Source organism: Sorex araneus, chromosome 1, assembly GCF_027595985.1.
Source record: "Sorex araneus isolate mSorAra2 chromosome 1, mSorAra2.pri, whole genome shotgun sequence".
Taxonomy (NCBI): domain Eukaryota; kingdom Metazoa; phylum Chordata; class Mammalia; order Eulipotyphla; family Soricidae; genus Sorex; species Sorex araneus.
Window position 1 is genome coordinate 42,712,278 of NC_073302.1, and position 288,358 is coordinate 43,000,635.

Here is a 288,358-nt window from a genome sequence, read left to right on the forward strand (position 1 = left end):
GTCATTATCTTATCAAACAATATTGATAACAGACATGGACATCTGAGAACTCAGGTGACTTTAAATAATCTACAAATTATCAACAAGTGTACATTCTCTTTTGTCTAGAGAACAAAAGAGGAATTGGGAAAACCACTGAGTTCATATTAAGTTCACAAATATGTTGGTAGAGAAGCTTTTATAAGCCCTTACTATTCCAACATCACTACTTTAAATAAACTGATAATTATGTATTCTAAACTATGAATTACATGTTAGATGTATTTGTAAAACAATAGCACTGATTATATTAATAAAATTATCCCGAAGCATTAGAAATTAGAAATTAAAGATCCTTAACACCAATTGCACTAGAAATAAATAATATCTAGTGAATAAATAATAAAAGACTTCACAAATGTCTGTAAAATTGCCACACAAAATTGTACATTTTTTAGCAGATTGTAAATACTGAGAACTGTCTTAAGAAGGAAATAAAGATGTTAAAGGGATTTAAAGCCTGCCTTCTTTTAAAATCAGATAGAACATTAATTATAGACTTTCAATTACACAGAATATGCACTGTTTACATTTGTTTAATAATGGAGTGTGGGTTCTGGTACAAAGGTTAAAGTGCTTTCCTCACATGAGTTTGACCCTGATTTGATCCCCAGCACTGCATATGGTCTGTAAGAACCACTTAGAGTGACCCTAAATAGAGATCCACGAGTGAGCCCTAAATACCCTCAGTTGTAGCCCCTACACAAAAAGTGAAGCATGGAAATTTCAGTATCATAACACCTTTGCCATACATGAATTCTATGTCATATTTTTTTAAAAAATAGTCGTGGCTTTTATCCATCTTGTTTTACATTTTTTTAAATCTATTTATTTATTTTTAGAGAAAAGTGTTTTGGGAGCATTCCTTAACCAGTTTGATGACAGTGTTTATTTATCTTTGTGCTTTTGTTCCTAACCTTTTGCTAAGGATGTTTTCTTCTAAAAATAATATTTTCCACTTTCCAATGATGATTATTGTATAGATCATTTTTCCAAAACTCTAGACCACCTATTTCCATGGTCACTTTTCCCCCGCCTCTGATGGAAGCCTTAAGGCCACTAGGACTCGGGAGTTTAAAGTATTACTAGGTAATTTATGGAGGCAATAGAGAGTTTAACTATATATTAAAAGCAGATTCTTGGGGGGGAAATAAAAGCAGATTCTTGGGCTACAAATGTGAATTCACTAACAATTGTATGAATGTCATCAAAATACAGATGAACTTCTTCCCTATCAAAAATTTTCCTTTTTGAATGGTAGAACTTATTGATAGTATTTACCACAGAGAAGTTGTGATGATTAAAATTAACTTCTTTACTTCTTCCTCTTCCTTATCACTCTTCTTAATCTTTCTTTCTCCTATTTCTTCATTTCTTCCTACTCTTTCACCTTTATCTCTTTTTCTTTTTGAAATTGTCCTACTAAATATTTCTAGGAAAATAGGCAATGCGATTTTTAGAAGAAAGAAACAATTAGTCAGAGAATAATGTGTAATTCTGCATACATTCTGAAAAAAAGTGAACTCACAGAAATCACTCAAATAATATAAAACTTTGAAAAATTTTGATACTAATTTATCACCATCAAGAATGTTTTGGTTTAGACATCAGGACAGATAAGCCAAATATTCTGGGCTTGCATTCCTTCAAGTAGGCATTCAATATTATATGTATTATAAGAAATAAATTGGCTGAGATAAACAGGTTGACAACTGCACATTGAGTATAAAACAATTTCCTAAGAAATTATGAGAAATATTTTTATTCATGATACATGAATGTAAATTTAGTAAATTGAAACTGCATCAAAAGGTAAGTGTATTCAGTTTGTTTATTGAATAAATATATTTTACACATTTCTTGATAATGCAATTCCCTCAAGAATGAAATGATAGTTTAAAAATCCATTTCTAAGACTGAGACACATAGTACATCACTAAAGTCAAAAGAAATAAAGAAGAAATGGAAAAAGGTAAGTGTATTTTATTCATATTTTGTTCAGTACATTCCTGGGACATAGTAAAAATGTATGAATATTTTGCATTAATATATAAATCATAGGTATGATTTTATTCAGCATCATATCTCAATGTATTTATATTTAATTAGGAGATATTGCTTTATTATGGTAGTCATGTATTTAAACTTCCACAGCAGATAAAATTCATCATATTATAGCAGAGATACTTTTTTTTTTTTTTTGCTTTTTGGGTCAACCTCGGCTATGCACAGGAGTTACTCCTGGCTCTGCATTTAGGAATTACTTCTGGTGGTGCTTGTGGGACCATGTGGGATGCTGGGTATTGAACCCCAGGTCGACTGTGTGCAGGCAAATGCCCTAGCTGTACGCTAGCTCCAGCCCCGAGATACCATTTTTACCATATTAAGCTGAAGTATTTATATTCTTAGTAACTTAAACTCATTCTCCATTGCCTTGGTGTTTTCTCTCAGTCAATTCTTTAAAAAAAAAAAAGCGGACATGAGGTTTGGGATTTTGAAAATAACACTTTTAAAGTGCATCTCTCTCAGATACTTTAATCTGCCAAAGATGAATTTTTGAAAGTGTAAAGAACAAATTTTTAGAGTATGAAGATTGAAAGGTCATAGACATTTTCAATAGCACCATAAAGTAAAGAGTTTGACATCTTTCTGACCCCAGGAAAGATATTAAATGCTCCTTAACATTGAAAAGAGAGACCTAAAGAGAGAAGCAAGAAAGAGAGAACAAAGCAGAAGCTATCGTGCTCCCTGACAACAGTGGTAAATACATCTGCTGCACTGCTCCATCTAACACACACACAGATATATATCATATATATGATATATATCTATTGATATAGCACTATATCAACTATATCTATTGACATAGCACTCATTACTATTCTGTAATTTTTTGTTTTGTTTGGCATTATTTTCAGCATTCCTTTTTTTCTCCTTATTTAATATCATTTCTTTATATATCTTTACTTTAGTACAAAGCTGAATCTTTGAATAGATCTATTTCTATTCCATCTCAAAATATTACTCATCCTTGGAGTTGATGGGATTTTTCTGGACTAGCTAATTGAGGGAGGCCCCATGGTAACAGAAATCCATCTAATGGTCTACTTATTGTGTGCATCTTTTTTTTAGCTCTTTTGTCTCTGCAGCAAATTGAAAAGGACAAACTGGTCTTCTCTCAAAAGTTGTGTCATCTCTGCACTAAAGCACAGATAATATTTTTCATAAAAATTATTTGTCCCTGAGCTTTCTACTTCAGCTCCATGTTGTCGTTGCCTGTATCTAGATTTGCTAAATGGAGTTTATGGATGTTCTGTAATTGGGGTCCATTATTACAAAAAATAATTTTTTTCCAAGTAGGAGTTTTGGGGGCAGTTGGAGAGGGCACAGCAGCTGAACTCAGGGCTTATTCTTTATTCTGTATTCACATCTTAGTCCTGCCTTCAGAGGATTAAGGAATCATTAACCAAAGGAATCATTCCTAGGGGGCTGGGGGAACTGTGTGTAATTCTGGCAATTGAACTGGATTGACTGAAAGCAAGAAAAATGTCTTACCTATTGCATTTTCTCTCTAGTTCTAGGATATTCTTTAAATTGTGAATCCTTAACTTTCTTAAATCTATCATCTATAGCTTTATTTGTATTTACTAAAATGTTTAATCCTTCCTCAGTTATTAGATATGGTCTTGTTTTTTCTGCTCTTTGGGTCATGCACAGGGGTTACTCCTGGCTTTGAACTCAGGAATCACTCTTGGAGGTGCTCAGACATAAGTAAATGCCTTTTCATGAACACATTTTTTTATCTGAAGATGAATATGGAGATGATGACTAAGAAGACCATTTGCATTCACTTTTGTGACATATTTCTGCCCATCAGTCTATAGATAGATTTGAGTCTCTATTATATTATTAGTAAACATTTGTTAAAATGTCTTTGATATTTTAATGAAAGACTATAGAAATATTCAAACTGATGAGAAACACTAACTTATCTGAGGAGACATGTTTAATTAATCTTTCTGAATCATTAATTGATTAATTCTAGGAAACTCACATTCCAGGTGTGTTGCCACCCAAGTTTTATCTTCCACCACATAGGGTCCTGGAGCACTGTGAGCACTGTCAGGAGTTTGGTATGTGGGCAGGTGGACGTGGCTATCGAAGAGATCCGAATAGAAGTCGTGAATAATCCTCTCCGTTGCCCTTCTGGAAGATGTGATAGATCCATCCAGACGTCGGAGGGCAGTCATTTTGGTCTTGTAGTTGGTGAAGGACAGGCAAGCATTGCGAATAATTTTCCCGGCTTCTGCCTCATTGGCCAACAATGCTGCTCTTCTCTCTTTGAGGTCTTCCTTTATCGCTTCTCTGCACAGCTTTGCAAGCTCGGACATTAGCTTGTGGTTGCCTAAGGCTCATGCCAAACCACGTTGGCAAATGAGCTGGAGAGTTTCCGAAGACAGGCGTCTGTTTGTGGCTTTCTCACTCTCTTCCTTGTGCAGTCATGGAGGTGCCGATTAGGTAATTTTTTTTAATACCAAAGAGGAAATATCCTTAAACACAATAATAAACAGACTGTATCATTTTGGTTATGTTTAACAGAAACGAAAATAGTCTTAAAACAGTGTTGCATAAAACTAAAACGAATCAAAACCTAATTCTTACAATATGAAAAAGTTTTAAAAAATGATGTGCAAGTGATTGAACCCAGTGGACCTGAGTTCAATCCTGTCAGCCATCCATATGGGCCCCTATGCTTCTCCAGGAGTATTTCTTGAGCTCAGAGTCAAGAGATTCGTCAGTTGTGGTCCAAAAACCACAAGATGTGCAATGATGTGTAATGACCAAAAGGTATAAAGCCTAACTTAATAAATAACTGAAAAGATGTGAATTTTAATGAGTTAAATTTCACATACAAATATGAATATGTTTTAAAATCTAATTATGCCTGTCATGATGAGAGAAACTTTCACTGCTATTTGGTATAGTTGCTTATCAAGTTACTTTAAATACCTAATATTGGCACAACATAAAATTTGCTTCAGAAACTGGACAGACAGTTGAGAGGGTAGGGAATCTGTCTTACATGCGGTAAAACCCCAGTTCAATCCCCTGTGTTGGAATTTCAGGAGTATTTCTTGAGTGCAGATCAGCAGTAACCCCTGAGCTTTGCTAGCTGGAGTCCAAAACCAAAACAAAACAAATAATTTATTTTAATGTTATTTCAACAGAAAACACAAAAGAACCAAAATAGCTAAAAGCTTTAGAATGGTTATACACAACATTATGGTACTCATAATATGATATAACACCAGTATTAATAATATACTAGCACAAAAAGACTTAAAATACTGATATTACATAGAGATAATTGTAAATATATGACTGTGGAAAATTACAGAAAAATAAATATAACTATGGAAAGTCACAGAAAAATCTAGGCAAGTAAAGGCTACAAGACTATGTAGGTGACGATAGCAACTATTTCAGTGTCTACAAGCAATAAAATAAAAATTCTATCTTAATACTCAATGAGATTGAATGGTTATTAGTTTTTCTCTTTTACACATTTTGGTGTTTTATTTTATTCTTTAAAAATATATAAAAAATAAAATAGATATACGTATTAAGAGCTTGTCTCTTGTCTCTTGGATTTAGGGCTGTTTCATTTATAATAAATAAAAGTTTCACTTTGGTACATCTACACAATGGAATACTATACAGCTGTTAGAAAAGATGAAGTCATGAAATTTGCATATGGGTGAATCAACATGAAAAGTATCATGTTAAGTGAAATGAGTCAGAAAGAAAGGGTAGACATAGAAAGATTGCACTCATTTATGGAATATAAAGTAACAGAATGAGAGACTAACACCCAAGAACAGTAGATATAAATACCGGGCCTCGCATGCTGGGGGAAAAGGCAGCTCAGACAGAGAAAGGACCTCCAAGTAAAGGATGCTAGGAGGGCTCGTTCGGGATGGGAGATGCATGCTACAAGTAGACTATAGACCGAACATGATGGCCATTTAATACTTCTACTGCAAACCACAACACCCAAAAGGAGAGAGAGAGAGAGAGAGAGAGAGAGAGAGAGAGAGAGAGAGAGAGAGAGAGAGAGAGAGAGCAAAAGGGAATGCCCTGCCACAGAGTTGGGGTAGGGTGGGGGGAGGATGGGGTGGGGGTTGTGAGAGGGATGATGCTGGGACCATTGGTGATGGAATATGGGCACTGTGGAGGGATGGGCACTCGACCATTATATGATGGAAATGCAAGCACGAAAAGTTTGTGAGTCTGTAACTGTACCTCACGGTGATTCACTAATAAAAAATTTTTTTAAAAGAAATAAAAGTTTCAATTAAGTAAAATAGATGCCCTTAGTTACCACAGCTTTAGTTGCATCACTGTCACTCTCATCCCGTTGCTCATCGATTTGTTTGAGCGGGCACCAGTAACGTCTCTCATTGAGAGACTTATTGTTTCTGTTTTTGGCATATCCAATATGCACGGGTAGCTTGCCAGGCTCTGCCGTGCAAGATCGATACTCTTGGTAGCTTGCCGGGCTCTCCGAGAGCGGCGGAGGAATCGAACTCGGGTCGGCTGCATGAAAGGCGAACTCCCAACTGATATGCTATCGCTCCAGCAACTAATCAGTTTAATCAATTTAACTGATTAGTTAACTAATCAATTTAAACTGATTAAACTGATTAGTTGCATAATGCAATGAAAAGACAGAAAGTTAAACATAGAGTAACAGAGTGCTGCAGGCAGAGGTGCTATGGATTTTGAGTCAAAATTTGCCTTGTTACCTCAGGCTTTTCACTACAGTAAGAAGCAAGTTGCTCCTTTGCCCTGAGGTAAGAAGGTCAAGTTAAAAAATTTTATTTTGACAAGTGCTTGATTTTAACCTATATTGCGGGTTTTGCAATTGGTTTTAAACCAATTATTTTGTTAAATTCTCCCAGAATTCTTCAAGATCAAGTTCATTCCTATTTTAACTCTTTTAATGAAAGTTTTTCTTTTTGATTCCAACTAATGTGTTTTCTCCCATTATAATAATTTTACCCACTCTTTCTTTTGTAATAGTAAGTTATTTTTAAAAATTTAAGAAATGTAATAACAAATTATAAATCAATCCAAGGTTTTTGCAAATGTATCTAGACAAATAAAAACCTACTTATGGAATACCGATGCTCTTCACGCCATCTGCTACTTTCTTACATGGTTGTTATAAGAGAGTTAAATGATTTTTATTCAAAGGCATTTAATTGAAAAGATAGCCATACTCATTCAATTCCTTTGGCCCCATCATCCGTGACCAGACTTTTCAGTTTGTGTGAAATTTATCAAACAAAAAGTGTCATGGTCGTTCTATCCTCAACACACATATGGCTAAAGCTTTGTGAAAATACAGAAGCATGGCATTGAATGGGAGAGGAAAACGTATGGCTGATTTTTTTTTCCCCTAGTGACAATTGATGTTTCTAGGAGAAATATATTCTTGAGAAATACGCGGTATTTTGACTACATGGTGAAAACTCATCATTTTGATGAAATCATTTGGCACTATATCATAAAAAGAGACAAAGAATGAAAGCACCTAACCAGCAGCTCTGTTTGCTTTAGAAAAGCAAATCAAATTCTGATGCTGCCAACCCCCGAGTAAGTTCTCTTGTTCTGAAGGTGTATTGACTTCATTTCTGTTCTACACTGCCTGCCTGTTCCTTGCCTCAGTAAAGAGAATATTTTCTCATTTACATTTTTTCCCATACCGCTTTAAGGGACAGGATGCAAACATCACAACAATCGCAGGGAGAAAGACTATTTGAATAACTTTGAAACTTTTCCTAAAACATTTTGAAACACCTCTTTCCACAGTCTCTGCTGTAGCATTTTTCTGCTTAGGTCACATGCACTTACTCTCAGCGGAATGGGAGCTTCAAAAGGAAAACTTAAATAGCTCCCAGCCAGGGAGCTGTGAGCATCTGCTTGAGAAGCTAAAAGAATGATAGATTCTGGGCTTTGTTTCTGACCTCGCTTTCACAGCAGCTCTATATTTACATAGCTGAAGTGAGCAGAGAGAGGCAGTGCAGTCAGAGAGCATTTCTTTTATCCAGTGTGTCAACCATGGAAAGAAAGAAAAGACAACTTTCATCTAATAGCTGGTGTCAGGACCTAGAACAGAGGGTGCAATCTCACTTTGCTTCCCTTTTGCTTCCTGTGACTTGTGAAACCTTGGGTGATTTAATACTAGTTTTTTGCACTTATCAAAGAGCTTTAAAAATGCCCCTTAATCATTGGTTATGATGTGATTTAAGGAATTTAGAAAGAGCTGTTGGGCACAAGTCATAGGGACTAATTACACAACTGTGAAACTGATGTTTTTATTCAAAATGAAAGATAGACTTTTTTCTTTCTTTCTTTTTTATTAATGGGGATTATCTGATTAACTCTAAGCAGAAATATTCCAGTTCAGAACAGTGCTTTTTTTTCCTCCAGGATGATGGTCATATATTTTTGTTACCTTATAACCTTACACTAATAGATTTCTACACTTGTATTTCCTTATAACCTTATACTAATAGATTTCTACACTTGTATTTCCATTCTTTTATTATCTCGCATACCATTAATTATCATTAAAAGTATGCTGGAAGAGCCATAAATAATCTTTTGCAATGTACTTAATCTGGAAAAATTCAGTTTTCAACTTTTACTCAATGTTCTGTTTCTACTGTAAAAGCATATTAGATGTCACTAAATCAGGCCATTATTTTGTTCCTCATAGTCTAGTATAAGAAGGCTTTACACTAAGATTGGAGTCTTCTTGGAGTTCATATTTCTTTGCACTGCTATATTCTATTGAAAGAGTAAATATGAACACAATCTAAATCATGTTTCCTAGTTTCGAAGTCTCATGATTACTCTGGGTGTATAGGTTTGTATAAATCAAAGTTTGACTATAACATATTTTTGCTATATACTTAGTGTTCAAATATGCTTTGAAAACAAAAAGCTTTGTGCTTTTATTCTAAGCATTTTTATATGAAAGTGGAATGATCATGTATAACATTGGTTTCCAAAGTTTAATAATATTAATAGGAGGTTAACTTTTGAAGATGTGTTATACATGTATCCCATTACTCATAGTATCTTGTATTTATAACATTTTAGGGTGAGGAATGTCATGTCACATATATCTTATTTAAAATTTTGATTTTGGGATGCACACTCATCTGTGCTCAGTTTTTTTTCCTGACTTATGCTCAGGGATCACTTCTGGGGCATACTAGGAACCATATGCTGGGTCTAGAGCCATGGGAAGTTGTATTTAAGGAAAATGCTTTAGCTTCTTTGTTGTCTCTCCTGACCAAAATTATCTCTTTTAAAAGCTATGCTAGTGGGACCAGAGAGATAGTACAGCAGGTAGGCCCTGCCTCACACAGGATCAACTCAGGTTCTATCCCTGGTACCCTACATGCTCCCCTGAGCCTGCCAGGAGTGATCTGTGATTACAAGGCCAAGAGTAAGCTCAGAACACAACCAAATGGTGCTCATCTCCCCTTCCCCTGTCCAAAAAAAAATTAAAAATAAAGGTTACAGTAGATAATTCATATTTCTAAATCAAGTCCTTATTCTGGTGACTGTGCATACTTCAATTACTCTGAGAAGGACTAAAAAGCTTGGCAGGAATTCACCCTTCAATTAGCTGACAGTGGTGAAATCCCAGCACTTAAGACCCAAGCACAAGTTGCCTATTTGGTTCAAAAAGTTAATCTCTCACATGAGACCCCCAAACACGGGTCCCCCATTTAATTTTTAGTCCCAGTCAAGACTGCTATGGTGAAACACAAAATTCATGACATTTCTTAAAAACTCTCCCTCAAAAACAATAATAGGCACCTAATACTATATGAAAGAGAGAGAAAGGAGGGAGAGAGAGAGAGAAAGAGAGAGATTCCCTCTAGAGCAAATATAATATTTAATATTTATTTTCTTTGACCTAAACATCCCAAAAAAGTTAAATTATTTTACCAGCTACAGAGTCAGGCCTGAGGGTCTCCTGATTCATATCATTTTTCATAATGAATGCACCAATTTACACTCTGACAGTGTCTGAGAATCCCTCTATGCACATCTTCACAAGCATTTATTGTTTTTTGTCTCTAATAGATATGAAGTAATATCTCATTGTGGTTTTGATTTGTGTTTTTCTAATTATATCTGGCCATAAACAATCTTTCTTGTTTCTACTGACATCTGAATAAGTCTGATGCAACATTAGGTACTAATAGGTAGAGTCATTTTATATGATGGTAAAAAGAAATTGGAATTTTGATAAGCTCTGAAGTTGTAGATGTGGAAATATAAAGTCTAAAATTTATAGATGTTGTATAAATTTATAATATTATCTAAAAAAAGAAAGAAACTAATTTGAATGTTCCAAGAAATGCAGGTGAACAAAATACTCAATGTGGCAGAATATTTTCCATCTGTGATATAAGCATAGCTTGCAAAAGTAATGCCTGACATACAACTAAACATTAAATGCTCCCAATTTTAGGCTAATGAATACAGATTTGAAGTGTCTGTTTATTTTTTTGTAATAGGATGGTTTTTTATACAATATTCTGTGATGAGGACTACTGAATATTTTTTGATTTTTATTTTTTATTGAATCACCTTGTGATACAATTACAAAGCTTTCATTTTCAAGATTCAGCCATACAATGGTCAAACACCCATTCCTTCACCAGTGAACACTTTCCACCATCAATGTCCCCAGCCTATCCTCCTCCCCCCCATCTCAGTCCTCATTCTGCCTCTATGGCAGGCAAGTTCCCCAGTAATCTCTCTTTACTTTTGAGCATTATGCTTCATTCAAATTTTCCCACAACCATTCAAGCCTGCCTGGCAGGAGCAGATGCTAGATCATTTATTGTCCATTGCTCATTTTGAATATTATGGTTCTGTGGCCACATGCTCCTGGAATCCTAGAATTGTAATCCTAGGTAGTAAGTGATTGGGTTCCTGAGACATTTCTATAGGCATTAATCCATTTTGGGATTCAATTAGGCATCTCTAGACCAGGGCTCTTGGTGTGCTAAGATGGTGCCTGGAGGCACATTGTGGGTGTGACAGCCATGCAGGAGCCGGGGAGGGACAGCAGGTGCCTCTGCCTCCATGGGGCATGAGATTTAATCCTGGAATCTGCATACCTGGGCCTTGCTTGTGGAAGCCCTTGGTCTCTGGGATTCCATTTGGAGTAGGCGGGGAGAGTGCACCTGCTCCATCTAGGGTGCCCCAGTGAAATTAGCTCCTATGGGGCCCAGAGAGATGTCTGGCTCTGTGCTGTCTTCCAGGACTCGCTGCTGTGTCTCTGGCTTTTGGTCTCTTTAGATATTTATTTGTGGATCTCTGAAGCAAGGCCAATAATAGAGTTTACAGGGTGGCACTGGAGTTGGTTCATAGGGGTAACTGCCAATGCTTCCATGTGTATTGGAAAGTGGGGGAAGGTAGCCCACCCCAACTCTGTGTAAGCCTGGAGATTTCAGTCACAAAACCAAATAGCCAAATTTTCAGCAGATTATATCTTGGTGAAGTCTGTCCTGAGATGGTGGAGTCAGGCTAGGGGGATCGCAGCGCTTTTGGATTGTGGAAGCAAGCGACTGCCGGGGGCTCTGCTTGGGCAGGCATGGACCAACCTGCCCCCCTCCAATTTACCCTAGTCTGTTCAGCCATGTGTGAGTCCGAGATTAACTGTGCTTTTGATCTCTTTCGAGATTTATCTATGGGTCTCTAAAATAAAGCCAATAAATGAGCTTGTATAGCTGAGCCGGAAGTGATTTGTGAGCATGGCTCTCATATACCTAACTTTAGATGGTTTAATTTTTTGGTAAACTTGGTTCCAAGTTGTTGGGGTCCAACCAAAGGCACAGCGGCAATTTTGGGGTATCAGGAAGCCTGAAGGCATTATCAGGCTGCTAATGCGCTCACCCCGCAGGTTGACCTGTTGACAGCACCATGCCCCGAGGACTACTGAATTTTACAGAGTAGGTTTATTTTACATTTAGTATTTGATAAATTTAATTAAAATTTCACATTGATGGAAGACAGGATTTACCCAATACAGTATTGCTAACTAGTTACTGTGATACGCATTAATTAGAAAGGCAACCATTCATATTTTTGTACAATTATGTTAAATACTTAAAAATAAGAGAAATACAAAAATAAGAGTGCCTAAATTTGGAGACATTCCTAGAATGATTACGTTTACTTTCCTTCTATTATAAATGGTTCTCTCCTTTAAAAAAAGTCCTAATAAAATAATTCATCTCCTCTGTAAATAATAACATTTGGAGAAACTTAATAATTGAAAGAAAAATTGATAAAATCTATCGTATTTTTGCACCTGAGGTAGGATCCAAAACCACAGGCTGTAATTTAGAAGTCAGTATTCCATAATTTAAACATCTGGAGCAAGATATTTAATTAATTAATTAATTTTTGGTTTAGGGCCATACATGGCAATGCTCAAGGGTTAATCCTCACTCTGCACTCCTGGTGAACTTGAGGGACAATATGGGATGCCGGAGATCAATCCCAGGTTGGCCATGTGTGCACAGAAAGCACTATTCTTGCTGTACTTTCTCTCCAGCCCCAAGGGATTTAAATTTTAGTATTTAAAAAATCATCCTCAAATACCGAATCACTGTTTCACTTGATATTCAATGATTGCTAAGTAATAGCAATTACTAACAAATAACTTATTAAAAGACTACTTCAAGTATTTTCTTCATGTTATAGCTAAGAACATCATGCTTGACACATTAAGTGATCTACACAATGTCGCATGAAATGTTTCCAAAATTACAAATATTTTACTTAAAAATGGTTTTTTTTTGTTTCACTTTGAGAGGTTCCAAGACCTTGAAATCTTTGAATAAAGCTTACTAATCTTGTGCCAATATTCTTTAGTACCAGTCTGCTTTCTCATTTACTTGACCAGCTCTGATACAAATTGACCTGATGACTTTAAACAGTTTAGATTTCACATAACTTATTTTTCTTATTGCCTCGTATGTCTTCATCTAACTTTTGCTGTATTCCTCCTGACTGCTTTCCCCAAGAAAACCTGCATTGATTTGCAATCTCAATTTCAGACGCATCCTTCTTATGCATTTGTGTTTTCTCTTGTCACATGAATTTGTACTGCATGATGCTCTACTTTTTTATATATAATTATTTGAGTAGGATTATATCCCCTGAATCTCTCTATGAAGGAGACATGAAATCACACAATTTTACACTGAGTCTATGTTCAGAACTTAGGCAAACATTGAAATTACAGTAAAATGGTATGTGGGTGTTGCTTAGGATGAAGCAAATAGAAGGAGAAGTTTACCTGTAAATCAATGGAGAATTTCAAAAGACTTAGCGGAGGAAAGATAAACATTCTTTATAATGTTGGGGAAGCGATGCAAATTTCCTAAGAAAAAAATTTACTGTTTCATTTTTTTGTAAACAAAGATATTAAATACATAGCTGAGATGGAATTTATCAAATTATTACACCTATCAGGTACTGCCTGCGTTCTGTTCAGTTAAAATAATACGTTGTGTCTGACTGTTGCTTTATAATATATAACAGTTTTACTAAAATCATTATGTTTTATACTCATACTATCCCTGAGAAGAAAACAAAAATAAAATTCTAAGCAGGGCACTTTCAAAAATATTCTTAACATGCCTTTAGCATAATTACCTTTTCTATAGAAATCTCACTCCCTTTTCATGAATTTTATTTTATTTTATTTTTGGTGAATAAATAAATCTACATTCACGTTGGGTATATAGATATTACTATTTGCTTCAACAAAAATATGATTATATTTTATTTCATGAATAAAAATGGAAGAAAGAAGTTCAAGCATTTTCAGCTTGTTAAGGAGAATGAATTTTTATTATCTCGGTTTAAGTTTCCATCATACTGATTAATACAAAATAAGCCAAAATTTTATTTATATGGCTCTACCATGAGCTTTGTATTACGTTTAATAACATTTCTGTTTGAACTTATCTTAGGAATTGTAGCAAAAAACATTGCACTTTTATGAAAGATGATCGATTGTTTTAGGCTCGCTATTGGAGAAATGTGGGATAAGCAAAGGGGTAGTAGAGCCCAGTCTGCAGTTGCTACTAGGGGAATAGCAGTCAGCTTCCTATTTCTGTGCTGCAGCTAATATCTGAGTAGTTGAGATCTCACTGCCCTGGAGCAGGTAATATTACAGTCCATTTATTTGTCAGGGTAAGATTTTATTAGCAGCCAGTTTTGGTCTTGCATGAGAATGAATCTTCTCCAAGCCTGAGAGGAAAAAAAAGACGAATGGACTTCAAAATCAACACAGCATTTGAAAGCTTTAACCGAGGATCACTGAGGTCAGGAGGTTAGAGTTAATGGTCCATGCTGTTATGCTCAGATGAAGTTGGTAACAAATACGACATATGTCTGTATGTTTTTGTCTAGATCTCTTGGTGTTGCGCATTGGTTCTTTATTTATTTTAGCAGAGTCGCATGCTTCCCCCAACTGTTTTTGATGGCAAATCTCAGTTGTTGCACAACATAAAAGGAAAATTGTAACCTTAGACATTTTAGAAGTGAAACAAAAGATGGTTTAGGCATTTGTTCTAGAATATCGGAAGTTGCTCTGTAGTCTGGGAATGGCACAAGGTTGGTGATACTCAAAGGCGCACGTGACTTGCAGAAAAAAAGCATCCTCTGGAGGAAACTGAGGCATGACTTTCCAAGGTCCAATAGTTCATGTGCAATTTTTCTCTTACAGTTCCTGGGCACTGTTTCCTGGTGGAAGTGACAGGGCAGTGCTGTTATCTATCCATAATAGGAAGAAAAGCTCTACAGTTAGGAGATTGTTTAACAGATGGAGCAGTTTCTGTTAGACCCTAAGTTCTGCTACAATGTTTTAAAAAAGAAATGTGACTGAGCACTGACTTTTGAACTCACAGCTAACTCTACCTCTCAAGGATATTCGAAACTTATCCAGGAGATTAAAAAAAAAGTGTATAGAGTTTTTGTAAAAACTAATCAAATAACTCAATGTCAGAATTCATCACATACGCTTATATTTTATAGTATCTATTTAATATGTGCAGTAAAATTGCTGAGATTTTTTTGAAATTATTCTAGGTTAGCAACAGCAGTGCTTGTTTTCAAATACCCTGTAAATAAGATTATTTGCAGTAGAAAAGATTAGCCTCTTTAGTTCTCAAAGACTGTTTAAAGATATTTGAAGAATTTCCTGTTACAATTTTTTTGACAATTTGGGGCCAAGAATCTGATAGTGTGGAAGTCAATGCCATTCAGATCTAACCTAACACACCTGCAATATTCAGTTGTATATTTATTTCAGAGATGGAGCATCTTTCCCAAAAGAAAACATCTGGTAAAAATTTCCTTAATTGACTCTATTTTATTCTTTCTTATTCAGTGCTCAATTCACTTTAGTTTTGTTTCAAACAAAGCAAAGGTCATCAATGTTAACATTTTTGGTTTATTTTCTTTGATTCCTGGAAAGCATTTAATAATTTAATCTTTTTAGAATAAGGTTTTCACTTAATCCCAATAATGCCTTACCTTTTTAGATCCTACTGCCTAGTAAAGCAATGGCAATACTTCACTTTTTCTCTCAAAAACCCATTTCAACTATTCAAGTCATAAAAATTATATTTTCTATAAGTTTTGGCCTCAGATACTCTTTTAAATATATAATCTCTCCAAAATTATGTAACTTTGACTAATAATCTTCTGTACCTTTAGCCTTTATGTACTCAAAGTCATGGACTTCCTATCATTCTTGAAAACTTCAGAGTCAGTTTTAACTATAAACATGCAGAAAAGCATCACCATCATTCTATAATAAAGTATTCCTTGATGTCTCTTATTTAGTTGTTTAATCCAAAATCTAAGTGTCAATTTGGATTATCAATTATAACATCTAAGGCATCTCCACATTCTCTAAATTATTCCACAGGTGCAATTTGATTCTGTGGTCTTTCTACATTTTATTTATTATTTATTAATCCAGGATTCTGGTCACCCCCTGATCCCCTTTCTGCTTATATAACCTTTGAAAACTTTCTCCACATCAATCCCTCCCCCCCCGTTCAATCATTTCTATATAAGGCAGTCACAACGACCATTTATCTTTTCAAAAGGCAAATTTTATAATGTCACCCCAGTCTCTTTCACTCTCAAAAATTTCAAATTGCTTTGAAATGACCTTCAAATAAAGGTCAAAATCCTTAGCACACTCTAGAAAGTAAAGGATAATCTCACTTAGCAGAAAAACCATCTTGCATTATTTTAAGACTCCCTTTTCACTCTTAACTCTGATTTTGTGGGGGGATGACTTCTTTATTTAGAATAGATTTATTGATATATTGATATTTTATAACCAAATATCACATAAATTTAAAATTTACAATTTTGTGAGTTTGAACATCTGCAAATTCATAGCATCATTATCAGTCTGGACAAGAGACATATTCAACACCTCCCAGAATATTTTATCATAATTTTTTCTGCATATGAGTGAGGTAAGACCATGTAAAATAAGACATTTTGAATTGCACAATATGCCTTGTTAACAAGTAATGCTATGTTCTAGAATGTATCTCCACACCCTGCTCATTTTTATCTGGGGGTGCTGAGGGAGTGGGAATGCATGTGGTGCTCAGAGGTTACTCTTGGCTCTGCATTCAGAGATTACTACTTGCATGTGGAGTAAACTCATGTGAATCAGGTGCAAAGCAGGCACTCTACCCACTATTTCTTCAGCCCCTAACTTGCTTATTTTGTTTCTCGAAAATTTTATGCCTGAAATATTAGACAACTACTTCCCATTTGACTGCTTTCTGCTTCTATTAGTTTATGCTATACACTTAATACAAGTGGAAACGTGCAAGGTGTTATTGCTTTGTGACTGACTTTATTCACGTAATAAAATATTCTCAAAATTCATCATATCATTGCTTATGATAGCATCATAGCATTGCTCATATTTAAGACTCTGTTTTTGAAAAATTTTTTACCCTTTAATTATTGTGGTTTTTTTTCTTCATCTTGACTAATGTACTTCAATAAACATGAGAGAAAATATATCTTTTTTTACTATATTACACAGATTTTGAATAAATATTAGAAGTGGGTTTGCTGGATGAGATAGTGGTATAATTTTTAGTTCCTTAAAGAAATTCCATAATGTTTTGCACAGCAGCTATACTATTTTTACCTTCTCATTAATATTGTACAAGGGTTCTTATTTCTCCATATATTTACAAATTCTAGTGATATATACATGCATACATATGCGTGTGTGTGTATGTCTTTCATGCAGGCAGATAGAAGTAAAGTATTGTTTGTATGTAGCACTGTAGAGCTATGGCATTTCGTCCTGTTGCTCATCAATTTGCTCAAGTGGGCACCAGAATGTCTCCATTGTGAGACTTGTTGTTACAGTTTTTGGCATATCGAATACACCATGGATAGCTTACCAGGCTCTGCCATATGGGTGGGATACTCTCAGTAGGTTGCCGGGCTCTTAGAGAGGGCCGGAGTAATCAAACCCGGTTCGGCCGAATGCAAGGCAAATGCCCTACTGCTGTGCTATCGATCCAGTATTATTTGTATATAGATTGCAAAATTTTCTAAATTTTAGTGGTGTGTAACATCCTTTTACTTAGTAAATAATTTTGCTTTAACAAATAACTACTGAGATATTTTAATCTAATCATTTTGTTGTTGTTGTTTCCTTGTTTTAGGACCAGACACGATAGTGCTCAGGTGTGAGTTCAAAAAACGTTGGCATGAGGAACTCATGTGTTTGGTGGCAGAGAATCACCTCCGCAGGCCAGCTGACTGACAGAGAAAAAAAAAGGATGGAGGAGTGGGGAAACAGAGGCACGAGGGCCAAAGGCTGGTTGGCAATCAGTGACCATTTATTTCTTTCCTCCCCCTTCTTCTCTTACAGAGTAGTTATATAGAAACTGTGAAGGGCAGGACTACACATAGATGGGGTAGAACATGAGTTGACTATGTTCAAGAGACATACCTTACTCACTGTATTATCTCTCGAGCACTTCTAATAAGTTTTTTAACATTTAAACTTTTTATTCGGGGCACAGTTATTTGCAATGCGTTTAATAATACAGTTTCAAGTATACAACATTCCAACTGCATCATTTCTTGACCAAAGTGTCTTCCTCCTTCCACCATTGTCTGTGTCCCCATCATTTCACCATGTCCCAAGCCAGGGTAAGTTCAATTCTATAGACAATTTCTCATATTATCTCATAATTCATTTACCATCTCTAGATTCTGGAATGTCAATAAATAATGTAATTATATATTATACATATAAAATTAGAGTTTATACCATGTTGAAGAATAATATAAAGCTTTCCTTAGCTTTATGTCATTAATTGCTTCTAACATATTAGAATTTTTTTGACTAATTAATTAATGCTCATATAAATACAGGCATAATAAATGCAGTTTTAGGAAATACATAAAGTGCTAGTACTAGTGAAAATATTTGTTTTGTGCAAAACTATTTTATCAAGCCAAAATTTCAAAATAATAAATTAATAAATATATTAAGTCAGACATATGTGACAAAGTTACAATTAGAACTTTTAAAAACAATAGTTTGTTTGTTAATATGGTTTGAATCCTCAATTATTTTCCATATATATAGGATAGGTTTGGAATTATGAACATATTCTTAAATTGGTTCTGTTATTAACTCCATAAAACATTACAGGAAACCTACATAAAACTCATCTATCTAGTCTTCTTATCTGCAATGGGGTAAAAATACATGTCTGACTGAATTGTTTTAAGGCTTATACTTATATGTTTAATGATTTTAAGCATTAAGCACAGACCTGGTCCAGTAAGTCATAGATTTGATAGATAATCATCACTTAATACCATAGAATTTTTATATTACTAGTACAATGAGCAAAAAAATCACTTTAGTAACACTGTCCCATGCTATGCTGCTTAATGAACATTTTTCTAAATCAATGACTAGTCAATAATGATAAGAACTGTATCACTGTATCACTATCATCCCGTTGTTCATTGATTTGCTCGAGCAGGCACCAGTAATGTCTCCATTGTGAGACTTATTACTGTTTTCGACATATTGAATATGCTACGAGTAGCTTGCCAGGCTCTACCATGCGGGCGAGATACTCTTGGTAGCTTGCCAGGCTTTCCAAGGGGGGAGGAGGAACCGAACCCGGGTCGGCTGCATGCAAGGCAAATGCTTTACCTGCTGTGCTATCACTCCAGCCCATGATAAGAACATGTCTGTAAATTTGGATACAAAATATATAGTATAAATAGTGCAAACAAAAAGCACTATACCATATTGATAAGAAACCAATAATCTTTGTAAAGCAATAAAACAAGAAGATATTATCCACTGTGATTCAAAGCATTTTGGTATCCCATATTGTTTGCAGAGTTTGGGAGAGATATGCTACTCCAATATATTTCAAATTAATCTTTAAAAATTGTGATCTTCACCTTTCACAATTATTTTCTAATTCACTGGCTGAAGATATTAGATATCTCTATGTGACAAAAATATTTGTTCAAATCCTTGTCCAAGATTCTCTGAACTATAGGACTATACTAATTGATAGTGTCAACTATAAAATTGTGGTCAGAAATGCTAAAACAAATTTTCAGATTCTGTGTATATGCTTTGATTTTTCCCTTCCCACATGATTTTTTCTTTGATTTTCCTCTCATTCACTTTTTCCTCTGTTACTTTTGATAATGACGACTAGTGATGCTTTGGTGATATTGGAAAAATACACATAAGTAATTTAATTAAAACACAAAATGGTTTAATAATAAGAAAATTGTTGACAATATGAGAATTCAAGATTCCTTTCCTAAGAAAAGAATCCTGAGATTCTACTTAGAAGTTCTAGCCAATTTTTCACACTATCTCCTTTTCAGTTGAAGGACTAAACTCAGTGTGAGAGCCTTGATCTCTATGACTCAGAGCACATATTAACCTTTGAGGAATGGGGAGAGAAAGCATTTGGTTCTTCTGTGCTATTGATGGCAAAGTATCCTCAGCCTCATAGCTAAGTTAGCCTCATAGCTAAATTAAGACATGTATATGTATACATATATACATATATTTATATATCTTTTGGGGTTATTCACAGGGGTTACTCCTGTCTTATGTACTCAAAAATTACTCCTGGTGGTGCTCAGGGGACCATATGGGATGCTAGAAATCAAACCTGGGTCGGCCGCATGCAAGGCAAACGCCCTACCCGCTGTGCTATTGCTCCAACCTCAAGTTAAGATATTTTTTACAATGCAGTATAATTAGCCAGTAGAAAGTCAGCTGGCCAATTAAAACAATCTGTCCTCTGGTTTGCTCCAGAATAATGCCCATTGCACAATACTATGGAAGTTAGATATGATTATATGTGCAATAAGCTTTATTAACTGCCACTTACATGGCAGAGGTCTATAAACACAATTTATTTCCCTTACAGTTGAAGAAAATCTGAAAGCGTCTATTTGTTTTTGCAATGTTCACCCCAAAGTTCATAACTGTGTCACAAACTGAAAAAATATTGGGCTATGCTACCCCACAGCAAAGTGAAGAATGCCAGACTTAATGCAGCAGCAAGTCATATCACAGGCAATTTAAGATTCCAGGTTTTGAAATCCATCTCTTGAAATAAACCCTAGAATACACATAGAGCATTTATTTCAAGAGATCAAAAGCCAGTCCTTTACACCCAACTCATTCATTCTCACTACATACCCATAAGAAATGAGAAAGTTAAATACAATTTATTCCTGAATTTTGATATAAGGATCTAATAAGTGCTCTATTTAAAAGTATGACTGAGAGCAGAACTTAAGCATCTAGTCCCCAAAGCTGTGTAATGTTCCTAGGCAATGAATTCTCTAATTTATTAGTAAAAGAGAAAATGAAATGAAGGCTAGTTCTTGTCTTTATCAGTTGGAGACCGAGAACTATGCTTTTTGTTTGTTTGTTTGTTTGGAGAACCACTGCCAATGTTGCTCAAGGTTTACTCTTGGTTTTGTGCTCATAGTTCACTCCTGGCAGGACTCCAGGGGCTATGTGTGGTGTTGGGGATTGACCTCATGTAAGGCAAGGGCTTACTTGCTGTGTTATCTCTCCAACGCTTAGGAGATTCTCTTTGCATGCACGAGGCCCTGAGTTAGAGCCTCTGAACCACATAGATCCTTTATCACAATCAAGTATAGCCCTGATGGCCCCTAGCACTGCTCAGTCAAAGCAACATCACATGCTGAGGCTAAGTTTTAAACTAGGAGGTCCTGAGTATGGGTGGAGTGTTCCCGGGATCCCCTGATCACCAACCAAGAAGTTTGAGCCTCAAAATATTTAAATGGGATAAAACTTGAGAGTGTAACATAGATTTTGGGGGATTTACTTTAGTGACTGAGAGAAAAGAAACACTTCTTATGAAGGAAAAATCAAGTTTAGGAAAAAATGATATGTATTCTTTGGCAGGCTGGAGCTATAGCACAGCAGGTAGGGCATTTGCCTTGCACGCCGTCGACCTGGGTTTGATTCCTCCACCCCTCTCTGAGAGCCTGGCAAGCTACCGAGAGTATCCCACCAGCATGGCAGAACCTGACAAGCTACCGTGGCATATTCGATATGCCAAAAACAGTAACAACAAGTTTCACAATGGAGACTGTTGCCTGCTCGAGCAAATTGATGACCAATGGGACGATAGTGCTACAGTTCAGTGTTACTCTTTGACAGTAAAAAAATGTACTTCTTGAGAACCATCCATATTGTTTTTCAAAAGGGCTGAACCAGTCAGCATTCCCACCAATAGTGAAGAAGTGTCCCTTTCTCACCAGCAGTGAGGGAGAGTCCCTTTCTCCCCACATCCGAGCCAACACCAGTTGCTTTTGTTCTTTTGGATGTGGGCCAGTTTGTGTGGTGTGCCATTTGACCCAACAATACCACTCCTGGGAATATATCCCTGAAAGGCAAAAAGGTACAGTAGAAATGACATCTGCATTTGTATGTTCATTGCAGCACTGTTTACAATAGCCAAAATCTGGAAAAAAACAGAGTGCCCAAAAACAAATGACTGGTTAAAGAAACTGGCACATCTACACAATGGAATACTATGCAGCTGTTAGAAAAGATGAAGTCATGAAATTTGCATGTAAGTGGATCAACATGGAAAGTATCATGTTAAGTGAAATGAGACAGTAAGAGAGGGACAGACATAGAAAGATCACATTCTGTGGAATATAAAGTAACAGAATGGGAGACTAACACCCAAGAGTAGTAGAGATAAGGACCAGGTCTGACCCACTATTTGGAAACTGGCCTCACATACTGGGGGAAAAAGCAGCTGCGATAGAGAAGGGAACACCTAGTAGAGGATGTTGGGAGGACCCATTCGGGTTGAAAGATGCGTGCTGAAAGTAGACTATAGACCGGACATGATGGCTACTCATTGCCTCTATTGCAAACTACAACACCCAAAAGGAGAGAACAAAAGGGAATGCCCTGCTGCAGAGGCAGGGTGGGGTGGTGGGAGATGGAGTGGGGCTTATGGGTGAGATCACAATCACGATCACGATATCTTGTTGATCGTTGAATTGCTTCATCAGTCTCAGTAACCTCTCCATTCGTCCTATCCCTGAGATTTTAGAAGCCTCTCTCTACTCAGCCTTCCCAACGATGCTGCATTGGAGGCTCTTTCAGGGACAGAGGAATGAGATCCTTGTTACTGGCTTTGGCATATGGATACACCATGGGAAGCTTGCAAGGTTCTCCCACGTGGGCAGGAAACTCTCAGTAGCTTGCTAGTTTCTCCCAGAAGGAGAAGTAGCTTATAAGATATCGCTTCTGGGAGCTTGCTTTTAAGTCTCTGGATGTTGGACATTGATGGGATTACACACACAGGGTTCCTCTGCCGGTACCTTCATGGGTGAGGCTTGTCCAAATGGGAGGAGAGGGGCCTTGAGCATGGCTGTGACTAGGTTCCGGTGGTTTTCGGCTGCCAGGAGCTCTGTTCAGGGCGTGGAGGGAAGCTGGAGCCCATCTCCTCCGAGGGGCCCTGGGGAAGACAGCCAGGCGTGCGGACAAGAGATTCTCTTGGGTGGGATACTGGGAACATTGGTGAAGGAGAATGGGCACTGGTGGAGGGATGAGTAAACGATCACTGTGTGACTGAAATGTAAACAGGAAAGTTCATAAGTTTGTAACTGTACCTCATGGTGATTCACTAATTGAAAAAAAGTACTTTTTTCTTTTTTTTTTTTTTGCTTTTCGGGTCACACCCAGCAATGCACAGGGGTTATTCCTGGCTTTACACTCAGGAATTACTTCTTGCCATGCTGAGAGACCATATGGGATGCTGGGAATCAAACCCGAGTCGACAGTGTGCAAGGCAAATGTCCTACCCGCTGTGCTATCACTCCAATCTCAAAAGTACTTCTTATAGTGAAAGTAATCAAGTTTATGAAAAGTACAGATGCTTTTTGATAGAACATGTATGCATGTCTTATATACTTTATTTATGATAAATATATAATTTGTTTATGAGTTGAAATGAGATTCAAAATGGTAGACCATAAAATTTCCATTACAAATAAGTGGAAATTTAGGAGAGAAATTAAAATGAGAGAAAGGAGAGGCAAGACCCAGACATAGTTAGCAATTAGAAAGAGCTGAGACTAGTGAGAAATATGATGTTGGCAAGTTCTAGGTTCCACAGAATTGTGATTGGAGAAGTTTTAAGAAAAGGTATATAATATACAATTTATGGAATTATTGATATAAACTGTTTCTCTGTCTCAGAACATGCCTATGTGAGTGAGCATATATGAAACGGTCAATCAATTTGGAGAAGCTTAAACAAAGAAAATCATGGATACAAGATGTTAATTGGATAGAAATGAAAAGAATTGAATCATCAAGTTGAAAGCCATAGAAATCATAAAAATATGCCTGTGCAAATAACTAGATATCTTGTGTGCAATATGGAATATACTGCTTTATTTGTCACCTTAACAAACTATTATCAATTGAAGTAGGCTCTTTGCATTCAAGATTTTAAATTATATGTGAAACATTTTAGTTTAGTTCTAATTTCATTTTTATAGTTTTAGCTAGAGAGTAAGAAGCAGGCATGCCAGAATTGGTCTGCTCTTGTTGACACATTTTGGTACATTGCATGATGTAAGTTAAAATGTAAAGATCATGCAAATTACAATGGCAACTTATCTTTGATGAACTGTAAGTCCCCAAAATAGGGGTCAGGGCCACAAAGATAGCTCAAAAGGCTGAGCACACTTGGCATACGAGAGGCCCAGATTCAACCTCCAGCACTGCATATTCCCCCTGAGAACTGCTGGGAGGGACCCCTAAGTACAGAGTCAGAGGAAACTCTGAGAACCACCAAAAGTGACCCTCAAACCAATATATATATTGGTATATGTATACATATATATATATTCAGTTGAAAGAGATTATGGTAATGTTGGTCATTTCAGTGAGTTAGTTTGAAAGTTACTTTTCTTTTAATAATTTGACCAAGAAAATAACTCTTTAGAACTTACAAAGCATCATTTTTCTGACTGCTTTTCATCAAAGCCCGGTTACTCCCAAGATATTGTGCTGACCTATTAAAATGATAATAGAACCACATGATGAATACAGAGCTTTGAGTAATTACCCTTAGGAACTCTTTGCAAACAAATAAATAATACACTTCAAATAGAATCATGAGTTTTGCTTTCTGTGGTGTAGGAGCTCTAGCATTTGACAATTTATATTTCTTACAGTCAAGCAGAGGTCAGAACTCTTCAGAGATTATTCAGTGAAATAAGAAAGAAAATCTTTTCCTTCTACATTCTTACTTTTCATAGTCATATTTATTAATAAGTCTTCACCTTTGTCAAGGAGAATAGCTATGGTAAGTATTGCAGTTGCGTCTTCACATCTAGTAGTAGCTGTCCATGGAAAGCAAAGAAAGAATATAATTTCTATAATCAAGAAATATTAAATGGGCAAAATTTTAACAAAAGAATGTTTGGAATCCCTCCTTTTCTTGAGTATGACTTATACAATCCTAATTTAGAAAACTACATTATTCAGATAATGTTAGTAATTCATTTACACTAAGGAAAGTAGGGTGTCCTTATTTAAGAAGTAATATTAGATGTGGAGGTAATGATGAAAACATACACATATAGCTATTCATATAAAATATTATATGCCATCGCTTTTTAATTTCAGTTTATGATACAGTTTATAAACTCATACTGTCATAGGTAGTTTTGTAATGATATTTGCTCAACTATTGATTCAGTAACCTCTTTTTAACAAATACAGTGTAAGATATGAATAAGAAAGACAGGGATCCAGAGATTGTAAAAAAAGAAGGGCATTTGCCTTCTATTTGGCCAGTATGGGTTTCATCCTGGGATCTCACAGGGTCCCCTGTACCCTGCCACTTGTGATGCCTGATTGTAGAGCCAGGGGTAAGCCCCAAGCACATCCAGGTGTGTACCCCCCCTAAGGAAAAAAATGAAAGAAAGAAAGAAACTCAAAGTTGCCAGTCAAAACCTTTGTGTAAGATCATTCTAATGTGTATCTAAAACAACCATATTTGAAGTTTTATAAATGCTCTGGAAAATGAATTTCTTATATGTCTTAGTCCCTTACTAATTTCCAAACTTATTAGGCGTGGAGATTTTCCATAACGTGTCTTTACATAAAAAAGAAGCAATTTGCTTTGCCTCCTACTTTGAGGTTCTATAGCTTGCATGACAGTCAGAAAGGTCCACATGAAAAAACAATTTAAAAAAGTCAGAGTATGAGTACGTTGAACAACCAAACATAATAGGATATGGCGATGATTGATTATGTGCCACGTCCTCCCTGAGACCCACAAGCTCTTCAGAGGTGTCATTTCCTTTCATTGTCCAACAAACCAAGAAGATGTGTTATATGGAGAAGCTAACTTTCATAAGATTATAGAGCTAGTAAGTTTTTAAGGCTATATTTGCTATATACATGGCAAATCTCAGAGCAGAAATTAACCAATGAACACTACAAGACTGAATCTTTATACAATGTTATATCATATTTAGTTTGCAGGTAGATAAGAACTGACTTTAGGATTGTATTAATCTAGTACTGCTTTGCAGTATCAGCTGTTCACCAAGAAAATTAGTAATGTGTCTCAATGCATAGAGGGCAAGTAAAGAATTAAGAAAGAGGAATATTATACTATATCGGTAGACAGTAGTCTTAATCGGCAAGGTAACTTACATAAGGAGGCTCGTTTAAATGGCTAAATAGATATGTTTAAAAGATAAATAGACTAGTCTCAGGTTGGGGCTGGTACCCGCTCCGGCTCACGCTCTGCCAAGATTCGAACCTTGGCCATGCATTTGCACGGCCACTTTGCTGCTGAATGACCAAGATCCAGAGCCAGCTAGATTACTTCTGAACCCAGCAAGTGCTCACAGCCATGTCCCCAACTGTGAACTAAGCTTTTGCTTTATGCTGCCCCAGAAAGGGAAATGATGAAATTTCCCACTTAAATCTCCATGTACTTAATTACTAAAACACAGAAATCCTAAACTGCGAGGCTGCTACTGCGGCCGCGCGACCTTTTACCTCTTCATTCTCATTAGTGGAGAACTAATTATCAAATGTTTCCTTGTCAATAGGGCCGTTTTTTGGGGGATAAACTCCAAGAAGAATAGTGAGTTCTGTGTTGAAACTCCAACAAAAATAATGAGTTTTGGGTTGAAATATGGAATGTAATCAAGGTAAAGAGAAAATGAAATGAACTTTATCAGTTATGCAGGTGGGGGTGGGTGGTGGGGGGTGGGAGGTGTACTGGTTTTTTCTTTCCTTTTTTTTTGGTGGTGGAATATGGGCACTGGTGAAGGAACGGGTGTTTGAGCGTTGTATAACTGAGACATAAGCCTGAGAACTTTGTAACTTTCCACATGGTGATTCAATAAAATAAATTTTAAAAAAATAAATAAAAGATAAATAGATATGATCTTGGCATGAGTTGAAAGAAACACAAGGATTTTTATAGACTTCAGTGAAATTCAGTTACATGTAGAAGAGATAGTCTCAATAATAGTTTAATATCGCAAAGTTGCATATATAGAGTGGCTACTTTTGCAGGTAAAGTAATTGGGATGTGCATTCCAAAGACAAAGGGAATGAGAGAGCCTGAGAGAGTGTACGGTGGGTAAGGCACATACCTTGCATGCAAACAACCCAGGTTCAATCCCCAAGTGTTCCATTATGTCCCCTGAAAATCGCCAGGAGTGATTTCTGAGTGGAGGGCCAGAAGTTACCCTGAGTACTGATATTGGTGGCCCAATATAAAAAAATAAAATTAGAAAAACCTAAAATGAGGAGTATGTGAATGAGAAACTTCTGATTGTCTACATATAGCTAGCATGTTTACAAATTGTTTTATCTTGTCCTCTCCATGACATCTTATGTTTGGGTTCTTGTATGTGATAATTCAGATAGGGGCACTTTATAAATATTTGCTTCATTTAAGGGTTTTATTTGCTTTGTTATGGGGTTTCTGTTTTATTTTGTTTATGGTAGTCTATTTTAAAGAGGTGCTATTGAACCTTCGATATAAGTCTGAAGAGTACAACTTCTTACTTTGATTAATGCATATAAAGCCTACACAAGTAACTGTTCACCTCCCCTTTCATTGTTTCCCGATTTGTTACTTGGTGTTGCTTTGGGATTGTTAGATCATAAAACCTACTGTTAATTAACAAAAGAAAATAAAATATTAACATAGGAGAATACTGTACTTGAAGAGAAAAGTGAAAAAAAGTGAAAGACAAAAAGGTCTTGGCGAATGTGAAAAATGCAAACTATTGTTCTTATTCTTGCTCTTCTCAAGGCAGAAAACTGATGCTGGACTATCATGGTTGTGTGAGGAAGAAAAAAAAGATAATACTGTCAGCTTCACAAAACATTCCCAAAGTTGAGGAATTCTTTTGTAGAACTGTTATATGAGATGCTATATCCTTGATACCAAATACGGATATATCACTGAAAAAAATTACAGATTAATATCCATGACACATATAGATGCGAATTTTCTCAAGAATATTTTAGCAAACCAAATTCAACCATATACTTAGTGAACCAGGCTTCATGACTGAGTGGGATTTATCCTAGTTATTCAAGAATGATTCAATATATGCAAGGTGACTAATATGATACAGCACAATACAAAAGTAAAGATAAAAAGTACATGGTAACATTAGCAGATCCTGAGGAATTGCTTAAGAAATAAGATGACAGCAACCTAAAATAATTTTTCACCTTCACAGAAATTATGGAAAAAAAACCCTATGAATGGGAGAAAATATTCACATATCACACAGTTGGCAAAAAGTTAAATATGCAAATGGAGAAAACACTCAAAAATATCAACAAGTAATCAAAAAGGAGAATAGTAGATGTACAAGCACCTCCTCAAAGAAGACATACAGATAGCCAAGAGGCATATAAAGTTTCTATTGTCACTATATTAGTCAGAAAAATGGAAATCAGAATAACAATGTGATATTAGTCCCACTAGAATGTCCAGAAACAGTTGGTGCTGACAGGAATGTTCTGAAAAGGGATCTTTATTCACTGTTGGTGGGACTGTTAAGTTTCCAAGGGATACAGTATGGCAGTTCTCAAAAACCTAAAAAAGAACTCCCATATGACCCATTGGTTCTACAGCTTTATCTTTCTCTCAGCGACACAAGAACATTAATTCACAGATATCTGCACAGTTGTGTTTATTACAGCATTATTCACAATAGTCAATCTCTGTTAACAAATCAAGTGTCCACCAATTAATGAATGGATAAGAAAAAATGGTATATATGCACAGTAAAATAATACATATAAGAAAAGATGAAACTTTGCACTTCACTACAATTTAGAGGGAACTCATGGGTAGGGGTCTGATGGAGAAAAGGACATAGCTAGAGTGCTGGGTGGATTTTGCATTTCTGGTGCTTGGTGCAGTAGTGCAGTAACATAGTATGCCTAAAACAAAAATATTAAGAATATTATAAATCATAATGCCTCAATAAATAAAAAAAGGATTAGACTAGGCAAGGAATTGTGGAATGTTATGTTCATGAGCTTTTCTTTCATTCATTGCATTGGAGAAAGTAACACTTTCTCAAGTGTGCTTTTGTCCACTTATAAATTATTTATTACTAAAATTTATACTAGGAATTTCTATTTCAGTGGAATGGATCAGAATTAAAGGTTTATGATAAATTCTTTTCATCTCAACATTTTTGAGAATAGATTTCTGTATTTCTCTTATTTGTGCTTTCTATGTTTATCTATCACTAACATTTCTCCTTAACTTCTTTCCTCTTTTTTTTTTTTTTTTGCTTTTTGGGTCACACCCAGCGATGCTCAGGGGTTACTCCTGGCTTTGCACTCAGGAATTACTCCTGGCAGTGCTTGGGGGACCATATGGGATGCCGGGGATCGAACCCGGGTCGGCCGCGTGCAAGGCAAACGCCCTACCCGCTGTACTATCGCTCCGGCCCCAACTTCTTTCCTCTTTATCTTTCTTCTACGATCTTCTGAATTATAATTTTCAGTCTAATCCAGCCTAAATTTCGCCAAAATAAACAGTACCTCAGTTAATATGGGGAAAAATGTACATAGATTTAAAAGATATGTTTAATCTATTCTCGATTCTTTGTGCTAAATTGATTTTTGTAAAAGATCAGAGTTAACTTCATTTTAGTAGAACAATTTCTGTCCAATTAAAAGATGCTCTTTAACATGTGTTTAAGTTATGTACAAATAAATGCATGCAATAATTCATTCCTGTACTTATAGCAGATAAAACTAATAGGAGTATGTAAAACATGAGAAATAGTTGGGCGGCAGTTCAGCCCAAAGAGCGCATAATTCTTCTCTTAGTGTTAAAGCTTTCATGGCATTAAACTCTTATTTATTGATCTTGCTGTCAAGGTCAGTAAAGCAGTCATTTTTACATCTCAAAGTTTTAAAAAAAGAAGAAATTTCCTTTTTGATAGATTGTGCAAATTCGATGCTAAATATTCCACTTTCATTTTCTCCTCATTCTTTTCTTAAATGCCTAACAGTAATATTATCATAAATGAGATAAATGAGGGATGCATCTTCTCAGCTTTTAAAATTGATAGTGTCTTGTATTTAATTCATTTATCAAAAATATTACCTCTGTAAAATGAGAAAATATAGCAAACAACAGCCAAATTAAAGAGAAACTGTTTAATTCTATATGTTAACATGAATTTGCTGTTTTATTTAAAAAGGAATTACCAGTAGAAAATATAGAAATAATTATTGTAATAATCTAGTCACAGCTTTCACTGTTTTGAGTTTTATTCTTTTTTTCCCCCATTTAAATATCTTTTTTTTCTTCACTATGATCTTTATTTTCTACTTCTGGATTTATAAAAAAACATATGTAGCAATAGCCATGTTTACCAATTCCCTGCCTGTTTGAAACAAATGACTTGTTTTTAAAAATGCAGCATTTTTCAGGCTGGAGAGAGTACAGTAGCTCAGGTTCTTGCCTTGCACCTGCCAGTCTGAGTTAGAATCTTGGCACCCTATAAGGTCCCTGGAACTATGCCAGAAGTGATTTCTGAAAGCAGAGCCAGGAATAAATTCTCAGTGCTTCAGGTGTGGCCCCTCAACAAAACAGAACAATGCAAAAGTAGCATTCATGATATAATATCTAAAATATACTCCTTAAATATGAAACAATGATTTTTAAAGATAATATCCTTACCATAATTTATATGTGATTTATAAATGTAGCTCTCATTTAGGACATGCAAAATTATATTAATTTATTAGAGAACACTGTAAAACAACACAGCGGTTTCATTTTACTGAGTACATTCATGTATATTTTTTCCCCAATTATTGTTTGTTTCTGTTTTAAGGGTCACACCTCATGATACTCAGGGTTTACTCCTTGTTCTTTGCTCAGGGAATAGTCATAGAGAGATATAATAGACCATATGTGGTGCCAGTGATTGAATTGGGGTCAGATGTGTGCAAGGAAAGAATTCTCACCCCTGTGCTATGTCTCTCTCATCCACTAAATTTATGTGTATTGAAAGTACTTAAAATTAATATTTCCTCTAAAAATTTTTAAATGGCATAAAATTTACTACAAATGTCGATTTTTCTTTTTTTTCTTTTATTCTTTTTTGTTTTTTTTTACTGTGGAACAGTGTTAGGTCTTCTATGGTCTTATTGGGTCTTATCTGTTGCTTCATTGAAATACTCACTGATTGAAATGACTAGCAATTCAGTCTTAGTTATTAAAATAACATAGCATAGCAACTTACTTTTGTCCCAGTAAACATATGCTAATTAAAAGATTTTGACAACAAAAGCCTATATTTAAAATATATGTTCTGATTATGCTGCATGTATATTCATATTTTCCTTAAAATATTATATAAATTGACCACTAAAAGAAAAATAGAAAGCCTAGGAATCATTTAATAACACTGCAAAATAATTTTTGTGGGAGAAAGCATCCTTGTTATTCTTTCTTCTTTAAGTTCCTCATTTATATTTGGATGATATACCAAATTAAATCTTAAAAAGTACACTTTTTAAGATTTAAATTGTGTCCTGCTAATCGTATTTCTCATGAACTGACTAGTTGGTTTTATTTTACCATTAACAGATATCTTTATTCAGTATTTTAGAAATTACTAGGAATAAAATTATAATTGTCAAATAACAATGTTTTATTTGAAACTAAATTAATAAAAACAATACTTTTAAACATACCTACTTTTAATCTAATGTAACGTCCTTGAAGTCAGAACTTTGTTTTTGACTTAATCTCAAAATTTCTGGCATAATTATGGATAAAAAAAATTATCAACTAATTTAACCTTTAAAACCAAAAAATACATTATTCACAGCTTCAAACTCATCACAAAGGGATTTTAAAACTGTTCACTACTTATTTGAAGTCATTCTTCAGGTCTCAAAATATTAAATAGAAATATGACAAATATATAGAAAATACATTTATGACTTTGAAAAATGACAATGATAATTAGGTTTAACCTAAAAGGGTTGCTACCAATTTAGATCCATTATTTTTATCTAATATAACTAAATTTTATCATAGTATACCAAAATGTCTCATGTAGCATATAAATAAATCTTCATTATTTTATTTTAGATGTCATAACATTATAAAATAGAAATATTATGAGCTCATTTTGTTGTTAGAATTAAAGAAAATTTATAATCACATATATGTCAGAAATGAAAAATTTGATATTTCATTTTGGACACAAGGAAAGAACAATGAATAATAACGCTAACGGTAAAATTTTATACTTAGAATTTATTTTAAGTTAACATGTCACTTTTTCTCTATTATGACTTGAAACTCCACCTTACTAAAGTGGAGTTAGGGACAAGCGAAATAGTACAGAGACTTAGGTGTGTGTCAATACAGTTCAATGCCTGGCATCACCTTGCCATCTGAGCATCATCAAGTATTGACCTTCCAAGCACTGATAGGTTGACGTTGGTGGTCTCTGACAGTATAGCATCCAAACAGCATGGCATCTTCATTCCTTGAGCACTAAACTACACAGTTGGTTACCTAGGTGTCAACAGGTATTGACAGAGTAGCCACTGGGCCCCATGAGCAGTTTGTAGGACTCCAAGTGCTTTGCAATTGAATAAATATTACTTCATAATATTTTTACAATGGCTATTTTCTTTGTTCTGATGTTATAGTGTTATTTATCACAACTGATGAAACTTTGATGAAAAGTTCTCAGGATTCTTTGTTGAATTAAAATGTAATAAAATGATATAAAATTAAATTAATTTAAAATTAAAAGTAATATCCACTCCCTATTGTAAACGTACATGCATTTACGCATACGGTACAGGGAGGGGAGAGAAAAGTGAGTTCAGTATCTCATTCTAAAAATTCTACTCTTATGGCCTGTGCAGCTGGGGGAAAAATATCTTCCTAATGTTCACTCACAATGGGAAGATTTCAGTCTAGTAAGGGTATTACTGATTTCACATCTTACAAAATACAGTACCACATTTTAAAATATGAATCTTACCCAGAATAGTAGAGCAATTGTTCTTTCTATAATATTAAATGTTCTCAAATATCACACACATAGAGACTTGGTTAAAGATGTTTTTCATTTAGCTAAATATATCCAATTTAAATAAAATTGGCTTAAACGATCATACATATCTTGTGTAAAAATGGCTGCCCAGTCTCATGTATCCACTAATATCTTACATTCTCATTTCAAGGTCACCCTTATCAATTTCTTAGCCTTATTTGTAATTATGATTTTATTCCTATAATATCCATTTGTTTTTGCTATGCTTTATGTTTGGCCAAATATAAAACATATCCCCATTTTGAGGATATATTTAAAATTAAACAAATCATAGATGATGTTCTTTATGTGTCCAACTGAACTTTGGATATTTGACAAGACAAAGGCAGTTTTCTAAAGAAGAGCCTAGCTTTCTGCCGCCGCACGAGCTCGACCCCAGAGGCAACCGAACTACTTCTTTGGACACGAGCAGCACCCCAAAAATGCCTCCAAACTGTGTGATCAGAGTTACTGGCCCATGCACTGCCAGAGGGGCACGGTTCTTCTCTCCAGGCTCCTCCATCATGTGAGCACCACAAAAGGGAAGTAAAAGATTGCAGTGATGCAATTACCAAAAGAATTTTCCCTGGACTTCATACAGAAATCTAAAATCGCGCGGCTGCAGCCGTGCGACCTTATATCTCTTGATTGTCAGCAATGTGAAAAGGTTCCTTTTTAGCAGGTCTTACTGTAGGGGGAAACTCCAAACAATAGTACTGAGTTTTTTGTTGAAATATTGAAGGTAATCAAAGTAGCAGCTATTTCTTTAGACTGTGAACTAAGCCAAAGCCCCACGCCGGCCGAGGTGAGGAAATATCCTTCTTTCTCAGTTCTTTTCCCTTTTCTGGGAGAAACGTGGTGTGGTGTCCACCATATTATGAAGTCTATTAAGCAGGCACGAACTAAGAGGCGCAGGGATGGGAGGGGAAAAAAAAAAAACCAACTATATACTTGGAACAGTGGGACACTTGGGAAGTCTCGGGCCGATACCAGCGCATGCTCCTCCGAGACTCGACCCGGGTGACCACACTTTTGTGTGGCCGCAATGCTGCTGATCAACCAGAATCCAGAGCCTAACTAGACTACTTCCGGTTCCAAAAACTACTTGCAACCATGTCTCTAGACTGAACTAAGCCATAGCCCCACGCCGGCCGAGGACTGGAAATATCCTTTTTTCTCGTCGGGCGGCGTGGTGTCAGCCATAATATGAGGACTATTCATTAAGCAGGCACGAACTTGGTGACACGGGAAGGAGGGGGGGGAAATTCTATGTACTTGAAACAACGGGACTTCATATCTCTCCAGTCTCAGCAATGGAAAACTAATTATCAAATGCTGCATTGGCAGTAGGGCTGTCTTTCTTGGGGGAAAACTCAACAATACTGAATGTTGTGTTGAAATATGGAATGTAATAAAGTAAAGTGAAAATAAAGTGAAATTTATCAACTAAGCAGGCAGGGATGGGGGCAGGGGAAGGGGGGTGGGAGGTATACTGGGGTCTTTGTTGGTGGAATATGGGCATGGGAGAAGGGATGGGTGTTTGAGTGTTGTATAAATGAGACATAAACCTGAGATCTTTGTAACTTTCCGCATGGTGATTCAATAAAAAATAAAAAAATAAAAAATAAAAAATAAAAGAAATGCAAAAAAATATAAAGAAGAGCCTATACAACCTTTTGATCAGTATTTTCTACAATACCATTAGAATATTCCCAAGAAAAAGGAAGTAGCTAAGTAAGGCAACCAATTTAATAAAGATCAAAATTGAGGGATATATTTAGCTGAAATAGCTGTAGCATTAATAAAGTATGCAATATTTCAAGTAGTAGAACGAAGAAAATTTTGGTAAAAAACTGAAAAAATATGAAACTGTGGCTATAATACTTAATCTAGTGTACTGATAAATAGAAACACTGATACTGATAAACTTCAACACCTTCTTAGCACCTAGTAGTGTAAAGACATGGCTTATTTTATTTATTTCAATGTTTGCAACTATAATCTTAGATATCACTTCATCTCTATTAACAAAATAATGAATATTAACATACAACAAAATTTTTGTTCCACAGGAGTGGAATGAAATACCAATAGATTGTGAGTTTTCACAGATTGGGAAGTCAGATTTTTTATACACTTATCATTGATGAGATGGATTTTAAAAATATTTTTATTCATATTTTTCCATTCGCATCGGAGCACTACAATTTGCAATGCTGCTAAGATAGAGTTTCATGCACATACTATCCCAAAACTGTACCCACCTCCAGAGTGTCCACTCTCTTCCTTTAATGTCCAAGGACCTTCTCCATTACCCAGCTAAACTCATTTTGTATACCAATTTCAATTTCTGTTGCCTTCAGCCATTGTTGGCTTATTTTTTAAGGTAATATAGTTTGCAGTACTGCATATGTTTATGTATTTTTGGTGTACAACATTATCACCAAATACCTGTTGTTGAAGTGCTAACATCTCTCAGTCACAATTGACCGGACAAAATTCTTTCAGTTCATATTCTCGTTTGGTAACTTCAGGTCTTCAGTAACAATTTGAGGCTTTATTCTCAGTGGATTTTATATGTTCAGTTGTCTTGCTTCTTTATTTATTATATTTAGTAGTATCGCTCTCTTCATTTTTTTATTCTGTTGTAACAAAATCCAAGATTCTTCTGTGCATTGACTTGAAAATTTTGACTTTTACTGGTGCTCAAGAAAAATTCAGGAATTTACCTGGTTAATTTTCATTTCTCAAATACAACATTCTGTAATTTCTGCATATCCAATGTCTGAAAAAAATCATAGTTATACATATACATATGTACATGCTATACATATATACATAGTTATACATATGTATATATACATATATATATTATTTCCCAGGTTTTCTAGTCATATAAAGTACTGAGATAATCTCACTTCTGCTGTCCACTTCTTGGCTAGAAGTAGATGGAAATATAAATTTTGTAAGCATACTTTTACTATACTACAAAAAAAAAGAGGTAAATGTGGGATATAGATTTGTCAAATTTCCAAACCTCAAAAGATCATGTTCTAAGTGCAAATGGACTGAGATAAATGAAAGAGTAGATATCAAATTTAAGAAGTTAAATAAGCAGTGTTTCATGACTGAGAAAGCAAGAGATAAAATCACAAGGTTATTGTTGTCATTCATAAGGTTCTTGTTGGTTCTTGTGTGATTCATTAAAATAGGGAGTAGATACTTCAGTGAATCTAAGTTACAGTAAATGAGACTAGATGTTCTATTAGTAAAGTATTCAAGAATAATACAAAATAGTTGTGAGGAGTTTTGTGCTGTCATTTTCTTGGTGGCAAAATGGATTATTTTGCAGAACAATGAAAATAATTTTAAAATAATATAATAATATAAAATTAAAGGCTTAATGAGAGAACCCAGATGCTTTTTAAAAATAACACTGGCAATAAAATCTTAATTTCTAACTAAAGTAAATCTCAATTATATGTATACAATGTTGAAATAAAATATTTAGCCAAATGAGAGAAGAGTGGGATCACATTTTCTAAATAAATATTGATTTGTTAAAACCTGCACCTTTGCTTCTTACTATTATTATTATGACAAAAATTCACCAGATACATACTTTTTTCTGGTGTTCAATGTTAACTTTGTTAGTATAAAACACATGTATTTCTCCATATATTAAGATGGTCAAAAAATAGACTGGAAGTAAGTTTACTTCCAGCCGACCTAGGTTTGATTCCTCCGCCTGTCTCAGAGAGCCTAGCAAGCTACTGAGAGTATCCCGCCTGCACTGCAGAGCCTGGCAAGCTACCCGTGGAGTATTTGATATGCCAAAAATGGGATGACAGTAGCAGTGTGTAAGGTATAACTATTGATGCTGACTCAGCATGGCTGTTAAAGGATTAGTATATATGAAGCTTACAGATGTTAAGTACTTAGTTACAGGACAAATCTATTCAGCATCTGTGCTAACCCCAGAATTTCTGATTCATACTCAGTAGTCTGTCTTCTGTTTTAAATACATTTATACTTGCAGGTTAGAAGCAGTCAGAACTGTACTTTCTTAAGTACCATCAGTGAAATATCACATCTACCTTTTAATTATGCTTAAGATACCAAGAAACTTTAATCTTCATTCAGATCTTTTAACTAAATGCTTCAGTTTGAATATTAATTATGTTTAATGATAATCTTAGAAAATTCAGAGGGAAAATTAAGGGCTTTACCTGCAAAATAAAATCTATACTTGCTATGACAACTAATTAGTTTACAAATATAAAATAAATTTGTCTTTCTGTATATATAATTAAGATGCAATGCTTGGGTAGCATTGACTGCTTAATTATAGCAATTAGGATAGTAGTGGATTATGATACAATTTACCTTAAGAGATGTGAGCAGATTATATCATAGGCTATAAGAGATGAAGTAGTTATGGGGTTTAAAATTCTTTTCATATAGTAAAACACAAAGCATTTTTACATAAATTGAAATCTTATTTATTCTTGACACTATGGATGCAAATAATGGGAATAAGTATTGCTTACCTATTCATCAAGAATTTGTGCACATCACATTAAAAGGACTTCCACACAACATGAACTGTTATTTAAATCTACATGTCCCCAGTAGAAATTATGTGTTTTGTGTGGAGTGACTACTAATGTATTTATCTTTGGGAACTGGATCTTGGTGACTGGCTAAAAGTGCATGCTGAGATACTTTTCCCAAGTCAATGCTTTTCAGCTGGAAAGTATTCTCAGCTTATATAAGAAGTATGCAAATCTTTATTTCCTGATAAGTTGGGGTTAAGATAGACATTAAGGTTCAGTCTCAACAATGAAACATTTTATCTGCCTCAGCATGTGTATAAAACATCATTATAGGCATTGTATATCATGGTAGAACAATGAAAAAAGAAATAAATATACACACTTTGTATATATGTATATGTATATATGTGTGTATTATGTAGCACTATCGTCCTGTTGTTCATCGATTTGCTCCAGCGGGCACCAGTAATGTCTCCATTGTGAGACTTGTTGTTACTGTTTTTGGCATATCGAATATGCCACGGGTAGCTTGCCAGGCTCTGCCGTGTGGGCAGGATACTCTCGGTAGCTTGCAGGGCTCTCTGAGAGGGACAGAGGAATCGAACCCGGGTGTATATATTTATACATATATATATGTACATATATACGCATGAAGCTACATTTGAGGGCAAGTTTTTAAAGGGACGTCAGGTGTCAGGTGTATAGTTAAGTGGAGATCTCCATGGGTTTGATCCCTAGTGTTACAAAAATACACATAATAGAAATAATAATAAACAATTATTTAGAGTAAACAAAGAAATCAGAATGAATATAGACTTAAAGAATTGAAAACCACCACTGCTTCCTTGGCACAGCCTCCGGCAGGATGGCCCTGCAACCATTTCTTCCCTGGAACAACCCCTGCTTCCTGTAGCATATTGTGTAGGAAAACCTCCCCAGAGCTTCAACTGTCTGGACACCAACAAGGGAGCATATGCCTCCTGGTTAGGCTCTCCTGAACTGGTGGCTTCAGCCCACCCAGACCACAAACAGTAGACACCCTGACCCTGTCCTGGTCCCTGCCAGAGCCAGTGCTGCCATCACCACTGTGTCACCACCAGTAGGTCAACTTGGACCTGCGGGGCAAGTGCATCAGCACCTGATGATGCCTTCAGACTTCTAATACCACCCCAAATCACCACCGTGCCTCTGGCCCGACTCTAATAACTGAGGGCCAAATTTCCCAAGAAATTAAACTACCAGGGCTGGAACGATAGCACAACGGGTAGGGCATTTGCCTTACATGTGGCTGACCCGGTTCGATTCCCAGCATCTCATATGGTCCCCTGAGCACCACCAGGAGTAATTCCTGTGCAGAGCCAGGAGTAACCCCTGTGCATACCTGGGTATGACCCAAAAAGAAAATAAAAAGAATTAAACTGCCAAAAACTAATTATGCAGGAGCCATGCCCACAAAGCACCTTCAGTTCAGCCATACAAGCTCACTTGTTGGTCTTGCATCGAAGACCCATAAATAAATCTTGAAAAGAGATTCAAAGCCACATTTAATCTCAGACCTGAACAAGGCTGAACAGACCAGGGTAGATCAGAGTGGGGGAGCTTAGCCTGGTTCCCTCCCCAAAGAGAGTCCCCAGCAGCTGCTTGGTCCCACAATCCACAATCACCTCCATGCCCCTGGCCAGACTCCTCCATCTTGGGACAGACCTCACCAAGAAATTACTGTCACTGTCACTGTCATCCTATTGTTCATCGATTTACTCGAGCGGGCATTAGTAACATCTCTATTATACTCAGCCCTGAGATTTTAGCAGCCTCTCCTTACTCATCTTTCCCAATGATTGGAGGCTTTTTCAGGGTCAGGGGAATGAGACCTATTGTTACTGTTTTTGGCATATCGAATGCACCACAGGTAGTTTGCCAGGCTCTGTCGTGCGGGTGGGATACTCTTGGTAGCTTGGTGGGCTCTTCAAGAGGTATGTATGTATCCTTTACTGCATTTTTGGGATATGAATTGCAAGGCTCTCCTGAGCGGGCAATAGATTCTTGGTAGCTTGTCAGGTTCTCCAAGAGGGAGAACAAGGCTATTAGATGTCGTGCAGCCGCTTTGCAGCTGCGTGCTTCTGGGAGCTTGGTCTTATAGTCTCTGATGTTGGCCATTGGTGGGATTACATGGTGCCAGTGGCAGTTTGTGGGTGTGGCTGCCAAGCTACTGGAAAACAGCGGGTCTAGGTGGAGAAGGTCCAGTCCCAGTCCAGGCAGGCTTGGAAATCTCAGCCCCGGAGATATTAACCCCCAAGATATTAATCTGCTGAAAATTAAGGTATGCAGGATTTGTGAGTGAAATCTCCAGGCTTCCTTAGGGTAGAGATTGGCTACCTCACCCCACATTCCTGTACTCCCCAAATCCCCGGCAGTCATGTCCAAACTGCTAATGTCAACAAGTTTAAAAAAGCTACTCCAGCCTTACCTTCCAAATAAAAATACTGAACGCCTTCAACTAATGCAATAACCTCTTAGTACCTGTACTACAAACCATAATGCACCAAAGGAGAGAGAGAGAAAGAAAAAAAAGTACCTATCATAGAGGCAGGATGGGGGAGGGGGTGTGTTAGGAATGGTGGGAGGGAAATAAGGGACTTTAGTGATGGGAAATGTACACTAGTGGAGAGATGGGTGTTGGAACATTGTATGACTGAACCCAAGCATGAAATGCTTTGTGATGGTCATCTCACAGTGATTCAATAAAAAATTAAAAGTAAGACAGAAAGAAAAAAGAAAATAATAAAAGTTATACTGAACTATCATTATATGCCTTTGCCTTTTTGGCATAAGATATTTATTCTCAAGTCTGATGCTTACTGAAAGAATATGGAGATCGTCTAATCTTTTCTAGTATAGACAAAGCTATAAAATGCATTTTTTTTATTCTTGGCCATACATAAAATCTAATGTAAGAGAAAATAAAACCACAATTGTTCCTAACAGAGATTCCTATTTGGTGAATCTTTAAAAGCCCATAAATTCAGAATTTTATTGCTTTTGATGCCGTTCTCTTTTGGGACATTCATCACCTTTCTTAGTATGTTAAGTATTGTATTAACCTTATCAGATATACTGCACTATAATATAATTTCACTGAACATGGGTAAAATTCTGACTTCCTAACAGCTCTTTCATTCATTCCAACAGCTACTGAGATCTCTTATACTATATTCACTTCCTCAGAAATAGGCAACCCCAATCTATTGCTGTTTTTTTGTATGTGCTTCATAATAACTTTATGGAAACAGAACATCTGAAATTATTTATCTTCTACTATTTTCCAAGAAAGCAATACTTCCTTTTTAAAATTTGTATTTGTGAATGTGTGTGTTCACTGTATGGAACTTCCGTGAAGCAAAGGTATAATACATTCATTCTATTTGACTCTTGAGTTTTATATTATCCTTCCAATTTATTCATTTAAATCAGGGATTTTGTTAAAGCTAATGTGTGCAACCAGGCAGTACAGTATATTAATACATATATATTCATATAAATAATTAATTTCTGTATATAATTTTGAAAGTCTCATAGTAAGCTAAAGGGTTTAAGTACTTACCTGGCTAAGGCTGAATTAGGTAAAAAAAGTGAATGAAAAATTTGCAATGACAAAAGTAAAAGGGCACTGTGGGTAGAGCTGATTGATGGTTCACTGAAGGAAACAAGAGTGAATGACAGAGAGATTTTCACAATGTGAAAACAACATTGTTATAAGTTGATGGAGAGACCTGGGAGTGAACCATATTTAACATTACTACTTATGTATTAAAGGAAGGGTCTGTGTGTGTGTGTGTGTGTGTGGTGTGTGTGTGTGTGTGTGTGTGTGTGTGTGTGTGTGTGTGTTCGGTGTGTGGTGTTTATCAGATTGACATTAGCAAGCAGGCCTGTGACTCACACTTGAATGTGATTTAGTTAATACATTGCAGGGTCTGTGTCCAAGTGTTAAAGACTATTGTTTGTTCTGCAAGCCATTCTGAAATAGTTGTAAATATGTGTGTGTGTATATGTGTGTGTGTGTGTGTGTGTATGTATGTGTTTTGTAAGGGCCTTCCCAGCCAGGCCCCACAACATGCAAAGATTCATTATATAGGTATGACTTTGTTTGGAAGAAAGCTTGTATAATTTAATTCATTTATTATAAAAGAAAAAATCAAATTAAGTGGTCTTTAATTTATTTTTTTATTTTTAAAAATTTTTTAAATATAAATTCTGTTGCCAAACACACAGTTTAATATGTCTGATGTTGGTTTGATGATTGGGTCACATACATAGAAATGTTAATATTCATTCTGAATGTTTCAGTCTCATAACAGTAACAGTGACCACAAAATCCTGTTAATCATCGATTTCTCGAGCAGGCTCAGTAACCTCTCCATTCGCCCTTTCCCTGAGATCTTAGAAGTCTCTCTCAACTTGGCCCTCCCAAGGACGTCTCACTGGAGACTCTTTCAGGGTCAGGGCAATGAGATCCAGCTAGTTACTGGATTTAGCATATGAATACACCATGGGAAGCTTGCAAGGCTGTCCCATGTGGGCAGGAAACTCTTAGAAGCTTGCCAGTTTCTCCCAGAGGGAGAAGTAGGCTACAAGATACCTTGTAGCATCTGGGAGCTTGCTTTTAAGTCTCTGGATGTTGGCTGTTGATGGGATTGCACACACCTGGCTTCCTCTGCCAGTACCTTCATGCGTGAGGTCTGTCCAAACATGTTGAGAGGGGTTTCGAGCATGGCTGTAGCTAGGTTCTGGTGGTCTTCGGCCGCCACCGGGAGCTGCTCGGGGCGAGGCAGGGAGGGAAGCTGGAGCCCATCCCCTCCGAGGGGCCCCAGGGAAGACAGCCAGGCGTGCAGGCAAGAGACTCTACAGTAACAAACAACAGATAAATTATTAAGAGATTTTCTTGTGAGTTGAAGATAGTGCTAAGAAACCACTCAGAAAGTTCAGGGGCAGAGGAGATGGAGAGATAGTGCAGCAGGTAGGGCGTCTGTCTTGCATGCGGCCAACCCACGTTCTATCCCCAGCGTCCCATTTGGTCCCTGGAACACTGCCAGGAGTGATTCCTGAGTACACAGCCAGGAGGAACCCCTGAGCATCGCCAGATGTGACCCAAAAACAGAAAGAAAGAAAGAAAGAAAGAAAGAAAGAAAGAAAGAAAGAAAGAAAGAAAGAAAGAAAGAAAGAAAGAAAGAAAGAAAGAAAGAAAGAAAGAAAGAAAGAAAGAAAGAAAGAAAGAAAGAAAGAAAGAGAGAGAAAGAAAGAGAGAGAGAGAGAAAGAAAGAAAGAAAGAAAGAAAGAAAGAAAGAAAGAAAGAAAGAAAGAAAGAAAGAAAGAAAGAAAGAAAGAAAGAAAGAAAGAAAGAAAGAGAGAGAGAAAGAAAGAAAGAAAGAGAGAGAGAAAGAAAGAGAGAAAGAAAGAAAGAAAGAAAGAAAGAAAGAAAGAAAGAAAGAAAGAAAGAAAGAAAGAAAGAAAGAAAGAAAGAAAGAAAGAAAGAAAGAAAGAAAGAAAGAGAAAGAAAGCAAGCTCAGAGGGAGCAAAAGTTTCTCTAAATATGAAGATTTGTCTGATCAATATCACTTAGACAAAAAGACAGAAGTTCATTCTAGCCTCAAAGAAGTGTTGTCCATTTAACATTTAATAGATGTTGGTCATTCCCTTAAGATATATACTTGTCATTCAGTTGATTCCTTTTCTATACCCATACACCATAGCTGAAATTACACCCTATTATTGAATATTATCCTAATAGTTTTTTTCTCATTTGCATTCACTGCAGTACAACTTTATTACCTACTAGTTGCTAAAGAGATCTCTTTAAAACATTAAATATTAATTTAGTCCACAATTTCTAATTTTGCAATTACCTCTCATTTTCCTTAAAATGAAATGATTGTAACTTATTCTACAATATCTGGAAAATGTTAGAGCATGATAAAAAAATCAAAGCAAATTGTACAACCAAGTAATATTAATTTCTTAGAATTTAACCTGAGTTGTCTGAAGTGACAACTATATCAATCATAGTGTCAGTATTAATATCTTGAATGCACAAATTAATTATTTTTGCTTTTTCTTCTTGCTTCATAGTACCCAGCCTGGAATTCCTTAGAAATTAATCACTTTTGTTTATTTAAATGGTTTAAAGCAAAAAGAGTGCTTGTTTTATTTGTTTGGTTTTGTTGTTACAATACAGCTGGCTGTACTCAGGGCTCTGCACTTAGGCATCACTCCTGATGGGATTCAGGGGAGTTTTTCATAAAATTTTTAAAAATTGAAAAATTGTTTTCTGTGAATGGTATTAAACTCTCAGTGTGTGAATATGCTTTATAAAAATGCATGACTTTTTTAACAAAATCATTAAAGACTCAAGCATAGAAAAAATGAGAACAAACTTGCCTCTATGTTAACATTGCTAGAAGCATTTATATGAAGAAAAGAGCAAGTCATTCCTGGCCGCAATGTACGTCATTATTTTTGTTAAAACATGAAATTCACCTGTAAATAAACGAAAGCATAGAATCTCCCCCCAAACATGACTTTTTGCAGATGTTTTGTTCTTGCAAACATTTTATGCATTTTAGCCAATTTTCTTTAACAAACTGAAAATTTTCACTCAGCACAAAATAGAAAATGAAGTACTTGATTGAGAAAGATGTACATTTAGATGGGTCAGGTAGGCTGATATAAGCACAAGAATAATTCTCACACCATTGACTCAAGTTGCCTTTAATAGTTGGGTACAAAGAACAAAATTACTGAATTGTTTTCTGAGGAAAGGAACTGTGGAAAAAAAATAGGCTGGGAAGTGAGAAAGGAGAAAGGATAATTATGATCACATTGTGAGATCAGAAGCACTAACTAGAGACTTTAGTATGACAGGTAACTTATTGCCAAAGTAGTAAGCTAACTGTTAACTCTATATTATATAGGGTCAGAACCATAGTAGAGCAAGTAGGGTGCTTGCCTTGCTGAGGCTGAGTTGGGCATTATCATCAGTATATCATATTGACCCCAAGCATCTCCATGAGATGCTATCTTTGCACAGAGTTTGGAATAAACCCTGAGCACCGCAAAGTGTAGCAACCTACTCCAGCCCTCTGACCACCCTCCACCAAAAAAAAAAGATTTATACTAACAATAATTCTAATAGTAATAATATGTATTGGTGAATATATCATTATATTACTTTATAGCAATGCAATTTTTTTGTAGGGAAGTGTTCTCAACTGAGAACTATATGTTCCATGCTTTGGATCCCAACATAATTCAGGGGTGCATAGGTAAAAAAAATGTTTAAATAGAGGCCATAGAGGAATGAGACTATGGGTCAACAAGTAGGGCAGGGGTACCACAGCCAGAAAAAAAAATTGGAAAGGAATCATAGTTAAAGAAGATTGAGATGCATCAGGGTAGGTTATGCTAGGTCCTTGAGTTATCTTGCTTTATAGTGTCCAAACTATTCCTTTAGAAAATTCTTTTTGGGAACAGAGAGGAGACACTTGAGTAAAGAATGACAACATATTATGAGAACTCACCTCCAGTTATTATTATCTTGCTTGAATAAAAGTACTAATTATTTTTATCATGGAACTAAAGAAGGTTTCATAACTGTGGTGTTATATAGATCAAACAAATATTGTGATAAAATATTGTGAAATAATTTTGTATCATGTGATTTGTCACTAGCATATTATTTAAATATTACACACATACGATCAGACATAATTCACTAAGTTAATAGTTAAAACACCTAAGAAATTGCCAATTAGTTAACTGTGTCTTCTTTGCAGTTTCAATTTATTGCAGTTTCAATTTATTGTACATAAATATTTATGTAGCAATATAGTAACCACAGAATTTCATACTTACTGTCCTTATTCTCATGTCATCTACTATATTGCTTGCATTTTATTATTGGTTTGTTTTCATTTCCTGTGCTAAAAATGCATTAAAATAAATTATTTGCACTTGGTGCATTTATATGAATAAATTATGAAGATAAAAAATAAACATATACTTTGTAGGAAAGAAAACCCTATAGCAAACCTGGTATTCCTATGAATATAGTCATATTTATCTGTCACAGCATTGCCTGACACTCTTTTTGTACTTGAATAGTATAAGGTCTATAAGCAATGAGGCATAACTCATAATGAGAGAAAGCAGACTTGATGTGAATGAAAATTCAGAATGGCCAGAATTTGATTCAGGCTCCTAAAATAAGGCAGTCATGATGATCAGATACGATATGACTAGTGAAGTTAGAGAAATATCCATGCACTGTTAAATTCACAAGACATAAATCTAATGAAACTATAGTTCAACAATCACCAATGAGAAGTTTGTTCCCATAGAACTCAGAAAATAAGCAATCTTCCAGACACAACCTTTCAATTAAGGAGAGGAGAGGAAAGCTGTTGTACAGAGCAATTTAAAATGAATAAAGGACATGTTTTAAAGTGAAGTAAAGTGGATGAAGACATGGTCACTTGTGTCAAATTCAATCTTTTAGCTGTAAATTTGATTTTAATGATGTAGCAGCATAGAGTTATGGATTAGGTGATGGGGTTTTCAGGGTCATTACAAAACTGAGAGAAATGAGATAAGCTCTTCATCTAAGACATGGGAATCACAAATCTTATTCTTAAGTTGGTAAGGGCAAAGGTAGAAAATATATATGAAATACATGGTTTATAGCAGATGTATAAATAAAAGATAGTCACCTGGCTGCTCATTTTTATACTCAAGATTAAGTAATCATACTAAGTATATTAAGTATTATACTAAGTAATTGGGAACTTCTTATTGTTGAAAAGTGCAATGAATGACTCAATTTTACCTATTGAAGGAACTGAATTAACTGCAAGTAATTAGAGAACAGTTTTATAGGGATTTCCATTATCCAAGGTATTTTTTCACTAGAGTTACTAAAATATAAGTCCAATTTTTTTATGCAACAAAATGTAAACTGGATCTTTTTAAATCACTAGAGTTTTTAAAAAGATGAGAATGAAATCATATTCCAAACTGATAAATTTTCATATGAAAATGTGCATTTTCATTAATGGGGAAACGAAGGTAATCTACGAGAAGGAAGAATAATAAACACAATCTAGTTGTGTCTAATGAAATTAGAAAAAATTATGAGCTGAAAGAACTTTCATATAGGGATAACACCAAACATAACAAGTAACAGAGGAAACACCTTCTCAAATCCACATTTCAGTTTAACAGAATAAAAAACTTCTAGGAACTTCAGTGGTAGAAAGCAGAAGGTTTAGTTAAAAATAATTCAAAGATCATATATTAAATATTCATCAAATGGGAAATAGTGCACTGAGCATGAAATAATCATAAGACATTTCAAGTCTTTGCCCTATGGAAACTAATATTTCAATAGTGAGGAATGGCAAGTCAGCAGATATTTTCAATGCCATCTAATTTTAAGAATTTGCCAAGTGAGGTACTGGACTATAAATTCCATGAAGCAAAAGAAATTTTGGATTTTTTTCATTTGTTTTGTTCCTATCTTAACTGTTGAAATTATGCACTTTTGTATATTTGGGGTAAATATTCAGTATTAAATGAGTATTTGCCAAATGACTAGATAATCAAATGAAAATGCGAAACATCATTCTGGCTAAGAGAAAGAAATTTGGTTTCTTCTGGAAATGCTGCTCAAATCCCTTTTAACCTATTGGTAAAGGTATGTGAAATATATTCTGCAAGGTTTGTGATATTTTGGATACAAGACCAAAGGTACTAATCTATTAAGAATACTAGATTATGTAAATAGGTTAAATTATATAAATGAGAATTGAAGTGTTAATATTTTTTCCCATTTACTTACAATTTTTTTGTAACCTTGGGTTCCCTGAAATAGGTTTGTCTTTTTTTGTTCTTTTTTGCAAAAATATAAATATAAAAATATGAATGTTTTACAAAATTTACATTTTGTAATACACATTCATTTTTCCATATGTTCTTTTTATTATCATTCATGTAATGTGGTTATAATAGTGTTAAAATTTATGGGTTTATGGTACCAATGCACAAAGTTACTGTACAATCCCACCACCAATTTGCCACTGTCCTTGTGGTACCTCTGATCCCATATTTATTACACCTCCCTCTACTTTTTGTTAATATGTTGTTTTGCACCCCAAAAGAAGGGTTTGTCGTTGCTTGATACTATGTATTCTCTTGTTTTGTCTCTCTATTCCCCAGAGTGAGATTATCTAGTATTTGTCTTCCTTTCTACTTGTTTCACTTAACATATTTCCCTGCAATTCCATCCACGTTGCAGTGAACTGCATAATTTCATCTTTTATTATAGAACACACATATTTATGAAGTCTTGTATCCCTTAATGATGGAATTATGTTCTGAGAAATGTGGTCATAGTTGATTATATCATTGTGCAAACAACCAAGAGTGTGTATTATTATGCAAATAGTATTTCTCCTTTTGACTGGCATAGAAATTCATAGAGTTCATCTTGAAAGAAGAACTGCTCATATCATAACCAGTCCTGCACTGGTAATGCAAACTGCAGATAGTAGAGGAATATTATGATTACCATTGTACATGTGGTCTGTTTTTATTTTTTAAAATGTTGCCACACAGTGAATTACAGTATCCTAATGAGCACAAAGGAATATTGTTGGAAGTTAGCAAAATAAATAGTGTTACCTTTTTTACTTAGACAAAATTGGTCATAAAAAGAAAGTAGGGAATAGTTATAATGGTATTGATTGGATCTTTGGATGAGTTAATTTCCAATTTATATATAAGGTAAAACCCTTACTGAGAATATTAAAAATAAAAGTTTCTGATGAAATGCATTAGATTGCTAATACTTTAAAGATAGGTAAACAGCTTTATCTTTTCCTTCTCAAGTTTCTATTAATTAGCTAACATAAAATACAATATACAAAATATAGCACTGTAGCTATTCGATTAGCTCAAGTGGGCACCAGTAGTGTCTCGATTGTGAGACTTGTTACTGTTTTTGGCATATCAAATACACCACAAGTAGCCTGCCAGGTATCCTATTGTATCCTATTGTCAGGTAGAATACAAAACGTAAATGAAATAAATTTATAATTTTATTTTATTTGGGGGGATTTCCCAAGTACTGCTCTGGAGAACAAAATCAGCCATAATTATCTGGCTGTGCAGGCCCGGCAAATTGAATATTCAACATTAGAGATATGTTGTTACTGGGGCCCATGGTGCTGAGGACCTTCAGGGACACTCCAGTATTGCTCAACTGACCATCTAGTGCTAAGAATTTGGATTCCCTAGATAGAGACTTAGGATTCTCAGCATGTGCTCCCCAGTCCTTTGATCTCTCCCCAGCCCCCCAAAATAAATTTAAAATGAGAGGAATATTACTCAAAAAACAATGTGATTTACTAGATTTTAATTTTTACTTGCGTTAGGGGCAGGTACAGAATGATGCCTCTTATATGTGGGATATAAAGAAAGACAATAAGGGAACAAGAAATGGTCAAAGACAACAGAAACTGAGAGCGGCTCCACAGAACGAAGTTTACCACAATAGGGTGGGTATGGATGGAGGCAAAGGCTGGAAGGTGAAAGGAAGTGGACAAATAAGAATGGTGGAGGGAAGCAGACACTGCAATGGGTACGTGTGGTTGTGTGACATTGGATGGTGCTTGCTTTAAACCCTGTCATTTAAAGAAAATAGAACCAAAAAAAGCTTAAGTCATTTTGATTATACCCAAAGTGTTGTGATTTATCTAATATGAATAAAAATAATTGCATAGGGCTGAGCGATAGCATAGCGCCTTTCACGCGGCTGCCCCAAGTTCTATTCCTCCGCCCCTCTCGGAGAGCCCAGCAAGCTACTGAGAGTATCAAGCCTGTTTGACAAAGCCTGGCAAGCTACCCGTGCGTATTGGATATGCCAAAAACAGTAACAGTAAGTCTCTCAATGAGAGACGTTACTTGTGCCCGCTCGAACAAATCGATGAGCAATGGGATGACAGTGTCAGTTTTATTCCTAACTACTCAGTAAAGATCTGCACCTGTTATTATGACCAGAAGTGAATAAATTTTTTTTCTTTAATTTGGGGCAGGTGGGTTTCTTCAAAGAAATGATGGGGGTGGGGAGCTGGGGACATTCTCAGCCAACACTCACTGCCAGGCTGCTTTGCTCAATGGTAAGGCTTGATGGTACAAAGCGGCTCTGACTTTGAGATGCCAGGGGCTGCCAGGGTTATTTCAGTGGTTTCCACACATGAGATAAAGAACTTAAAAGGCTCTGGCAGGAGATACAAAAGCGTGTATTGATTACTCTGTTATTAGAGCTTAAGGAAAAGGTAAATGATATCACATACTGCAGGGAGGGTTTGTCCACTTCTCCCCTGCCCCACCCAACACCTTCAAAATTGACCTCTAAGCACAGAGGTGTTGTGTGGGGCAAGGTGAGAAGTGGGGTGAGAACCCTAAGGCAATTTCCTTACCCTCTGTACTATCTCTTCAGCTCTAGAGACAACCAATTTTAGAGAGAACCAATATAAAATATTAAAATTTACTACTGAATCTTAAGGGAACAGACATAATTATATAGGAAGTAATTTATCCTAGAGTCTAACAATTTGATGAAGAAAGTTTCGAGACATGTGAAAGAGAGACATTTGGACAAAAGTAATGGGGCTGATCTTAAGAAGTCTGTTTTATTTTCTGAAAATCTGTTACCAAATTCCAGAAGCTGTTGTAAAATGGCTTGCAAGACTAGGTTCAACAGGGAAAAGCCTTATCAGAGATAAACAGTGATCTCTAGATGAACCAAGAGAATGGATCCTTACGCATCTTACAGAGTAAGGCAACTGGTGAACAAAGGCAAGACAATGAGATGATTTTTTTAAGTGTTGCATGTCATAATTAATATGTGAATAGGTAGAATAATGAGCAGGAAGGACGATAAGTTAATAAACAGTGAGGAGAGTGAGAGAATTTGTGAGAGAGAGAGAATAAAGAGAAAGAGAGAGAGAGAAAGATGATCCCTAAAGACAATGATACAATAAAATAAATCAGCTCTGTTTCTGTCTAGAAATGTAGGAATGGTGGTCTCTCCTCCCTCCCAGCGTGACAGCATTCCATAAGCATTGTTGTAAGTGGCAGAGCATGGTGATGGCTGCTGATGTATTGCATTAATACTTTTTTAGAGTGACAACACTCTTGATGATGAATTATACTAATATTGTAGTTTATCACATGAGCAGTGCTCTGATGATGCATTACAGCAATATATCATCAGAGCAGTTGTGTTTATTTTCTTTCTCACTAATCTAAACCAAAAACTCTGTTAAAAGGATATATCTTTGACCTCTATACAGCTTTTATATGTTTGCAAGGGGTAAACATCTTTAAGAAAGGGTATGACACTCTCAATTATCATGAAAATGCAAATGGCAAATAATTAGATAAGGATTATTTGACTTTTGTGTTTTACATTTGCATCTCATAAACTTGCTTTAAAAATTATAGTAGAAATGCAATGAATTTTGGCTTTAGATAAGCAGAACAAACTTTTATATCTGCAACATCTACAATGTGTCTCCTGTTTAGATATAAAACCACAATTGGTGCTATGGTTTGAAACAAAACTATGAGCCTGAGGACTATAATGAATGAAATGTGCCCAAACTGTCTGAATTAATTATGGTAATTATGGCATTTTCTATAATCATGATGCTTTAAATCTGTAGTTTGAAAGAGTAAAGGTCTATAGAATTTTTAAAATTAAAAAAATTATTGTGGAAATTCATATATAACTCATAATTCAGATGTATTCTATTTGTATCACAGAGTGGTAGGATATTTAAGATCAGAATAGGTGTAATTGACTATGATGTTCTTGGTAAAAAACTAACTCTTAAACATGTTCATTAGTTTTCTTCATATAATAATAACATAAAAACTTATGTACAGAACGTATGTATAAAATAACCTGTTAAGTTTTACCAGCTGTCAGAATTAGAATAGAGTAAATGATGATTTAAATATGAATTTAAGTATTCAATAGGCAAGAGTTACTATTCCTTTCTTTAAACAGAAAAATTCTCTAAGACACAGTAGGGGGGAAATTAATAATAATAGTATCACAGTCATCCCTTTGCTCATCGATTTGCTCGAGTGGGCACCAGTAACATCTCCATTGTGATACTTGTTGTTACTGTTTTTGGCATATCGAATACGCCACGGGGAGCTTGCCAGGCTCTGCCGTGTGGGCGAGATACTCTTGGTAGCTTGCCAGGCTATCTGAGAGGAATGGAGGAATCAAACCCAGGTTGGTTGCATGCAAGGCAAGTGCCCTAAGGCTGTGCTATTGCTCCAGCCCCAATAATAATAGTAACAGTGACAATTTGCTTGACAAAGTAACAAAGTCCTCAATGCAGTAGAGCCCTTGCAATCCATTTTGTCATTATATTATCTCTGGTGAGTCTGGGATATCAACACTACCACAGATTTTTGATCCAACAAATCTAAGTTTGTATCTTAGTTTTCATTTTTGGCTTTGTTTTGTGTTGGGGCTACACACTGCAATGTTCAGGGCTTATTCCTGGCTCAGGGCTCAGAGGTCACTCCTGGCTGGGCTCACGCGATCACACGGGGTATTTGGGATCAAACCAAGATTGGACATGTGCAGGAAAAGTGCCTTATCCAACTGTACTATCTCTCCATCTTCCATATGCTGTTCACTCATCAGAAAAGTTTCCCTGTGCCCCTTAAGTGTGTAAGACATTTAATATTGGTAACTCTTAGATTTTCTCATCTTAAAACATATAAAGTAGGCAAAGATATCTGTGTGGAATACTGAAATGACATTTTTACAGTCTTAATGCAATAATTTTTGCACTAAGAACAGTCAATGTAAGATATTACTTATGTTGTGTTTTTAAATTAAAACACTAAGAACTGATTTTTGTCAAGGGTACTCATAAATGAAAAGTCAATTGCAAAACCAGAATTCATAATTCACATATGACTCTGTCTGGATCATAATTCTGTTTCTCATACAATCTCCCATCATTTAGTGCTGGGTCTGGTATGACACATTGGATTATGTGTTTTTCTACTGAAACAAATGAAAATTTCCATGAATCCATTGGCTACACTAATTCACAGAATAATTGTTATATGAGAGATTTAAAATTTTTCTTTCTGTAGCTGAGATAGGATAATTAATATAATTAGTTATATTAATAGATAATTAAGATAATTAATATAATTAGTGATCAAAATCTTGCTCTCTTTTTATATATAAAACCTTATTTCATTAGAAGAAATACATAAACACACATTACAATATTTTCCTAATCAGGATGGAATGAAAAGACTTATAGTTAAAGCAAGTAACTGAAGCTAAAGGAATTCAAGACTATCTATAAGAAAATTAAGACAACTTTTGTTTCTAAAAAGATTCAAATGTAGTACAAAGATTTTCTCCAGAAGTTTTCTCGAGAAAATACATGTGTATTTTCTACATCGGGATAGAGGTAGAGAGTAAATGCTAAGGATTATCAGACTTGAGTGTTCCATTTTCTACTTTTCTATTTTTAATTTAAGGAATTTGCATTATACCATGATATAGTTCAATTGTGCATTATTGATAATCATTATACATATAACATAAGTTAATCACTGGAAATACAGTTTTATCCTTTAGTATATATTTGTCCTCATCGTTCTGATTTACTTTCTTTTTTGCTTTCTTCTAGAACCCCCTGATTGATTTATAACCCCCAAACTAAATTTTGCTTTATGGATTACTTTTTTGTCAGGTAGGGGTGTTTGGGCCAAGGGTTACTCCTAGCTTTGTACTTAAGGGTCACTTCTGGTGGTTCTTGGGGAACCACATGCAGTACTGGCAATTGAACTACAATTAGGTACATGCAAGGCAAGTGCTGTCATGCATGTATTATCTCTCACACCCACATTGATTTGTTTTTGACAACTAGCACACAAACACATTGTGACATAAGCATGATGAGGCTGTGAAGTGTTTTCCTTCCAGTGTTTTCATGTGAACATGAAAAACAATAATTGTAAACTTCAGAACACGTAAAACACCTACATCTTAACAGGAAAAATGCATGTATATTTTACTATATATTCATATGTACTTGTGAATGCATGTGGATGAATATGCATGTGTACATATATGCATGTTTTGAATGTCTACATGTAATCACACAAAACTGCACAAAGGATAAGCACAGAGATTTTAAAGACAGATTACACTTTGATTGCACTTATGACACTTACATTTGAATCAGAAAAAAAGGTGTTTTTTTATGAACAGGAAAGGCAAGGTAGCTGGATAGCTAGTAGTACAGAATCAATTGTTTGGTTGATTCTAACCTAGTATGTTATGACCGAAAATACTTAAATTATTTAATTTTCCTTGTTTCACAAATGTTCTTAAATTTGAAGTCACCTGAGTTAAGTAGTGTTAATGCTTATGCTTTTCATGTACAAAGTTATTGCACCATGACCAAAACCCTTCCATTTCTGTCTTTATGTCCCTTTTAGCCTGTCCCTTCCTTTCCCAAAACAATCCTCTTTCTCTCTTCCTCCTCCTTCATGAAATCAGTACTCTAACCTTTATATCATCTACTCCATCAGTACATATATGTGGAGAGAAAGTTAACTAATCTAAAAATTATAAATCCGGTGTAACACAAGCTGAAATAAAGATATGCATGATAGTAAGGGTAAAATAAAATAATATCTATTCATTATTTTAGTAAATCACATGTCATTCCAAGTAATGAAAAATTATTATAAGAAATAACTGGAAATAATATCACATTAAATACACAAGGGTCGTTCCAATTATTATAATTAGGCATAATTTACTGTCTAGTGACTATGTACAATGATAGTTGTAAAACTAAATACTACTTCTATAACAATAAAATATGCTAAAATCTAGACAAATGCCTGTATTATTTTATTGTAACTATAAGCAAAGATCTATTCTATCTAGGATATAGTTTATTTGAAAAGATTCTATTGTTTATTTAGTGAAATGTAAATAAATAAAATATATTTATTTTTAATAAATAAATATTTATTCATGTTCACATAAAAACACTAGAAGGAAGACACTTCACAGCCTCATCATGCTTATGTCACAATGCAAATAAAATTATTTTACTCTGAGTTCAGTGTGGGATCTTATATTCAATGGGTAAACTACAGAATCACTGTTGATAATTATAACAGTAACCTACTATTATTTTTTATTTGTCTAGTTAGTTTTTCAGGGCCATATCCCACAGTTCTCAGGGATTACTCCTGGGTCTATGCTTAGGAGTCATTTCATTTGGTCTCACAGAACTAGATAAGGTGACAGGACCAGAACCCAAGTTGGCAAGTTTCCTACCTGCTGCACTATCTTCTCCAGCCCCTAGCCATTATTACTTTCATGGAAGAATTTTGGTTTCCAAGACTGTATATATTTATAGATGCTGTTACATACCTTATATTTATGTATATATATGTATGCATGTATATACATACGTGTTTTCATTGATGGACCTCACCCTTCCCAGCTTTATTTCTTCCTCCTTCCCTTTCGCTAACTTTAGTTATGTGGTCAGAGTCCAAAGTTCTATTCGTTACTATATAGCAGTAATTTTCAATGGCAATACTTCAGAGTATTCTCAATCTTCACATGTAAAATGATTGAAAATCTCATGTTATATCAGACTATGAGAATTTTTGTGGAATTATATTTTGTGATATCAAAATACAATAAGCTAGGAAATTTCTTCATCCTCAAATTTAATTATACTGAGCAGATCCCCAAATTTTAATTGTCATATGATAAAGGATAACAAAATAATCCTTGGATAGATTAAATTTCTTGCTATTGTGTTTTGTAAAATCCTTGCCTGTATTATAGTACATACAGTTGCATATAAAAAGTTCTTTTGATGCTTATACTTCTAATTGAGTGATTAAAAAATGTTCTTTAAGAGTGGATATTTTACAAAAACAATATTTATTTTTAAATACATTGCATAGATCAAATTACATGTATAATGCATGATATTTATTTTCCTCTATCCCTATATTGAAGTGCATTGCTTCATGTTTTCTTTGTTCTTCTCTAGCATACAGATGGCTTTATTAATTTAATTAGGAAGAGTATAAGTTAGAAAAAGTGGGAGGGTGTCATGGGTTACAAAAGGTTATAGGATAATTTATATTTAGTATTCTTTTAAAATCGTTTAATTCAAACTTTGCAACTTATATAGAAGGAAAATTAATTCTTAAAATGGATATACATAAAGCTATCCAAGAAATAAAAATTGAACTATCATGTGAAAAAAACATTCATTTTGTAATATATAAAATTTCTCTCTTTTATGCATAGCTGTAATTAAAGATCTTAGAGGTGGAAATGTGAAATAAAGAATTGGGTGGGTAACTCAGTATTGTTTTCTTAATCTGAATGAGTTTGTGTTTCCATGAAATTTAATACAAATTGTGTGTTTTTTCAATGCCAGCCTTCACTCTCACTAGTTGGCTGGAGGTAATATAATGTCAATAAGAAAGTATTTTGAAATCCATAGTTTCTCATAAAATTATGTTCAAATAAGCCTTACATGAAAATTATAAGCAGAGGGGCTCTAACGATAACACAGCAGGTAGAGCGTTTGCCTTGCATGTGGCTGACCCAGGTTCGATTCCCAGCATCACATATGGTCCCCTGAGCACTGTCAGGAGTAATTCCTGAGTGAATAGCCAGGAGTAAGCCCTGTGCATCGCCAGGTGTAGTCCCCAACTCCCCCAAAACAGAAAAAAAATGTAAGGACAATTATAAGCAGAAAGAAATAAATTGTGTTTTTATGTAAACATTCAACAATAACTTTTTTTTTTGATTTTTGGGTCACACCCGGCGATGCACAGGGGTTACTCCTAGCTCTGCACTCAGGAATTACCCCTGACGGTGCTCAGGGGACCATATGGGATGCTGGGATTAGAACCCGGGTCGGCCGCGTGCAAGGCAAACGCCCTACCCGCTGTGCTATCGCTCCAGCCCCTCAACAATAACTTTATTTAACTATATCTTCTGTATGTGCATTTTTTTATTTCAAACAATTAAGTTATATGCATGGGAGAAAAAAATGACAAATGTACTCACCCATTAAATTTATTCAGTAAAATAGGCTGCTGTGACATCTTTATGCTTTTGCATCATATAGTAATTTTCATAGCAGTTATAGTCATGATAGCACCAACTTTGAAACAAATCAAATGTGAATTAACAGATTAATAGATAAGTAAGCTAAGGTATATCCATACAATAGGACACAATAAAGAGCAATAGAAGTGGAATGTGATCTATATAAACATAACAATGATTTAAATAATAAGTTCCCTGCTATGAGTAAAAGAAGTCAGATCTCTCAGCAAAAAGTATAAAGAGTAAGTGTTCATTTATATAAAAAGCTAATGTATATGGGTAGCTATATGAGGATGAGGATGAGGATAATGGAAGAAAGAGGTTGGGACTACTACTAAAGAAGCAAAGGAAGGAAACTTGGGGTTGACCAATGTGTTCTTGATTCTGGTATCATTTCAAAGGTTTATATATGGCAAACGTATCACTATGAACTTTAAATATTGTAGATATCAGAACATTGTTTGGTTTAAACATTACATTTAAATGAAATACATAACAGCTCTCCAGCCAGCTGGAGCGATAGCACAGTGGGTAGGACATTTGCCTTGCACAAGACTGACACAGGTACTATTCCTCCACCATTCTCGGAGAGCCCGACAAGCTACTGAGAGTACCTCACCAGCATGGCAGAGCCTGGCAAGCTACCCATAGCGTATTGGATATGCCAAAAACGGTAACAACAAGTTTCACAATTGAGCCATTACTGGTGCCCGCTCGAACAAATCGATGAGCAACAGGATGACAGTGATACAGTGATGTAACAGCTCTACTGATATATACAACACCTACACTGCAGTACTGTTGTCACATGAGAAATCAGAAATGACCTAAATTCTAGGTATCTGCATCAGTGCCAATTTTGAGAAAGCCCATCCCACAATTCATAGTTTAGTGATATTATACAGATGAAAGAATCTTGATCAATTTTTCCTGGGGTGCTTCATCTTGATTTTGCTTCCCCCCATTTTTATGCAATTGTCTTCTACATACAATATCCCAAATTATTTTAATTATATAAATCCTAAATTATTTTTCCTAAGTGTATGTATTTCCAGTTCCATAGCTGACAAAGTTGATTATTTTTTCGATAATGGCACTACCTAAACTAAGTTCTTTGTTTTAACTGCCTTAGAGAAATATACTGATTTACTGTTTTCTTATTCCAAGAATTTCTGAAAATTCTTGCAAAGTTCTTATATGCCCTATGACCACCTTATTTTCTAAAAGTATTTTGCTTAAATCTCCTCTGCTTAAAAGGAGCCCTTTAGATTGGCATAAGGTCAACTTAGACTCATCTACTAAAGACACAAAATTATAAAAGCATGAACTTGTCTGGAATGTCCTCTGCCGCTGCTTCGATATTTGACCTCTTGGATTTGTTCTGTCTTTTTTCATCACAAGTAGAATAAGAGAACAACACAAATTTGACTCTGTTATTGTCTCCTTCCACTCTCTTAACCTATAAATTCTAAACTTATAATTTGAGGAAAGATCTCCAACTTTGATTTACTATGATGTTAGTGATATGACTATGGTTTTGCAGGTAGCACAACACCGTTAAAATTGTATTTATTGCCATTTATATAACCATAGCATGAACACAAGCCAATTACTGCTTATTGAATTTTTAAATGATACAGAAAATGAAGTGATCAAAATATTGTTTGGGTTATTGTTAATCCCACTGAGAAGAAATGCCGCCTGCATATTATTGAACTGCCACATAAGAACGTATTGCTGCACAGTCAGAAAGACAAAGTGATAACAGGGAATTAGAGTGCAGACAATTAAACACACCTGGAGATAATAAATTTGCTCCCAAGTAGCTCTAAGTAGCTTTTCTTCCTTTAGTCCCATTAATAGTTGATTTTCTGGTCAGGTGCACTATTGATCGATTTGTACTGAAGCCATTTCTTCCTCATTAGCTTTCCAAACTTTTCTTTGCCTCAATTTTCCTCCATACAAAAGCACCACAAGATTATAGAAGAACTTGTTGCCTAGCAACAATCTCATTCCTCAAACTGTAATGGTTGAGTGCACAATGTCACCTTTCTTGGGGGAGAAGTCTGATGTTTTTCTTATCTTTATGTTTACTCCTTTTAATTAACAAAGTAAGATATTTAGCTATTTTTCATTATATCCTTCCTGATACAATGAGAGAGAAACTCAGTTATCAAATTTGTACAGACCTGTATTTAGACAAAATAGTGCCTAAATATACTTTGCATATATGTCCAGAGAAACTTATTTCCTGATTAAAAATAATGCTAGCACGAAAAATTCATGTTCTTTGACTTTTCAGAACTCTCCCCGCATGAAAAGAAAAATTCTGGCACCTTTAAATAATAATGATGGCTATCCGGCATTGTCTTTGAGAAATAGCATATTTTTAATATGAACAAGTTTCATAACAGTAAATTCCTATAATTATGGGATGTTACTTTCTGTGATTTACATTTTCACCCACAGTTGCATGCCAGTTGCATTGTAACTGCTTTATGCCAAGTACCCTATATTTTTTGCACAATAATTAAATATTACAAAGCAGTATAAAATTATAAATGCTGTTTTATGACTACAATTTATGTAGACAACCAGATAAAGAAGTGGCATGTTGAAACAAGACTAAAAATATATAGGTGGAGGTAACATATACAGTTATTTTAAGGAAATAAAACATTCTCATTTAGAAAATATTATAAATATTTTAGGGGGAAGAGCAAAATAGCAAGTCCATTCTTTTCCCGTATAGAAAATAAAAGTCAAGGAACATAAATCAGCAATGTTTCTGTAGAATATACTATACTACTAGCTTTAATAGTTTGTGCCCAGGAAGAATTAACTGGAATCTAGGACTATTCAGAAAATGTGATCAAATTTATTTAATTATTTTAATACGCCTGGCAAGCTACCCGTGTGTATTGGATATGCCAAAAACAGTAACAATAAGTCTCTCAATGAGAGACGTTACTGGTGCCCTCTCGAACAAATTGATGAACAACGGGATGACAGTGACAGTGACAGTAATATTAATAAGGGAATACAGGTATTTGAAAGATGATTTAGGAAATAGATTAGTCATAAAAATGTACTGTTTGTTTGAGAGATAAACAAATGGAACTATCTTACAATTAGAAGCTTCTGGATTTTATGCGTCCTTTGAGCAGGTATGAACTTTGTGGCGCGGGAAAAAAAATGTGCTTTGAACTTGAAACAGCGGGACACCTGGGCAGTTTTGGGCCGGGGCTGGAGCTCAGGCTCCGGCCGAGATTCGACCCGGGTGGCCATGCCTTTGCACAGCCGCGTGGATGCGAAACGAGCAGGAGCCAGAGCCAGCTATATGACTTAGGGTTCCAGCGAGTGCTTGCAACCATGTATGCAGACTGTGAACTAAGCTTTTGCTCCATGCTGCTCCAGGAAGGGAAATGATTCATTTTCCAACTAAAATATCCCTGGACTTAATTACTAAAATACAGAAATTGTGAACCACGCGGCCGCTACCATGGCCACACAACTTTTTTTTTATCTCTTCATTCTCATCAGTGGAAAACTAATTATCAAATATTTCCTTGTCAATAGAGCTGTATTCTTGGGGGATAACTTCCAACAAAAATAGTGAGTCTGTGTTGAAACTCCAACAACAATAGTGAGTTTTGTGTTGAAATACGGAATGTAATCAAGGTTAAGAGAAAAGGAAGTGAAATTTATCAGTTACGCAGCGGGGGAGTTGGGGGGTGAGGGTTGGGATGTATACTGGGTTTTTTGTTTTGCTTTGTTTTGTTTTTGTTTTTATTGGTGGTGGAATATGGGCACCTGTGAAGGGACGGGTGTTTGAGCATTGTATAACTGAGACATAAGCCTGAGAACTTTGTAACTTTCCACATGGTGATTCAATAAAATAAATTAAAAAAATATTAGAAGCTTCTGTACCTCTAAAGAAACAGTGATCAGAAAACAAAGACAGTCTACAGAGTGGGAAAGGATATTCACCCAATACCAATGATAAAGGGTTGATATCAAGGATATACAAGGTACTGATTGATCTCCACAAGAAGAAAACATCCAACTTCATCAGAAAATGAGGCGATTAAATGAACAGAAACTTTCTCAAAGAAGAAATCCAAATGGCATAAAAAGCATATGAGAAAATACTCCACATCACTAATCATCAGGGAGATGCAAATCAAAACAACAATGAGATATCATCTCACACCACAGAGACTGTCCCATATCTAAAAGAACAAAAGCAATCGGTGTTGGCGTGCATTCCTTCACTGCTGGTGGGAATGCCAACTGATTCAGCCCTTTTGGAAAACAGTATAGACGATTCTCAAAAAATTGAAATTGAACTCCCACTTGACCCAGCAATACCACTCCTGGGAATATATCCTGGAGGCAAAAAAGTATAGTAAAAATGACATCTGCACTTGTACGTTCATTGCTACACTGTTTACAATAGCCAAAATCTGGTAGAAACCAGAGTGTCCAAGAACAGATACCTGGTTAAAGAATGTTTGGTACATCTATACAATGGAATACTATTCAGCAGAGTATCATGTTAAGTGAAATCAGTCAGAAGGACAAACATAGAAAGATTGCACTCATCTGTGCAATATAAAGTAACAGAATGGGAGACTAACACCCAAGATTGGCAGAGATAAAGTTCAGGAGGATTGCCCCACGTCTTGGAATCTGGCCTCATGTGCTGGGGTAAAGGCATCTCAGATAGAGAAGGGAACACCAAGTAAAGGGTATCTGGAGGACCTACTTGGGTTGGGAGATACGAGCCGAAAGTAGGCTATTGCACAAACATGATGGCCACTCAATACCTCTATCGCAAACCACAACACCCAAAGGAGAGAGAGAAGAAATGGGAATGCCCTGCCACAGAGGCATGGTTGGGGGAGGGAAATGGGATGGGTGTGGTGGGAGGACTCCTGGGATAATTGGTGGTGGAGAATGGGCACTGGTGGAGGTATGGGTACTCGATAACTGTATGACTGATATGCAAACACGAAAATGTATATGTATGTAATTGTATCTCGTGGTGATTCACTAATTAAAAAAATTTATTGTTTGTGATGTGTATTTGATGGGAGATTTTGTATAAAAATTGTTTATTCCTCTGTGATACACACTTGAAAAATGAACTATAATGTAGTTGATTCAATATATAATTATTGAAATAGATGCATATTTTAATAAAATAGATAAATCCAGTTCTGTTTTCTATATATATATAGATGTATATATATATATATATATACACACACACAAGTCTAGTCAATGATTTGTCGATCTTATTATCTTGTTTACTTTTCCAGGGATCCATCTCTTGGTTTCATTGATCCTATATATTATTTTCTGTTTTCTTGGGTGGGTTGTTTGTTTCATTTTTTGGCTGTGCCTGGCTGCACTCAGGACTTACTCCTGGCTCTGTGCTCAAAATAACTCCTGGCAGGCTAGGAAATCGTATGGTAGGACAGGGATTAAACCCACGTCAGCTCTGTCTCTCTGCCTCCTTGTTTTCTATTCCTGCTCTAACAAATTTTTATTCTCCCCCTGCCTTCTACTTGCTTTGGTACTCACTTGTTCTCACTCTTGAAAACATTTTTTTTAATCTCTTACTTTTTAAGCCAATCTTCCTTCATTCCAATATTTTATGTTAATTGAATATTGAATAAAAAATCAAAGATGAGTTTTTAGTTAATTGATAGAACATACTGAAAGTTTGACATTTTATATAACATGTTTTAGGAGGCTGTATCTGAAAGCAAAAGATAGACATCTCATTTTCAAGAGTTCATATTTTAATTTAGGATTATTTTTTTAAACTCCTATTCTTGATTTGGTTTAATTATTATGGATCTTATGATAATTAAATAAAATAATATGATCTATTAGAACATTTCCATGAAACATTTCCTTATAATTATGTGACATATATATTTACTATTTTGCTTCTGAAAGGTAGATACAGTACGAGGTATCAAATTAGTCACCTTAATCCTTACAATCTTTGAGTATGTTTCCTTACACTGCAAACAGTGATTTTCAGATAGCAGTGAAGTGAGTTTAGAATACTTAAGGTAGGATTTGATATTTTGTATTGTATATCTTGTATTGTGCAAGTGAACTAAACTTACAAAATTCCTAAAATTGGAAAAACTAAATTGTGTATACATACACAGAGAATTGGCAACATGTGATCAAGACAAACTGTATTTCTAGCACTGAATGGAATAAAGAATCTACAGTCACAATATGTGTAAAAATTGGTTGTGTTACTATTTTAAATTTTGGCTGTAAAAAATGACCATAGGGCTGGAGTGATAGCTCAGCGGGTAGGGCGTTTGCCTTGCACTCGGCCGACCCGGGTTCAAATCCTAGAATCCCATATGGTCCCCTGAGCACCGCCAGGAGTAATTCCTGAGTGTAGAACCAGGAGTAACTCCTGTGCATCGGCCGGGTGTGACCCAAGAAGCAAAAAAAAAAAAAAAAAAAAAAAAAAAGACCATAAGTTTAGCTACTTTAAATTACATATGGTTAAGTATGCTTCTAGAAATCAAAACAGGTTCAGATCATTTATAGTAGAATGAAATCAAGATGTCAACAGAGGTTCTTTAGGATTCATAAGGGAAAATCTACTTCCTTATCTTTTCCAGAAGTAATTATGACACAGATAATTTTTTTCTTTTTATAGAAACAGATTTTTTTCTATTTTCCATACTGAGATAGGAACCTGCATGCTTTCATTGTAATACTACTTGTATGTAGGGATGCATATTCTTCTTTTATATTTTTAGCATACAAATTATTTTTAATGTTATTATTCCAGATAATAACTAATAAAATATACATAATTATAAGTCACATTTCTGTACACCTTCCTTAAGTAGCAATATTAGCATGAAGGAAAACAGCCCAATTTGTCTTTGTGTGTAAATAATCTACCATTTTATTTTATTGTTTTTTCTAAAAAGAGCTGTAATTTCTGAGTAAATCTTTAGATAATACATGAGAAATATTATAAAATAAGTCAAATTTATGGAAATTCAGTATTCAACTCAGAAAACAATTTCCTGCTTTTTCACACCCTATTTCTTTTCTAAAAATGTTTCTTCTTAGTTTACTCATGTAAATCCTATTGTAATTTTTATATTGTAGAATCTTTATTATGTGTACACATATTTTTATGTTTGATATGCCTTTATTGAATGTTCACTAGTTATAGAAATAGCATTCCTCGGAGATCTTGGAACATGGCCTTTCTGGACTGGAGAAATTATTATTAATATACACATATTAGCTTATATTAATACATGTTTATAAACTTTTTTCTATTTGTTGTTGGAATGTAACTTTGAATAATTTTTACTACTTGATTATTATCTTCACATATAAAATTACTACCACTTACATGTAAGCTCCTATATATATTGACCTCTTTTTATACATAATATACCACCTGAATGTGATTCACACTAGAACTGTGAATCAAAGAGTTCATGTGTAGGTGAAGGCGATCACCTATTTAAGAAACTTTCACTGTGGATATTTATAATGAATAGATTTAGAGTTGCACTGACAGAATTTGAGTACTCATTAGTTACATTTTAACTACAGGTCTATAAGAAACTAATAGCATCAAGTTGCTCAACAATAGTTAATGATAAGCACTATACAAATATCAGTTAAGAATTTAAAAAATAATTTCTAAATTAAAAACTATATATATAAAACTTAGATTATTAAAATTTGTAAGAAATCCTACTACCTATGGGACTTTAAGAAAATGATTCAAAATATAGATAGTAAAAAGTTAATGACTTACAACACACAAACATCAATTAGAAGAAAAAAGGCAAATAATCTTGTAAAAAAAACATAAAAATATACACTATTAAGTCAATAGGAAGGGAAAGAGGAAGGGAAAGAGCAATATTTGTACTGAATTTAAGGGTTCACAAATGAATTTGCTCAAAGGAACAAATGAAAAACAAGTTGAATAAATTGGTACAATAAAAGAGCAAGAGAGGGGCTGGAGCAATAGTACAGCGGGTAGGGCAGGGCGTTTGCCTTGCACTCGGCCAACCCGGGTTCGATTCCCAGAATCCTATATGGTCTCCTGAGCACCGCCAGGGTAACTCTTGAGTGCAGAGCTGGGAGTAACCCCTGTGCATCGCCGGGTGTGACCCAAAAAGAAAAAAGAAAAGAGCAAGAGAACTTATAGTGTATAAAAATGTAATCATTGCAAGAAAAAATTTTAGCATACCTGAAAGAAAATTATATTAACAAAAAATAAACAGAAAAACTACAGTAAAAACTTTAAAAACTTAGATTGATATCTCTTTTATAAAATAAAACTCCTGGGGCTAGAGAGATAGCACAGCGGGTAGGGCGTTTGCCTTGCACGCGGCCGACCCGGGTTCAAATCCCAGCATCCCATATGGTCCCCTGAGCACATCCAGGGGTAATTCCTGAGTGCAGAGCCAGGAGTAACCCCTGTGCATTGCCAGGTGTGACCCAAAAAGAAAAAAAAGAGATAAAATAAAACTCCTGAAATAATGAATGAGAAATGTAAGTTATCATCCAGCAATGAGTTCATGAGTGTGTATAAGGAGGAAAAGAAAGCAATTGATTTTTTATTTTGCAGTTTTGTCACAAATTTATCTTAATTTATTTGATCTTAGGAAACTTCATCTCCCCATGTGCAAATTACTTTAACATATATTTTTATACCTTGAGAAAAACTCTTATACCTTGAGGCAGAATTCTCTGATATAAACTATTGGGTATTCTTCAATAATTTGATTTTACTGTCAAGACTAGCACTGCACTATAGCACTGTTGTCCTGTTGTTCATTGATGTGTTAGAAAGTGCACCAGTAACATCTCCATTGTGAGACTTATTGTTACAGTTTGTGGCAGATCGAATACACCACTGGTAGCTTGCCAGGCTCTGCCGTGCGGGCAGGATACTCTTGGTAGCTTGCCGGGCTCTCCTAGGGGGACAAAGGAATGAAACCCGGATCAGCCACATGCAAGTCAAATGCCCTACCAGCTCACTATGGTATAACGTAAAACCGAATAATCCCATCCAAAAATGGGGAGGGGGGAGATGAATAAATATTTCATCAAGAGGAAATTTATATGGCCAACAGACTTATGGAAAAATATTCATGGTCACTTATTATTAGGGAAATGTAAATCAAAAGGGCAATGAGATATTAACTCACACCAATGAGGCTGGAATACATCAAAAAGGTTGTAAGTAAGCAGTGTTGGTGGAAACACTGTGTAAAAAATACCCTTTTTCACTCTTTGTGGAAGTGCCATCTGGCTTAGTGTTTATGGACAATTATATGGAGGCTGAAAAAACAAATCACTTCACTTGTATCATTTGTCATCCTGTTCAACTTCAATGGGCTTGAGTGGGCGCCAGTAACATATTCATTGATCCCTGGTGCGTGCTAGTGTAGTCCAATGGTATTTACTTGCTCCAGGAACACAGAGAGCCTCAAACCTTTCATTCAGGGTTTTGACGAAGTCTGACCATGTCATAAGTAGGTGGCCACGCGGTCCTTTGATATCCCGTGGAATCCAGTCTGTAACAGCTTTTTTCCAGCGGTCGTCTCTAAATCGCATTACGTGTCTGGCCCATCTGATCTTTGATGCCTTGGCAAACAAGAAAGCATCCCTGATTCTTGACCGTCAACGGAGGTTGGAACTCCGAATTCCTTCTCTCACTTGAGTGAAACATGATACTGATGAAATGGCATGTCATATTTCAGAAGGGAGGATGTTGGGAATGACATATCAATCCTGCAGAATTTGGTATGTGTGCAGGTGGATCTGGCTGTTGAAGAGATCTGAGTAAAAGTTGTGAATAATCCTCTCCATTGCCTTTCTGGAAGATTTGACAGATCCATCAGGATGTTGGAGGGCAGTCATCTTGGTCTTGTAGTTGGCGAAGGTCAGGCGAACATTACGAATACATTTTCCAGCTTCTGCCTCATTGGCCAACGTGCACAGTTATTGAGGTGCTGTACCAGTCGATTGTATTCCTCATCAATGTTGTCAATGACAGCATCCTTCAACATTGGCACAATAGTGCAAAGAGCTCCAAGTTGGTGGTCACTCTGGGAGTTCTCTTCTTACACCTAAACTTTGCAGTCCTTTCTCTCTCCTCTGTGAAGTATAATTTTGCACAAAGGTGACAGTGGTCCGATCCCATTTGGAATTTTGGTACAACAGTGACATAGGTCAGGCAAAATCGTTGATTGAATATGATGTGGTCAATTTCATTGTGGAACTGTCCACCGGGAGACTCCCCCATGTCCAACATTTTGATTTGGCCTTCTGGAACTGTGAGTTACCATGGATAGTCTTGGTCGACATGATGAACTCAGACAGTCTCTCACATTGTTCGTTCCAGTCTAGGCCATGGGTTTCATGTGGAGTTCTTCTGGCAACCTTCTCAGTCCTATCTTGGCATTGAATAGGCATAAAATAATAGAATAACTTTTCAGAATCCAGCATCAAGAGCTTTTCACAAATGGGATTAAACCAAATTAAAATTGTTTGCATGAAAAAAAAATTGCTGGCTGAATTTAAAAGGCACCCCACTGAATGGAGAGAATGTTTGTACGCTATACTGGATTAAAGATTGATTTCCTTGATATCAAAGTAGTTGCAAGCTCAGCAACAAAGTAAATAAAGAGAACTGATGAACAGATATTTCCCCAAAGAAGGCATGTAGTTTGACGGTGTGGAATCATGGATAAGGATCACAGAATTCATATTGCTGAGCCTTGGAGCAAATATGGGAGTGTAGATAGATAGACTAAAAGTGTTAGAGGGTGTTGGGCTCTTTTGTTGTGGCAGGATACAGTAATTTTTGTTATTGTTGTCCTCCTTTTTTTGAGGAGAGTATACCCACAGGATTTCAACGGTCCCATGGGACTATTGAAGAATTGAATGCAAATGGGCACAGTGCAAGGCAAGAGTTTCATCCACTCTCCTACCTTTGATCCCAGCAGTAAATTTATACACTAATACCATAAACATTAACATAATTGTAACCTTGTTACCTATTAAAAATAATTAAGATGTTCTTTTATTTTTATCTGTGACTTTAGAATTCAAATATATGTGGCTATTAACAATATTTTTAAGTATGGTCATGCTAATATTATAGTTCTTTGCTCTACCATAATTCCCAAACAAATCCTAAATGCATATATCTTCTTTATTCTCGAGGGCCAGAATTCATATAATACTCATATATAAAAATCTATTTATGCATACATAAATACATACAGACATACATATGTATTGTCTGACATTACAAACATTCATTCCTGTTAATAGCACTGTAGCTCTGTCATCCTGTTAATCATTGATTTACTTGAGCGGGCATCAGCAGAATCTCCATTTGTCTCAGCTCTGAGATTTTAGCATCGCAAACTTTATGCCCTCTCTCCGAAAATTCTGCACACCAGCTGGATGTCCTTGGGCAGAATAGTAATGTGCTTGGCGTGAATGGTGCAAAAGTTGGTATCCTTGAAGAGCCCCAACAGGTAGGCCTCACACTTCTCCTGCAGCGCCATGACGGCAGAGCTCCGGGAGCACAGGTTGGACCTGAAGTCCTGTGCCTTCTCGCTCACCAGCTGCTGGTATAGAAACTTGCGGATAAGCAGCTCGGTGGACTTCTGGTAGCGCTGGATCTCACACAGTGCCGTGGTATTGGGCCGGTAGCAGTGCGGCTGCTTCACAGGAGATAGACTTTCCCCACTGTAGGATAACGTTGGTTTGCCCTTCCTCCCTGGCCGCTGGGAGCTAGTGTTTGTTGATTGCCCCTCAACCTGTCAATTACCTTTATCTCCTGATCAGACTCTGACTTGTAAATATTGTCTTTTTCTTCTTCTTAATGTCCTTTGCTTGGTTATCTGTTTCAGAGCAATTGCTTTTATGTATGGATAAGGAAGACAGTTAAAAAGACAAACCTGTGGCTTGGGAGTTGATTGACTCCAGACAATCTACTCCAGACAACCTTCAGGACATCTACTCTCTCCACTTACGCCTCAGTTGCCCTTACTTCCTAGATCCCCCAAAACAGGGACCGGATGAGGGACTGGATGGACCCAGGGCAAGTGGTGGGTTATACCCTGGCATCAAGATGGGCCTTGCCAAAGTGCCCTAATGCTAAGCTATAAGTTATGAGCTTGGTAATGGACAAATTCTGTCATGATCCAAAAAGTAATAACTAGACTTGGACCTTGCTGGGGTTAGGAATGATTAATCTGCCCTGAGCACTGTAGTCTGAGTGTGTCCCCAGGAGAGTCATCCTACAACACTAAATGTGTCTATTACTGTGCCCATACAGAATAGTAAATATTAGGAAGGAGAATTAAAAGTTAATCAAGTTGCAGGTCTATGGAGAGGAGAAACACACCTTAAGGGCTTTTTTTTTGCCCTTGTGGGTTAAAGATGGTCAGAAAGACTGGAAAAACATTATTTTTCCTTTTGGGTCACACCCAGCGATGCACAGGGGTTACTCCTGGCTCTACATTCAAGAGTTACCCCTGGCGGTGCTCAAGGGACCATATGGGATGTTGGGAATCAAACACAGGTCAGCCGCATGCAAGGCAAATGCCTACCCGCTGTGCTATTGCTCCAGTCCCTGGAAAAACATTTTTGATCACTCTTCTTGTGGGGAGGCATGGTTGGGGAGATGTGGTGAGAGGATAAGAGAAGATCAGTGCGGGGAGAAAGAGGAAGATTGAAGGAGAAGGAGAGATGAGAGGGAGAGAGAGAGAGAGGAGAGAAAGAGAGAGAGGGGGGAGATGGATACAGCAGGAAGAAATGATTGTGCGGTTAGACAGATAGATAGACAGAGAAAAGGGGGGGATTGGAGAGATCTGGGAGAGATGAGAGATTGAATAAATGGCAAGCAATCAGCAACCAGCTTGGCCCTTCTTTTTCCTTCGTCTGTCCGAGGCAATAGCCATCCTGGGTGGAGAAGTGGCTCAAGAGCGCTGAATTCGGGGTGAGAGAGAGCCCTCGAACATCTGTCCACATGTATTCCCCAAGTGAAGGGCTTATACAACCCAAGTGCAGGGGAAATTACACAAATATATTTACATTAATTTAAATTAACCTCTATCATTATTACTTTTATTTATTTAGCATAATTTGAATTGATATTTCTCTGCTTCTGCTGATCATTCTTTCAAAAGTTGATTGTAGGATAACATAGCCTCAGGTAGTTTAGGTTTATTGGGTTACTCCCATTATGGTGTTCCCATTCCTCTTTGTTGATTTGTAGGGTTTTTTTTTAGTGTTCTGTTGACTTGTAAATATTGTTTTTCTCTTCTTGAGTCCTTTGCATAGTTTATTCAGAGCAATGTCCTTTTTGTATAGACACAGAAAGACTTAGCAAATGTTATACTTTTGTAACCTGGGAGTCATTTGACTCTACATGATATTTTCCTCCTGGGCATCTGTTCTCTCCATCTAAGCCTCAGCTGCCCTTACTTCCTAGCACCTGCAAAAGCAGGGGCCTGACGAGGGACGAGACGGACCCAGGGCAAGCGGTAAGTTGTGTGCTACCCTGGCATCGAGATGGGCCTGGCCAAAGTGCCTAATGCTTAACTATAAGTTAAGAGCTTGATCGTGGACAAATATTGTCATGATCCAAACAGTAATAACTAGATTTGGACCCTGCTAGGGTGAGGAATGATTAATCTAGCCTGAGTGCTGTAGCCTGAGTCTGTGGCAAGATGTTGCCAGGAGAGCTGCCTTGCAAGCCTCAATGTATCTCTTGCTATGTCCATACAAAAATAACTAGTATTAAGATGTTAATAAGTGTTTGGGCTAAGAAAAGGAAAAAACCTTAAGAGTCAGGAAGGGCTTTGGAATGCTCTGCCCTCAGGAAGGGCTTTCTTATGTTGATTTTGCTACCTGGCTGGGTGTAGCCTAGAGGGCAAGGTGGGAGAGAGGCTGGAGCAGATCCAGAGAGAGGACGGAGCTGGGAGTGCAGGAGATGAGAAAGATGGAAGATTGAATAAATGGTAACTAATCAGCAACCAGCTTGGTCCTCGTTCTTCCTTCGCCTGTCCTTGACCACCGGCTATCCCGATCCAGCCCATACACAGTGGTTCCAGAGCACCGAACTCGGGTGGTGAGACAGAGCTGCCCGGAGAGCCCTCAAGTGCACACGCCCCTTGGCGTGCTTTATATTTTTACAGTTGATCATTTTTCTTCAAAAAGCATTTTTTATGTGTGGAATATTTTTTTAGAAAATAATGTGATAAATATAGGTATATAGGTAAATGAAAGCATGGCTTTTAAATCACTGCAATTTGTAAAGGAGATATACATTAATACATAAAAGTATACTCAAAATGTTTTATTGAGGGGACTAAGGGAATTTTCAAATGCACCATTACCTAATTTTAGTTCCTTGAGAGTCTGTTTTATATCTGTGTTGATTTAACAAACATGGATAATCAACTGTTGGCTTAAACTTAGTATCTCATTGTTAGGGCGTGGATCCAGATCTCCCTATAACGACAAAGAGACTCCAGAGACTGCATACACTGATAAAAGCTATATTTTGTACTAGTGATCAATCATGACCTGAAATAATGTTATTTTAAAAAATACTATTAGTCCTTAATTTTATCAAATGCTATTTCACTATTATTTTAACATGTCTGCTGGAGCAAAAACACAGCAGGTAGGGACTTTGCCTTGCACGAGGCCAACCCAGGTTCGATTCCTCTGCCCTTCCCGTCTCAGAGAGCCTGGCAAGCTACTGAAAGTATCCCGCCCGCATGGCAGAGCCTGGCAAGATACCCATGGCATATTCAATATGCCAAAAACAGTAACAACAAGTCTCACAATGGAGACATTACTGGTGCCTGCTCGAGCAAATTGATGAACAACGAGATGACAGTGCTACAGTGCTATGCTTGAATTTTATCTCTATCACTTACTGCCTAGGTGCAATTGGAATATCCAATAACAATCTCTTATCTGTGAAACAGATAGACCTACCTCTTCACATAATTGTGAGATCTAGGTAATTAAAGGGAATATTTTATTCATTTCTTTATACTTTCATTTAAATTAAGAATAATCCATTTTATGTTTATCAATAAATTTTTGACTTGGGCTTACTTCTGCCTCTGCCTGGGATCACTCCTGACAGGTCCTAGGAGGTCATTTGTAGTGTTGGTTGAGAATCTGGATCAGCTTTGACTAAGATGAATATCCCACCCAGTCCACTATCTCTCTGTCCCAAGAAATAAAGTCTTTCCACAGTACAAAGGGAGCAGGTTGTAATGTCAAGGTGAAATCATTGTTAGAGGTTGCTGAACATATAAATGATAGATTAATTTCATTTTTATTTACGCTTTTTGAACATAGCATTGATAGTGTTGACATTTATTGAGGTAGTATTGAGCATACTATATATGTTTTAAGATAGGTGCCAATAACCCTTCACCACATTCCGTGGGGCTTCCTTTGCTCTTTATTCTCCACCATCCTGATTCCTTAGGTAACTTTAATTCTGCAGTCAAAACCAAGAGATCTATTTTAGTGGATAGATCTTGTCATCCTCAAATAATGATCATTTTATATTTTCTAATTTGGATCATTTTTACTTTTAAATAATTGCTCTACTTAGGACTTTAAATGCTACATTGAAGACTAAGAGTGGATATGTTTGTATTGTGCTTTATTCCAAGAAAGAAATGCTTCCATTCTGATAATCAGTTGCTTGTGAGTTTTTAATTTTTGTGGACTTTATTATGATTTAATCCTTATCTTTTGATTTTGTTGAGAATGTTTATCACAAATGAATGTTAAATATTGTCAAATTCATGTTCTACATATTTTGAAAGATCTAATGAATTTTATTTTCCAATTTTGGCAAAATTAATCAAATTCATTGATTTATACATATTAAACAATCCCTGTGTAAATAATTCCCACTTGGTAATGATGTAAAATCTTGTTAAAGTTTTATTAAATTCTATTATCTAGTTTGTTGAGAATTTTTACAACTCAGTTTATAGGGATATTGGTCTGTAGATTTCATTTTTGTAACATGATGTTTTGGGGCTGGAGCATTAACACAGCATTTAGGGCATTTGCCTTTCATGCAGCCGACTCATGTTCGATTCCTCCGTCCCTCTCTGTGAGCCCGGCAAGCTACCAAGAGTATCTAGCCTGCACAGCAGAGCCTGGCAAGCTGCCTGTGGCATATTGAATATGCCAAAAACAGTACCAACAAGTCTCAGACGTTCCTGATGCCCGCTCCAGCAAATCGATGAGCAATGGATGACAGTGATAGTGATTGATGTTGTTGATAATAGTTGACTTAATACAATATGTATTTGATTATTCCCTCTTTGGGGATATTTTGGAAAGTGTATCACATAATCTCTGAGTTTTTTTGTAGAGCTCACTTGGGAAACAAATATTGAGACACTTTTGGAGACACTTTTTATTGCAGTTTTAACTTATTTACTCATAAGTCATTTATTTAAGTCTTCTAATTTTCTCCTCATTGAGTCTTAAATGGTTGTATGATGCTAAGAATTTACCCAACTGTCACAAACTATCTAACTTAATGGAAAACAGGTGATCAGAGTAGACTTTTCTGATCCTTTGTATTTCTCTAGTATCTATTACCAACTTTCTTATTTCTAATTTGATTCAATTATTTTGTTAATTTTTCTACTTAATTAAGATTTACAATTTTATTAATAATTAAAAAAAACACTTCTTGGTCCAGAGAAATAACACAGAGGTTAAGGCACTTGACTTGCATGCAGCTAGCTGGTTTGATTGTCTACACCACATATGATCCCCTTAAAGCTACCAGGAATAACCTGTACATTCAGAATAAGTAGCTCCTGGTAATTAAATACCAAACCCCTATATACACCAAAACAAAACAAAAACAAAAAAAGGATCTGCTCTTAGTTTCTTTTACATGTTGTATTAATGTTTTGATACCTATTTTGTTTACTTATACTTTAATACTATTTATTTCTTTTTTTTCTCAAACCTTTAGGTATTAGGCTTAGTTACTTATTGGGTATTTGTCTAGTCTATGTAGGTGCATGACCATCCTTCTGAGTACCTCTATTGTTCTATTCCATAAGTTCTGAAAGTGTTTGGTTCACTTCGATTTTCTATAGGTATATTTTAAAATTCTCATTGGCTTAACAGTCAGTAGATTGTTAGTGTTTCCCCATTTTTTTAAATGCTGATTTATACCAGTATGACTAGAAAATATATATAGCATGATTTCAAGAAAATATATTTAGCATGACTTCTGCTATTATGAATTTACTGACATGTTTTTGGTGTTCCAATGTGTGACCTATCCTTGAGAACTACATATATGCTCATTGAAAAAAGTCTACTTACATTTTGAGTTAAAGATACCTATTTAGCCCATTTGGCCCAATTCTTCCTTTAAAGCTGCCTTTTCACTGTTTCCTTTTGCTTTCTTTTGTCTGATTGATCAATTCATTGAGTTAAGTAGATTATTGAAGGCTAGTTAATTAAGTAGCTTTAGATATTTTAATGCTTCTAAGGTGCATATTTATTAATGTTTATTCTCTGGGGTTCTTTATTTTTGGGGGGAGTCACACCTGGCAATGTTCAGGGGTTACTCCTGGCTCTACACTCAGAAATTTCTCCTAGTGGTGCTGGGGGAATCATATGGGATGCTGGGGATTGAACCCAGATTGGCAGAATGCAAGGCAAATGCCCTCCCCACTGTACTGTCACTCTGGCTCCTGCTCTATGTTTTTGATGAAGTGATACCTCAACAACCATATAAAGTCCATTATTCCTGATACTTGTTAACTTTTTAACTTAAATTCTAATTAGTATAATTTATTAGTACTAATAAATTGTTTTTTGGCATTGATCCTCTGTTTACCTTTGGAATTGGAATATATTTCCTGAAGATAAACTAAAGTTAAGTTGTTTTTTCTTGATCATACTACCACTCTGTGATTTTTGATTATTAAATGCAGGCAACAAACCCTGAAAAAATATTGACATACAAAGGTGTTTTGCCAATTTTTAGTTGTACTCTGTATGTTTTTGTATTTATTTTAAGTTAGTTTTTCTCATTCTATAATAACTACCAGCTATACTTCTAAATATTTTTGCTGAGTTTTAGCATAGACCTGTTTTTAACCTATTTAATTATTTTTTAATTTTTATTTTCAGAGTTGTTCACAGTAATTGATTACATTCAATGTTTCAGCACTAATCCCACCACCATTATACCTTCCCACCATCATTATGCCGTTAATTCAAGTTACCTCCATCACCCATGTCTGCTAAATAATTTTTGTATCACTTGTTATGAATAACTGACTGAAAAATGACCCAAAAATGGTTATTTGGGGGCAGATTTTAGCCAATTTTAAATTGCAAGCAAGTTCAGTTCATTTTAACATTTTATATTTTTTTCTCTTTTCCTACTTTTATTCCTCTGTGTCTTACTGTTTCTAAATTGAGTCACTTTTTATTTTATAAAAGTTCTAATATTATTTATTGCAAGACCTCTTTGAGAGATGAATTCTTTAATCTCTGTAAAGACACACTTTCTTTAATACTGAAAGACAGTTATGCTAGGCAGACTATTCTTTTTCGGAGGTTACATTTTTCTAGCACTATCCCATTCCTTTCTGCCATTTCCTTATAGCCAGTAAGAGTTGTGCTGAGAAATCTGTTGAAGGGCCTATTAGAGTAATTATATAAGAATGCATGATCTTATATAGCGTTCTTAATATTCTTTAACTTTTGTCACTTAATTATGATTTGTATTGATTGTTCTTTGTGGTTTATTTTGTTTGGTACTCTTTAAACTTCTGGATCTAGATTAACTCTTTTCAGTTTGAGGAAGTTCTTTGTTACTCTTTTTTTCCAAATAAGAATTCTTATCTTAGTCACTCTTTTTTTCTAGAACTCTACAATACAAATGATATTACTTTTAGTGTCTCTCAAGCTTATTAGGTTAGTTTCATCTTTTTAATTTTCTTTTCTGTAGGCCTTTTAGCTGGATTCCATTATACTGTCTTCAACTCACTGATTCTGTTCTCTGCTTTATCTCTGCTACTAGTAGTTTTCTGTTTCTATAGAAACTCTCTGCTTCATTTTTTCTGTAAATGATTGTATTATATATATAATATGATGGTGGTTTCCATTTAGAATTCTTTTATATACTCAATACTCGTGCATAGTTCTCATTTGTTCAACAATTACTACTCTGATTGTATGTCATTCAGACTGCAACTTTAAAATCTTCTTTAGACTTTTTACTTCAGTTGCATTAGTTTTTTTTATTATTTTTTTATTAACTGGTGTTAATTCCTTTGTCTCCTCTTTATATTTAGTTCTGTTTTTATTAATATGGGTGGTTAGACTAAGCATTTTTTTTGTAAGTCTCTATGGAATGGTTTGTGTTAGAATTGAAGTTTAAAAATGGGAAAACTCAGCAGGCTATGTTTTCTGCTGCATATATCTCACAAATGCTACTCAAAATATGATTTTTAATTTTGGATGGTTGAGAATATGGGCTATGCTGAAAGAGATGAATGGATATAATTATAGCTCATTATCTAAAATGACATGAAGTTACTGAAACTGGTTTGTTAGTATGTCTACATTTTTTAAATATTAAGAGACATTTTTAGAGAGGCTAATTTTTCAGATAAGATCATGTTTCATCAAAGTACTGCCATGTTTTTGTTAATTGGTACAGAGAAATGTTTAGATTTGATTAACATGGTATATAGATAATATAATATATATACATATATTTTTATTGTTCGGACAAGCCTCACGCATGAAGGAACCGGCAGAGGAACCCGGTGTGGAAGCTGGGGCTGAAACCTCCAAGGCTGTTCAGATCTGGACTGGGCTTGTCCTCCCAGATTTCCCATCTCCCAGTAGCTAGGTGGTCACACCCAGGGACTGCCCCCAGGGCGTGCAATCCTGTCAACGGCCAGCATCCAGAGACTTAAAAGCAAGCTCCCAAAAGCACGTGACCACTTTGTGGCTGTACACTATCTTACAACCTACTCTTTCCTCTGGGAGAACCTTGGCAAAGTACTGGGAGTGTCCTGCCCCCATGGGAGAGCCTCGAAAGGTACCTATGGTGTATTAATATGCCAAAATCAATAACAAGCTAGGTCTCGTTCCTCTGACCCTGAAAGAGCCTCCAGTACAGCATCATTGGAAGGACGAGTAGAGAGAGGCATCTAAAATCTCAGGGCTTGGACAAATGAAGACATTACTGAGACCACTCGAGAAATTCAATGATCAACGGGATGATGATGATGATGATGATGATGATGATGATTTTTATTGAAAATACCTAATAATATAACAAAAAGCATATCTCAAAGCACTCCTCCAAATTATCATTAATATTTACTGGGAACCAGATTTACTATATTATATAGTTCTGATATATTTTAGAGAACTAGATTTTGGAGAAATAAATTGGATGAATATGACAAAAAAGCAGAACGCGTTAATATACTAAATTACCACACAGATTTGAATTTGTCTATGGCATTAGCTATATAGTTATGATTCCTGTTAATAAACTTCTGCATTTCTCTTTAGGATTGTAATTATTTACAATTTAGAGTTTGTATTTTGGACTAAATTTAATTTTTAGTTTAGTGTTTGTGTTGGGATTACACTTGAATGTTCAGAAGTTACTCGTGGTTTGATACTCAGGTGTCAGTCCTGGCAGTACTCAAGGAACCCTGCAGTGCGGGGAATTAAACCTGGGTCTCTTGCACTCAAATAATTCACTGTAGCCCACTGAAGCTTCTCTCCTATCTGACTTTATAATTTTTTTCTTTCAGTTTTATTAACAGTAACCTACTTTGTTATACTCCAATTATTTTTTTGTTTTAGCCAAAGACCAACTCCCTGCTGTTCTAATCATAAGCCAAATAGTTGCTTGAAATTTCAAATTAGTGAGATTCCTATACAATTAGAAATATCTGGGGGAAAAACAATTTATTTTGTATAACATGGAAAAGGCAGGGATGTACTTTGAAACCATATTTGATAATTTGATAACATATATATTTGACAACTTTAGTCTTATATTATAATTTGATAATTTGTTCTTATGAAAAATTAACATTTTCTTCTTTAATTTTGATTACTAAAATACAATTAAGAAATCAGAGAGAAGTCAATTGTAATGATCAGTAGCTTAACACATTAAGTACTTTGGTATTGTTTGTGGTGCTATATCATATTATGTTTGCTTTCACTATGCAGTTGTATTAGAAAAATTTAAAAAAATGAGAGAATCAACTGATATACTGAGATAATAAAGGAATGAGAAACATAGAAACATACACAGAAAACTGTGCCAGGACGTGCTTTGTTTATGCAAGCATAAAATTTGAAGACGCAAAGGATATAGGTCAGTAGTAGAGTACATCACTCACATATTTCAAGTCATGGGTTAGATTCTTGGGACCCCTCAACTGTCATGAACAGGGATCTGAAATCTGCATTTTCTGTCTTTACATTGTATAATGAATCACTTAGTTTTATCTTTTAGATAACAGTGGATTACAAGGGTGTAAATGTTTATGAATTTTAGGGGTAAAATGTTATAAGACACTCCCTAACCACAATAGTGCAAGTCTTCATTTACCTCTTTCACGGGGCATATATATTGCTTGGTGACATCAGTTCTGTCATTAGAGTTTAAAAGTTTGTCTAATTAGACTTGTGCAATTCATTAGAGATTTCGTTGATATGTTTCTTTACATGTTACAAATGAGTAAGAATAACTTATTATTGTCCTTTTCCCTCTGACATTTGATAAACATGCCAACCTCAAGACTCATCTATGCTGTCACAAAACAAAAAGTGTAAAATTTTATGTTTTCTTATACTTGAATTGTATTGAATTATAATATACTTACTTCATCTTCTTTATACAGTTATATGTTGCTGGACAGTTTGGTTGTTTGCTGATAATGGCTAGTGTGAATAGTAATAAAATAAACTTAAGTGTACAAATTAATTTTTTTGTTTTTATGTTTTTTGTCCACTATGCTTAAAATAGACTAGGTATAATAATTTAAAACATTTTTCTTTTAATAAGATGCAGAGTATCACTATAGGTCCTTACTAGGGAGTCATTTTATACCCAGATCATACAATTAATTTATTAAGAAACTAGATTGTTGTAAATCAAATGTTTATTGTTGTCTTAGATACAGTTATGCTCATGATAGGCCAGAATATTTCAATGATAAATATTGAGTCTTTTAAAAAGATTTCTCTTTATTTTTTGATATGATAATGTGATCTTTATCTTTTACTTATTTCTAGGAATATCTGAATTTCTCCCTTGAACCAACAGTGATCAATAATGCGTTTAACCAACCATGTGTTTCATGTCAACAGTTTGAGTTTCTCCAGACTTCTTTTATAATTAATTCTACTTTTATACCTGTAAAGGTACCTGATAAAATTTCAGCCATCATTACTAAAATCTCAGGGCTTAGACAAATGGAGATGTTACTGAGACTACTCGAGAAATTTGACAATCAACAGGATGATAATGATGATGATGATGATGATGATGATGATGATGATAACTTTATTGAAACTCTTGTGGGCTAGCATATGATCTGTTTTACAAACATTCTGTGAGTTCAAAGTGTGGGTATGTGACACCTGTGTTCGATGGCCAACAGCTGTCTCCCCACCCTTGTTGGCCCATGTTGATGAGTGTATAAGGGAGGGAATGGGCCACCAGGCTAGTTGGTAATCATTCATTCTTTATTTGAGTCTCACATAGTTAGTCATAGAGAAATCATGGAGGGTTGGGGGTAGCAATACACATAGCTGTGGTTGTACAATGAACAGATGTCAAGCCCTTCCTTCAGAAGAAGTTCTTCTAGGACAAAATCTCATCCTGTTTTGAGATCCCACCAAGAGCAGAATTCCATCCAACGGTGTATTTCTCCTTTCCTTAGTCCAAATCATTTTAAATACAGATCTTAAATTTACCTTATACTAATATTTCTAGTTATTTTATATGGACACAGTAAGAGATATATTTAGCTTAAAGGGTGGCTCTCCTGGGGCCATATTGCTATATATCCAATACTATAGTTCTCAATTCACTAAACCCAGCAGGGTCCTTATCCAGTTACTTCTTTTTGGGTCATGACAGAGTTTGTCCAAGACTGTGCTATTAACTTATCATATGTTTTATAGCATTTGTCCTGTCCCCTTTCAATGCCAGGGTAACTTGCATCTTGTTCCTTTTTGATGCCTGAGTAGCTTAAAATTTGCCGTGGGTCCGCCCAAGTTTCTCGCTGGGACCTTCCTTTCGAGGTGTTAAGAACTAAGGGCAACTGAGGCTTAAGTCAAGTAAATATGATAGATGCCTACGAATAAATATTATTCAGTGAATTAACTCCCAAGGTACAAAAGAATAGCATTAATGGTCTTCCTGTGTCTATACAAAAAGGACATTTCTCTAAAACTATGCAAAGGACATAAAGGAAAGAGAAAAGTCATATTTCACTTGCACATACCAAATCTAGACTCTTCAGAAGAATCTGACCTTACAAGTCACAGTACTTTTGAAGCAAATGTCATGGTAACCTGAAGACATAATACTTAGGCAAAAAGAAACTGGGAAACATGAAGATAACAAATTTTTAGAAGATAAAAATAAGCTAGGGTCAAAGAAACACTAGTAGAACTTCAAAAATGTCTTTATAGGAAATGACAATAAATTTCTTTATATTAACAATCACTCTAAATTGCAAAGGCTTGAACTCACCAGTCAAAAAGAATAGCCTGATGGATCAGGAAATAAAACCTAACCTAATGCTACTTACAGGACCTATTTTAACCTCTGTGATAAACACAGGTTCAAAGTAAAAGGTTGAGAGAGAGAGTAGCCTAAAATAAAATTAGGTTAACTTAGAAAAAAAAAAGAAATCAGACTTAAAAGGTAGTAAGAGATGAATATACCCTTTGGGTTTTTATCTTTTTCCTTACATAAGGATTCATTAATATAAACAACTCATTAAATTTTTGCATTTGGAAATATCATTTCTGAAATGTTCTTCGCTGAGGGTCAAAATGCAGTAGTTTATAGTTTACTTTTGATCTCATTAAATCTTATCTTCCTGATATGAAGTTAAAAATAATAACCTCCAAAATTAATGCATATGCATGCAGGTCATATTTAGATAAATATCCAAAGGAATTATCAACATTCTGACACACTTTGAGGTACAGTTAGTTTCACTTCTTGTTCTCTAGGATAGAAAACGATAAAAATACAAGTGTCCTTTGAGATACAAGATGTGGGGCATATATCTAGAATAGTATTGAGTAAATATTAAATCAAAGTTGAGTGAACAAAAATATCATTGTCTTATTTTGGAGTTAAAAGGGCAAACAAGTAAAATGGTCAGAAATGAAACTCCTGTTTTATAAAATTTACATATCTCTTCTCAGCCTTTTGGCTAAGATCAAATGTAGTATAAAATTTACAAAACAAAGTAATTTTTTTCTATTGAGTCATATGAGTGTTGGGTTATTCAGATACCAGTTAATTCCAAAATGACTTAAAGTACAGAATCACTGTCACTGCCACTGTCATCCCGTTGCTCATCGAATTGTTTGAGCAGGCACCAGTAATGTCTCTCATTGAGAGACTTATTGTTACTGTTTTTGGCATATCAAATACGCCACGGGTAGCTTGCCAGGTTCTGCGGTGAGGGCTCGATACTCTCGGTAGCTTTCGGGGTCTCCGAGAGGGGCAAAGGAATCGAACACTGGTCGGTCACGTGAAAGGCGAACGCCCTACTGCTGTGCTATCACTCCAGAATGAATAATTTAATTAGAAGAGATAGGAACTGAGTAGCAGAAAAGCAGTTTCGACTCCCAAATTCACCTGGTCCCCCAAGTATTAACAAAACCAGGCCTGGAGGCATCTAGCACCACCAAGGTGGCAACAAGCATTAGTGCTGGTATATTCTTGACCTATGCACCATTTATGAGTCCATCCTCCCTTCAAAAAAAGATAGAAACTGACGTTGTATTCTAATACATTAATATTTTCGCTGTTCTGGAGTGACTAAGCCTTGAATACAGCTGGGTGTACCCAAACCAGTGCCTCCACCCACTACTAACACTATTGTAAATTATAATGTCTAAGTTTTTAAAAATAAGATACAAAATTGTCTTACAACCTTCTAAGATTAAATATGGGGAACCGGAGCCGCGGCACGAGAAGCAGACCCTCCGCGCCTATAGACTGTGATCCTAAGGTCTCCTAACCCATTTTGGCACCAGAGTGGATTCTTGCAGCCATCCATTTTGACTGTGAACTGAGATAAAATATTAGAAACCCAAAACCGCGTGGCCGCAACTCAAAGTCTTCACTCTCAGCAATGAAGAGAAATTATTAGATGATGCTTATTCAACAGGCCTGATTGTTGGGGAAATTTTCCAATCAATAATAGTGAGTTCTGTATGGAAATATGGAATGTACTCAAGGTATATAGAGAATAATGGGAATATCATTAGCCTCTTAGATGGGGGGTGAGATGGGAGGGGGGTGTATTGGGGTTCTTGGTGGTGGAACAGGGGTTTAATCAGTATTTGACTGTGACTTAAACCTGAAAGCTTTATATTTTTTTTCTTTCTTTTTTCACGGTGATTCAATAAAATATTTCTTAAAAAAAAAAAGACTAAATATGGGAAAAAGACAAGATCCTGCATTGATTTAATTTAAGCTCTCAGATTATGTCTACCTAGTTTTGAAAAACAATAACCAGTAAATTATTAAATTTAATAATTAAAATAAATTTATAAAGGCATACTCTTTTTTTTGAAACAATACAAACATCCTATTTAATTTTATACTTCCCCCGAATAATTTTATATCCTTTCATGCCTATCAAATTGTTAGTTTGTTGGTATAATGTTTTACTTCCTTCACTCTATTTTTTTTTAATTGGAGCCAGCACTGGTCAGGGCTTACTCCTGGATCTGTCCTCAGGGTCATTCTTTTTTTTTTTTTCCATTTTATTTTTATTTTCTCGGCCTCTTTCCCTTTCTTTCTTTCTTTCTTTCTTTCTTTCTTTCTTTCTTTCTTTCTTTCTTTCTTTCTTTCTTTCTTTCTTTCTTTCTTTCTTTCTTTCTTTCTTTTTTTTTTTTTTTTGCACATTTACAGATTTATACACTTTTGTGCTTATGCTTCCCTCATACAAATTTCGGGAACCCATCCCTTCACCAGTGCCCATTCTCCACCACCAGTAAACCCAGCATCCCTCCCACCCTCCCCGATCCCATCTCCCCCCCACCCCACCCTGCCACTGTGGCAGGGCATTCCCTTCTGTTCTCTCTCTCTAATTAGCTGTTGTGGTTTGCAATAAAGGTGTTGAGTGGCCACTGTGCTCAGTCTCTAGCCCTCATTCAGCCCGCAACTCCCTTCCCCAACATGGCCTTCGACTACATTATAGTTGGTGATCCCTTCTCTGAGTTGCCCTTTCCCCAGAATGAGAGACCAGCCTCCAAGCCATGGAGTCAACCTCCTGGTACTTATTTCTACAATTCTTGGGAGTTAGTCTCCCACTCTGTTATTCTATATACCATAGATGAGTGCAATCTTTCTATGTCTGTCTCTCTCTTTCTGACTCATTTCACTCAGCATGAAACTTTTCATGCCGATCCACTTAAATACAAAATTCATGACCTCTAAAGGCATACTCTTAATGAGGAAAACCATTTAAATGTTTTCCCAGGTAATAACAAGCTTGTGTTTCATTTCTAATTTTAATTTATTATAGAAGCTTTATTGAGGTGGTAATTCATGTACAAAGAACAACACATACTTAAGATATATAAAAATTCTATGTGCTTGCATATAAGCGACTCCTATGGCCCATTTCTCTGCGCCCGCACCCCCAGAATGACTGACGAAGAGGAGGGAGCTGCTTTGGACACCAGCAGCCCACCAGCAACCTGCAGTATGTGACTTGAGAGTTTCCGCCAGGTCCCCCGTGCGGGGGCCCGGCGTTTCTCTTTTTTTATTTTTTTAATCTCTCTCTCTCTCTCCTTCAACTTTTTCCCTGGACTTTAGACAGAAACCCAAAACCGCGCGGCCGCTGGTTTAGTATCATCTTAGTATCAGCAATATGTAATGGTTCCTTCTTAATGGGTCGGACTTTTGTGGGTGATCCTAACAAGAATAGTAAGTATTTTGTTGAAATATTGAAGGCAATCAAAATGGTAGCCATCTCTCTAGACTGAACTAAGCTATATCCCCACGCCGGCTGAGAAGAAATATCCTTCTTTCTCGGGAAGAAACGTGGCGTGGTGTCAAACATAGTGTGATGTCCATTAAGCAAACAGACCTGGTGGCGTGGGAATGGGAAATAAGGGGAAAAATTAGGTACATGGACCAGCGGGACGCTGGTGGTATCTCGAGCCGGAGCCGATATCAGCGCAAGACCTTTGGTTCCAGAAACTGCTTGCAGACACTCTACTAGACTATCAACTAAGCCAGAGCCCCACACCGGCTGATGACGGGAAATAACCATCCTCTTCGGTTTTTTTCCCTTTGTCAGACAGGGTGGCGATTACTAAACAGGCGTGAACTCGGTGGCGCGGGGCAAGGGGGAAAAAGAAAAGTTATGTAACAAACAGCAGGACTTAATATCTCTATATTCTTAGCAATGGAGAACTATCAAATGCCTCATTGGCAATAGGACTGTCTTTTTCTTTTTTGGGGGAAACCCCAGCAACGGTAGTGAGTTGTGTGTTGAAACATGGAATGTAATCGAGATAAGCGTAAATGAAGTGAAACTTATCACGTACAAGGGTGGGGACTAGGGAGGTGGGAGGGAGCGGCAGATATACCTGGGGGGTTGGTGATGGAAGATGGGCACTGGTGAAGGGAAGGGTGTTTGAATATTGTATAACTGACATAATCCTGAGAAATTTGTAACCCTCCACTTTGTGATTCAATAAAAAAATTAAAAACAAAACAAAACAAAACAAAACAAAAACACAAAGTGGGAAGCTCGAAAAAAAAAAAAAGCGACTCCTATGGTATATCAAGGCAGTCAATATTATTTATAGCTATAAAAAATGCACACAAATTCTTTACATAATTGTGTCTACACTGTTACCATTTTCCTTACCCCATGGTGTCTGTTTACCTTTTACTATAATCTTTGCCTATATAAGTGTGAATATCTCAAATATCTCATATAAATACAATCACGCCATATTTTATTTTATGTGAATTATTACATTTATTATAATGTCCTCAAGTGTATCCAAGTTTAGCGGATTTCAGTTTACTACTTTTTAAGGCTAGTAGGTATTCAGGCCATAATATTTATGAAGTAATTTAAATCAACTTTCTTATTATAGCCATGTAGTAATTAGGATTAAACTTTTGAAATAGAGTGGATTTTACTTTATTTTTATTCAACTATCACTTCAGATTAAAAATGTGAACAGTAATTAGAATTCTTAATTGTCACTGAGTTAAATGAAAGGCAATTGGGAAAGATGTATTTGCCATCATGAATGTAGTAGCATTTCCTATTTTAGATAGATGATTCTTGTGCAATTAATTGATCATTAAAATCTAAGTTTAGAAAGCAGAAATTTCCTCATTAAATTACTGTTAATGGCCCATTATTTTTTTACTGTGAAGTTTTATTTGGAAACCATCATAGTCAATTTTACTATCAACAGAGGGCACTTACAGCCAAGTGACTATATAAAGATGAATACACCACTTATGCTAAAATATTGATATGACTTTCCCTTTTGTTAGAGTATAAACTATCAACTTAAAAGAGTGAACTGTAACTATTGATTTCTCTCCAAGGAGAAGTATTTAAGTTTATGCTTCTTGTTTCATCTACAAATACTCAAAAAATCTGAAGTCAGAAATTTACAGCTTGAAAAGAAGCCACAGAACTCAACACACAATAACAAGTGCAACTTTTTATTATTATCATTAAGTTGGTGCTTTCTTCAGGCTGGTAATATTCTTCAATATTTTTAGTTTGACTGAGCTGCTGATCCTGCTGCTCTTTGCCGATCATTATTTTGTTTTATTTGTTAAATCTCCACGACAGTTTTATAGAAGGCTGAAAGCAGAATTGATTTCAGCACACTAGTTTACTGAGACTATTTTTCAAAGAGTACAGATATTCTCCATTAACAGAAACCTTGAAGAGAAATAAAATTAAGTGTAATCTTGGCCTAATCCAAAAGTATTTCTTAACCAATTTATTGTATTATGAATTTTTTTAGAGTGAGCAATCCATTAAATAGATATAATTTATTTAGAGTCAGAACTACATCCAGTATTTAATTATCAACTTACGTAGCTTCAAATTGATTTTTAATTTCCTTGTTCTATTTTGAAGTTCATTTTAGAACCATTCCATATGGTTAGGAATACCTCATCCTGTGGCATCAGAACTCCCACAGAGACAATATGTTAACTACAATAAAGGTATCAAAACTTATAGCAATTTATAGCAACAGTAATATATCTTAACACCAAAATAAGATATTTGACAGCAGGTCTTATAGATTTTGTTTTTTATATTATATTTAATGGGACGAGTGTGTATGCTCTGAAAGGTATAATATTAATAAATAAGTATACCTGTAGCAATATTCTTGGTCTTAAAGACAAATAATATATATATATATATATATATATATATATATATATATCTCCTATCGCATTAAGTAACTCACTAGACATGTGAATAGTGGCTATTGAAGCACATTCAGATATACAAACCATATTGGGATATTAAGGAGTGACTTTTAAAGAGTATGGTAGTATCACTAAGACTAAAATAATATATGGCAGTTAGCGGGATGAAGATCAATGTTTAAAGTCGAGTTAATGATGTAAGTAAATGTTTAAGTGAAATCCTGAGGCATAGAACATCACAATCGGTTTTGATAAGAAAGGAAAAGAAATAACTCAGTCTGGAGTTTATTTGTGCTAGTTATATTTAACTATATAACAAATATAGTTAAATGAACACAAAATGGAGAGACAATATTGAAAAGACATCAAGAGTGAGGATTGATGCTATTTTATGACTAGACATAGGGATTTAGTAGTCAATAATAATTTAATTTCTTAACTACTCGGAGCATAAAGTATTGGTTGATGAACGTCCAAATAAATTCACGATATGGTATAAGATGATGTTTGGAAGGGCATAGGAAGAATCATTTAATATGCAATTGTGCAGAATGTTCACGATAGGCATCAAACTGAAAATAAAAATAGTTCATTTGGAGATCTATGGTAAATTAAACAATGAATAATGAATGTGTATAGTGATAGGAAACATAAAGAGGAGAGCACAGGGGCCAGGGAGATGGTTTAGAGGATCAGACAAGAACCCGACCTCAACCCAGCATCCAGCGGCCAGGGACCCCCAGCTCCCAGACACTGCCACAGACCCAACGCTTTCTGCTTCTTCATCCAGGTGCTAGTCCTCCTCACATGGGCCCAGAAGGGGGCGTGGTCTCCGTGTTAGTGGGAATGGCCTCTGCTGCAGGGGGCATGGTCTCCGGGGGCTGCGGCCACTCATGCAAATGCAGTTATTTCCCCCTCTTCAGTACACTCTACAGACATCTCAATCCCCATTACCTAACTTTGTAGAGAATTCCCGACTACCTCAAACACAAAAGGCAAATAGGTCACTAGCATATTCCAATTGCACAAAAATAATGGTGAGCACAAATCCTTTCCAATTACACCAAAATACCGATGAGCACAAGAACTTATACAAGCCCAATGTAAAAGAACATTTCCTCCAAACCTTCACCAGAAACCTCACAAAGAGAGAACAGTGCTAGTGAACTGGAAGGTCCCACCTCTATACAACCGCAACAATATGAAGAAACCGTGCAAATCCCCACTGTGAGAAGAGGATGAAGAAAAGAGTCCAGAAGCTCAAGCAGGGGTTACCCACAGATATAATCTCTTCGATAAAGAATTCAGAGAAGAAATGCTGAGAATGGTCAATGAACTTAAAGAAACAGTGGAGCAGTCAGTGAAGAAAATACAGAAAGAAATGAGAGCAGAAATAGGAGAGCTACATTCAGAAATGTCACAAATAAAAGACTCGTAGGTGAAATAGAAAACATAGTGGGTGCTCTCAACAGTAGCATGGCTACAGCTGAAGATAGAGTCAGTGAGCTTGAAGACCAGCAGCAAACTCTCACATGCTACAACAAACAGTGGAATAAGACCACAAAATAGCTCTAGTGAGAATCAGAAACCTAGAGGATGATTCCCAGAGGAATAACATTGGAATCATTGGAGTACCAGAAGGACAGTCCAGATTCTAGGAGCTTAAAGGGTGCAGGTAGAAGAGACACTAATAAAATCCAAGACATATCATAGTCAGAATGATGGATGCCACGAATAGGGACACAATACTGCAAGCATTGAGGACAAAAAAAGGAAATCATATACAAAGGAGCATCCCTTAGATTCACAGCAGACTTATCAGAGGAAACCCTCCAAGCCAGAAGACAATGGTGGGATATAGTGGAAAAAAACTCAATAAAATGAACGTCTCACCAAGAATACTCTATCTGGCTAAGCTCTCACTCAAACTCGAAGGAACCATACACAACTTGATGGATAAACAACAGCTCAGGAACTTCATAGACTCAAGACCAAACTTAAAAGAAGGGCAAAAGGGGCTCCTGTAAGACAGGAAAAACCCCTATAAGCACAATAAACCCCTACAGAAAGATGGCACAAAATTCCACAATAATCTCTCTAAACATCAATGGTCTAAATGCACCCATCAAGAGATACAGAGTGGCAAAATTTATCGAAAACTGAACCCAGCTTTCTGCTGCCTATAAGAAACACAACTGAATGGTCAGAGCAAACACAGACTCAAAGTCAAAGGGTGGAAAACAATCTTTCAAGCAAACAACTTCCTCAAAAAAGCCAGGGTGGCCATACTAGTATCAGACAACATAGATTTCAGGTTGAAATAGATTAAAAGGGACAGCAAAGGCCATTTTTCACTAATTGAAGGATATGTACAGCAGGAAGAACTCACACTCCTAAATGTATATGAGGGACCAACTAAATAATTAAAAAAACTTCTAACAGCTCTTACGGAGGACATTGCTAGCAACACAAGAGTAGTTGGAGATTTCAACACCTCCTTATCACCTCTGGATAGATCATCAAGACCAAAATTCAGCAAGGAAATACTGGCTTTGAAGGAAGAAATAGAAGAGAAAGGACTAATAGATCTATACAGGACTTTGCAGCCCCATAAAAAAGAATACACATTCTTTTCCAGGGAACAAAGAACATCCTCCAAAATAGATCATGCACTGGGCCACAAAGCATACCTCAATAGTATCAGGAAGATAGAAATTGTATCAACTATCTTCTCAGACCATATTGCAGTGAAGATAAAAGTTAATCATGCACAGACACAGAGAACTAAATCACATAATTGGAAATTAAAGAAATCAATGTTGAGCAATGAGTGGGTCAATAAGGAAATCAAGGAAGAAATCAATAGGTACCTGGAAACAAATGACAATAAAGACATGAGCTACCAAAACCTGTGGGACACAGATAAAGCCGTGTTAAGGGGAAAATTTATAGCTCTACAATCATATCTCAGGAAGGAAGAAAGGGCCCACATAAATAACCTGACCTCACAGCTGAAGACCTTAGAAAAGGACCAACAACAGGAGCCCAAACCAGGCAGGAGGAAAGAAATAATAAAACTTAGAGCAAAAATCAATGACATGGAAACCCAAAAAACAACCCAAAAGATCAATGCATTAAAGATCTGGTTCTTTGAGAAATTAAATAGGATTGATAAACCACTAGCAAGACTCACAAAGAAAGAGAGAGAGAGAGAGAACTGTAATATACTGAATCAGAAATGAAAAGGTGGACATCACAACAGAAACCAAAGAAATTCAAAAGATCACCAGAGACTACTTCAAAAGTCTGTACAGCATGAAACAAGAGAGTCTAGAAGAAATAAATAAATTCCTGGATTCATATAACCTCCCAAGGCTGAACCAAGATGATTTAGAATAACTGAATAGACCCTTGGCTATCAAGGAAATTGAAACTGTAATCAAAAGTTTCCCCAGAAACAAAAATCCAGTCCAGATGGATTCACTAGCATATTCTTGTGCTCGAGAACAGGTGACTGGTTAAAGAAACTTTGGTACATCTACACAGTGGAATACTATGCAGCTGTTAGAAAAGGTGAGTCATGAAATTTGCATATAGGTGGATCAACATGGAAAGTATCATGTTAAATGAAATAAGTTAGAGAGGGACAGACATAGAAAGATTGCACTCATTTGTGGAATATAAAGTAACAGAAAGGGAGACTAACACCCAAGAATAGTAGAGATAAGTACCAAGAGGATTACTCCACAGGTTGGAAGCTGGCCTCACATGCTGGGGGGAAAAAGCAGCTCACATAGAGAAGGGACCACCAAGCAAAGGTTGGTGAAAATAGACTATAGACTGAACATGATTCCTACTTAATAGCTCTCTAGCAAACCACAACACCCAAAAGGAGAGAGAGAGCAAGAGGGAATGCCCTGCCACAGAGGCGAGTTGGGGTGGAGGGGACAGGGCAGGGGTGGTGAGAAGAATGCTGAGACCATTGGTGGTGGAAATGGGCACTGGTTGAAGGATGGGTACTTGATCATTGTATGACTGAAACTCAAGCATGAAAGTTTGTAAGTCTGTAACTTTATCTCACATTGATTCACTAATCAAAAATTTAAAAAATAAATAGACTAGTCAACACGCCTTGTTCATACTAGGCCCAGAGTTCACACAGCATGTTCACACAGCATGACTCTACTGCTTGTTTTCATTATTTTTCCTTCAGATTATGTTTATTTTATGGGAAATGTGATAAAACTACCAACACTATTTTCATATATGGATATAATATTTGTGTTTCATATATATATATATGTCTAATACATATTGGTTTAGCTTCAGTGATAAAATTTGAAATGTAACGAACTTTTCAATATGTTGGATAAAATGTTTGCCAATTCAGTTAAGTATTCAATGATAACAAATAATCATATTTGGGATAGAAATTTTGAATACTTTATTCACAAAGGTGCATCATATCTATCTTGACTCATCAAGACCTATCAAATATCAAATATATCAGACTGTCTTTAAACATATCTAGGGACATATAACTAAAGAGAAATACTGCAGAAAAGTACATAGCATTATAGAAAAATACATAGACCAAATTTAATGGTGAAAAATTGACTATTTGCAATAAAATGTAGAAAAAATTTTAAACTATAAGATTAGAGCATCAAAGTAGGGAATTGAAATAGTTAACATAGGGTTTAACCCCTCTTAATTAGCTTTCAATTTTGATAGCAACAAAATGCTACCTACAAATATGATAAAACACTATAAAATGTCCCTAAGAACATCAGTAGTAACACACTCGTTGCATTTGTGTCTGCGAGTTTTGAAAGTGTTTTGAAACAGAAATAAAATGAATAACTTTTATTGTATATACTTCGACATGCACTGCATATGTATGTATGCATATTTATTCCTCATTAAATATTATAATCCATAGAACCTGCAAATTGTTTACAATGCCAGGGGCTGAATGGACAGAAGTAATCAGTAACCACAGTATGCTGTTTTAAAGGAAAAAGAGATGCAAAAAAAAAAAAAATCAAGCGAAACTATTGTGCAGAAGCATACTGTTAAGGCAGGAAAAGCAGAAGAACCCAAGATAAGAATAATAACTTACTGCAGATGTTTGCTTGTTTAGTACTGCTAGATATGTAAATTAGAAAATGTTATAGAAAACCAAAACTTTAAAGTGAAGTTCTAAAACAAAGAGAGCAAGTAAGCCAGAAAATTTGAAAATGAGGCACTCACAAATTAAAAGATATTTAAAAATCTCATAAAAAATATTTAGACATTCTGTAAATAAAGAGATAAAACAATCTTAAAATGCTACTAGTTGGTAGAAAACAGACAAAATATGGTTGAAGCTATATTTCTTTAGATATGCGCATTTATAAGAAAAATAAAGTATATTTATACACTAATGATTTAAGAAAATCATTTACTGAATCTTTTAAATAAAATATTTAATAAATTTTAATGAATAAATAATACAATTTAAGATATTAACGATTGAAATGTAGGAAAGATATAAGAAAAGACAGATGAATCAGGACAATAAACATGATACAAAAATAGTAGCATATATATCAATGTGATATATGTATAATAAAAATTAACATTCTATTTACAGAAAAAGTATATGGAAGGAAAGTTAAAGTTGTCAATATAGATTTATTTTTTATGAGAAATATTAAGGAAATATATGAATATTTGCCAATCTTACTACATTCAAGAAAAGTATTTTAAGATGATAGTGAGATTACATTTCAAGGTGATAAACTTGAATGTATTATATGTTTGAAAGCATTCTTTTTAAAATGTCTTTGCAAATTGGAAATATCTTCTTTTTTTCTTTTTGGGTCACACCCGGCGATGCACAGGGGTTACTCCTAGCTCTGCACTCAGGAATTACCCCTGGCGGTAAATGAAATAAAAGGGGACCATATGGGATGTTGAGACTCTAACCTGGGTCAGTCACGTGCAAGGAAAATGCCCTACCCACTGTGCTATTGCTCCAGCCCCTGGAAATGTCATTTTGAAGAATAATTTGTACATATTGAGCATAAGTACTATCCCACAGCCTAAGGGATGCAAAGATTTCAAAATTTAACAAGATATTAAGGAAAATGTAGCACATAGTTTTTATTCCAGATGAGTTTGAAAGAGCACACTATAATTACCTGTTTTAAAAGGAAGATATATATATATATATGTATATGTATGTGTATGTGTGTCATTTTAATTATTACATTTAAATTGCTTTATATTTTTCAAACTATGTTTATTTTCCAGTGTTTTATTCTGGTAAATTTTTCATTCTAGATGGATTGATGGATAGAATACACAATTAAATAAATTTGCTTATAAATGAAGCAAGAATGCTACAACTTGAATGGACCTAAGTGTCATGTTAAGAAAAATATTAGAAGAAGAAAGATAAATACAGAATTACTTCTCTTATATATGGGATATGAAGAAACAAGGAAGATCATAGGCAATGAAACAAATTCCTAGACTTTCCAGCAAAACTGAGTTAACCACATAGGGATAAAACAGGATTGGGAGGTTCTCCACCTTGAGAATCTGTGTGTGTAAGAAGGGAAGCAAAGAGACTTAGGGCAGTAGTTAGGGAATATTGCCACTTTGGTGGTGGGTGTGGTTCAGGAACATTGCATATCCAAAACACAACTATTGATGGCATTATAGATCATGTATGTTAATTGAAAATATAAAGAAAAGGATTGAGAAAGAAATGTTGCAGACACCATGATACATCATAGAAATGTTTGTAATGGGACTGCCATTTTAATGCCCTTTGCCCAAACATATGTCAAATATTCATGTGTGTATATATATATGTGTGTGTACATGTGTATATTCCATGTATATAAATCATGTCATATAATTGAAATGAAATGTATGTGAGCATATAAATATCAAAATTTAAGAGATGGGAGTTAGAAAGCATGCAGGGCATTTGCCTTGCATGGGGCTGACACAGACTCTGTCCTTTTCATCCTATATGGTACACTTCCTCCATCCCGGAGCTTGTCAGGAATAACTCCTGAGAGCAGAGCCAAAACTAACTCCTGAGCACCACTGACTGTGGCCCAAAAAACAAACAAAAATTGAAGAGATGAAGAAATGTAAACCAATGTGTCTTTTTTTTTTTCTTTTGGTGCTTAGGATCAAACCTAGTTTTAGTAAAAGATTTTTTTTTCTTTTTTGACCTGTACTATCATTAATTTTGTATTCAAACTATTATGGCCCAGCCACAGTAAGTAACTAGCCAATTTATATAGGTAAAGTAACAACTTATAAAAATGCATAAACAGAGGGGAGGGAATAGGAGTGAATATTGCCAGGTAATCAAGAAAGTGAACAGTACAGCTAAAGATATTTATATTTAGCGGAATTTTAAAATGCCTTTCCTTTTCTCATTGATATCTGAGCCACCAGGTGTTTACTAATTAACAATATTTATGCTGACTATATTATTATAATTTAACTTAGAAATAAAATTAGAACTTTCATCATAATCAGAATTACTTTTTAGTTTCCTCAAAAAATAACTATTGTGGTAGGTAAACAAAAGTTGAGAGTGGGATAAATTTATTTCAACACTGCACAAAGGCAATAAAGTGCCAAATGAAACTTTTAGAAAACTCTTCTTCTGATTCTGGGAATTCACTACTAATTTTCTTTCACCATGATCACACACGTGCACACATACATGCACAAATTTTTTGTATTATTTTTTTATTGTTCTAATGTGTACCAAAGATACTGTTTTTTAAAATCAGAGATAAGGTTTAAATGCTGATTAAACTTATCATACTTTTAGAAACACAAAGACATACATTATAAGTGTATTTTTGGATGTATATATTGTACAAGGACATTCATCAAAATATCACAATTAAAGAGCATTATGAGATTAGTGGTACACTTCTTTCTTTTAATTCTTTTTAAAATTTTTATTTATTTTTTTAATTAGTGAGTCATCATGAGGATACAGTTACAAATTTATCCATCTTCATACTTGTGTTTCCCTCATACAATGTTCGAGAACCCATCCCTCCACCAGTGCCCATTCTCCACCACCAATGAAGCCAGTATCCCTCCCACCCTCCAATCCCGTCCCCCCCGCCACCCCACCCTGCCTCTGTGGCAGGGTATTCCATTTTATTCTCTCTCTCATTTTGGGTATTGTGGTTTGTGATAGAAGTATTGAGTGGCCATCCTGTTCGGTCTCTAGTCTACTTTCAGCACACATCTTCCATCCTGCACAGGATCTCCAATCACATTTTACTAGGTGTCCCCTTCTCTATCCGGGCTGCCTTTCCCCCAGCATGTGAGACCAGCTTCCAAGCCATGGAGCCAACCTCCTGGTATTATATACTACTATTCTTGGGTGTTAGTCTCCTACTCTGTTATTTTATATTCCACAGATGAGTGCCATCTTTCTATGTCTGTCCCTCTCTTTCTGACTCATTTCACTTAGCATGATACTTTCCATGTTGATCCACTTACATGTGAAGTTCATAACTTCATCTTTTCTAACAGCTGCATAGTATTTCATTGTATACATGTACCAAAGTTTCTTTAACCAGTCATCTGTTCTTGGGCACTGGGGTTCTTTCCAGATTCTGGCTATTGTAAACAGTGCTGCAATGAACATGTAAGTGCAGATGTCATTTTGACTATACTTTTTTGTTTCTCCAGGATATATTCCCAGAAGTGGTATTGCTGGATCAAATGGAAGCTCAGTTTCTAATTTTTTTAGAAACGTCTATATTGTTTTCCAAAAGGGCTGGACGAGTCGGCATTTCCACCAGCAGTGAAGGAGAGTCCCTTTCTCCCCACATCCACACCAACAGCGGTTGCTTTTGTTCTTATGGGTGTTGGCCAGTATCTGTGGTGTGAAATGATATCTCATTGTTGTTTTAATCTGCATCTCCCTGATGATTAGTGACGTAGAGCATTTTCTTATGTGTCTTTTAGCCATTCGAATTTCTTCTTTGAGAAAATTTCTGTTCATTTCCATGCCCCATTTTTTGATGGGGTTGGGAGTTTTCTTCTTGTACAGTTCAACCAGTGCTTTATATACCCTTTATATCAACCCCTTATTGGATGGGTATTCGGTGAATATCCTTTCCCATTTTGTAGATTGTCTTTGTATTTTGGTCACTGCATCTTTTGCGGTGCAGAAGCTTCTTAGTTTAATATAGTCCCATTTGTTTATCTCTGTTTCCACTTGGTTGGTCAGTTGCATGTCATCTTTGAAGATACGTGTAGCTTCAATATTGTGGAGGGTTTTGCTGACCTTGTCTTCGATATGCCTTATGGATTGTGGTCTGATGTTGAGGGCTTTAATCCATTTTGATTTGATTTTTGTGACATGCACACATTTTTTTTAGATGCATTTCTGCCGTGTATTTGGAACTCCAGGGTGTATTCCCAGAATTGTTTTTTTTTTAATTCTTTTATTGATTCACCATGTGGAAAGTTACAAAGCTTTCAGGTTTAAGTCTCAGTTATACAATGCTCAAACATCCATCCTTTCACCAGGACATGCACAAATTTTTTATACAGATTTTTATTAATAAAAAAAACTTGCTTAAAGAGTTTCTTTACCAGTGGCTTATAACTGAAAATGATACTTCCCTAATTTAAAATATGCTTATTTGCATTAGTATTTATCTCACTTTCTATATACTAATATATTATTCTCTAAGGCAATGAGAATTACCTTATTATCATAAAATACTTCGTTAAAGTTTTTGTTTCATAAGAACTCCTCATTTTCCTTCTCTCAAGATACATTTCAAGTGATTATATACCTTCATAAGTATGTTTTCATCAGCAATTTAAAAGGATAATTATGGACTTGGTATAAACTTATAGTGTTTTTCTTGTATTCACGAATAGTTTAATGTGTATTGAAGTTTTAAAAATAATTTCATACAATCTCTGAGCGTAAATATTCATCAATCATCTAAATATTGATTATAGTACAATGGAAATATATCAGTGAAGATCAATCCCTTCATAAATTGTGCTATCTTAAGAACAAGTGAGAAAAAAATGAATGTATTAATTCTGCAATGAGAATAAATACAAGTTTCTCAAACCCAAGCTGATAAGGTTAAAATGTGTGTAAAACACTTCCAGAAACTTATTTTGCATTGTAAAGAGCATTTTTCACTATTTTTCGCTAATACATGTATCATAATTTTATTGCCATGTATAAATGGGCATGCCACATGGACAAAGCCACAGCCATGCTCAAGGCCACTGTCCACACATTTGGACGAAACTCATGCATGAAGGAACTGCCAAAGGGTCTCAGGTGTGCGGGACCCAGGATTGAGATCTCCAAGCCTGCTCGGATTGGGACTCGGCTTCCTCCACTGAGACCCCCCATTTTCCAGTAGCTTGGCAGCCACACCCACCAACTGCCCCCAGCACTGTGTAATCCCAGCAACAGCTAAGATCCAGAGACTATAAAACAAAGCTCCAGAAGCGCACAGCCAAAGACCTCTTATAGCCTAGTTCTTCCTCTCGGAGAAACAGGCGAGGTACTGAGAGCATCCTGCCTGTGCAGCAGAGCCTGGCAATCTCTCTGTGGCATATTCAATACACCAAATACAGTAACAATGATGGGTCTCATTACCCTGACCCTGAAAGCCGCCAATGTGGCACTGCTGGGAAGAACTAGTAAAGAGAGGCTGATAAAATCTCAGGGCTAGGACAAATGGAGACATTACTGGTGCCCTCTCGAGCAAATCAATGATCAATGGGATGACAGTGAAAGTAATACAGTGTTGCCAAAATCTATAACAAGAAGTTTCACAATGGAGATGTTACTGGTACCCACTCAAGCAAATCCATTGTCAGCAATGGGATGACAGTGATCAGTGATAAATGGAGATATTATTAATCAAAGAAAGTAAGATGTGTTGATCTAGGGGAAAAGTACTTTTCACTGATTATGTTTTGTTTTCTGAAACTAATGGCTTTTTGATATCTAGCATAGGGAGATACTGGAATAAAAATAATGAAAACTTTCTCATTCAGCAAACTTTATTAAGATGAAAATATAACTTTCAATAATTATTTCTACTTAGAATAGAAGGCAGTATTTAGTATGATAGGACAGTTATACATATGAGAGATTTTTTGAGAGCCTTTACTCCCTAAGATAATGATTCCTAAAAAAGAAATAGAAAACATTAAGATATGTGAATAATTTCACTTATCTATGCAATAGTAAACCCAGCCATCCATTCATTTATTCATACACCCATATATTATGTTACTGCTGAATAAGAAAATGAGTGAATAAGAGAGGAAAAATGGATCGGTTTAGCTAGTATTATTTCTCAAGAGTAGTCAGTCACACAAACAGACTGATAAGTACTGTATACTGAGTGTAAAGTTCAAGAACACTGAATTAACAGTTTGATGTTGTAAATTAATGAAAACTCAGAAGAAATTGCATCTAAGAATTAAAGAATTTCAGGCAAAGTTGGCATTCGTGTATGAGCAAAGCATCGCAGGTAAAATAAACAAGTGCTGTTGTCTAAAGAGGGGGAAAAGAACCTTGAGAAAAGAACCATTTGGTTTTTCTCCTTTCAGATTTTTTTTTCTCTTTAAAATGATTTCAGACAATTTTTGCTTCATTATCATCTCTTTCATAGTCTATAATGTTTCAATTTTACTGCTGAAAGGAATTAGTACACATAATAAGGACTTGGTTCTCACTTCAGGTCAGAAAATAAATTGGTGGAAGTTGTAATACCTGGTTTTATCATCTGTTCTGTGTTAGATAAAGAGAATCACCAAAATAGTAATGATTGTCCTTCAAAAATTATAAGCATACAGGGCTTCATGGATCAGACAACTCAATATTCTCACAGACTGATGTTTTAAACATAAATAAAAATTGTGGTGTCCAAAAGGAGAGAGAACAAAAGGAAATGCCCTGCCACAGAGGCAGGGTGGGATGGTGGGGGATGGGGTGGGGATGGTGAGAGGGATACTGGGAACATTGGTGGAGGAGAATGGGCACTAGTGGAGGGATGGGTAAATGATCACTGTATGACTAAAATGCAAACAACAAAGCTCATAAGTTTGTAACTGTACCTCACAGTGACTCACTAATAAAAAAATTTTTTTAAATGTGGTATCTCTCATCACAAAGGCTAGTTACACCAAAGGTATTTTAAAAGGTACTGTTTCATATATCAAACTACAATCCAGAGAATCTGGCAGAATTGATGAAGTTACTTTTTAATTAAATTAAAACTGAACTGGAACCAGAATACTTAAAAATAAAGACTTGTTACTATTACATCACAAAACTTGTTTTTTTTCTGAGTAAACAATACAAGAAAAATGAAAACATAACATTTAGGTGCTCACCAACATGCTAATTTATATTTGTGAAGGAGATACGTATTTGTTAGTAGGAATTTCTGTTTGTTGTTGCCATTATTTTTTTAAAAACGCAAAAGCAGTAAGATAAAATGAAATAATTAACTTGTGAACTTCTTGATTTAATAAAAAACGTTCAGGAAATTAGAAAATATAATTGAATTCCATTGAAATGCATGAGACCAATTTATTCTAAAGATAGGGATAAAAGCAGGAAATGTGGGTTATTCTCTTGATGCCATATATGGTTGTACCTTGCTTTTAACCTTTGGAAAATGCAGTGATGCATAAATCATAATAACATTTTAAAGGTTAAAGTAAAAATCTCCAAATTTTTAAAAAGACTGGATACTATCAAATTAATTTCCAGTCCTGAAAGCTATAGATTTGCAGTGAGGTAAAGTTCTTTATGGGTAAATCATTTTAACTAGATATAACTGAGACTTTTTAACAAACATAAGTGCTTCAAATGAGATACATTTTGATGGGAATGGGTTTAGTTACAAAATTGCATGCATCTTAGTACTGGGAAGTACTGTAAGGTCACTGTTTGTATTCATTAGTACAGGCACTCTTTAGGTTACTTCACATTCAATATGCTTACTTTAAAACTCTTGCTGCGTTCCCATTTTGTCATATTTGAAGGTATGATAAATTGGTCTATTTTCAGTCTTGTGTGGTTTGGACCAGGAATATTGATAAGATGTAGAATTTAGAAGATGATTAATAGTATAATTTAAAATATTATTCTTAATACAAAATAAAAACTAAGAAACTAATCATGACATTAAATAAATATCATTGATTTTTCAAAAATACATATCACAGAAAATGTTAAAATGTGAGAAAAGCAAGCAAATGTGATAATGAATTATGAATTATTTAATTTAGGTAAACTTGCTGGCTTTTTTTTTTTTTTTTTTTTTTTTTTTTGCTTTTTGGGTCACACCCAGCGATGCTCAAGGGTTACTCCTGGCTTTGCACTCAGGAGTTACTTCTGGCGGTGCTTGGGGGACCATATGGGATGCTGAGGATCGAACCCTGGTCGGCCACATGCAAGGCAAACCCCCTACCCGCTGTGCTATCGCTCCGGCCCCCTAAACTTGCTGTTTTGCTCTTTCATTTTTAAGAGAATAAAAATCTCTCTCTTGCCCACACGCTTGGCTGTCTTCCCTGGGGCCCCTCGGAGGGGATGGGCTACAGCTTCTCTCCCCACCCTGAGCAGAGCTCTCGGTGGCCAAAGACCACCGGAACCTAGTTACAGCCATGCTCCAGGCCGCTTTCCACACGTTCGGACAGGCCTAACGCATGAAGGTACCAGCAGAGGAACCCAGGTGTGTGTAATCCCATCAATGGCCAATATCCAGAGACTTAAAAGCAAGCTCCCAGATATCTTGTAGCCTACTTTTTCCTCTGGGAGAAACTGGCAAGCTTCTGAGAGTTTCCTGCCCACATGGGACAGCCTTGCAAGCTTCCCATGGTGTATTCATATGCTAAATCCAGTAACAAGCTGGATCCCATTCCCCTGACCCTGAAAGAGCCTCCAGTGCAACATCATTGGGAGGGCCAAGTTGAGAGAGACTTCTAAGATCTCAGGGAAAGGATGAATTGAGAGATTACTGAGCCCTCTCAAGAAATCGACGATTTACGGGATTTTGTGATCGTGATCGTGATATCTAAGAGAAGTAAAGTTCCTTTAAAGATATGCGTTCAAACTTCCACTATCATATACTTAAAAGTGTCTTATTGTCTTAAATTTTGGTTTAGAAACATATCTCAAAATACCTTTTAAAATAAAAATTACACTTTGATCTTAGGATTTGCTAGTCTCTCGTCCCTGCCATGTAAATTTGAATCTCACTGACCAATAGAATTTTTATTTTACAGTATTTTTTTCTTTCTTTAAGGATTATCAAGATCATAATGATAAGTAAAATTAATCAATACTATCAAAATGTACTTATCAACAATGACAAGTAAAATTTATATTCCATACTTTGGAATAAACTCTGTATTTCTTAAAGAGTATTTATATGGGACACACTTTATTTTTTAAATAGCTCTACATCCTTAAATCCTGTATATTATCATTTCATTCTGAATAAAATATAAAATTATTTAGACAATATGGTATTAAAGCTTGATGTGATATAAATTTAGAAATATGTTTGACTTTTACATGTAAAAGAGATTCTAGGAATTTGGGGGTAAAAATAGTTGATGTAGTAAGCTCCAAGCACAGCCAGGCGTGTCCCCTTGATCCCCCCACACCATCCTACCCCTCCAGTAAAAAGCAAACAGAAAAGGACAGACCAGAGTATTATAAACTTCTTGGGAGGAGATCACTCTGGTTTGAGAGTCACAGTCAGCAGTGCTGTGGACTTATTCTGAGTGACTATTATAGTGTTATAGCATTAACCTCAAAGAGCACTCTAACTTTGACTCCAGTAGTAGCTATGGAGTGAAAAATGGTTGAACTCTGGATGTATTTTGAAAATGCAGGAAAGTAAGCTTGAAAATACAGGGAGATGGGATGTTGTAAAAGAAGAGTTAAGAAACAATCTCCAGAGTACTGATTTAACAGTAGAAACCAGGGTTACCATTTATAAATATAGAAAATATGAGCTGAATAGGATTTAGAGATAGTTAAAAATGTAGAAATAATTAAAAATATAGTATATGATATAACCATCATGATGTTTACAACGCATAGTGGAAATGGAATATGAACAATTAAGTATAAAAACTTGGATTTCTAGAAATCAATTTGAGTAAAAACATAAATTTTGGAGTATCAATATAATAGACAATATATTAAATAGTACAGTTTAGTAAATTTTACCTTCGGAATAATATTTAAGGATTAAAAGACTATGAACATGAATTAGTCTAGGGTTACAGTGAATTTGAAGGAGAAATGAGACAAAGGAAAGAGGTATAAGTAAAACTAATTGTTAATAAAACATATCTAAATAAAGATTGCCATATTTATCATAAGGAAAGAAAATAGAAAGCAACTTAGAGATATTGAGATTATAATTAGTATAATATATTATAGATTTTAATTTGGATTAAGATTTTAATCCAAAAGGATAAATTAGGGTACAAAGTTTAAATGTTTATACCAAAAGGAATCATCATCATCATCCCATTTATCGTCGAATTTCTCGAGCAGTCTCAGTAACATCTCCATTAGTCCTGGCCCTGAGATTTTAGCAGCCTCTCTCTACTCGTCCTTCCCAATGATGCCACATTAGAGGCCCTTTCAGGGTCAGGGGAATTAGACTCAGCTATTACTGGTTTTGGCATATTAATACACCATGGGGATTTTGTGAGAGAAACTCTTGGTAGTTTGCCAGGTTCTCCCAGAGGGAGAAGTAGGCTATAAGATATCTCCTTATATATCCAGAAGCTTACTTTTAAGTCTCTGGATGCTGGCACTGATGGGATTACAAGGAGCCTGGGGCAGTCCCTGGGTGTGACCGCCTAGCTACTGGGAAATGGAAAATCTGGGTGGAGGAGGCCCAGTCCTGATCCAAGCAGGCTTGGAGGTCTCAGTCCTGGGTCCCACACACCTGGGGTCCTCTGCTGGTACCTTCATGCGTGAGACTCATTCGAATGTGTGGAGAGGGGCCTTGAGCATAGCTTTGACTAAGGCTCCGGAGGTCTTCGGCCGCTGGGAGTTCTTCTTGGGGCGGGGAGGAAAGCTGGAGTCCATTCCCTCCGAGAGGCCCCCGGGAAGACAGCCAGGCATGCGGGCAAGAGACTCTCCCTCACTAAAGGGAATAGATTTCCTTCATTATTGTGAGATTGTTACATGAAAAAAAATGCTTTTATTTAAGTTGAAGTAGAGGAGGTTGTAAACATGAATGAAATAAAATTACAAAATCAAGATCCCCTCTCTTTTCATGTGCCAACTTCTGATAATGAGTCAAAAGTCAGGCAAATGATTTTCATTTTACAAAATGATAGTAGACATATCTTATAAAATAAGGTTTTGATATATAATAGTGAAATAGACTATGAATTTTAAATATCTACAAATATACAGTTAAAAAATATATTCTTTAAAGACAGAGAAGTCAAATCCTCTTATCCCAGAGGCATTGCCCGAGAAACAATAATAAAATCTTTATGATATGTGACCCTTACTAAAAAAGCAATATGAATTTTCAAACTCTGCTAAACTAATTCTTCTTCTTTTTTTTTTTTTTTTTGGCCTTTTGGGTCACATTCGGTGATGCACAGGGGTCACTCATGACTCTGCACTCAGGAATTACCCCTAGTGGTGCTCATGGGACCATATGGGATGCTGGGAATCGAACTCGGGTCAGCCACGTGCAAGGCAAATGCCCTACTATCTCTCCAGTCCCTAAACTATTTCTTGGAGATATTTTTTTGTTTGTGTTGGGGTCACATTTGTGGGTGGTCAGGATTACTTCTGGTTCTGCATTCAGGAATCACTCCTGGTGGGCTCAGGGGACCTTGGATCAATCTCCAGTCAGTCACATACAAAATAAGTGCCTCACAGGATCCAGTAGACTCAAGTCACTGTCACTGTCACTGTCATCCCGTTGCTCATTGATTTATTCGAGTGGGTACCATTAACGTCTCTCATTGTGAAACTTATTTGTTACTGTTTTTAACATATTGAACATGCCTCGGGTAGCTTGCCAGGCTCTGCTGTGAGGGCACGATACTTTCGGTAGCTTGCCAGGCTCTCTGGGGAGGGGCGGAGGAATCTAACACGGGTCAGCCACATGAAAGGCAAACGCCCTGCCATTGTGCTACTGCTCCAGCCCCAGTAGACTCAAGTAAGACTTTTATTTTGTTACTTTTGATGGCCCCTCCTCCATGGACTCAGAATAGTTATTATGTTATCTCCTGATAGGCATTCCTTAAAGGGACTATCTTAGTCACTTAGTTTCTTATCATTTATACTAATATTGAAAAATGTATGCCACAGTAACATGATGAAATTTAAAATATAACAGCTACTTTTTTCACTTACATTGATAACTTATTTTTGATAGTTGTGGAGGTGCTCTGCTCTCTCTCTGTGCATATGTGTTCATGTTTGTGTATATGTGTGGGGGGAGTGGTGTGTGTGTGTGTGTGTGTGTGTGTGTGTGTGTGTGTGTGTGTGTGTGTGTGTAACTCAGCAATTCAGGGTGACAATTACTCAAGTACTATATATAAATAGTTGCATAAATTTTCAGTGGGAGTAAAAATAATTTAGTTATCCCCCATATTTCACCCTAGATGTGCTTTGTAGGAACTGCTCTTGGGGAAAATTGCTTAGAATTAGTCACTTGCTTTGCTTAGAAGCGTGAGCCTTCAGTATGGCTCCAGAAATAGATCAAACTACAATCCTCTGTATTTAGTTAAACTTGTTACCGGTTATATGTTAATGAATCAAGAATAAGACATTTCTTAGATTCCTCTGTGGGTAGTCCAGCACTTTACTTTTGATTTGAGCCATACTTCTTATCTATGATTTTGTTGTTAGTTCACTGGTGTTATTGCTGGAACTAAGGAAGAAAACTTTCACTTTAATTTTCTGATACACAAAGTGGAATATTTCATAGTGATATTTTCCTGGATGTGTTTTCAAAACTTGTTTACACATTAGTCAACACGAATTGGTGCTTTAGCTAGTCTTACTCTAGGACTGAGTACAGAACTACTTATTTTCTTTCTTCTTTCTTATCAGCTGGCTTAGAGAACAAATTCAGTTATGTGATTTGAATCTGCCTGGAAACATCACCTAAACAATAAATGTTTTAAAATATTATTAACAATACATTTTGCACTTATTTAAAAAATAATATCTAGCCTTGGACCAATTAGTCTGCCCAATATAGATCATTTTATTAGAGAAAATTTTCCTGATTGCCCTTGTGTTTGCCCTAGAATTTCTATTACTTATCATTCAATAATGCAATAAATAAAAAGGTCTTATGCTCCTACTATATGTAAAGGACTGAGCTAGGACCTCAGAACATGGCAAATATGTGAAATATTATATTTTTATATTTTCATGCATTTTGTCCTTTAAAATATTAGAAAATAATAATTATCTCACTGAGACTATAGTAACTATGTATTCAATTCATTGACCATAATATTTGGGTCATACTTATTATCTGTTATTTTGTTGTTAGTTTACTGGTGTAGTAAATATGTATTTAATATATTGAACATTTGGGCCATGCTTATTATCTATTATTTTGTTGTTAGTTTACTGGTGTAGTTAGTATATATTTAATACATTGAAAATAATATTTGGGTCATGCTTGTTATCTATTATTTTGTTAGTTTACTGTTGTAGTAAATATGTTTTTAATATATTGAACATAATATTTGGGCTATACTTATTATCTATTATTTTGTTTTTAGTTTACTGGTTTCATAGTACCACAATCCTTGCACCACATACAGAACCCTAAATTTCTCCAGAAGTGATTCCTGTTCACAGATCCAGAATTATGTCCTGATCATAGCCAGGTAAGACCCAAAAATCTAAATATAAAGTAAATAATTTTTTTAAAATCTAAGAGATATAATGGCATCTGTACCTTCCTCTTTCCTTTCTTGTTGTTTCAGTTTGACCTCACAAAAATTTTATTTTGTATGATTATAACTAAGAGTACCAAATCAGACATAGTTTACTGAGTTAACAGATTCCATATCCATACCTATAACAGTGAAAACTTACAGCTAAACACACAGACACAGACACACACACACACAAATGATAGAGTTGCATTTTCTCTGTTCTTCATTGTGTTGAGAAGTCTTAACCTTACATATGTGTAAATATTTTCTCCCACTAGTGGGGTGTGTTTTTATTTTAAATCTTATTTATTTCACGAGGAAGCTTTTACATTCAATATGATACCATTTATTTCTACTTTTCTTTACAAGAGGGTCTTATCTCAAGACTTCTCTGAACAAGATGTTGGATACTTTTCTGAATAAGATACCATCTGGCTTGGCTGGTCAAGTGTCACCTGAGTGGACTTCTGGTTTTGTAAACATTGCTTGGGAGGCCCAAAAAGTATAACAATCAAAATCTTACCTATGATTTTCTCAATGTTTTTTATAGAAACAGGTTGAATATCAAGGTCATTAATTTATCTTGAATTAAATTTTGTATATGGTGTGAGGAACTGGTCTAAATTTTTTCTCCTTCTTCCTTCCTTCCTTCCTTCCTTCCTTCCTTCCGGCATGTGGTTCTCTTGTTGTCCAGAACTTTTTGTTGAAGATACTCTATTGCTCTACTTCACTGAGAAGAGGAAAAGGAACAGAACATTTCACAAAGATGACATAAAATTGTCCTAGAGGTATATTTCAAAAGGTCCATAAGCACTGAGTATCAGAGAAGTATAAATCAAAATGAAAATAAGGTATCACCTCACACCAATGAGAGGTTTGACTGAAAAAGATCAGAATCAATAAATGATGGTTAGAAGATAGCAAAACATAAGCTGTTTTCACTGGTAGTGGGACTGTAGTTTGGTTTAATCTCTTTGGCAAACAGTTTGAAGATTTTCAACAAATAAAGATGAGAGTGTCTATATTCTTCAATTTCATGTCAAGACATCTACCCTCTAGACATAAAAGTATATGCATGTAATATATGTTGATCACTTATTATCTGTAATCACTAAAATCTTGAAAAAGTGCCCATTTTTCTTTAATGGATAAAAAACAAATTAGTACATATACAGAGTGAAATATTACTTATTTATGAGAGAAGATGAAACATTGCAATATGTCAGAACTTGAATGTAATTGAATGGTTTTATGCCATGTGAGGAGAATCAGAAAGGAAAAGAACACCATATGATCTCATTCATATGTGGCTATATAAAAGAAAATAAACAAAGAAATTGAACAATCCCCAATGGCAACATCTCTTAGATATGGTCAACTCTTATCTGAGGGTGCTGATGGAGGGTGGATGGTGCACCCCGGATTGTCTGCTGGGCATGCTGAGATTGGGGTGTGCCTGGTCTCTACAGGAATTGAGCAGCTTCACATCCTCCAGCTCTAATGTTGAACCATCTGGTTTGTCTGGTCAAGTGTCACCTGCGTGGACCCCTGGTTTTGTAAACATTGCTTGGGAGGCCCAAAAAAAGTATAACAATCAAAACAAAACACCCTGTGAACATCCCCCAAATGAATATTTTTCTAAAATTATTTTAATAGGTGTAACAGAATAGCCTTTCTAAAATGTTATCCTAGAGTCAGATAAATCCATATTTCCCAACTAATTGCTCTCCAATGTGGGAAAGAAGATAATATGATATAGTAAGAATAATCAGAATTTGCACTTAAAAAAGTAAGTCAACTCAGTTTGAATATAAGAAATGGCTCAGGGCATGGAACAGGACCCTAACTTAGATCTCCAATACACCTAACACCTAACACAGCTCACTGTGGACCCCAGCTTCAGAAGGTGGAGCCCTGGAGGACCTGGTTGGTCGTGTATTATAAAACTGGTCACTGGAACCCCTCATATCACCTCCTCTGCAAAACTAAATGACCTAAGTTTCAATCTATGTTATGCTATTTCTTGACTCTCTGTAATAGGTAGGAGTTATGTTCTACATCATTAAAATGGAAACAAAATCCTCTACAATAAGGCTGTGGTGAAAATTAACTATTTTAATGCTAGCTTTTCTAACCTGGGCTAACAAATTGCAATTCATCAATATAATGTACTACAAAGTAATGACAATGAACAAAAGTCAAATACTGATAACAATGAAGACATGTCTCAATTGTGCTGAGGAGAGTAAGCTCAGAACAAAGAACAGACTGTGTGAATCTAGTAACATGTAGCTTGAGAACTTTACAAGTGGATTTCTATGCATGCTAGTAAAAAGATGATTCCCTCTGGGGGAACAGCATCGACTGAGAAAAGGCACAGGGACAAGTCACACCTGAGATAAGAGGGGTGGGGTGAGGGAGATGAAATTCTTGCTATCTTAATTTATTTATAAAAGTCATTTATTTATGTTGTGATGATCAAAGTAAAAATAAGATATCTAAAGAGTAAAATCTTTTCAAATACATGATCAAGATGTCTTCAGTTGGAAAACTTAGATCTAAGCACTTTGTTCTCTCACCCTTTTGTTCTCTTAATGTACATAAATGTATGATAAGAATTTGCATGTACAAAACACTAAACTTCATGGAAGGGATTTAAAGATGATGGATTATTAACATTGCCTTCAACAAGTTCCAAGTGTAATAAATAAAATAAACATATGAATACATATGAAAAACCCTTTTTGTATTCAGTATTTAATTGCATGTGGTATATAATATTTAGATATATATTTATTGTGAGATCACAGAGAAAAACAAAAGGAACCCAGGACAATTTTTATTTTCAGTATTACATTAATGTTTTAAATTATGGCTTCTTGCAATAGTACCCCTCTCAAAGAAGAAATATAAGGAAGCTTTGTGACTATTTAATCATGTGGGTTACTAGGGCCTCATCAAGAGGTGTTCAGGGCAGGGTGCCTGTGATCCTGAGGACTGAACTCAACCCAACACAGCTCAGACTGGTTATTCGGATTGACACTTGAGCTCTCTGTCTGCCTCCAATCCCATTCATTACTTTTATTGTCAGCCACAGAGAAAAGATGGATTGGTGTAGAATGACAATTACACTAATTGTAATTACACAATTACAAAATTGGTCTGTTAGACTCTAAATCCCAAATTCTCTGTGGAAATTACAAAAATAATACATAGAAAAGAAGTGTAAAATGGAAATTTTAAAAGAAACTTATATTCCAAAATTTGATTTAGTATTTATAACTTGAGACATTGCACTCTGACCTCTGAAAGGAGTGTCTTGTTTTGTTTTGTTTTGTTTTGTTTTCCCCTTACCGTTGTTCCCTTCTATCCACTGGGGAACATAAAGTCCATCTTGAAACTTTCTTTTCCCTCTCTAAAAATGCCCAGAGAGGAGCCAAGGTGAGTGCAGAGGTGCTTGCCTTGCACCGGCCTACCTGGGTGTTGGCCCCTGTATTCCTATGGTTCCCTGAGTTCCTCCAGAAGTAATTCTAAGCACAGCTGTGAATAGCACCCCAAACAAAACAAAAACAGAAAATTCCCAGCGAGCCTTTTCTTTTCTTTCTGTCTTTTTTTTTTTAAAAGAGATTTCCTCTCATAGTTTTTATTGTCTTTTGAGTTGTTTTCAGTTCTATTGGAAGATCTCTTTTCTGAAAATTGTGTAATAATGGTCTGGCTGACTGCAAGAAAGAATCTTTCACGAGTTCTTTAAAATTGGACCATGGCAGAACTCTTAGAAACTTTGGTGGTTGTGAGAGGTGTGGGAGCTACATCAAAATCATAAATGTTACTACTGTGGTAAATTTGTTACCTAAACTACAATAATAATAACAAACATCCCACGGTTGAAAGTAATATATTAAATTATCTATTTAAGGAGTCATTTAATATTAGAGTGTTATGAATTAAAATGAGGAAATAGAATTTAGGTAAATTTTAAACTGTCGCAATTTAATTACAGCATCAATAAGTTCAGTGATAAAAATTAATGAGCTGAGATCTAAGGAAGAGGATGGACAAGTATTATTTAAAATTTCCTTTTTAAAGTCTGAGTTAAAACATAGGGTTATAAACTAACAGTTCAAATTTTAAAAAGTGATTCAAAGAATACATTATTCCTGTAAAAAAGTTACATAAATAAAAGCAGAATCAAGCTGAAACTTTCACAAATATGGAAATATGCTACAAAAGCTGTTTTCTCACCCAAACCAGAATGATGTTCCTATACTTAAATAAAAAAGTATCAGGTTACCAATAGAAAGAGAAAATGATCTGTAAAAATGCACATCTTATATTGCATGCTGGATTTTACCTAGCAATAATAATTGAAAAATGGCAAAACCAAGTTAAAAGTGAATTTGAGTTTTTAGGAGGAATGCTGAGTAGTGTATTACCACCTATGGGTGAACCAAGAACACGACATCCTGCACAATGCACCTACTCACTGCTACAAGAATCTCTTAAGAGCCATTTTACAACTACCTCTGGCCAGGAAACAAACCACTTAAAGTTATTCTTGAAAATGGAATCATTGCATGCAACATCAAACCCAATAGTTTTTAATTAGATGTGTGTAGCATGGTGCACTGAGGATCTAGTAGGGAATGGAGATCTGGTGCTAGATTGTTTCATTTTGCCTTATTTTATGAGATGAATTTGCAACCCCAGACATCCATATATATTTCTTAATTGAAATGCACATTTCAGGTTTCTTTGTTAATCCACTTTCTACACATGTCTACACCTACAGACTGATATACTGACTGAGGAGGGGACGGTGAATCATTTAGTAGGCATGAACAGGATTGATCTGAGGCATTATTGTTGGTTTTGCTATCTTTATTTTGTCTCTAGGAGTAAAGTACGTTACTCAGGATGTTTCGCTAAGCTTTTTACACCATAAAAGAGAAAAACAAGGCAATATTTTACAGGATTGGTATGAATTCTACAGACACAGGTCTAGGAGAGATGCCTAGGAAAGCCGAGGGCAGGGCTTTCTCCCCAGGCACTGACAAGGTATTGAGCCCAGGAGTCTTACCCACTATCTCATGGCCATGGCCAGAAACAAGGAGCATGTACATGGGAAAAACAGAGCAGAGCAGGGAAAAGACACCTGATGGAAAACGTGGGACAAGACAGTGACTTCTTTCTCTGATGGGAGCAGGACTGGTGACATCAAAATTTATAAATTCTCACTTCATACACAATTTACCATTAGCATTGATGGTGATTCATGCACCCTTTGAATCTGTTTTCTACATAATTTTTTAGTAAATTTATCCTTGCTTTCCTTTATTTTGCCTAGTGTAGTCAACTCTCCATCAATATAAGTCCTCTTTCTCTAAAATCTTAGCTCCATTAGTTCAGTTCTTCCATTTTTCTAATTAAGCAATGCAACTTTTCTCTCTATCTTTAATCATAAAGATAGATATTGATATTGAAGGCTTCACCATAGAATCTATTGATATGTCACTGAAACAAAATTTGATTTTCTGTCACTGAAACTAAACAGAGTAGCAAAATTTCCTGCACACCCTCCTAATATAATGTCACTCAATTTGAAAAAAGACTATTTTGTGTCTTTTATTTACTTCTTTAACTCATAAACACCTTTACTTTCAGCCACCCTGCTGTACCATCACTCCAGTCCTAGTGACATCATTTTCAATGCACAAATTTTCTAACCTCTTTCATAAGTTTATTCCTAGGTCCTTAGCCGTTTTGACACTTAATGATCCATTATAAGTGGAATTTAAAAATAATATTCTTCTAGTTTATTTCTTGCACATAGAAATACAATAGATTTTAGCATACTGATTCTATAGCTTGACAATTTACCATATTGGTTTATTATTCCAAATAGTTTTTGATGGGGTCTTTAAGGCTTTTATGCATATTATCATGTCATGTGAAAGTAATGACAGGTTTGTTTCCTTTCCAATTCAGGTCTTATTTATTTTATGTATTAAATTTTAGTTTTGAGATTACATGCAGTGATGTTCAGGGCCTATTCCTGACTCTGTGCTCAGATAACTACATGTGGTTCTGGAGAGTTTGACTGGATTTGGTCATATGTGCTGTAGGATTACATAGCTTCAGGTAGTTTAGGTTTATTGGGTTATTCCCGTCACAGTGCTCCCATTCCTCGGTGTTTATTTGTAGCTTCTTTCTTAGTGTTCTGTTGACTTGTAAATAATGTCTTTCTCTTCTCCTTGAGTCCTTTGCATAGCTTATTCAGAGCAAGTCCTTTTTGTATGGACAAAGAAAGACATTTATTAATATGCCTTTGCAATTGGGATTTAATTGGCTTTGAATATTATTAATTCCCGGGCATCTACTTTCTTGACTGTAGCCTTGGTTGCCCTCAGTTCCTAGCCCTCTAAAAGGCAGTGTCCCAACGGGGGATGAGACGGACCCAGGGCAAGCGGTAAGTTATGTGCTACCCTGGCATCGAGATGGGCCTGGCCAAAGTGCCTCATTCTTAACTATAAGTTAAGAGTCTGATCATGGACAAGTGCTGTCATGATCTTAAAGTAATGACGAGACTAGGACCCTGCTAGGGATAGGAAAGGCTAATCTGGCCTGAGCACTGTAGTCTGAGATTGAGATGACCCCAGGAGAGCAATTCTAAAAGTTTAATGCATCTCTTGCTATGCCCATACAAAACTCATATGTTTGTTGGACAAGGAGAAGAGAAACACAACCATGGGATTTCATCATTCATGGGTCCTGCTGAAAGAGTATCTGTCCTAGAGAATAGGTGTTCTGCTATTGTTATTGAACCTTTTAAGCTTGAATTGTTACATTGTAGATTCCAGGCTCTGGCCCAGCCTAGTCTTTGGGATGTAGATTTCAGGTGCTGCCTAATTTGTAATTGACAATGTAGATTTCATGTGGCAGCCCAGCCCAGTCTTTGGTATGTAAATCCGAGTGCTTTTCAGCCTAAGGAAGGCTTAGGTTTTGGTTCTGTATCTTCTTTCTGGAGGCCTAGATTACTGGCCTGCAGATACAAGAGAATAATGTTGCCTCAATGTTCTTCCTGTAAGATCTTTTGATGCCTTTGGTGATGTCAATGTATTGCGCTATGAGCAAAAAGGGGTTCCAAGAGAGAGACATGGGGAAGGAGAGACTAGAGAAGGAGCCGAATAGATCCAGAGAGAGGCCAAAGCTGGGAGTGCGGGAGATGGAAGTTTAAAGATTGAATAAACAGTAACAAGTCAGCAACCAGCTGGGTCCTCATTCTTCCTTGACCACAGTCCTCCGGGAGCCTTAGTTTTTTACAATGTGCCTTACATTTTATACTCTCTCCAACCATCAGAACCCTTGTTGTTCATTTTACTTGCCTAGTTGCAACAGCTTCAAAATTTGTTTTTGATGTTAGTGGTAAGAAAGGGTATTCTTGTACTGTGAATTATCTTAGGAGAAAGCATTTTAAAAAGTCAATAAAATTCCTATCAAAAATCTCAAAACATTCTCTTTTGGGGGGAGGAGGAGACATGATCCCAAGCAGAACTCAAATAAATCCCAAGAGGGTAATTTGAGGTGATACTAAGCTTAACTACAAAGACACAAACGCCCAATACTTTCCATGCTGACAAAGTGTTATGTAGGCTAAAAGGTGTGGAGTTGTGCTAGATACACCACAGTGCTTGTTGGATCAGGCAGCACTGGGAATTGAATTCAGGTCCTTGGCATAGTTATATGGGCTATTTCTCAGACCCCCTAGTCTATTGCCATATTCTTTAAAGAAGCAGAACAAAGATTACAAATTTATAGTGTACCCACAGAAAATTTCCATAAACCAAAGCAATCATGAAACTAAAGAATAATGAAGGTATCACATGACACAACTTCAAACTATACTAAGAAATTAAGAGGAATAAAAAATGTAATGTTTATGAACTACCATGTATAACAGTGCCATTTAATTATTGGATTATAATTCTAAGCATTTTAGGTTTAAAATTAGATTGTCCTTGCTCCTCTGTCAGGGAACTAAAGTTTATTGAGTTACATCCACCACAGTGCTCCCGAGGCAATCAAGTTCCACTGGGGCATTCCCAATCCTCTGTGTTCATCTTTAACCTCTCCTTTGTGCTCTTTTTTCCTTATCTGCTCATCACAAATATTTCTAAATCAAGCACTGTAACTTATAAAATCAGATCTTCTGAGGCTCTGAATTTTGCATCTGTAAGTACAATATTACTTTTCTCTTTCCTTTCTGTCATTTGCATAATTTATTTTAGAGCAATGTCCTTTTGTATAGACATAGGAAGACAGTTAATGTTATGCTTTTATAACATGGGAGTTAATTGACTCTGAATACCATTTATTCCTGAGTATCTGCCATATTTAATTGACTTCAGTCTCAGTTGTCCTTAGTTCCTAACACCCTAAAAATGGGTGTTCCACAGAGGAACTTGGATCAGCCCAGGGCAAGCTGTAAGCTACCCTGGCTTTCAGAAGGGACAGGCTAAGTGACATTAGAAGTACAATAAGTTACGAGCACGGTCATAGAACAAATTCTTTATGACGCAAAAAGAAGTAACTGAACAAGGACCCTTGTGGGGTTAGGAAAAACTAACTCACTCCAAGGATATGTAGTGAGATATGCCCCTGAAAGCCACCCTTTAAGCTTAATATATCTTACTGTGTTCATACAAAATGACTAGAAATATTATTAAGAAGTAAATTTAATATGATTGTTTAAATGAATTATTAGTAAAGGAAACGAGAAAGCAATAAACACTTAGATGGAATTCCACCATTGGGCAGATCTCCTAGAAGGAATATAAAGGCTGAAGCCCCTAGATGAGCTACTGTCCTTGGGTAGATCTCCTAGAACTTTCTCTTAAGGAAAGTCTTTAAATTGGTTCATTGTTTATGATTGTGTGCAACTACACCCATGTGTAATTGCTACCCCCTAACCCTTCATGATTTCTCTATAATTAACTTTGTGAAACTTGAACAAAAGCCCACTGGTTACCAACCAGGAGCTGGCTCCCTTCCTTTGCCTATTGTCAGCTATCTGGGGGGACGGTGAACAGCCCTGAATGCACCAGGGTCATCCCGGGACAGTGACTCAGAATGGCAGTGAACTATAGAAACAGCTTCAGTGTCCAAAGACAGATGAGAAAATTATGATTTCTATATACAATGGAATACTACTCAGTCATAAAATAGTAAAAACGTAACTTTTGTAAGAACATGGATGGGATTTTAGGAAATCATGCTAAGTGAAAGAGGTTCAAAGGTGAAAGCCAAAGTGGAGGATTATTTAATTCATGGGTTACAGAAAAGATACAGAGAGAGAAAGAGAGGAGAGGGCAAAGAGGGAGGAAATGAAAGGGTTAAGGCCCCAATGGTAATGTTGGGTGGGCATGGTAATGTTTTGAAGAGAGATAAAATTGTATCTCTAACACATGTACAGTCTTGTAAACTAATATTGCCCAAATAAAACAGAATAACTATAAAAAATAAAATGTTATTTCAAGATAAAATATTCCATGTGTAAAATATAAACCAGTTTTATTATAATAAGGGTTGGAATGATAGCACAGCAGGTATGGCATTTCATTTGCCTTGCACGTGGCCGACCTGGGTTCGATTCCTCCGTCCCTCTCTGAAAGCCCGGCAAGCTACTGAGAGTATCTCACCCACACAGCAGACCCTGGCAAGCTACCCGTGAGGTATTTGTTATGCCAAAAACAGTAACAAGTCTCACAATGGAGATGTTACTGGTGCCTGCTTGAACAAATCTATAAGCAACAGGATAACAGTGACAGTGACAGTGAAGACATTACTCAAGAAATTTTCTAAATATAAATATATCTGATTTAATTAATATTTTCAATGTTACATTTATTTAATAATCCATTTCTAAAGAAAGGATTTCTCCAATAGAAATTAAAACACAACATACTGGCTTATGTCCCAAACTTTTTCCATATTACAAAACAACAACAGCAACAAAAATCTATAAAGTAACCACAGCAAACTAAATATACTTTTTAAAAATTTTTATTGTTTAGAACTCACACATTTTGACAAAATCTTACATGGATAATGATATTTATTGACAATAAGTAGTATATCAGAATATGCATTACCAATAAATTTACATATCTGATATATTACATATGGTCTTAAATATTTATAAAGTATTGGAATACATTTTTCTATTGCATTTAATGCAATTTTTCCTTGGAATTGCAATTGACCAAGAAATTGTGTTGAAAAAATATTTCTAGAGAAAAATTTTATTTGATAATTATTTAACTGCCAGGACTATATCACTGTATCACTGTCATCTCTTTGTTCATCAATTTGCTCTATCAGGCGTCAGTAATGTCTCCATTTGTCCCTGTTGCATGCTAGTGTAGCCCAATGGCATATTGGGAGTTCTTTCAGGGCTAGGGAATTTAGGACCATTGTTACTGTTTTTGGCATATCGAGTACACTAAGGGTAGCTTGCCAGGCTCTGCCGTATAGATGGGATACTCTTGGTAGCTTGCCGAGCTCTCCAAGAGGGACGGAGGGAATACTGCATCGCTCTCTTCCGGGAGCTTTGTTTTATAGTCTCTGGATCTTGGCCATTAATGAAATTAAATGGCACCAGGGGCAGTTTGTGCATGTGACTGCCAGGGTACTAGAAAACAGGGAATCTGTGTGGAGGAGGCCCATCCCGATCCTAGCAGGCTTGGAGATCTCAGCCATGGATCCCACACAGTTGGGTTCCTCTACTGGTTCCTTCATGCAGGAGGTTCATCCAAGTGTGTGCCAAGTGGTCTTGAGCATGGCTGTGGCTGGGTTCCAGAGGTTTTTGGCTGCTGGGGTTCTGCAAACTCAACCCGCTCCCCTCCGAGCCTGGCACAGGGGCAGAAGGTTCTGCCAGGACTATATATATATGAATGGTTGGGTAGTTTATGAGACTTTTCCACCGAGAATATTGTCACCCAGAGGTGGAAGACCTCCTCACTGGGGTCCTGTAACTGTTCTATCTCTATCTCTGCTCCCTCTCCTGAAAGAATCTCCCTTTGTGAAAGCCCACTACAAAAATGTTTATGCCAATATACTGAGACCCTTGGATGTGTAAAAGTCTAGCCTGGTGTATCTCTCGATGATTTAATTACAAAAAAAGAAAAAAGAAAAAGAAAAGCAAACTAGGCCTAATAGAATAAGATAGTTAGGCATTTGACGAAAAGAAAAACGCTGTTCTCCCTCTCATGATGACTGATGTCGTTGGTCCTCATGGGTAGCTCATGTGAAGTGGGGAGGAGAAAGATGGTCACTTTCTCCCCATCCAACTCTGCCACCCAGGACCCAAGCTTACTGGGTTCTTGTCTCGCCTCTCAGAAAATAATTTCAGGAGTAGACAAGCAGTGAAGTAAAACAGATTTCATTTGGAGGTTTTGAAGTGCAGGAGAGAACCTGGGCTTCTCCAAGGGCGGAGAGAACTCCTACACACATCCTTGCATTAGACATGAAAGTGTAAAAGTACACATCTCAAAAGGGGAGATGTGGACTACACATATGCTTGGGCACCACGTGTGCTTGGCCACATGGGTGCAAGCAGCACAGAGGTTGGGGCAGCATATGCACACCTCTCTGTGGTTCATGCTGGCTTTTACAGAATTTCTTCTCAGGATGTCTTGGTCTGGAATGTTCTGAAGTCTTCTCTGTGCTGAATCACTAAAGTTAATGGGATTAAGGGAGAAGTCTGAGGGTATTTGAGGAATTTCCCTCATGGGGAGGGGTCCAATCTCCTCAGGATTTGTTGCTCAGGATATGACCCTGATGAGGGTCATATCAGGCTTTAGTTCCTGTTTTCTGCAAGGTTGACCTTTGCTATTTCAGAGCTATTACTTCCCAGGAAATTTATTGCCATCGCCTGGGGAGGGGGCCTCTCCTACCTGCCTGTCTGCCTACATCAGTATAAGCAATATATATTGTATGTACATGGAGGACAGCCAGGGCTCTCGGTCAATGATACTGTTAGCCCCTTACTCCATACGTTTTGTCTCTTTTTTTCTGTCTCTTTTTCAAATCTTATAGAGCCCCTGCTTCAGTCCTGTTCACCTGGGGCCAGTCCCTGGCAATCATTTATTGTAAACTTTCTCTGAGGTCTCTAAAATAAAAAAATTAGGGTTTTAACTTCTCTGAAGGGCAAAACTTTAGATGCTTAAATCTATATACTGCCTTATCAGGCACTACAAACAGAGTTAACTCTGTTCTTAAACCAAAAATGAGATTTATCAGGTTACTTCTTAGTGCAATTACAATTTATCTTTAATATTTTAATTAGTTTGTAAATTGACTTCATGTAAGGAATGCAAAGTAGAACAGAATCTAATGTATAAATAAATGTTAGTCCTTGCTAGATATTTTGTTTGTTTTGCTTTGTTTTGGGACCACCCTGTGCTATTCAGGGCCACTCATGCCTCTGTGCTCAGGGATCCCTCCTGGGAGTCTCAGGGGACCATATGTGGTACTGGGGACTCAAACCTAGATCAGCTATGTGCAAGGTAAGCCCTAGCTGCCTATTGTACTAACACTCTAGCCCTCACTTTTGAAAATTTATCTTCCTCTAGTTTTCCCAATATTTACGAAACTATTTTACCTTCTTTTATCATGGATTTATCTCTATAATATGTGGCCTTCATCTATTGTATCTAATCCTTTAATAAATTTGTTGGTATTCTGAGTTTATTATATCTTGTAATTCTAATTTAGACCTCAACTGGGTGGAGAGATATTAATTAAGACCCAATAAAGCCTGGGATGTAGGTTTGTGGCAGAGTCCAGCCGTTCCATGAGTGAACTGATTGATCCCTGGCTCTGTTGAAACTGCAGGATGCTATCCTACCTGGCACAGGGTGTCCTTGGCACTTCAGCAATGGCAGCTACGAATGTCAATTGAGTTGGCAGTGAATGGCAGAGTGGTAGTTAGGGATGAGAAAATAAGACCGGAGATCAGTCTGAGAGGTGGGATTAGGGATATGAAGCTAATTTCTCTGTGGGTTCATCTGGGCAGAGCCTCTGCTGCTAATGCCAAAATCTGGAGCTCTAGAGACCACGGATGTGAGGCCACCACTTATATTACTTATCTCAACCACAAAACAGTGTTAGCAATGCCACCTGTTGGTTATTGGGCTTGGCCACTTAGTACAACTACCTTTCCTCATCTATCCTTGTCTCCAGGGATATTCTTCTGTAAAAATCAACATTGGTTAAAAAAAAGTAGTTGCTCTCCTTTAAAATTATTGGCAAAATCGCTCCCTTTCAATTACACTCCATTCCTGTTCCATCAGTATTATAATATTTATGACTCCAAGAAAGCTAAAATAGTAAACTTTACCAGGTCTCTGGAGAACGCTCTTCAGAAAAAACAAAAAATTCTATCAATGCAAATAACCTGATTCTGAATAAAAACATACTAATGGGGAATTTTAGAATTGGAAAAACCTCTCTTTTGAAAGAAATGTTATGGAGTCTAGAAAGTTTAGAAACATGTTATTCCAATAATTTCTTTCTCTCTTTTTTTAACTTCATATGGAGACAGATATTTCAGTGTTTAAAATGCAGTGTTTGTGTGTCTGTGTGTTTGTGTGTATGTGTGTGTGTCTGTGTGTGTGTATGTGTGCACACTTAGCATTTTTTGGAAGCAAAATCATTTTATTTAAAGAAGATTATTTAGAGAAGGTGGGCAGGTCATGAGCATCTGCATGAGCCAGGTACTCACATGAGACTACCAGACTGAGGTAAGCCAGGCTTTTCCCGAGGTGGCCAAGGTAGGTGCTACATAAGTTGTAAGCACAGTTCTAGGCTACCTCCTTGGCTTCCCACTTTACCATCTGCAACACAATCGTTGAGTCAGTTAGAAGAGGAGTGAAGAAACTTCAGAAAAGAGAAAAGTTTCTAGGAGAAGGGAGATAGCCCCTTGTAAATTTATAGTGCAGACAAACAACTCTGAAACCCAATAACTATTGCCTAGGGCCCTTTAACACTCAATTAACTGAGATTTCACACGTTTAAGTAAGCAGGATCCATTCCTTTTTTCAGCATAACAAAGCTACAGAAGACAGACCTTCACCCTTTACTCCTTAAAGTTTGAAGAAGGTGAAATCTCTAGGTGGGCAAATGTTGCAGACAGATAAATAGAAGGACCCTAAAAATGAACTTTCAGTAAATTAAATATAAGTAGCCCAGAGGCATGAAGACCACCTCTCTTTTTTTTTAATTAAATTTATTTATTTTTAATTAGAGAATCACCGTGAGGGTACAGTTACAGATTTATACACTTTTGTGCTTATACTTCCCTCATACAAAGTTCGGGAACCCATCCCTTCACCAGTGCCCATTCTCCACCACCCGTAAACCCAGCGTCCCTCCCACCCTCCCCAATCCCATCTCCCCCCACCCCACCCTGCCACTGTGGCAAGGCATTCCCTTCTGCTCTCTCTCTCTAATTAGCTGTTGAAGACCACCTCTCTTTGACATGCAGTCCAGAGCTCTTTGGAGATAGAAAAATTGAGACATAACTTAGGTGCAGAAATCTAATGCTCCACACAGAGATGAATAACCGCTTCAGGAAAGAGAAGCTACAGAAGAATCTAAAGATCATGCCGAGATTATGGAAAGTCTATCAATAGTGTAAGGCTTTCCCTGAGACAAAAACTGAAATAACATATATGTATAATGAAGATCCAGCTTAAGAGAATTTGGAGAAATTGTAAAACCTTCTCCCAATAGCCATTCTGGGCTTGCTTGTTCACTCTTTCAAGCCCTGGGTCTCTGGAGAACACCCTCTCTCCCTCTGTCTCCTCACACATGTCTAAATTTCTTTTAATAGAACTATTGTGCATCTCTCTCTCTCTCTCTCACACACACACACACATACACACACACACAAGTCCGAGGGGAGAAAAAATGGAAAATGGGAGATGTACCTTCAAAAGAGAAAACAATGAATTCTGGAGAGGGATAAAAGTCCGAAAAGTTTTAAGTTTCGGTAAACCTTTCTTTCTTCCAAATTATTTATATGCTTTAATATGTGTATTATTTTGATTTGTATTTAATTTGTGACCATTTAGATTATATCTTTCTTTTTTTCTTTCTTTCTTTTTTTAATTTTTTTTTTTTTGCGTGTTTGCTTTTTGGACTTAGTGGTGCTTAGAGCATGCTATAGACTGCTCAAAGTATACTCCTTCTGGTGTCAGGGGATTGAACCTTGGTCTGCTACATGCAAGGCAAGCACCTTACCCACTTTACTATCTCTCTGTCCCCAAGACAAATCACTTTTTAAAAGTAGTCCAATGCCAGAGAAATAGTACAGGTATTAAGGCCCTTGCATAAGGTATATTTTCTTTTTTATCTTTCAGCCACAAAAATACATTAATTACATTACATATTCTACTATACTTTCAAATAGCTATAATCCCTCCTGTCTTTGTATTATTATTGATGGTCTGAAAGGGTTTTGGGTTGTAGTTGATTTTTGTTTGTTTGGGGGCCTACCTGTACTAAGGGTTTATTCCTGGCTTTGTTCTAAGGGATCACTCCTGGTGGTACCTGGGTTGGGACAGGGATCTTCCATTTACAGGGCAAACAGTGTAGCTCTGTACTATCTTTCCAGCACTCAAATTGTTTTAAAATATGCTTGGGGAACAATATGCAAGCAGTTGGTGAGATCTGGGTTCACGCTCATGAACAACTTACCTACCTTCTATTTGTTCTTTCTATTATAATTTTGGGACTGGAGTGGTTAGCACAGCGGTTAGGCTGTCGCCTTTCACGTGGCTGACCTGAGTTTGATTCCTCCACCCCTCTTGGAGAGCCCAGCAAGCTACCGAGAGTATCAAGCCCACGAGGCAGAGCACACATGGCAGAGCCGTGTGTATTGGATATGCCAAAAACAGTAACAATAAGTCTCTCAATGAGAGACGTTACTGGTGCCCACTTGAACAAATTGAGCAATGGGATGACAGTGACCATTATAATTTTGAAAACTATGTATTTAATTGTAGAAAGTATTTAGTTATTTAATTATTTTATGAAAAATGAATTTAGAAATGTCTAATCAGTTCACATCTGGCTTACCAATTATGCAGCAGGCATTCATAGCAAAAACTTTAAATATATTTTCATGTATTTTAATCATTTTTTGATGATTTCCTTTACAATAATTTTACCGCACATCTAGATTTGCACTGTTTCATGAGGTGTTTTAAGTGAATTAAACTCTGTTTAAAAACAATTATTTACATTAAATATGTATCGTTATTTACTATCAAAATAATCAATGAAGAATGTATATTCATCTTCCATTATGAAAATATCCTCTTCATGACTTTCAAATGTGAATACCAAATTATGTATGCTATTAACTTATGAAATATCTTTAATACTGCCAACTTGAAAATTATAATTTTAAAAATTTTACTACTAAAATTTTTATAGTCAATTTTTGTTATTATTTAGTTTATATGTTCCATTAAACCACTAAAATTGTGAAGAAGTATATTCGCTTATATGATATTAGATTTTATATATAAACAAAATTGGGATATATATTGGATTATATGTGTATAACTTGATATATAGTCATATATGTATATATATGTACATATAGGTTACAACCAACATATTACATTAGCAAGTTAATACGGAATATTATCTAACCTGCAAACATGTTTAAGAAATATTTTAAAAGTTTACTGCATGACTCTTTTACTCTTTTATTCTTTTTACTATTGTTTTGCTATTTGGGTATGTAAAAGCTCTTCAGTGAAATTCCATCCAATAATAACTGCCATGTTGCCATGTTGTTGTACATAATTCCACAAAATATACACAAAAGCAATTTAGTACACGATTCTATACATATCTTGAGTTGGTAAAATTCTGTTATGAGGTTATATATATATTTTTTACTTTTTTGGGTCACACCTGGCGATGCACAGGGGTTACTCCTGGCTCTGCATCCAGGAATTACCCCTGGCCGTGCTCAGGGGACCATATGAGATGGTGGGATTTGAACCCGGGTCGGCCGCATGCAAGGCAAACGCCCTACCCGCTGTGCTATCTCTCCAGCCCCGGTTATATTTTATTTTTTAGCATATATTATGTGGTATTGTTAGATTTTTTCACCTAGGTTTTTGCATGCCCATTTTGGTGAAATGTTTTCAACATTTTGATTTTCTTTACTTATCCTCTGTAATTTTAGAACAATAAATTGCCTCAGTAAGTTTTATGAGATAGTTTCAGTCACTGCATTATTTGACAGACTTAATGGTTCACAGAAAATCAGAGATATATTTTACATTTCTGCAGCTAAAATGTTCACTTCAATGAAAATGAAGTAAAAACGAAACTAATCTTATTATATTAGTGACAACAGTACTGAAATAGCATAATTTAGACTCATTAACATACTCAATTATTCAAGACAGGTTTATTAAGAGTTTCATTTTTATCATTGTTAGGTACTTGAAATAGGTTTTATTGTTAGGTCACGATAATTGCCTGGATGATAAAATAGATGGTTACACATATACTGTAATAATGAGAGGCTATGTTAGTTACTGGATGTGAACACAGTATGTGTGTGTATATATGTGTATGTTTGTATAAAGTTGTGCATGTGTATATAGACTGTGCTGAGGAATGATAAGTGCTGCAAGAAAGAAAATGAAGTAGAAAAGTGAATATTTATATAAAGGTATTTATTTTTTAAATAGATTCCTTAAGGATAGCTCAATGAAAAACCTATAATGGAATAAAAATAAATGTTAGTGAGTGAGTGGTAAAAACATATAAGAGAAATTACACAAAAGAAATTATTTGCACGTTAGGGTTGGTTTATAGATAGTGATGGTCACTGAAAATATAGCTGACAAAATAAGGGAATGTGTAGAAGGTAAATCCATATAGATCATGGGGCCCATATTGTATGAATGATGCAAAATAGCCATGGCCATCAAAGACTCATATTTTAAAAGAGAATTTTGTTGCTGTGGGAAAAAAAGTGAACCAATCAAAATAAAAGAATTAGGAAAATATATTTGATGATTATTATAATTACTATGATTCAGAATGACTAGGTCAGTTTTGTTGTGAACATCAAGATATTGCTAGATTTAATATGTATATATATTGAATTTGGTGTCAAAAGAATTTTCTTGGATTAGGCGTGATATTCATAAACTAGAGATGGATCAAAGATAGTTCGAAGAATATTTTGATAGGATTAAAGTCTGTAAGACTTAAAGAAAAGGTTTCGATTTGAGAAAAATGATCATATACTCATTTGACATATATTTGTTTTTGAAAGCCAGAATATCTAAAGAATATTTTTAAATAGGAAATTATTAGGAACTTAGGCATAAGATGGAGATAAATATTTGATTTTGATTTTCAATGCAGACACATGAAAGATCCCCAAGAGGTTTTAAAAAAATTCAAGGATCCATATTTTAGAGGTTGTTTGGATGAAGATATGAAGAAGGAAGATCCCCAAGAAAGTTTTAAAAAATATATAGTATTAATAATAAAGTCCAGTATATATGACAACACCTTTCAAGAAAGGGAGATATATATTACTAATGATAATAAATTTACAACAGAAAACAATTGGAAATTTTAAAGGCAAAGACTACTGTTCTACTAGATTGATTCTTTGTAATCTTTTATCTCTTCCTCATTTTTAAATTGCTGATTGTTCAAAGAAAGTCACATGTTTAAGATGAGATCTAATTTCATCACTAATGAGAGGATATACATAATCACTTTTCAAAAGAGTGCTTGTTTAGATAGGAAGAATTATTTTGGAACTCAGCAAAATTATTGAAATGACATGATTATGACCAATATCACTTATTAGAAATATAAATGAAAACTGCAATGAGATACCACTAATTGCCAACTAGAATGGTTCATCTTGAAAAGACAACAGCAAGTGTTTCTATAGATGGAATGTATTTAAATTTTTTATGCATTGTTCTAATATTACAAAATGGTATCGATGACACAGAAATAAAAAAATAAAAATCAAATCAGTATGCAAAATATTTTTTAAATAATAGCAACTTTATTCATAAAGACAAAACTCAACTACCCAACTGCATAATATAATGAATAAAAATTTATATTATTCATATGAAATGAATTTTACTTACCTTTAAGAAGACATGTTGATATGTGAAACATCATGGGAATTACAAAATTATTCTGAAAGTATAAGCAAAACATAATGTACTATACAGGTCTATTTGTTTAAAATTCTAAAAAAGCAACATTATCATATAAAAAATAGCATTTTGGGAAGTTTTCAACTGGAGTGAGATTGTTGTCTGCAAAAAGGTAGAAGAACACAATTTATGTCATAAAATATTCTATATTTTGATTGCGGTTGTGGCTATAAGAGGGTCTATATTTTATAATATTTTTCATATGAGTGATCCTAGTGAAAAATATTTATCATACATTAAAAATTAATTTAATTTACAACCTAGAAATCAGCCATTAATATAATCTCAGTTTCACATATCTGCTATTGAAAATCAAATAAGTAATGAATAAGCTAATGCTATAGTTGAGATACATTGCATAAACTTATCTTAATTTTCACACAACTGAGAAAAATATAGACAAAATTCATAAAAAAACAAATTGCCAGAAATGACTCAGAAAAATATAGGAAAAATTAGTCTTATAAATATTGAAAAAAATCATGCCAAAATGAGACTTTCCAATAGAAAGAAATCAAATATTAGGTTTCACACATCTACTTGTACTTAAGTAGAGTTGATCACTGTATCATTGTCGTCCCATTGCTCATCGATTTGCTCCAGCAGGCACTAGTAAGTCTTCATTGTGAGACGTTGTTTCTGTTTTGGGGATATGGAATACGCCATGGCTGGTTTACCAGGCTCTGCAGTTCGGCCGAGATACTCTTGGTAGCTTGCCGGGCTCTCTGAGAGGGATGGAGGAACACAAATTCAGAAAGGTCAAGCAAAAGGAACACTTGTCAACTCATTTATAAAATCAATATAGTCCTGATGCCAGGACTTTTCAAAAGATATGCAGAAGAGACTGGAGTGATAATATAGTAGTTAGGTCATTTACCTTGCACATCATGACCTGTTCAATCATTGGCATCCCATATGGACCCCCTAACCCTTCAAAATGATTTCTGAGTGTAGAACCAGAAGTAACACTTGAGCCCAAAAGACAGAAAACAAATATTTAAAAATTAAATAAAGAACTACAAAAAAATTAGTATGTAGGCTTATAATTAGATAAAGCAAGAAAAGATCCAAATTATCAGTCATTTATTTGATATACATTGAGATATCGAAAATATAAAATTGATATTATTTATACATAAATAATACCTGCAAATCAATAATTCTGTACATAATTTAAGCAAAATATGGTATCAATAACTGAAGATAATAAAAATACTAATTTCAACATAAATGTGTAATTAAATTTGCCTCGATAACTTCAACAAAGATAACATATGCCTCATTTGAAATTTGTATGTTGATGTTCACAATACTCAACTGAGGTTGATGCTTTGCTCTTGTTAAAATGTAATAGTGCCTCTGTTGTATGCAGAAGGGATATATAATTAAATTTTTTGAAATATGAAAACAAACATTTATCATCAAGAATGTGGGAAACGTTTCATAGAATTACTAAAAACTATTAAGTCTCTTCAGTGGCGCTGATACCTATCAGTAATATTTAACTACCCTACCTTTGTAAATTTGAATTTTGACAAAAATTTGCATTGCTTGTATAATATCAGGAAAAGTAACATGTTGCATATTTGGTCAGAAATTTTAGTATATTTTGTTACTGACCTTGCGTTGCTTCCTTCTTCTGTATCATGCTCATGAGCATATTTTACATAAGAATTTTCTCTTTTCAAAGAAATATAACTCATGGAGTAGGGCTAGACAGCACCTGGAAAAACTGAAGGGTTAACAGTGCATTTGAACTGTAAAAAAACAACAATAAGATCACCTAAATTGAAAAAGAAAAATCATTATTAAAACAACATACACCAGTGGAAGCAAAGAGAAGAAAATGGGACTACATGGAACTAAGAAGCTTCTGCACCTCAAAAAAAATGGTGACCAAGATACAGAGACAGCCCATGGAATGAAAAAAATTATTTACCCAATATCCATCTTATAAAGGGTTAATATCAAAGTTATATGACTCTGGTAGAACTTTACAAGAAGAAAACAACCAACTCCAACAAAAAATGGGACTAAAAATTAACAGAAACTTTCTCAAAGAAGGCATTCAAATGGTCAAAAGACACATGAAAAAATGCTCTATGTCACTAATCATCAGGGAGATGCAAATCAAAACAACAATGAGATATCATCTTACACCACAGAGACTGACACACATTCAAAAGAACAAAAGCAACTAATGCTAATGTGGATGCATGGAGAATGGGACCCTCCTTCATTGTTGGTAGGAATGCCAACTGGCCCAGCCATCTTGGATTACAATATGGACATTCCTCCAAAAAAACTATAAATTGAGCTCCCATTTGACCCAGCAATACAGCTCTGGGAATATACCCTGGGTGTCCAAAAATACACAGTGTAAACACCATCTGCAGTTCTATTTTCTTCACAGCACTATTCACAAGAGCTGGAACCTGGAAACAACCTGAGTACCCAAGAACAGATGACTGGATAAAAAAAACATGGTACATCTACACAATGGAATACTATGTAGCCGTCAGGAAGAATGAAGTAAAGAAATTTGCTTATAAATGTGTGGACATGGAAGGCGTCATGCTGAATGAAATGAGTGAGAAGGAGAGGGACAGGTATAGAATGACTGCATTCATTTGTGGGATATAAAATATATATTATATATTAATATACTATTATCATATATTGCATAATATATAATATGTTATACACACACATATATGTATGTATATATATATATATATATATATATATAGTATGAGACTAATATACAAGGTGAGGGTAAACAGGGGCCAGGAGGACTCGTCACAATTTGGTAGCTTGTCACAAGAGTGTGTGGAAGCCAAAGGGCATTTAGGCTAGAGAAAGGATAGCATAATAATAATAGCTGGAAATGATCATTTTGTACAGAAACTGAGTGTTGAAAGTAGGTAAAGGGATATACCTGATAACCTTTCATTATCCATATTGCAAGCCATAAAGTACCAAAGGGGGGGAGAGAGAGAGAAAGACAGAGAGACAGAGAGAGACAGAGAGACAGAGAGAGACAGAGAGAGAGATAGACAGAAGAAAATTTCCTATCATAGTGCATAGTGGCAGGTGGGGAGGGTGGTGGAGGGCCAGAGGGAAACTGGAACCATTGGTGATGGGAACAGTACGCCGGTTGGAACATTATATGACTGAAAACCAAAAATGAACAACTCTGTAAATATGTTTGTCACTATGACTCAATTAAAGAAAAAAACCTGTATGCACCTTAGAGATTATCACTAAGCAAACCTGACATATACATATATATGTCTCATTCATTAAAACTATTGAACTGTTAGGTTTAATGCACTCTAAATGAAGTCTGATGCTCAGAAATTAAAATTGAGTATCAACAGAAACAACTGAATGCTGGGATGTCCAGTTTATGTAATACAATAAATATTCACTATGATCTGATTTTAGGAAAGTGAGCTGGGATATGTACAAGGCAAGCTTTGATACCTGTTTTTGGCTTCAGATAATTTATAATATATGTGAAGAAAATTACCAAATATGATTACAATAAGAATAAATTATTGCAATTGAAATGTAACCACAATTACATCAGAGCATAAGAAAGGAGGAAAAAAATTATTTCTATATTTGCCATCAAAAGGGAACTCATAAAATAGAGGTTTTATGAATGACAAAAATAAAGGGGAATGATATTGAAAAGTGTACATTTTCCTTAACACCATTACCCTAACTCTTTCCTTTGCTTTTTAAATCTGTTTAGGAATAATTTCTTTGAGTTTTTTTTTCAATTTTTGTATGTAATAATGAAAATTCACTTGCAATCAAGTATAAGAAATACAAAGGATGGAATTGGTATATAAATATAAGAATATAAATATAAGTATATAAATATAAGCCTTATATCAGCATAGAAATATCATATTGTGCACACCTATAAATGTAGAGTCATCTAAAACACATCAAATCAACTCTGGAACTATTTATCTGAAACATTTGGTCAGTTTGATATTCAGAGGCAAACATTAGTAAGACATAAGTAAAGCAATCCTAATTAGAGAATAGATTTTTTTTATTTTAAACTACAAAAAAAAAACATTCTGCCTTTTAAAAGTCTGTTTTCCAAGAATCAATGAAATATGAATAGTTGAACATTTTCCAACTTTATTAATATAATGCTGAACATATTCCATATTGACAAAACAGTGTGTATTTCAATTGATTAAATGTAAAACTCAACTCCTAATATATCAATTGAATCTATTTATCAATTTTTAAACTCACTGAATTCAAAGCATGATTGCTTATTTGAGTTGAACAAATCCCTGATATAAAATTACATTCAATATAATAACATCTTCAACATTATTCATATGTCAGGGGCCTGACAAGCTAATTTACAGATTTGAGGGTTGGAGAGCTTATTATAGACATCTTTTTACAACTATATCTCATTAGAGGCTAGAAAATTGAGGACCAGGGAAATTAAATTACTTTTTCACAGAGCTAGAGATAATTAGTGATATAGTCAAGCTTATAGCTTTCAATGTTATTGTTTTTTTTCATAATACCTCATATCATATAGATAGGTGTACATATATGTTTCTATGTATATAAATACACAAATAAATATACATGTATATTTTTATGCAAACCAAATGATCTTTGTTCATTATAAACCTAACTGATTATAAGGAAAATCTAGTAGGTGGATTCTGATCAGACAGCTTTGGGGAGTTTCTGTCATTTTATAGTACTCCCTGAAATTCCAAAATTCCACAAATAACTGTCTATTTCTAGCTGGAAAATAATTGCTACAATTTTTTGTATAATTTACTTCTTATTCAACTTAAAAATAGAGCAAACTTAGAGATCAAAAAAACCTATTTTGGATTAAAATATTTTGCAACTATGTTAAAGAAATACAAAAATTGCTTATATTTTCTCAAAAATATGTACTTAGTTTATTGATGTATAAAACACAATTTTATAAGCATGATTTTCTGAGATGAAAGCCAGAGTTGGACTTAATAAAAAGTAACGAATAGAATTGGGAATGTAGACCAATGTTAGGTAAATCTGACGTGTATGGTGCCCTGACACCACACAAAAAGAAAATAGCGTGACCCATCAAGAACATGACTATGTGACCACAGTATTCAGTTCTCAGCACTGGCCTGTTTCTTGACCGCTGAGTAGAATGAAATAATGTATGTTGAGTCTGCCTTTTAATGTTCTAGGGAATAAAAATTTCTTTCTGTAATAGAATAGGGATAATTTCAAGGGTATGAAAGGCCTGTGGCATCATTTATTTGAAGTCATATTTAAATAATAGGTATGGTAGCAATCTAACAATAACTGTAATAACTCTTCTCACTCATTATCTTCTGAAATAGATATTAATACATTTCTACACTCCTTTCTCCTATGACATGCTTTAGTTTCTTTCTGAGACTGTTTTTCTTCCTGCTTGTTTAAGTTCTAATTGTGCTGCATTCATTATGTGAATTTTACACTGAGATATTTTTAGGATACCAGAGATGATTGAATAGTCATCTTTTTCTTTGACAGGAAGATTGTTAGATCAGGGAAAGAAAAAATATTATTGTGTTGTCTTTAGATGATACACTAGACTTTTTTATTGTCAATGATGGGATAATGATATGACATATTAATAAAATGTGGTAATACAAATATAATTATGATGAGAATAGTCTAAATATGTGCCAACCACTTTGCCAATAACTTTGCTTGTATTTGTACAACAAAAATGACAAATTGGTATGGGGGCTGGAGTGATAGCACAGCGGGTAGGGCGTTTGCCTTGTATGCAGCCAACCCGGGTTCAATTCCCAGCATCCCATATGGTCCCCTGAGCACGGCCAGGGGTAATTCCTGAGTGCAGAGCCAGGAGTGACCCCTGAGCATCGCTGGGTGTGACCCAAAAAGCAAAAAAAAATGACAAATTGGTAGACCTGAAGCCATTACTACATTCAATTTATAACATATAATTTGCATATTTACATAAATTGTATAAATTGATAGAAATACTAGCCAAATTTGTGATGATATTGTAAATAGAAGCTTCAAAAAGTCACTTACTACTGCTTTTGAATTCTCAAGTATAAACGAATGACCAAGGGATCAACATATATGCACCTAATGATAGACCATCAAAATATTTAAAACAACTTTAAATATACCAGAAATTAGATATTGAAAGTAACACAATAATTGTAGACTTTCACACTACCCTATCACTGACAGATTGATCAACTAAGTAAAAACTCAACCAGGAAACTCTGGTCTTGAATGATGAGTTGCAAGAGGAAGGTCTAGCAATTGTATATATGGATCTTCAGCTCCCTAAAGTTGAGTCCACATTCTTATTTAGGGAACACTGCAAATTCTCCAAAATAGACCACTTGGTGGGTCACAGAACATATTCCCATAAAATCCATAACATAAAAATTATATCAATTATGTTCTCAAATGAGAATGCTTTGAAAATGAAAATCATTCCCAAAGAGAGACGGAGGAAAATTACATTTGACATTTGCATTAGAAAATTGAACATAGAATAAATATATAAAATATTTTTTAAAATACCATAAAGGAACAGGATCATGGAATATAAATAAAATAAAAATACATTGTAAGGGAATGAAGAATAGCCAGAGACGACAGAACTGGAGAGTTGGTCTGCAGACCTGAGCTAACCTCAATGGAGGGGTGTGGGGTGGTGTGAGCTGGATGGAAGGTCTTTCGGGAACATTGATGGAGGAAAGTAGGCACTCTGCTAGTGAGCATGATGTTGGAATGAAGTATGCATGAACTTCTTTAATGGTATAATAAATTACGGTAATTAATAAAAATGGGAGAAAAGATATAAAAGTAAGAATGATAAAGGGAAAGATAAATTTGTGAGCCTTTTTCCTAATTATTTATCTTTCAAATATAAGTAGAATTACATGAATGTTATGTGACAGAACAAATGTCTGATTTGTTATATGGTAATAAATGATATACAGAGAGTATATGATAACAATGTATATACCTTTAATTAAATACCACATCAATTTACAATAAGTTGGTAATAATATTGTCAAATATCAGTTGAACATCCCATTAGAAATGATTGTGTCAATGAACCTTCTTAGTGTTAGGTAAAAAAAGCTATGGAAAAAAAGCACAGCAAAGTTGAATATATCATTTATTAAAATTTAAAGAAAATTATATATATTTTAAAATTAAAGAGAAGAAATAAATCAAAGTTTCTGTGTTTGCATAATTTTTAAAAATTTTGTTTTGAAGATATTCAAATCAAGGTATATAAACATTACATAAAGTTTGATAACTGAATTAATAAGCAATAATAGTTCTCTGAAAATTTTGTCATTATTTTTATATGAAATTTGTCATCCAGGATAATAAAAACACCAATCACACTGCCATATAAAGTGGACTATTTTTTGTTTCCTAGTAATTTATAAAAATAAAAGGATTTATGGTAGTGGACAGAATATCATAATTGAGATTCAATTATGATTTCACTCTAACTGTGCTCTATCGATTCATCTTATAGCTAGTTAGTGCTAGTGCTCTGCTATTTGATTGTCTTCATTTCAACATTACAAAATACCTGTTTATGGAATAAAGAATCCTACATTGAGCATTCTTTTTACTGGAAAATGTTCCGATACATTAGTAAACTATAAAATATCTCAACAGAAGAGCTCTCACAGAAAGGATTATAAATTAAATATGTATATACACCAATATATAAATAATAACACATGAGAAAACAAGGAAATGCATATATTTCTTTTTAAGTTCCTCATTTAAGGATTTGTCAAGCATGACTACAAAATAATGCAAAGTTTAATAACCCTCAATGATGCCGTTCAAGTGTTATTTTCTCCCTTAAGCTATTGTTTTACCACAAGGAGCAACTTATCTAATTAATGCTCATTTATTATCTAGCAGTCAATAACGATCCATGGAACTTGGATTAAAGGAGTCCCTAGATCCTTTTCCAGAGTACATGATCAATGAATACAAAATAGGGACTTGAGATTTCCTCTTTTTGGAAAATATAATTTTCTCAGAAGTAAATCATCCACCAAAGGTTTGTTTTTTTTAAGTCCTTGACAGAGCAAATATTTATTATTTAAAGTTGACTATATTCAACTTTAAATTTAAATTGTTTTGACAATTTAAAGTATTTTTAAACCTTATTTTAGAGATAGTATATTCTATTATTCTTATTTTTATGTTGTGGCATAATTCAGTCCAAATCTACTATAGAATGAAGTGAAACATATCAGTTCTGGACCTATAAATTAAACTATAGTACAATGGTAGGGCGTTTGCCTTGCATGACCCGGGTTTGATTCCTTCGCCCATCTCGGAGAGCCTGGCAATCTACCGAGAGTATCTCGCCCACACGACAGAGCCTGGCAAGCTACCTGTGGTGTATTATATATGCAAAAAACAGTACCAATAAGACTCACGATGGAGATGTTACTGGTGCCCGCTCAAGCAAATCGATGAGCAATGGGATGACAGTGACAGTGACTTATACTTTTTTTTTTATTTCAAAACTTTGTTTAGACTTTCATAATGGATATTTTATAAAATAATACAAATTCTGTCATAAAAAGAATTAGAAAATTCCAGCACAGTTTTGATCCCAAATTTTCTGTTTCTATGTTTTTCTTCTTAAATGCTATTCCCTATAACTTATGAAATTTAGAAATAAATATTAATTAGGAATTTCAGTGCCTTTATCACCATATAACTGTATCATTATCATTCTCTTGTTCATCAATTTGCTCGAGCAGGTGCTAGTAACGTCTTCATTTGTCCCTGTCACGTGCTAGTGTAGCCCAATGGCATCTGCTCACTCAGAAACATGAAGAGCACGTTGTTGTTACTGTTTTTGGCATATCAAACATATCATGGGTTGCTTGCCAGGATCTTCTGTGTAGAAAGAAAGAGAGAGGGGGGGGAGAGGAAAGAAAGAAAGAAAGAAAGAAAGGAAGGAAGGAAGGAAGGAAGGAAGAAAGGAAGGAAGGAAGGAAGGAAGGAAGGAAGGAAGGAAGGAAGGAAGGATGAAGAAGAAAGAAAGAAAGAAAGAAAGAAAGAAAGAAAGAAAGAAAGAAAGAAAGAAAGAAAGAAAGAAGAAGAAGAAGAAAGAAAGAAAGAAAGAAAGAATGAATGAAGAAGAAAGAAAGAAAGAAAGAAAGAAAGAAAGAAAGAAAGAAAGAAAGAAAGAAAGAAAGAATGAAGAAGAAAGAAGGAAGGAAAGAAAGAAAGAAAGAAAAAAAGAAGGAAAGAGAGAAAGAAAGAAAGAGAGAAAGAAAGAAAAAGAAAAAATGAAAGAAAGAAAAAAGCAAGCAAGAAAGAAAGCTCCAGGAAAAATTGTGTCACTCTCTTCCAGGAGCTTTGTTTTATAGACTCTGGATCTTCTCTGTTGATGAGATTACATGGTGGAGGGTGGGGGGGTTGGGTGTGACTGCCAAGCTACTGGAAAACTGGGGATCTGGGTGGAGGAGGCCCAGTCACACTCCGAGCAGGCTTGGAGATCTGTCACAGGTCTCTCATACCTGGTTTCCTCTGCCATTTCCTTCATGGGTGAGGCTCGTTGAGCATGTGGAGAACGGGCTTGAGCATGACTGTGGCTGGGTTCTGGGGGTTTTTGGCTGCTGGGGCTCTGCTTGGGGTGGGAAGGAAGACTCAACCTGCTCCCCTTTGAGGGGGCCCTGGTGAAGACAGCCTGGCACGGGGGCAGGAGATTCTGTTCAGTGGCTTTATAATCACTGTATTAGTAAAAACGATATAGGTGTCATTTATGCAAAACTTTCTCTCAATCAAATAATTTACTAATGCATTTGCTTTGAAATGAGTTTCTCATTCGCTCCTATGCCCAAGGGTTTGTCGTGAATCCATTTTTATTCATGCAAATTTAGGTTATCCTTCTCTGTTGTTGACATCAGTATAAGTCAATACTGCCAATTCTTGATTGTCTATGATAATGGATTGCAATGTTAATGCAGATAGTTCAAAACAGTGACAAAATATGTATAGTGCTTAAAAAATCTATTTCCACAACATTTTTCTCATGAATGTTTTTTCACTTACAGGGATATATAAACTAAGTTACCCCTCAATATGGAACCATAATACTAATATTAGATATTCAGCATTCTGTAATATTAGGAAATCCAATACAAAATCAAACTGCTCCCATATAAACTTCATTAAAACAAAACACATTACAATTAACTGCTTCCATGCTACAGAGTATGGCATCAAAAAAAAAAAAAACTCTTTGAAAATACGTGGCACAAAAGAAAAAGACAATCATTTAAAGGACTGGCTTCTTGATTTTTGGTTTCTGTTGTCTCTAAAGTTGTCATTTTTTTTTCTAATTGCTGTGACCTATCTTCCCTAACAACCTGGATTTTGTTAAATACCAACATACACACCACTATCTCCTAGAAAAGCATGAGTCTTTTCACTTTTCTTTTTCATTTTGGATAAAATGGGCTGGGAGGAGAGACAATTGAGAGGCTATTGCTTTAGTTTTTGTTTTGTTTTGAGGTGCTAGGCTTCTAACCTAAGTCTAAGGATATAAATATTCACTCTACCACTGAGTTACATCCTGGCCACTGTGTTAATTTTATTTAAATCTGCCATTCTCAATTGGTCCCAATTAAGAAACAAAACCAAAGTGATACCTTTTGTATTGCTAAAATACCTTGATCCTAGATAATGCAAATGAAAGGGGCAAGGAAGGATAGAACACAAAGGTATAAGTAAGAAAAGACAGGAGTCAACAAAAATAGTGGTGTGGGGTCTTGGAGACATTAGTGGTATAGAGGTAGGTATGTATATGTGAACTATAGAACCAACAAATTATAAGCATGGAATCCAAACTACAACAATCAAACTTACAAATGTGCCAGTCAAGGAAGCACCTGGGAGTGCAAGGGAATCTGGAGACACTGGTTGCGGGATTGGTGTTGGATCATTGTACACCTGAAAATCAATGATGAATAAATATGTAAATCATGATGCCTCAGTACTTAAACAAATTGTAAAAATAATTTTTAAAGTAACTTATCCAGTTAATACTTAGTGCTCTTTAGAAAAAAATAAGTACATATGAAAACACAATTATTGAATAACTGGATATTAGAGGAAAAGTCTTCAAAAAGTAAAAATTAAGTGGTGCAATGTTCCCCTTAGAAAAATACATATGCATTTTTTAATAAAAGAACTAACAAAAATAAGGATCTAGTCTCTGAAGTAATCTACATTTTTGTATTTTTATTTCCTACTTCATCACAGTTTACTGGGTGCTTGCCTTGCACATGGCTGACCCGAGTTTGACTCCTCCACCCCTCTCAGAGAGCCCAGAAAGCTACCGAGAGTATCTCGCCTGCATGGCAGAGCCTGGCAAGCTACCTGTGGCATATTCAATATGCCAAAAACAGTAACAACAAGCCTCACAATGGAGACGTTACTGGTGCCCGTTTGAGCAAATCGATGAGCAACAGGATGACATTGATAATGATTTATTTATTTCTAACTTCAGTTGCCAATTTGTTCATCATTTTTCCACGTGATATGGGAAGTTCTGGAAGTTCTTGTGCTATTTGTCCAGTAAAGTGTACTCCATGAATATATTTCTTAAAAGCAGTATTTGTGTGGTATTTATTGTGAATTAGTGAGTGGTCTGAGCAGAGAGTACAGTGAAATGCAAATCAAAAACTTATCAAATATCATCAAATAGCTCTCCTTATTTTGAAGTTTACACTTAATTATTTAGGCACACTTATTTTCTCTCTAACCAAAGATAGATGTGTTATAAACAGACTGACTGCATTCAGAGGCGCAAAATCAACAATTATAAAAAAAGAAAGTAATGTTATAGGAATAAACTAGACACTATAAGCTTACTTATTTAGCTGACACTTTGCAGCTGCATTTCATAGTTCTCTTTGAATTATAGCCCAATTTAAAGGAGACATTAGCTTTCTGCAATGTCTGCAAAAATGTCTTTCTGCCATAAAACATTAAAACATCCCACATTTTCCTGGGGGAAATATTATTTCTCCATTTGTTATTGCAATAACAAAGATCATAGCTATGAGTAATAATCCCAGAATGGGGAATAAAATTACTGATACTCTTTTCCCCTATAATGATAAATGCTTCACCAGTACAGTGTTTTTATCTTTTTTCAACAGAAACATCAACTCATTTCACAGCTTGTTTTTGTCAGAAATAATCAAATGGTCTCTGCTATAATTTTAGGTTAGAGTTTGTCAAAAAAATATCAGAACTTTATTTAGGTCTGACAATAATTACAGGAAAATAACACAATTTCATAAAAGCTGTCTCATAATACTTCCTTAACTTTCACATCAGGTATTTTCATCTACTATTTGTAAAGAACAGATTATTGCCTACTTTACTTACCAATCTCTTTCTATATATCTATCTCTCTCTCCCCTCGCCCCCTCTCTCTCTCCCGCTCTCTCCCACCACTCTCTCTCCCTCTTTCTGCCCCTGCTGTCTCTCCCTCCCTCTCCCTCTCTCTTTCTCTCTTGTAACAAAATGAATTTAGGTACCATCATACCAAATTTAAATTTGTTTTTTTAGTTTTAAAACCATCACCAGGTTTAGGTTAAGATGTTTATTTCCTGACACTACTAAGGAGTTGGTTATAATATTAACACTTGGATATTTCACATGGACCTCCCTTTACTTTGCATCCAATTTCCAAAGACTTGCTAAATTATAAAATGTGCATGAAAGCATCACTTGTCACTTGTCATCCCATTGCTCATCAATTTGCTGGAGCAGGTGCAAGTAACACTCCATTCATCCCTGTCACGTGCTAGTGTAGCCCAGTGGTGTCTGCTTGCTCCAGGAACTGTTCTTTCAGGGTCTTGACAAGGAAGTCTGACCATCTCATAAGTGTTCGGCCAGGCATTCTTTTGACGGTCTGTGGAATGAAAGCATCATCATAAGCATCATCATCTTGTTGATCATTGATTTTCTCAAGTGGTCTCAGTAACACCTCAATTCATCCTAGCCCTGAGATTTTAGAAGCCTCTCTTTCCTTGTCCTTCCCAATGGTGTTGCATTGGAGGCTCTTTCAGGGTCAGGGAAATGAGACCTATCATTGTTACTGGTTTTGTCATATGAATACACCATGGGGAGCTTGCCAGGCTCTCTCTTGCAGGCAGGAAACTCTCAGTAGCTTGCCAGGTTCTCTGAGAGGGAGAAGTAGGCTATAAGATGTCTTCCAGGAGCTTAGTTTTATAGTCTCTGGATGTTGGCCATTGATGGGTGTGACCACCTAGCTACTGGAAAATAGGGGATCTGGGCGCAAGAGGCCCAGTCACCATCCAAGCAGGCTTCTAGATCTCAGACTCAGTCCTGCACACCTGGGTTCCTCTGCCAGTTCTTTCATGCGTGAGGCTCGTCCAAATGTGTGGAGAGGGGCCTTGAGCATGGCTGTGGCTGGGTTCTGGAGGTCTTTGGCTGCTGGGAATGAAAGCATAGCCATCATTAATGGTATCAGTTTTTGATTATTAACCCAGCTGACCCTACACCAGATAGTAGATAATAGCAATTGTTATATACTCTTATTTCCATGTCCTAATTTATTTGAATTGATCTGATGTTGTTTTCAAGTATTTTTAGGGAACTATAAAGGAGGGAATTGTAGTATTTATTTTTAAGCAGCTACCCTTGAATAAACCTGATAGTTGTAGGTAAGGTTTTATTTAAATTAAGACAGAGTAGAGAAGAAAGAAAGAAAGAAAGAAAGAAAGAAAGAAAGAAAGAAAGAAAGAAAGAAAGAAAGAAAGAAAGAAAGAAAGAAAGAAAGAAAGAAAGAAAGAAAGAAAGAAAGAGAGAAAGAAAGAGAGAGGGAAAGAGAGAGGGAAAGAGAGAGAGGGAAAGAGAGAGAAAGAAAGGAAGAAAGAAAGAGAAAGAAAGAAAGAAAGAAAGAAAGAAAGAAAGAAAGAAAGAAAGAAAGAAAGAAAGAAAGAAAGAAAGAAAGAAAGAAAGGAAGAAAGAGAAAGAAAGAAAGGAAGGAAGAAAGAAAGGAAGGAAGAAAGAAGAAGAAGAAGAAAGAAAGAAAGAAAGAAAGAAAGAAAGAAAGAAAGAAAGAAAGAAAGAAAGAAAGAAAGAAAGAAAGAAAGAAAGAAAGAAAGAAAGAGAGAGAGAGGGAAAGAGAGAGAGGGAAAGAGAGAGAGAAAGAAAGGAAGAAAGAAAGAAAGGAAGAAAGAAAGAAAGAAAGAAAGAAGAAAGAAAGAAAGAAAGAAAGAAAGAAAGAAAGAAAGAAAGAAAGAAAGAAAGAAAGAAAGAAAGAAAGGAACAAAGGAAGGAAGAAAGGAACAAAGGAAGGAAGAAAGGAAATAAGAAAGAAAGAAGACACCTTAGGGCCTTTGGGCTATCCCAAATGTTCAATAATTCAAGAAAAGTCAAGAATTCAGTAGCAACTCAGTATCTTAAGGATTTCTTCAAATACTTCTGATTGAAAAAGGACAGAAGGTAGTGAAACATGGGCAAATGTTATATTGAGAAACTAAATAGCACCAACATAGAAACTCCAGAAGAAATAACTAATGGAATAAAATTTATAGATATCCAGATAAAGCTAAGAGCTTAATAAATAAAGATAGAAGCTATTAAAAATTTTATTATTAATAGTTATGAGTTACTTATAGTGAAACATAGTTTTCTAAGGAGATTTTTTTTTTCTTTCTGGGTCCCACCCGGCGATGCACAGGGGTCATTCCTGGCTCTGCACTCAGGAATGACCCCTGGTGGTGCTCAGGGGACCATGTGAGATGCTGGGAATCGAATCCAGGTCGGCCACGTGCAAGGCAAATGCCCTATCGCTGTGCTATTGCTCCAGCCCCTCTAGAGAGTTTTATTGCACTTTCTATTCATTTTATGTTGAAATGTTTTAACTTTGTAGTTAATAAACATATTACTAATATAGCATAGTTTTTTCAGTAGGCCACAATTAACTCAACATTTGTAAACAAATGTGAAATGATCTTCAACATTAGAGTAAGTAGCATATTTTACAGAAATATAATTTTTAATAATGAGAACTTTTAAGATCCACTGTCAGAAAATGTCAAATATATAATATCATATTCTTATAATTTTATTCCATCAAGTATAATTGTCATTGCATCCTTAATTTGATGTCTTAATTTATTTTAAAACTATGAGTTGTAGATTTTTATATCAACCCACTTCATTCACCTCTGTTTCTTACCTCTGACAGCCACCAACCTATCCCAAGTATTTATGTCATGAATGTTTTTTTTCAGGTTTCCCATACATATACGTGAAGTAAGATGATATTTCTATCTTTGCCTGCGTTATTTCTATATGCATGATCAATATTATCATATATGCATGACTATGTAATTTCACTTTATATAATTAATGTACTCAAGGTCACTACATATCAGAAATGTTATCACTTCTCATGACTATATTTCAATGGCAAATATATATGCATGTAGTATGTTCATAAGTATCTATCTATATATCTACATATTCCAAATTTATTTGTTCATAAACAGTACTTGAATTATTTTCATTTAGGCTACTGTAAGAATTGATGTAATCAATATTAAACTATTTTCACTCTGTGTATAGACTGTTTTGTTAAATAATATCATCATCATCATCATCATCATCATCATCATCATCATCATCATCATCCCGTTGATCATCGAATTTCACGAGCGGTCTCAGTAACGTCTCCATTCGTCCTAGCCCTAGAAGCCTCTCTCTACTTGTCCTTTCCCAATGATGCAGCATTGAAGGCTCTTTCAGGGTCAGGGGAATGAGACCCAGTTGTTACTGGTTTTGGCATATTAATACATCATGGGGACCTTGCGAGGCTCTCTCATGTGGGCAGGAAACTCCCAGTATTTTGCTACATTCTCCAGAGGGAGAAGTAGGCTATAAGATATCTTATGTAAGCTAAGATAGCTTATATAAGATATATACATATATATTATATAATAATATATAAATCAGAAAAGAAAAACAGACTGTCTTTTCCCCATTGTATATTTTTGGCTTCTTTATCAAGATTCATTTTATTGCATGTCTTTGGATTTACTTCTCCTTTCTTCTGTTCCCTTTATCTGTGTGTGTGTGTGTGTGTGTGTGCTTTTTGCCTTTGTTTTTCAGATTGTACTGCTTGGTTACCATGGCATAGTCCTGATTTTATGCTTAGGGATCACATTAGGGCATTATATGCAGTCTGGGGGGCTTACTTTGGGTTAGCTGTGCGTAAGGCAAGCACCATGACTCCTGTACTATCTGTCTAGCCACATATCTTTTGTGTTTCTATGAAAAATACATACTACTTTAATTATAGCATCTTTTTAATATAGATTTCAAATCAGTTATTATGATGCTTTAAGATGGTAGTAATTAAAATTTTGAAAAAAATGTTAAAAATAAACTAAACTGTAAACATATTGCTTCTCTCCAAATGAAACAGATTTGAAATGCAATCAAAATGTTGGCAATTAGTGGAATTTAAGAAAAATTTATTTTTATATAAATACATTTTGGTGTTTTGTGCCTTAGAAATTCTAGAATTTTTTAAATATGCAAAAAAGATTAGCAATATTTTAAAAAATTCAATCACTGACACAATTTTGCTTGTGTATTTATATATTTACTTCACATAAATATATGGGAGTGAAAAATGGAGATTCATTAAACAAATATAAAATATTTTTCCATAGTTTTAGTCAAGACATAATAATTTAAAGCTAGAAATATTTGTGGTCTATCACTTTATGCTAATCATATTAGTTTTCATATATGTTAAATACCTCTTGTAAAGGTGTTTTAAAATAATTTTTGTAAGCTTGATTTTACTTATTAAGGAGATGTTATAAATGTAACTTTGTACTTCATTATAAAATCTGACATTTAAGTCAATATATCATAATACATAAAATCAAATAATTATGAATATTTATTCATCTTTCTTTCAAAATAATTTTCTTTCTTTCTGTGCCAGAGATGCAACACAGGACACAAGCAGATAATTTATCATAGAGTTACATATTTTTAGACACTTGTTTTTATTTGTGGCCCACATCTAGGGGTGCTTAGCTCTGCACTGAGGAATAACTCTTGATGGGCTTGGGAGACTAAAAATTACAAATGCGTGCATGGAAGGGGGTGACATGATGTGTGTTGTTCGAGGGCTCTCGGGGAAGTGCTCTCTCTCTCTCTCTCGCCGCTCGATTTCAGTGCTCTCAAGCTGTTGTGTATGGACCGGATTGGGAGGGTTTCTCCTTGTGCTCTGCTTTTTTCTGTGCTGTTGTGCTCTCTTCTGTCTGTCTCTCTATCCCTGTCTCTGTCTCTGTAGTCTCACCTCTGGTTTCTTCCAACCTCTTTCTGTCTCTGTATCTTCTCCCTTGCTTCTGTGTCTTCCCTGCTTCTGCGTCTTCTCCTCTGTGTCTTCTGCCTCACTTCTCCTATGGACTTAGTTTATATAGCAATCACATAGGGTGGTGAAACAAAGGTGGGTTGAACATTAACAAAACCACTCCTCCAGGAGATTAACAAAATCTCATCTAAAGAGATTACTCTAGATTACTAGGAGAGCTGCTCAAGGGTGGGATCTAAACAAGGGTGTGTTGCTTTCTTCTTTCCTCAGCTGATAATCCACTTAAATAATTATAGTAAATCTACTTCAAATATTTCTAGCAATGTCATTCTGTATGAGCACAGTAAGAGATATATCAGACTCAAAGTTTGGTTCTTCCTGAGAACATTGATTATATTTTCTAGACCACAGTCCTCAGGTCAGGTTAGCCTTCCTAATTCCAGCAGGGTCCTAGTATCGTCCTTACTTTTGGATCATGACTGCATTTGTCTATGATCATGCTCTCAACTTATAGTTGAGTATTGTGGTGTTTTGGTCTGGCCCATTTTTTGATGCCAGCGTAGTTCACAGCTTGCCCTGGATCCATTCCGATTCTCGTCTGGACCTGCTTTTGGGGTGTGAGGAACTAAGGGCAACTGATTTGAGAAAGCAGATGCCCAGGAGTAAATATTATTGGAGTCAATCAGCTCCCAAGTTACAAAGCATAATATTAACTGTCTTTCTGTGTCCATACAGAAAGGACATTGCTTTAAGGTAAACTAAGTTCCCTGCAGCAGAGCTGAAAGGACAAACCCAATGTTATCCTACGGGAGACCATATGATTCCCAGGATCAAACCCTTGTTGGTTGAGCTCAAGGAAGTGCCTAACCACTGTGATATCTCTCCACACCCTTCCCACCCCCACGCCCACCCCTACTCATGTTCTTTATCACCTTTATCATAATCCTACCTTTTGTGCTTCATCACATAGAAAGCATATCCAGAGTGTGGATTATGCTGATTTTTTGCTTTGGACAAAGAAAGGTGCATAAAATAAAAAATATATCTATACCAGCTGTGAAAATAGGACATATGGAGACTCTCATGATTCTAGTAGATGTGAGTATTGTGCACTGTGTCTCTGCACCTCCAACATTAAAACAGGAATGGCTTCCTTGATACTTCCTTGATATAATAGATGTTCTTTTAGTCACAGTCCCAAGATGAAACAATAAGAGATGATTGAAGAAATTTGGGATTATACTCTGGAGAAGGGAAGTAATAACTGATGGTAGAATGAGAGATTTCCCATCCTGTAGAAAATCTGATAGTTGGGGCCTGAAAGACAGTACAGCAGAAAGGACGCTAGCCTTGCACAAGGCTCACCTTGACACCACATATAATGCCCCTGAGCACAGCCAGGAGTGATCTTCGAATACAAAAACAGAAGCAAACCTTTATCACCGTTGGGCATGGCCCCAAAACTTTGAAAAAAATTCTAAGTTTAGATTCTTTTAAGTAGAAAATGTGAGTGTGGGAAAATTGCATAATAAAAGAATAAGTTCACTATTAATTTTGTCTTCCCCAACTTGATCACTTTTGCCAAATTGATTAAAATTATGTTATTTATAGGTTTAAAAAAGTGCCAATCATGTGTTTTCACCAAAAGCTTCAAAAGTATGAATGGTTTATTTTAATGACTCTATTTTTTTTTTCTTTTTGGGTCACACCCGGTGATGCTCAGAGGTTACTCCTGGCTCTGCACTCAGGAATCACCCCTGGCGGTGCTCAGGGGACCATATGGGATGCTGGGAATCGAACCCGGGTCGGCCGAGTGCAAGGCAAACGCCCTCCCCGCTGTGCTATTGCTCCAGCCCCTAATGACTCTATTTTTATAGTTAAAATCAACAACAAAAATATTTGGAAGCTCAGTATTTTGGAAAAAGAATTATTAATTATTTTCCATTGACTGAATGTTATAGGCTTATCACATTACCAGATGTATCCCCTCAAATAATTCAGATATGCCTCTGGCATTGGAAAACTAATTACACTCTTTTATATATACTTAATAAGTCCCATAAATCATAATGTTAAATCTTGTTCCACAGCATTTTATTTTATACACAATAAAAGAACATAGCTTTCCTTCATAGGAAAATAATGTAACATAGCTATTATAAGTAAATAAAAAGTCTCTATACATTCCCATTATTAGATTATTTCATTATTTTGGTCACTGGAGATACAGGTTTGTAAATATTACATATTTCATTTCAGGTATACTTCTTTATTGAAAGTAGAGTGTGGCCATAATTTGTAAGTGGAGCCATAGTAATACACTAGAGTTACACCCATTTCACGCAAAACAATCCTGTTATTACTGGTCTCTGTGGACACATTTCTACATTCCAATATAAGACAATAAAACTTTGAAACATAATTTTGATAGAACAGTAGCAAGGCTTTCAAAATATTTGTGCTGAACATACAATTTGATGCTATTTTGTTTTATTGATGTTTAGAACATGCAGCATAATATAATATTATTTAGGAGCCTATGGTTATTTTAATAGAAATGAAGGAATAGTTATGTTGTGTGTCATTATTATTTATATTGACTACTCCATGAAACAGTTATAAGTATACTTACTAAAAATTATTTTTAAAAGTTATCATATTTAGGATCTCAGTGTCTCAGGATTGGATTATACAAAATAAAAAGGTTACATAATAAGTTTTTCCCTTAGTTTTTGATGTGTTGATCAATGAACTATACAAACTGAAAGGTTGGCACTTTTCAATGGGATTTTATGGAAAAATAGTAATGCCTATTTATTTGTAAACTGTTTTTGGGTGTGTACACACTATAACTGCAGAGGTGACTAGTTGTGACAGAGAATAAATGTCTGAAAGGCTTGAGAAAGTAATAGAATACATTTATCAAATCCTTTTATAGTCAATAATATATATGGGAGTGACAGACCAAGTATATTTGGAAACTATGCTATTCAAACTCTAATTTATTTAACAATGTAGTGGTCACAAAAACATCTCATTCGTTATCTTGTTCATTATCAGGATATTCTACTCTATTCTTCACCAGTTTCAATCAGCTGTCAATCTATTAGCACTCTCTTGAAAAATGATAAAAACATGCATTGATTTCTAAATAATCTGTTTTTATTATACTAAATTTATTTCCTTAAATAAAAACTGATCTCTCCCCAAGTATCCATTTTTAATTCAGAAATTGTCTTCATAAGACTTACATTATAATTTAGTATTTTACTTGTCCTGACAAAAGTACTTTCGATTTGAGAGAGGGGAAAGTCTTCAAATTATCTTAATGCCAACTTTAAAGAAATTTAATCCAGGAATACTTAGTAATTAAAAAGAATCTACATGTAAGAGTAGTGTTCTCTCTTCAATGTGATTGTCCATCTGTCTTCCTCTCTCTACTGTCTTACTATGCAGTATGTGCCCAAGAAAGAAAGCATCTTTTTTGCGTCTTCTTTTTTTGTGGCTATTCAACATTATTACTTAATTATTTTTTTTATTTTTTAATGAATTACCGTGATGTACAGTTACAGACTTGCAAATTGCTTACGTTTCAGTCATACAATGCTTGAGTACCCAACCCTCCACCAGTGGCCATTCTCCACCACCCATGTTCCCAGTATTCCTCCCATCCTTCCCCTCCCAACCCCCCCCTTCCCTGCCTCTGTGGCAGGCCTATTCCATTTTACTCTCTCTCATTTAGGGTGTTGTGGTCTGCAATGCAAGTATTGAATGGCCATTATGTTCGGTCTATAGTCTACTTTTGGAAAGCATCTCCCACCCCAAGCAGGCCCTCTGAACATCCTTTACTTGGTGGTCCCTTCTCTATCTGAGCTGCCTTTTCTCCCAGGATGTGAAGCCAACTTCCAAGCTGTGGAGCAAACCTTCTGGTATTTATCTCGTCTATTCTTGGGTGTTAGTCTCCCATTCTATTTTATATTCCAGAAATGAGTGCAATCTTTCTATGTCTGTCCCTCTCTTTCTGACTCATTTCACTTGACATAATACTTTCTATATTGATCCACTTAAATGCAAATTTCATTACTTCATCTTTTTTTAATAGCTGCACAGTATTCCACTGTGTTGATGTACCAAAGTTTCTTTAACCAGTCATCTGTTCTCGGGCACTTGGTTTTTTTCCAGATTCTGGCTATTGTAAACAGTGCTGCAATGAACATATAAGTGAAGATGTCATTTCTACTATGCTTTTTTTGCATCTCCGGGATATATTCCCAGAAGTGTTATTGCTGGGTCAAATGGGAGTTCAATTTCTAATTTTTTGAGAAGTGTCCATACTTTTTTGCAAAAGGGCTGAATCAGTCGGGTTCCCACCAGCAGTAAAAGAGACTCCCTTTCTCCCCACATCCACTCCAACAGTGGTTGCTTTTGTTGTTTTGGATGTGGGCCAGTTTCTGTGGTGTGAGATGATATCTCATTATTGTGTTGATCTGCATCTCCCTGATGATTAGTGATGAAGAGCATTATTTCATGTGCCTTTTGGCCATCTGGATTTTTTCTTTGAGAAAGTTTCTGTTCATTTCATTGTCCCATTTTCTGATGATGTTGGATGTTTTCTTCTTATAGAGTTCAACCAGTGCCTTGTTTATCTTTTATATCAACCCCTTATTAGATGGGTATTGGGTGAATATCTTTTTCCATTTTGTATATTGTCTTTGTATTCTGGTCACTATTTCTTTTGAGGTACAGAAGCTTAGTTTAAGATAGTCCCATTTGTTTATCTCTGTTTCCACTTGCCTGGTCAGTGATGAGTCATCTTTGAAGACACCTTTAGCTTCAATGTTGGAGAGGGTTTTGCCAACCTTCTCTTCAAAGTACCTGATGGATTCTGGTCTGATGTTGCAGTCTTTAATCTATTTTGATCTTGCTTTTGTGTGTGGTGTTAAGTAGAGATCTGAGCCCATGTTTTGCATCTTATTATACTTAGATTTCATTGATTAGAAATTTAAATTAATAATATCTTCCCTGAATCTCTGAAGTTCCATCCCTTCTACTTCATTATGCTGCCACAACTCTAGAGAAAACTCACATTCTTTTTCTCTAAACTCCTGCAATTTTAAAATCACATCCTTTTTTTCCTCTAAGGAAAAATTATTTAATTGTTATAATGTATTCTGCCTAATGTTTTAAAAATATTTCTAAAAATCTACTTGATTACTTGATTATATCAATGTCCTTTTCCAAATATTTGAAGGAACTTAGTGTTCAAAAACTATATCCTAAATTTTGTCTTAGACTATCTTTTCTTTTATGTTTTGACAATAGCTACATGAACAACATGTAAACTGACAATATATAAGAACTTAGTGGAATAAAATTTCAGATTATTTGGGGTTGTTTCTCCATTTTGGCCATTTCAGGGAGTGTCAGTTTATGTTTTTTTGTTATCTGTAACTACCATTATTATTGTAGTTAACTTTGAACACTCCTTCCATTTTCTGTGAATTCAAATTCAGTAATCTTTGATACATATCTAAAACAGGTCATCTATATTCTACAACATATGTAATTAACATATATATTAGTTTTTATTTGGTATATCTTTCTTCTTGTGGTTTGGTCTTTATGAGGGTAGAAATGCAACAATTATTTATTTTTATAACTCTTGAATCTGAGCTTCTGCATATAGAAACAACTAGGCATTTGAAGCATTAAAAATTAAATGCATAAACAAAATGCTCATGGGTGAAGAAGAGAATGGTTATTCAGTCTTAACATCAAGGGGAAAGGGGGGTGAAGTGATAGCACAGTGGATAGGGAGTTTGCCTTGCACACAGCCAATTGGGTTCAATTCCCAGCATCCCATATGGTCCCCTGAATACTGCCAGTGGTAATTTCTGATTGCATGAGCCAGGCATAACCACTGTGCATTACCAAGTGTGACCCAAAAAGAAAAAAAAACATCAAAGGGAGTTTGAAAAGGTTAAGTGAGATTTTCCAGATAAATTTTAAGAAACAAACAGAAATCTTTAATTAAAACATGAAGGTTCAAAGATGATTAAAACTTGGGAAATAGTGATTCTGTACTCAGGTAATCAGCACAGTTTGCAATGTTTGCTGTTACTGCATAGCTATCAGCAACTAACGGAGAGTTACAGGGATGAGAATAGCTTGCAATTAGTCAGGGACTCTATTCTGTACTGTTTTAAGCAATAGGCACACTCTTAATATCAATGTTAGGTCTCATATCTTTTTCCAAACAAGGATGTTAGGAGTCAGGGATATTTTTAGGAAAATATTGACGTGATTTATATTAAATATTTACTTTAAGAATATAGTTCTTGCAAATAATTAGAAAAAAAACTTGGGCTAGAGAAAGACCAGAGAGTGCATACACCTGAGGGGATTGTCAAAACTGTATCGTGTACATAGGAAGGATAAGACAATGAGTGAAGGCTTGAGTATATAAATATACAGAGATTGCATTTGTTAATTTGGCTACCTTGTCAAAAAAGGATTCTCTGGCTACAAAGTTCACAACTTCACCAGCATATCACTTCCTACTCATTCTCAATGTGAAGTCATTTCACTTCTGAGAGGAAGCATTCTTTAGCAAATCCACAGCCTTGACCATCATTCCCAATACCCTATAGTCTTTTAGCTCTACTATAGTACTCTAGTAGCACATGCATTTTGTAGTATAATTCTGTGACTGCTTTTTGTTTTACACAAGACTATGAGGATATTGAAAAGGTCCCTCTGAGTTGTCTTGAAATTCATAATATATCTTGTTAATATAAAACCTGATAAATGCAGTGTCTGTTGATTAATTAATAAGAGGAATGACAAAGTAACTGTTGTAAATATAAGCTATCAAAGAATGAATATAACTAAAATTATTTTATTTTTTATTTGACTTTCTATTTTGCTTCAATAATTGGATGAAATGCTCTCTATCATGAATAAATATACAAAATGAATAGTTCACTTATATCTAATAAAAACATTGTTTTATGTGCACCATCATAAAATATCTGATATCAATATAAATTCAGCCATAAAAATTAATTAAATTTTCTCTAATAAATGCTGTCTAAAACTATTCTATAAAACTTGGTGTATTATATAGAGCTATCACTGAAATAGTGCTAAATACTAAGCAAAGTGAAGTCTGATAGATAGCAAAATGAAAACGTAGGGAAATAATTCATTCTTCTATCATTGAGTTTAAAATATACAAACTATATCTTGCAAATTGTTATCAGATACATTATATTTCACTTATTTATATTTCACTTTTTTACCTTAAAGTATTTAATACTCCAAGTGATAAAACGATGAACTGATATAATGCACACTTTATTTTTAAATGAAAATGTCAAACTTTGTACACTGTATCTGTCTAAAGAGAACTCATTGTGAGTGAAACTTTTGAATAACTTTGATTTCACTGGTATCTATTCTACATGTCTTCTAACTAAAGTGTTAAAAGCACAACAAATTTGTACTATTCTTTGAGATATGTAACATTAAGATCAATATAAACTATCTAGCTCACTTACTAACCATAAGATGTATATATTAGGACATGCTAAAGTACTCACTATAAAATGCAGACTAATCCTTAGTTTTTGAGGAAGAATGAATCACTAGTGTTTTGATAAAATGTGTAAATATATATCAAAAATTTTTTAAAAACTTCAATGCTTGCAGATAAATAGACTTGTGACAATAAATAATCTATATAACACTATGATAGATGCAGTCATCATGCATATTCCATACCCATAAAATATATGAGGATCCTAAATAAAACTATACGGTTTGGGTCCTTATTATGCATCATGCTGAATTAAAATAGGTAAAAATTTTTATGAAGACCATTTCCAGTTGGTGGTTTATATGTATTTTTATATTTGTAATATTTATTTTTTTATTTTTATAAATGGAGGAATTAGACATGAATGATCCTACACGGTATATGAAAATTTGTATATTTCCTCATTAATTGTTTTATGATCTTAAAATTGCTTTAAGTCTAAAAATTATTACTGAAAACAGTTTTCAGTATGCTAGAGCTTAGAACATTTGTTCTTCCTTGCACCTTGCCAGAATAACATCTAAATAACAATAACTTAGAAGTATAAGGTAAAGAACAATAACTTAGAAGTATGAGGTGGTACAAATATCAATTTTTAAAAAGAAATCCAAGCAAACAAAAATATCCTCTGTAGAAGAAGTTGAAAGTTTACAAAAGAGAAGGTATATCCAATGTCATGTTAAAATTTACCAAAACAAAGAAAACTGGGAGACAATTTTTACACAGAAAAAAGATATTGCAAGTCACACCTTGATTTTGTTAGAAAACTTTGTTGACTTCACAATAGCACCAAAGATGTAGGCTTAAGACCCCATTCTTTGCATGAACAAATGCATTAGTTTTATCCCCAAGCTGCACAATCTCCCAAGCACGGTTGAAAAAGTCCTGGTGGTCTTCAGCATTTCTGAAGCCAAGCTAAGATGTCCTAAAATTTCTGGGAATGGTCTCAGATACTCTAAGCCCTGCTTCGGAGATCCTTTAGGACCGTGAAAAGCATAAAGTTTCTAACCACTACTTACCAATTTTCATTGCAGAAATCTTGATCTGAATCACAACTTTCATCAGCACAATTGAAATACACAAGCCTCCTTGATTTTCCATTGTAAAATGAAATTCTCATTCACTGCTGGTGGAAGTGGTTTCTGATTCAGTCTCTATGGAAAACACTATAGAAATTCTTCTAAAAAGTAAGAGTGCAATTGCTATATGATCCAGCAATTCCGCTTCTTGGCATATGTTTCCCAAACACAAAAAACTGATTTGAAAAGATATGCACCTATGTTCATTGCAGCACTTAGTAAAATAGCCAGGATATATAACATCCAAATGGCCAACAACATACAAATGGATAAAGTTTTATTATATATATATATATATATATATTTATCATCATCATCATCATCATCATCATCATCATCATCATCATCATCATCATCATCATCATCATTATCCCATTGATCTTCGAACTTCTCGAGCGGTCTCAGTAACCTCTCCATTCGTCCTATCCCTGAGATTTTAGAAGCCTCTCTCTACTCAGCCTTCCCAACGATGCCACATTTGAGGCTCTTTCAGGGTCAGGAGAATGAGACCCAGCTTGTTACTGGCTTTGGCATATGAATACACCATGGGAAGCTTGCGAGGCTGTCCCATGTGGGCAGGAAACATTCAGTAGCTTGCCAGGTTCTCCCAGAGGGAGAAGTAGGTTGTAAGATATCCTCTATAAATATATATATATGAAAATATACATGTATATGAAAATACCATGTGGCCATCCCCAAAATATAATGAATAAAATCAAGTGGCTTGGAGTTATCATGGTAGTGAAATAAGCCAGAGAAAGTAGGACAAAAACAGAAGGATTTCATTCATTTGTGGTGTTTAGAGAAACAGAACAAAGATAAAAACATTATCTGCAGATAACAAACTCTGGGTACTTGAGTATAAACTGTAAGCACCACACTGAAGGAGTTGGTGAACAAGAAATTATTCAGGGGATGGGGCGTTGTATTGGGCAGTTTGGAGGCAGTGAAGTGATGTAAATGTGTACATGAAGAAAGAAAATGTCAACCAACACAATTGTAAACGTAACCAAAATCATAAAACATTTTTTAAAAACCATTGTAGCATCAGATTTTTTTTCTCTTTAGCAATGTGTGATTTTACTACACCATCAATCTATCCTTTCAACGATTGTACTCATGAGCTTTTGAATCTATATTTCTATGTTTAGCTCATATGCAATCATGAATAAATGTAGAATCGTGCTTTAAAGTTTCTTGAGACTAGCTAAACTTTCTCTCTGAAAAATTTTCTGAGGTAAATATTGTCAAAATAAAACTGAAAATAAGAGTGGTCAATAATAATTATTCATCAAATAGAGTGTCACAACTGGAATGCAGTAAAAAGAAAACCGATGATGAGAGGTGTTGAATAGACAAACAGAGCAATTGATTCAGTTAGCTTGAGACAGTTATCAGCTCCAAGAAATATACCATGGAGAGAGCAGAGATCACAGACACATGCTTGTCCAGCAATGGATTCTGGTTTAATTCCAAATATGGATTTCCAGAACACCAGTAGGTATTGTCCTAGAGACCACAAAGCAAAACCAGGTGTAATTTTGGGCCCTAGTTTTGAACTGTCTGACCCATTTGGCCAAGGATTAATAACATGGATCCCAAATATTTGCTTTAGTGGACATTTACCCCTCCACAAAATATATGTATATATATGTATGTATATATAAACTTTAACATATTTTTTATTATATTGAAAATATGTATGAGTTAATCAGTGAGGAAAGGGCAGTGCAAATGCCTGCAATGTGAATCTTAGTAGATCTTGGAGCCACTGGGGCTACATTCAGCAGTGTTCAGAGAATCACGTAGATGCAGGAATCAACTAAACTTGTTGTCTCCCTTATATAATTCATATACCTCGTCCTTTAAGATGTTTCTCAGAGAGGTACATTTATTTCAACAGACGTGTTTATGTTATTTATGCTTCCACAATCTAAAATTCATATATGTGCACTGCAGTTTCATAATGTAGTGCTATTTATTTAAAAGATATCCTTTATGGAGCAGAGCTATAGTATAATGGGTACAACACTTGGATGCAGATTCCCTTATTATATATCCGCCTCAATTTTGGTCCCCTCCCCAAGCACCTCTTGGAGTGATTCATGACACAGAGATAGGAGTAATACCTAAGCACCACCAGGTGAGATACTAAAATCAGGAAAAAATACTTCATAACCTTAAAATGTTATACCTTAAAAAGTGACAATTAATTTGTGGTTTTACAATAAGTTACTCCTAAGGTCATAAATTAACCATATCATAGCCAAGTGATTTATTTTGTTTCAAGAAAAGGAAATTAATTTTGTGCTCATATACAAGATCAGCCAATTCCAGAAAGATAAAAATTAGATTGCAACTCAGCTATGCTAGTAATTGTTCCTTGGAAAAAGTAAGTGCTGGAAAATGGCTGATTATTTTTTTTATTTTATTTTATTGAATCACCGTGACAAAAGTTGAAAAGCTTTCAGGTTTAAGTCTCAGTCATATAATGATCAAACCCCCATCCCTTCACCAGTGCACCTGTTCCCCCACCAAGAACCCCAATATAACCCCTCCCACCCATCCCCTGCACCTGAGTGGCCAATGATCTTCACTTTATTCTCTCTCTACTTTGGATACATTCAACATTTCAACAGAGAACTGATTATTATTATTTGGAATTTTCCTCCAACAATCAAACCTGCTGAAAAGGTTTCATTTGATAGCTTGTTTTCCATTGCTGAGAATGAAGATTATAGGAGCTCGCGCAGCCGCAACAGGGGCCGCACGGTTTTGGATTTCTGTTGTTTTAGCTCAGCTCACAGTCTAGATGCATTTCTATAAGTCTCTGGGTGCCAAAATGGGTTAGTAGACCTCCTGGATCATAGTTTTTAAGGAGCAGAAGGGCCGGCCTTGTCGTGCGCGGCTGCTCTGGATCTCATCTGGGCCGAGGGCATGCTGGTAACACCCCCATCCCATGATCTCTTGTGTGTCACATCACGATAAGCCAGTACCTCTGGGTTGTGAGTCTTAGAAGATGACGGACGCCATGTGGGCACTACTGCTCCTGTCGCCGCTATCATCCCCATAGAAAGAAAGCATTGGGAGAGAGAATCCTTCCCCCTCCCCAGGTGGCTTGTAGTCGTAGCTCAGGTCACAGTCTAGATGCATTTCTATAAGTCTCTGGGTGCCAAAATGGGTTAGTAGATCTCCTGGATCACAGTCTTTAAGGAGCAGAGGGGCCGGCCGTGTTGTGTGCGGCTGCTCCGGATCTCATCTGGGCCGAGGGCGCTGATTATTAATAATGTGTCACTGTCACTGTCATTGTCATCACGTTGCTAATTGATTTGCTTGAGCAGGCACCAGTAACGTCTCCATTGTGAGACTTGTTCTTACTGTTTTTGACATAGTGAATATGCCACGGGTAGCTTGCCAGACTCTGCCATGCAGGCGGGATACTCTCAGTAGCTGGCCAGGCTCTCTGAGAGGGATGGAGGAATCGAACCCAGGTCAGCCACATGCAAGGCAAGTGCCCTACCTGCTGTGCTATTGCTTCAGTCCATTATTAATAATAAGAGTACTAGACTAACATAAAATATAAGCAGAGCTTTAGAAGAAATCCTCTTTGGCAAGAGAATTGCAAGTTATGTCTATTGATATTATTAATTTAAACTCATGTTCACTGTTTAAAAATATATGAAGAGAACCACATTTTTTCTGATTTTATGGCAAAGTTAAACCATAATGCTTTTGATCAACATAGTCTTTTCTTGTTACAAGTTATATGGCATAATAATATTTATAAAATATTTATAAAAAAGCAGTCTCTTGCCCACACACCTGGCTGTCTTCCCTGGGACCGCTCTGAGGGAATGGGCTCCAGCTTCCCTCCCCACCCCGAGTCGAGCTCCCAGTGGCCGAAGACCACTGGAACCTAGCCACAGCCATGCTCGAGGCCCCTCTCCACACTTTCGGGCAAACCTCATGCATGAAGGTACCAGTAGAGGAAGCCAGATGTGTGTAATCCCATCAACAACCAACATCCAGAGACTTAAAAGCAAGCTCCCAGAAGCATGAGGCCAAGATATATTATAACCTACTTCTCCCTCTGGGAGAAACTAGCAAGCTACTGAGAGCTTCCAGCCCACATGGGACAGCCTCGCAAGCTTCCCATGGTGTATTCATATGCTAAAGCCAGTAACAAGCTGGATCTCATTCCCCTGACCCTGAAAGAGCCTCCAATGCGGCACCCTTAGGAAGGCCGAATGGAGAGAGCTTCTAAAATCTCAGGGATAGGACGAATGGAGAAGTTACTGAGCCCACTCAAGAAATCGACGAACAATGGGATTTCGTGATTCATGATTTATAAAAAATAACATGACTTTAGTGCAGTCAAGATCAATGATACTTAATCACTATACTTTTTGTTCAATAAGGAACATTTTAGTGACAAAAAAGAATCAGAAGAATGTATATTTATCTAAATAATGTTGAATCTAAGCAATTGTTAGTAATCTCAAATATCATAATAAATAGATTTTTGCCTAAAAGGGATGTGCCAATAGTAGATCTAACTGACTCTTTAATAGGAAGAAAAAAATAAAATTGATTAAAAACTGTGAGCTTTATACTTTTGGGGTGGGGGGAAAGCAGAAATGAACTAATTGTGCTCAGGGATTACTCTTAGCTCTGTGCACGGGATCACTTTCAGCATCCTCAGGTGTAAAAAATTACAAAGGCGGTGCGAGTGCGGGGGGGGGGGAGATGCAATGATGTGTCATGTTGTTCTGTTGTCCGCGGGCTCTCAAGGCAGTTCTCTCTCGCACATGCCGCTCATGTTCAGTGTTTTGGAGCCATTGTGTATGAACCAAATTGGGACGACTCCTCCTTGTCCTCTACTCCTATGTGTGCTGCTGTGCTCTATTCTGTCTGTCTCTCTGTCCCTGTCTCTGCATTCTCTCCCCTGGTTTCTTCCGACCTCTCTCTGTATCTGCTTCTGCGTCTTCTCTGTAACCTCTCATGTGTCTCCCTTCTGTCTCTTCTGTCTTCTTCTTCTGTCTCCAGTATTCTTCTGTCTCTCCTGTCTTCTGTCTTCCCTATTCTTCTTCTTCTGTCTCTCCTCTATTCTTCTTCTGTCTCCTCCATCTTCCCCCACAGTCTTAGTTTATATAGCAAATTACATAGGGTGGTGACACAAAGGTGGGTTGAACATTAACAAATCAACAAAGAAGGGTAAAACCATTTCTCGAGAAGATTAACAAAATCTCATCTAAGAAATTACTAGGAGATCCATTCAAGGGTGGGGTCCAAACAAGGGTGTGTCAGAGTGTGTCCCTTTCTTCCTCAGCTAGTAATCCACTTAAATAGTTATAGTAAATTTACTTCTAATATTTCTAATAATGTCATTCTGTATGAGCACAGTAAGAGGTATATCAGACTTAAAGTTTGGTTCTTCCTGAGGATATTCACTATATATTCCAGACCACAGTCCTCAGGCCTTGTTAGTCTTCCTAACCCCAGCAGGGTCCTAGTCTCGTTGTTACTTTTGGATCATGACAGAATTTTTCTATGACCATGCCTCAACTTATAGTTGAGTATTGTGGCGCTCTGGCCTGGCCCATTTCAATGCCAGGGTAGCTCACAGCTTGCCGTGGGTCCATTCCGTCCCTCGTCGGGACCCTGCCTTTGAGGTGCTAGGAACTAAAGGCAACTGAGTTGAGAAAGCAGATGCCTGGGAGTAAATATTATTGGAGTCAATCAACTCCCAAATTACAAAGCAGAACATTAACTGTCTTTCTGTGTCCAAGAAAGGGCATTGTTTTAAAGTAAACTAAGTCCTTGTGGCAAGGCTAAATGGATAAACCACATGTTATCCTACATTCAGGGAACCATATGTGATGCTGGGGATTTAACTTGGGTCAACCACATGCAAGGCAAGTACTCTATTCACAGTAATGTTTCTCTGGCCCCCATGAACTTTATTCTTACATTTTTCTATTAGCCTACAGAGTAATCCTTTATTTCCCTCTTATATTTAAGGTTTTCTGAGATTCTTAGTTTGCTTGCCTTTAAGTTATGGTGAATTAGTTTAAAGATACAATGAAATTCACTTTATCACTTAATATATACATAAGAAGTTATGATTTTAATAAATTTATTTCATTATTTTATCAACTAATTTACTATGTAATCAACCTATATTTTATTATAAATTTAAGAAAATGTGCATATTGTTAGTTTAATTAGTAATCTGAAATTTGGAATGCAGGGTATATAAAAATTATAGAGTTATCATTGCGTCACTGTATCAAATGACCCACTTTTTTAATATTTAAAATATTGCACTATTCTTGCCAAAAGTCAATGTAAGATTGTGACTACATGCTATATGTTTTTAATCCCTACAGTTCTAGAGTACTATCCTTCTTCAAGAGATAATATTAATATAAAGCATGCTCTATATATTTTAAATTTTCTGTGAGTTCCTGGATCGTTATTGTGATCTATGTATAGGTGGAGTAATGAATCAAATCTCTCCGATCAATAGAAAAGACCCCAACAACACCAAATAATAAAAAGCATTTCATAGCTCAAATATAGCATATTTATTTAAAATTAATATTCATTAGCTCCTGAATTCTTGGCAGCTGAGAAACTGAATATAAAATTCAACTGCAAATAAATGCCATTATTTCCTTATTAACATATTCATATTTACTAGTGCAAAAAAAAAAAAGGATGAGAAATACACCAGATTCTAACCATGCTCAGCTGGATGTTATGTAGATAAACAGTCTCAATTTATTTTGAGAAGTAAGTTAGTTTGTGCATATAAGGTACAGATTGTAATCATAAATAGTGAATAAAATATCCTGAGTGAAAATGTGAATGCATAATCAACCTGTTTAGCCTAGCAAAACTTCACTAACTCATGCCTTCTGAAAGGACTGCTAGCTGGGAATTCTGAAGTCAGAATTATAATATGAAAGGATAATGCTTAAGTGTTGAATGTAACATCTTTTTTATTCATCTCCTATATGAATATATGAATAAATTGAATGCATTTTAATTAACACCTTAATGCTATATGTAAGCATATATGTATTTGTATATATAAATACATATATTTTTTCCTAAAAATGTATAAAATACCTTCATGTAAGCATAGTATAAAATATAAGAAAATTTAATATTTAATATAATAATTATGGGATTTAATATTTATATAAAATATCAAATCAGAAATATAGTAAGAAATTGAAATATAAAACCTCTGAAGTAACCAACTGAGAGAGAAGTTTGCAAAGTAAAAAGTATGATGGTGATTTTTTGAATCTTAAGATTCCTGAATAAAGTTTTTGGTTCCAAATACGTTTCCTGAACCTTGCTCCCACTAAAATAAAAAAAAATGGATAACTTTTTATAATTAAGATATTTTTAGAAAAACAACTTCTAGCATATCTTACTAGTATATGGCTTGGTCTATAAAAAAATATTGCAGGAAATTTAAAAACATCAAACCTTTTTAAAAAAATCATAAAATCTTGTTAATAATAGTGCAATAACAGCAACAATAACAAAACACCCAGTGATATGTGATAACACAATATAAAAGGATAGAAACGATAAATGAAGTGGTGATGAGTTGAGAACAGCACAAAGGAAAATAATTTTGATATTTCTGAAGTATGCTATGCTCCCTTTTACAAGCACACAAAATATGTGGGAGAAAGTTTAGCTCAGTGCCTGGAAGATTCCCTGTATCCATCCCTTCCTTCCATCTGCCAGCTTTGACTAATTTAAATTTCTCCAATCCAGGTATGACCTTCCCATCCCACCCCATACCCATGGGCATGGAATAGTCAATTCCAAAACTAGGGACAGATAATCACTTAATGGTGAAAATAGCCAACAAATCTGTACCCGGGTAAACAGGAATTTTAAAAAGTTTCACTGTCGACACCTACAACACCCTAAGAACAATGGGAAAATAAATTCAGCTGTCTTGGCAGATAGAGATAAAAGTTCAAGTTTCTCAGAACTTTCAAGTCTGGATAAAGAGGACCTCAAATAAACCATATGATGGCAAGGAAAATGAAGCAAACTTGACCATAGAAAATTAGCAAAAAAGAGGAATTTAATTAACTCCAACAAGAATTCATTGAAAGTTTGATAGACTCCATACAAATAGAATTGAAGGAGGTTGAGAATACTACAGTCACTGAACTCTGAAAGAGAAGAGAGTGATATGAACTACCCTAAAGACAAAACACAGCTAATCAACATCAATTAAGTGGAAAAATAAAATATAACTAAAGGAATGGAAGCAAATGTAAGATACTGAACATATAACTGTAAGAATAATAATTTCTAGATAACAGGAATACAAGGAGAGAATAATGAGAAAGGAGTAAGACTTGTGAAACAGATAATGTTCAGAACATCCCAAGTTCACCCAACTGAATTGGAGAAAATTTTAATACGCAACAGATCAGATAGAGGAAAGCAGATTTCTGTCACTTTCAGTTAGGACCTGGGATACTTCAAGCTGCCTTGCATCATCTCAGCAGGCCCACTGTCACTTTTCAGATTCTTTACTTGCTCATCTAACATTCCAGATGAGATTTATCTCTCAGCTGACATTCCCAGGACATTTTTTGGAACCAGAAACAATTCCTCCCTACCACCTCCTCTCCCTCTGTCCCTGAAACTCTTTGAGTCCCAGCAGCTTCCTGGTTGCTCTCCAGGATCTCAGCAGTCCCACTTTTTTGAGACTATCTTTTCACTTTGCTAAGTCTATAATCCATTGCCCTTGTGTCTCAGTCTTTCTATAGAGTATTCATGGGAAAGACTAATCTATATTGTACTTCATGTAAGTCCATAAGGAGGTTAGTAACTAAGATAAAAATAGAGTCAGAAAAAAAAAGAGAGAGAGAAGACACCAGCTCTTTTCAAAGACAGAGATAGGATGTGTATCAATAACATATTCTGCAAGGAGATTCATTTTATCCCTTCACGCCAACCCTACCAATAGTTATCACTGAGATTGAGTACTACATTGCCCTGAAGGTGACTCAAACCGTGTAAAATATGTAGGGATAATATGGTCCAGTTATGCCTTAATATGGTCCAGTTATACACTTTAGATTTATTAGGAATGATCCCAATAAAGCTAAAATGCAACCAGGGCATTGGTTATAACAGCCACTATGAAGTTTGGTATCCTAGATACTAGTTTTCATTGCCTTTTGGAGGCAGCATATTCCTCATTTATATTTAATGACAAAGACTATTTACGTAAGTCACCAACAAATCATCCAGCTTTAAAAGAACTGTGACTAACAGGGTAGCTAAATTGTTAACATGGATCACATATGGGGCTAAATATTAGTCTCCACATGTAAATAGATTACAACTCTCTTGTTCCCAGGTCTTCTATATTCTTGCTGAGTGCCTATTATGCTGACCACATCATGGAACACAGGTGCTAATATAGGAGTACACAGTAGTAATATATAACAACAAAAAAGTTATGCTCTCCAAGAGGTATTCAAGGTAATATCCAAATAAATTTAAACCAGTACCACCTATGAGCCTCTCAAGAATATTCAATTTGTGATTATAGTTCCTAACAATCACCTAATATTAGTTATCTAAAGATGATGGCCATCTTCCAGATGCTCAGGCAGAGCCTCACGTAAGAGTGAAGTCCCACAGAACCAGGCTCAATGGGACCGGAAAAAAGATCCTCTGCCTGCTAACACCAATCTCCAGTGACCCAGGGATCACACCCATAAGACCCAAATGCCGGTGCCAGATAAATTCCTCATCGGCCGACTTCTACTACCCAACTGCTGCCACACTCCAGGCATCCTTCCGGACAGAACATAAATACTTCCTACCCATTTTCCATCACTACTGCAACATATTTGATGGGGTTTGAATATGGTGTAAACCATTAGAACACTTATAATTACTCTTAGGGGCCGCCCTAAAAGCCTCCATCCCTCTCGGAGAGCCGGGCAAGCTACTGAAAGTGTGCCGCCCACACAGCAGAGCCAGGAAAGCTACCCGTGGCATATTCGATATGCCAAAAACAGTAACAACAATGGACCTCATTCCCCTGACTGTGGAAGAGCCCCAATACCGCAGCATTAACAAGGTCAAATAAGGAGAGGCTAATAAAATCTCAGGGCCAAATTAGGGTGACAGCATTCCACCGAAACTCTTCAGTGCTACCCTCGAGAACATCATGCGATGACTGGAATGGGAAGGAATGGAAGTGAAGATAGACAGTCGGCAACTACACTACCTACGCTTTGTGATGATATCATTCTCATAAAGTCAAACATTAGCCAAGCGGCACAAATGCTGGCCGACTTCGACCGCAAATGTGGAAAGGTCGGACTATAGCTGAATCCCACCAAGACAGTGGTCATGGAAAACGAACTAGTCCCTGATGTTCCATTTGCTCTCAATGGAATGAACATCTCTGAATGCAGCAGCTATGTGTACCTGGGTTGAGAAATCAACATGAGGAACATGAGGAACAACTTGACACCATAATTGCGCAGGAGAAAGAAAGCAGCATGGAAAGCCTTCAAGAGCGTTGAAGAAGTCGTTAAGAAGATGAAGAACCTCCAGCTCTGGGTACATCTTTTTGACTCCACCATTCTTCCTGCACTAACATGTGCCTCAGAGACCTGGGCTCAAAGAAAACAGTCTAGGTACGCTACTCGGGTATCCCAAAGAGGAATCGAAAGAGCTATGCTTGGAGTATCATGTTCCACTCAAGTGAGAGAAGGAATCCGGAGTTCTGCCCTCCATCGATGATAAAGAATCAGGGATGCTGTCTCGTTTGCCAAGGTGTTGAAAATAAGATGGGCCAAACATGTAATGCAATTCAGAGATGACCGCTAGACTAGAGGTATTATCAACTGGATTTCACGGGACATCAAAGGACCACGTGGCCGCCCACCTGTAAGATGGTCAGACTTCTTCACCAAGACCCTGCATAAACAGTTTGAGGCTATTCGTGTTCGTGGAGCGAGCATTGGTCTATACTAGCATGTGATAGAGATGAATGAGGATGTTACTGACATCCACTGGAGCAAGTCAATGAATAACAGGATGACAAATGATACAAATGATGATCAAAATATTGGAAATGAAACAACAAAATTTGTTAAATATTTATTTATGTGTATGAGACTTTGGTGCATTAAGAAACTTGCTACATATGTCAATGTTATAGACACCTCAATACTCCAACGTTTCTTAGAGGTTTTCTAAGAAATCTGACAATATGGGAGATCGACAATAACATTTATATATTTGTGCAAATGTTTTGAACAAACATCTGACTTTCACCAACAATCCACAATGATTGAATGTATTTTTTTCCAAAATTCCTTTTAGTTTCATCGTGACCATTTGTACAGGCATATGGTTTTCAAATTTGTTCTAAAATTCTCTTTCATTATAATTCTACATGGCACATTTCAGTAATCATTTTTGATACCTCTCTTTCCCCCTCTCTTTGATTCTCCTGTCTGGACAAAATGATAATATATCCAAAAATACCTGCTTCCACTTGTGTAAAATACATGGAATTTAAACCTTAAAAATGTACATATATGTACATATATGCATATGTATATATAAATACATATGTGTATTATTTGTATAAGTCATCATCATCATCATCCCATTGATCGTTGATTTTCTTGAGCAATCTCAGTAACGTCTCCATATGTCCTAACCCTGAGATGATAGAAGCTTCTTTTTCCTCGTCCTTCCCAATGGTGCCGCATTGGAGGCTCTTTTAGGGCAGCGGACTGAGACCCATCATTGTTACTGGCTTTAGCATATGAATACACCACAGGGATCTTGCCAGGCCCTCCCATGCAGGCAGGAAACACTCGGTAGCTTGCCAGGTTCTACAGGAGGGAGAACTAGGCTATAAGATGCTTCCCAGAGCTGAGTTTTATAGTCTCTGGATGTTGGTTGTTGATGGGATTATACGGTGCCAGGGACAGTTTCTGGGTGTGACCACCTAGCTACTGAAAATGTGGGATCTGGGTGGAAGAGGCCCAGTCTCAGTCTGAGCAGGCTTGGAGATCTCAGCCCTGGGTCCCGCACACCTGTGTTCCTCTGCCGGTTCCTTCATGCGTAAGGCTCATCCAAATGGGCAGAGAGGGGCCTTGAGCATGGCTGTGGCTGGTTTCTGGAGGCTTTGGCTGCCAGGGCTCTGTTGGGGTGGGGAGGGAGCCTCAACCACCCCCCTACAAGGAGCCCCGGTGAAGACAGCCAGGCACAGGGGCAAGAGACTCATATGTATAAGTAATATCTAATCACTATGCATTTACTAAATTGTCACAACATTTTAAAATATGCTGGTTTTGATGATAATATTACTTCTATATTGATATTTTTATTGAATATAAAAAACTCTAGTCTGTGTGTGGAAAAAAAGTAAGGTAAGGTGCTTGATTTCTGTTTGTATAGTCCTGGTTCAATCCCTGGAAACACATATGGTCCCCTGAACATTCTCAGGAGGACCCCAGAGCAGAGCCAATAGTAACCGCTGAGTACTGCTAGGGGCTTACCTTAAAATCCACCACCAAACTCCAGTCAGAAAATTATATATATATATATATATATACACACACATATATATACACATACATACATATGTATATATCCATATATAATGCTAAACATGAATTATTCATTTGATGATTCTTGGTCACTTTTGCTTTGTACTTAGCATTGTGTAATCAATGTTTATATATAGCTTCTATATATAGATGTGTGTCTGAAGATAGAATTTATACAAAGCAATGGATCACCTAACTATAGATAATTAAAATTAACATGTTAATAAAAGTCTTTTAATTAAGTAATTCTTCTTGATTAACAATCTTGAGAGATCTCAAAACAATCAAAACTTCTACAGAATATTCTTTTTTATAAATTCCTCTTTACACCTCTGTAATTTCACAGTGTCTACTCCAAATACACATTAAATTGCCGTAACACTTCAGAATTGCCAAAACATGTTTGCTGAGAATCTTTTCTACATTGAAACTTTGTTTTAATTTTTTATGTTAACTTTCCTAATAGTAAGCAATATGTTTCCAGTTGAAATAAGTGCCTGTTGCTCGTGTTGCCAAGTAATTTGATGATGTGAAATTCAGTGCATCAAAATATCATGTACTTTATAAATAAAAAGCTTTACTTCAGTGCTTTTAGTTTCAGGACTTGTGTGCAAACTGTTATTGAGGCCAAAGAGATTGTCCAAAAGAATAGAACATAAACCTCATATGTATAACACCCCGAATTTGATCTTCAGCACCACATGTCCCCCTCAGTTCCAGCACTGCTGGCTGTGAGTCTTGTAACACCACATTGTTGGCCTGATATTTAATATTCATAAAATATTAGCCTAAACTCCAGAGCCTACTATCATATAAAGTAACCACTGGGCACCCAGTCAATTCTAGGGAAATCCCCTTCCCCAGGGTATAATATATTGACCTTTAAAAAATGCTTATATGTTCATACGCTTCTCGTTTGCTTGGCACTTAAAAATCTTTAAAAGTCTTCAAACATTACTGTTCTTGTCACACTTCATGTTTTTGTGGTTTGAAATTTTAGCAGTATGAAGAGGCGATGCAAAAAATTATCATCCTACTTAAGCATCATGCTAAATTAGCAATACATAAAGATGGCCTCAAACTCATTTTAGAAAAGCTGGAGAGATAGGACAGATAAGCCGTAAGTGTGGTTGACAGGTTTGGTTTCTGGTATCACCTGGTTTCCTTAGCATTGCTGGGAGTAGTCCCGGAGGACGCCAGGCTATAGCAGTGAAGCACTGGCCCAGTTGGCCTGAATTGCTGGCTGGCTCCTGGTGCCTCCCTCATACATTTGAGAGCCCACAATTCTGCAAACATTTAAAACAAATATTTAAAAGCCTCAAGTCATTTTGTAGGGACAACAATTCTTTTGTATAATTTATCTATTGAAATTTACATTTGTAATCCTCCTTTTTATATATTTACCTTTGTATCACACTCTTATCAATTGTCCTTATGATATTTCTTTCTTTTTTTTTTTGTTTTGCTTTTTGGGTCACACTCGGCAATGCACAGGGGTTATTCCTGGCTTTGCACTCAGGAATTACCCCTGGCAGTGCTCAGGGGACCATATGGGATGCTGGGAATCGAACCCGGGTCGGCCGCGTACAAGGCAAACGCCCTACCCGCTGTGCTATCACTCCAGCCCCTATGATATTTCTTTTTAAGATTTTTTTATCACTTGTGTCTTAAAATTCTATTATATATGTATGTATATACATATATATACACATTTACATATTTACTTTAAAGCAAGGAAAGATCCCCCTTCACTCCTCCGTTTCTATTCACCCCAGACCTCCCCAAAGAGATACCTTCTACTGATGCATGCACTTCCTTATTTCAAATTAATTTGTCTGGCCTCTGCAATCTTTTTTCTAATCTTAACACTCATGGAGAGTCATTATGCTAAATTCCTCCTATTGTCTCCTTCAGCTTTCTCCATTAAGTTTGGAGAGATCCTGAAGCCACATTTCCCAGAATCTCTTTTCTAAGATTCGGTCAAGAAAAAGATTTTCATCAAACACTGAAAAGTTGAAAAAAATGAAAGCCAACATATTGTGATAGCTAACCCAGACAGATAGTTTAGTGCATCCGTATCAGATCCCCATGTGTTTGACTCCTACTGAAAATAAAACATGTAGAGGAACAATGGAAATCACACTTATTATAATAAAGAATCTCAACTTCTCTTACATTCTGGAAATCTCATCAGAACCAGTCATATCCCTGGGTTCATTGGCTTTATAAACTTGAGATATTCAAGCTGTGCTATTTCCTGAAAGCACCCTACTATTCTTTTCTCTTTCAATTCTTTCATATGTGTATACACTTTTAATATGTATGTTAAATCATTCTCTACCTAAAATGGTTAAAATCTTATCATCAGACCTCGAGAAAGAGTTGTCATAGTTGTTGGACATAACTGGCTTCCCAAACTAAAGTTTTTCTTTCTCAATATTCCCAAGGTTTTACATGAATGGAAACATCTTCTTCAAAATACTTTTAATCCCTTTTATTCTGATTATCCTCTTTCTTGGACCCCTATTCTCCTTTTTTAACAATCATTAACACATAACTGTATCAATATCATTCCATTGTTCATTGATTTACTCGATCGGGTGCCAATAACATCTCCATTCATCCCTGTCGTGTGCTAGTGTAGCCCTATGGCATATCAGGGGTTCTTTCAGGGTCAGGGGAATGAGGACAATCGTTGTTAGTATTTTTTGGCATATAGAGTACGCCACAGGTAGCTTGCCGGGCTCTGCCATGCGGAAAGGATACGTTCGGTAGTTTGCTGTACTCTCTGGGAGGGATGGAGGTTTTAGGGGCGGCCTCTAATTGCCTTTACAGGTGTTCCCAGTCTACTGAATGCAAGCTTTTTGTCGACAGGCATGTTGTAATGATCTGCACACTGACAAACACGTACCTGTCTCTGTCTCTGGGCAGCACCTGGGACATCTGCGGCGTCAGGTTGTTCTCCGTGAGGTTGATGGAGTGCTCCTGGAAGTTGTTGAGCAGCTGGCAGAGCAGGAAGCTATCAAGGAGGGTCTGTGCCAGGCCGAACACCTGAGCCAGGACCCAGGTCACCCAGTGGTTGGCTGACAGGACCCACCATTGATGAGCTACTGCACACATTGCCATCAAGTCTGGCCGCACTGCAACTTGGCCCGGCCGGGGCAGGTGGTGAGACTGTGGCCGCTGCTGCAGTTCTCCATGCCCCCCCACCAATACCATTCTATCTTCATATTTTCTAACTTCCAAAAAAAATGGCTTAGTAAAATATCTTTCTTTGTAATCTTTTGTTTTCTTAAAGCAATGCTGTACTTTTAGCTCCCTCATTTTTCTCTATTATGAAGTTAGGATTCATGTTTAATTACTTAAAATCTTAGTTTTTTAAAAAAAATTTTATTAGAGAATCACTGTGATGTACAGTTACAAACTTATGAAATTTTGTGTTTGCATTTTACTCATACAGTGATCATTTATTTACCCATCCCTCCACCAGTGCCCGTTCAACTCCACCAATGATCCCAGTATCCCTCTCACCACCCCCACCCCATCCCCCACCACCCCACCGTGCCTCTGTGGCAGGGCATTCCCCTTTGTTGTCTCTCCTTTTGGGTGTTGTAGTTTGCAATAGAGGTATTGAGTGGCTATCATCCATTTGGGTTGGTAGGTGAGAGCTGAAAGTAGACTATAGACTGGACAAAATCTTATTTTTTAATGGCTAAGCTATCTGCTAATATTTTAGTAAAACATACCTGGAATTTAAGCAGAAATTAATATACATTATGCCTATTTTTATAATTATATGACCTCAAGTAAAATATATACACTTCATAAAAAAATTAAATATATGAGAGGTCAGGGGTATAATACAAAAGTAAAGCATTGTTGGGGCTGGACTGAGCTAAGAGCCAGAGCGAGCCTTAGTCCTCCAATCAGTGATTATTTCTTCCGCGTTCCTACCTCAGCGCCTCCGATTGCAGAACGTTCACGCAACATCTTTTAGTAGGATGCTCATTATTTAAAGAGGGGACAGTAAAAGTAAATTTCTCTCTATCCTCTTCCCTTAAAGCGATGTTATAGAAACAATCTTTTAAATCAATTATAATAATATTCCACTTCTTTGGAATTATGGCTAAATTAGGCAGGCCCGGCTGTAAAGGGTCTATTAATCCATACGGGACATTGACTTTTCTTAAACCAGTTAACATTCTCTATTTACCAGTCCTTTTCTAAATAGCAAATACAGGCAAATTCCAAGGACTAGAGCTAGTAATAATATGTCCCAAATCAAGCTGCTCTGTTACCAATTCATGCAAAGATTTTCTTTTGTCAAGGGCCACCGCTTGACCCAAACAGGCTGAAGCTGTTTCCAGACTATTGGGAGGGCTAGTTTTCCAGCAGCAAACCCTTTTGAAAATGCAACCAATACCCGTTTGCTATGGGTCTTAGTCACATCAACAGAAGCATTAAGTTCTGTAGAGATAGAATATCCAGTTTAACATTATGTCTAATTAAACCTTGATTTTTAATTATCTGGGCGCACTTTAATAGGAGTCCAGATACTAAAACAATTCTGTAGATATAATTTAGCGTTCTTAAGATTGCTAATCATTCTCATTCCCAACCATGACTAAGTTGTACTCTTCAGTACTCTTTCAAAAGCCTTACATTTATCCTATATATCTTTAAAAGATTACAATACTCATAATCAAAAGATATTCTGATATAGAACTCCAGACTGTAGGAGAACAGATAAGAGGGTTAAAATGCTCACAAAATTATTGTATTTCATCCACCTACATGCTTCTCCAATCTTTGCCCACTTCATCACCTCCTGCACTGCATTTTATGTTTTATTATATCCAATGGCCCTAACCTCAATTTTTTATTCTCCCCAAATATAGAGTGCAAATGGTCATATGCGCACTTTATACTTGTATTTTAAACAATCCTTGAAAAAAAATTACACAATATAGAAAAAGGGAGCAAAGTTTTAGATGAAAGCCAAATATTCCTTCCAATTTCCTGTTTTATTTCCTATTTCTTTTCATAATTTTTGAGATGAACTTTTAAAAGATACTAACTTCCTAACTTCAAAACTGAAATCAGAAGGCTGAGGAAAGGCAGGGGAATAAGAAAAAAAAAAGGTGGGAGGAGGCCACTTCCTCTCTTCCCCTGCAAGATCACTAAAGCACAAAAAAGGGCGGTTCTCAGCAGCTTCAGACTGATATCTGAGATTAATCCAATTTAACTCTTTTGCTAATTAGCTCTAGAAATTTTAGCTACCAAAAACCTCAGATCAAATAAAACACAGGTAGAATAATTTTTGCAACCAATCTTATAACTTTAGGAACTCATGTTTTGAACCAAATCAGTAACCTTTGAACCTGTTTTTAGATGACACAATTATTTCAACTCTCATTTTAATAATCTAATGCAATGCAGATGTAAATAAAACAAAATACATATAGACATAGCAGCTTAAGAATAACTTGAAACCAATTTTTATAAAGTATGAGGGAAACCTCTTTTGGCTTAATTTCAATAGTTCTTATACCTTAGTTATTTCAAATCATGAGCTTTGTATACCAGATACAATCCTACAATACAAACATGCTGAAAACACTTGAACTGCCAGTGTTTATGGAAACATAAAACCTTTTTGTTTACTGATGGTGTCTGTGCCTCTATTTTATGTAAAACAGCCTAAATTCTGTACTAAAGTTGGCTGAGGCTTGTAAGATAAGGCCTTAATTCCCTGAACTCTTATTTCACTTAAGTTAAAAAGAATTTCAACTATTAATAAACATTAATGTTTCTCCAATAAGATTTTAGATTTGAGAATTTCAATTTCTCTGTAGGCGCCACATTCTGATTATTAATCTTTGTTTAAAACTTTGTCTAACAAGTTCCAAAAACACCTAAACTTTTTAAATTGTTGGATGGTTTAAGGATTTCTACTTCTGATTTTAGCTTGAGTACTCAACACAGACAGACAGAAAGACAACAAACACCACACATGCATGTGCACAAATATATACCTGATCGATCAATCTGACCCTTCAAGAATGGCAGGGAAAAAACCTGATAGACTGAGAAAGGAAGGGCAGTCCCCAGGGCAAAGTAAGCCCTGTCGGCCGATTGGGAACATTGCTCCTCGTTTCCCTGCCTGACCAGCCAGTTTCCTGCTTGTTAAAAATGGGTCAAAAAAGCGCTTTTGTTACTATAAAGCCGGCAAAATAAGTTATGAGTTGTTGTAAACTTAAGATGGCAAAATGTTGGCCAATTCTTTTACTTTGATTTCAAAAAGTTCTTAATTACCTTAAATCATAAAATCTTCACACCAGACCTGGACACTAACATTTTCACACTACAAACACACTTTCAGATACATACACACAAGTAACTGGCACTCACTTAAGTTTTAAATAGCAGCATAAGAAAACACCCTAACAAATTTTATCTCTGCACTGTTTTACACAAGCTCTTGTTTTAAACTAGGCCGGTTAAAAACTAGGAGTTCAGCTAACTCCTGCCAGGCCACGATGTCCTACCAAACAGTGCCCCGTTTCTGGAGTGTCCCGAGGGCAGTGGGGACGTCTCCCACACTCCCTGACCAGCTACCCTCCAGCTGGCCATGCATTTTGCATTAACTCTCACCATCCACTCAGGGAACAAAGAATCAGGCTCACTCTGAGGAGCCTCTTCCGACTTGGTGTCGGACTGGAAAGAAATCAGGGCCATGGTGATTACACCGTAGGCGTCCAATTCCTCTGCGGGGATCAAGTCCCCTTTCTGATGGGCATGAGACATTTCTTTCCCTCCTCTTTTCCACAGTTCTAAATACTTATGTACCCTCTCAAGGAGGCGTCGCACTACTTGCTCCTTCAAAGGCAGACCAGCTGCTTTTGTCAGACTTCAAGATAAAAATAAACCTCCCTCTGCGACAAAAAAGAACTGCACATTGCCCATCACCCCTTTTTCTCCAATCTCCGAGAGGCTATGCAAGCTCGGTGCAACGTGATCCCTCTCGGTTTCTCCCGTACCGGTCCTTACCTTCGGGCCCCACACGTTGGGCGGCCAGATGTTGCGTGAACGTTCTGCAATCGGAGGCGCTGAGATAGGAACGCGGAAGAAATAATCACTGATTGGAGGACTAAGGCTCGCTCTGGCTCTTAGCAAAGGCAGAGGGCCTCGTGGACCTCCTTTTATTGATCATGGTACCTCTAAAGGGCGCAATATAGTGACGTCACCAAAGGCATCAAAAATTGTTACAGGGAGAACATTGAGACAACAAGCATAGACCCGACCTTGCTTTATACCAGCACTACATACCCTTTGCCCCAAGCATCTCTGAGTGTAGTCCTAGACTCTGGAACACTTCAGGAATGGCCTTGGTGGTTTCAAGCATTCCAGTGACTGACTAACACTACATACTCAGGGCTTTTCATTGTATGCATAAATGGTCTAATACTGCTTGGAGTGGCCTTCTAGTCACCTGAACACTGCTTGGTAGGCTCCTTTCAAAATTAATAAACAAACCATTTAAAAATTTACATGACTACTACTCATCTCACAGTCTTATAAAGTATGCTGAATGACTAGTGGTTTGTTTGGTGTTTTGTTTGGTGTTTAATGTTTTGTTTTGTTTGGTGTTTAATGTTTTTATTTTCAATCTTACTAATTTAAAAATAATTTTATTTTAGATTTAATAATTTCTATCTATTTATTTTTACATATTTAGATACTGTGTTTTACAGTACTTCTAATGTTGTTTTTTCATGCACATAATTCTAATACTATGCCCATAACTGGGGTACTATGCCCATAACTGTTGGTCAGTTCTCTCCTTGTGTTTTGACATGTCACATTTCATTAATTTTATTTTTTATTGAATCACCATTAAGTGGGCTGGAGCAATAGCACAGTGGGTAGGGCTTTTGCCTTGTATGCAGACAAACCGGGTTTGATTCCTCCACCTCTTTCAGGGAGCCGGACAAGCTACCGAGAGTATCTCGCCTGCACAGCAGAGCCTGGCAAGCTACCCATGGCTCATCCAATTTGCCAACAACAGTAACAACAAGTCTCACAATGGAGATATTATTGGTGCCCACTTGAGCAAATCCATGAGCAACAGAATGACAGTGATACAGTGATACACCATTAGATACAGTTACAAATTGTTCATGATTGGGTTTCAGTCATACAGTGTTTCAAGGTTCAGTCCCTTCACCAGTGTTCATGTCTCACCACAGATGTTTCCAATTTCCCTCCCTCCTCCATATCCCCCAGCATGCATGCCTCTTTAAAGCAGACACAGACACTTTCTTCTTCTCTCTCTCTTTCTCTCTCTCTCTTCCCTCTTGCTCATTAAGTTTTGCAAGTTTTGCAATAAAGACATTAAAAGGTTTCATGTATATCCCTTTACCTCCTTTAAGCACTCACTTCTTGTCGAGAGTGATCATTTCCAACTGTCATTGTCATAGTGGTCTCTTTTAATGAAATGTGCATCTTAAACAATTTAACGGGACAAAAGAAACCTTGTTAGATTTTGTGGACATTATATTTGAATTAAGATAGAATGCATACTTTTCTGGAAAAAACCCACTTTATAAACATCTTCACTTTTACTTTTTCATAGTGCAAGTCTTTTAAAAAGTCTTTCCACACCTATTGATTTGCCATCTGTGGTATGATGTGACATACATATGTAGCGATATTTCTGCAATTTTATCCTTGGAGTTAAGGTTGAAAAGAAGGCATTTGCAATATACTTTAATTGTTCATGATTTCCAAAAATATATCAAAGATGGAAATGTTACATTTTCACTCTAGCAACTTTTAAATTTAGAAAAAGTCATAAATAGAAAGTTGCTGTCATTTTTTCTGAATATCACAAATCTTAATTATTCTGAAACAGGATACTTAACTTGAATTTAATACTATGTTAACTAGTAAAAATTTTTAAAAGCCTAAGAACAGGCATAAAGATTAATTGTGACCAACAGTTTTTTTTTCCATAAAAGATCAATTCCTGGGGCCGGAGCGATAGCACAGTGGGTAGGGCGTTTGTCTTGCACGCGGCCGACCCGGGTTCGATCCCCGGCATCCCATATTATGGTCCCCCGAGCACCGCCAGGAGTAATACTTGAGTGCAAAGCCAGGAGTAACCCCTGAGTATCGCCGGGTGTGACCCAAAAAGCAAAAAAAAAAAATGATCAATTCCTAATCATTGTGCAAATAAATATATGTCACCCAATTATCCTTAGGTACAATTGTCTCTCATATAGTTATGACAGTAAAAGTTGCTTTTAAAAGTAAAAGTCAATTTAATTTTGTTAGCACATGTACTTCATTTTACAGTTAGTCCATTTTAAAAATCAAAGGACCCAAATTATTTTACTATTAGGTTAACAATATTGCAACAATAAGCCTTGACATTTAATACCTTTGTCATTTACCCGTGCCCTATTAACTTTGAAAGCTAACATAAGAATGAAATCACAGTGACACAGAAGATTAATTAGTGAAATCAGAAAATGAATAACTAATGAAACTGTGAAAGATTACTATTTGTTGAATACTTTTTAATACTAGTATAATTTTTAAAATGGAGATTAATGCAGGTTGAGAATCTTTTGCCTAATAATTAATGAAACATTGTCAGATAAAGGAACTATTTTATAGAAAATAGAAATCAATGAGTCTAACCTAGTACTGTGTCAGACAATGCATACAGTCTAACTTTTAAGTTGTGTGCTCAGCCTTGCCTTCATTTGAATTGAATTTATATGAGCAGTTTTGTCAGTAGACGAAGAACAAAAAGTGGAGGCATAATTTCTAGTTTGAGGCACTTCCTATAGTTTGTAATTCTTCCATCCATTTTCTGCTCTCTCCATAGAATGTATGAAATCTGTAGGCTTAGATGAAAACATAAAAATATAGAGGTGTCTAGCTCTGGAATAACTAGGTTTTCTGCTGAGTCATATCAGAAAATAAGATACACATCTAATTCTATGTTGTATTTCATAGATGTAGAGTTTTTCATTTTAAGGTGAATAGTATATATTTTCATGCATGCAGATAGTTAAATATAAAGTAAAAACATGAGTAAAAGCTAACTATTCACAAAAAATAATTATGAAAACTTCTGTTGTTTTTTTTAACTTTTTATTATCGAATCACTGTGAGGTACAGGTACAGACTTACAAACTTTCATGCTTGTGTTTCAGTCATAAAATGCTCGAGTACCCGTCCCTCCACCAGTGCCCATTCTCCACCACCGATGATCCCAGTATCCCTCCCAACCCCCAGACTCCTCCTACCCCGCCTCTGTGGCAGGGCATTCTCTTTTGTTCTCTCTCTCCTTTTGGATGTTGTGGTTTGCAATAGAGGTATTGAGTGGCCATCATGTTCAATCTATAGTCTACTTTCAGCATGCATTGCCCATCTTGAGCGGGTCCTCCAACCACACTTTACTTGGTGTTCCCTGCTCTATCTGAGCTGCCTTTCCCCCAGCATGTGCAGCTGGCTTCCAAGCCATGGATTAAGCCTCCTGGTACTTATCTCTACTATTCTTGGGTGTTAGTCTCACATTCTGTTACTTTATATTCCACAAATGAGTGCAATATTTCTATGTCTGTCCCTATCTTTCTGACTCATTTCATTTAGCATGATACTTTCCATGTTGATCCACTTATATGCAAAGTTCATGACTTTATCTTTTCTAACAGCTGCATAGTATTCCATTGTGTAGATGTACCAAAGTTTCTTTAACCAGTCATCTGTTCTCAGGCACTCTGTTTTTTTTCCAGATTCTGGCTATTGTAAACATTGATGCAATGAACATACAATTGCAGATGTCATTTCGACTATACTTTTTTGCCTCTCTTGGATATATTCCCAAAAGTGGGTCAAATTTCCAGTTTTTTGAGAAGCGCCCATACTGATTTCCAAAAGTGCTGAATCAGTCGGCATTTCCACCAGAAGTTTAGGAGGGTCCCTTTCTTCCCACATCCATGCCAACAGCAATACAATCTTTATAAAATGCCAACAACATTCCTCTGGACATAGAACAAATGTTGATAAATTGGGTAAGCAGTCATAAAGTAAGCATAACAAATCTGATAGAAAGGAAGATTGGAGATATCACATTCCCTAATCTTAACCTATTTTAGAAAGCTATTGTAGTGAAAACTGTGTAGTGTAGCAATAACAGCAGACATTCATGGCAATGTAAAATAACTGAGAGGAAACAAGCAAGCATCAAGATATCAGCTAATTAAAGACAAAAGAAAAGTCTCTTCAACAAATAGTTTTGGTAAACAATGTGTTACCCAGATACAAAAAAAAAAAGTTTAGAAAAGTATTTTAAAAAATAATGTACCCCTCTATAACAGCATATACAAAATGAGTTAAAGATTTAGATCTTGAACCAAAATTCATAAAATGTACTGAGGAATATATAGGTAGAATGTTCCACAATATCAACCTGAGGTCAAAGAAAATAAAAGCAAATAAAACCAAATGGGACCACATCAAATAGAGACTTTTTTCCATGCAAAAATAAACAACTCTTTTTTCTTTTGGATTTTTTTGGGTCACACATGGAAATTCTCAGGGGTTACTTTTGGCTTTACAGTCAGGAATTACTCCTGGTATTGCTCAGGGGACCATATGGGATGCCAGGGATCAGCCCAGGTTGGCCGCATGCGAGGCAAAAGCCCTCCCCGCTATACTATCTCTTCGATCTCAAAAATAAACTATTCAAAAATGAAAAGGCACCTTAATAATTGAGTGATATAAATTTGGAGGCCATACACAATGTTGCTCAGGACTTCAGGACTTATTTCTAGCTCTTTACTCAGGGATCACTCCTGGCAGTGCCTGGGCACCATCTGTGGATTTTATCATGATAGACTGTATGCAAGGCAAGCATCCTACAGACTTGCTAAACATTTTTACACCATACACCTGACAGAGGACTAAATACAATATATATTGCATATATAATACAATATACATAGTGCTCACAAAGGTCAGCTGCAGAAACAACAGATAAAACAACGTCAAAAAATTGGAGAGAGGAGGTGAACATACTCTAAGACACAGAAATGACTAACAAATATACTAGAAAGATAATTATTATCACTTATATCAGGAAAATACAAATAAAAAAGACAATGAGCTGTCACTTCATACAACTAAGAACAGCTTATTTTTTTTTAATTATTGAATCACCATGTGGAAAGTTACAAAGCTTTCAGGCTTAAGTCTCAGTTATACAATGCTCGAACACCCATCCCTTCAAGAGAACAGCTTATTCCTAAATAACTGCAAACATCCAGTTTAGTGGAGATGCAGTGAAAAGGGAACCCGTGTTCAGTGCTTGTGGAAACATCTTGCTCATACTCTACATAAGAGTATAAAGACATTGCAAAAATTAATAATAGAACGTCCATATGACCCACTGTGTTTATTAACTTATGTACATCCCAATAATTCAAAACACCAACTCAAAAATATATTTGCAGATCTGTAGCCATTATTTCACATTTTATACTAAGATCTAAAATAAAGCTAAGTGTTCAACAAAACATGAGAGATAAAGATGTTATGGTATACAAACCATTGGGACACTGCTCAACTATAGGACAAGATAAAATCTCGCACTTTTCTACAACTTGGTTCATGATAGATTTGGTCATGTTATGTGAAAAAAGAGGGAGGACAAATACCAGGTGATCTCTGTCCTATGTGATATATAGATAAACAAACAAGGGACTCAATGGTGCTTAATGAATATAAACTTTGGGACTCTGACTATGAGGAAAGGCTACCAAATGGTGGGGGGTGGGGTAGAAGCGAAGGGAAGGAAGAGTTCAAGAAGTGTCAAAAAGATAGACTTAAACCTGAAAGCTTTGTAACTTTCCACATGGTGATTCAATAAAAGAATAAATTAAAAAAAAAAGATAGTGATGAAGGGTCATTGGTAATCTGTTATAGGTAGTGGTGGTGTACGAACTTTGTACACAAAAATCATAAATGTTAACACTATCCTTACTATCTTTGATTGCAAAACTTCTCTGAAATGTTTCTGAAAAACAAATACAGTTTATATGAAGTGACATTCCAAATAATCATAAAAGTGGTGGCAAATCTTTATATTACAGGATTTTAATGATACATTTTCAATATTTGGTTTGATATGGTGTGGCACATATTTTATATATGATCATTCAATATTTTACAAATTATAATACAATGTGAATAAATTATTCTGTAATTGTTCAATTTTATTTTTAATGATTCTATATTAAATTAATAACAAACAATATACTGTTGATAAACATAAATTTTTGGGGGAAATGAATAATTTAATTGGCCTTACTTTTCATCAAATTTGTATCTATGTCTCTGACTATTTTTTATTATTTTAAAAAATTTTTATTTTATTGAATCACCTTGAGATAGTTACAGCTTTCAGGTTTGAGTTACAATCATACAATATTCAAGCACCCATCCCTCCACCAGTGCACATTCCCCACCACTAATCTCCCCAGTATACCCCCGCCTTTTCCACCCTCTTCCTGCCTCCCTGGCAGGCAATTTCTTCCATACTCTCTCTCTACTTTTGGGCATTACAGTTTGCAACACAGATACTGAGAGGCCATCACTTTTGGTCCTTTATCTACTTTCAGCACACATATCCCATCCTGACCGATACTTCCAACCATCATTTCTTAGTGATCCCTTCTCCATTCAAGCTGCCTCCTCCCCTTGCTCATAGCTTCCAACTATGGAGCAATCTTCCCTGCCCTTGCGTCTACTGTCTGACTTTATTAACTTTTGTTTTTATTTTATTTAGTATCTGGGTAAGAATATCACAGTCAATAATCTCAATACCTCCATTACTGATTTTCAAGTGATTATTTCAAACTAGATATCTGGACAAGTCTAAATGAACTTTTAAAATCTGCTTATGAAATTTTTTATTAGATTGAACTACTGAGCAAAAAAAAAGGACCTTAATAATATCTGCACTTATAAATATAAGTATTACTATTAGATACGTCGTTCAATTACATTAATCAGTTAGATAATATTTTCAGTAGAATTTTCCTTTGATATCTAGTCAAAATCTTTTGTATTAAGGTTGTTTAGGATTCTAGCAAGTCTTAGCAAATTTACAAATGAGCTGTCCCGTACAAGATTAAGAAAGGTACGTTTACTCCCAGCTTGCTAAGGGATTTTATGCAATCTCAGTAACAAATTAACATCTCATTTATATTGACTGTTCTATGCCTGCTCAGTTTTTTTACATCCAGATATTTTTTATTGCAATATTTTACTTATTAATGCAACACTTAAGTAATATCTATAATGTAATATTTTCTGATATACAATCAATATTTTCTTTCTTAGAATAAACGCTTTGTACTATTATAGCTTATTTATATTTTCCATTTAAATTTCTTAATTATATTATTCATGCTATGTTTTATATTTGTATGTTTTACCTATTTCATGAAAACTCTAAAATATTAATACACAGAATTTAGAAGAAAAAATTTTATTTATGACAGAGAAGATGATAACACAATAAGATTTAGGTACAAAATAAAAATTAAAACAGTATGTTTTGATGCCAGCACTGAAAACTTAGTTACATAAATGAAAATAGGCTACTAAGATATGCTAGTAAGATCCCCAAACAGCTTTCTTATTATATTGTGTTAAAATGATCTTAATCCTTGTATACGTAGGTTAAAAGTATATACCAATCAATTTTTTCAGGTTTACTTCCAGTGGTTTATTTTCTTATAATTCCATTTGTGATTCATTAAGTTTTGTTTCATCAGGAAATATAATGTAAATTTTTATATGCCTTTCCAAGCGGGCAGGCTGGGGGTAAAAGGGAATTTAGGGACATTGGTGGAAAGAGGGAGACATTAGTGGAATTGGTGTTGGAATGTTGCATGCCTGAAGCAACTCTTACTATGACAGACTTTGAAAATCACAATGTTTAATAAAAAATAAATAATAATAAAACAATCAAATTTTAACTTTATTTATTTACTTTTAATTTACAATTTCCATTGGATTTTAATGTACTTAGTTACCTACCCTCTATAAAATAAGATTTCCAAGATATTTAACCACTGTCCCTTTGTTATTGTTAGTCAGTTCTCTTCATGTCTCCCCCCACTCCCATTATTTTTCAGCACACAAAATCCTTTATAGAGACTTCAGATTATATTACTACAAGAAAATACTTCAAACATATGCACTTGTCAATTGCAGTCAAATTTTCCAAAAACTGGAATGTATCAAAGAGGATAAATTTTCCATATAAAAATAAATAATCAGAATGTTTGTTAAACTTGATAAATACCAGTCAGGACACATTTTTAATAAAAAAAAAACTACTAATATAAACCAAATTAAATATCTTACATCTCTCTCAATTATATCTGTTGTCTTTCAGGAAAAACTTGTTTTATATCTGCCAGGTTATATATCTGTTTATCTATCTCCTTTTTACCCCTTTATCACTGTCACAGTCACTGTCATTGTCACTGTCATCTCATTGGTCATCAATTTGCTTTAGCAGGCACCAGTAACGTCTTCATTGTGAGACTTATTACTGTTTGTGGCAGATCAAATACTCCATGGGTAGCTTGCCAGGCTCTGCCATGAGGGCGAGATACTTGGTAGCTTACCAGGCTTTCTAAGAGAGGTGGAGGAATCAAACCTAGGTCGGCCACATGCAAGGCAAATGCCCTACCTGCTGTGCTTCCTTTATCACATATTATGTAAATTATAACTTTATCATTTCCTCAATATGTGCTAATTCCCATATTGACTCCTATACATATGTCTAAATACCAACTGAGAGACACATAAAGGTTATATGTGGGACTGAATGGAAGATGTAAAGATATGGGTCATTCCCCTCCTGTGACTTATAGCAAACAAGCACACTTTCTATTATCTGGCAATGTCTTTTCATCCTTTTCTTTCTTTATGAGGTCCTGTTAGTATAGGTGAGTTGGCATCTCCAGTAAGTTATTCTCTGAGCAGTCACCATTAGTCTGCTGGGATTCCATTCTTCAGAAAACATTTGGGGTTCTATTAGAAAGTTGTACACACGCTTCCTTTGCTTTTTTCTTTTCTGTGGCTGTGCCCTTTCTCAGCCAGTGTCCCAAGTTCAGCTTTTATGGTTATCAATGTCCCTGCCTCTGCTATTCAGGGCAAAATAGTATTGTACATATGGTTTAAGAAGTCTGTTTTGAGCAAGTCACCAAATTGATTTCTGGCAAATTAACTTTCTGATCAATATTTTTAGGGGAAAATATATTAAAGGCATTGATTTAGAGTCTTGTTACGTTCTTCACTCTCTGGAGCTAATGATCGTCATTGAGATGGACAATAATGTCACAACTAAAGTCCTGTAGTTTTTCTGTTCGTGGGTAATACATAGCCACATGAGCCTCAAACACACAAAATTAGACAGCAGGTAAGATGGTCTGTGCACAGTAGGTCACTAAACCATTATCACATCACTAGTATTTTCTGCATTTTTATGATTTTATAGACTAAAATTCTAAATATAGTATTTTTGAATGCTACTAAGTTCCCAAAACAGTTTTCTTAGAAAAGAGTATAAATGCAAGTATTTTCTGTTGTAGAAAATCTTTTTCCTTGAGTACTTATGTTTTTCTTTAGGTTAACCATAAAGGGACATTATATATATATATATATATATACATATATATATAAAGGGACATTTTATATATATATATATACATATATATATGTGTGTGTGTGTGTGTGTGTGTATACACACACACACACACACACACATAAGATAGATCACAATCACGATCATGAAATCCCATTAATCATCGATTTCTCGAGCGGACTCAGTAACATCTCCATTCGTCCTTTCCCTGAGATCTTAGAAGTCTCTCTCGACTCGGCCCTCCCAATGATGTCGCACTGGAGACTCTTTCAGGGTCAGGGGAATGGGATCCAGCTTGATACTGGATTTAACATATAAATACACCATGGGACGCTTGTAAGGCTGTCCCATGTGGGCAGGAAACTCTCAGAAGATTGCCAGTTTCTCCCAGAGGGAGAAGTAGGCTACAAGATATCGCTTTTGGGAGATGACTTTTAAGTCTCTGGATGTTGGCCATTGATGAGATTACACACACCTGGGTTCCTCTGCTGGTACCTTCATGCGTGAGGCCTGTCCGAATGTGTAGAGAGGGGCCTCGAGCATGGCTGTAGCTAGGTTCTGGTGGTCTTCGGCCACCTGGAGCTCTGCTCCGGGTGGGGAGGAAAGCTGGAGCCCATCCCCTCTGAGGGGCCCTAGGGAAGAAAGCCAGGCATGCAGGCAAGACACTCTATCTATACATCAGAAAGATAGATAGGTAAAGATATAGATGTAGGTCATTTCCCTCCTATAACTTATAGCAAGCAAGTACATTCTTTCTGTTACCTTACAGTGTGTTTTCACTCTTTTCTTTCTTTATGAGGTCTTCTTTGTAGGGGTGAGTTGGTATCCCCAGATTGACCATCACTGTCACTGTCATCCTGTTGCTCATTGATTTATTTGAGTGGACACCACTAACATCTCTCATTGTGAGACTTATTTGTTACTATTTTTGACATATTGAACATGCAGAGGCAGCAGAGTGTACCAAGCAGTGCCCTAAACAATGTGTGCACCCTGACAAACAAACACAACAAAAGTTACTTATCAATAAAAAAAACAAAGATATTCATTATCCACACCAATTTCCTCTTCTTCCACTAAAGATCTCAATTTGATATTAAAATCTCATAAAGAAAAAAGAGCTATGTGAGTATACGTTACTTTATTTTATTTATTTATTTATTTTTGGGTTTTGGGTCACACCCGGTGATGCACAGGGGTTACTCCTGGCTCATGCACTCAGAAATTACTCCTGGCGGTGCTCGGGGGACCATATGGAATGCTGGGAATCGAACCTGGGTCAGCCGCGTGCAAGGCAAACGCCCTACCCGCGGTGCTATTGCTCCAGTCCCAAATGAGTATACGTTATTTTAATTAATTTTTCATAATAGCATATGTCTGACCCAGGTTCGATTCCTCTTTCTCTCTCAGAGAGCCCGGCCAGCTACCAAGATTATCCTGCCAGCATGACAGAGCCTGGCAAGCTACCCATGGCGTATTCATATGCCAAAAACAGTAACAACAAGTCTCACAATGGAGTCGCTACTGGTGCTAGTTTGAGCAAATTGATGAACAGCGGGATAACAGTGCGACAGGGCTACAGTACTAATATCAATATTTTTTGTACTGACAGTGCTTCTACACCATGCCCACATCCAGAGTGACAGAATTTATTCTTCATGTGCGTCAGTTACTTTGTCTTAGATCAATTGCCCATAAATCTGAGGGATTAATACTGGACTCCAAATTCCTATCCATTGGTATGAGAGTCTATCTTTATTCCAGTAACATTCAGCTTTGGCTATTATAGAATTATAGTAATATTTTTAGGTAAGAGATTGTAATATCTACCATCTATTTTTTTCTCAAAATAGGTTGGACTTTTATTCTTTTTATTCCATACAAATTTTGGTAGATTTGTTCTAAGTCTTTGAAAACTGTCACTAGAATTTTCATGGGCATTGTACTGATTTGCATAATGTTGTAAGTAAGATTTTGGCAATATTAGATTTTCTAGTCTGTGATCATGGGATTTCTTTTTCATATTCTGGGGTTTTCTTTGTTCCTATAGGTCTTACATATATTGACAGAACATATTCACAAGTTAGTTTTCCTAAAATACATAAAGTTTACAAAGGTAACTCTTTTTTTCCATATTCTATGAATTTTGGATATACAATATATCATACATATTATATAGTACATATTCATAAGAAATAAAAAAGAGGTTCACTAATGTATTAAGCAGAGATGTACTATATATAAAGCAGAGTAATGGATAAATTTTAAAAAGCATGTTTTAGACTGTTTGTATGATGAATTTTCCTGAAATACTTCATTTCACAGGAGTGAAACAAAGCGAAAGAGACAAGGATCTTAATCATGTGTTATAAAGTGTAGGTTTAGGTTAGACGACCTCTCCATCTATCTATCTCAAGCCTCTAAGCCCCCTTACAATTTCCCATTCTGTTTGAACTTTTATGTTCTGTTTACAAAGAGACAAGACTCAAATACTTGTTCTTTTATTGACCCCAGAATCTGGTTCCCTGGATATCTGATACTATAGTGAATGCCTGAAGTGAATCAAGAGTACTCAGATCTTCTGTCTCTTTCTTAGTTTTACTTTTTATAAGAGTTAATATTTTTGTGGTGTGTAAAATCTAAACAAAATGATATATTAAGTGGACTCAATATAGTAAATAAAATAGACTATTTAATTTCAAGTTTTGATCAATTATATATTAGAATTTTATATCTGTTGATACTTTTGAAACTAAAGATAGAATCTTAAATTGGACATGAAAATTAAAGTAATTCTTTCAGTTCCCTAAACATACAGGCACATGCATTCATAAAGGCAAACTATATCACTGTTGCCCCAAATAGCTACTACTAAAACATAATGAGAATCAAAAGAGATACACAACAGGTGTAATGAAATAAACACCGTATCAGTATTTACAGTACACAATAGTTTATACAATCATTGATAATATTAGTTAGGGAGGTTTGAGTTATGGCTTAAAGGACTAGAGCATGTACTTCACATCAGATGGCCCAGGGATGCATTACTGGGCCCCGGATAGCCCCCCAGCCACTGCAGGCAATAAATTCCCTAGCACAGAACTGGGAGTGGTTCCTAGCACTGCCCCAAATAAATAAAATAGGACAACAGTATTCATGTATAACAAGAGATTGTAACCAAACAGTGTTTGAATTTAAACCTTGAAGTCAAATATATACAAGATTATAAATCCAGATTGAAAATTAAACAAATCACATTAAATGACAGTAGATGTTCACGTGGTGGCAACGTGAAGAAACTATCACTTTTATAAATATATTGTATAAATAAACACACTAGATGGGCTGGAGTGAGAGCACAGCAGTTAGGCATTCGCCTTTCACGCAGCTGACCAGAGTTCGATTCCTCCTCCCCTCTCTGAGAGCCCAGCAAGCTACCGAGAGTATTGAGCCCATGCGGCAGAGCCTGGCAAGCTACCCGTGCATATTGGATATGCCAAAAACAGTAACAATAAGTCTCTCAATGAGAGACGTTCCTGGTGCCCACTTGAACAAATCAATGAGCAACGGGATGACAGTAAAACACACTAGCTAAGTGGTAAATTAAAATTAAATATATAATGAAATAAAATTTAAGTCGAATAAATAAAATAGGACTGGAGCGATAGCACAGCGGGTAGGGTGTTTGCCAACCTGGGTCCAGTTCCTCCATCGCTCTTGGAGATCCTGGCAAGCTACCGAGAGTATCCCGCCCACACGGCAGAGCCTGGCAAGCTCTGTATTTCTGTGTATTCAATATGCAAAAAACAGTAACAACAAGTCTCACAATGGAGACGTTACTGGTGCCTGCTCGAGCAAATTGATGAACACGGGGGCAACAGTGCTGCAGTGCTAAATAAAATAGTAAATATCTTCTATCTCTTATTTACTGTTATGCACATTAAGATTCTGTAATAATTTATATTTTTTTCAGGCATTTCAAAGACTCAGGCAACAGTAAGTCCAGCACATTATGTTTAATGAATATATAAGCAAGAAGGATAAAATTTGTAACTTAAGACATATTATGTATGCAATTTTTTCTTTAGTGCCGGGAACCAATGGCTAGGAACAGCCAGAAACCCATGCCTGGGAACGGCCAGAAACCTATGCCTGGGAACCAATATGTCAGTACAAACTGACCTGTAACTAGGAACAACCGCTTCTTGGGAAAGGTTGCAGAACAATGCCCAGGGAAACTGCCATCGGGGCCCACATCCAGTTTGGTTAAACGTCTGCATTCTTTGCTAATCTCGCATTCTGCCCACTTCCTCATATAATCAGTTATAGAAGACTAGCTTAGGAGAAATAAAGTTGGAGCTTTCTCCCATTCTTGTGTCTGTCTGTGTCTGTCTCTTTCTCCTTGCGTCTGTTTCCTTTTCACTCGTGCACCCTCTCCCGGCTACCCACGTTGACCAAGTCCCGTGGGACGGGACACTTTAACAAAGAATATTAATGATGTTTATTTATATTGATGTTTGCAAAGTAATCACAGAATGTGGAATATGAAATGATAAAATGTATGATTCTTTCTATAATAATAACAAGTAATTAGTTCATTGTACCTTTGCATTATGTTAGGTAAATCAGATACTATTCTTTGTTTTTGTTGTCTCTATTGTTAACTTTAATTTACAAGAGAGAAAAAAATCTGTTTTTTTGAATTTAAATATTCACCATGTTTACAGATCTCCTAATGCAAAGAGTAAGAATTATACTTGATTATTCTAAGACATATTATTCTAAATGCTAGTTCAGTCTAGAACACTAGTCATTCTGATATCAAGTATCCAAATAAGAAAATTTTAATTTGTGCTATAGATTTTAGTTTTAATTCAGTAATATAATGCTGTTTAAGCATAGAGCAGGATCTTAGTTAAATAAATACATCGTTTATTATTTTATTCTGATTTTTTTAAAAACAACTTGGGCATTTTGATGCAGTTTTTATTTTATTATTCTCTTGTTAGCTTGTAGCCTTTGTACAATTTTAATTCTAAGCTATCTCTTTAGTGAAATAGTCCAGTGATAGATCTTTCATCTTTGGAGTGATTTTAATGAATTCCCCTCCCCCTAGATCTTTGCACTTTCATATAAATGGAAAACAGCTTTCAATAAAATAAATGTAAATAACACCACACACACAGTGGAATATTGATCTGTTAGTCATTCATCAAAAACAAACTTGTCTGGCTGATGACATTTTTGTTATAAGGTCCTTAATAATTTCTAACAAACTCACAGAAATAATGTATAATAAACAAGCACGAAAGTATATGATTTAGTAGGCATTTATTCATTCAATATATGTATTGAGTTCACGCTTGCCAGGCACTTTGAATATGGAGAGACAGAAACAGGATAGACCTGCATTGAGAAATATATAGATACACAAACTAGATCTCTAATACTGCCAATCTGTAATAAAATAAAATAAAATTTACTTATTCTATACAAATCATAAATACAATCAGCAACAACTAAATCTTATTGACTCCAATTAGATTACCTTAGGTAAATAATGAAGAAAAGTTAATTGCAAAAAGAGCAATCTCTGGTATTCGTTGACATTCATTTAGCCTGAAGTTTTAAAATGCTGTGCAGGCTAGGAATGGAAAAATGTTGTATTTTCCAAGAAAAAAATTCTTTCTATATTTTTAGAAGGCAACTAAATTATGTTTAAATACTAAAAAAACCGTATGTATATCTTAAAGTCACTGTATGCCATGGTCTTGCATACTGGTGAATATGAATCAAGTATATATATATATATATATATATATATATGCACATATATATAGAACCTTATTCAGTGTTTAAACTGAAAATTAATTGGTTTTCCAAATTACAATTTGATATGATTCAAATTATTTGTTCAGAGTATAGTAAACTAGGCTAAAGCATACTAACATGAGTTTTAATTGTCAGATTATCATTAGTCATAAAATTTACTATAGCATTGAATTATTGTTTTTTTCATTAATTTAATAATTCAACTGTAGTTACAGAGTCTACTTTGCACTTTTAGTTCTTTATTTACAAGTTTATAATTGAAGCGGAATAACTAGATTTAGGTGCATTCTTTTTTTGTTTCTCATAAATGTCAAAACACAAGATACTATTACTTTCATAAAAATATAATATTTAGAGTAAAATCAACTGCTCACATTTCAAAATCTAAAATAAGGATCAAATACCATTTATTTTTTTGTTTGTTTGTTTTTTGGGCCACACTCAGCTGTGCTCAGGGCTAACTCCTGGCTCTGTGCTCAGAAATCACTCCTGGTGAGCTAAGGAGATTATATGGGGTGTCAGTGATTGAAAACTTTAAGTACTACCTCTGAACTATCACTCTAGACCCATCAAATAAAATTATTTCATATGGTGTAAAAATGTTTAGAATTTTTACAAGAAAAAAGTAAGATAGATTCTTTAAACATATTACTGATACTATCATGTTGTTGTCTTATATTTGAACCACACCCAGTCCTCACTTGCATCTTTGGTGTGTAAGTGACTAAACTGTCTCTCTGGACCCTCTTCTATCTTAGTACTAATGGCTATTTTGTTTATTTTTCTCTTTTATTTTTCTTCATTGCTCTTGTAGCAGTGTATAAGTTCTCTCACATTGTGGTGTTTGCATATTTTGGGTTGTGGCACTTGCAGGGGTCACATACTCATAGCTGTGGAATGCTTGCACACGAGCTTGTGTAAGCTTGCACTCCTTTAACTGTGATGTTTTTGTGTATTATGTTTGCAGTGCTTACTGAGGATCACAGTCCTGGTCACTATATTCTCACATTTTTAACTGTGGGTCTCATAGGTTCACACACCTTTGATGTGGTATTCCTGCATACTTCCTTCCTTGAGGCAGAGATTGCAAACTTTGTTACAGTGCCAGAATTTCCAAAGAGCAGAGTTTCCAATGTTTAGTACATGGGGACAACACCTGGGCAAACTTACACTGTGACAAACTTGTAGTTGGACACCCTTTGCCACTGAGCCATTTCCCTGATTCATGTTCTCATGTGATCACTATGCAATATAGAAGAATCTTGTGTTACATAGTAACATTTCTAGGTGCTTTCTAAATATTACAGAAACTATATCTTTACCAAGTTAAATTAATAAAACTATTTTTCAAATAATAATGTATCAGTGACAGAACATGAATAGTAATTTCCTCTCTGTAATTATTTCATTACTTTATTATTCATGGTAGAAAAATCAACTCAAACTGGACACGTAAAAATGGGTATTTTAACCTTTAAAACTCAGAAAGTCATATGCTGTTTGTCATTTTAAGTTGTCATGTTTCAATAACCCTATAATCGATTCTCTTCATATCAGATTTATAATTCTTCTGAGTAAATTCATTGTCATGTAAGCATCTCTACCCAGTAGACCTCAGCAACACCAAATGCATATTGCTTTGAGAGTTAACTGCTGTAAAAGAAATATATTTTCTGTCTCAGTGACCCAACTAAATTCTTTTGTCATTAAATATGACTTGGGTCAAAAATCATTCCTCAAACAATAAAAATGAAGAGAAGCTTATAGATCTCTGAATATTTGTGGTTGGTTAATAAAGTTGTGACAAAGCTGAAAAGACAGCACAAAGGACCATGCTTTGCATGAAGGAGACCCATGTTCTATCCCTGTCACTGTATTGTCCCCAGAGCACTATCAGCAGTGATCTCTGACTATAGTCTGGGAGTTGTCTTTGAGCACAGTTTGGTGTAGGCCTAAAAATGAAAAACAAATACAACAACAAAGATAGGTTCACTAGCATCTTATCAACTTGGAGTTTCCTCACAACACTATCTTTAAAAACAAACAAAATACTTAAATTGTAATGTACACTTACACTTGAAACTTTGCAAAGACATATTTATATTTTAATTACTTTTATATCTCCTTCTATACCTTTCATTATCTTATTCTCATGACATTTTTCCTGATATTTTTTCCTTATTTTCCTCATCAATGAAGAATATCTTGGATAAGATTGCCTACATTTTTTTTTCTCTCAATGCCCAAATCCTTACTTTCTCATGTTAATATTTTTTGAAAAAGTTTCATTTGCTGACTGTAAATAACAGAATAAGATATTGGGCATTAGGGGGACAATTATTTTAATAGGTAATAACTCAAAAATAACATTTGTAGAAGCACACTGGTTCCAAGTTAACGAGATTCTTCAAATATAGCATCTTCTAAACATCCCAGTATCCATGCCGATTTCAACTTCTAAAAAATCATGAAACTTGGTTAAACTTTGTAGGAAGATTTAAGCATAGTCCTGTTTCATAAGTTGGAAAAGTTCAATTCCAGAATAACTATTAATGAAAGCCTAAGAGTATTAGTTATAAAACTTATATCTTATTCCAGAGGGTCAAATATTTATCTTAGGTTACTCTATAGCAAAAGCATATCTACTTCCATCTTTTTTGTTAAAAACATGTTTCAGACATAGGGAAAATATTGATCCAGTTTCTGGAGAAACAAAGAAGCTCAAGGGATTCTGATATACTTCTAAGATCATGTAGGTTTTAAATTAAGCTATAAGTGATTGATGCTTTGCCTAAAACTTATTTTTAAAAAAATATTATATTTATACTTTAAATCTATTTCAAAACTTCCAAAGAGAAAAGATATTAGCCCATACTAGATTTAAGCTTATTTAAATTTTTCTGTTGTACTATTACTGAATTTTAACTTTCACCATTTAAAAAGTAAATTTTACCAATATCACAATAATTTTTTTTCTTTTCTTTTATGGTTGGAGGGATACCTGGCAGTGCTCAGAACTTACTCCTGGCTCTGTGTTCAAGGATTAATCCTGGCAAGGTTCAAGGGTCATTTATGGTGCTGTGGATCAAAAACAGGTCTACGAAATGCAAAGAGGCACTTTAACGTCTTCAGTACCACAGCACTCTCCTTTAATTTACAATCATATTTTTGTAGTATGCGATTTTAATAATAAATATTCATGTTTATTTTTTCAATTTAATAAAAATGTGTGTTATATTATATAGTACTTATATGAAGATAGCCTTTTACTTATTTGATTTAATAATATTTAACAATTACCACTATGCTTAATTTCTCCAAACAACTAATACTTCAGTCTAATAATCACTTAATTGTTAGAATGGATTTTCCATGGACAGTCATTTTCACAGCTGGTCCTATGTTTCTATGATGATAAAATTATATGATATTCTCAGATATTAATTTAGAAATAGATTACTGGTTTCCTCAGCTTTATATTGCATAAAACTGTGTTGTGTTGAGGATTTTTAAAATTTTGGTCTCAACTAAAATTTTTTATCTTTATGCCCTTAAATATATTTAAAACCATTGCTAGGGACACCTGTCTCAGTCATGTTTCACCAGAGAAAACAGAAACTAATCCAATAATGTGTGTGAAGTGGAGGGCTGAACATAATATGGACGATAATTGAGGCTGAATAGTGTGATACAATTACCGGTCCTGGGAAGCAAGGTTTCTGCAGCCGAGGGCAACAGGCTGGCGACCTAGGGAAGAATAGATACTGTAGCTCATGTCTGAGAGAAGTTGTGAGGGTAATTTTTTTCTGAAACTCTTTCTCTAATATGTTTCATCTGGGCCCACCTACACAGCAAAAGCAATTGTTTTACTCAAAGACTATTTGTTGGATATTAACCCTGTTTTAGGCTTTATCAGTGAATTGTCCCTTTTCTTCATCCAGAGAAATTTACTGCACTATTTTAAGCACCCCTAATCCCCTGAGTTTATCTTTAACATTTCCTTTGTGATTTACCTCTCATTGTCACAATTTCCCAAGTCAGTCTTGATTACTTATAAGCCAAAACTTTCTGCTAACTCTGGACTTTGTATTTATGGTGAATATTCTGCTTTTCTATTTCCCATATAGCCTTTTCGTATTTTACTATAGAACAATGTTCTTTGTTTAAACACAGAAAGACCGTTTATGCTGTGCTCCTAATATTTCGGAGTTAATTGACTAAAATATATCTACCCAGGGCATCCTTCATAATTACTTGATTCAAGCTTTGGTTGTCAGAGATTCTAACACTCCGTAAAGAGAGGTCCTACTGTGGGATTGGGATGGACTCAGGGGCAAGTGGCAAAGCTACCCTGGCATCAAAATGGGACAGTCTAGGAAGCATAAAAGCATGATCTTAATGCAAGCCATGATGATTTAAGAGCCAGAACCACCCATGGGTAAGGACAAGCTGAACCAACCTGAGGATTTGGGATTTATGGTAAAATCCCTGCTTTCCCTCAGAGACCAGATAACTGTTTGGGAATCTATATCTCTTACTGTGCATATCCAAATAACTGCAAGTATTAATAATAAGTAAACTTAATTGTTTAATATGTACAACTAAAGGGAAAGAACAAAGCAATACAGATGTTTCTAGGAGAAAGAGCAGCTCCTTGAGTTAATTCCCCAGAAGAATTGCCTTCACTGAAATGTTATACTTCTGTATATGATCAATCACACCTACATGCAGTCCTATACCTCAAACCACTTCGGATATCCGATAAGTATGTTAACTACTCTGCCTTAAATGGGCCATTTTGACCATCTGTCTCTAAGTCCCCCATCCCTTTGTTCTTCTGACGGAGAAGTCATGGAAGATGGCTCTCAAACACAGTCGGCATGCGTCAAGCACTCCCACATTTAACTCACAACTACTGATTTATATTTTAATCTTATTTAAATGTACAAATCCTAGTGACTGGTATTTGGTCAAAAATCTGTATGTTTTGGATGAACCTTTATAATGTTAACCCAGGATAAAATCAATATTCTAGCTCCACCTATTTTTATATTATTGCTCTTAACTTTAACGAAGTTTAGAAATAAAATGGATTGAAAGTATGTACACCATATTATAACTAAAAATAGAACATGTAACTTTCCATACATCAAATCACATTAATTTCATATTTCATTTCTTTACCAGTTAAGATATAAACCATCTATTGTTATACATTAAATATTTTATTATTAAAACTATTAAACATTTTAATTATTTATGAGTCTGAATATACTATTGGTATACAGTACAATTAACCAGTTTTCAAAGAGTCACCCACTTGAATCCAGTCAGAAAATTAATTTGTTCTTTCTCTGTCATATTGTCTGTTAAAGCATTCTTGGTTTAGCCTATCTTTTTCAGGCCCTGCATGGAAGTTTAGTTTGACTCCATGATTTAAATTTCACTTTCAGATAATGAATGTCATCTCTGTTACTGCCAAAATTAGATGAAAAATTAATATATCAATTTAGATTAGGAAATTAAAATTATAAAATTGATGATGATCAAATTATGCTTTTTCTTCACCTCAGAATTAAAAACCTTTCTTTTTTTTCCAGAAGTGACATGGAGAGAAGAAATAAAGAGCAGAAAATTTATTACTGGTACAAATTTATATTGCTCATATATTTCTTTGGTGGTAGTGGTTATTTAAAAATTCTTTATATATGTGCTCTTTGAGCATTCCCATCTGTTTCTTCAACCATTCCTAGTTTGACTTGGACAATGCCTATGTGCTACACATATGGCATTTTTATGTATATATGAGTGATTTATTTTAATATAAGGCTTGATTACAAACTTTCCAGAAATGAAGTAGGTCATATCTGTTGTGTGAGTTCTATAAGTAGATTATAGCCTAACCAATCTAAGCTTGATTTGCTTTAGCAGTTTTTCAAGTTATTTTGCTGATATAGTATTGTTTATGATTTCATATATATTCTCAGAAAAGTATAGACATTTCTTCTCCACACGCTTACTTGATTCTTTCAGGGAATGAATGCTCTAACAATGGTGGAGAGAATATCAACCAGGAGGAAAAGGTGATGCTGAAAGGTGGTTAAAGTGTTACGTATGAAATTCTATTAGCAAAAGTACAGTAAAACACAAAGCAAAAATTTATTTATTTTTTTAAAAAGTGCCTCTGGTAGACTACTGGGTAGGAGGCAAAGCCAGGAGGGGGTGTATTGGTGTAGGGAAATGGGCGCTGCTGAGGGATTGGTTATGAGACAATGTATACCTGAAGCCCAGTCAAGATTAACTTTGTAATTTCATGGTGACTAATAAAGTATTTTTAATTTAAAAGAAAAATAAATAAATGAGAGAGGTATCATAAAGATAAAAAGTACTAACTGTCCTTTTGGATCCTGCTGCGGAGCCAGCACGATGGAAGAGCCCAAGGGAGCGCCCTTGGACTCCAAGCTGCCCACTGAACTAATTCCGGCACGGGACCAGAGACCCCACGGCGCTGAAACAGTGGGAACCGGGCATCCCCCAATTCTTTTAACCTCTCTCTCTCTCAACTCCTTCTGAACACAGTGCAGGGTCCGCGGTTTTCCTGAGCGCAAAATGGAGACACCGAGCCTCTCTCTAGGTTTCTCCATCTTATGAGCACCATATAAGGGTAAAAGTTTGTAGTGATGTTATTTCTGGTTGTACTTTCCCTGGACTTTATACACAAACCCAAAACCGCGCGGCCGACCTAATGTCATCTTAGCATCAGCAATATGTAATGGTTCCTCCTTAACAGGTTGGAATTTTGTGGGAGATCCTATCAAGAATAGTCTGTTGCTGAAATATTGAAGGCAATCAAAGTGGTAGCCATCTCTCTAGACTGAACTAAGCTATATCCCCACGCCAGCTGAGAAGAAATACCCTTCTTCTCGGGAAGAAACGCGGCGTGGTGTCAAACATAGTGTGATGCCCATTAAGCAAACAGACCTGGTGGCGTGGGAATGGGATATAAGGGGAAAATTATGTACATGGAACAGTGGGACGCTGGTGGAATCTCGAGCCGGAGCCGATACCAGCGCGAGACCTTTGGTTCCAGAAACTGCTTGCAGACACTCTACTAGTCTATCAACTAAGCCAGAGCCCCACGCCTGCTGATGACGGGAAATAACCATCCTTTTCGGTTTTTTTTTCCCTTGTCAGGCAGCGTGGCGATTACTAAACAGGCGTGAACTTGGTGGCGCAGGGCAAGGGGGAAAAAGAAAAGTTAGGTAACAAACAGCGGGACTTAATATCTCTATATTCTTAGCAGTGGAGAACTATCAAATGCCTCCTTGGCAATAGGACTGCTTTTCTTTTTTGGGGGAAACCCCAACAATGGTAGTGAGTTGTGTGTTGAAACATGGAATGTAATCGAGATAAGGCGTAAACGAAGTGAAACATCACTTACAAGGGTGGGGACTGGGGAGGTGGGAGGGGGCGGCAGGTATACTGGGGGGGTTGGTGATGGAAGATGGGCACTGGTGAAGGGAAGGGTGTTTGAGAATTGTATAACCGACATAATCCTGAGAACCATGTAACCCTCCACATGGTGATTCAATAAAATAAAAAAAAAAGTACTAACTGAGCGTACTTTTATTTGCTCATGCTAATATTTTTATAATAGTGCCCAGTTCATTTTTTACTTGGAGTGCTGCTATACAAATGTACATGGAACTTGTTACCACACCAGGTGACAAGATTCCTTCAAGGTGTAACAACATTTCAATCCTTACACCCACTTGCACCTTAGCATTCTCAGATATTTTAATTGTGTCTGCCATATCTTAGAGATCATTGCTATTGTTTTGCTTTTTATACTTTGAATATCAGCAATATCACCAAATATTTTTCTTCTTTCTGATTCACTTTATTTAGCATGGATTCCTTCAGTTCACCCAAGTTTCAGTATTTTGCAAGATTTTATTTTATCATAGCTGAGTAGTATTTCATTGTGTATAAGTACATGCTAACACACACATATATGTACATATATAATTTCTTTATTTATTGTTGGCTTCATAGGTTATTTTCACATATTGGTTATTTTAAATAATGCTGTGATTAACAGAGGCATGCACATATCTTTTGAGATTAATAATCCTGTGGTTGATTATCCTGAGATAAATTACAGGATCATATGGAAGCTCCATTCTAAATTTTATGAGTTGTGTCCAAACAACTTTCCAAATAGGTGAACTAGACAATAATCCTAGTTCCACCAGAAATGAACGAGAATTCTTTGCTTACAATATCCCTGGCAATATTTGTTTATAGACATTTTTGATATAGCCCATTGATTTGTCTGAGGTGATATCTCATGATAATTTTTATTTTCATTTCCTTGATAATAAGTAATGATGAACATTTTCATATACCTACTTACCATATTTATGTCATCATTGAGAGACTTCTTTTCTCTTATTTTTTTTGGGTGGACTGCTTGGTTTGTTTTTGCTGTTGAGCTCTTAAAGTGCTTTATATATTTTGGGCATTAGTCCATTGTGCAAATATTTTCTTCTAATCAGTGTGATATCTTCTTATTTTAGATATCATTTACTTCAGTGCACTAGGTTTCTAGCTTAAAGTAGTTCCTTTTGTTTATTTCTGCTTTTTTTTTCTCAGTAATGGGATCATATTATCAAAGGCTCCTCTAAGGCAACAATCTTGAAGATATGTAGCGAAAAGCAGTAGGGGACCAAGTGGACAGGACTAGATTGATTTTCCTTCAACTAGATTTCCTGGCCAGAGTAGTGGCTGTGGGTCAGAGGTGCATGAAAAAAACCTTTAAATATTGATTTTTAAAACTAACTGTAATAGACCAAATTTATTTGGAATCTGCTCTATATTTGATTAGTCCTCAAGAATCAATGCAAGTGAATATAAGCTGAGACTGAATAATTGAGTCTAGTGCATCATTATTTTAGAATCTAGAATCACAGAATGATTCTATGCATCACTAGATTCTTAATGCTTAGAGATTGTGTGTGTGTGTGTGTGTGTGTGTGTGTTTATTGTCGAGGGCATGGCAGTACTTGTGATCTACTCCTAGCTTTGATAATCAGTAGTGGTTTCTGACATTGCTCATGGTACTATGTGGTGTCCGGGATCAAATTTAATTTAGTCATTTATAAAGAAAATGCCTTACTCCTTATCTATCATCTATCTTTCTGGTCCTGAGTGGAGAATTTTAAACCAACATAGATGCATATATTTAGCTTCAGAACACCATATTTATTATAATGGCTAGGGAAACAATAAAAAATTATGTATTTTAATATATTTGGAAAATATCCTATAAGGAGCTTTGAAGAGACTAAATTGCAGGAAGGAATATATATCTTCCTTCCTTCCTTCCTTCCTTCCTTCCTTCCTTCCTTCCTTCCTTCCTTCCTTCCTTCCTTCCTTCCTTCCTTCCTTCTTCCCTCCCTTCCTCCCTTCCTTCCTTCCTTCCTTCCTTCCTTCCTTCCTTCCTTCCTTCCTTCCTTCCTTCCTTCCTTCCTTCCTTCCATCCTTCCTTCCTTCCTTCTTCCTTTCCTTCCTTCCTTCCTTCTTCCCTTCCTTCCTTCCTTCCTTCCTTCCTTCCTTCCTTCCTTCCTTCCTTCCTTCCTTCCTTCCTTCCTTCTTCCCTTCCTTCCTTCCTTCCTTCCTTCCTTCCTTCCTTCCTTCCTTCCTTCCTTCCTTCCTTCCTTCCTTCCTTCCTTCCTTCTTCCCTTCCTTCCTTCCTTCCTTCCTTCCTTCCTTCCTTCCTTCCTTCCTTCCTTCCTTCCTTCCTTCCTTCCTTCCTTCCTTCCTTCCTTCTTCCCTTCCTTCCTTCCTTCCTTCCTTCCTTCCTTCCTTCCTTCCTTCCTTCCTTCCTTCCTTCCTTCCTTCCTTCTTCCCTTCCTTCCTTCCTTCCTTCCTTCCTTCCTTCCTTCCTTCCTTCCTTCTTCCCTTCCTTCCTTCCTTCCTTCCTTCTTCCCTTCCTTCCTTCCTTCCTTCCTTCCTTCCTTCCTTCCTTCCTTCCTTCCTTCCTTCTTCCCTTCCTTCCTTCCTTCCTTCCTTCCTTCCTTCCTTCCTTCCTTCCTTCCTTCTTTCTTCCCTTCCTTCCTTCCTTCCTTCCTTCCTTCTTCCCTTCCTTCCTTCCTTCCTTCCTTCCTTCCTTCCTTCCTTCCTTCCTTCCTTCCTTCCTTCCTTCCTTCCTTCCTTCTTCCCTCCCTCCCTCCCTCCCTTCCTTCCTTCCTTCCTTCCTTCCTTCCTTCCTTCCTTCCTTCCTTCCTTCCTTCCTTCCTTCCTTCCTTCCTTCCTTCCTTCCATCTTTCATATCCCAGGGCACTCAGTGGTTATTCCTATCCTCATGCTCAGCAATTCCTAGGGATCATATGGTATTCCAGTCATCAAACACACCCGTGTTTTGCATGCAATCTGCAATCAAATACCCAATCTGCTGCACTATCTCTCTGGCTCTTATGTCCTTTTCTATGTTACCAGAGATTGTCATTTTGTTTGCTTCTTGTTATATTACCTTGAGTATACAATGTTTTCTTTGGATCATAGACAAGGAAACATGTCAAAATAATAGCATCCAAGGGTGATTTTTGAGTACTATGGGGGTTAATCAGTCATATTGGAATATATAAGGAACCTTAAATATACAAGTACTTCTACAGAATTCTGATTTTATTTGGATGAAATCAGAAAGAGATTATTACAAATTTAAAAACATGGGGCCAGAGCAATAGTATAGGATGTAGGGCACTTGACTTGCATGAAATCTAGCTGGATTTGAACCTTCAAGATTGGTCTCTGAGGGCAGAGTCAGAATTAAGCCCCAAGCGCCTTTGGCTGGGGCCCCCAAACAAAAAAAAAATTTTAATGGAAATCTTATAATTCTGTATCATTGTATAATTCAGCTGGCAAGGCACTACCCATTGTAATTCTATAGAATATGAAAATCAAAATTAATATTTCTCCATTTATATCTTGTTTTGTTCTGTTGTACTATTCTTTAAAGTTTATAAAACTATATAGTGCCCATAATATGATTTATATCTGCTACATTAATTTACATTTCCATAAGGATTAAATAAGAAAAATACAGCATAAAAAATTAAAAACTCTCTCTGACAGAGATTTAGCTAAAAACAAACAAGACATTTTATTCTATGGGTTTCTAAGCACTATTTTGATAGTTACTATTATTACAACAGGTCTTTTCTTTTTGGAATAAGTGACCTAATTAAATACCTTAAGTCAGTCTTCTAGTTTAGATCTTTAATTGTATTCAGGGTTATTGTAATTTAACCTTTCACCCTGTAGTAATTTTTCAGGGTATTTTCATATAAAAATTGATAAAATTCAAGAACAAAACCAAAAACCTATCAAAAATTGGGAGAACAGCTAAACAGATAATTCAACAAAATAGTGCTATACATGATCAACAGTTGGATGAAAAAGATTCTAGTTATCACTTACCATGTGGAAAATAGAAATCAAAGGAACAGTAAGAATACCACGTCACACTAATAAGAAAGCCTTATATAGAAAAGAAAGGATATAAGTGTTGGCTAAAATATAGAGGAAAAGGACCCTTCATTCACTTTGGTAGGATTGTAAACTGGTTATGCCATTATGTAAGATAGTATGGCTATTTCTCAAAAGTTTTGACATAGCTACTTATTCTCTACGTATGACTACATATGATGTAGTACTTCCATTCTTATTTTTTAGCCAAATAATAAATACTATTTATAAAAAATATATGGTGTTTATACATGAACACACAGTTGTGTTATACATACAGAATTATACAGAATGTGATACTACTCAGCCACAAGAAAAAGTAAAAACTTTTAACTTTTAATGATATGTAGGGAGCCATTTTACCTTACTGATCTTATCCTGTAACTATTTGTTTAATCACTAGCTAACCCCATGCCACACCTAGCAAAGGTTGCCACTCCTAATCTTATTGATCTTATCCTATCAGCATTTGTTTATTACTAGCTAAATCCCGTGCCACACCCTGCATTTCTGTTGGGGGTCCTGACACCACCTCCTCCCAATAGGGAGGTATAAAATACTGTAACTGCCATAGAATAAACGCCTTTTCTCCCTCCTCCGGGCTCTGCGTCTGTTCTTTCGGCTGCGCCCTACGAAGGGTTCTCCCTGCTGAACAGAACGAGACCTCCACATCGACTTCCACAATGATATGCATGTCTTATTAAGCAAAGTATGTTAAAAGCATAAAGGAAAATATGCTTAAGCTTTATCATCTATGGTAGGCCATGTCCAATAAAACAAATGATTAGACTTTAACAAGGAAGTGAGTACTAATGGCTGTGGAGTACAGGAAGGACCTTATGTACTGTGATTTGTGGGTATGGTATAGTAGCATTATATTTAAAGCATATAAACACCAATGCTTCAGTTGTGTGTATGGTATAATAACATTATATCTAAAACATATAAACTCATATACTCTTGGAAATCAATGTTCCCTTAATAGAAATAAACTACATGTAGTTACAAAATTGAAAATGTATTATGAACTCATTTTATCCCACTTCTCAAACCTTTGTGAGATTCATATCTTATGAGATAATTTTTATATTACCTTTACTACTCCATGGTATTGAAATGTGTAGCTTTTAACATGATCTAATTGATTTATTTTACTTTTCATGGACTTTTGGTTTGTTTTATTGTGAGTTGAATGAAGAAGCCATCAACATTCTTAGCCAGGAAGTTTTCACGTATATGCATGACTTTCCAGTGATCTGCATATTTAGTAGTCAACTGCTGAGAGGTGAAGTTAATTGGTATATTTATTCCCCTAAACAGTCTTTTCCAGTGCTCCCCTCCACATCACAACTCTAAGTCTCTTAGTCTGTTTCCTGTTTCCTACAGCAAATATAAGTGCAGAAAGTCCAATTTATACCTGTAAAAATCCTTCAATTCAGTTTTAGCCTGCTACTTTCCAAGAGATCACTGATGCCAGTCTGATGATGAAATTCCGAACCTCTTAGCCAAGTAGTTGTTCTGTCTGGGTTGCTGCTTATTAGGTTTTTCAAAACACAAATTTGGCCAAAATCCCTCCAGAAGAGTATTTTACTAATCGTATCACACTGCTTTCGCCCTTCTATCAATAAATTGTTTTTTTTTCTGTATTAAAAAGCAGAACTTGGGGCTAGAGCAAGTACAGCAGGTAGGGCTGTTTGCCTTGCACACAGCCGACCCAGGTTCGATTCCCAGCATCCCACATGGTCCCCTGAGCACCTCCAGGAGTAATTCCTGAGTGAAAATCCAGGAATAATCCTTGTGCATTGCTGGGTGTTACCCAAAAAGTAAATAAATAAATAAATAAATAAATAAATGCAGAACTTCACTACTGAGTTGTTTCAGTTTGGATCATAAGAAGGGACCTGAGTATATATAGGTGTTAAAGTTTCTGCAGTAGCTCCTAGATGATATTCATATTGCCCTCAGAGGTTTTTTTTTTAATTTTACTTTATTGAATCACCATGTGGAAGGTTACAAAGTTCTCAGGGTTATGTCTCAGTTACACAATACACCCTTCCTTTCACCAGTGCCGATATTCCAGCACCAACAACCCCAGTATACCTCCCGCCCCCTCCCACCCTCCAGCCCCCGCCCACATAAGTGATGTTTCACTTCGTTTTCTCTTTACCTTGGTTACATTCCATGTTTCAACACATAACTCACTATTGTTGTTGGAGTTTCCCCCCAAAAACAGACAGTCCTACTGCCAAGGAAGCATTTCATAATTAGTTTTCCATTGCTGAGAATGTAGAGATATTAAGTCCCGCTGTTCCAAGTACATAACTTTTTTTTCCCCCTCTTTCCTACGCCACCAAGTTCATGCCTGCTTAGTAATCCTCATAATATGACTGACACCACGCTGCCCGACAAAGGGGAAAAGAAAACGAGAAAGAGGGTTATTTCCCGTCCTCAGCCGACGTGGGGCTATGGCTTAGTTCATAATCTAGCAGCATGTCTGCAAGCAGTTTCTGGGACCAAAAGTAGTGCGCTGGTATCGGCCCTGGCTCAAGACTCCCCCAGGGTCCCACTGTTCCAAGTACATAATATTTTATTTTCCTTTTATCCCGTTCCCGCGCCACCAAGTTTGTGCCTGCTTAATAGACATCATAATATGGCTGACGCCACGCCGCATTTCTTCCCGAGAAAGAAGTATATTTCTTCTCCTCGGCCGGCATGGGGTTATGGCTTAGTTCAGTCTAGAGAGATGGCTGCTACTTGATTGCCTTCAATATTTCAACAAAAGACTCACTATTCTTGTTAGGATCTTCCCCCTAAAGTTCGACCGGTTAAAAAGGAACCATTTCATATTGCTGACGATTAGATGACATTAGGTCATCTGCCGCGGCCTCGTGGTTTTGGATTTCTGTATAAAGTCCAGGGAAAATTCTGCCAGAAATTACATCACTGCAAGCTCTTACCCTTTTGTGGTGCTCATAAGATGGAAAAACCTAGAGAGAGAAACCCTTCCCCGCTGTCACAGCCTGGTGTAAACTCTCAGTTCACATTCTGGAGGTATTTCAGTGGGCTGCTGGTGTCCAAAGTTGTTCATTTGGGCTCCTCGATCTTGCTCGAGAGGGAGCAGCGGCGGAAAGGAGGAAAGTTGTTTTTTTTTGTTGTTGTTGTTTTGGTGGTCAATCAGCAATCCGTTTATTAGCTCTCACACAGGGTTTTTTTTTTTTTTTGCCTTCCTGCCTGCCTTTTACCTTCTCCCCTTTTCTACTTCTCTTTGTCTCTTTCTTTTTTTAAAATTATTTTATTTTATTTTATTTTTTATTGAGTCACCATGTGGAAAGTTATGAAGCATTCAGGCTTAAGTCTCAGTTATACAATGATCGAACACCCATCCCTTCACCAGTGCACATATTCCACCACCAAGAACCCCAGTATACCTCCCGCCCCACCCCCACCCCCCCGCCTGTGTAGCTGATAATTTTCACTTTACTTTCTCTTTACTTTGATTTGATTACATTCAATATTTCCACAAAAAAACTCACTATTATTGTTTGGAGTTTCCCCGCTGCAAATCAGAACTGCTGAAAAGGAAGCATTTGATAATTTGTTTTCCATTGCTGAGAATGAAGAGATATGAGGTCTTGGATTTCTGTATTTTAGTATTTTAGTAACTAAGTCCAGGGAAATTCCTGCCAGAAATTGGATCATTGCAAGCTCATACCTCTCTTTAGTGGTCCTTATAAGATGGCGGTCACCATGCCTTCCCCCCTGCTGCCTCCGCTGTGCTTCCGCGCCTTCTCCCACTGGGCCCCATGAGCCTCACGCTGGCCTGTGCCACAGGAAGGCCCCAACGCAGCTCCTGTACAGTAGAGGTGTGCTGCTCGGCCGTCCTTCCTGGCATCTACTGGAAGGGACAGTGGGTGCTGGCCTGGCTTGTGGCCGACCTGCATTCGATCCACGGCACACCGGATGCTTCCAGATGCTTCCAGAGTTTGCCAGAAGTGATCCCTGAACACGGAGCCAGGAGGAAGTCCTGAGCACAGCTGGGTGTGATGTCGGCAGGTGGGCAGGGAAGGGCCCCCATGGCAATGGGATTCCTCGAGGGGTCTGGCCTGCTCCCAGCAGGAAACTGCACCATGCTCCCGGGAAGCAGCCCTCAGACTCCAAGAAAGGGCAAGACAGGGAGCTCCTGGCAGGGAACCTCCATACCAGGAACTCTGGAGACCTGCGCTCAGGATGACGGAGGAGATACTGGCAGGAGCGAGACTGGCTGTGGACCAGGGCAGCTGTCACAAGAGTCGCATCGGAACCTTCTCAGGGCTGCCGGCCTGGGGGCTGGGCTCATCCGGAAGATTCTGCTCTTCAACTTCGTCTTCTGGGTGAGCGCAGCCCCGCGCCCCCCTGGCCGCTGCTGGGCCACCTGTGGGCGCCCCGGGCCAGCCCGGACAGGCCGCCCTCAGAGATTTTTTATATACCATCTAGATTTCTTGGGATGAATGTCAGTTAATAAGCACAGTGGATCATATGGAAGTTCTATTATTAATTTTTGTGATGTCTTTATACTCTTACGTAGAGTATGAACAAAATGACATTTCCACAAGCAGGCCAGAATCTCTTCTCTTTGTTTGATCTCAGCTTATTTTGCCTTCTAGTTCCTTCAAATCTATCTGCACAAATCCTAAGAGTGTGAAGTTGGACTCCAGGAGGATTTACAGTGAGCTATAAAACATTTGAATTTATGACTCACCTCACGTACAAATTAAGAATACTTGGAAGTTTCTGGCTGATCTCAAGAACTGTATAGAGACATTCAGACAGTTGCACTAGTTTAATTAAGTAGGATTATTTCAGCAAGGAAAATTGATGGATGCACCTTAATCAAAAGAGAGTAAGATGGTAGCTATCAGTGTATTCACAAAGCCTCTCATATGTCCTTCTTGTACCTCTGTACCAACACTGGGAACAAGGGAAAGGATCCAGTAAATTATGGTGGAAAGTATTGTTACTCTGACAGTGAGAGTAATGAGGTAACATATTTGGAAGAGGTATAAAATTTACTGTTGTAATATATATAATCATCTTATACATTAATATGACTGATATATAAACTTAATCATGCATATGTAGAGATAAATCTGGAATCTATAATATCTGTTTGTGTATGTGTTTATACTTCACACTTTCTAGGTTTTGTTAACTTATTTTGTAAAACTCAAAATTAAATAATGTGAATCTTTCTGCTAAATTTCTATGTTTGTGTATACCACAATTTGTGTTTTGGAATTCTATTTCTTACTGCTCATTTTTACTGCAAATTGATTGATTTTTATTTACCTTTAAAATCAAATTTGGGAGGCTGGAGAGATAGTGCAGCAGGTAAGAACTTTACCTTATGCTCAGCAAATCCAAAGTCCATCCCAATCCCCATAACTAGTCCCCAGGCACCATTCAAAATGATAGCTGAGCACAGAGACAGAAGTAAGCTCTAAGTTGAACTCCTACCCTCCAAAATATACAAAAAAACAAAATAGCTAGAATCAAAATTGGTTTTATGAATTATTGTCATTTTCTTTCCCTCTCACTGATTAGACTTTTACACATTTAATTAGTCTTTCCCATTACTTAGTTTGGGTTGAGCTCCTTGTTTATTCTGAAGGATATTAAAATCAAAACAGAGAAAATTAATATCATACAAATGAGTATTTTATTGCATCTAGATTGGAATGAATTTGCATCTATTTACATTAGCACCTTGTTCTCTCTTTCTCTCTCTCTCTCTCTCTCTCTCTCTCTCTCTGACTTGTCAAGTTCTGTGGATTAACTAATCAAGTAACCAATAAATAAATAAACAATAACCTGGTAGGTAAAGTTCAAAACTGAAATCCAGGGTAATTTTATTTGATAATGTTCATCTAGTCCATCACTTGGTTTTTCAGCTGAATCTGGGTACATGGCAACAGAAACATAAAAATAAATCAGAGAGATCACTGCAAATTCTTCATTGAAAAACGACACTGAGAACTTCTAAAGTCAAATTTAGAAGAAGTTGAAGTTTAAGGCATTACACAAAAATTTTCACAATTTAATTTTGAGATGAGATATCTCATATATGAATAATAAAATTTTTAAATCACACGATTATTTGTGTTATGTCCCATATTATTGATAAAGTCATAGAAACTTACTTTAGTTTTATTAATTCTTTTATTTGGGTTCTTTTCATCTGTAATGATAAATGCTTTTGAGGTTTTTGTTTGTATTGGTATTGGGACCACATCCCGTGGTTCTTGGAGCTTAATCCTGGCTCTGTGCAGAAGAATTATCCCTTGTGTTACTTGAAGGATCATATGCTGTTCTGTGAATTGAGTCAGGGTTGGATGCAGGGCAGTGCTTTAAACTCTGTAACTCTCTGTCTTTGAGAAATTATTTTTAAAAAAATGCATGGAATTACCATGAAAAAAAGGGTTAGGGGCACTGGTCAGTGGTTTGAACTAACCACAAGTGTGTGTGGAGCTGAGGGTAGGTAAGATAGAGAAGAGACCAGTATGACAATAATAGCAGAGAATGATCACACTGGACAAGAACTAAGTGTAAAAAAGTAGGTACAAGGGGGCTGGAGCGATAACACAGTGGGTAGGGTTTGCCTTGCATGTAGCCAACCCAGGTTCGATTTTCAGCATCTATATGATCCCCTGAGCTACCCAGGGGTAGTTCCTGAGTGCAGAGCCAGGAGAAACCCCTGAGCATCGCTAGGTGTAACCTAAAAACAAAAAATAATAGGTAAGGGGATATTATTGATAATCTTTCAGTATCAATATTGCAAACCACAGTGCCTAAAAGAGTGAGGGGGGCAGACAGGAAAAGTGCCTGCCCTTAGAGGCAGGCAGGGGGTGGAGGGTGGGGAGTGATGGGAAGGAAACTGGGGACACTGGTGCTGGGAAATGTACACTGGTGGAGGGATGGGTGTTGGAATAGTGTATAATCATGAACATCTTTGTAAGGGTCTATCACACTGTGATTCCATGAATTTTTTTTAAAGAATGCATGAAATACTTTCAATGATTCAAAAAATTATAAATTTTGTTTTTAAAATTTTAAAATTTATATTCTACCATTTTTATCTCAAAATAATTTGTAGAATTTATATGTTCTAAATAAGATATCAATCACTTTTTTTCAGAGAGCAAGCAATGCTAATAATAATTTGGTGTTTTAAAATTTATTATAGGCTATTTATTTTATTTTATTATTTTGGGTTGTGGGCCTTATGTAGTGAGTTTTCAGGACTAACTTCTGCCTCTATGCTCAAGGATCATCCCTAGACGAACTCAGGTAAACAAAAATTAACACATTTGCAGTGGATCAAACCCATGTCAGCTGTATGTAAGTCAAGCATCCTGTCTGCTATACTATCACTCCAGCCCAGAAGCTAAACTTAATTCCAAAACAGGATGGAAATTATTTTATCCCAGGAAATAGTTCATTAATTTTAAAAAAGTATGACTTTATCAGGTTGAAAAAAATGCATGAATAAAAATAATTTAAATATTTATGTCATATAGATAGGGCACTTTAATATTTCATTAATGCATACTTTTTTCTGATTTCTGTTGTTGATCTTCGGGCTTAAAGAAGTTAATTAAGATGCATTCATATATTTAAGCATCAACACTGCAATTTGTTTTTTCCCCTGAGTTTCACAGACAGGTAAGTAAATGATCAACCCTTCATACAAAAAAAAAGAAAAATAGGTGTCATTCAATCTGTTTCAAGCAGTCTTTTGAAGTATTTACAGGGGCCTTTCCAGTACCTGACCTTCAAGTAATAAGATTAAAGGAAAAACTAAAAGAAATCCCCCCACCTTTTCCTCACATCTTGTAGAATTGGTATTGTATGTTTGAGGGCAAACTTTCTGTCTGTTCCATTTCTCTTTATTTCTTTATGTTTGTGCATGTCACTTAGGAATTATAGCATGTTCTCCTTAACAGGACACACTTTATGCTAAGAAAAAAGAATTGTATGAAGTTTGATAGTTGATTTATGTCTTCAATGGTATGGTGATTACAGTATAAGAGGTAGTATATAGTCATAGTTAAATATATAATATTATGTTATTGAGAATTAATGAGATTTAATATATGAGATTTGTTATATATATTAATTAATTATCTTACATTAAGCATTTGCATATTAGAATCAATTTTCTCCACTAAAGGTATATAACTTGCTTTAGAAGACATGTTATCAATTATAACTTGATTATGAACTATAGAAAAGTTACAGAAATTATCTGAAAAATGCTTATAGTCAATGTTCAACAGAAAGTTAAAAATAATCTTGTTCCTAATCATCTTAATTTTATATTATACATAAATCTCCATGAAATGGTTATTTTGGGATTGGAATGTAGTCTAAATGTCATATACATATGTATTAAACTAGGCTTATATACACATACACTATAACTATTTGGTTGCCTTAATCAAAATGAGTAGGTAGATAGGTTGACTCTTCATTTCTCAGCACAATAGAATTATTTGCATATGATTAGATTGAGGCTATTTTCTACAGACAAAAAAGTATTCTAGTCAAATAATTTTAAAAGTGAATGTCAGGGTCAGGGAGATAGCTTGAAGGACTGGCCTAGCATATAGAGGCCCCATGTTAATTCATGACGTTGTAATATGTTAAGTACGTTTTTGATGGTTTGAACAGCAATTGATCGAATATCACTATGACTGGCTCAGGGCAAGAGCCTGGGATGACTCTTCCCCCACAAGTGGCTCATTACTTTTCTGATGCTAGTCTTCTAGTGGTCTCCCAGTGGAAACAATGTAAATAATAAAGTTCACCAGCCATCTACTAGCTGAAGCCGGTTTAATTCCACATGTATATAGATAATTCTAAAGACTTCATCAAATGTTATTGGAAATAACATACCAGTATTGTAAAACTTTATACAATGAACCCATTATACAAAAATTAATTGCATTTTTATTTACTCACAACTAATTAGAAGCGATGGAGACTTCCACAACAACAGAGTTTATGAAAATAATGTTCATATGTTAGGGGTACAAAGTTACTATATCATAATCACTACCAAAGTGCCAATATCCTTCAATCACTGTTCATAGGATCATTTCTAGCTTCTGTCCCATTCTCTTTCTAATCCTGTACTTGGTAATAACAACACATTCTGAGAGTCTTGCTACTGAATCTGGGTTGTATTTGTTCTTTATCTACTTCTATTAAGATGTGAATTTAAATTGTTTGCTTGAGGGTTATTTATTTATTTATTTATTTATTTATTTTTCTTGATGTAAAAGTATATTGCTATGAATTTTCCTGTTAATACTTTTTTGCTATGTCCCATTATGTCCTGAAAGTTGGAGTATACATTCTTGTGTGTTCCCAGAATTAAAAGAATTTTCTTTTGTTTTCCTATTAATCTAAGTGTGTGTGTGTGTGTGTGTGTGTGTGTGTGTTTAGTCTTCAAAGCTTGAGTTTTCCTACCTTTTCTTTTATGGTTAATTTCAAGTATTCTGACATTGTGATATAAAAAGATATTTGGAATCTCACAATATTCACAATTTCATAACTTTGTTGTTTGTTTTTCATGAGGTCTATCCTGGTGTATTAAACCCAGAAGTTTACTCTATGTGTATTGGAGAAAAAAAGAATATGTGTTCTAAATGTCCAAAAGGTACATGAAAAATGCTCCACATCGCTAGTCATCAGGGACACCACAGAGACTGGCACACATTCAAAAGAACAAAAGCAACCAGTGCTGGCGTGGATGTGGGGAAAAAGGGATGCTCTTTTACTGTTGGTGGGAAAGTCGACTGGTCCAGCCTTTCTGGAAAACAATATGAACAGTCCTTCAAAAACTAGAAATTGATCTTCCATATGATCCCATAATACCACATTTGGGATTATGGGATCATATGGATCATTTGGGAATATGTCCCTAGGATGCAAAACACAGTAAAAATGACATCCATACCTATGTATTCATTGCAGCACTGTTCACAATAGCCAAAATCTGGAAACAACCCAAGTGCCCTAGAACAGATTAGGTTAAAGAAACTTTGGTACATCTACACAATGGAATACTGTGCAGCTGTTAGGAGAGATGAAGCAATGAAATTTGCTTATAAATGGACAGACATGGAGAGTATCATGCTAAGTGAAATGAGTCAAAAGAGAGGGACAGATATAGAAGGACTGCACTAATTTGTAGAGTATAGAATAACATCACATGAGGCTGACACCCAAGGACAGTAGATACAAGGACCAGGAAGATTGCCCCATAGCTGGAAGCCTGCTTCATGAGCAGAGGGGAGAAAGCAGATGGAATAAAGAAGGGATCACTAAGAAAATGATGGCTGGAGGAATCAATCGGGATGGAAGATGTGTGCCGAAAGTAGATAATAGCATATTGAAAATGTTTTATAATTTAAAAGGACTATTTATTAATCCTTGATAGACCACTAGCATCTTATGGGCCCAGACTACACTTTTGTTGATTTCAATTCTGATACATAATTACACAGATAGTTTCAGTTGCTATTTTACTTTTGTTTGTCTTCAAAAGGACTTCCACGAATAAAAGTATTTCAGCTCTTCTAAAGAATTTTAATTATAAGGTAGTTTTCTGGGCCAAGATTTAGTGCAGTGGATATGACCTAGGTTTGATCCCTGACACAAACTATAGTCCCTTGAGCACAGAGCAAGGAGTAAACTCTGAGCACAGCCAGATGTGGCCTAAAAATCAAGAACCAAAAGCACAAAAAATATTTTCTGATCTGGGAGTAATTTATAACCCTACAGTTCATATATTTCCCTTTGAATAACAACAATAAAAAATCATCATCACATTCCTGAATTCATTGTGATGACCCTGGTAATTTTTTCAGAACCATGTTAAACCAAATTATGCTCAAAATTTTCAGAAATGTGTGTCCAAGATAATATTTTTTATAGATCTAGAGTAAAATTTTAAAATTCCATTTCTGGTATATTTCAATTAAAGAGGGAAACTAATGCATCTACTTATGTGTATTTTCCAGTAATTTGATGAGTTTATTTAAAGAATGCAAAGGTACTCTTTTAGCATTATGTGATTAACATATGAGGCTTCTATCATCAGCAGCATTCTTGACAATGAGTGTCTTTTGAATTCTACTCTGAGGTTTTAGTTCAGGACATGTGGTGTGAGACAGAGAGCTGCCCTCTCAAACTACCCTTCCATTTGGTGGTAGATGCTTCTAGATAGTCATTTCCAGTCTCTTTCATGCTGCCTGCATTTTAAATAATGGAGTGGAAATGGAAGAGATGTGTCCTCTGGGATCATTGTATTGAGTTTCCCATATTTCAGTTTTAAGGATTTTCCCTTCTTGTATTACTGGACATAGAAAATAACAGAGCTCTCGAGAATGATGCAGCCATAATGTGAATCAGCCCTTGATGCTTAAATAAGAAAAATGCTTCAAAACTAAAAGTTAGACCTGTATGTATCCAAAGCATAGCTATTTGTAAGTGAACAGGTCTTCTAAAATCAGAAATGGAGTCCTATACCTAGAATTAGAGACTGGGCATATGTAACATCTTTGTATAATTTAAAAGATTAAAAATACATATGATTAGAAGATATTTAATTGAAATGTCACTAAATGACATTGTCTGGGATTCAAAGTTAGACCTTTACTATGGATAAAACTCTACATAGGTACTATGAAACTCTATAAGAAAAATGAACGTTCAGGTCTATGTACATGTAGTAGGTAAATGATTTACTTTGTTTGTATTTAGGGGTCTTCTTAGAGTAATTCTGTGGATACTAGGACTTAAGTCTGCAGTTTGAGGGAGAACATGGGGTGCCAGGGATCTAAACCGTGCAGGCCCTGTGAATGCCAGGCATGAGCTCCAGGCCTCTAAACTATCTCTGTGACCCAAATTACTTTATTAACATTTTTCATAATCACCAAATTTTCTCATGAGAAGCAGCAAAAATATTCAGCGTATCTTCCAAAGCAATGATATTTGAATCAACATTTAACACAAAATAGAACCTAAACTTTATTCAAATAGTAAGGCAAAATATATTAATATTAAAATCTGAATCACATGTTCTGTGTCCCATTGATATAATAAATAGAAGATTGTAACTCATGTCTAGTCCTTTAGCCATGGCCAAATGCTCAGTGAAGAAACAGCTCCCTATAAAGCATCTGTACATGTCATAGAAAAGTTCTTATGAAGAACTTCTGTGGTTTTGCTCAGGAATTTTACATATGTGTGTGTGTGTTGTGTATGTGTGTGTGTGTGTGTGTGTATACAGTGTCCTATCTTCTAGGTCGTGGTGCCACTCCAGGATGCACTCAGAGCATTTTGTGTGGAGGACAAACTCAAGGAATAAGCTCATACGAATTTGTGCTTGGCTGTGAGTTCACCCTTTGAACGTTTCCCATTGCATATGAAGAAAGTTCGTAGAGAAATTATAGACACTGAACATAAGTTTTGTTCTGAGACATATGAGTCAGGAAAAGAAAAAGAAATCAGTTGTTACTATCTGGTAAAGAGTGTTTTTCTCTTTGCTATTGAAAGTAACACATATAAATTCATCATGTGTCCGTGTCAGTCTGAATTACTATAAAATTTCAGACTTTATCTAAAGTTAAGTTTTAAATTTCTCTTTCTACTCTTTCCTACTCTACTATATTATGTTGCATTGTTGCTATGCTTATTTTGCACTAAATATTTAAAATAATATCTTGATCTTCTCTAATCATGAATTATTATATTCTTAATGTTAATATTATAAGGATTATAGAAGCAGTTACATACATTTTTAAATACTAACATATGATATTATATATTACATAATATATACTTATAATTTATAGTCAGATAAATATATGATTCAACTGTTTCTACTTTTTCAAAATGATCTTTTATTCCATATTTAAGTTTATATATTTTAAATAGACAACTTTGGTTCAAATGCTTATTAATGAAGCAAATTTGAATTAAAAATATAAAAAAGTACACCATGCATAAAATAAATGAATGTTAAGGAGTTTTTAGTAATTTGATCTAGCTGAACCTTACATAGTCTTAGAAGAAAAGAAACACATCATAGAAAGTATTTCATAATAACCTTGTTCTAATTTCTGTGACATTAGAAACTTTGAAGTTACAGTGAGAAGATGAAAACTGCTCAGGATTTTGTCATCTTTCATAAAAGGTTAACTCTATCATTTTGAGAAATGTTAACAAAATAACATACCTTTTGCTTACTTCTGCTTTTGGATAAAGGTCAGATTTTCTAGAAATACTACTTTTTAATTTAGCATACAATTTCTTTCTTTTTAATGATTATATTAGAATATTTTATTTAATTAGAATAAAATATTAGAAATATAATTGATAGAGATCCAAAATGCAACAACCACCATAACACACATACGTGCATAACACACACTTAAATGTGTAAATCATTTTGGACATAACATATCAAATTAAAAATATAATTATATTCATTGCCATGGGATTTGAGCAGCAAAGTGGTTGTCATACTGTCAATGCATAATTAATATAAGGTATTAAGTATTTTTATACTTTTATGACTTATGAGCCATAAAGCATAATAAAAGGCAAATTAAAAAATACTTAGACCAGTTTTGTGAGGTTAATGTGATAATCACTATAACTGCATAAAGAGGTACTGTTTAGTATTGATAATTTAAGTTCTGGTTCTTGGTTTTAATGCGTTATCGCATTATATTTTAATGTCTACAATATTTACAAAGATGAGGTAAAGATGTTTCCCCACCCCGAGTCAAGTTTATTTCACTGGGCACCTCCGAGGGGGCAGGTGTGTCCCTCCACTTGCCCCCAAAGAACCCGGGCAGCCACAAATCTCCAGAAACCAATCACCACCACACTCATGGCAGACTTTCACAGTCCACCTGAACCCCCTCGCATGAGAGAGACTCTGTGAAGTACCCAGGTATGTGTGACTTGTGACTGCAATTTCTAAGTTTCCAGAGTCAGGAATGGGCTCCTCTTCCCATCTCCCTGTGCTTCTGCTTTTCTGGCAGTCATGGCCACAAACTGTCATTGGGTGTCATTTAAGAGCCTTAATGGCCAGAGACTCACAAATGAATCTCAGAAGAGAGCAACACACTGCAGAGATTCCTCTGGACCCCCAAATCACCATCCAGTTAAGGAAAAAAAAATTAACTCCTGTTTTAGCACCCTATGAAAAACTGTAGAATTCCAGAAGTGTGTGGCTGCTTTCATGGCCATTTCATATATTTCATGACTCATTTCATATATTTATATATTTATATACTCACATAAATATCCATCTATTTATATACCATATATATTCATATATTTATGTATCACATATATTTAATATATTTTATGACTCATTTCATATATTTGGAGAAAAAATAGAACATCACAAAAAATGTCTGGTAAGTACGTTTTTCACTGATAAATATGTTTGGACTGTAGAGATAGTGCAGGGGTACTGCAGGAGTCAGGTGCCTACCTTTCATGTGGCTGATCACAGTTTGATTCCCTGATTCAGAACTCCCTGCTACAGGGAGATTAGGTTTATTGGCTTACTTCCATCACCGCCCTTCCATTCCTCTGTGTTTATTTGTAACTTCTTTCTTTGTGTTCTGTTGACTTGTAAATATTGTTTTTCTTTTCTCTTTAAGTCCTTTGCCTAATTAATTCAGCACAATATCCTTTTTGTACAGACATAGGAAGACAGTTAATGCTATGCTTTTGTAATTGGAGAATTAATGGACTCTCAATGATAGCTAGCTCCTGGGCATCTGTTCTCCTGACTTAAGACTCAGTTGCCCTAACTTCCTAGTACCCCCAAAAGCAGGGTCCTGATGGGGGACTGGATAGACCCAGGGTAAGTGGTGAGTTATGTGCTACCCTGGCATTGAGATGGGCCTGGCCAAAGTGCCATAATGCTTAACTATAAGTTAAGAGCATGGTCATGGGCAAATTCTGTAATGATCCAAAAAAGTAATAACTAGATTCGGGTCCTGCTAGGGTTTAGTAATGATTAATCTGGCCTGAGCACTGTAGTCTGAGTCTGTGGCAAGATGATCCCAAGAGAGGTGCCCTACAGGCCTCAATGTATTTCCTACTGTGTCCACACAAAAATAACTAATATTAAGATGTTAATTAAGATATTAAGCTCTCCACAGAGATGTGATCCTGGTGGCCACACATGTGCGGCCTCACCACAGCTGCACGAGCATGATTCCAGAGGCCAGCTAAACTACTTTTGGTACCGGCAGCTCCTTGCAGAAATGTCTCCAGACTGAAAACTAAGCCGCGGCCCCATGCCTGCCCAGGAGGGGAAAGGTTTTTCTCTCTTGCCTTTTCCTTGCGGGGGGGGGGGAGGGCGTGGCAACCACCATATTATGAGGACCACTAATGAGAGATACAAGCTTGCAGTGATCCAATTTCTGGAAGAAATTTCCCTGGACTTAGTTGTTAAAATACAAAAATCCAAAACCGTGCAGCTGCAACAGTGGCTGTGCGACCTCATATCTCTTCACAGCAGGTCTGACTCTAGTGGGAAACTCCTAACAATAATAGTGAGTTTTTTGTTGAAATAGTGAATATAACCAAAGTAAAGAGAAAGTAAAGTGAAATTTATCAGTTACACAGGCGGGGGTGGGTGGGTGGGGAGATGGGAGGTATACTTGTATTTTTTTGGTGGTGGAATATGTGCACTGGTGAAGGGATGGTTGTTTCAGCATTGTATAACTGAGATTTAAACCTGAAAGCATTGTAATTTTCCACATGGTGATTCAATTTAAAAAAAAAAAAGATACTGATCAAGTTATTGGACTAAGGAGAAATGGAACACCCCTGAATGTGTTTCTACCCTCCAGCCTGATTGGGCAGTCAGGAAGGGCTTTCTTATGTTGATTTTGCTACCAGACTGGTTGTAATGTTGGCCTGGAGTGCTGGGAGTCGGGAGATGAGAGAGTTGGAGGAGTTGGGAGACAGATCAAGGAATAAAATGGAGTATGGAGAGGAGAGCAAGAGAGACAGGAGGATACAGGAATGAGGAGCAGCGTGAGACTAGAATGGAGTTTCTCAGAGAGATTGGAACAGGTGCGTGGGGAGAATGGAATAAACGGCATCTGATCAACTAACCAGTTTGACCCTTGTTTCCTCCTCTCTCTGCCCCCTAAGATGGCTCACTATGGCTGGGGGAGCAGCCTGAGAACATCTGAACCAAGGCAGCCAGGGGGAGTACCAACGGGGCTCCCCTGGCCACTGGGAGATTATACAGGGACACATCCAGGGATGCCCAGGGCTTACTCTTGGCTCTTCACTCAGAGATCACTACTGGATTGGCTCAGGTCAGCCACATATAAGGCAAGGGCCTTATCTGCTGTAATATCTCTCTGGCCTTAGAATAAAATTTGATTGCTATCCTTCATTTCATGTACACTTAATATTTTTGTTTAGCATTGCACATTTAACATTGCACATTTAGTTAGAGGCCCTTAGAACATGGAATTGTTATGAAAAGGGAACGGGAAAGAGAATATCAGGACCATTTGGAACGGGAAAGAGAATATCAGACCATTTCATTACTAAATCATTTAAATCTCTAAAATCTTTTATCAGCGCCCCAGACATGCTAACCATAAACATTTGGGCTCAATTCAAGAATATATAGTAAGGACAAATTGAAATGTAGGGATTTATCATCATTATCCTCAGAAAATTTTATTTCTTTTGGTTTTTGGATGATATCTGACAGTATCTGGCAGTGCTCTGGACTTACTGTTGTCTCATTCTCCAATATCACTCCTGACAAGGCTTAATGGGGGGGAACTATATGTGGTGCCAAGGATCAAAGTCAGGTCAGTTTCCTACAAGGCAAGTACCTGCTGTACTATCGCTCTGGTCCCAATCCAGAAATTTTTATCTTAAAATTCTTGCAATATAAAAATGTATGTGCATATTAATTTGAAGCTTAAATCATCTTGTACCTATGTTTGTATAGATCAAACGTTCTTTATCAGTTAGCCACTAAAAGTCATGTATTAATTTATTTATTTAATTTATATAAATAAAATGAAACATCCCAATACATGAAAGTATGACTTATTACAATCTCATAGGCAAGAAATACTTTATCCTTGGAGATATGGATGTCAAATGCATAAATAACTTTTATAGTTTACTCAAAGCAGTAAAGATTGACTTCAAACAGAAATTAGTGGAAGGTGTCAATAGAGTAGATCAATACAGTAGAAGTCCCACTGGTTCTCAAATCCAGCGGAAGACAATCACTATATATTTGAACATTTGAAATAAGAAAATAAGGTCACTGTTAGATAAGTGTTATTTTAAAGATTCTGTCCAAATATTTAGTGCCCTTTCTCCTTTTATATTGATCAAAAGGTCTCAGATATTTTCAATAACAAGTGAAAATGTCATATTAATGCTATAATTCTATTTTTCCATTAAATCTCCATAAAAATTAGATAGATTGATATCTATGCCTTTGTGACTTTATACTTGAGAGATTTAATCTAAGGGTATCATGGATGAATACAATATTAATATTAATAATGAAATTGGGGTTCGTGGATATTCTATTTTTTTCAGTAAAAACTCCATATATAAATATGAAGTTTCTTAACAGAAAAAATATCTGATACATAAACACGCACTTAAGACTAGTTTACTTATTTCTATGCAGAATATTTTGATTGACATTACAGTCAATTCAGTGACAAATATTATTTAGGTGTTTCATATTTCACATATGTCATTTCTCTGTGGAATTTATATCAAATTGATTTATAAATTTTAAACATTTCACACTTTGCAATCACTGAGAATATTGGAATTAGCTTTTGGTAATCACTGGTAAGCAAAAACTATTAGAAATCATTTTATATATAAGGTATAATATGTTTATTATTTTGCACTTAAATTTCCTTTATAATTCTATATTTTTATTTAAATAAAACTCAGTGGCATGTTTCTAATAGCTTACCTCTTTTGACAGGAAACTCCTACTATCTGACAGTAACCCTCCTTAGCATGAATGATTCAAGGAATGTCTTGAAATAATAATAAATTGCAGCAATAATTTGAAATAAAATAGCAGTCTAAAACCTTTGTTTTTCTTTATAAGTAGGCACATTTAAATGATGAAAATTAATGTTCGGAAGTCTGAGGAAAACATAAATGATAAGGATAGCCCATAATATTTTGAGAAAGAACAAGGTCAGCTGTGTGAATTAACAAGGTTGAGATTTATGATGAAACATTAAACTTGGCAGACTAATATACTGCCTGGGATCTATGATGGTCAAAGGCAGCACAAGTAAGGACTAATTCAGGACTGAAGGTCCTAGTAACTGAATTATTGAATCTAAGTCAATTCCTAAAACACTAACGTATCATACTTTGAAATTACTTTTCTAAAGTTATTGTAGGCAACTTTCTCTCTGCTCCGCTAAAATTCAAGTATAAATTCCAGAAAAATAAAATGAATATAATTTTCCATCTTATTCCCTTCCTTTAGCATATCTGGGTATCACCTTTCTAGAGGACTAAATATCATTGAAACTAAACACAAATAATTTACATTAAAACATTCCAAGTTGTTGTCAGGTGGTAAAAGACCTTTTAACTGCACTTGATTGATGTCAGTTTAAAAATATCTTAAATTATCCAATAATAAAAGTATTAAAATTGAGGGGTGATGCTGCCTGTCAGTCCATCTAGTCAGAACTCAGGTTCGCTTTCATTCAAATTGACATGGAAGAAAATAAATCTTTACAGTTTAATGCATGCAATGTTATTATACAAGGCCTAGGCGCATGATACCATATCTGTCCATTACTCTCTCTAGGGATTTTCCAGTTCATCCTCTTCCTCCCTACTTTGAAAACCTTAGTACATTTTTTAGAGTGAAGGGCTTATTAATTGTTTGCTCATTATTTCTTCCTTTGCATTGTTTATTCATATGCCACATCTAAATGAGATCTGTCTCTTTCTGGCTTATATTACTTAATATTCCCTAACATAACATCTCTAATTCCATCCTTGTTACAAAGGCAAGATTTATTATTGTTGAGTATTTTATCGTGCACACAAGTCACATATTCTTTTTTTTTTTTTCTTTTTGGGTCACACCCGGTGATGCACAGGGGTTACTCCTGGTTCTACACTCAGGAATTACTCCTGGCGGTGCTCAGGGGACCATATGGGATGCTGGGATTCGAACTCAGGTTGGCCGCATGCAAGGCAAACGCCCTACCCGCTGGGCTATCGCTCCAGCCCCACAAGTCACATATTCTTGAACTTAGGCTGTTTCAATGTCTTGGCTAATGTAAATAACACTGCAATTGTGAACATATCTATCCCAAGTAATGTTTTTGTGTACTTGGCACAAATACTACTGCTGTATTATGTAGTTCCACTTTTAATATTTTTGAGAAATATTATTACTATTTTTCTGGCTGGGTCAGTTTATATTCTCACCAATAGTGAATGAGGATAACAATTATTTCATGCCCTTTCATCTAAGTCATATCACAGGTGTGGAGAGAATATATCATTGCCATTTTGATTTTGATTTTCTGCTAATTAGTGTTAGTGCGCTTTTCATAAGCCCATTTGCTTCCTAAATGTTTTATTTGGAGAAATCTCTTTGGGTCCTCTCCCAAATTTTTAGTGAATTTGTTTCCTGTGTTTATGAACTAATGTGTATCTTGGTTATTAGCCTTGTTTTCCAAATATATGGTGTCCAAATACTTTTTCCATCAGGAACTTTGTTTTAACTATAGTTTATTTCTACTGCAATATCCAGGTCTTTAATCGATTTTGGTTTACTTCTATAACGTGAAATTAATTTATACATTTGCTTTAAAATATACTACTACTTCTTTCATATTTCTTAAACATCCCTCTTTACCTTATAATTTTAAGAAAGTTATAGTTAACACTTGAGTCCTAACTTCCAGCTCACTTACACTTCTTAATATTTTTATTGAGAATTTTAATGAACATCTTAATTTTGTGACTCCTATATATCAAATATATTACAATAGATAATGCTTAGTTTGGAACCCTTTGTTATTTTTAATATTTTTGCTTAAAGTAATTTTGCTTTTTATAAAATTCAACACATTTTAGGTAACTACATAATATTATCTATGTATTTATAGTTTCTAATAAGGTTAAAACTTGAAATTCTCCTGAAACCAAAATTTTTCCTAATTTTACTATATATTTACAGAGCCAACTGTTGTTAATAAATTGTTTGACATAATATCATTTAAGTTTTTCCCACAATTTACATATATAACTTAAAACTTATAGCTTAATGGAACTCTCAGATTTTTTTAGAAATTGGATCGATGTTAAAGGTAGTTTAAATGAAATAACATTCACACAGTTTTATTTCAATAGTATGTATGGTCAAGTAGTATTCCATTATGTTCTCTTATTGTATTCCACCATCTCTCTTATGCCAGATGAAATATCATATGAAGAATAACAAATAGCATGTGTTTTACTCACACATAAAATAAAATAAAATAAATAATTAGACAAAACAATAACAAACATAATTTAAAATAACAAATTATGAGGGAATATGAGTAGAGTATGACTAATTAGTCAACTGTATAGGGATAGACTCATCATCATCATCATCATCATCCTGTGGACTGTCGAATTTCTCAAGTGGTCTCAGTAACATCTCCATTCGTCGTAGCCCTGAGATTTTAGAAGCCTCTCTTTACTCGTCCTTCCCAACGATGCTGTATTGAAGGCTCTTTCAGGGTCAGGAAAATGAGACCCAGCTTGCTACTGGTTCTGGCATATTAATACACCATGGGGACCTTGTGAGGCTCTCCCATGTGGCCAGACAATTCCCGGTAGTTTGCCAGGTTCTCCCAGAGGAGAAGTAGGCTATAAGATATCACACAGGCGAGAAGCGGCCGTGTGCTTCCAGGAACTTGCTTTTAAGTCTCTGGATGCTGGCCATGGATGTTGGGATTACATGGCACTGGAGGCAGTCCCTGGGTGTGACCACCTAGCTACTGGGAAATGGGAAATCTGGGTGGAGGAGGCCTAGTCTCGATCCGAGCAGGGTTGGAGGTCTCAGCCCCGGATCCCACACAACTGAGTTCCTCTGCTGGTACCTTCATGCATGAGGCTCGTCCGACTTGAGCATGGCTGTGGCTAGACTCTGGAGGTCTTCAGACGTCGGGAGCTCTGCTCAGGGTGGGGAGGGAAGCTGGAGCCCATCCCCTCCGAGGAGCCCTGGGGAAGACAGCCAGGCACACAGGCCAGAGACTCTCTGCCAGTGATAGACTAAAACTAGATTTTTGTTAGAGATCATAAGGCAATGTAGATGATTGTTAAGTTATTATATGCACCCCAAATCTATACAATTTTGTTGAACAATGTAATCTGAGTAGTTTATACAAACAGTAAATATGGCTTTTTATACCAAATGTGATTTATCTTGTCATTCTTTAAATACATAAGTTAAATATAATTATAACACTTAAAAAGGATATTAATTTATAATTGAATTAAGATTTTATTGGCAAACATATGGTTGTACTAGAAATATACTTTATATTCAGTGATAAAGCTGATAAATGGAACATTGCTCTAGAGGTAAAAAGAGCAATCATAACAATTCATTGATAGAAAATTATTTATTAAAGTACTAAGAATACTGACTTCAACCTGTAATTTTTTACCTATGTCAAGCATAAATAATTTACCTATGCCAAGTCATAAGTATTTATGAAATTTGGTCTAAAATATTTATGGTATCATTAAAATATGCCAATTATCTTGGTTAAAAATGATAATGCTATATATTGCAAATATAAAATGAAGATAGATAACATATTATATGGACAACCACTGTTTTCTTTCTTAGACAACATTCTATAGTATTTGTTTCTAGATATAGTTTCCAATTGTTAGGTAGGATAATCCATACCTGTTCCTTTATTCAGAGGACAGATAGAACATGACTGGAGTTTGGAGTTCACATGCTTCATGATTAATGTCTCTGCGTGATTAGAGCTGCAACACCCTAAATGCTCCTATCTCATTCTTTAAATAATTAAATGAATAAACCAGATTTTTAAAAGACTGAAGTTTCCAATTAGCATTCTGTTTTCTTACTTCCTTACTTTTGTATGCTGGAACTTCCTAGTCTCATTCATCAAAAATTGTCGATGAGTGACCCACCGTGCTTTGATCCCTAGGAACCTAAATCGTCCTGTGAGCATCACCAGAAATAATTCCTGATTGCAGAGCCACAGTAATTCCCTTAGCATCTCCGGGTGTTGCCCACAAATCAAAAAAACAAAAAAAATATTTCTGTCTAAAGGTATTTCCATTTCCTCAATTTAAGACCTAGAGTTAGGGTCTTCACCATTTTGGTGATTTTAATATACAGCTTTTTACAGTAATAGTATAAATGCTGGCACTATTATAACCCTGTCACTTTAAAAGTAGAAATGTAGCACTGTCATCCCTTTGTTCATCAATTTGCTTAAGTGGGCACCAGTGACGTCTCCATTGTGAAACTTGTTGTTACTGTTTTTGATATATTAATACATCATGGGAAGCTTGCCAGGCTCTGCCGTGTGGGCGGGATACTCTTGGTAGCTTGCCAGACTCTCCGAGAGGGACGAAGGATACTTTCACTTGTATCACTTGTCTTCCCGTTGATCTTCGATTTGCTCGAGTGGGCGCCAGTAACATCTCCATTTGTCCCTGTCACGTGCTAGTATAGCCCAATGATATCTGCTCACTCCAGGGATGAGGAAGTGCCTCAAACCGTTTATTCAGGGTTTTGACAAAGAAGTCTGACCATCTCATTGGTGGGCGGCCACGCAGTCTTTTGACGTCCCGTGGAATCCAGTCGGTAACAGCTCTAGTCCAGTGGTCATCTCTGAATCGCATTACATGTCCCGCCCATCTGATTTTTGATGTCTTGGCAAATGAGACAGCGTCCCTGATTCTTGACCTTCCATGGAGGTCGGAACTCCGGATTCCTTCTCTCACTTGAGTGAGACGTGATACTTCTAGCATAGCTCTTTCGATTCCTCTCTGGGATATCCGAATAGTGTTCTCATCCTGTTTGCATAGAGCCCAGATCTCTGAGGTGTATGTTAGTGCAGAAAGAATGGTGGAATCGAAAAGTTGTGCCTGAAACTGGAGATCCTTTATCCTCTTAACCACTTCTTTGACACTCTTGAAGGCTTTCCATGCTACTCTCTCCTTTTGCACAGTTCTGGCGCCAAGTCATTCTTCAAGTTGATTTCTCGACCCAGGTACACTTAGCTGCTGCATTCGGAGATGTTCATTACATTGAGAGCAAATGGAGAGTCAGGAACTAGTTTGTTTTTCATGAGCATCGTCTTGTTGAGGTTCAGCTGCAGTCGCTGACCTTTCTACACTCGCATTCGAAGTTGGATACTTTAACTGTAATAAAATAACAAAATAATAAATAAACAAACCTACAAAATATTTGATTTGTTAGCATAAGCAGATTTTATTCACAAAGTATGTATTTGTTATTCATGCTAGATAAAAATGCCAAGGTCAAGGATATCTTTAATGTTAGTGGTCTAGACAATTGATACAGAAAATTTTAAATAAATTGCAATGTGGTGCTTTTATATATTATTATAATAAGTGCTGTCAGTATTAAAGTTTAAGAAGAAAACTGTTAGACAATTTCCCAAACCTCTAGAAAACCATGGAGCATTTCTGTCAATGAATGATGTAAGTCTATTCTATAAGGATGTGAATTTGACAAGTTTTTGGAAGAAACTATTGCTTCAATATTTTTATCTCTGTTTCTCTGTGTCTAATTTAATGATTCATTTAACAAGCCTATAACTCCTGGGATAATATTAGAAATATGTTTCATAATTATGCCTCAATTCTTACATGATGTTCAAATTCTAGGTCATTATATATTACTAGTTTATTGAGGTTTTCATTTGAAGCTTGTCATCTTATTAACTAAAATATATAATGCTGAAAGCATATTATAATTTTTAAGAAAAAATTTTTATCAGAGTATAAAATTGTCAAGAAGTTATCTCCTCCCTCCTTCCCTCCCTCTCTCCCTCCCTCTTTCTCTGTCCCTCCTTCCTTCCTTCCTTCCTTCCTTCCTTCCTTCCTTCCTTCCTTCCTTCCTTCCTTCCTTCCTTCCTTCCTTCCTTCCTTCCTTCCTTCCTTCCTTCCTTCCTTCCTTTTGTTTGGGAGCCACACCCATACATGCTTGGGATTCTATTGACTCTGCACTCAGGAATCATGCCTGGAAGTGCTTGGGAACCATATAGGGTGTTGGGGAATAGAATATCAGTCAGCCAAATGCAAGGAAAATGTCTTACCAGCTGTATTCTCTCCAGCCCAATTTTTAAAATTTTATTTGAAATTTTTTATTTTGTTTTGGGGTCATACCTAGCATGGCTTTGGGCTTTCTTATGGATCTGTGTTCAGGAACCACTTTCAGCAGGGCTCTGGGGATCATATATGGTTCTGGAAATCAAACTGGGTAGAAAGCATGAAAGGCAAATGTCTTATCCTCTGTACTACCTCTATAACTCCAAATTAACAACTTTACATAAACAAATTAAAAATACAAAAGTACCAATATACCTTAAAAGCACAAAATTTTTAGAAAAATAAATGTTTGTTTGGAAAAAAATTTCCGATGACTATAGTTCGGTATTATTTTCAGGTTTCATGTACACATAATTGATTTAAAGCATTTGAATTGTATTATCCTCTTGACCTAGAAGCCAAAATAAAGATGATGTTGTAGTAATTGAACCAACAATTCATAATGCTCTTTGAAAGACGATTAAATAATAAAATTTTGATAGTATTTGACACAGCAAAGGAAAATATTAATAATTAGTATTACAAGTCATTTAGCATTTTTCAGAATATTTTAATTATGAATATGTTGCCTACAAAATATTATTTGCAAAATAAGTTCTTATTCATAATTTAAAATGAGATAGACTTCATTTCCCAAGTGCTATCATAGGAGTTAAAAAAATTTGGTTTTGATTATCTGCTTTAGTCTATCTCCAAATACCAGTTATTGTATTCAACAGTAATAAATGTACAAAACTTAATATCAAACCTCCAAGCAGTACTTACTTCTATATATTTCACTTATTTATGTTTCTTGAGAAATTAAAATATGAATTACAATAATGATTGAAAATACAGAAAGTCACAAAGTAGGATCTGGTCCACTGGTCGGTGAGATCTAGATGATTTTCTTCCATATTTTATCTGTTAGTATGTCTATTTCTCAGTCTCAAAAAAAAATGAAAAAGCACCTGGCATTTTTGTTTGTTTTCCTCACTCTTGCACCTTTTTTAATTTAAATGTCCTATTGAAGAACTGGAGCGATAGCACATTGGATAGGCCATTTGCCTTGTATGCAGCCGGCCTGGGTTCGATTGTTTTGTCCCTCTCGGAGAGCCTAGCAAGCTACTGAGAGTATCCCACCTGCACAGCAGAGCCTGGCAAACTCTTCGTGGCTTACTCGGTAAGCCAAAAACAGTAACCACAAGTCTCACGATGGAGACGTTACTGGTGCCTGGTTGAGCACATCGATGAACAACGGAACGACAGTGCTACAGTGCTACAGACCTATTGCAAAACATATCTTATACATTTTTCTTTTATTTCAATTTTCTTTCAGTTTAGAAAGTAATTTTTGAATCCATAAAGATAAGGGTGAAATGCAAATATATAGTATCACTGAATATTTTTCTACTTCAGTTATTATTTTTATTGTATTCCTTCTTTTCTTTCTGCCTTCCTCTCAATAAATGTATTCCTTATTTTCTTCTAAGATTGATTGTGTACTTTTTAATGATGTAGTTAACAGATATAAACTAATTTTTCTTTAAAGCTAAATCATAAGAGCTATTTTGTAATGTCAGCAGTTGCAAAACTTCAGTAATCCAAAGGAGCAAAAAAAAAAAAAAAGTGATGTTTTTCAACTTGGACAGAAACCGTGTCAGGGCAAAACCAAACAGGGATTTGCTAATAAAGGTAGCTCACAATATCTTAAGAATATATGTATTCAACTATACCAAGTGAAAGAGCATTTTTTTCATCCATATTTATTCTCTGCAGCATAATAACTGCTTATGAAGTCCCAGAGCTATCTTAATGAAGATGAATGAGGATACAATCTAGTTCAGAGCTAGAAGTTATCAGTAGAAATTTCACTTCAGAAAGAATAATTTGCCCCTTGAGACTGTATTGATAGAGAAAGTAGAACTACATTGGGGTTGAAAACCCTCTGAAAAAAAAAATAATTTACTTGATTAATAAGCAGCCATGTGATTCCTATGTTCTATTTATTGGAAAATAACATAAAAAAACACTTCAATTATTATTTTGCTCTTGGACCACACCTGGCCGTGTTCAGGGTTGACTGTTGGCTCAGTGCTCAGACTTCACTCCTGGTGGCATTTAGGAGAGCACGTGGGAAACCTGGTCCCACACGCAATACAGAAATCCTACTGGCTGTACTATTGTTCCAGCCCCAGCATTTCAATTATTATGCAAGATGTTTTGTGTAATTCTGTATTAATGCCACACATATATGTAGATAGAATGGTAAAAAAAGTGTGACTTTGTGAATGACAATATTTAAGAATTCTGGTTAGAAAAAAAAGCTCTGGAGTATTTTTAAATGGGAATAGAAAATTAAACTTAAACTATCACTTTCAATCTTTAATTATTATTAAAAATAAATAAAACATTCAGTAAACAAATAATATTTTCAAGGGACTAGAGAGATAAGATAGCAAATAGGGAGTGTGCCTTGTAGGAAGCCAACCTAGGTTTAATCTCAGAATCCCATATGGTATCCTGAGCCCAGTTCAGAGTAATTCTGGGTAATCTCAAGGCCAAGATTAAGCCTTGAGAACCACTATGGATGGACCAACCCAAAACAAACACAAATAATAGAATAAGGGTTTTTTCTGATACTAATTTCTGTTACTTCCCTAAAACTCTGACTTTGGATAATAAAGAAAACATGTTGTATATATTTGCTACATGTATACACTAAATGTTATACTTTGTATAAGGTCAACAGGTCTAGATGGAGTGGGCTAAAAGTTCCTTATGACACTGGTCAAGCGTTTTGTACACTTTTAATAGGAGTTTTGGAGAAATAATTTTATATACCAAAGCATAAGCATTGGCACGATCAAAACTGACACCTAAATTATAAAATAAGAGGTCTAGTTGTTACTACAAGCACAACTTAATATAACTAGCTTATAAAAGTGAAAAAAAATACAGTAGGTGTAATTTAATTTGTAGTTTAATTAGATTTTCTTGATACTTATTTTGAGAAGATTTGGCAAAAAGTGGATGACTATGAGTGCTGCCGGGAATTTTTCTACAAGGAAGCACGCATCAAAAGAGTAAGGTTGCCAAGGATGTGGTGGACGAGGACATGGACCAAGAGGAGAAGCTTAAGAATCAGCTGAGAGACATGGAGCTGGGGCTGGCATAGACCAAGCTGCATCTGGTGGAAGCTGAGTGCAAGATTCGGAACTGCCGAGCGCGAAACAAACCTCTGCTCCTAAAGACTATGATCCGAGAGGTCTTCTAACCCATTTTGGCACCCAGAGTGGCTTCTTACAGAAATGCATCTAGACTGTGAACTGAGCTAAAATATCACTGTCAGCCTGTTACTCATCGATTTGTTCGAGCGGGCACCAGTAACATCTCTCATTGAGAGACTTATTGTTACTGTTTTTGGCATATCGAATACGCCACAGGTAGCTTGCCAGGCTCTGCTGCTCAGGCTCCATACTCTCAGTAGCTTGCTGGGCTCTCCGAGAGGGGCGGAGAAATCAAACTAAAATATCAGAAATCCAAAACCACTCGGCCACTGCCACGGCTGTGCGAGCTCGTAGAGTCTTCACTCTCAGCAATGAAAAGAAATTATTAAGTGATGCCTTTTCAGCAGGCTTGATTGTTGGGGGGAAATTCCAAATAATAATAGTGAGTTCTCTATTGAATTATTGAATGTATTCAAAGTATAAAGAGAATAAAGTGAAGATCATTAGCTACTTAGGTGGGAGCTGGGTGGGAGGGGGGTATTTTGGGGTTCTTGGTGGTGGAACATGTGCACTGGTGAAGGAATGGGGGTTCAATCATTATATGACTGAGACTTAAACCTGAAAGCTGTATATTTTTTTCACGATTATTCAATAAAATAAAAAATTTAAAAAAAAATCCAGGTAACAGCTACCACCTCAGCTCCCCTGTGGCTCCAGAAGCCCCAGAATGAGCTCTGTGGTTCAGAACCTTTTCAGATGCTTCTAAACTTTGACCCTAAACTTCATGGATAAAGGCTCATTGTTTTCACTATGTCATGTTTGATGAGTTTCATCTGTCCTAACTAACGCTTGGACTTTTTGTTTGGGGGCCATGACCAGCAATGCTTAGCAGTTACTCCTGGCTCTGCACTCAAGAATCACTCGTGGCAGTGGCTGGGGTCCATATTAGGATGCTGGGGATCGTACTGGGGTCAGCCGCCACTTCCAAGGCAAATGCCCTAGCCATTGTACTCTCTCTGGCTTGTTAACAGCTGGACTTGCTCATGAGAATTATCCATCAAGCTTAGAAACTTTTGTGTTGGTAGGACGTTTGCCTTGCATGTGGCCGACCCGGGTTCGATTCCTCTGTCCCTCTGGGAAAGCCTGGCAAACTACCCAGAGTATCCCACCTGCATGGCAGAGCCTGGTATGCTACCCATGGTGTATTTGGATATGCTAAAAACAGTAACAACAGGTCTTGCAATGGAGACGTTACTGGTGCCCACTTGAGCAATTTGATGAACAATGGGATGACAGTGCTACAGTGCTTATTTTGAGTTGTAAGATGTGAAACTTCTTAGGGCCTAAGAGATAGTACAGTGGGTAAGCTGCCTTGCAGTCCATCCCAGTTTGATCCTGTGAAACACAAATGATGTGTAAGCACTTTGAAGAATGAAGCCTGAATACAGAGCAAGGAATAAGCTAAGGCAAACACCAGTCATGGGCTCAAAAAGGAAAAAAAAAAGGAAAGGAAAGGAGGAAGGGAAGAAGGGAGGCATGTAAAATTCAGTTTTCTATGCTACTTAACATACTTTTTAAATTATGAGCAATGAGATACTTTGTCAAATTAAAATTTATAATAGATTTCTGCCACTGAGTCACATTTCTGGGTACTCAATTATATTAATTTCATGCTACTTTGTAGTTATATAATAGGATATGTTGTTTAGGTTATCTGCCTGTCTTTCGTATTACATAATATAATAATTTCATTATAACTTAGGATATTGTGAAAGACTACACATAACTGCACTCCAATATTTATCTAAAAATGTCTCTCATGACAGAAAGAAGAAATTATTTGTAGCCAAGCTTATTTCTCTATATTCTATACCTTTGCTAATTTCAAAGCGTACAGCTATTATATTTTCTGAATATATTAGATTTATCAATAAAGTAACAATAAAAGAATTTCCATTTTGACAACAATAAGGAACTATATTAAACATGTTATTTTATTTTATTTATTTATTTTTTTGGTTTTTGGGTCACACCCGGCCATGCACAGGGTTACTCCTGGCTCTGCACTCAAGAATTACTCCTGGCAGTGCTCAGGGGACCATGTGGGATGCTGAAATTTGAACCCAGGTCGGCCTCGTGCAAGGCAAATGCCCTACCCACTGTGCTATCGCTCCAGCCCTCTATATTAAACATTTTAAAAATCAATTTTAACTTCAGATAAAGCATTGTTTCTTCTAATACTCACTCAATTGTTATTTTCAATTATATAAATAAAACCGTTCATTTTGCATTTCAAAAAAGAAAATGAGGTAAAACATTTTATTTTTATTTTTTTCTAAATTCCAGCCAGCTTTCCCTAATTTTATTATATTTGAAACAACATATACACAGAGCAACAAAATGAAAAGTACAAAGTTTTCTACTTGTTCCTCCCAGATGAGACCCTGAGCAGCCGCTCATGAACGGCTCCTCTGCTCCTGAATGACCATGATCTGGGAGGCCCACTAACCAGTTTCGGAAACCAGCGGCTTCTTGCAGAAATGCCTCTAGACTGTAAACTAAGCTACAGCCTAGTGCCATCCTGGGAGGGGAAAGCTTTGTGTCCCTCAGCATGGCGACCACCATCTTTTGGAGCCCACTAGGCAGAGATAAGAGCTTGTAGTGACATGGCTTCTGGTAGAAATTTCTCGGACTTAATTACTAAAATACCTGAAATACAAAACCTCATATGCTCTTCATTCTCAGCAATGGAAAACAAATTATCAAATGAAGCCTTTTCAGCAGGTCTGATTGTTGGGGGGAAATCCCAAATAATAAGAGTGAGTTTTCTGTCTAAATATTGAATGTAATCAAAGAGAGAGTAAAGTGAAAATCATCAGCCACACAGGTGGTGGTGTGTAGGATAACATGGGGTTTGTCCTTTTAGCCTTGCCACAGGGAACTTAGTTTACCTTAAAGCTTGGCCTTCCTGTATGGACACAGGAAGATAGTTAACATTATGCTTTGTAACATGGGAGCTGAGTGACTCCAATAATATTTATACCTGGACATCTGCTTTCTCAACTCGGTTGCCCTTAGTTCCTAGCACCCCAAAAGCAGGGTCCCGACAAGGGACAGAATGGACCCAGGGCAAGTTGTGAGCTACCCTGGCATCAAAATTGGCCAGGCCAAAGCGTCACAATATTCAACTATAAGTTGAGAGCATGGTCATAGACAAATGCTGTCATGATCCAAAAGTAACGATTCTACTAGGACTCTGCTGGGGTTAGGAAGACTAACAAGGCCTGAGAAATGTGGTCTTGAATATATAGTGAATTGTCCTCAGAAAGAACAAACTTTAAGTCTGACATATCTTTTACTGTGCTCATACAGAATGACATTTCTAGAAATATTAGAAGTAAATTTACTATAACTATTTAAGCAGATTCCTAGCTCACACCCCTGACACACCCTTGTTTGTGCCCCACCCTTGAACGGATCTCCTAGTAATCTCTTTAGATGAGATTATGTTAATCTCCTGGGGAAATGGTCTTACCCTTCTTTGTTGATTTGTTACTGTTCAACCCTATGTTCAACCCTATTCATTAATGTGTCACCACCCTATGTAATTTGCTACATAAACTAAGACTGTAAGGAAGACCGGGAGACAGAAGAAGACAGGAGAGATAGAAGAAGAAGACATAAGAGAGAAGACACATGAGAGGATACAGGAGAAGAACAGAGAAGACACAGAAGCAGAGAGATGACACAAGAGAAGACAGAGAAGACACACAGGAACACACGGAAGTGAAGGAGACAATACAGACAGAAGACACAGAAGCAGAAACAGAGAGAGGTCGGAAGAGACCAGAGGAGAGACTACAGTGACAGAGACAGAGAGACAGACAGAAGAGAGCACAGCAGCACATACAGAAGCAGAGCACAAGGAGGAGCCGTCCCGATCTGGTCCATACACAGCAGCTCGAGAACACTGAACTCGAGCAGCGCAGTATGAGAGACAGCTCCCCAAGTGCCCCCGGACAACAGAACAACACAACACATCATTGCATCTCCCTCGGTGTGCTCGCTGCCTTTGTTATTTTTTTTTACAGGGGTGGGGGTGGGATGGGAGGTATACTGGGGTTTTTGGTGGTGAAGGGATGGGTGTTTGATCATTGTATGACTGAGACTTAAACCTGAAAGCTTTGTAACTTAAGAAAAGAAGATTCCACTTGCCTTAGCCTATTATCATCACAAAGTTGTATCTGAAACCATACAATTTATTCTTTAATACAGAAAGTGTTTGTTTCTCTTTTAACAAAAAAAACCATAATTCATGTATGCTGGATGATTTTAGAGAGATTTATTAGTGAAATCAAGATTTATTAGTCAATATTTCAGAAGAGGAATTAATGTTAGGCTCTTATAAAATGAAGCCTTCAAAATATGGCAAGCTTGAAGTTCTCAATATAAGGTGTTTTATGTCAAGTCCCATGGGGGAAATTAGTTATAATGAGATTAAGAACAGTTTTTAACCTAGGTTCAGGCTGGCATGTTTTTTGAACTGAGTAAACATTTTATTATCCCAATGAAGAGTTTGAGGCTTAGATTGCTGCATGATGTAAACAATATGAAATTTAAAAATATATAATATCAACAGCATTATAAAGTTAAAAATAAAAGGACCATTATCAATTCTTTCCCTAAGATCTGCGATTAACAGTTTCCGTATTTGAGGCCTATTTGAGTAAACTTTGATGTTGTCAGAAAACTTTCTCAAAAGCCAAAAAAAAAAAACCCAAAAAACAAAATACAAGATTTACATTATTACTGCTATTATTATTAACAGCTAGGTATATGATTAGAAATAAATTTGCCTTCCTTCAATCTTAGCCAGGATCTTGAGGGATCTTTCAAATTATTTTGGTAGTTAAAAGAAAAATTCAGATTTGCAACAGCTATGGGAAATATAAGTCAAACACAATACAAAAAGAGCAAATATAAAAATCTAAAATAGACATTTTAAATGATTTATATATATATATTCCCTGTATTTGTATAATATATATAAGATTAAATATAAAGTCAAGATGCATACTTTTTAACATAACCTATATAATAGAACAACTGTTGTAAAGATAATTAAGGTATGGAAGAAACAATAGGCAACTATTTAATTTTTTTTTCTTGTTTAGAGTAATAAGAAGTATAAATTCTGTATAAAATTCTACATTTAGTATAAAATGTAGAATTAACATTTAGTATATCTGGTTTTCTTTTTAATTAAACACATAACGTAATTATAATTTTATTGTGAAATATCATTTATTCTTCCATTGTGTTTTTGAATTATAGAAAATGACATGTTCTTTTCCCAAATTCCAGTAGCAGAAAGGGTGATCTAAGTTTACTACAAGCAAAGGTAGAAAGAGGACTTGTTCTAAGGGAAGAAAATATTGAAGCACATATTATTGACTAAAATTGAGGGCGTAATATCATAGAATTCTTATCTTTGCAGTTTTATTTAATTCTGTATCCCCAATTTGGCTTTAATTTTTTTAATATTGACAGTGCTGAAAGTTCTTTTTGACTATGAGAAACTCTTTTAGGAAGGAGATACCTACAAGTGGATTGAAATGCATTTTACTTCAATATGTAAGCACCTTTACTTAAACTTAATTTGTATGTTCAAAAATGTAGTTTACAAATGAATTAAATATACTATAAAATTTTCCTATGATACAAAATTAAATCCTTCTTTAATTCATCTTATGAATCATCATTTCACAATATGAAAAAAGGTATCTCTTGAGACATCATGACCTCTGTACAGGAGGAAGAGGGAATCATGAAATATATCTCTCATGTGTAAGTTTTTAAAATAACTGAGACTTGCTTGGTAATTTTTCATCTAAACATTTCTCTTAGAAATTATGTCTGTTTGATCTTTTTTAATTACAAATTCGTTAAGGGGTTACTTTAATATGAAACAATGAATAGATGATGTATGTCAATAATTCATAACCTGGAGATAATTGCAGAGATGGTATATTTGGTTACTACTAATCATAAATGTTATTAAATTGGAAAATTATGTGATAGGGATAAATATTTATTAATTTATACATAATTTTGAATGTCCTACGGCCCACATATTTTAGCCTTGGGGGAAAGAATCATCTTTCAATATAATTTTCTACTGTACCCCTTGTAGAAGTTTACTCTCCTCCTTCCAGATATTATGGTTGAGTAATAAATTAAACACTACTGTGAAGTCCATATTATAGACTCTGAGGTTTTCTTTAACAATAGCCTGAGGGTCCTTCTCTAAGATTCTGTCCAAATTTTGTGCCCCCAATAATGAGAGAACAACCACAGAGCCTCATGAAAGATTAACAGGGAATTCAAAACCTTCTATGTTTTAAAGAATATATTTTGTGCTGATGTTAAGCCAATATTACTTATTGAACTTGCTTTGCATTGGTGTGTGTGAGAGAGTATGATTGTGTATCTGTGTGTGATAGAGAGAGTGAGAGAGAAATAGGGAGAGAGAGAGAGAGAGAGAGTAGGAATTAGTGTTGGCATTGGCATTGCTCAGTGCTCAGGGAACCATGTGGTACTAGAGGTTGAACTCAGACTTTCATCATGCAACATATATATTCCACTTGTCAAACTATTTCTTTTTTGAGTCATGATTTCCAATAATTTTTTGGTATACAGAAGCAGGTGGTATTCTGAAATTAGTGCGTGAATCAAAGATACAATAAACAATAACAAAGTTTATAGAACTGCATGAATACATCCAGTAGATTCATTGTGGTATGTTATGTATTTTTTTGTTTAGGTCAAACCCTGCAGTCCTAGGGTTTTACTCCTGACTCTGTGTTCAGGAAGTTTTCACCTGAAAGTGTTTGGGGAACCTCATGTGGTGCTGAGAATTGAACTATGGTCAGCTCCATGCAAGGCAAGCACCCTAGACCCTAATTTTTTCTTGCGGATATTTAAGTTTCTGATGAAGTCATTTTAAAGCTCAATTTTCTGGTTATATGTATAAGTCTCTTCTTTTTTTTTTAATATCCTTGTAGCCTACAATTCAGCCAACTTGTTTTGTACATAGAAATGAAATATTTAAAAAAATTTAAAAAGAGGATATAAAGGGTATATCTTTTGATTGAAGATTTATTTATTGAAAAAAGTAGAGCAACTATTAACTTCTTGATAGTCATCACTGATATGTTTTGTGGACGAAGATAATTATTTTCTCCAAATTGCACATATTTTCAATACAGTGTTGGAGCAATACATTGATATGAAGTGTATGTCATAATTTTTTTTTTAATTCAAAGGGCAGTTGGGTCGTATCAGTGATGTTCTGAGTCTACTCTTGGCTCTATGCTCAGGAATTATCCTCTTAATTCTTGTGGTTTATATGGAGATTCAAATCAAGGCAAATAATAGACAAGGTATCCCTGACCTATTTTTGAGCACTAGCCATAATCTCTGTTTCTAATGCAGTTTTACAAAGTGAATGGAAAGGTAATGAAAATAATAGTATAACTAACCTAGAAGTTTCTCTTTATCTACATGTAAAACTAATCCCCCAAGAAAGAGTAGTCTTTAGGCCACATCCTAAAAACACAGATTTTGCTGGTTTTCAACTGCACATCATTTAAATCATATTATATATTACATATTGCTGCTGATTTTCACTTTTAAATATGATATTTGTTATATCATTTATGCTGACACTTTATATATTCCACCATATGATCATTTCATTTACTTATCAGTAACATTTAGTGACTAGTTTTCTCATTTGAGATTAATAGTAATATGTTTCCCATGGGCTGGAGCAATAGCACAGCGGTAAGGCATTTGCCTTGCCTGTGGCCAACCCGGTTTCTATTCCTCCGCCCCTCTCAGAGAGTCCAGCAAGCTACCGGGAGTATCTCGGTATTCGATATGCTAAAAACAGTAACAATAAGTCTCACAATGGAGACATTGATGAGCAACAGATGACAGTGACAGTGACAGTGATGTTTCCCATACAAATGATCTGGTCACAGATAATTTGAATATACTTGAAATGAGAAATATAACAATATTTACAACAACCCCCTTTGTTAAGAGGGAGTTTGGGGACCCAAAGATCTGTGCTCAGGGCTTATGTCTGGCTCCACACTCAAGCATCACTCCTGATGTGGTTTGAAGAAAACAGATGATCCCTGGGGTCAAACATGGATCCACTGAATGCAGTGTAAAGTGCCCTACTCACGTGTTATCTCCATAACCTCTACATCTTATTTTCATGCAAGAGATATTTCTTCCACTGGTTCAAGATCGGAATTACCATGATAGCATGTGGTCATTGTAAGAATGTTTTCCAAATTCATTCATTTTTTTTTCTTTTTGGGTCACACCCGGCGATGCTCAGAGGTTACTCCTGGTTCTGCACTCAGGAATTACCCCTGGCGGTGCTCAGGGGACCATATGGGATGCTGGGGATCGAACCCGGGTCAGCCGCGTGCAAGGCAAACGCCCTACCCGCTGTGCTATCATGCCAGCCCCTCCAAATTCATTTTTAGCAAAGTATCTAAAACATTTGCCTCTACATCCTGACTTAAAAATATTAAGTAATGTTTTGGAACTATATACAGATCAATTTAAAGTATTTATATATATGTATATATGCACACACATATATATAAAGATAAATATTATTGCACCATACACTTGTGGTTCAATACTTTTTATTTGACTCATTTAAACATAACATCTTTCTTCTATAGATAAACTACTACCTCCAAAGTTTTGACACAGCTTTCTGTGCTTTAAAATAGCTGTCAGGTATTTAGAATGGGTGCAAATTGCTTCATTTTCCAAATCATAATCCTCTATTAATCCAAACTAGCCTCTATTACAGTCTTTGTTCCCTAGCTATTATTTTCTTAAAGACTTCTTAAGCATTTCCCTTTCTGAAAAACACACATAATTGTAGGATAACATTGGGTTTGTCCTTTCAGCCTTGCCACAGGGAACTTAGTTTACCTTAGAGCAATGGCCTTTCTGTATGGATACAGGAAGACAGTTAATATTAACCTTTGTAACTTGGGAGCTGATTGACTCCAATAATATTTACTTCTGGGCATCTGTTTTCTCGACTCAGTTGCCCTTAGTTCCTAGCACCCCAAAAGCAGGGTCCTGATGAGGGACAGAATGGACCCAGGGCAAGCTGTGAGCTACCCTGGCATCGAAATGGGCCAGGCCAAAGCGCCACAATACTCAACTATAAGTTTAGAGCATGATCATAGACAAATGCTGTCACGATCCAAAAGTAATAATGAGACAAGGACCCTGCTGAGGTTAGGAAGACTAAGCTGACCTGAGGACTGTGGTCTGGAATATATAGAGAATGTCCTCAGGAAGAACCAAATTTTAAGTCTGATATATCTTACTGTGCTCATACAGAATGACATTGCTAGAAATATTAGAAGTAAATTTACCATAACTATTTAAGCGGATTACTAGCTGAGGAAGGAAGAAAGTAACACACCCTTGTTTGAATCCCACCCTTGATCAGATCTCCTAGTAATCTTCAGTAATCTCCTTAGATGAGATTGTGTTAATCTTCTGGAGAAATGGTCTAACCTTTTTTTGTTGATTTGTTAATATTCAACCCACCTTCATGTCACCACCCTATGCGATTACTATATAAACTAAGACTGTAAGTGGGAGAGGGGTCAGAGGCAAGACAGAAAGGCAGAGGTAAGGCAGAAGCAAGGAGAAGGGACTGAAGTGGAGAGAGAGGACACAGAAACAGAGACAGAGAGAGGTCAGAAGAGACCAGAGGAGAGACTACAGAGACAGAGAGAGACAGGCAGACAGAAGCGAGCACAGCAGCACACACAGAAGCAGAGCATAAGGAGGAGCCATCCCAATCCGATCCATACACAGCAGCTTGAGAGCACTGAACACGAGCAGGGGGAGAGAGAGAGAAAGAGAGAGAGAGAGAGAGAGAGAGTGAGAGAGAGCCTCCCGGAAAGCCTGTGAACAACAGAACACAATATACATATCATCAACCCCTCATGCATGCAGTCTTTGTAATTTTTTACACATAATAATATTGAATTCCTTGATGACCAAATTCATTTGAATTGTTTTTCATTATAATCACAGTTCAAAACAAGACTTTTCTGAAAAATAAATGGAAAACTAGAAATTGATATTTAATGTCACTCTTCAAAACCCCCAGTCTCGATGAGCATAGGAGCAGAATGCTCTTCGGGAGAAGCGAATGATTTGCTAACTTTCTGGGTGTCAGATATTTAGGCTGAAGTTGTGATAGGAAGTAGAAAAAATGAAGGCCTGTTTTCTTGCTCATGACACTAGATAATTGCAGGTCATGACCTGCAATAGAGACTTTTGTTCTTCATTGATTTTCTGTGTGTTAAGAATGGGTGCAGCGTCTGTTATTTTCCAACTCATAATTCTCTGCTAATTTGGGAGACTTGTTCAATTTAGCTATGTTGACAGAACTAATTCAACATAGATACTTTGTTTCTCCCAGTTTTATTTTAATTTTGATGCCCTTATGAATTGCAGTAGTACTTATATATTATTTTATTTTAAATGTGAATTGCCAACTTATATGTGAAACATTTCTTGAATCACTCTACTCAACATACTAGTCTATAATTTTTAATAAATAGAAAAAGTATAAAGCAATTTGTTGTTGAGCTGGAGAGATTGTACAGCGGCCTAGGGAGATTATCTTGCATATGAATACCCTGATTCTGATTGCCTGCACCATAAAGGGCCCCTTCAGTCCTCCAAGAGAGGTCCTTGGACAAAGAGCAAGGAGTAAGGTGTGGTCTAAAACTAAAACAAGATAAAATGAAAAGACAAATGAGGCAGTTCATTTCTTTTATCTTACTCCACTCAGGAATATCCTGGCGATGCTCTGGGGTGCTTATGGGATGTTGAGACTCCAATCTGGGATTGGCCAAGTGCAAGCCAAAAGCCTTACCCACTGTACTATTTCTCTGGCCCTGGCAAGGTAATTTTTATCGAACAAAACTTGCTTCGAAAGATGAGAGAGGAGATAAAGGGAAAATGTTTTTGAGAGCTTCTTTAGAGTGGAAAAAATCAAGCAAGAAAACATGAAGATAACCGAATCAGATATGTGTTCAAGGGAGAACACAGATTTGAAATTCAAGCCTGCTTCTCTTTAAGTACATTATTATTTAAAAACAAGAACAAAGTAAAATTCGATATACAGTGTAATTAGTGGCTTCAATTTAAAGTTAATTTGAAACTTATAAAAGACCTAAGATTATTTGAAGACAATAAAGGACTAATGTATGCTGTTGGTATATGACAAATTTATCTCTTTATAGATTTACTATCCACCTGGGACAGCCTTGCAAGCTTCCCATGGTGTATTCATGTGCTACATCCAGTAACAAGCTGGATCTCATTCCCCTGACCCTGAAAGAGTCACCAGTGCGACATTGTTGGGAGGGCCCAGTGGAGAAAGACTTCTAAGATCTCAGGGAAAGGACGAATGAGAGATTACTGAGCCCCCTCGAGAAATCGACGATTACAGGATTTCGTGATAGTGATAGATTTACTAGACTTTTAAAATTGATACCATTTTTATGAAAAAAAAATCACAAGACACTAATTTTAATCACAAGACACTAATTTTAATGACTGAAAGAATTAGCTATACTTTTTTATTATTCTGTAAAAGCATGTACAAGGAATCACTACATTTTTAGAGAGATTGGGGGATGCTCTAATTTCAGAGTCTGTGAGAATACTAAAATGTATCTATAAACCTTATTAAAAAACTTATTAAAAATAAAAGAGAAAAATCAGGTTAAAAAAGAAATAATTAAAACTAAAATGAGTAAGTATTAACTCAAAAAACATAGGTAGTTAAGTTTTAACCATAAGATGTTTTTTGAGTGTACAGATTCAGATATAAGTGAAATACTCTAAAGAAACTTATTCTGTACCAGTTGATGCACATATTTATGCAATTGGAGCTAAGGGTTAGTTAATGAAACTACCTTGATGTATGCTTAAAGTTACAATAAAATTACAATACTGTAAAGTTAGTTACTGATTTTACTGTATCACCGTCCTCCCGTTGTTCATCAATTTACTCGAGCGGACACCAGTAACATCTGCATTCGTCCCAGCCCTGAGATTTTAGCAGCCTCTCTCCTTACTTGTCTTTCCCAATGATTGGAGGCTCTTTTAGGGTCAGGGGAATGAGACCTGCTAGAATCTCCAGAGTTACTGTTTTATTCAAAATAATTAGCACATATATAAAGTTTTGATCTGTTTAGTGACTAGAAACACGTGGTTGCTTAAAGAACTATTTTTTCCTATTTAAAAATAAGTATGTAATTATATTTTAAAATAAAATTGAAATACATTCTACATCTGATTATTCTCATCATGCTGAGAGAGGGTAAATTCACATTTTTATTCGTAGGAAATATAGAAAGCATTTTTTTTCTGAAACTGCATACACTCATTTACAAGTATAATTTTGGAAAGTGAACACAGAATTCTGAGATGAAATTGTTTTGATAATATTATGCATTATATCCTTAGGGTTTTCTCTTATGTATATAAAGAAGAAAAGAAATAATTGTGCAAAAGAAAAGTTTTCTTATTGATATGACACAACAACGGAGCATCTGACTTATTTTTAACTGTAACCAGTTGAAGATATTTAGTAGGCATCATTTTTATTAAGATCTATGAAATAATTTAGGCAATAAATTGAAAATCTTGGCAATAAATTTTATATATTTCAGTTTAAAATCCACCTTACCCGATTAAATACTATAAATATAATAGTATGTAAAAATACTGGTATATTGTGATAGAAAACTGAATAAAATGAAATAGATTATGAAACCAGGTATGTAATTAAAACAGTGAACAGTAATAAAAGCACAATTCCTTAATATAAGAGCAAATTGACTTTATATCATGCATGATAAAACTAGAGAATGTGACTTCCTTCAGTATGTAGGCAATTACCTTAGAATATTTAATACAAAAAAGATCAAGAGTATGCTAGGGTCTAATGAATTGTTATAAGGATGTTTAAATTTTGTTATATATGACATGTGTACCATGTATAATCAAACCTTATTCTGTACTACAGAGACAAATGCATTTCCATGACTATGATCACAAACTTATCTCTGCTAAATTCACAACCATTTCTCAAGTGCAGTGGCATTCTCTATATAATTAAAAACATAGTAGAAATTTTTATTCCTGAATTTTCTATTCTATGAAATTTTCAATTGAATCCTGATAATCAAGGTTTTCTCCTGTTTGTGAACATCACACTTCATTGAAGCTTGATTATAAGTCTGAAAGAGGTGACTTGATTCCTCAAATTTTTTTCTTTTCCAGAATCATTTTGCATGTTTCAATTGATTGACTACTCTTCCTTTTAAAATAGAACATTATATTGGGGCTCGAGTGATAGCACAGCAGGTAGGGTGTTTGCCTTGCACATAGCTGACCCAGGATTGATTCCCAGCATCCCATATGTCTCTTGAGCACTGCCAGGAGTAATTCCTGAGTGCATGAGCCAGGAGTAACCCCTGTGTATCTCCTGGTGTCACCCAAATGCTAAAAAAAAAAAAAAAGAGCATTATATACCAACAATATTGCTCTAATAGAAACCGAGCCAGATTAAAAAACCAATTAATTAACACATTTATTAATTAACATATTAATTAATTAATCAATTAATTAACAGCAGCTATGTGTACTTTGGGTTGAGAACTCAGCATGAGGAGCGACTTGGTACCAGAATTGGCAAGAGGAAGAGAGCAGCATGGAACGCCTTCAAGAGCGTCGAAGAAGTGGTTAAGAGGTCAAAGAGCCTCTGGCTCCAGGCACATCTTTTTGACTCCACCTTTCTTCTTGCACTAACATACACCTCAGAGACCTGGGCCCTAAGAAAATGGGATGAGAACGCTATTCAGGTATCACAAAGACGAATCGAAAGAGCTCTGCTTGGAGTATCACGTTTCACTCAAGTGAGAGAAGGAATCCGGAGTTATGACTTTCGTCCATGAGCTGAAAGTGGACATGAGGGCTACTCAACACCTCTATTGCAAACTACAACACCCAAAAGGAGAGAGAACAAAGGGGAATGCCCTGCCACAGAGGCAGGGTGGGGTGGTGGGGGATGAGGTGGGGGTGGTGAGAAGGATACTGGGATCAATTGTGGAGTTGAATGGGCACTGGCGGAGGGATGGGTAAGCGATCACTGTATGAGTAAAATGCAAACACAAAAGTTTATAAGTTTGTAATTGCACATCACAGTGATTCTCTAATAAAAAAAAAATCAGAGACACTGTCTTGTTTGCCAAGGCATCAAAAATCAGATGGGCCAGACACATAATGAGATTCAGAGATGACTGCTGGACTAGAGCTGTTACTGACTGGATTCCATAGTCAAAAGACGACGTGGCCGCTTACCTATGAGATGTTCAGACTTCTTCGCCAAAATCGTGAATGAACAGTTTGAGGCTCTTCTTGTTCCTGGAGTGAGCAAATACCATTGGGCTACACTAGCACGAGACAGGGACAAATGGCAGTCGCTTGAGCAAATCGAAGATTAACGGGATGACAAGTGAAACAAGTGAATTAACATATCAGTATTTAGTCTTCAAACTCATAGACATGATTTATATTTTTTGGTCCCTCATATTTTCTTTGGACTCTTTTATTGAGACTTGTGAACTTTGTCATATAGGTAGTGCAAGCATTTTTCAATTTATGCTCAGATGAAGTTTGGGGTTGCTATGATGGATGGCAAGTTTTCATTGTTCTGAAACTCTGTATCATAGTTTTTCGTTATGGACTGTGATGCTTTTAATTCTGTAAAGAGTTTGCGTGCTCTGACATTTCCTATTTATTTTTTCTTTTAATTGTTTTTACATGTTATAGATTGAGTCTAGAGTATCCTTTAAAAAAATCCATCACCTTGAGATTACAGTTATTTATGATGGTTTCAGGCATACTTCTTTTCAGTAATAATCCTTCTGCAGTTTTCACTTCCTTCCACCAATCACTATACCCCCTATTTGCCTTCCGTGTACCAATCTGCCTCTATGAGGAGCACCTTTTACATATACAAGTTTTTGCATTGTGGATTACAGTAGTCCTTTATTTTTTCCACTAAAATAGAAATACAATGGACTCATTCTCTTACAGACACTTTTGGTTGGGGGAGGGGGCGGAGTTATCATTGGTGGTGGTGCTCAGGGATCACTCCTGGCTGGGCTTGGGAGACTTATATGTGGTGCCAAAGACCAAACCCAGGCTAGCTATGTGCAAGGCAAGCATCCTACCCATTACAGTGTTCAGCACTTCCTTTGTAAGTGAAACCAGAATATTTGTGTTTTCTTTCTCTTTTTTTCATAGAGATTGGTTCATGAGAGCTTAAATGCTTAGATATTTGATTGCTATAATGTTTTACGCTGCATTCACAAACAAAATGTCAATATATCTCCACTATTGTCCTGAATTTCTTTTTGTCTATTCCCTTCTCACCCTTACAACCTCACATCAGAGTCTAAAGCTTTGTTTTCATTACCATTGTCAGTTTCCTTCCTTTGTTTCTTTATATGTGACTTATGAATGAGAACATAAATATTTACCTTTCTCCTTCTAACTGATTTCACTTACCATAGAAACCTCTAGTTCCATCCATGTTGTAGTAAAATGCATGATTTCATCTTCTCTGATGGATAATAGTATTCTATTGTGTATGTATACAATAATTTAATTATTCACTTAATATCAATGAGATCCTGGATAGTTTCACATATTGACTATTAGTATTTCTATAAACCTACATGTGCATACATATTTTTGACTTAATGTGCTTGTGTTGTTTGGCTAGATTCCTAGAATTTGAATTAATGGGTCATATGGCAGTTCCACTTTTTTAATGTTCTTATGAACTCTTTTCATAGAGCCAAACAAGTTCACAGCTGAACGTTAGTTAATATATGCTATCTTTCACCCATCTCTCCACTATTATTTGTTGAATTGGCTTGTCTACTCTTGAAATTTTACTTCAAAAGACAAAGTGAGCTTGACAAAGAAATAGATAAAACTAAAACTAAACACCGACAGTGTATGCACTAAGATTGCAGAGTTGAGTTTATTACATGAGGGGAAAAAAGTGGATATTGAAAGATGGAAAAAGTTGACATAGAGAACTAATACTATGAATTTGATGATAACTGAATTATCATTATATATACTTGAAAGAGGGATTTAATTCTAACCTTAGAAAATTTACAGTCTTATGAATTTTTATCTCAATTGTAAAGCAATAATTCAAAATAAAATTTAAAATTTTTCATGTGAGTTTTATAATTTTCTAGTCATTTATCCTTTTGAGATGTCTTATAGCAATTCTTTATTACTTTCTAGTGTACACATGTCCTCTTATTCCTTATTCTAGTCACTTTAAATATATATTAAAAGTGGACTTATATAATTAGCTGTTTTTCCTTTTAAGTATTTGTTATTTTTCAAAGTCATCTACTTATCATTTATTTCATTTCTCCTTATAAACCCAACATATACTGAAAACGCATGATAATTCCTAGTTTTTAATGCACTCAGCTGTTTTTACTTTCTTACATCATTTCCTGTTTGTTTTCTCCAGCCCAGAAACAGGTTTCATTTTTGAACCAGAAAAATTTCAAGCAGTTTCTCAATATTTCTAAGCATCAATATATAATGCCTTAGTTCTGTTGTGATATGCATTCCATTTAAGAAACCATCATAGGGGCTGGAGCAATAGCACAGCGGGTAGGGCGTTTGCCTTGCACGCGGCCGACCCGGGTTCGATTCCCAGCATCCCATATGGTCCCCTGAGCACCCCAGGGATTATTCCTGAGTGCAGAGCCAGGATTAACCCCTGTGCAGAGCCAGGTGTGACCCAAAAAGAAAAAAAGAAAAGAAAAAAAAAAGAAACCATCATAATAAAAAATGGAAAGTTTTTTAAGTATTGAATACCAGTTCCAATTGATCAACTTTATCTGTTTTGAGGACTGTGTTTAAAGTGATAACAGACACACACGGAAATCAAGGGACTGAGTATCGCAATGCTATGGCAACATTTATTTATTGTTGGTTATGTTTAAGTGGGAAATATCCTTTATAACTTTTAGATAGCATGTATCTTTTAGACCTAAAGTGGTCATCAGTAGCACTAACACAGGTGATTATTAAAATTTAAATATTATTCAGTTAACATTAAAACTAAAAATTCAGGGTTTTAAAAATTTTTTTACAATCATTTCTTAATGAGTATGTGATTAGGAGTGAACAGCCTGTGCAACACAGTTATAAAAAAAATTTCTATTATAACAAAATGCATCACCTGGTAATTACTTAAATAATATTTGCAGCTGTTTGATTGATATGTAACTGATTCCTTCATTTAAAATATAGTGTTGACCACATTCTTCTTGAGAGTATTTACTACATACCTGATTCTCTACTTACAATTTTTTCCTTCTGTACCTAGTGGCAGGATTTTAAATAGACTTTTATGCCTACCACAGATATTGAATAAATATGTGAGAATCCATCATATATTTCTGAAAAGAAAATCACTTGTGGTTTTTCATGCCAAAATGATGATAATACCCTCATTAGCTTAAATACTGTGCCCTGTGCTATCATCTACAGAAGAAACTGCTTTTGTATATAGATTTAGCTATTCAAATGACATGATTAGGAAGTTCTTCTATTATATATGAATATCATTTTGGACAATGAACTTCATTAAAGAGCTTCAGGGTATGATAAAAACCAATCTGACAAAGAAAGTTTTAGAAGTGCTTTATGCATTGATAATGCAGTCAATGAAATAACACATCAGATAAATTGTATTAGTAACCAACTTACTGCATAACTTACTTAGAAAAATAATAAACATTTAAATTTTATATATTCAGTTCTGATAGCATAACTATTTCACAACTATTCCTTATTTTACCTTCCAAAGTCTTTTTTGATGAGCTGGAAAATAGTATTGCACTTAAATTATAATATTTTCTTCTCAAGCTTTATCTTGATATTATGTGAAAAATTCATATTAAGCTCACCAAGATTCAATTTAAATACATTATCTTGAGGATTTGCAGTATGACTTTTCATACCTATGAGATAAAACAAATGATAAAAAGTCCTGTGCCTGTTACAATCTAATTTTTTCAGTTAATTCTCAATTAATTTTATTTAATGACCTTAAAAAACATAAGTGTATCAGTTCATTTCCTCTAAGTATTTGGCACTATATTGACAACTTTCTACTTAGATTTCATTGTCACAGATTTTTTTTAAAAAGTTTTCAATACATCTTATTTTTTCAATACACTATTTTATTTTAATGTAAAATGTACATAGGTGAGATTTAGAAATGGATTAGTAGACATTTCATTCTTTCAACAAATAGAACAAGTCAGTATTTCAACTGAATAAAGTCTATCTTAAGTAAATTACCTTTTGCAAAGTAAAAAGGTTTTAATATTGAGCTTCCAGTCAAGATTTTTGATATAACAGTTTGTCTCTCCCATATTCACCTTATGGTGCTTCTTAAAAGCCAAGCTGCATAATAAGTTAGTACAAAAATAACTGTGAAGTTTTTTTGATCCTTGAAGCACTTGAAAGGGAATATTATTCATTGTTATGTCAAAATATGAGATTTTCTTCAATATCTGAAAATGGTTCATTATTTATTTTTCTTCTCTAACTCTACTTTCTATTACAGGAATTCCTTCCAGTCTCCAATCCGCTCTTGGCAGCTACATACACTTGGTCGATAGACAAACTTTACGGAAGAAACAAGAGCTACAACAGACAAGGAACCAAAGCTCTCTGCTTCTTGACTCAATCCACTGTGCCATATTAGGTCATGGTCTAATTACACTTGTGTTTTTACCATTTATCTTTTGTCCTCTATTCACCTTCTACAATTTCTGATATTTCAGATATCTCAGATATTTCAGATATTCTTTCTAGAATCCCTAAGCATAAAACATTAATTTGATAACATATGTATACACCTATTTTCATCTCTACATTTAGTTCAATAGCCAAGACTTGAGAATACTCCCAATACCCAAGTTACAAGTAAGTGGATAGAGAAGTTGTGGTGCACAGACATAATAGAATACTAGGTGAAACAAAGAAGTGACAAAATAATGCAAGTTGCTGGGTGAAGTCAGTCAGAAATATAAAATTATCTCTCTCATGTGTGAAACAAAAAGATGCAGAGGAGGGTAGCAGTAAAGAGGCAAGGCATTATGGTGCTAGAATGAGGGGAAGGAGGAGCATTGGAAGAGAAGAGCATTAAGGTCCTTGAGAGAGGAAGGAGGGTACATTGGTCATGGTAGTGGTATTTGAATATATGCATGTGAAACATCATAAAAATATTATGATTCATAGAAAATAAATTACAAAATGAAAAATCAACAAAGAAATGAGTCTACTTGTACCAATAAAGAATTACAAAAGAAAAATGCTGAAGATCTGAAATGATTTTGTTGAAGCTCTCCATTCAAGATTTTTTTCTGGAGGTGAAGGCACACCTGGCAGTGCAAATGGTAGAGTTCTGGCTTTGTTCTTAGGGATCATTCCTAATGGTGCGCAGGGAATTAGGAGTGGTGCCAGGGACCAAAACCAGTCATCACCATGCACTGATAGTGTTTTACCTGATATATTATTTCTCTGGCCCCTTATTTGGTTTTCCCAGACTATTTTTGCTTCATTTTTTCCCAATTTTAGAAATGAGTTTTCCAAAATTTAGTAAACATTATAATAGGGTATAATAAACAGTCAATCTACATGATTTCAGCAATCATGTACATTTATAAGCACTGTAGTACTGTAACACTGTCTTCCTGTTGTTCATTGATTTGCTCAAGCGGGCACTGGTGACGTCTTCATTGTGAGACTTGTTGTTACTGTTTTAGGCATATGAATATGCTACGGGTAGCTTGACAGACTCTGCTGTGTGGGCAGGATACTCTCGGTAGCTTGCCAGGCTTTCCAGGAGGGGTGGAGGAATTAAACCCGGGTAGGCTGTGTACAAGGCAAAACCCTATCCACTGTGCTATCACTCTGGTCAGTAAAGAAAATGTTTTTTCTGTAATACATATTTACTTCAGTGAAAATCAAAAGTTTGTTTGCTATTTCTTCAGTTATTTACTATTCTTGAAGAGAGAGTTAATGTAAATAGCCAGACTGAAGTTATTTCTTTCCTCGGGAGTATTTGAGAGGATACAATATGCTTGATTGCAAAGTCCTGAAAAATTTTAAAAATATATAAACTTTTGCAAGTAAAAGCAGTGTTACTAAAAAAAATTAAAGGAGATATCAGCCTTTTACTATCTTTTCTGTTGAAGAAGAATTAACAGAAAAAATTAAAAATAATAAAATAATTTCTATTTTACATTAACCAATATAATTATATAATGTGAAATAGTTTTAGAACAAATGGAAAATATAGAAAATGTATTTTCACAAATATGTGTAATATAGACTTGCAATGATTTCCAAGTAATGAAGATGAGTGGTAAACTATATCATGCAGGACTGAGTTCATTGGATTTTTGATTAGTTGCAAAAGCAAATGTTGGTTTCCGGCCCCAGGTCCCCCTGAGCACCACCCTAGTACTGCCGCTTCCGTGAACAGGTTTCTGGGAGGGTGACCTCTATATCAGGGGGCATGGCCTCCTTTGGGACAGGGACCGAAGTTATTCCTCCCCCCCTTCCCTGCACTTCGGACTTAGGTCACAATCTGTATAACCAATTTCTTTGAAGAACATCCTGGCCATCTCAATCACTATATGCCGATAGTCCATGAGCCTATTCTAATTTCACCAAATCGATCAGTGAACATAAGAAGCTGCACAAACCCTTTATAAGAAAAGAGCATAGCCTCAAGTCTTCACTAGATGCCCCAGATAAAACAGGAGGAGTGCCGGAGAATAAGGAAGTATTCTAGAAGGGGATAAAGGCTACCATCATCGACTTATCTAATCCAGAATCCACTCTTGCAGCAACAGGGAATAGGGATAGAGAACTGGAAGGTTCCACCTCTATAGTTTCATAACAATATGAAGAAACAGCAAAAATCCCCACAACTAGGAGAGGATGATGAAGAAAAGATTCCAGAAGCCCCAACAGGGTTTACCCACAAATACAATGTTCCAGATAAAGAATTCAGAGATGAAATCTTGAAGATGTTCAATGAACGCAAATTAACCAGGGAATATACATCCAATAAATTAATGGAGGATAAGAAAGAAACAATGGAACCGTCCACCAAAAGAATACAGGAAGTAATGAGAGCAGAAATTTCAAAGCTACAAACAGAAGTGACACAAATAAAGGAATCTGTAGATGAAATAAAAAACTCAGTAGGTGCCTTCAACAGTAGAATGGCTACAGCCAAAGACAGAATCAGTGAGCTTGAAGATGAGCTGCAAAAAGCTTACAGGCAACAACAAATAATGGCAAAATACTTTACCAGGTTATGATGAAAACTCTCACCAAAATGGGTTTTGAATGAACTTTAATCAAGATAGTGAAAGCCATCTACCATAAACATATGGCAATGGATTTCCTCAATGGGGAAAAACTAAAGAACTTTCCTATAAGATCAGGGACAAGACAAGGATGCCCTTTCTCACCACTTGTGTTCAATATAGTACTGGAAGTATTTGCAATAGCAGTTAGGCAAGAAAAATATATTAAGGCCATCCAGATAGGAAAGGGAGAAATCAAACTCTCACTATTCGCAGATGAATCCTAAAGACTCTACCAAGAAACTCTTAGAAACAATAGACTTGTACAGTAAAATCTAAGGCTATAAAATCAATACCTAAAAGTCCATGGCATTCCAATATGCAATTAATGAGACAGAGGAAAGAGACAGGGAAAAAGTAATCCCGTTCATAATAGTTCCCCATAAAATCAAGTACCTCAGAATCAGCTTAACTACAGAAGTAAAGGACCTCTACAGAGAAAACTATAAAACACTACTCCATGAAATAAAAGAGAACATGAGGAAATGGAAACATATTTCCTGCTCATGGATAGGGAGAATCAACATTGTCAAAATGGCCATACTTCCCAAAGCATTATACAGAATCAATGTGATCCTGTAAGTATACCCATGAAATTCTTCAAAGAAATGAATCAAGCAATCCTGAAATTCATATGTAACACCAAACACCCATGAATAGCTAAAGCAATTCTTGGGAAAAAAGACGATGAGAGGTATCACCCTCCCCAACCTCAAAATCTACTACAAAACGGTAACAATTAAAACAGCATGGTACTGGAACAAAGGCAGAGCCGCAGACCAATGGAACAGGTAGGAATGTCCCTACACACAACACCAAATGTATGATCATCTAATCTTTGATAAGGGAGCAAGAAATCTGAAGCGAAGCAAGGAAATCCTCTTTAACAAGTGGTACTGTCATAACTGGACAACCACATGCAAAAAAATTGGCTTCGACCTTGACCTAACACCACGCACAAAAGTCAGATAAAAATGGATTAAAGACCCCAACATCAGACCACAATCCATCAAGTATATTGAAGACAAGGTCGACAAAACCCTCCAGGATATTGAAACTAAAGGTATCTTCAAAGATGACATGCAACTGACCAACCAAGTGGAAACAGATAAATAAATGGGACTATATTAAACTAAGAAGTTTCTTCACCAAAAAATTTACAGTGACCAGAATACAAAATACAATTTACAGAATGAAAAAGGATATTCACCCAATACCCATCTGATAAGGGGTTGATATCAAGGGTATATAAGGCACTGATTGAACTCTAAAAGAAGAAAACATCCAGCCCTATCAGAAAATGGGGCAAATAAATGAACAGAAACTTTCTCAAGGAAGAAATATGAATGGCCAAAAGGCACATGAAAAAATGCTCTTCATCACTAATCATCAGGGAGATGCAGATCAAAACAACTATGAGATACCACCTCACACCACAGAGACTAGCACACATCCAAAAGAACAAAAGCAACCGGTGTTGGCATAGATGTGGGGAGAAAGGGACCCTCCTACACTGCTGGTGTGAATGCCAACTGGTTCAGACCTTTTGGAAAACAATATGGACGATTCTCAAAAAATTAGAAACTGAGTTCCCATTTAACCCAGCAATACCACTTCTAAGAATATATCCCGGAGAAGCAGAAAAGTATAGTCGAAATGACATCTGCACTTGTATGTTCATCACAGCATTGTTTACAATAGCCAGAATCTGGAAAAACCCGAGTGCCCAATAACAGATGACTGGTTAAAGAAACTTTGGTAGATCTACACAATGGAACAATATGCAGATGTTAGAAAAGATGAAGTCATGAACTTTTCATATAAATGGATCAACATGACAATTATCATCTAAGTGACATGAGTCAGAAAGAGAGAGACAGACATAGAAAGATTGCACTCATCTGTGGAATATAAAATAACAGAGTAGGAGGCTAACACCCAAGATTACTAGTAATAAGTAGCAGGAGTTTGGAAGTTGGGGGGAGTAGGGTGGGACACAGTATGAAATGCCAAACATTGAACTCGGGCTGTTGACATGCAAGGTAAGCTTTTACCCATTGTTCTATCTCTCCACCCCTTAATTGTCCTTTTTAGCGGCTTATATGTATATATTCACTCTTCTAGTACTGATATTTCTCAATATTTTGTCTTGATCCTCTTATCTTTGCCTACCTTCTTTCTATTCTGCACTGAACAAGTGTATCCACTACCTCCTCAAAGCCTTGGTCTCATAAACTTAACCTTTAATTAATTTGTGTTGTGAGAAATTCCATTTAGATATATCATGTGCTCTTAGAAGATAATTCTCGAAAATGAGAAGAACCTATTCTGCGCTAGCTATCATGTTTTATTTTTTTAATCTCAGAAAATATAATTGCTATTATTAATATCTTAATTTTAAAAATTAATAATCAGTCATGATTTTTTCATTCCAACTATTCTTCCACACCATTTGAGTTCAAAGCCCTGCTCTATGAAACTTGAAACAAAAATTAAAAATAAAAAAATAGAGCAAGACATTAAGTATTTAGGAATACCTGTCTTTTATGACTAAAGGACTCAGAATATTAAAAGTAAAAACCTAGTTAAACAGGTTTCATTTGTGCTATATAATACATGCAAAATTAGGATATGTATAATGGGAATTGCTTTATTTTTTAGCTAGGACTTGAAACAAGGAAAAAATCTAAACCTTATTATTCTCTAAAGTATTCAGAGTAATACGTGCTCCTAATTGTAAAGTTTTTAGCATTCTCCACAAGCTGCTTTTCTTTTATAAGTGTCTCAGTGAGACTTTACATCAGACTTAAAATCTGATTTTATTCTGTGTATATGGTCATGTTTTCTACATTATTAGTAAAGTCAGATTGTGGAGAGACTTCCGGGATTTTAGAGGGAAAAAGTTTATAGATAATGCAAAAATAACAATAAATTTCTGTTTATATGCTGGAGAATAATTATCAAAGTACCTTACATATTTAAGAAGCTTCAAAGATATGAGGACCTCCCAGTTTCCTTCCTTAGATACCATTTTGTAATGTAATAGTCATCTGTTCTCCTAATGTTAATGGAATTTTCTCAGAAATAAAGAAGTACCAAGTAAGGATATCAATATTTTCTTGATATTAAGATACACGCATTTTAAACAAGGTAAATGCTAAAAATATGAATAGCTTTTGAGGCCAGAGAGTGACAGTACAGTGACTAAGTACTTATCTAGCAGTACTGTTTCTTGGTTGGTCCCTGGAAGTGTATCTGTTTCCCTTAATACCATCTGAGCTGATCTCTGAATTCAGATCCAAGGTTAATCTCTGAGCACCCAAGTGGCAGTGATCAGCATCCTCCAGCACTACTCCAATCAGTGCTGAGAGTGCCATGGAGCATCAGGATTTATTCAGACTCAGATTCTGGCACATGCAAAACATGTACTTCTGACCATTGAACCAACTCCCTTGCCCCTATGAAATATTTTTAAAGTATGAATTTTGTATCCCTGGAGAACACTACTACATTGTGAATAAAGTTCATGCATTTAGGTTGCTTCCATATTCTGGCTATTATGAATAGTACTTCCATGAACATAGGAATGCAGATAGCTTTTCTGCATTGTGTTTTGGGGCCATTCTCAGGAGCAGTATTGCTAGGTTGTATGGAAGCTCCATTTCTAGTTTTTTGAAGAATTTCCATATTTTTTTTCAGGAAAGACTGTACCAGTTGGCATTCCCATCAGCAGTGAGTGAGAATGCCTTTCTCTCCACATCCACACCAGCACTGGTATTTCTTTTATATGTGTGCCAGTTTCTATGATGTGGGAACAGATGAGTGGATAAAGAAACTATGGTACCTTTGCATAATAGAATATTACACTGCTGTTGGGAAAAATGAAGTTATGAAATTTGCTTATACTTGGATGAAAATGGAGAGTATCATGCTAAGTGAAATCAGTCAGAAGGAAAAAGACAGATATAGAATGACTGCATTCATTGTGGGATATGAAAACAATAACAACAACAACAGCATAGCATGTGAATAATACCCAAAAGCAGAAGCAAAGGCCAGTAGGACTGGTCCATGGTACATGATACAAAGGGGAGTTGTGGGGGAGTGACGTTAGGACAGAGAAGGGACCTCTATGACAACGGTAGTTGGAAATGATCATTCTGGACAAAAACCGAGAGCTGAAAGGAGATAAAGTGATATGCATGCTACCATGCTAGCCTTTCAGTAGCAATACTGCAAACCACAGTAACTAAAAGGAAAGTGAGTAAGAAAGAGAGAGAAGGAGCGAGGGAGAGAGAGGAAAAGTGTCTGCCATCGAGGCAGGCTGAGGGAGTAGAGTGGGAGGAGGTAGGCAAGAGGCAAACTGGGGACATTGGTGGCAGAAAATGTGCACTGGTGAAGGGATGGGTGTTGGTGCAACACTGTGCGACTGAAACTCAGTGAACAACTTTGTAACTGTATATCTTATGGTGATTCAGTTAAAAAAAGGTTTTCTTTGGTTTTATATATACTAAGACACTCGAGAAATAAAAGATAATTTCACAAATAGGTCCTTCCAAATATGCTTTTAATTAAAAAGGGAACTATTAGTTATAAGACAAGTTTTCACAATTCTTCTAAAGTAGGACTGCCCATAGTGGAGATACCAGTCCCTGTAGGGCAGTGGAAGGATCCTGAGGAAGCAGTGATAGCGTCATGTGTAATAGAGGATGGCATTGAATAAAAATAAGAATGCTATAGACGTATAAAGAAGATACATTTCTGAAGACCTGTACAAGTTCCAATTGCTGTGTTTAGCTGTTGGCCTGTCAACATTGTTGGATTTGGCATTTTATAATAACTAAACAATTAATTGATTATTTGTTAAGTCAACAAGATTTAACACATGCACATAAAAACGGGAAGTGCATATTGATAGACAGATAGATAGATAGATGGATAACTTCTCTTGTTCCAGTTATCAAGCTATCAACTATAGCTGCCAACAGGGAGAAGAGTCAGGGGGACTTTTAAAGCCTTCTACTACCAAAAATATAAAACAGAAATATTTCAAAAATACAGTAACAACAAGTCTCACAATGGAGACATTACTGGTGCCTGTTCAAACAAATTGAAGAACAACGGGATGACAGTGCTATATTGCAGTACTACAGATACTAAACACCATGGTTTTAAATAAAGCAGAAATATTTTAAAAACACAGATACTAAACACCATGCTCCAACAAATTCAAATGAACGCATAGTCTTTGGAACCTTCACCCAAAGGACTAGAAAGAGGAAAGTTTTATCAACACTTTCTAAAATGTGAAAAAATAAAAAGTCTAAAGTAAATGATCTAACCATACCTCTAAAGGAACTAGAAAAATAGCAACTGAAAATAAATGTTAACAAAAGGAAATAATAAACCTAAGTGGAAATAAACAATATATAAAATAAATAGAAAATACATGTTTATGAAACAAAGAGCTAGTTTTTTAAAAAGATTTTTAAAAATTATAAAGCTTTTTTCTTTACTTCTGACTTTTTACTAGAATCAGAAAGGAAAAAGTAAGGAAAGCCCTGATAACTAAGATTAAAAGTGAAGGACAAGTTACAAAAGAGACTATAGAAACACAAAGATCATAATACTACTTTGAACATATTTGTGGTAGAAAATAAATTACCTAATTTATAGAAATTATGTTAGTATGATTTGATAAGATAAAATTTAAGAAATATGGAATTTTTAGGTCAAATATATTATAAAGCAGTGTTGCCTCACTCAAAACTAAATAAAAATGCAAACTAAACATGTGTTAGATAAATAGTTTACTCATCTGATAGCTATATACATATGCTCTCTAAATCATTGTCTTAAATGAAGAAATTTGGATGTTCAAATATATAACTCAGAATAATTATTCATCATTATCATTTGCCTACAAATTTTATGTTCAATGAATATTACTCCTATTCACAGAGTATTATAAATAAATGCCTGCATTTTCTTAGTTTTTATCTGCTAACATTACTTCAAATATCTTATTCAATTTATTAACACATTATTTGAAAAGATCTTAGTTACGTAGTTTAAGTATATCAATACCAAGTAATATCTTAATTCTTTTCACTTTTTGAGGCACTGGCTTTTGGGGTTACACCCAGCTGTGCTCCTGGCTTTATGTACAGGAATCAACATTGGACCATATGTGTCACATGGAATGAAACAGAACTTGGCAAGTGCAAGCAACATCCTTACCCTTGATTTATCTCTTCACTATTCTCTCCTAAATTATTGTAATGTTTCCAGAGCAGGTGAAATTATTTCATGCTATCATATTATTTCAGAATTGTATTAGAACATAGTGATTTCTATGGAAAAATATGTTGGCTGGAAGTCACCTAAAGCCAGCTCTCCCTAATTTGCCTCCCTTGGCTAACTGTCTTCACATTTTTAAACACAGAGTTACTAGGCAATTTTCTCAATGCAGATAGTGATAAGATGTCAAGGGACCACCACCCCTTCATGACCCAGAAAACAAGCATGAGTTATTTCTAAAAAATTTAAAATCCTAAAGGATTTGGGAACAGGAAAACTAGACCCAAAGCACAATGATGACATTTTTGCAATTTCTAACACAGAATCCAGTCAATCTGAATTAAACAAGGGTCACAAGGGAAATGTTATTCTAAAAAGAACACATTAAAGTTACTCATCTGTTGTGAAATAGGCTACTGACAACATGAAGTATCAATTATCTAAGGTTTAAAGTGTCTGATACAAATTGGACAGCAATATTATGACTTGTAAAGCCTGGCTCTTTAAAAAAACTAGTAAATATTTTTATTAAAAAACAAAAAAATTTTTAAGAAGCACTTAATATAAAATTTATAAATTTAGAGTATATAATTTAATTATTTAAGTATATTATATACTTGTGTAGCCTTACCTTAATTGTACAAAGTTTTCATCATCCCATAACCATTAGCAGGCACTTCCCATTTTTCTATTCTTCAACGCTGTAGGCAAGTGATAATTTTCTTTCTAGTTGTGAATTTCACTCCAGATATTTCATATAAATGGAATCACTGAATGCAAATTTTTAACTGTGAGTCTTCTTTCACTTAGCATGATGTTTTTAAGTTTCCTCTACATTAGAGCACACTAAAATTTCACTCCTTTTTAGTCCCAAGTAGATTCCATTGGATGATAGACCATATATTTTTATCCACATAATTGGTAAACTGTTGAACTATTTTCACTTTTCAATTAATAAAAATAAGGCTGCCCTCAACAGTCTAAATTTTTGTGAAGATATGATTTCCTTTTTTCTTAGATGTATGGGTCAGAGTGCAATCAGTAGGTGCTATGTCTAACTCTAGGTTTAAACTTTTAAGTAATCGCTGTACTGTCATCCAAAGTGTGCAGCTATATGTTTCTACCAGTGGTGTATGAGGTTCCAATGATCTCACATCCAATATTTCATGCCCTTTCACATACTAGTGTGTGTGAAGGTTGTCACTGTGGTTTTTATTTTTATGCTTCTTATAACTAATAATGCTGAGCATCTTTTTTTGTGCTCATGAGGTATTTTTATTTTCTTTTCCTCTTGTGGGGTATTAGGCCACCCACCAATGAGGGCACTAACATCCTGCATGCATGTAAATGGCTTTGCATGCACTCAAAACCAGTTTCTTTAAAGGACTGACAATGTTTCCAGTAAAATACTGCACTTAATACCCTCTCTAATATTTAATACTTAACAAGCAAATTAGGATCTGTATAATTAAATGATCACTTTCAAAGTATTGGACTTCTAAAATTTATTTAGTATATAAATGTTAAAAATGGTTGGAAAGATTCTGAAGTCTATTTTTAAAGATGTAGTGACTTAACAGCTTTTATTAAAAGATAAATTTGAAATGAATTTTGAATCACAGTTTTAAGTGCATATTTTATTAAAATAGAAGAAATATTCACTCTCATCTTCTATGCAATATTTATTATTTAATACATCTGTTTGTACTTAACTAGCATTTAAAATGTTATTTCTAAACAGATTAATTATAAAAATCAGAATATATTTTGCATAGGCAAAGGTTAAAATTCTCATTAACTCATTTAAAAGCCTTCTGCAAGGTTTTTTTGCGGGCAAAATTTCTAATAAAAATAGGTGTTAATTCAAGTTGCATATGAGTACCAGATCTATATCCTTCTAATCATCTTAAAACTATTCCTTTTGGGTGTTTACATCTATTCTAGTCAGCACCTATGTGTTGATCAATATTCTTCTGAATACTTGAGGGAGATTCACTTTACAGATTTTTAGGGTACCTACTTTGTACATCCCTCTAGTCTCCAATACATTGCTATCTGTTTTCATCAGATTATTAATTTTCTCTCCTTTACTCGGGAATATCAACAGGCTCGATAAAAGTCCTCCAAATGAAAACTCCTTCAAATGAAGCCAGTAGAATAATCACAGGCATTAAGCCATGGTATTTGTAGAATTTACCTTGCTTGTTGTTCTTATCTTAGAAATTATTTGTAAAACACAAATGATATAATAAAACATGCCATAAACTATTATCTACAGAAAAACATTCAATGTTCTGAAAATTTGCTTTATCTGTTTTGTCTGTTATATTTCAGTGGGATGGTAAAGTCTCTGTTATTTCAGCTTGATTTTAATTTTATCAATTAAGTTTAATAAACATTAAAAGCAACACCTACAGTGGAAATGTCATTTACACAGTGAATTATTCTAGACATATCTCAGATGATTGGTGCCTATATAAATGTAGCACTGTAGCACTGTAGTCCCGTTGTTCATTGATTTGCTCAAGCATGCACCAGTAACATCTCCATTGTGAGACATGTTGCTACTGTTTTTGGCATATTGAATACTCCACGGGTAGCTTAGGATACTCTCGGTAGCTTGCTGGGCTATCTAGGAGGGAAGAGGAATCAAACCCGGGTAAGCCGCGTGCAAGGCAAACGCCCTACCTGCTGTGCTATCGCTCCAATCCATATAAGTGTAAGCACCAACAATGGTTAATTTTAGGTCAGTAAGTGATTGCATATCCAAATAGCTTGTAAAAAATTTCTAGGCATGTCCATGAAAGTTTTACTAGATTGATGAGGTTAGTATTTTGTTCAGAAGATAGAATAAAGATCACCTACTCCACTGAGGGTGGACAAGATTTACATCATGGAATCTTAGTAGAAGTGGTCTTAGTAGAAGTGGGAGATCTGCTTTTTGTTTCTATTGAATCATGCACCTTCTCTTGTCCTTGAGCTTAGTGCTTCTTGTTCCCAGTGCTTTTAAATTCAGATTGGGATATAAGAGCCCTTTTAATTCTAAGACCATAAGGTTCAAATTGAAGCACAGTACCGGATATCAAGTTCTCTATCTTACATGAAGCACTGATTACATACTTGAATAAATACATACACCAATGTAGCAGCAGTGTTGGCCGATGCAGCAGAAGCCGGGAAAAGTATTCGCAATGCTCACCTGTCCTTCGCAAACTACAAGACCAAGATGATTGCCCTCTGACATCCTGATGGATATATCACGTCTACCAGAAGGGCAATGGAGAAGATTACTCATGACTTCTACTCGGATCTTTTTGGCAGCCACGTCCACCTGCTCACATACCGAATTCCACAGAATGGATATGTCATTCCCAATGTTCTCCCTTCCGAAATACGAGATGCCATTTCATCAGTAAAGACAACGTACAGTACCCGGTCCAGAGAAGGTCACACTTGAACACCTGAAGAATCTGCCACCAGTACTCGTTAACACACTGGCTCGGCTCTTCACACAATACCTGTCCACATGTAAGGTTCCATCACAATGGAAAACCAGCAGACTGTTCTGTTGTACAAGAAGGGAAACATCCACAACATCAGCAACTATCGCCCAATCTGCCTGTTATCCGTCATCTACAAGTTGTTCACTCGAGTCATCCTGAATAGAATAGGAAGAAAACTAGACGAAGGACAACCATGCAAGCAATCCAGGTTTCCGAAAAGGATTCAGCACAATCAACCATATCCATACAGTGACCATAATCATTAAAGTTTCACGAGAGTTCAAGATGCCGCTCTATCTAACATTCATCGATTTAAAGAAGGCCTCTGATTCTGTTGAGACTGACGTGGTCATCGAAGCCCTAGCCAAACAGGGCATTCAAACTCAGTACATCAAGATCCTCCGTGAGTTGTATTACGGATTCACCACCAGGATCTCACCATTCTACAAGGAAGGGATCATTAACGTAAAGAAAGGGGTTTGGCAGGGTGATACAATTTCACCAAAACTCTTCAGTGCCACCCTCGAGAACATCATGCGATGACTGGAATGGGAAGGAATGGGAGTGAAGATAGACAGTTGGCAACTACACCACCTCTGCTTCACTGATGACATCATTCTAATAACACCAAACATTAGCCAAGTGGCACAAATGCTGGCCGACTTCGACTGTGAGTGTAGAAAGGTTGAACTGCAGCTGAATCTCACCAAGACGATGTTCATGAAAAACGAACTAGTCCCTGATGTTCCATTTGCTCTCAACGGAATGAATGCAGCAGCTATGTGTACCTGGGTCGAGAACTCAACATGAGGAACCACTTGGCGCTAGAACTGTGCAGGAGGAAGAGAGCAGCATGGAACACCTTCAAGAGCGTCAAAGTAGTGGTTAAGAGGACAAAGAACCTCCATCTCCAGGCACATCTTTTCAACTCCACCACCGCATGGTGGCCCACCTATGAGATGGTCAGAGTTCTTTGTCAAAACTGTGAATGAACAGTTTGAGGCTCTTTGTGTTCCTGGATCGAGCAGGTACCATTGGCTACACTATCACGCGACAGGGATGAATGGAGACGTTACTGGCGCCCGCTCGAGCAAATTGAAGATCAATGGGATGACAAGTGATACAAATTAATGTTGCTAATATACAGTTTCAGTGTTATGCATCATTTTAATAGAATAAGAATTTAGAAGGGATCTATAAGAGAAGAGACAATGAAAAATTCAGATGATTAAATTCCAGGAATATTGCTGGACCTGGAAGCTGATAGAAATTTTGTATGATGTGAAAGTAGACAATGTGCTAGTTAAAGAATAGGAAACATACAGACAGTTTATATAAAAAATATATACACAGAAAATTATTTTAAATTTCTGAGTCTAATGAATCTGTTGTCTTTGGTTCACATACTCATTAAAATTATGGAACCATCAAATTATCATGAGTTTCCCAAAGTCCTATTACATTCATCTTCTGAGAAATAAGTGATAAAATTTTTGTGGCTGTAACAGGTTATAATTAGAAGCATATGGTCTGAGGGACACTTCAGTTTGAGGTCTCTTCTGAGTTCTCAATAAGATACTCCTTTATATTACTTTTGTGTGCAAGGAATTTAAATGACCAAATGAAATAACAAACTTTTTCTAAATCCCACAGAGTAATTAATTGCTTGATGTCATCTATTATATTGTTTTAATATTTTAAGATAACACCTTATAAAAGGTAATTTATAAGTAATTTTAAGATTATAAAAAATTAATAAATTTTTATAAAAATTTTAATCAAAATAAATTAATTTATCATTGCTATGAATTCTCAAATTACTGATATGTAACAAATAATTCCCTTATTGATGTAGTACTTTAATAAAACTTTAATGTAACATCATTAACATAATAACATAAAGCTTTTAAATGTTTTTGTCATTTTTAAATATTTCAATATACTTTTAGTGTATTATAATGAGTTAAAATTTATTTCAAACATAAAAAGTGCAAACATTTGAAGTATATATTTTTAATTCCTCTAATATTTTCCTCTATGTTCTTCATGCAGTTTCTTCTCAAATGTTTTATCTCAGAGAAAACTTTTTGTTTTTATTTAGCTAACTTTAGAGTGATGAAAATAAAACTTTTGTTTAACCTTTATTTATTCTTTTGTACACTCTATTTCTTTATGTATCTTCTATTGTTTCTTTTATACTTGTTTCACCTTCGACCGTTATTTTAGTACTAACCTAATAGAAAGTGAATTCATTCAGAATTCATTTATTTGAATTTGACTTCATATTATTGCTATTTTTGAGTTATCTATTCCACAGGTATGTAATTCAGGTTTGATTTTCTTTCAATTATTTTAAAATTTTACATAATGAGTTGCTGGTTGGCATACATGCTAAAATTAGGGCACTCATAAATTTTGTTTATTTCCATCTAGGCAATGTTCCATTTTTTGGTGACTAAATTTAATTTTTTCTTTTGCTTTGGTTTTCAGGAAGTTAATTATGAATATTTTTAGAGGCTTTGTACTAATCCTTCTTGGAAGTTGCAAGTTTTCTGAGTTTACTTTTTAATGAACTGTTGACTTTTACTATATGTAAAATTTTCAGATCTCCCTTAAATAATTTTCCTTTCAAAGGCTATCTGTATTTTTATGGGATTTCTGTTGCTTATGCTTTATTTATTTCCACTTCATTCTTTGAATCTCCAGAGTTTTTGTTTGTTTAGTTTTGCTTTTTTTATTAGCTCTATGATTAAGCTTCAATAATTCTTAATAGAATGTTATAAGAATTTACTGATTCATCATCTCTGAGTAGTCTTGCAGTAAACTTGGTGTTATAAATGTTTTACATTCTCTTGTGTCCATTTATTTGTAATGTTTTCATTTGAATTATTTACATCTTCTCTCTCTACAAATTATTTTTCTATAAGGGTATCTAATTTTAAGGAAAATTTTACATTTTAAAACATTTTCTTTAAATATTTGCAGGTAAATTCTAATATCTGAATTATTTCTATATGTGTGTATTGATTGAAGCCTTGTCAGTATTTTTTGTTATTTTACTTTCCTTTTCTTTAGTATATTTAACTCCAAAATAATGCAGACCAAGGTGTATAAAAAAGATGATGAAGAGCTGCAGCGATAGCACAGTGGGTAGTATGTTTGCCTTGCAAACCTGGGTTCAATTCCCAGCATCCTATATGGTCCCCTGAGCACTGTCAGGAGTAATTCCTGAGTGCAGAGCCAGGAGTATCTCTCCAGGTGTGACCCAAAAAGCAAAAAAAAAAAAAGATGATGAGATAGCTATAACAATAATTTTTATTTCTGTTAATATTTTTTAAATTCATTTTATTTTGTTGTGTTGCTAGAATGGACAGGGGAAGGGTTGATTTAATACAGTTAATCATTGGCCTAAACTAGGTTTTGCTATGGTACTCATTGAACCAAATAATTACAGTTCCTCCTGTTATAGTCCTGTGCTTAATGGTAGCTTGAGGGTCTGAAAAGTGTGCCAGTGTTTTTGTTGAACCATCAACCTTTAGCCACCTCTGTATTTCTTTGTCATCGAAGGTCTTTTTGCATATTCTTATTATATCAGTTATATTTGATATAACAATGTCAGACACTGTTTCAAGTCACAGTAAGATATGTCAAAGTAGCATACTGAATATTTGCAATGGATTTAACAGTCAGTGAATGAACGTTACCCCAAATCTCATGTACCCCCCCAAATAGTAACTATATCTTTTTAGTTCCTTGTGATAGCAAGAACATATTTTTAGTGCTTTAGCTACCCATCATGAAAAAAGAAATAGAGTGAAAATTTGTCATTATAGAAAGAGATAGGAAACTGAGTAAATAACATCTGCTTACTTCACTAAATTCATTGTTTGAGCCAATATTTTTGAGAATGTATTTGATCTGTCTGCCCTGCACAAAGTTACTTCTTTGTTAGACTGTTATAATCAATCATTGACGACTTATCTGATACTGCAATAGCACCCCTTGCACATAAAATTGAAGTCTGTTCTTTTACTCTGGTCAACATGTCCATTATTTACAGGATTATCTCATTTCAGAACTTAGAAGACTACAGAAAAACTGAGGGTATTATTTTTTTTAACTCAATAAAGCCTTTAAGTGTGCTTATACACAAAATTCACATAAAGCCAGAATAATTTGTGGCATTTGTGAGCCAGCCATAGAGTCAATCTTAGAGATAAAATAATTTTCAGTACTTAGTCAAGCCCTGCCTTTTATCTATATTGAGTTTCACAGCAAATGGTTTTATGCCCTTCCTCCATTCTCAGAAATCTTAAGACTGATTTGTATCTTTGTAAGTTTCTCTTCCCACACAGAGGAGCAAAAGTTTCATGTATTCTTATTAAGAACTATGAACCTCTGCCTTATGCCACTGGTTGGAAGACTTTATGCATTCCACAGCAGGTACATTGGCATATCTTTGTTTATTTAGTTCAATGTCCAGGGTCTTAAAATACTCTTTATTTTAATGTTACATGGGTATCTTTCTTCTTGCATACTTCCGTCATAGAAGCAGTGGCTATTGGTCCAGAACTGTGGCCAGGGAAAGGTAAGTATAATGTCAGGTTTCTTGAGCTACACTAAAGACTTATAGGACTTTTCCTAACTTATTCCCATAAATTGTATTTTGCTTGGGATCATGTTCAGATAATTTATCTGCCCCTCCATCAACAACTGTGTCTTCTTTTCACTTCCTACAAGAGAATCAAATATGCATGTATTCATATGTTTTTTTCTCTTCATTTCCTTTATATCAATAATCCTGTGTTGAATTGGATCTTTATTTTCACTTCATACTTCATGAAACTCTGACATTAATTTACATTTCTTAAGTCCCATTTTGGCATTTCAGCACTAAATCAAGAACAGGGAGTCAGGGACTGGAGCGATAGCACAATGGGTAGGGTGTTTGCCTTGAATACGGTCGACCCTGGTTCGATTACCAGCGTCCCATATGGTCCCCGAGCACTGCCAGGAGTAATTCCTGAGTGCATGAGCCAGGAGTAACCTCTGTATATCGCTGTGTGTGACCTCCCTATAAAAAGCAATAAATAAATAAATAAAAAGAACAGAGAGTCATCAGTTATGTGAGTGAATTCTTTTGTTTGGGAATGAAAATGCAGATATATATTAGAAAAATTAACCTCCATACCTAATTCAAAATGTGAACCTGTCTTGACTTAACAAAAAAAATCTCTTTAAGCAATTGTCTCCCTCAAAAAAATTTTTTACTCAATGATTACCATGTCATACCCAAGTTCTTATAATTACTTACCTTATTTACCTCAATTCAATGCTCTCTCTCCCCTCAAAACATTTTCTTAAAAGCTGTTTAGACTGTTTAGCCTTTTTTGAGTAGTAGTAGATTACATTTTCTACAAACATATCAGGTTCAATCCTGCTTTTGAGTCTTTCTTACAATTTTCTTCCTTTTCAAATTCAGATTGAGCTAAAAATTGTCCCATCATTTTTGGGGACAAATGAAATTATCCTAATGCACAACAAGGACCTATTTAATTTCACTATCCTATTTGCTCAGACTCATTTGTGATTACTAAAGTGAAAACAGCCATGCTGCTTAGATAGGGAACATGGCAAACGGGTTATGGTGCTTGCTTTGCATGTGGTTGACCCTAGTTCAATCCCTGGCACTAGAAATGATTCCTCAAGCACTGCCAGTAGTTTCTTCTTTGCCAAAGAGCTAGGAAAAAAATCATTATAATTGTCAGATGTGGTCCAAAACACTAAAAAATCCAAACAATAAATTCAAAACCAAATCCCCTTGCTGGGAGATGGTCCAGGGAGATGACTCCAATGGCAACACATACAGAAGTCTCAGACTTGATCCCTGGAGCTGCATGGGTCCCCAGCACCACAGAAGCAACGCCTGAATACCATTTCCACGTGTGCCCTCCAGTGATAAAACAAGTGCTTATGTCTTACCTTTCTTCTAATTTAAGACGTTGGTGCACGATTTTCAGTCTGGCCTATAATGATGAAATCTGAAACATAGTTTTCTAGGGACAATTAAACATCTTATAATCTTTCTTTGACTTTGATTTTATTTCCTCCAGTTTTGCTGTTGTCTTGGTGGTGACTGGCATCACACATTCCCTTAAGTAGTTTATCTTGCACGTGTTGATGGTGGTTTTTCCCTGGACATTTCTCACCCCATGAGTCAATGTGCTTGCCCACTGACTACAGGGTGCCGTGCTTTCTTAACTGTCATGCTGGAACACATTGTGCATTAGTGCTCCCTGGGTATGATGCACTTTCATTATTCTACATGCACACACACAGAGTAATATATTGTATACATTAATGCAGTACTCACACATCACTTTGTATTGTAAATTTGTATCACTTTAGTTTACGTTACATGTTTACAATAGTGTAAAGTTTATAGTGTACAAAGTTACTGCATCCAACCACCACCAAAGTATACCTCCCCACCCCTCCAACCCCCCCCTGCCCCCTCCAGGTGTTCGTATGTCACCTGTAGCCCTCCCATGTCTCCCCAGACCACCAACACCAAGGAATTGTCATTTTATTCTCTCAGATTCATTTACTTACACACTTTGAAACTGGGAGTCAAACACTTCTCATCATGTTGTGTGTGCATAAGCAGCTGCAGTGTGCTGGTGGTCAGTGCTCTGATGTCCTGCTTAACATCCTGGGAACCATGGCCACAGGATCCACTCCAGGCCCTTGCAGCTGGTATCTGTGATTAGAATCATGCGGCCTTGTTCAGAAAGGCAGATAATACAGCCTACTGAGGGAACCCTAAAATCCTTACTTTTGTGTTTACCTATAGCCTAGTATGAGGTCACAGCAGCAGAAGTGGTTTTGCTTTAATCCAATTTTTCTGTGACAACTGAACACAGAAAAGCTCCTGTATGTCATAACTATAATTAATTAGATTCACATCATTTCACAAAAACTTGGCAGTTAGTTATTATTACCAGTTAGTTATTCGGGCAGTTAGTTATTCGGGCTTTACAGATAAGAGTAATGATTTTAAATTAATTTTTTCAAATGGAAAAATGAAAATTAGAATTCTAAAATTTTTACTATAGGATATGTAAAGTCTCAAACTAGTCATATGATGTTAGACAGAAAGCTTAATGCTTGTCAAATGTATACACAAGCCAGTATTGTTCTTGGGAAGCCTCTGAACATAGCAGAACATTTAATTACTTAAGTATACTTAGTTAAAACAAAATTCCAAGTAAATTTTTCCAAAAGATTTTGGCACTGAATTTTTTTTCCCTTAAGTTTAATATAATTGCAAAATTGTGGTTAGTTTGGGCCAGAGCTTTACATTTTCTGTAGTTCAACTTGTAACTTTATTTTTTTTTAATTCTTTTATTGAATCACCATGTGCAAAGTTACAAAGCTTTCAGGTTTAAGTCTTAGTTATACAGTGCTTGAACACCCATCCCTTCACCAGGGCACATATTCCACCACCAACAATCACGGTATACCTCCCCCTACCCCCCACCTCCCCAGCCCCCCACCCCACCTGTGTAACTGATAAATTTCACTTTACTTTCACTTTACTTTGATTACATTCAATATTTCATAAAAAAAAACCTCACTATTATTGTTTGGAGTTTCTCCCCCCAAAGTCGGACCTGCTGAAAAGGAAGCATTTGATAATTTATTTTCCATTGCTGAGACTGAAGGGATATGAGGTCGAGCGGCCGCACTAGCGGCCGCACAGTTTTGGATTTCTGTATTTTAGTATTTTAGTAACTAAGTCCAGAGAAATATCTGCCAGAAATTGCATCATTGCAAACTTGTACCTCTCAGCTACTTTATATTCCACATATGAGTGCAACCTTTCTATGTCTGTCTTTTTCTTTCTGACTCATTTCACTCAACATGATACTTTCCATGTTGATCCACTTATATGCAAATTTCATGACTTCATGTTTTCTGACAGCTACATAGTATTCCATTGTGTAGATGTACCAGTTTCTTTAACCAGTCATCTGTTTTTGGGCACTCTGGTTTTTTCCAGATTCTGGCTATTGTAAACAGTGCTACAATGAACATAGAAATGCAGATGTCATTTCTACTATACCTTTTTGTCTCTCTGGGATATATTCCCAGGAGTGTTATTGCTGGGTCAAATGGAAGCTCAATTTCTAATTTTTTGAGAATTGTCCATATTGTTTTCCAAAAGGGCTGAACCAGTTGGCATTCCCACCAGCAGTGAAGGAGAGTCCCTTGTAACTTTTATCTGTATCATTGTATCATTGTTATCCTGTTGCTTGTCAATTGCTCAAGCAGGCACCAGTAATGTCTCCATTCATCCTTGTCAAGTGCTAGTGTAGCCCAATGACGTCTGCTCGCTCCAGGAACATGAAGAGCACGTTATTGCTACTGTTTTTGGCATATCAAAAACAGGTAGCTTGCCACGTGTTGGTGGGATATCCTCGGAAGCTTGCCAGGATCTCCAAGAGGTATGGAAAATGAATAGGGAGTGTCTTATTATGTGTCTATGTTCACTCATATGTGAAGCTCAGCTGAGCATATGGAAAGTGGCCTGGAGCGTGGAGGCTGTTGGGTTCTGGAGGTCCCAGCTGCTGGGGCTGCATCCCTTGGGGCAGAGAGAACTCTCACCCGGCCCCCTCTGGGGTGCGCCAAGTGAAAATAGCCTGTTGCGGAGTCTGGTTGCATGGTTATGGGAGCCTTATTTTATGCTCCCTTCTGGGAGAAGCAGCCGTGATTTCTGGAAGGTGGCCGATGAGATTATCTGGGGCCGGCAGGAAGTGGCTTATGGGTGTGACCCCTGGGCCACTGAAGACTGGGGGAAGCAGGCAGAGGGCCTGCTGTTCCCGGGCCCCTTTGAACCCAACTGCCACCACACTCCAGGCCACTTTCCACAGAACCCAGGTAATATGAAACTTTGTGACCTTGGACTATGGGCTCAACAGGACCTGGGAGCAACTTTTATCTATGATATATTGTTATTAAAGCCAACAAACTCACTTCAGAGAACCTGCAGTATATGTTAATTGATCTGCAACTGTGCTCAGGTTCCCTGGCATTGTTCTGGGTGCACAGCCAGCCCGTGTCAAACCTAATGGTTAGCTGCTCGGTCCCACCAACGATGGATGGAAGAATCTAGGCGTGTGTCCACGCTGAGCAATCTCACTAGTCCCAAATTAATTCATTTATCTGTAATTCAAAAATTTTGTTAAGGTGCAAGCGCTAAATGATACAGATTTAAGTTATAAATTAATTCTATCTGTTTAGTTATAATAGTAAAAGAGGTCACTCTGTCTAGAAAAAAAATCTAGTTTACTTATGAATCTTACATGGAATATTTTGAAGTTTAATAATTTAATGTCTTTTAAATTAGGCCAAATGCTCATTGTGAACACCTTGCCTTAGGATGAAGTTTCTTACTCTGGTTTATGGTTAAAAAAAATCTCTGTTTCTAAACATTTTATAAAGGTCTGTAGACACTAGGAGGGAAAAGGGTTCCGCTGAGATCCTCTGCTCTGTTGTCTGGAACATTAACCTTGCAGGTTCATGGGACCCTTGGGATTTGGCCATACACCAATCCATTGGAAAAGAAGTAGAAAAGGTCATGACCTTGGGAAATGTGCTTCAGGCCATTCCTTGTTTCTCTGTTTCTCTTGATGTGTTTTCCCAAAAAGGATGTTACATTTTATATAAATGTTTCACTTGAGGAAAACAAATATCAAGAGCTTGTAAATAAATTTTAAGAGCAAAGCTTTATTCTAGCTCTGATTTATTTGGTTATCTATAGCTAATATTTCATGGCAAGCACATTATCTTTGCTTACATTGTTTCATAAAGGTATGTGAAAAGGTTTACATTATGGATAATTAGCTGTTTCTTAGTTTACATTTGTAAACTTTTTAAAACTGACCTCTAAAACATGAAATTTCCCTCAGTGTCTATCATCAGATGACTGTGTATATTCTCAATGGAATATTGTTCTGTCATTAAAAAAATATCGAAATGGATGGAACTTGAGGTGTTTATGACAAAATCAATAAGGAGACAGAAGACAATTTCTGGGTGGTCTTATACCTACGAGGATGAGGAATATGAAAAACTGAAGGAAAACAATAAATCTAACACCTAGAGTCAGTGAGATATTTGGTGGCTACCAGAGAAAAACTGGGCATACAATGAGAATAACAAATAAAAGACTGTTTTGTTGTTGTTTTTTTGTTCGTTTGTTTTTTTGGGTGTTTTTTTTTGTGTGTGTGTGTGGTGGGATAGTAATAGTGGTGGTGAATTTCTGAGAAGTATGCAAATAGAGAGAGGTGAAGCTAATCCTCTGAAATTCAATCAAATTTGTAAATCAGTGATGAACTATGAAATAAAGTTTTAATAGCTACAAAATGTTTTTAAAAATTTTGTGTTCAGTAACCGTGGTTTGCATGACTATATAGTTTTAAGGACAGAATGCCATACAGGTCCAAAATTATGTTTCCACACTACCAAGTCTTATTCTAGCAAAACTCAAGTTTATGATATCTCTTTAATTATGACTACACACAGAATTATAGATAAATAGATTAAAACACTGGTTACTTATTATAATGGAAAAATGCAATCAGATAACAAAATCAGGTCAGCATTATTTGAATTTTTTTTACTAGTTTAATAACATGGGATCTTGGAAAAAGCAATATTGCTGTAGGTAATATTACTTTTAACTCTTATTACTAGAAATAGGAATTTAGGAGTAATGGTAAAAAATGGCAAGATTATGTTTAACAAATTAAATATAAACTTGAAGCTATTTGTTGAGAAGTTCTGAATTACTTTATCTGAAATGAGTCATTATAATTTAATTTATTTTTATTGTTGGTTTTGTTTGTTTCTTTATACCACATCCTGTAGTACTCAGGGTTTATTCCTGGCACTGTGTTCAAGGATCACTGTGTAGAGTTTCTTCACAGACCATGTTCAGTACCAGGTATTTAACAAGGTGGGTTCTATGAAAGGCAAATGCTCCTAAGGTGTTCTGGGTGTCCAAGGGACACATCCAGAGATTCTAGGCCAAACAGGCCCATAGGTCAGTGCTCAGGCACTGCTGTTTGGGGAGTATGAGGGTCAGCATGCCTGTACTTGGGGTATCCAGTACCAAAAAACTTGCTATGCTCAGAACTTCTCTAGCCAAACCCATCAACACCTAGAAGCTTTCAGGGGTATTCTTTATGATGCTTATGGGGAACTCTAGGGTTCAAATCCAGATTGGGTACATGCATGACTGCTTCCTACCCCATATATTATCTTGCTAGTCCCTAAACTATTTTTAAGTGCATAACTTTGTTTTTTGTTTGTTTGTTTGTTTGTTTGTTGGACTGTAAAGTTTACTTTTTTTTAATTTTTACTTTTTAAATTTTTATTAGTGAATCGCCATGGGGTATCACTTGTATCACTTGTCTTCCTGTTGATCTTCGATTTACTCGAGTGGGTGACAGTAATGTCTCCATTTGTCCCTGTCGTGTGCTAGAGTAGCCCAATAATATCTGCTCGCTCCAGGAACAGAAAGAGCTTCAAACAGTTCATTCACAGTTTTGACGAAGAAATCTGACCATCTTGTTGGTGGGCAGCAATGTGGTCTTTGGATGACCCGTGGAAACCAGTCAGTAACAGCTCTAGTCCAGCAGTCGTCTCTGAATCGCATTACATGTCCAGCCATCTGAGTTTTGATGTCTTGGCAAACAAGAGAGCGTCCCTGATTCTTGACTGTCGATGGAGGTTGGAACTCCAGATTTCTCCTCTCACTTGAGTGAGACGTGATACTCCTAGCATAGCTCTTTCGATTCCTCTTTGGGATACTCGAATAGCATTCTCATCCTGTTTTCATAGGGCCCAGGTCTCTGAGGCATATGTTAGTGCAGGAAGAATGGTGGAATCGAAAAAATGTACCCAGAGTCAGAGGTCCTTTGTCCACTTTACCACTTCTTCGACGTTCTTGAAGAGGTTCCATGCTGCCCTCTTCCTCCTGTGCAGTTCTGGTGCCAAGTCGTTCCTCATGTTGAGTTCTCAACCCAGGTACACATAGCTGCTGCATTCGGAGATGTTCGTTCCATTGAGAGCAAATGGAGGACCAGGGACTAGTTTGTTTTTCATGAGCATCGTCTTGTTGAGGTTCAGCTGCAGTCTGACCTTTCCACACTTGTGGTAGAAGTTGGCCAGCATTTGTGCTGCTTGGCTAATGTTTGGTGTTATGACAACGATGTCATCAGCAAAGCGGAGGTGGTATAGTTGCCGACCGTCTATCTTTACTCCCATTCCTTTCCATTCCAGTCATCGAATGACGTTCTCAAGGGTGGCAATGAAGAGTTTTAGTGAAATGGTATCGCCCTCCCGAACCCCTCTCTTTACTTCAATGATGACTTCCTTCCTTGTAGAATGGTGAGATCCTGATGGTGAATCCATAATACAGCTCTCGGAAGATCTTGATGTATTGAGTTTGAACGCCCTGTTTAGCTAGGGCTTCGATGGCCACTTCAGTCTCAACAGAATCGGAGGCCTTCTTTAAGTTGATGAATGTTAGATAGAGTGGCATCTTGAACTCTCGTGAAACTTCAAGGAGTTTGGTCACTGTGTGAATATGGTCTATCATGCTGAATCCCCTTCATAACCCAGCTTGCTGCATGGTTGTCCTTCATCTAGTGTTCTGCCTATTCTATTCAGGATGACACGAGTGTACAACTGGTAGACGACAGACAGGAGGCAGATTGGGCGATAATTGCCAATGTTGTGGATGTCTCCCTTCTTTTACAACAGAACTGTCTTGCTGGTTTTCCACTGGGACGGAACCTTGCACTCAGACAGGTAGCGTGTAAAGAGCCAAGTCAGTGTATTGATGAGTACTAGAGGCAGATTCTTCAGATGTTTGGGTCTGACCTTGTCTGAACTGGGTGCTGTACGTGTCTTTACCGATGAAATAGCATGTTGGATTTCGGAAAGGAGGATGCTGGGAATGATATATCTATCCTGAGGAATTTAGTATGTGGGCAGGTGGACATGGCTATCAAAGAGATCTGAGTAAAAGTTGTGAATATCTTTTTTCTTTTGGGCATTTTTTATTGATTCACATATACTTTAAAATGTTTACATTTCTCTTGCTCTTTATTTTATTTTATATATTTTTCACATCATTTAATTAAGACACTGTGATTTACAAAGTTATTAACAGTTGACTTTCAGGAATTCAATGTTCCACACCAAACCCAGCAACAGTGTATATTTCACTTCACAATGCTCCCAGTTTCCCTCTCACCCCTGTCCCTGATACACCTATCTCCTTGACACTCACATTTTTGTTTGACTATTGCCATTTGGGGAAAAAAAATGCCATCAGTTTTATTAGCTCTACTATTCAGATAAATCAATATATCAAACTTTTGTACTGCCAATATGTCTGAGGTCCCTGCAGCCTGTCCGTCTTACCTTCTTCCGATCTACAGGGCACAGTTGTCCCCAAGACATGGCTAGAAACAAGCATTACCAAGAAATCTGGGATATAATATTCCAGAGCTAGAATACATAGTAGACATCCCTAAGGTGAGCCAATTGTGAACTCTGAGTCAAAGTTCAAGCCAGCTAGACTTTGGATCTATAGGAGCACCATAAAACTGGTGGTTTAATCACCCATTAGCATCCAGTGCTCATAAATCAGAACAACAGGTAGCAGAATAATCTTGCAAGCAATTAAAAAAGCCTCACAGAGCTCTCAGGGCTGACATAAATCAGTCATAAGGATTAAGCTGATATAGCTACTGGGAGCTCAGAATATCTAGAACTTGGAGTTTCACCATGAATTTACCACAAAGTTTCAAGCATGATAATTTCAGAAAGGAATGTAGCTGCACACGTAGATGGGGGCAGAAGCCTAAAAAAGTTCTTAAGTAGAGCTGAATGTAGGCACTGCCCACGGATAATGTTATATCAACAACCCTCTTGCTGTTCATGGAATTAAGAAGCCACTCGTTGATGGAGTTCAATAAAATTGACAAAATATTGATGGAAAAAAATTAAAACTGTAATGAAACAAAACTGAATATCTACAGAATAAAGGAGTATAAGTATTCACCAAAATGAAAGCAACTGAGGGGCTGGAGCGATAGCACAGCGGGTAGGGTGTTTGCCTTGCACGCGGTCGACCTGGGTTCGATTCCCAGCATCCCATATGGTCCCCTGAGCACTGCCAGGAGTGATTCCTGAGTGCAGAGCCAGGAGTAACCCCTGTGCATCATCAGGTGTGACCCAAAAAGCAAAAAAAAAAAAAAAAAGAAAGAAAGAAAGCAACTGAAATTCAAATCAATAACATAATGACATGGCACATGAGAGCAACAAAAAATAGGCGATAAAGAGAAATCTAGAAAGATATCTGATGGACAACAGCAACAGCAAAGATAACTGAAGATATCTAATGGACAACAGGAACAGGAATAAACTTTGTTTCATAAAAATTTCAAAGGGAGTTGAGAGAAAGTGAAAGAATGACTAGTCAAAGAGTTATAGTGGAAGAAATAATAATTTCTTCCACTCTATGTTAAAACTTCCACAGTCAAAGGAGAGAGACATTTGCACACATGCGGGAAGCACAGAGGATGCCAATAAAAAGTAAATTCAGGTAATAGACCATGACACAGTGTAAAACTAGCAAAAACAAAAAGGTTGCACAGTCTTGAATTAAAATAACATATGTATTCATTCACATCAGAATACTCTAGAAAAACTCTATAAAGAATGAAATGTTATTAGTGAAAGTACTGGATGAAAAAATGCTACAATCAAGAATCTTCTGCCCCTAAAAAGCAATCACTAAGATTTGAGGGAGTAATTCAAATGTTCTCAAACAGCAGCTGAAGAATGTTTTTTGCATCTATACCAGGTCTGCAAGGAAATACAAATAGATTCTATAAAATAGACTGAGTGGCAAAAATGGCCAAAATTATAATAGCCACAAATTCCTTCATATTAGTGATCTTTCTTAATGTTAGAAGAATGAACTCATCTATCAAAAGTAGCAGAGTGAATGAATGGATCAGAAACAAAATTTCAACTCTGTACTATCTAAGATACAAACTCTAAACAAAAACACTCAAGCTAAAAGATTGAAACACTCATTCAGGTTAATGGTAGACTGGCAAAAGCTGGGTTGGCCATACTTGCATCAGACCAAATAAAAATGAAGCATATGGAAATAATAAAATACAGGGACAGAGACTGGATAATTGCACAGGAGGGATTGCACTGCCTTACAGGCAGCCAACTCCAGTTTGAACCTGGTAAAATATAGGTCATAAGGTGTCCTGAGCACTACCAGCTGTAATCCCTTGTGAAAAACTAAGCTCGCCAAAGGGCTTGTGTTCGAGGGCTCTCCGGGCAGCTCTGTCTCACCGCCCGAGTTCGGTGCTCTGGAGCCACTGTGTGTGAACTGGATCGGGACAGCTGTTGGCCAAGGACAGGCGAAGGAAGAACGAAGACCAAGCTGGTTGCCAATTAGTTACCATTTATTCAATCTTTCATCTCATGCACTCTTCCTTCCTAGCTCTTCATTCCTCCATCCCACTCTCTCTCCGTCCTCTTTTCACTCTGGATTCTCCTTTACCAGTCTCTCCTGCTACTTGCTACTTGTCTCTCTCCACCTTGCCCTCCAGGCTATGCGTGGTCTGGTAGCAAAATCAACATAAGAAAGCCCTTCCTGAGGGAGCCAGGTTCAAAGGAAATATCACCTAAGGGCATTCCAAAGCTCTTCCTTACTTCCAGCAGGCAAAATATCTCTTAAGGTGTTTTGCTCTTTTCCTCAGTCCAAAACTCCATCAACATCTTAATACTAGTTATTTTTGTATGGGCACAGTAAGAGATACATTGAAGTTTGTAAGGCAGCTCTCCTGGGAACATCTTGCCACAGACTCAGACTACAGAGCTTAGGCCAGATTAATCATTCCTAACCCTAGCAGGGTCCGAATCTAGTTATTACTTCCTGGATCATTACAGATTTGTCCATGACCAAGCTCTTAATTTATAGTTAAGAATTAGGCACTTTGGCCAGCCCCATCTCGATGCCAGGGTAGCACATAACTCACCGCTTGTCCTGGGTCCATCCCATCATTCGCCAGGACCCTGCTTTTGGGGGAGCTAGGAAGTAAGGGCAGCTGACGAACAGATGCCCAGGAGGAAAATATCATGCAGAGTCAAATGACTCCCAGGTTACAAAAGCATAGCATTTGCTACTGTCTTGCTGTGCCCATACAAAAGGACATGACTCTGAATAAACTGTGTAAAGGACTCAAGGAGAAGAGAAAAACAATATTTACAAGCCAACAGAACACTAAGAAGGAAGTTACAAATAAACACAGAGGAAAGTTCCCAATAAACCTAAACTACCTGAGGCTATGTTATCCTACAATCCCTGAGCTCAGAGAACTAAGTCCTAAGCACAGCTGGGTTTGACCCAAAAAACCAAAAAAAAAAAAAAAAAGAAAACAAACAGGGATGTAAATTAATCATCTATTTGTTAAGGGTATTAAGGACAAGTGTTCTTATAAACATACAGTCTTGTAGAATAACATTGGTTTGTCTTTTCTCCCTGGCCTCAGGGAGCTTAGGTTTATTGTGTTACACCGTTCACAATGGTCCCAAAGCACTCCCATTTCCTCGGTATTCATCTTTAACTTCTCTGTGCTCTGCTTTTCTACCTGCTAATCACTCATTTCCCCTATACAATACCTGTGACTTTAAAGTCAAATTCCTCAAAATCTTTGATGTTGTATTTGTGAGTGAAATATTGTTTTTCTCCTTCGCTTATGTTCTTTGCATACTTTACTTCAGAGCAATGTCCTTTTTGTATAGACACAGGAAGACAGTTAATGCTACACTTTCGTAACTTGGGAGCTAATTGACTCTGAATAATATTTACCCCGGGCATCTCTCATATTTTCTTGAGTTAAGCCTCGGTTGCCCTTAGTTCCTAGCACCCTAGAAGAAGAATCCTGACGAAGGGATTGGATGGACTCAGGGCAAGTTGTGAGCTACCCTGGCATCAAAATGGGCCAGGCCAAGCACCATAATACTAAACTATAAGCTAAGAGCACAGTCGTGGACAAATTCTGTCATGATCCAACTGGATAGGACCCTGCCAGGGTTATGAAAGACTAATGTGACCTGAGCTCTAGTCTAGAGTCTATAGCAATATGTCCCCAGGAAAGCCACGCTACATACTTAATGTATCTCTTACTGTGTCCATACAAAATGATGAGAAAGACTATTTACAAGTAAGTAAATCTTAGATGGTTCTTTGGACCAAGGAAAGGAGAAACACAACTCTAGATGGTATTTCACCCTTGAGCAGATCTCCTAGCTGCAGGATATCTTTGTCTTATCTTAAAAGAGCTTCCCTCTAAAGGAAGGGCTTTCATATGTTGATTGTGCTACCTCACCTATGTGTAGTTCCTGCCCCCAGTGCTTGGAAGTTGGGCACTAGACCAAGGTTTCGAGATAGAGCGCAGGGAGACTAGCATAGGGGAACAAGAGGAGATCAGAATGAGGGGCAGTATGAGACTGGAATGGGGAGCTTAGTAAGAGTGGAATTTTTGCGTGGGGAAAATGGAATAAACGGCAACTGATAACCAAACAGTCTGGTAACCCGGTTCCCTCCTTCTTGCACCTGTTGGAGGTGGCTGCAGGCCAGGGTAGGGAGGGGTGGGGAAGCGACTCATGGCCACCAAACACATGTGGTGGTGTGGAGGGAGAGAGAGAGAGAGAGAGAGAGAGAGAGCGCTGCCACCTATCACTTGTTTATTTTGTGATTACACACATACAGAATGAAGGAGCAGGAGCAGTCACTTTATAAAGCATTTGCTAAAAGGCCTGAGGAGATACATTGATATGAACACAGTAGGAGTGCTGGTAGTGAGGGAGACCAGGCAAGGCCTGCTCTTGGATCATTGAGCTAACGTTGCTCAGTGGACTGAACCATCTCTTCAAACTCACTCCAAATTACTATTTTCCCAATGATTTGTAATACTATAATTACAGAATACTAAGTCCCTATCTTCTTAAACCTATTTCTACGCTGCCTGACTCTTCCCAGACAGGATTAAGTATTATGACTTTGGTGTTAACCATTGTTAATAACAGTCTTCCCTTGTTCTTGTAAATTTGGTGAAATATGACTTACAGGAAAGTACATAAAACAGATGCACAGTTAAATGAATAAAGCAATGCAGCAGCTTAGCAACCACAACTCAGGGGTAGAAAAGCTGCTGGTCAGCACTTTACAACTTACCATGAGCCTCCTCTTGAAACTGCCTTGGCCCCCGGAGGCATAAACTACCTTGAGTTTATGATGATACTCTTCCATCTCTTATACTAAAAGGCTATGCCAGTTGTATATTCAACATACCTTTGTTTACTTTTGATGCATTAAAGTAGAATAGCAAAAAATAAAACGGTGAGAAACACCTGGACATTGTACCCTAAGTGTCAGAGGATCTAAAATGACCTATTTAAGCTATAATGAAACTGTAAAACCAAAATAACATCTGGGGACTATGCGCTAATTTCACACATGGTTTCTCTAAGAAAAATTAGGAGCGAGTTAAATACACTATATTCACTAAAGTACAAAATACAAAATACAAACACATTAATTATCCCTAACAAACTTTACAGTATATAACATAATACTCTCCCTATAAAATATAAATGATAAGATAAGCAGGAGAAATAAAATAAGATATCAAAATTAAAATCCTGTATATAAAAATGTATTATTATATATAACATATAGCACTGTAGCACTGTCGTGGCCTTGTTCATCGATTTGCTCGAGCGGGCACCAGTAACATCTCCATTGTGTTGTTACTGTTTTTGGCATATCGAATACGCCACGGGTAGCTTACCAGGCTCTGCCAGGTAAGGCGAGAGGAATACTCTTGGTAGCTAGCTGGACTCTCCAAGAGGGACAGAGGAATCGAACCCAGGTTGGCCACGTGCAAGGCAAATTCCCTACCCGTTGTGCTATCAGCAAGCTACCGAGAGTATCTCACCTGCACGCTCAAGGCCTTTTCCTGGCATTATGCATGGGGGTCGCTCATAGGACCATATGGTGCCAGGAATAGAGCTTAGGCCTCTTACATGCAAGACATGCACACTAATCCTCTGAACTGTCTCTCCATCTCCTGTGCTATGCTACGTAATATGATGTCATATAACGTATAACACCATTGTTATAAAATTTCTTCCTATTCTGTTGACAAATGTCTTACAATATTATCAACTTTCCAATAAATATTCTTAGAAAAAGTAAGTGGCTTATCCAGGTCACAAGCACATTAATTGAAAATCAATATTGAAATTGAAAATTGAAAATTGAAAATCTCCTGAAATATTATTACCTGGAAATATTTTATATTTTATTAATTACACTAGTATGCCTAATTATAAGATGTTTACATTTGTCTATCAGCACAACCAAATCATTGGTTCCAATAACAAACATATCTAAATTAAAATGGGACTTTTCAATCAGTAAGTGAATTCAAGATCATGACGTCTATGATGCTATTAGCTAATACTCAAAATTTGCATGCATTATAGAAGTCAAACTTATGATTAGCTCCTAAACTTGCATGTATAAGTGTGTATGTCCCATGATTAAGTTATTAAAACTTACTACTGGTGTTTTTCATGATATAACTTTTGCTTTTTGATCAAAAGTTATTAATGACAGTAACCTCTGATTATAAGATCTGGAATAATTCATTGAAAAGTACAACACAGGTATGCTTAATTATTGAATATATATATGTATATATATATATAATATATATATACAGGGGGGTTGAGTTTTCCTCCCCACCCCGAGCAGAGTCCTGGCAGCTAAAAACCCCAGCCACAGCCATGCTCAAGGCCCCTCTCCACATGCTCGGATGAGCCTCACACATGAAAGAACCAGCAGAGGAACCTAGGTGTGCAGGACCCGGGACTGAAATCTCCAAGTCTGCTCGGATCAGGACTGGGTCTCCTCCACCCAGATCCCCCTTTTACCAGTAGCAGGCAGTCACACCCACAAACTGCCTCCAACGGCCAAGATCCAGAGACTATAAAATAAAGTTCCTAGAAGCGCACGGCCTCTTATTGTCTAGTTCTCCCTCTTGGAGAACCCAGCAAGCTACCGAGTGTATCCTGCCTGCATGGCAGAGCCTGGCAAGGTCTCTGTGGTGTATTTGATATGCCAAAAACAGTAACAATGATGGGTCTCATTCCCCTGATCCTCAAAGAGCCTCCAATGGGGCACTCTTAGAAATGAATTCTTAACATTTATAATATTCTATCATGCAAATCTTTCAATAATCTTATTTTTCTATTAGTAGAAAGTCCAAACTATCTGGATCATGAAAATTAGTAGTAGAAATTATTTCTGATTCTATTAAGCAATTGTAATGCTGCATTTCTTACTTTACTCTTAATGTAACTGAATTATATATTATTAAAACCTTCTTCTACAAATTACCCTGATTTCTTAGAATAGATTGTTTATTCCTCAAAGTATAAGTTTCAGGAAACATGAAGTCTACTATACTGTTTGTCTGTATTCTTCTCTCCATATACCGAGTTATTCATGATTAATATATCTTAATATACACTAAAATATATTTATATCTATGTTAAATACTCAATAAAAGTATTTTAATTGAATTATATGTGACTGACTATCTGCATATAAGGCATTTGATTGCATGCATCTAGCACACACATTCTAGTTTCACACACTATTAAAATAAAGAAGCATAGGAAGCAAAGTTTCAACTGAATAAAATTGCCATAATAAATCCTCTTGTTTTCATCAATGTGTAGGTAAATTACTTTACAAGACAATGAACTGAAACAATAGTTTTTCATGTAATTTCTTCAATTTACAAGGTCACTGGACATTGAAAGACATGAAAATAGTTTTTAAGCAATATTGTTTTTACTAAAAATAATGAATTTGAAATCCTCACTTTGTTACCAGCATTTTGAACAGAAATAAAATTTAGAAATATTTTTAGATAATATATTCAGAAACCATAAACATATGAACAATTATGCACATAATATGGGATGAGAAAAACTCATTTTCTTATATCTTAACAAATGATTCAGCAAAGGATCGATTATTCCAAGCAATTTCAAGGCTATAACCGATGCTAATTTCCTTAAAATGAAGTAATTGGAAACTCAGCAATGTTTAATTTGGTGGTGAGATGATTTAACTTAGAATTTCCTGACTTCTATTTCTTTAGATTTCAACAGTTTCCATAATGAATTAATAAATTTAGTTCCTAATAAAAAGTGATCATGAAATAAATAAAGATGAAATAGCAAGATAAAACTAAATACTAAGGAGATCTGTTGGGGTGCTTCTCTTTTTTCACTTGTTTTCTGAACTGAAAATGACCATTATTTATTCTTACAAAAATGTAAAAATGCTTAATTAAGATGAAATAAGCAAATTGTTTAGGTGCTCAGAATATGAGCATTGCGACTATATAAATATATGCATTTTTGTTATTATTTTTAGATTAGGAACATCAGTGCAATAGACAGCTAACAGTTTTATATATATGTGTGTATACATTTCACAAAATAAAGTGACAATATCATATAACATCTGTTAAATTTCTCATTATAGTGATTGAATCTCAAATAAGGTGAATAAAAGAGGAAACAAAATTAAAGCATACCATCACTGTCACTGTCACTGTCATCTCATTGTTCATCGATTTACTTGAGCTGGAGCCAATAACGTATCCATTCGTCCCAGTCCTGAGATTTTAGCAGACTCTCCTTACTCGTTTTTCCCAACAATTGGAGGTTCTTTTCAGGGTCAGGGGAATGAAACCTGTTATTGTTACTATATTTGGCATATCGAATACACCACGGGGAGCTTACCATGAAAAGAGAAAATGAGTAAAGTGATCTAATAATTTAATTAGGAAATGTGACCTTTCAAAATGATGTGACAGATATGAGTAACAGAGTACAGGGGTAGCACATGCTATAAATTCTAATTTATCTGAATTCCTCCCCCAGAACACATATGATCTCCCATTTACTTTTAATAGTGATCCCTAAGTACAGATCTAGGATACCAAAAGACTGTAAGTAACAAACATTTCCTATACATTAATTTTATGGCTGGAGCAATAGCACAGCGGGAAGGGCATTTGCCTTGCATACAGCCAACCCAGGTTTGATTCCTCCATTCCTCTCTGAGAGCCTGGGAAGCTACCGAGAGTATTCCGCCCGTATGGGAGAACCTGGCAAACTCCCCATGGTGTACTCGATATGCCAAAAACGTAACTTCAAGTCTCACAATGGAGACGTTACTGGTGCCTACTCAAGCAAACTGATGAACAACAAGACAACAGTGCTACAGTGCTAATTTCATGATGCGTTGTGATAATAATTATTTTTAATGACAATAATAAAATTTCAAATGGCAATGAAAATGAAGTCTCTTTTAAGAAGTTTGTACAGTGTGGTTGAGAACGTCTTAGTGATTAAGAAATATGCTTGAGATTCAGAAATATACATACATAGATGCATGTTTTTAAAAAGTAAAACCAGGGGCTGGAGCGATAGCACAGCGGGGAGGGTGTTTGCCTTGTACGCGCCTGACCCAGGTTCGATTCCCAACATCCCATATGGTCCCCTGAGCACCGCCAGGGGTAATTCCTGAGTGCAGAGCCAGGAGTAACCCCTGTGCATCACTGGGTGTGATCCAAAAAGCAAAAAAATATAATAATAATAAATAAATAAATAAAAATAAAAAGTAAAACCATTAAACACAATTTAAAATCCTTGGGGGTGTGGGAGTGTGGGAAGTGCTTCCAAGAGTTAAAGCATTAAAATGGAGAGTGCATTTTGTATGAACCTGCATAGTTCCTGAAGAAAAGTTCTTTCTGCAAATGTTACTTAAGTCAAAGAGAGAAATGCTATGTTGATGGAAGAAAAGATGTTGGTAGTAATTAGGATATAGGACATATTTCAAATTATCTTATCACCTCAAAATTATGATATTAACTAATTAGCTCAATAAAATAATAAAATAAAATTTAATCTTTCAATTTCCTAGAACCTTATTGTCTGAACCAACAAAACAAAAATGTTATTTACTAATTTCCAAAATTACGTACCAAATGTGATGGATTTTCAAATGAAATAATTAACAGACATTACACTAGATCTCTCAAAGGAGACTGTTCTTATGAAAGTACATGCAGAAATATATTTTTATCTAGGGACTAAGCAACCTATGACTATTCTCTGGCTCCATATTCGTGATCAGTTTAAGTGACCTCATTTTTTAATTAAAAAGAAAATTTGATGATCAAGCAATATAGTAGATAGTAAAGATTTAGATTCTTGCTTTTTAATTCTACTTAGCATTTCAATTGTATCAAATGTGACAGGAACTAATAATTTCAAAATGGTAGAATTTTGAGAGAGAATAGCTTGTACTTCCAACATGTATTTAAAATAATTAATTTAAAATGTATTTATAGCCATAGATTTTTTTTTATCTTTTAGCCACAATAAATATTTTCTGATATACTGATAAGCTTCATAGAAATTATATACATTTGCATTTATACTCTACTAAATAATCTATTTAGTATTCTATCATCAACTGTAATGCAAAAAAATCATGAAAGTGATTATCCTATTTTTGCATATCATTGTAATTGGGACTTAAAAATGTAAAACACAAATATTTATTGAATTGACCTTAAGCCATTTCTTTGTTTTATTAATTGAAGAAATATTAATGTAGAAAATCACTACTTTTAGTTTTTTTGTTTAAATATTTAAAAATTTTAAGAGAAACTATTTTTATATTTTTAGAATGCCAATTTCATGTAAGCTTCTCTTTTTTTATATCAACAATTCCAGAAGTCAAACTATTTCTGGATGTAGTTTAATACTATATTTACTTGAATTCAAATTGCAGTTTTTGAACAAATCATAGCTGAGCATTGACCAGGCAAAACTATTTTATATTCATAATAGTTATTGGAAACATAATACAAAATTGTTATATAAAAAATGTATTTGATAGGCAAGTAAATCTTAAAGTCATAGGAAAGTGTTATCTTACTACCTTCTGTACATTAGGTGGTATAAATATCTTTTATAACTGTGACTGTATAAATATTAACTAATACACGTGATTGCATCTGGATTAATGTACTAAGAAAATATAACAATATGCAGGAGGAATATCAATCATTTGAATATCAGAATTCATTTTATAAAATTAAAAATATCTAGATAGGTAAGCATTGTTTATGTAATAAATATTCCTAAACATAACAGAGGTCACAGTATCTTCTATAAGAGATTACATCCCCTGTCCATCCACTGATTTCCTTTTCTGTGGTTAGAAAATGTATAGATTATCTTTGCAATTACATAAATACACTGAAAACCAAGAGTTCTTTATTTATCAGTCCCTGCCAATAAATGCATTCTATTTTAACTTTATGCTCTTGGTGCTTTTTGGAAAGAAACTTGTTTCCTTAAAATTCAAATATGTGCAAATCATGACAGGAGTGTAGAATAATATTGTATAGAATTATGATATAATTTACTCCTTGCATTTTGAGCAATGAAATGTTGTGATCCTTAAAAAAAACATAATTTTGTGCTAGCCAGTATCTTTAAAAAATAACTAATATTCTAACAATAAATGTCAATATGCATGGCAAAGTTATCTTCTCAAATGCACTAAAAAACAATAAAAAAAAACAAGTATGGAATTTCAAACATGTTTTCAAATATTACCATGCAAAGATCACTGTACAAGTCAGCTTCTTTAGTGTCATTGTTTGATGAAAACCAATGGGTGAATTTTAATTTATTAATAATTGGGGGTCTTATTCATGTCAATGGTACCTAATTGCTGAATCTTCTCTGAATTTTACTTTTTAAGGCCTTATTTTTTATTAGCCTTCTTTCACTTCTCAGCCACTTAATAGTTTTCCTACCCTGTTGTGTAAGACATATTTCTATTCTACTGTTTTGATAACTAGTGATAACAAGTGGTATATATGAGAAAATTTAACTTCTGCTCTCAAGTTTTCCACCCAAACATGTTAAGATGCTCAGAAAATAGAATCAGTTCTCTATAGTAACAATTTCTCTCACCCTATGATAGAACGTGGAGTGGAGATTCAAATCAAATGAGAGCAAAATATTTTCTATCACATGGTATAAATTGAAATCTTGTGTTTTGTATAATTTTCTGCATATTCTCTTTGTATCTTAAAATATTTTAGGATACAAAGAGAATAGTAAAATATTTTTGGATTGTTTTCCCTGTTTATGGCCCTGTATATTAAAATATTTTTGGATTGTTTTCCCTGTTTATGGCCTTCTACAATATATTCTACAATATATTCTAATATATCTCATTAAACTTTTCTCTTTCTATAGTTGTTACTATTTCTGTACAACTTCCAATCCTATTGTAAACTGCATTGATTTTTTTATTATAAATTCATTTATTCTGATCATTTCTTCTTCCCTCTCTCTCTAAAGATTCAGGTCCTTTCCTTTTATTTTTGAATTGTTAGAACCTATTATATAAATATATGTGATTGCTTTAAGTTATCTAATAAGCAGGATTTTAGGTATTAGTCACATATAATTACAGGACAAAGGAATACAGGGACCAAAGTGGGGGCACCTGTATTACCCTGACTTCTATATTACAGAACTGAGAAAAATAGCAAAGGTGTGAATAACATCTCAGTGTTTTCGTTTGTATGTCCCTGATGATAAGGGATGAGAGCATAGCCAGATGTGATTTCTAAGCCCTTAAACACAGAGCCAGGAATTAGTCCTAATGAGTAGGACTACTGGATGTGATCCAAAACCAAACAAAAAAACTGTGGAGAAAAATAAAACCTCATGAATGGTTGGTTTAATTCTAGTCTGCCTCATCCTCTATGGAAGGCAGTATGGAGTCTCTCACTACCTTATAATCTAAACTTCCTTAAGATACATGTTTGGTAAAAGAATGTTTTAATTTTACTTCAGAAATTGGCTCTAAGTGAGTTATGATCATATGCAAAACTACAAATGAAAAAACACTGTTAATCCAAATATGTTTTCATAAGGGAAAATAAATAAAATCACTTGGGCAAATAAATATTCAGAAGATTTTAAAAAGAAATTTGGAAAGCATAAGCTTGATGTTGAGAAATTTAGAAAATAAAACCGGTGTTGAGAGTGTGGAGGAAGTAATTTTTGAGGAATAAAATAGATAAAATTAAAGGCACTGCGTTATTTCTGGCATAAGGAATGCATATATATATGTGTGTGTGTGTTCATAAGGTATATATATATATATATATTTAGATTCCAATATATTTTTCTATAACATTTCCTATAGTTATATTTCCCTTAAACACTTATTTCCCTTATATAATTCTTAAACAATTACATACAGAGAATGCTTTCTCCCTCTCTCTCATGTATATATATATATATATATATGTATATATACATATAAATATAGATATATCACTGTATCTTTGTCATCCATTGTTCATCAATTTGCTTCTGGGACGGGCACCAATAACATCTCCAATCGTCCCAGCCCTGAGATTTTAGTAGCCTCTCCTTACCTTCTTTCCCAAGGAATGGAGGGTCTTTCAGGGTCAAGGGAATGAGACCTGTTATTGTTACTATATTTGGCATATTGAATACACCATGGGAAGCTTGCCAGTCTCTTACAAGAGAGAGAAAGGGAGGGAGGAAGAAAGAGTGTGTGTGTGTGTGTGTGTGAGAGAGAGAGAGAGAGAGAGAGAGAGGGAGATTGGGAGATGGAGAGATGGAGAGATGGAGGTGGCCCTACAGTGCTGATCACTGCTAGGGTGGCATGAATTATTCCCCGGCCAGTGGACTGGAGTAGCACTGCATCTTTAGTCCTTGCATTGAAGTACCTCCCTGGATGGTTGAGAATGGCAGTTTGTCCAAGGTCCTGTAAGTGCCACCTGGTACAAACCTCTCTCAACCCTTCCCACTTGCCTACCTCCCAAAACTCAATGAAGAAAATAAGAGTATGTTGGGGCTATTTAAATGGATCACTTTATGGTGTGAGATGGTGCTCCCAAACTCTGCTCAAGGGTTTGGGAGCACCATCTCACATCCTGAGAACTGCCAGGATTCTAAGCTAACTGAGTCAGTGATTCAGGGCTAGGACCAGTGGGTACAGTCAGTACTGCAGGGTCCTGTAGTGCCAAGGACCCCTGGGCAAGCACAGTAGTTCCCAAGAGCCATGAGGGTCACACCTGATATTACTTATGAGCTGCTAGAGATGAACATGGTTATGCTGATAATGCATGTCATGCTGCTAAACAAATGCCAGTCAGGCATATGCCAGGCGTATACACACTCTAACTGCTCTATCATCTCTTGGTACCTAAAATGCCCAGTCTTATGCATAAGAAGCAATTTTCTTTTTTAAAGAAAAAGTAGTCTATGTTCCAAAAAAATATTATCTGTTTACTATATGTCAGAAGGTAGTAGAAAGACACAGAACTTTGTAATTGCATTATAAATCACGAGTCTTCTACAACATATTGGTTTATATATATATTACGTTTTCACAAAGTTGCTGCCATCCTATGATCATTTAACAAGTCATATTTACCATCTATAGAGTTTGATAAATTATATTTGGGTACATTTAAGAAAGGGAGAGCTTCTGAAGTTATAGGCTACTTACAACCTGCCAGGTTGGTTTGATACAGTTTAATTAATACTGGTAAGAGATGCAAGATGGCTGGAGCTGAGGCAAAGCTTTTATTATTCCTTCACAGCAAGTAGCTTAAATTTCATGTTCATGGTGGTTCCTTATTTCTATAAGATCCATAGAAGAGACTTGGACAGGAATATATGGGTATTGAACACACAAAGAATTTGTATCATGGATGAAGAAAAATAAGCTTCTAGATTCTGGTAGTAGGCCTCAAAGAATAGGAAAAGAAGACACAATTGCCCTTTTGTCTAGATAGTGGTAATAATTCTTTCTTCTAGAGTTTTGCTGGGCTGGAGCGATAGCACAGCAGTTGGGCATTCGCCTTTCACTCGGCCACCCCGAGTTCGATTCCTCCGCCCCTCTCGGAGAGCCCGGCAAGCTACCGAGAGTATCGAGCCCGCTTGGCAGAGCCTGGCAAGCTACCCGTGCATATTGGATATGTCATAAACAGTAACAATAAGTCTCTCAATGAGAGACATTACTGGTGCTCACTCGAGCAATGGGATGACAGTGACAGTGACAGAGTTTTGCTACATAAGTAGTCTGAAACAATTACATTGATACAATTTCTGTCTTTCTGAAAGATGTGATAAATATAAGAACTCTAGGACCAGAGCAATAGTTCATCAGGTTGGCCCTACTGCATTGCATGCAGCTGACCTGAGTTCCATCTCTGGCACATGATGTGGTTCCCAATGTCCTTGAGGAGTGAGTCCTTAGTACAAACCCAGGAGTCAGCCCTGAGCTCCTCCTGATTTCCCCTCCACGAATCCCCCAAAGAGAACTCTATGTCATGGTGGTTCATGTGGATAAATTTAATTAGAAAATGTATTTTGTGGATGCTCCATAAAAGATACATATCCAGGCCAGAGCAATAATACAACAGGTAGGGCATTTAAGTTGAATGCGTCCTATTGGGGTTCAATCCCTGCACCACATATGGTCTCCCAAGTTCCACTAGGACTGATCCTTGACTTCAAAGCCAGGAGTAAGTCCTAAGAATCTCCAGATTTGGCCTCCAAAAAAAAAAATTGCTTCACCGAGGCCAGGGTAGGTAGGTAAGTAGAGAAGGGACTGGTATGACAACAGTTATTAGAAATGATCATGCCAGAGATAACCTGAGTGTTAAAAGTAAGTAAAGAGATATAGATATACACAACAATCTTTCAGCATCTGTATTGCAAACTTCAATGTCCAAAAGGAAAGGAGTAGAAAGGAGATAGAGATAGAGATAGAGATAGATAGATAGATAGATAGATAGATAGATAGATAGATAGATAGATAGATAGAGAGAGAGAGAGAGAGAGATAAAGAAAGAGAAACAGAGGGAGGGAGGGAGGGAGGGAGGGAGGGAGGGAGGGAGGGAGGGAGGGAGGGAGGGAGGGAGGGAGAAGTGCCTGCCATAGAGGCAATCTGGGGTTGGGGGGGGTAATAGGAGGGAAATTGGAAACACTGGTGCTGGAAAATGCACACGGTGGAGGGATGGGTGTTGGAACACTGCATGACTGAAACCTAATCATAACCACTTTTGTAAGAGTCTATCTCACAGTGATTCAATAAATAGTTGCTTGAAAAAGGGTACATAGCTTACTTTTCAGTTAATACTTCATTTTACACTGTGTAATTTTAAAACTAGGATTTATAAAATATTCTACCAAAGTTATATGTCACAACTAACAATAGATAAAGGGACACATTTTATTTATGCATGCTTCTTAATAAAAAGTAAGTAAGAATTACTTTGTATTTCAAAAATTCTTGTGTGTAGTTAATGCATCATTTAATTCATCTCATCTAAAACATAGTGCTTGGACTAGTTTACATATGAAAATATTTTGATCAGGGGGCTGGAGCAATAGCACAGCAAGCAGGTAGGGCATTTGCCTTGCACTCGACCGGCACAGGCTCGATTTCCAGCATCCCATAGCACCGCCAGGGGTAATTCCAGAGTGCAAAGCTAGGAGTAACCTCTGTGCATCGCAAGGTGTGACCCAAAAAGCAAAATTTTTAACAAATATTCTTACATAAATTGAGGTGTAGACTTAAATATCTATTTATTAAGGAAGTAAATTCCTTTTAGTTTTCATTTAGCACCAATCTATTATTTAATACTAGACATTTATACAAGAAAACTGCCGTTTTCCATGTTTATGAATACACATACTCTTATAATGAGTTGTGTGTATCAAATGATATTAAAATCTCATAGCCAAGTTGTTTTCACTTCAAGTTGTAAAGTCAGCAATGTAATTGCTATAATCTGTTTAACAAAAAGTTCTTATAATTGGACAATAATATTTGGGACATTCCTGCTGGTGAATCATTTGTATCACTTGTCATTCTGTTGCTCATCAATTTGCTTGAGCGGGCACCACTAATGCCTCAATTCGTCCCTGTAGAGTGCTAGTGTAGCCCAGTGGTGTGGGCTCACTCCAGGAACACAAAGAACCTCAAACCATTCATTCAGGGTCTTGATGACAAAGTCTGACCACCTCATAGGTAGGCAGTAACACCTTCTTTTGATGTCCCATGGAATCCAGTAGGTAACAGTTGTAGTCCAGCAGTTGTCTCCAAATTGCATTATGTGTTCGGCCCATCTGATTTTCAATACCTTGGCAAACAAGACAGTGTCCCTGATCCTCAATTGTTGACAGAGGTCGGAACTCTGGATTCCTCCTCTCACTTGAGTGAAACGTGATATTCTAATTATAGCTCTTTCAATTCCTCTTTGGGAGACCCAAATAGCGTTCTTATCCTGTTTTTGTAGGACTCAGGTCTCTGCAGCATATTTTCATGCAGGAAGAGTGGTGAAGTCGAAAAGATGTGCCTGGAACTGGAGGTTCTTCATCCTCTTAACCACTTCGTCGATGCTCTTGAAGGCGTTCCACACAGCTCTCTTCCTACTGCACGGTTCAGATGCCAGGTTGTTCATCATGTTGAGTTCTCGACCTAGGTAGGCATAACTGCTGCATTCGAGATGTTTGTTTGTTCCGTTGAGAGCAAGTGGAATGTCAGGAACTAATCTGTTTCTCATGAACATTGCTTTTGTGAGATTCAGCTGCAGTCTGACCTTTCCACATTCACGGTTGAAGTCAGCCAGCATTCGTGCCACTTGGCTAATGTTTGGTGTTATTAGAATGATGTCATCAGTGAAGTGGAGG

The 288,358-nt window shown here is 35.9% G+C and overlaps 1 protein-coding gene and 2 non-coding genes across 3 annotated transcripts; 2 read left to right on the top strand and 1 right to left on the bottom strand.

The window, feature by feature from the left end:
* Positions 1 to 14,743: 14,743 nt before the first annotated feature.
* LOC129400914 (small Cajal body-specific RNA 13) lies at positions 14,744 to 15,017 on the top strand. The gene has a single exon (XR_008627967.1). It is a non-coding gene; the product is annotated as a small Cajal body-specific RNA 13 (non-coding RNA).
* A 53,652-nt stretch (positions 15,018 to 68,669) lies between these two features.
* On the bottom strand, positions 68,670 to 170,898 carry LOC101555946 (uncharacterized). Its single transcript, XM_055125396.1, has 2 exons — positions 170,746 to 170,898; positions 68,670 to 68,969 (listed from the first exon to the last, which is right to left on the bottom strand). The coding sequence occupies exons 1-2, from the start codon at positions 170,896 to 170,898 to the stop codon at positions 68,670 to 68,672; spliced, it is 453 nt and encodes a 150-aa protein (XP_054981371.1).
* Positions 170,899 to 220,215: 49,317 nt separating this feature from the next.
* LOC129401497 (U8 small nucleolar RNA) lies at positions 220,216 to 220,353 on the top strand. The gene has a single exon (XR_008628387.1). It is a non-coding gene; the product is annotated as a U8 small nucleolar RNA (small nucleolar RNA).
* Positions 220,354 to 288,358: the final 68,005 nt, after the last annotated feature.

What these genes read in the sequence shown, in the direction of transcription:
- LOC101555946 (XM_055125396.1), bottom strand. Translation starts at nt 170,898, where the DNA reads ATGTCTCATGCCCATCAGAAAGGGGACTTGATCCCCGCAGAGGAATTG. An exon ending in CTTTGTTCCCTGAGTGGATG is followed by an intron (nt 68,970 to 170,745) that starts GTGAGAGTTAAT and finishes TCTCCTGTGAAG; the next exon opens with CAGCCGCACTGCTACCGGCC.